The sequence below is a fragment of the Tachypleus tridentatus genome, chromosome 12 (genome assembly GCF_004210375.1).
Source record: "Tachypleus tridentatus isolate NWPU-2018 chromosome 12, ASM421037v1, whole genome shotgun sequence".
Taxonomy (NCBI): domain Eukaryota; kingdom Metazoa; phylum Arthropoda; class Merostomata; order Xiphosura; family Limulidae; genus Tachypleus; species Tachypleus tridentatus.
The window spans coordinates 135,236,096-135,450,865 of NC_134836.1; the positions used below are offsets into that span (position 1 = coordinate 135,236,096).

Genomic DNA, 214,770 nt, shown 5'->3' on the forward strand with positions numbered 1-214,770 from the left:
TTAGATTCGTTGCGATATTATAACACTGTGCATCAAAGACATTTGCAACAATTCCATTCATCCAACAGGAGTTCGACACACACCCATTCATTCACATAAAAAACTGAAGTATACAAACAACATAGAAAATATTTACAAGCAAATTATCTTGAGAGTCCTTACAAATGATATTATTTTAGTAAAGCGTCAAACACCACACTGTGTGCGGGACCTGGAATTTGAAATTTCCTGTATTTAAAAAAGGGTGCAAATATTCCCAAAGGGAACGAAATTTATTAAGCCAATCTTAATCTTCACGGATATTTAGCCCTGAAACCGGAAAATTATATCAAGAATCATAAGAATGTAAAATATTCCAAGTACTCTGCACAAACTGCTGTCTCTTCCGTTAGGCTAAAGGTATGAACATTTATAGATTTTTGTGTTATTTAGGGTACCCATCGGCGCACTTCCACGATTACATCTATTGAAAATGTAGAAAACGATTTTACATCAAATAATACTAGTAGATCTTTCTTGTCCAATTTTGTTTTTCATCCTGTCTACAAATCCCACTATTCTTTGATAAAAGAGCGAGTTGACCGTGGGTGGTGATGACTAACTGCTTTCCTTCTAGTCTTACACTGCCAAATTAGGGACGGCTAGCGCAGATAACCATCGTGTGGCTTTGTGCAAAATTAAAAAAAAAAAAAACACTTTTAGATTAACCTTGCAATTTTACAGTTTTGAAACACTGGACAGTGATCCAAACAATAATCAAAAAATGATTCTACTGTCAAAGAAATTATTTTATGATTTAACCAAAGAGGTTTATCAGTTATGTCGAAAAAACCCATTAGTAGAGAAATATATATGCAAAACGGCTCGTTTGGGTTGAGAAAATATTTTACATAGAAGAGCGAACAACGTTTCGACCTTCTTCGGTCATCGTCAGGTTCACAAACAAAGAAAGGTAACTGACCGGAAGCTGACCACATGTTTAGAAGGGGTTGTGTTACTGAGTGTCGGAATGTAGAGGGTGGTGTTAGATCTTTTGAATATATAATTTTATTTATTTATTATATTAATATAGGTATAAAGGCGTTCCTTTATATTGGTTTATTTTGGGTTTAAGTTGTTGTATAAGTAAGGCTTCTTTAATTTTGCATTTGTTTATGTTTGTTTATTTAGTATTTGAGTGTTTTCTATGGTTATGTTGTGTTTATTTGACTTACAGTGTTCGAAAACGTGTGAAGGTGACTTGTTATGTTCTTTGAATCTGGTTTCCATTTTTCTACTTGTTTCTGCAATATAGAAGTCGTGGCAGTTATCACATTGTATTTTATAAATAATGTTGGTGTGGTGTTTGTTAGTGTAGTTTTTACATAGTATAGACGTCAGTTTTGTGCCTGGTTTTTGAATAAATTTGGTATTAACTGGAATGTCATATTTTGTTACTAGTTTTTGCCAAATGTTGGTTATTTGTCTGCTGATGTCGGGAATATATGGTATGCAGCAGTATATGGTTTCGTGATTTTTTGATTCGTGAGACATATTTACTTTTGTTGGTTGATTTTTCTTTCTGTCTAGCTATGTGCGTATAATGTTTTCTACGGTTTGTGGAGGAAACTTATTGATGTTGATGAAGTATTGTTTTATTTTGTGTAATTCATCGTTAATTTTATCTGGTGATCATAGTTTTATGGCTGTGTTTATTTGGTTTCTTAGTATATTGAGTTTTTGTTTTGTTTCATGTGCTGAGTCCCAAGGAATGTATAGTCCAGTATGGGTGATTTTTTGGTGGATTTCTGTTTTAAATTGTGTATCGGTTCTTGTAATTTTGAGGTTAAAAAATGATATTTGATTGCTTTCTTCCTGTTCACATGTGAAGTTAAAGTTGGGATGTGTAGAGTTAATGTGATTGAAACAATTAAGTATGTGTTCTGTAGATTTGAATCCTGCAACCGTGTCATCTACATATCTGTACCAGTATAGTGGTGGATGTAATGCTGTGTTAATTGCTTGTGTTTCAACTTGTGTCATAAAAATATTGGCTAGAACTGGTGAAACTGGGTTGTTCATGCTTAGGTCATTTGTTTGTATATAGTTGTGGTTGTTGAACATGAAGTTTGTCTTTATCGTGGTGAATTCTATGAGGGTTGCTAATTGGTTGCTGGGAATGTCTATAGTTGGGTTAGGGTCTCGAATATAGAGTTCTAAGGCTATCTTGCAGGCTTCAGTGGTTCGCTCTTCTATATAAAATATTTTCTCAACCCAATCGAGCTGTTTTTGCATATAAAAGAGGTTTATATTCCCAAAAAGTGTTGGACCCAGGGACGGATTTAAGCCTAAATTCCCAGTTAGCTAAAAAAAGACAAAATGGGCCCAGCTTGCACCAGAAGAAAGCAGATAGGTGCCCGGCCTAAAGAGGGGTCTAGTCGGCTTTAATCATCTTCTACTTAAACCTTCTAATAGTTGTACATCCAAATTATTAAAAAAAACCATAAAAAGATATGTGCATGCCATCACAACCTATGATGGAGAAATTAAAAGTTTACTCCACATAAACTAAAAATCTGGAATTTCTACAATGCTATTCACTTTGGGAACACAGAATACTTATTATTTCGATTAAAAATAAAAATTTTAGTTATAAAAACAGTACAGTTTTGTTTATGTTAAACGTTATAGCATTCCATCCTTCCATTTCCCTTGAATAAAACACTAGTCATATGACTGTGTTAAATTACAGGCGTGTAGTGGAGAAGCTAGGCAACTTTTGATAACATCAGACACACTCTGTCTCTTTCTTCACAATGGATACCTTTGTTTCAATGAAAATAATTTCGGGTGAAGTTAAACTTTCAGATTAAGTGTTACAAAGGCTAATGAAGTAGCTATTGGCCTTGCAGAAGTGTATACATATGTACATACATTTACGTTTGAAGAAAAGATCCTCTTCAACAATGGCAACAACAACATAAAGTACTAAACTTAATTTTTGGTTGAGATTCGTATGTGATATATATGAACTTCGGTATCACAGTCTTTATTCTCTGGTTAAATGTAATTTTTTTCACATCATTACATTTTACTTTTAGATTCATTCTCAGTCTTTACGACTCAAATAAAACCATAAGTTTTTAAAGTTATACAGGACCAACAGTAATTTAACTGTTAAGGCAGTGCCCCTAATTATACTGGAACTATCAATAATTTAGCACCTCAGGCAGCCACCTTTTTTGTCTCTTCTTAAAACTGGATCTGATATTGCAATAAAGATCGATTACTGAATTATACGGTCTATCTGATTTGAGAAACAATTTAAAACAACAGCAGTCCCTCACTTCAAACAACAATCCTAAATTTGAAAACGGCCTGCCATGGACAGGTAGTTAAGGCACTCAACTCGTAATCCGAGGATCGCGGGTTCAAATCCTTGTCACACCAAACATGCTCGCCCTTCCAACAGTGGGGGTGTTATAGTGCGTTGGTCAATCCCACTATTCGTTGATAAAAGATTTGGCGGTGGGTGTTGATGACTGTCTGCCTTCCCTCTAGCGTTACTCTGCTAAATTAGGCACGGTTAGCACAGATAGCCCTCCTGTAGCTTTACACGAAGTTGAAAACCAAACCAAAATTTGTGAAATCAGTTTGAAAGAAACTGTAACTGTAAAGCAGCAAACTAAAGTAAATACTCAGTCAAGTCCATTCTCTTAAAACAAATGAATACACACTATCTTACCTAAAGTCCCTTCTCATTTCTAGTAAATATGTATAACCTACTTAAAACACAAAGACTACGATCAAACTTTTTACATTTTGTCGTTATATATATATAAACTTGTTAACAAATATCTGACCACTCGGATTCTTAGAATCACATACATAATTCAGAAACTTTTATTTTTAAGCGCGTTTTGTAGTGATGTAAATATATAGTAATGTATATGGGTGTGTTGAACTAAGGACTTTTTTTTTTTTTTACAGTAGGTGACTGTGAGTTTTGGGGATAAATTCGACAGTCAACACACACTCGGCTTGTTTTAAAATAATATATTCAACATGGTTAAACGTATGTACAAAATTCTCTACACTATGGAGATCACAGTTGTATCTTAAACACTATGGAGTTCTTTCCGCTTTGTCGAAATTCCACTTAGACCAATTCAATTGCTTTAGAATTCAGTTAATGAGCTACCTTTCGAATAGCTACCTCCGGAATAATAACGGCAGAAAGAAGAACAGAATATATTTAACCAATACTTACTGTAACAAAATGTCCGAGAATTTATTAATATTTATATGAATTATTAATTAAATAATAAATTAATATTTAATCAAAAATATTTTTTCCTACTTGTTGATAGATTAGGTAGGTGAAAAATAATTTTCCGTCCGCGTTACGCAGGTTCTGTCATGTAGAAGGCCTTTTATACGAGAAATCTTAATACTGCAAAATTTTGACATTTACGGCTTGTACAGGTTTTTCTGTAAACTATACTGAACAGTTTTTTTTATATATGACAAAGAATAAGTTTTTCCATATTATATTTCAGTAATGACACTATATCAAAAAGTATTCATGAAAACAATAAAAAATATTGTTGCTTTGAAATTTCTGGTTTCGGAATGAGGAAAAAGGTTGTGTTGGTGAGAAAGATGTATAACAGCACTCTTGTTATGTAAATTCTACTGAATTCGGCTTCTCTGCAGAAGTCGATGGTCCAAAGACTTGTTTAGTTTTCTGAAACGTACAAGTTAGTAAGTTATTTATTTTGGCTTTCCAGTTTTCAATACCCCTTACAGAATTGCTATTACAAAAATTCTATTATATCGTGTAGTGTGCCATTTATAAATTTTCATGTCAAGAAACACAGTAAGAACTGTTAGTCTTTTTACCATACATGATTACGTGCTTAAAACTCAGTTCTTTATCGAACAAAATGCCCCTAGTGGCACAGAGGCATTTCTGCAGTCTTACAACGCTAGCAAACGGGTTTCGATACATATAGTAGACAGAGTATAGATTTGCCATTGTCTAGACTTGTAATTAACTTCAAACAAAATACGATATTTATATAACTCCTATAATTAAGAGCAAGACAGTGGTGCCCCATTTGGCACAACTGTATGTCTACGGACTAGTATCGCTAGAAACCAGGTTTCAATACTCGTAGTGGGAAGAACAGATATAGTCCATTGTGTAGCTTTGTGCTTAATTCCAAAAGAACAATACAGTGACTAGGACAAAAACATTCTATTTACATGAATCAAGCGTCTAATACAAGTATATTCCATTACCAGCAAAGTCTGAAAATAAGACCATATAAATGGTATCTTAGTATAAATAAGTTTCCATTTCATTATTTTCAAAATATCTACAAATTTACATAAAAAAATAAGAACAAGAGCTCTCAAGTGAGTAACATTGCTTTATAATGCTTGAACGATAAAATCGGGAAAATTTAGTGCAGATGTTATATTATACTATTAATTGTTAAAAGTTGCTATGTATAAATTAACTTTATAATTCATTAGAAGTATTAATAAATTCATTCCAAAAGATAAAGAGAGCGTGGTGTGTAACGTGTGTGTTTTTGTTTGATGGTTGTGGGATGTAGGTCATATTAAGTGTTTTGTACTCGTGGTTTTAAGTTGTAACTTATATATGATTTATTCTTGTTTGAAACATTGGCTTTTTATGACATGCAAACGATCATCACATTAAAATAATACTAGCAATGTCATCTACGGTAAGACATCATGTAAAAAGGAAAAAAAAGCTTTATCGGTTAATTTGTATGGTTAACGTTAGTACTACTAATGTAACTTTACCAGTCTAATCGTAATGATGGTGTTTTGTTAACATAAGTTAGTGTTACTCGCATAATGTTAATTAATCATGCAGAAGGCAAATATAGTTTTAAAGTAAATATCATAAATTATAAGTCACATTGGAGATAAAGCACTAAAAATAAAATATAAGAAAATCACCTTAAGGCTTAGGTGCAGAAGAAAGTTTGTATTTCCATTATATGTTCTAAAGGTGACGTTTCTCGTCATTTTCTACTACTAGCACTAGTTCTGATAATACTATTACGTATCGGCTACTGTAGTGGTATTTATAACTGTTACTGCTCAAATTACTGCTCTAACACTAGTATTGGGTAGTATACATTTGATTGAGTAATAGTTATTGATGTTTAAAATATTAATTTTGTTTCAGAAGAAATATTCATAAGTTTTTGTTTTGTTTTGTAATATAGGTATTCAATTCAGTTTAAAATTTCCTGTGGCTCATTTGGTAAAGAAGAGAAAATATTTTTTATCTTTCCCTATGACATGACTTCACAAGTGTTGAATATATTCATTGAAATACCAACTGTTTTTATGTTTCGGACTTCAGACTCAGTTGTAACACAATAATTCATGTCAAACTAATGCATGAGATAATGGGTGTGCTTTTAATGCCATTGATGTCTGATAATAAGAGAAAGTATTACATATTAGAAGTGATAATTATAAAGGTATCTAAAGGTGAAATGTATTGTTAATATAAGGGTTACTGTTTTAAGTTCACAGAGATAAGTGATTAAAACAGTTATTTAACAGTTTCCATATTGTAGCTGCTTACCCATATAACAGACCCTAATCCTTCCTCCAGTGTTTACAATGGATCATTACGAATCATGTTCTGTAATGCCTTAAATAAACAAGATTAACATGGTGCTTTACTAGATCTTTATCCTTGGCCTTATAAATGGATGAGGCTGGGATAATACAACCATGGGATAGCCATAGAAGACATTCCTCTAGAATACTTCCTATCCTGGAACTGATTCATAGTTACCACTTGCACCTTGTCAGAATAGGAACTACCTTTGTAAAGGCGGGAGTATCTCTCCAGCTCAGATAGTGCCTAAGTGTTTTACCTGGAAGACCTTTGACAAACTTATCCACAAGAATGTCATTGGGATATGGAGAAGCCATTGGAGGATGAGCTTTACTATGCATATGGTAGAAATCACTCGTGTAAGTGGCCAGACTCTGGATGGCTCTTTTTTTATGAACTTTGAACTCATCCAGATGGATTGCTAATGATTATCAGTTACTGATCTATAGAGTCGGTGGAACTTGTCTAATGATGACCAGTTACTGACCCATGGAGTTGGTGATTAGTGGAACTTGTTTAATGATGACAATTTACTGACCAATAGAACTAGGTATTTGGTGAAATTTGTTTCATTAGTGGCCTGTTACCTATTGGTAGAGCTGGGCAGTTAATGAAATTTGTCTCATGATTGATCAGATGGTGACCAATAGAACTAGACAGGGCAGTTAGTGACTAAATGAGGAAGAGCTATTGATCAATTCTGTATTTTTGAAGTTCATTTTGAATTCATTGTATTTTAGGATTCAAAGAATCGGCCATATGAAGTATGGAGTTGCGATAGACAGACAAGGAAGGCTGTTGTAGCTTCATCACTCATGGAACTTAGAGAGAGGGGTAAGATCAGTATAGGTAAATAAAATTACTTTAGAATTCAAAGAAACATCTTACAAATGGAATCTATTCTTTCACACATATGGTTCAGATAGCCTTCATGTAGGTTTGATTGAATTCCAAACAAAACACCTCACACACTTACTCTGAAACAAAAAAACAACATTAAACCGATCCATTTTTTTTCCAAGAAATCATCAGTGCCCCTCTTAAGCCCTTGTAATGTGCTTGTTTTCACTACTGCTGACTGCAGCCTATTTTATGAGCTTGTCACTCTTTTAGAAAAATAAAACAATTGAAGCCTAGTGTTTTTATTGTCTTGCTGTTTCTCAGATTTAACACAAATAAATCAAATGTCTGTATTAATATTATTTTAAACTTCAATATCTTTTACTTTTCTTAAGAGAAAATAAGTTTGATATAGTAATTTTGTTTAAATATAAAAACATTTCTTGTTCACACTAATGATCCAGTTAGCTGGGATCTTAACCTAGTCATGAGAGCTGTAAAGGTTTGTTTTAAATCTCTCATAATTGTTGTGCTTTAATTTTTTATGTTATTCTCTGTTTGTAATAAGAAAATATGACCAACTCACTGAGGTGTTTGGTTCATGAAGGATAGCACTCATGGAATATAAAGTTCCAAATCATAAAACAGTTTCTTTCCAGCTATATTTAAGTCTGTCAGAAACATTCTTAACATAATAACATTGTGAGGTGTCAAGATAATTTTTTCATAGTGTACTGAACGTTTTGTAAACACAGTGAGTCTTACAGTTTGGAGCCATTAATGATTTATTTTCTACCAAGGTGCTTATATGATTGACTGAAATGTTGTTAGTGTTACTGTCAGCAACTTTCTTTTTTTAAAAAAAATGATTAAGTCAGGAAACATTTGTACTTTATGTTCGTGGGAAGCTAAACAGGGGTACCTTATGTTCGTGGAAAGCTAAACAGGGTACTTTATGTTCGTGGAAAGCTTAACAGGTGTATTTTACATTCGTAGCAAGCTTCAAGTGATTATATTCCTCATACTGTAGAGTCACTATTATCAACTTCTTTTATTGGAGTTTGTTTTAGTGAAGTTTCTCATACCATATTTCTAAATCAAAAACATTTTTTTGAAGGTGGAGAAAAACTGGGATATTCTCTTAAGCCACCTTTGAGAGTGGTGTTAGAAAGTGATGGAACAGAGGTGGAAGACGAAAATTACTTTCAGACAGTAGAGAAAGACACAGTTTTCTTACTGCTTGCTCCAAGTGAAAATTGGCTTCCCACTAGTGTTGAAACACTAAGAGCTGGTAGGAGATACATCAATGAGAATTATAACATAAAACCTAGTATATGGTAGTGTTGAAACACTAAGAGCTGGTAGTATATACCTTAATGAGAATTAGAATATAAAATGTAGGATATACTAGTGTCAAAATACCAAGAGTTGGTAGTACATACCTCAATGAGAATTAGAATATAAAACTTAGGATATAGTAGTGTCAAAATACCAAGAGTTGGTAATATATACCTCAATGAGAATTAGAATATAAAACTTAGGATATAGTAGTGTAAAAATACAAAGAGTTGGTAATATATACCTTAATGAGAATTAGAATATAAAACTTTAGGATACAGTAGTGTCGAAATACCAAGAGTTGGTAGTATATATCTTGATGAGAATTAGAATATAAAACTTAGGATACAGTAGTGTCAAAATACCAACAGTTGGTAATATATACCTTAATGAGAATTAGAATATAAAACTTAGGATACAGTAGTGTCGAAATACCAAGAGTTGGTAATATATACCTTAATGAGAATTAGAATATAAAACTTAGGATACAGTAGTGTCGAAATACCAAGAGTTGGTAGTACATACCTCAATGAGAATTAGAATATAATGATGTTACTTGTTAAGCTATGTCATCTGCTGCTATGATGTCCTGCAAATGTTGCTTGTTAAGCTATGACTTCGCAGATGTTGTTTTTTAAACTATGATGTCCTGCAGATGCTACTTGTAAACCCACAAATGTTACTTGTTAAGCTATGACAACCTGGTGGATGTTACTTGTTAAGCTATGACGTTTTGCAGAATTTATTTCTTAAGCTATGATGTCCCGCAGATGTTATTTGTAAACCCACAAATGTTACTTGTTAAGCTATAACATTCTGCAGATATTACTTGTTAAGCTATGATGTCCTGCAGAAGTTGTTAAGCTATGACATCCCACAGATGTTATTTTTAAACCCACAAATGTTACTTGTTAAGCTATGATATCCCATGGATGTTACTCGTTAAGCTATGACATCCCACAGATGTTACTTGTTAATCTATGATGTTCCACAGATGTTACTTGTTAAGCTATGATGTCTCACAGTTGTTATTTGTATACCTGCAAATGTCACTTGTTAAGCTATGACACCCCACAGATGTTATTTGTAAACCCGCAAAGTTACTTGTTAAGCTATGACATTCCACAGATGTTACTTGTTAAGCTATGATGTCCCACATATGTTATTCGTATACCCGCAAATGTCACTTGTTAAGCTATGATGTCCCACAGATGTTATTTGTAAACCTGCAAATGTTGCTTGTTAAGCTATGACTTCGCAGATGTTGTTTTTTAAACTATGATGTCCTGCAGATGCTACTTGTAAACCCACAAATGTTACTTGTTAAGCTATGACAACCTGGTGGATGTTACTTGTTAAGCTATGACGTTCTGCAGAATTTATTTCTTAAGCTATGATGTCCCGCAGATGTTATTTGTAAACCCGCAAATGTTACTTTTTGAGCTATGACACCCCACAGATGTTATTTGTAAACCCACAAATGTTACTTGTTAAGCTATAACATCCTGCAGATATTACTTGTTAAGCTATGATGTCCTGCAGAAGTTGTTAAGCTATGACATCCCACAGATGTTATTTTTAAACCCACAAATGTTACTTGTTAAGCTATGATATCCCATGGATGTTACTCGTTAAGCTATGACATCCCACAGATGTTACTTGTTAATCTATGATGTTCCACAGATGTTACTTGTTAAGCTATGATGTCTCACAGTTGTTATTTGTATACCTGCAAATGTCATTTGTTAAGCTATGATGTCCCACATATGTTATTCGTATACCCGCAAATGTCACTTGTTAAGCTATGATGTCCCACAGATGTTATTTGTAAACCTGCAAATGTTACTTGTTAACCTATGATGTCCCGTGGATGTTACTTGTTAACTATGATGTCCCGTGGATGTTACTTGTTAACTATGACGTCCCGTGGATGTTACTTGTTAACTATGATGTCCCGCTGATGTTACTTGTTAAATATGACGTCCCGCTGATGTTACTTGTTAAGCTACGACGTCCTGCTGATGTTACTTGTTAAGCTACAACGTCCTGCTGATGTTACTTGTTAAGCTACGACGTCCCGCTGATGTTACATGTTAAGCTGTGACGTCCCACAGATGTTATTTGTAAACCTGCAAATGTTACTTGTTAAGCTATGATGTCCTGCAGTTGTTACTTGTTAAACTATGATGTCCTGCAGATGTTACTTGTTAAGCTATGATGTCCCACATGTTATTTGTAAACCCGCAAATGTTACTTGTTAAGCTATGACACCCCACAGATGTTATTTGTATACCTGCAAATATTACTTGTTAAGCTATGACATCCCACAGATGTTACTTGTTAAGCCGTGACATCCCACAGATGTTACTTGTTAAGCCGTGACATCCCACAGATGTTACTTGTTAAGCTGTGACATCCCACAGATGTTACTTGTTAAGCTATGACATCCTGCAGGTGTTACTTGTTAAGCTATGACATCCCGCAGTTGTTACTTGTTAAGCTATAACATTCTGCAGATGTTACTTGTTAAGCTATGATGTCCCACATGTTATTTGTAAACCTGCAAATGTTACTTGTTAAGCTATGACACCCCACAGATGTTATTTGTATACCTGCAAATATTACTTGTTAAGCTATGACATCCCACAGATGTTACTTGTTAAGCTACAACGTCCCGCTGATGTTACTTGTTAAGCTACGACGTCCCGCTGATGTTACTTGTTAAGCTACAACGTCCCGCTGATGTTACTTGTTAATCTATGATGTCCCACAGATGTTATTTGTAAACCTGCAAATGTTACTTGTTAACCTATGATGTCTCGTGGATGTTAATTGTTAAGCTATGAGGTCCTGCTGATTTTACTTGTTAAGCTACGACGTCCCGCTGATGTTACTTGTTAAGCTACGACGTCCCGCTGATGTTACTTGTTAAGCTACTACGTCCCGCTGATGTTACATGTTAAGCTGTGACGTCCCACAGATGTTATTTGTAAACCTGCAAATGTTACTTGTTAAGCTATGATGTCCTGCAGTTGTTACTTGTTAACCTATGATGTCCCGTGGATGTTACTTGTTAACTATGATGTCCCGCTGATGTTACTTGTTAACTATGACGTCCTGCTGATGTTACTTGTTAAGGTATGATGTCCCGCTGATATTACTTGTTAAGCTACGATGTCCCGCTGATATTACTTGTTAAGCTACGATGTCCCGCTGATGTTACTTGTTAAGCTACGATGTCCCGCTGATGTTACATGTTAAGCTGTGACGTCCCACAGAATTTATTTGTTAAACTATGATGTCCCACAGATGTTATTTGCAAACCTGCAAATGTTACTTGTTAAGCTATGACACCCCACAGATGTTATTTGTAAACCTGCAAATGTTACTTGTTAAGCTATGATGTCCTGCAGTTGTTACTTGTTAAACTATGATGTCCCGCAGATGTTACTTGTTAAGCTATGATGTCCCACAGATGTTATTTTTAAACTCGCAAATGTTACTTGTTAAGCTAGGACATCCCACAGATGTTACTTGTTAAGCTGTGACATCCCACAGATGTTACTTGTTAAGCTGTGACATCCCACAGATGTTACTTGTTAAGCTGTGACATCCCGCAGGTGTTACTTGTTAAGCTATGACATCTCGCAGGTGTTACTTGTTAAGCTATGACATCCCGCAGGTGTTACTTGTTAAGCTATGACATCCCGCAGGTGTTACATGTTAAGCTATGACATCCCGCAGGTGTTACTTGTTAAGCTATGACATCCCGCAGGTGTTACTTGTTAAGCTATGACATCCCGCAGGTGTTACTTGTTAAGCTATAACATTCTGCAGATGTTACTTGTTAAGCTATGATGTCCTGCAGAAGTTGTTAAGCTATGACATCCCATGGATGTTACTTGTTAAGCTATGACATCCCACAGATGTTACTTGTTAATCTATGATGTCCGACAGATGTTACTTGTTAAGCTATGATGTCTCACAGATGTTATTTGTAAACCTGCAAATGTTACTTGTTAACCTATGATGTCTCGTGGATGTTACTTGTTAAGCTATGACGTTCTGCTGATTTTACTTGTTAAGCTATGACATTCCGCTGATGTTACTTGTTAACTATGACGTCCCGCTGATGTTACTTGTTAAGCTACGACATCCCGCTGATGTTACTTGTTAAGCTACGACGTCCCGCTGATGTTACTTGTTAAGCTACGACGTCCCGCTGATGTTACTTGTTAAGCTATGACATCCTGCAGATGTTACTTGTTTACCCTTCTTACATAGTAATGTTCCATACCCATCTATTGTAAACATTATAATTTCACAGTTATTCAGATATAGTTTACCATCCTGACGTAGTAATGTTCCATACCCATCTATTATAAACATTATAACTTAACAGCTATTCAGTTATGGTAATATTTGTAATAAATTACAATATTTTATTAATAATGTTGATACACTGACACAAAAGTTAATAGCTAATTGATTTAATAAAGAAATGTTAGAGAAAATTATTCAATTATTCTGTAATAAATATAAAAATGTGTGAAATAAATACAAAGAAAATAAATTTGGAGAAATTGTACTAACAATTACTAATAATTATTTTTATTTAAAAATAAGGTTATTTAAGAACTTGGCACTACTTTATGTGGATGTATACCTTGAGTCGCATATAAAAGGACAACAGTCACATTAAACTTAGTATACTGATATGGTTCAATGTTGTGTTAATTAGTGCCTCTACCATAGTGGGGGAGGGATGAAGAGGTAAGTTTTATCTTATTTACCCCCAAATGGTAGTACTTTATCTTTTCCTTATTTTAACTTGGGAGAGCAGTTACCTTCCCACAACTGTCTACAGGCAGTGGAGGGTGATGTAAATGTGGGATGTTGTGGGCTTGAGCACCCACATCTTGCTTTCCTAATTTCTAATCTTCTTATGTGAGACTAGCGAAATGGAGGTGAAGACAGACAGATGGTGTATCCCTACTGCAATATGGGTTCTACTTTCATAGTCACCTCCAAAACCTAGGACGCATTTTATAATCCTACACTGTAGCTTGTACCCTAGTATGTTTTTAAAACAAAAAATGCAGCATATTTTGTTTAATTTTAATGAGTTTTGTTTTTGTTTAAAAATTTATAGTTATAATAAGGATGTATATATCCACAATACAGTATGAAGCCCCAACTTTTACTATCTATTCTTACATGTGTGTGTATTATATATATACACACACATCTACAATACAGCATAGAACCTCAATCAATTACTAATTAGTAAGCGTGAGGGTTTGGAATGCTAATCTTTATGGTTCAATCCATTCTAGTGGACTTAACATAGCCCATAGTACAGCTCTGTGCATAGCAACAAATAATGTGTAGGTTTGAATAGTGCATGAATGTTATCTGTGTTGTAATAGTTAAACACTTACATAAGGCAGTTCTGCTCAATAATATGTATTAAGTGAAGTTCTGCTTTGTTTTGTAACAAACATTACTGTACAAATTAAAATAAAAATAATAATTTATTGAAGGACTGTCTCTCTCTTATCGTGTCTAGCTATCAGGGCCATCCCTAAGATAGTGTGTGAAGCCATAAATATTCTTGAATTGGTGGACCAACAACCAGCTTGGAAGATTATGGACAGTAAAGACCAGGTCAGTGTAGTGCTTCACTGGGATCAGTTGGACTTGCAGAGTGCAGCAGATCCCAAATACTGCAGAAGTGTGGAAGTTGTGTCACAAGAGGGTCAAGCCTCTGCCAGTTTTGACGACCTTCCTTCGGCAGGTAAGACTCATGCCACATTTACTCTAGGAAGTTTGGGATTGAAGTCTGCTGTGTGTATGCTACCAGAAAAGCAGGAAGGAGAAAATGGTAATATATCAGATTGTGATAATTCATTGTGTGATTTCCATTGTTCTGCCTTTCACAAAAGGAGTGCTCATATTATATTAAATAAATCTGTTGCTACCTCACCCATTCAGGAAGAGTCAGAGGGAACTGAAGCTAGTTCTAGTGAAGTAATCACGCATAAGAAAGGACATTTTCTAGATGAACCTCAAGAGGTGAAGAACCGTGCACACGATGAATATGAATCGCACACTGAGAATGTGGCTGATGAAGAGTTATCTGAACATTACCTTCTTTTAACGGATCAGCTTTCCCTGACACAGAATAAGCATCTTGACATCAAAGATATTGGTGTGATTCTAAACCATTTAAACTCAAAGATAGTGGAGGTTCAGAAACTTCGGCGAGAAAAAGAGAGTGCTGAAATACACAATTGGACCATCAAGGCCACCATTCGAGGAGAAGTGGTCAGAGAGATTGGTGTCATCTATAATGGACAGTATTATGGTATAATGGAGCATCCAGAGCATTTTTAATGAATGGTGAAATAACTTTTGTTACATCTTCATGGTGCTTTAGTTTTCTTTAATTTTAAACACTGTCATGTCATGTATTCACCCCTACTTCAAATTGTTTTCTATAGTGTGTGTATATATGTATAGGTAAAACTGGTTGATTGGGTTGTGACTTTAATTTATCACACTGTTAAATGAAAAGAGATATAAAGATGTGTAGATGAAACTGTTTAGATTGGTTAGTGACTGTTTCTTTTGTCACAATAAATAAGAGGTAACATTTAAGTTTTTTGTATTGGAGCTGAGTATTAAGTTTAGTTTTCCTTCTTCCACTTTTGTGTCATACAGTTTTAGTTGTTTCTCTATTAATGTCAGGTTTATTACCTGTAGATATATGTTAGATCTACTAACATTTTTGTAAATGTACAATGAATATTTAAAGTGGCATTGACAGTCGTCTTTTATCTTTATACTATGACCATTATTATACTAATTACTATTTAATCTGCTGTCTGATCAGTTTTAATTATCTTCTACGTTTTCTTGTTTTCCTCTCTCTCAATGTACAATAAGGTATTTCATGGATTCCAAATTTTGTAGAACTTCAGTGAATTTGAGTCTGTAAGAATGTTCCTTTGGATACATAAATCACCAGAAGAGGTTAAATATTCACTTTGAAGCCTCTATAGTTTCCATAGCAACACATTCATAGCTACAAACTTGTGTTGTTGTTTTGTGTGCAGAATAAGTGTGCTCTAACTTTTGTGCTTATCTTTTGTTTTATACCAATATTTTGTCTATGTACAGGAGGTGAAACATAAAAAAATTGAAATGATTGATGTATTTTAGTGCAGTGTTTCTCAATCAGCGCTTGTCTGTTACATCCACCTTGCAATTTTTACAAAAATAAACAACATAAATTGAAAGGATATTTTTGTGTGTAAGTTGTAATTGTTTTTTGTGGTGTTTGTATCTTACAAAGTGACCTGCGACAATTTAGAGAGGAAGTAAGTTTCTCCTAGGTATTGAAAGTTTGAGAAACACTATTTTTAGTGTAGTAACTGTTGCATGTATGCTACTTATTTATTATTATTATTATATTATAAAACTTACAGAGGTTATATTCTATGAATACAAGTGTTTTGGAAAATGATCTTATAACTTGATATTTTATGTCAGTATTGTTGTCAGATAAAAGTTATGTGAACTTTACCAATCCTTATTTCTTTGTATCTGCTGCCTTCTTACATGCTATTTTTGTGGCATTTGTAATCATTCCAGAAGTCAATCCAGAGATATGTTCTTTTTCATCATTTTAAATTTTATTATTTTGCTAATAATTTGTTACAGGTTTTTCCAAAATGACAACCCAATCTATGAAAGGTTAGAAACAAAACTATGCTGACTTGTAACTTTCAGTGTTGTTGTTGCTTTTTTTTTGTTGTTCCTTTAAAGAATAGTTGAATTATGCACATGTGGATGGAAACAACCATTTGAATTGCAGGTTGTGTAAAGAAATTATTGTGCACAAGATTAAAATTGAAGAATGAACATTGTTATTTCAAATTATGCCAGGTTTGATTTATTTTTTTTAACACAATATAAATGATACAGTTAATTTTATTGAGGGGTGAGTGTTTTTAAAGTATTTTAAATGTAATGATTGAAATATGCATGTCAACTTCTCTGCACCACAACATTATATTGTGTTCTTAAAGTAATACTTAAATTGATTTAGTTGTCTTTTTGGCATGTTATGTCTATTTTAAAAAATAATTTGAACTCTGCTCTTGTTCAGTATAGCTTGTAGTTTTCATACCCCTCATATTCTAATAACAGCTTCTGGCATGTGATTAAAACTATACATGGGAATTGCATGTGCATGTGCTCACACATTTACAATAATTTTGAAGTGATTATAATTCTACATAAAAATTACATGTGCATGTGCTCACACATTTATAATAATTTGAAGTGATTATAATTCTGCATCAATGATAAAAAAATGAATATTATTGACAATTGACATGTAAGAATACATTGTGGGAAAAGTTATCACTATTTAAGATTTGTTGGAAAGATGTTTAGATATATACTAGTAAGTGTTTAATGTTTATATCATCCTAATCAGTAATGTTAGATTAGTGATTTGGTGTCAGGATTACACCATTCTAATCAGTAATGTTGGATTAGTGATTTGGTGTCAGGATTACATCATCCTAATCAGTAATGTTGGATTAGTGATTTGGTGTCAGGATTACATCATCCTAATCAGTAATGTTGGATTAGTGATTTGGTGTCAGGATTACATCATCCTAATCAGTAATGTTGGATTAGTGATTTGGTGTCAGGATTACATCATCCTAATCAGTAATGTTGGATTAGTGATTTGGTGTCAGGATTACATCATCCTAATCAGTAATGTTAGATTAGTGATTTGGTGTCAGGATTACATCATCCTAATCAGTAATGTTAGATTAGTGATTTGGTGTCAGGATTACATCATCCTAATCAGTAATGTTAGATTAGTGATTTGGTGTCAGGATTACATCATCCTAATCAGTAATGTTGGATTAGTGATTTGGTGTCAGGATTACATCATCCTAATCAGTAATGTTAGATTAGTGATTTGGTGTCAGGATTACATCATCCTAATCAGTAATGTTGGATCAGTGATTTGGTGTCAGGATTACACCATTCTAATCAGTAATGTTGGATCAGTGATTTGGTGTCAGGATTACACCATTCTAATCAGTAATGTTGGATTAGTGATTTGGTGTCAGGATTACACCATTCTAATCAGTAATGTTGGATTAGTGATTTGGTGTCAGGATTACACCATTCTAATCAGTAATGTTGGATTAGTGATTTGGTGTCAGGATTACACCATTCTAATCAGTAATGTTGGATTAGTGATTTGGTGTCAGGATTACACCATTCTAATCAGTAATGTTAGATTAGTTATTTGGTGTCAGGATTACACCATTCTAATTGATAATGCTGGATTAGTGATTTGGTGTCAGGATTACACCATTCTAATCAGTAATGTTGGATTAGTGATCTGGTGTCAGGATTACATCATAATAATTGATAATGGTGGAGTGGTGTTCTGATGTCAGGATTACACTATCTTAATTGATGTAGTAGTGAACTGGTGTTAGGATTACACCATTCTAATTGATAATGTTGGGGCGAGTAGTGACCTGCTGTCATGATTATAGTCGAGATTATGAGTTCTGTGAGTTACTTCTTCAGTTCTAGCAGCTAAGAAAGTCATGAGGATTATCAGTCATTTATCATAGATTTACTAGAATAGTAGTGTATTCTTAATACTGACCAGATACGTGTGGAAGAGATCTGACAGTTTGTGGAATAGAATGAACCTCTTTTGGAATATCAGTAGCAGGTAAACATTGTTTGAACTGAAACCAAACTGGAGTATAAACATCACTAATGGTGCTTGAAACTTTATGTAAATGTTTATGTTGGAAGATATAATTGAATAATACAGTTTGTCAATGATGTCTTGTTACATTAACCTTCTGTAGCAGGTCAGCAGTGTTATCTGCTTTATAGCTAGCATGGCCAAGGAAATGATTCTCTGGTTCAGATAAAACATAAATGTGTTCTCCTTTCTTTAATGTAACTCACATAATTTTCTTTCTTTTTCTATACCACAAATATATATGTTTCTACCAGTGTGATGTAAATCATTCTTTGTGCTGAATTCTTTGCTTCATCTTTTCCTCTTTGTTGTTCTGTACTTTGTCATGGTCTGTGACATTTATCTTGCTATTAAGAGATAGAATTTCAAGGTTTTTAATAGAGGCAGAAAGAAGAAAAGCAGTTACTGTACAAGACATTCTGTATCATGAGACAGATTGTGAATGGTTTTGTGATTGTTGTGGTTGGATTCAGTGCTGTTACATTTTGTCATAACATCAAAGAGTAAATGATCTAATCATATTTCTGTTGCTTGTAGTACAATTCTTTGTTTTCTCTTTTCTTTGAATTTGGTACAAATTAGTCTTCTCTGTCTAGTCTGCCAATCTCTAGATTTATTGTAGTGATAAAAATATCTCCAATGGATTCACTTAGTTTTACACTCTTGCTCTAATATATTTAGACAAGAACAAATATCTGATAGTCAAGGCATGTTGTTGTGCTGATACGCGAGTCGATCTCAAGGTTCTAATCTTCATCAGGATTCTTTTATCATAACATCTTGTGACTTCATGTGAATTTGGACAAGAACAAATATTAAATAGGCAAGCATTGCTGATGTATGATTCCTTATCAGGATTCCTTTATCATAATATTTTGTGACTTTCTTTTGGAAAATAACAGATATCAAATAGGAAGTCATGCTGATCTATAAGTCCTTATCAGAATCTCAGTTATTGTAGTTAGGAACCTGAAATCTCTAATTTGGTTTGTAGGTATGTCAAATCAGTTATTGTAGTTGGGAACTTGAAATCTCTAATTTGGTTTGCAGGTATGTTAAATCAGTTATTAGCTAATTATATTGACTATTGACAGTGGTTATTTAGATTATTGTAGGATGTCTGGATGTTTTGGTGGATATCCAAGTAAAAATTTGTATCAATTTGTATGGGTATTATTTTCATTAACACATGCCATAAATGCATGAAATAGTACAAACCTAAAACATAAGGTCAAAAGTTAATATTTATTTAAAGAAAATAAAACAATTCTAGACAATTAGAATACTTATCTATGTGAATAGGGCTAAAAATTACATTATTGATAAATAGAAACATATCAGAATTAAAGTATTTCAAATAAGAAGCTGATGGCCTCCCTAGATGAATGTATCTGTTTAACTAAAGTTCATTTCACTAAAAAAACAAGTAAAGAGACACTACTTTTAAAGAGTTAGTTAGGCCTAAAATATTTCACTACATATTCTGCTTTCACAGAAATCTCCAACAAAAATGTATACAAGTTAAGAGTCTTATTTGTATTCTCAAGACAGCTGGTACGGGTATTAAAACTTTAATTAAAATAAAGTACAGAAAAGCATTCACAAGAGTCTTGTTTGTTCAGTCATAACTTAGAATGGCAGTTAACATTGTCACATTCTCCTTCATACAAATAATTTGTTTCTCTGAAGATACTGATTTGGATGTGTAAATTGAAGAAGATATTGGTCAAACTTTTGAAGTTTTTTAAAGAGTTTTGTACTTCAGTACCAGTACCATAAACTGGAATGAGACTGGACACAGCCTGTATATAAGATAAAAGTCCATGGACATTGGTCAAATATATCCAGCACAAAAACTATAAAAACAATGTGTATTTAATCTCACAAGAATAATTTGTCCAGAACTGAATTTCTAAGAATTCTGTAATACTTGTAATGTTAGCTTATACAACATATTTATGTGGGTTTGTATGCAAAGAAAAAAAAAATAGGTCTTACTGCTTAGTTCTTACAGTAGCAAATTTACTTTCAGTATGTGTATCTCAAGTACTTAACAAAGAATGGCTAAGAAAAAATGGGTCTAGTGGCCATAGTTGCTCTTTAGCCATGAGTGAATTCTACATTCACATGCACACACACACACACACACAGATGTCTGTGTAGGGCTTGTGAAATTCAAGATACCAGGTTATCTTGGTTCTAAAATAGGTGTCTGAAAGATTTTAGTGAGGTTTCACTTGAAAAGATTGGTGTGAAATTAAAAGTAGTGATATTGGAGGTATCATTAAGCATTGAAAAAAATGATTGGTTACAGGATTTGAAATTCCAATAAATATCAAACACTCTAAAGAAAGTCCAAATTGTTATATATCTGTGAATAATTTTATATTTGTGATGTTTTATTACTAGTAGATAGACATATCAGCAAAGAGACCTTTGTTTTCAAGTCATGGTTAGCAATAAATTTTTAAGAGCTTTATATCATGCAAAAAGTTATTAAAATGTTTTCTCTACCTTTGTTCTTAACAACAATCAGTTGTAAAAAGTGATCTGTAGTAATGTCAGTGAGTGTAGGACAAGAGTAACCCCTTTACCTTTGTTCTTAACAACAAAAAATTCTGGACAGTGATCTGTTGTAATGTCAGTGAGTGTAGGACAAGAGTAACCCGTATACCTTTGTTCTTAACAACAAAAAATTCTGGACAGTGATCTGTTGTAATGTCAGTGAGTGTAGGACAAGAGTAACCCGTATACCTTTGTTCTTAACAACAAACAATTGTGGACAGTGATCTATAGTAATGTCTGTGAGTGTAGGACAACAGTAACCTGTATACCTTTGTTCTTAACAACAAACAATTGTGACAGTGATCTGTAGTAATGTCAGTAAGTGTAGGACAAGAGTAAGCTTAGTAACAGCAAGTTTTAAATAAGAAATTTAAGTTTTATTTTCATGTTTAAGAAAACTATAATTTGTATTTCTTAAAGTATTAAGAGTAATGTGCAGTATATTCTGTTTAATTATTTGTTTTGACCTAAAATTTCTGTTTTCTTGTATTTCTTGTGGTAAATATTACTGTATTTGGCCTGTATATTTTTGGGATTCTGCTGAGAAGTCTAATAATTTTTTAAAAGTAATTGTAATTCCATAGTAAGTTATGTGAACAACAATTTTTCTTTTAGTTTTGATTTTCCATTGTTTTAATATGCACATGTATGTATAGTTTGTTAACTTGCTGTTTGGAAGTACATATGCTATTTGTTCTTTTATTTATTGGCCCGGCATGGCCAAGCGCATTAAGGCATGTGAATCGTAATCTGAGGGTCACGGGTTCGCATCCCCATCGCGACAAACATGCTCGCCCTTTCAGCCATGGGGGCGTTATAATGTGACGGTCAATCCCACTATTTCTTGGTGAAAAAGTAGCTCAACAGTTGGCGGTGGGTGGTGATGACTAGCTGCCTTCCCTTTAGTCTTACACTACTAAATTAGGGACGGCTAGCAGAGATAGCCCTCGAGTAGCTTTGTGCGAAATTCAAAAACAAACAAACAAGCAAACTTTTATTTATTAGTGGTTGCTGTTTAACACATAGGGGTATTGTTTGTTAACACTAACTGTGCTACTTATATCTGTTTTAATTCATTATATGCAAGATACAGGTTATATTTGTTGTTGATATACAGCTTTTCCTGTGTATCAGTGTTATAAATTATATTGTTTGAATCCTTACACACCAGTTTAGTTAGGTAAAAATGTTAAACATTGTAATTTAAAAAATGCACAGGTTATGGATTAAATGCTGAACAAAATGTTTAATGTTTTGTATAAAATATCAGTTAGATGTGTGGAATGTTGAAGGTATTAAGTATGCCAGACATAAACAAACTTTGATGTTTTGTAATTTTTAAAAAACAGAACTTTTAGCTCAGTTGGAACTTGTTGAAAAATAATTATTGATAACTTGAAAATCAGTTGTTCATATGTTTATCACTATTTTCTTATCAGCACTGCACTTAAATATACCTGAAATTATTTATTATTAATGTCAATAAGGTAAAAATACAACACTACAACCAGAGCACTTTCAAAGGTGCACATTTCTTCAGGAAACCCCAGTTTGCTCCTGAAAGGAAAAGTGCACCTTTGAAAGTGCTCTGTAATATATGTTATATTTTTGTGAGTTCTTAATTGTACATGTTTTACTAATATTGTGAATGTTTTTTTTTAGGTGGGTATTCAGTATATAGTTTTATTTGTTGTAATTTTGCCCAACAGAAGTTGCTGATACAAGAGGGAAGTGTGGTCATGTGAGGAACCTCTACATAGAGTACTAATCTAAATTTGATTATATAAAGTAATATTATGGCATGTTGTTTCACTAAATTAATGATATGCTTCATCATAATGAATTCTTATATTTGTAATTACATATGAAACTTAAAAGTTTTTAATTGTTCAATGATAAAATCATACATCGTCTAAAAAGAGAAGTAACTTGAATCACATAATACGAGCAAATACCTGACATTGGCATGAACCTCAATTAGGTTTATATTATGCTCCTTAGTAATGCTTAGGTAACAGATGAGATGTTTATTTTTTAGATAGATTAATAGCTTTGTATTAGATTATTCCTATGCATGTTATTAACAAACCAATCTTAAATAAGAAATTACAAAGATTTGATGTGATGAATTAAAATCATATACACTTATGTTATAAAGATAGCAAGAGATTATTGCATTTGATCTTATGTTAATAGTAACAAGAAGATAGAAATATATTTGTCTGTTTTAAATGTAGAGAACAGTTTACAAGAAGCTAACATTCTCAAGCAAAAACTTTGTGTTTAACATGATATGTTTAAGATCATAATTATGCTTCTAATTATTAGCCAGTCTACAGATAAACATTTGCAGTAACCTTGAGTCACCAAACTACACTACATGGACACCCGACTATCACACCCACATGTACTTGTTGAACGTCTTATTCCAAAACCATGGGTATTAATATGGAGTTGGTCCCCCTGTTGCTGCTATAAAAGCCCCCATTCTTCTGGGAAGGCTTTTCACCAGATTTGGAACATGGCTCCTATTCAGACACAAGAACATTAATGTGATCAGGCACTAATGTCAGGGGAGAAGGCCTGGCTCGCAGTTGGCATTCTAGTTCATCCGAGAGGTGTTCAGTGAGGTTGAGTTCAGGGCTCTGTGCAGGCCATTCAAGTTCTTCCATACCAATCTTGTCAAAACATGTCTTTATGGACCTTGCTTTGTGCACGGCACCATTGTCATGCTCAAACAAAAAGGGCCTTCCCCAAACTATTGCCATAAAGTTGGAAGCACAAAATTTTCTAGAATGTCATTATATGCTGTAGCATTAGGATTTCTCTTCACTGGAACTATAGAGCCTAGTCCAAACCATGGAAACAGCCCCAGACCATTATTCCTCCTTCATAAAACTTACAGTTGGCACTATGCATTTAGGCAGGTAGCATTCTCCTGGCATCTGCCAAACCCAGATTTGCCCCTCAAACATGATTCATCACTCCATAGAATGTGTTTTTACTGCTTCAGAGTCCAATGGCAGTGTGCTTTATACCACTCCAGCCGATGCTTGGCATTGTGCATGGTGATCTTAGGCTTGTGTGCAGTTGTTTTGCCATGGAAACCTATTTCATAAAGCTCCCAATGAACAGTTCTTGTGCTGACATTGCTTCCAGAGGCAGTTTGGAACTCAGTAGTGAGTGTTGTAACTGTGGACAGATGATTTTTATGTGTTTCAGCACTCAGCAGTCCCATTCTGTGAGTTTGTGTGGCCTCCTGCTTCATGGCTAAGCTGCTGTTGCTCCAAGTCATTTCCACTTCACAATAACAGCACTTACAGTTGACCAGGGCAGTTCTAGCAGGACAAAAATTTGATGAACTGACTTACTGGAAAGGTGGCATCCTATGATAGTGCCATGTTGGAAGTCACTGAGCTCTTCAGTACGACCCATTTTACTGGCCGTGTTTGTCTTTGAAGATTGTATGTCAGTATGCTTGATTTTATGCACCTGTTAGCAATGGGTGTGATTGAAATAGCCAAACCCACTAATTAGAAGGGGTGTCCACATACTTTTGTCTGTGTAGTGTGTACTGTTTCTACAGAGAAACATTTGTAGTAACCTTGAGTTACTACACTAATTTATACTGTATTCACATGCAAACATTTGTAGTAACTTTGGGTCACCAATGTGTATTGTTTCTACGCAAACACTTGCCGTAGCCTTGGCTCACTAATCTATATTGTATTTACACACAGACATTTGTAGTAACCTGTGACAACTTGTTTTATTTATTAGTATACATCTGATGTTTTAAAACATCCACATTTGGTGATGATAATGGATGAACTCAAATGCTTGGATAAGTTGGTAACTACCAGTGTAAATACAAGTTAAATAAGTTAATAGCACATGTTGAAATATAAGGAATGTCTCTTTGAAAATTTATATTGAATAAAACTAGTTATGTACAGACTCAGTAATGTGTAAACATTATATTTTTTATGTGTTTTTATTTGGCTTCATAAGGTTATTTACATGCACCTAAAATACAGAGAAGTTTATTATATTCAGATCTTGTACATGTTGTGAAATACACTAGACTCAGAAAGGTATGAATTACTGCCATATTCTTATTATAAAACAACAAAGTAACAATTGGTCTCAAGATGCTTCCATTTCAGAAGCCACATTTGTGGACCTGCTATATTTAAAATGAAAAAAACGTGTATGGCCTTTAATAGCTAAGAAGTATAACTGGAGATAATAAAAATTTATGTCAGGGTTGACAATGTACATTAAATGTCAGTGTTCAGTTGTTTATGAATTGTAATGTATCCAGTGTGTGTAGTAGAGGGTGGTGCAGACTTGGAACTGGCGAGGGCACATGTTATGTGGTTAATGTGTAACCCTTGCTTTCTCTTGTTAGGTTACAGAATAACAATGTCAGAATGGGATCACTTCCATAAGACCTTAGAAGGTTAATGACATTAAAATAAATTATTTTAACAAACCAAAAAGAGGTGGTGAAACAGAAGTACAAATTAGAAATACCATAAGGGTGGAAGTTTGAACCACCATGTGAACTGTACTATAAACACTGTTGTTTTGTATTACCTGCATTGTATATTAAAACATAGTTGTTATAGTAGCATGTCTTGTAAGTAAATCTCTCACTTGTAAAAGTAATCCATGATAGTTCTTTTGAGTTTCTGTAGAGACTGCTTGTAGTGAAAAGTTATTTCAATTCATGAAAGAGAATGTAACTTGGGTCAGTAAGAGATTTTAATTAACCCTCAATTTTAAATTATGTCTTTTAAGAAAAAATAGTTTATGATTCTGTAAAAACATCTGTTTAGATTGTTGTTAATTATTATATGAAAAAAGTATCAAAGAAATAAACAGCTTTCAAAAGGTTTAACTTTTTGCTTCAGTTGTTTTTTATAGGTTATGAGACATGATTTAATGTAGTTATTTTTATAGGTTATGAGACATGATTTTATGTAGTTAGTTTTATAGGTTATGAGACATGATTTAATGTACTATCAAAGGTTAATTGTTTCAAAACAACTGTCTGGTGAAGTTTCTGTGTCATTAGTTATAAATTGTGTGAACCCAACAACAACTGTCTGGTGAGGTTTCTGTGACTTTAGATATGAGTTGAGAGAATCCAACAACAACTGTCTGGTGAGGTTTCTGTGACTTTAGTTATGAGTTGAGAGAATCCAACAACAACTGTCTGGTGAAGTTTCTGTGTCATTAGTTATAAATTGAGTGAACCCAACAACAACTGTCTGGTGAAGTTTCTGTGACTTTAGTTATGAGTTGAGAGAATCCAACAACAACTGTCTGGTGAAGTTTCTGTGACTTTAGTTATGAGTTGAGAGAATCCAACAACAACTGTCTGGTGAAGTTTCTGTGTCATTAGTTATAAATTGAGTGAACCCAACAACTGTCTGGTGAAGTTTCTGTGACTTTAGTTATGAGTTGAGAGAATCCAACAGCAACTGTCTGGTGAAGTTTCTGTGACTTTAGTTATGAGTTGAGAGAATCCAACAACAACTGTCTGGTGAAGTTTCTGTGACTTTAGTTATGAGTTGAGAGAACCCAACAACAACTGTCTGGTGAAGTTTCTGTGACTTTAGTTATGAGTTGAGAGAACCAACAACAACTGTCTGGTGAAGTTTCTGTGACTTTAGTTATGAGTTGAGAGAACCCAACAACAACTGTCTGGTGAAGTTTCTGTGACTTTAGTTATGAGTTGAGAGAACCCAACAACAACTGTCTGGTGAAGTTTCTGTGACTTTAGTTATGAGTTGAGAGAACCCAACAACAACTGTCTGGTGAAATTTCTGTGACTTTAGTTATGAGTTGAGAGAATCCAACAACAACTGTCTGGTGAAGTTTCTGTGACTTTAGTTATGAGTTGAAAGAACCCAAAAACAACTGTCTGGTGAAGTTTCTGTGACTTTAGTTATGAGTTGAGAGAACCCAACAACAACTGTCTGGTGAAGTTTCTGTGTCATTAGTTATAAATTGAGTGAACCCAACAACAACTGTCTGGTGAAGTTTCTGTGACTTTAGTTATGAGTTGAGAGAATCCAACAGCAACTGTCTGGTGAGGTTTCTGTGGCTTGAGTTACAAGGTGGGTGAATCCAACAATATAATTTGTTGTAGATATCAGAGAATTTTGAACATTTTGATGGTTATCTTACACCTTTTAAAAACTGTCACTACTCTGCAACTGGGACAGAATGCCATGATGAAAATGTGGCAATGAGTGTATTCCAGAAGGATTTGAGGACAGAGATCCATTTTTAAGCTGCACTTTTCTTGGCCTTGTGCCTCCCAAGTCTTCCAGATGAAATGACTCCTGTACTAAATCAGTCCATATAGGACCCACAAGTCACATGTATACTTGTATGTGACCCACAAGTCACATGTATGTGGACTGCTCATCATTAGATCTCCATTGTGGAGTACTCAAGTGATTTCCATCCATGTTGCACCATATATCTGTAACTTCATATAATATTACTCAGACTACTTCTATACAATAACTTAAGGGAATATAATTACAAATATGTTACAAACATGTTAAATAAGCCTATTTACTTAAAATTAGTTTTAATAAAATCATCAGAAAAATTCTGATAGTTGATATGTAGTGTTCTTCTCTGTCTCTTCTAAAATAACAGAAACTATGAACATACCCATAATACCAGATAAGTAACAGAACTTGTATAAATATCTCTGAATGAACATACCCATAATACCAGATAAGTAACAGAACTTGTATAAATATCTCTGAATGAACATACCCATAATACCAGATAAGTAACAGAACTTGTATAAATATCTCTGAATGAACATACCCTTAATACCAGATAAGTAACAGAACTTGTATAAATATCTATGAAAATTTCAACCTACAAATATCCTTGATTTTCCTTTCTTTCACTATCGAGAAGTATTGCTAACACACTGTTGATGAGATGTGCCTAGCAGCAGTATATTTGAAAGCTAACTAGAAATGCATGCTACTTAATGAAAAAGAACACAAACAGTGATATTACTGACCCTGGGACCTAGGATGACTCTCAATACCTCTAGAAACACGTACGGTATTAAGGACCTAAGATTTTCACCTTGTGAAAAGTTATTGACATACACAAATCGTTACAGGAAAGCCCTTCTTACCCACATTATATCAGAAAGTCCTGGCCTCCTGCATCACTGGAGGAAGTTATTAACATATCATTACAGGAAAGCCCTTCTTACCCACATTATATCAGAATTCCAGGCCTTTCTACATCACTGGAGGAAGTTATCAACATATTTAAAACATTATAGGAATGTTGTTCTTACCCACATTACATCAGAAAGTCCTGGCCTCCTGCATCAGTGGAGGAAGTAAACATGTTCAAAACGTTAGAGGAATGTTCTTATCCTCATTAGAACAGAAAGTGCTCGCCTTCCTGCATCACTGTAGGAACTTATCAACATATTTAAAACATTATAGGAATGTTGTTCTTACCCACATTACATCAGAAAGTCCTGGCCTCCTGCATCAGTGGAGGAAGTAAACATATTCAAAACGTTAGAGGAATGTTCTTATCCTCATTAGAACAGAAAGTGCTCGCCTTCCTGCATCACTGTAGGAACTTATCAACATATTTAAAACATTATAGGAATGTTCTTATTCTAATTACAACAGAACGTCCTGGCCTTCCTCCACAAGTTATATCATGACAGGAATGTTCTTACCCACATTATATCGGAGAATCCTGACCTTCCTGCATCACTCGAGGAACTAATCAACATATTTAAATCATTACAGGAATATTCTTATCATCATTAGAAGAGAAAGTCCAGGTCTTCCTGCATCACTGGAGGAAGTTATCAACAAATTTCAATCATTACAGGAATGTTCTTCTTACTGTCATTGCATCAGAAAGTCCAGGTCTTCCTGCATCACTGGAGGAAGTTATCAACAAATTTGAATCATTACAAGAATGTTCTTCTTACTGTCATTGCATCAGAAAGTCCTGGCCTTCCTGCATCACTAGAGGAAGTTACCATCACATTTAAATCATTACAAGAATGTTCTTCTTACTGTCATTATATCACAAAGTTCTGTCTTCCCTGTATAATTTATATCATTCCAGGAATTTTCTAGGATACATATCCAAGGTATCCCACACTCTCACACCGCATAACTTCCTAGCATGCCCGACCATATGGTTGGTGGGTAAAACAACAAAGCCAGAAGGAATCTTGGATCAGCTTCACTACCAGCATATCTTCTACCACCAGTTCTAAATTCATATGGGCCAAGATTCGAAAGGTCAGTGGGCAGTATAATTCCATCCCCTTCTTGATCTCTATCATGGCAAGGAAGGAGATGATACCTGGAGCATCATTGATACTCCAGGTAAAAGCTGTTACAGGTATCTAGCAATTCTGCTTTTTCCTCCACCTTTTTAGCCATCAAAACTCAAGCAGAGCAATCATCTCTTTCCTTTCTCTAATTGTAAAATCAGTTGATTTTTTATCTTCCACACATCCATTCTCTAGTTGTAAAATTACTTGATTTCTAATCTTCCACACATTCATTCTTTAGTTGTAAAATCACTTGATTTATGACCTTCCAGATATCCATTCTCTAGTTGTAAAATCACTTGATTTCTAATGTTCTTCAAATCCTTTATTTAATTGTAAAATCAGGTGATTTTTAACCTTCTATATATCCATTCTCTAATTGTATAACTTGGTTGTTTCTGATTTTTCACACATCGATTTTTAGTTTAAAATCATTTAATTACTAATCTTCCACATCTATTCTCTACTTGTAAAATCAGTTGATTTATAACCTTCCAGACATCCATTCTCTAGTTGTAAAATCAGGTGATTTCTAATCTTCCAGCCATCCATTCTCTAGTTGTAAAATCAGTTGATTTCTAACCTTCCTGACATCCATTCTCTAGTTGTGAAATCAGTTGATTTCTAATTTTCCAGACATCCATTCTGTGATTGTAAAATCAATTGATTTTTCATTTCTGAGACATCCATTATCTAATTGTAAAATCAGGTGATTTCTAATCTTCCAGACATCTATTCTCTAGTTGTAAAATCACTTCATATCTAATCTTCTAGACATCCACTCTCTTGTTGTAAAATCACTTGATTACTATTCTTCCAGACATCCATTATCTAATTGTAAAATCAGGTGATTTTACAATTAGATTATGGATGTCTGAGAAATTAAAAATCACCTGATTTTACAATTAGATAATGGATGTCTGGAAGAATAGTAATCAAGTGATTTTACAACAAGAGAGTGGATGTCTAGAAGATTAGATATGAAGTGATTTTACAACTAATAGAAATCTGGAAGATTAGAAATCACCTGATTTTACAATTTCTAATCTTCTAGACATCCATTCTCTAATTGTAAAATCACTTGATTTCTAATCTTCCACACATCTATTCTCTAGTTGTAAAATCGCTTGATTTCTAATCATCCACAATTCATTCTCTTGAAAAATCAAGTGATTTCGAATCTTCCAGATAACCATTATCTAGTCATAAAATAACTTGATTTCTATTCTTTCAGACATCCATTCTCAAATTGTAAAGTCAGTTGAATTTTAATCTTTCATACACACATTCTGCAATTTTAAAATTAGGTGATTTTTCATTTTTCAGACCTCCATTTTCAAATTCTAAAATCATGCGATTTATAATCATCCAGACATCCATTCTCTAATTGGAAAATAAGGTAATTTTTCAGACATCTATTCTCTAATTGTAAAATCAGGTGATTTCTAATCTTCCAGACATCCGTTCTTTATTTGTAACATCACTTAATTTCTAAACTTCCAGACATCCATTTTGTAATTTTAAAGTCAGTTGATTTCTAATCTTCCAGACATTCATTCTCTAATTAAAAAATCAGGTGATTTTTCATTTTTGAGACATTCATTCTCTAATTGTAAAATCATGCGATTTCTAATCTTCCAGACATCCATTCTCTTCTTCTAATATCAGGTGATTTTTATTTCTTCAGACATTCATTCTCTAATTGTAAAATCATGCGATTTCTAATCTTCCAGACATCCATTCTCTAATTGTAAAATCAGGTAATTTTTCATTTTTCAGATATCCATTCTCTAATTGTACAATCAGGTGATTTTTAATCTTTCACATGTCGATTCTTTAGATGTAAAATCATTTGATTACTGATCTTCCACACATCCATTCTATTGCAAAATCAGGTGATTTTTAGTCTTTTACACATCCATTCTCTACTTGTGAAATCAGGTGATTTCTGATCTTCCAGTTATCCATTTTCTAGATGTAAGATCAGTTGATTTTTAATTTTCCAGACACCTATTCTCAACTTGTAGAATCAGGTGATTTCTAATATTCCACACATCCATTCTTTAATTATAAAATCATGCGATTTCTAATCTTCCAGACATCCATTCTCTTATCGAAAAACCAGGTGATTTCGATTCTTACAGACTAGTTGTTCACAAGTTGTAAAATTACTTGATTTCTAATGTTCCACACATCTATTTTGAAATTGTAAAATCACTTGATTTCTAATCTTCCAGACATCTGTTCTCTAACTGTAAAATCACTTGATTGCTAATTTTCCAGACACCTATTCTCTAATTGTAAAATCATGCTACTTCTAATCTTCGAGACATCCATTCCATAATTGTAAAATAAGGTGATTTTTCATATTTCAGACCTACATTCTCTAACTGTAAAATTAGGTGATTTATAATCTTTCAGACATCCATTGTCTACTCGAAATAATCGCTTGATTTCTAATATTCCACACATCCATTCTCTAATTGTATAATTAGGTAATTTCTAATCTTCCAGATAGCCATTATCTATTTGTTAAAATCATTTGATTTCTAATCTTCCACACATCCATTCTCTAATTGTAAAATAATTTGATTTATAACCTTTCAGACATCGATTCTCTAATTGTAAAATCAGGTGATTTCTAATCTTACAGTCATGTATTGTGTAGTTTTTAAAATTACTTGATTTCTTATCTTCCAGACATTTGCTTTCTAGGTGAAAAATTAGTTGATTTCTAATGTTCCACACATCCATTTCATATTTGTAAAATCACTTGATTTCTATTCTTCCAGACATCCAATCTCTAATTGTAAAATCAGGTGATTTTTTTATTTTTCAGACATCTATTCTCTCATTGTAAAATCATTCAATTTCTAATCTTCTAGATATCCATAATCTAGTTGTAAAATTACGTGATTTCTAATCTTTCCGACAACCATTCTCTAATTTTAAAATCAGGTGACTTCTAATCTTCCAGCCATCTATTCTCCTGTCAAAAAACCACTTAATAATCTAATATTCCACACATCCATTTTCTAGTTGTAAGATCACTTGATTTCTAATCTTCTAGACATTCATTCTCTAATTGTAAAATCAGGTAATTTTTCATTTTTGAGACATCCTTTCTGTAATAGTAAAATTATGCGATTGCTCATCTTCCAGACATCCATTCTCTAATTGTAAAATCAGGTCATTTCTGTTATTTGAGAAATCCATTCTCTAACAATTAAATAATGTGATTTTTCATTTTTAGACATCCATTCTCTAATTGTAAAACCAGATGATTTCGAATCTTCCAGACATCTATTTTCCAGTTGTAAAATTTCTTGATTTCTAATGTTCCACACATACATTTCCTATTTGTAAAATCACTTGATTTCTAATCTTCCAGACATACATTCTCTAATTGTAAAATCACGTAATATCTAATCTTCCAGACATCCATTCACTAATTGTAAAATCATTCAATTTCTAATGTTCCAGATATCCATTCTCTAATTGTAAACTCAGGTGATTTTTTATTTTTCAGACATCTATACTCTAATTGTAAAATCATGCAATTTCTAATCATCCAGATAGCCATTCTCTTGTTGTAAAATCACGTAATTTCTAATCTTTCCGACAACTATTCTCTAATTTTAAAATCAGGTGACTTCTAATCTTCGAGCCATTTATTCTCCTTTCAAAAAATCACTTGATAGTCTAATATTCCACACATCCATTTCCTGTTTGTAAAATTACTTGATTTCTAATCTTCCAGACACATTCTCTAATTGTAAAATCGCGTAATATCTAATCTTCCAGATATCCATTCTCTAGTTGTAGAATCAGATGATTTCTAATTTTCCAGCCATCCATTCTCCAGATGTAAACGCAGTTAATTTTTAATTTTCCAGACATCATTTTCGAATTGTAAAAGCAGGTGATTTTTCATTTTTCAAGCATTCATTCTCTAATAGTAAATCAGTTGATTTGTAATCTTCCAGACATCCATTCTCAAAATGAAGAATCAGGTGATTTCTAATATTCCACACATCAATTCTTTAATTATAAAATCATGCTATTTCTCATCTCACATCCTTTCTCTACTTGTAAAATGATCCGACTTCTAATCTTCCAGTCATCCATTCTCTCCTTGTAAAATCAAGTGATTTCTGTTATTCCAGACATCCATTCTCTAATTGTAAAACCAGGTGATTTCGAATCTTCCAGACATCTGCTCTCTAGTTGTAAAATCATTTGATTTCTAATCTTCCAGACATCCAATCTCTAATTGTAAAATCAGGTGATTTTTTATTTTTCAGACATCTATACTCTAATTGTAAAATCATGCAATTTCTAATCTTCCAGATAGCCATTCTCTTGTTGTAAAATCACATAATTTCTAATCATTCTGACAACCATTCTCTAATTGTAAAATGAGGTGACTTCTAATCTTCGAGACATCCATTTTTTTGTAAAAAAATCACTTGATAATCTAATATTCCACACATCCATTTTCTAGTTGTAAAATCAGTTGATTTCTTATCCTCCAGAAAAATACACTCTATTTGTTAAATCAGGTGATTTCTAATTTTCCACACATCCATTGTCTAATTGTTAAAGTCAATTGATTTTTAATCTTCTTTAAATCCTTTCTATAATTGTAAAATTAGGTGATTTCTAATCTCACAGAATTCCATTCTCTGGTTGTGAAATCACTTCATTTCTAATCTTCGATATATTCATTCTCACGTAGTAAAATCAGATGATTTCTAAACTTTCAGACATCCAACATCTAATTCTAAAATCAGGTGATTTCTGTTATTCCAAACATCTATTCTCTAAGTGTAAAATCATATGATTTCGAAATTTCCAGACATCTGTTCTCTAGTTGTAAAATTACTTGATTTTTTATTTTCCACACATCCATTTTCAAGTTGTAAAATCACTTGATTTTTAATCTTCCAAACTTACATTCTCTAATTGTGAAATCAGGTGATTTCTAATCTTCCAGATATTTATTCTGTAGTTGTCAAATCACTTGATTTCTAATCTTCTATACATCCATTCTCACATTGTAAAATAATGTGATTTCTAATCTTCTATACATCCATTCTCACGTTGTAAAATAATGTGATTTCTAATCTTTCAGACATTCATTCTCTAATGGTAAAATAAGATGATTTCTAATCTTCGAGACGTCGATTTTCTTCTCGAAAAATCACTTAATTTCTAATATTCCACACATCCATTTTCCAGTTGTAAGATCACTTGATTTCTAATCTTCTGGATATTCCTTTTCTAATTGTAAAATGAGGTAATTTTTGCTATTCCAGACATCCATTCTCTAACTATTAAATAATGTGCTTTTTCATTTTTCAGACATCTATTTTCTAATTGTAAAACCAGGTGATTACGAATCTTCCAGACATCTGTTCTCCAGTTCTAAAATTACTTGATTTATAATGTTCCACACATCCATCTCCTATTTGTAAAATCACTTGATTTCTAATCTTCCAGACGCCCATTCTGTAATTGTAAAATCAAGTGATTTTTCATTTTTCAGACATCCATTCTCTCAATGAAAAATCACTTGATTTCTTATCTTCCAGAGAAACATTCTCTTATTGTATAATTAGGTAATTTCTACTCTTCCAGATATCCATTTTCTATTTGTTAAAATCATTTGATTTTTAATCTTCCATACATCCATTCTCTTATTGTATTGTGATTTTTTCATTTTTCAGCCATCCATTTTCTAATTGTAAAATCATGCAATTTCTAATCTTCTCGATATCCATTCTCTAGTTGTAAAATCACGTGATTTCTATTCTTTCCGACAACCATTCTCTAATTGTAAAATCAGGTGACTTCTTATCTTCGAGACATCCATTCTCTTGTCAAAAAATCACTTGATAATCTAATATTCCACACATCCATTTTCTTGTTGCAAAATCACTTGATTTCTTATCTTCCAGAGAAATATACTATAATTGTAAAATCAGGTGATTTTCTAATTTTCCATTGTCTAATTGTTAAAATCACTAGATTTATGATTTTCCAGAAATCCATTCTCTACTTATAAAATTACGTGATTTCTAATCTTCTAGACATCCATTCGCTAATTGTAAAGTCACATAATTTCAAATTATCTTTACATTCTTTCATTAATTGTAAAATTAGGTGATTTCTAATCTCAGACATCCATTCTCTAGTTGTAAAATCACTTGATTTATAATGTTCCATACATCCATTCTGACGTTAAAATTACGTGATTTCTAATCTTTCAGACATCCATTATATGATTGTAAAACAAGGTGATTTCATATTTTCCAAACATCTGTTCTCTAGTTGCAAAATTACTTGATTTCTAATGCTCCACTCATTTATTTCCTGTTTGTAAATTCACTTGATTTCTAATCTTCCTGACATATATTTTCTTATTGTAAAATCAGGTGATTTCTAATCTTCCAGACATCCATTCTCTAAATGTAAAATCACTTGATTTCTAATCTTCCAGACATCTCTTCTCTAAGTGTAAAATCACTTGATCGCAAATTTTCCAGAGAAACATACTCTAATTGTATAATTAGGTAATTTCTAATCTTTCAGATACGCATTATCTATTTGTTAAAATCATTTGATTTCTAATCTTCCACACATCCATTCTGTTATTGTAAGATCAAGTGATTTCTAATCTTCCATATATTCAATCTCTAGTTGTAAAATAATTTGATTTATAACCTTCCAGACATCCATTCTCTAGCTGTAAAATCACTTGACTTCTAATCTTCCATACATACATTCTCTAATTGTAAAATAAGGTGATTTCTAATCTTCCTGAAATCCATTCTCTAATTGTAAAATCACGTAATTTCTAATCTTTCCGACAACCATTCACAAATTGTGAAATCAGGAGACTTCTCATCTTGGGAACATCCATTCTCTTGTCAAAAAATCACTTGATAATCTAATGTTCCACAAATCCATTCTCTTGTTGTAAAATCGCTTGATTTCTTATCTTCCAGAGAAATATACTCTAATTGTAAAATCAGGTGATTTCTAATCTTCCACTCATCCATTGTCTAATTGTTAAAATCACTTGATTTCTGATTTTTCAGAAATCCATTCTCTAGTTATAAAATCCCTTGATTTCTAATCCTGTAGACATCCATTCGCTAGTTGTAAAATCATGCGATTTCTAATCTTCAGACATCCATTCTCTAATTGAAAAACCAGGTGATTTGGAGTCTTCCAGACATCTGTTCTCTCGTTGTAAAATTTCTTGATTTCTACTATTTCAGACACACATTCTCTAACTGTAAAATCAGTTGATTTCTAAACATCCAGACATTTATATTCTAATTGTAGAATAATGAATTTTTCATTTTTCACACATCCATTCTCTAATTGTAAAATAATGCGATTTCTAATCTTCGAGACATCCATTCTCTAATTGTAAAATTTGGGTGATTTCTAATCTTCCAGACATCCATTCTTTAATTGTAAAATAAGGTGATTTTTCATTTTTCAGACATCCATTCTCAAATTCTAAAATCAGGTGATTTCTAATCTTCCACACATCTATTCTCTAGTTTTAAAATCACTTGATTTTTAATCTTCCAGACATCTATTCTCTACTTGTAGAATCAGGTGATTTCGAATCTTCTAGACATCCATTCTCTTGTTGGAAAAATCAATTGATTTCGAATGTTCCTGACGTCCATTTTCTCGTCGTAAAATCACTTGATTTCTTATCTTCTATGGGCCTGGCATGGCGAAGCGCGTAAGGCGTGCGACTCGTAATCCGAGGGTCGCGGGTTCGCGCCCGCGTCGCGCTAAACATGCTCGCCCTCCCAGCCGTGGGGGTGTATAATGTGCGGTCAATCCCACTTTTCGTTGGTAAAAGAGTAGCCCAAGAGTTGGCGGTGGGTGGTGATGACTAGCTGCCTTCCCTCTAGTCTTACACTGCTAAATTAGCCTAAATTAGGCTAGCACAGATAGCCCTCGAGTAGCTTTGTGCGAAATTCCAAAAAAACAAACAAACTTATCTTCTACACGTCCATCTCTAGTTGTAAAATGAGATGATTTCTAATATTCAGACATCCATTGTCTAATTGTAAAATCAGGTGCTTTCTAATTTCCTGACATTTATTTTCTAGTTGTAAAATCGCTTGATTTCTAATTTTCCTCACATCCATTCTTTAGTTTTAAAATCACTTGATTTCAAATCTTCCAGACATCCATTCTCTTCTTGTGAAATCAGGTGATTTCTAATCTTCCACACATCCATTCTCTAGTTTTAAAATCACCTGATTTCAAATCTTCCAGACATCCATTCTGTTGTTGTGAAATCAGGTGATTTCTAATCTTCCACACATCCATTCTCTAATTGTAAAATTTTGGTGATTTCTAATCTTCTAGACATCCATTCTCTAATCGTAAAATCAGGTGATTTCGATTCTTCCAGACATCCATTCTCTAGTTGTAAAATCAGTTGATTTCTAATCTACCAGACATCCATTCTTCAGCTGTAAGTTTTATCTCAGTCTCATCTTAAGTTCTTCCACTTCTACATATAATGACGGAAAAGCTCCTCCCCACCCGCTAATTTTCTTTCTCTGGTTCACTTCAACCTTCACACCTGGAACAGGGTTGTGCATGGCCTAGAATGAGAGGTCATGTGTTGGTGGTTAAAAAACGAAACCAAACATTTAATAGTTCAGTTCAGAAGAAGAGAAATCAACATTGTGTTTCCTTCTCTTCGCAACTGAGATGTTTAACCCCCCACATTAGTTGCAGTTGCGTTTGTAGAAATTAGTTAGATTTCCTGGAAAATGTACGAGAGAAATTGTGACAAAGAGACGAGTAAAGCCGCGAAGAATGTGCGAGGAGGCAAGACGAGGTTCTTGTCCGGCGTTGGTTGAGTCGATAAAGGTCGGCGAAGCAGACGTGCATTCGAAATATTTAACTTTAGATTGTGTAGATTTAAGGAGACTTATAAATATTTAAGAGCAATTATTGAGATAGATTTATTAAAAATTGTGATTTTAATTTCATCGAGATAGGTTAGCAGTCATTTCCAAGGAGGAGTAAATGGTACCACAGCCACGTTTACTTTAAAGACAGACGACAGAGTTCAAGCAGAAGATATTTTAATTAGCTCTTAACGTTTAATCAGGTTAACTTAAAATCATGAGGTGAATCGCTTCTTGATAAAATTCAAAATTTATATCTGAGCTCAATTTGTCGTTAAGTATATTATTGGTTAATATTATAACATAAACCTACTTGTTTCGTTTAGAAAGTTACATAATTTATATATGAGCTCAGTGAGAAAAATCTGGTACACCTGATTTGTCCGTTATGAAGTACGTATCTAGAAATAGGCGGGCATGTTTTCCCATACATGGCGAAATAAGGACGACATGTTGGCAGGAGCTGTAAAAGTATGTCACTGGTTGGTATGTAACGAAGTTTGTATGACACGTGGCGATCTTTCTTCATAGCAAGACCAGTGACACTTCAGACATACGTTAGTTAAAGAGTCAGTGGACTTTAAGCCCGTCTTTCATTATTGGGTATGTAACTTACTAGTTAGCATTTCTACAAGTTGTAATGTAACATTAAAAATGAATGTTCAATTGTTTTGGTAAGGCGTGAACACTGAATAGTTGAGGGGAGTGACGAGTTGGCAATAGAATCGTCACTATCTGAGGAAAATTTCCAAAAAAAGTTTATTGTGGTTGATATTGTATTGCTTCTAGTTTGTATTTCATGGGTTTTAGGTGAGGCATTATTGTCATAAAAGGCTGAAAAACAGTGATTGTAAATGAACGAGAAATGCCAGTTTAAAAGTGTTATCGTCTGTAGATTATATTTGAGAGTACATTTGATAACATTCACTTAGTTTTCTTTTAGGGATAACGTGATGCAGTAGTTCTACCCTGTGATATGCGTACCCTTGGGGTATCAAAGATCTTTTGGAAAACGTTAAAAAATAAACCCCAGTGCCTCAAAATTGGAGAACAGTTACATTACACAAACCAGAACTGAACGTTCGCGTCTTGGTGACACACCTTGGGATTATTTCTTTTGATTTATATTAGTATAAAACACGCTTTAGTGTTTAAAAAAAATCCTTGCGTCAATGATACAACACTAGCCTTAAGGACTGATTAGAGGTAGGTACACAACAGATGGTTGGGGATAACTGTGATGACGTCATGTCTTTGATCTGCTCATTTCTTTAGGTGTTGGGAAATACGAAGTGATGACAATTTAGTATTCGGTAAATTTTAATAATTGTTTTATTGAAAGTAGTAGTTAAAAATATCTATACCCGACATCGTGAAAAAATAAGAAACGTTTAGTTGGATATTTGTTGTTGAAAGAATTGATGTTATTTCATATTACAAAAACAATGAAGCGTTTTAAGAAATTCCTGAATTTTTTAGTGTTCGTGCAACGTGGATATGACGGACAGCCACTTTCTGGAATGGCCCTTTAAAAAATATCAAAGGCCTTGTACCGATGTTTTAAGACAAGTGTAATTTATTAGATATTAAATCTGTGCAACTGAACCGTAAATACATGCCAATAAGTGTAGTTGAATTATACATGTAAAGCATTGATAGTTTTAAATTACGTATATCCTTACACACGAGTTTTGTAGTTACAATGATTACCTATAATTGAAATAACTCGTGCTTTGATATGGTTGTGCACTTTCTTAGATTACTAACGTATTTCTTGCGGATAGCCAGATCTAGTATATTGTGACGTCACTATTATAATCATGTGCTCTTTCATAATATAACGTTAGAATATGGAATTAACGTGGAATTTGTTACTGGCTGACATTGTGTTAGGAATGTAATTTGTTGTGTCAACGGTTACTTAAAGTTAATAGGGTTTCTAGAATAGTGTAAGTTTACTAATATCAGCGACAACCTATTTCAAATGAACTTGACAGTTTGTATGTGATGCTTGTGCCAGTTTTTCATGACATACATGTAAAAATGATGAAATAAATTCAACTTTGAACAAAACACCACTGAAGTAACGATGTTCTATCTTGTACATAACAGTAATAATACCAGTTACGTGTGTGTTGCCGGGTTATTAGTAATGTTTCTCTAGCCACATGCTAAGAAGAAAGTAATTAATTGAAGTATTATCTCGAATTACTGTTTCAGTATATCCTAAAGGGCCATGATAGGCCTTACTTAGACAAGTTTTATTTTATTAATAGTGATAGGCCCTACTTAGACAAGTTTTATTTTATTAATAGTGATAGGCTAGACTCTACTTAGACAAGTTTTATTTTATTAATAGTGATAGGCTAGACTCTACTTAGACAAGTTTTATTTTATTAATAGTGATAGGCTAAGCTCTACTTAGACAAGTTTTATTTTATTAATAATGATAGGCTAAGCTCTACTTAGACAAGTTTTATTTTATTAATAATGATAGGCTAAGCTCTACTTAGGCAAGTTTTATTTTATTAATAGTGATAGGCTAGACTACTTAGACAAGTTTTATTTTATTAATACTGATAGGCTAGGCTCTACAGAAACAAGTTTTATTTTATTCATACAATAGGGAAGGCTTCACTTAGACGAGTTTGTTTTGTTAATAGTGATATGCTAGGCTCTACTTAGACAAGTTTTACTTTATTAGTGGTGAGAGGCTTATGAAATTAGTTGTTGGCAGTAGTTGAGGCCACCACTTCAAACGAGCACAAGAGACGTATTGACGATTTCTTGAATAATAAATATTGTGCGCTCAAGAACAGCTTTGAAAGTTCAAGTCCAACCAGAATATGTTTCATTTCTAACATCCCCCCTTCTTCCTGTTCTTTTTATATTTTACATTTTTATCTTCCTCTTGTCTGTCTCTCTCTCTCTGTCTTGTTTTTGGTTTGTGATTATTACTGTAGGTATACAATTTCTACCTCATGTTGTGATATACTTTTTAAAAGGCTTGGCTTTCATGTGTGGAAGTTGTGTTTCCATGGTTACAGAATTAAATAGCAATTGATATCAAGATGTTTTGTATTCCAGAAGTAGGTGTTCAGGACTTCTTGGTCTCTGTTTTATTTGTCATTTTTGAGATAAATCATTGAAACATCTGTTATTGTAAGATTAAGATGTTCATTAGGTGCTTGAACTATTCAGGGCTTGGACCCACAGACACGTGGACATTTTTGGTATTTCATTACGATATACATGGAGATTTTCAAATTTGACTTTTCGAGACATCAACTTTGAATTTGGGGCACATGCCCCATATACCAATAACACCTCTATTGTGTGACACTCATACTAAAACCTAATTACCAAAATATTTCTGAATAGGTCTTTGTTATTTATCCTTTTACTATTGTTAGTTATTGAAGTTTGATCTAGTATGTATTATTGTAATAATTCACTTGAAGTAAAAATGTATCTGAGAACTGCTGGTATGGGTATTAATTTTATTAATTCTTTTAAGATATTTTTATTCTCTACGTATTGAATAGAAAGTTTACCATTTGTAAAGTATAGATACTTGTGTAAAGTAAAATGTTACCTACGGGTAGGAAACACAGCTTCATAGTTGATAATGAATAGTGTGTGTTTTAGGAGCTTGTAATAAACACTTGAATTGTTTGTCTTTATGTGCGTGTTCAGTGTTCTTGAATAGTATGTAGCTAAAGGTTGTATATTTTATGAGTCTATCCACTGCTTCTGTTAGACAACACGAATACCACTCGCTACCATACATAGCTGTGTCTATTTTTGTTGACTCCAAACTTGGTACCCAGTGCATTTTTCTTAATCATTCTCTCTGTTAAAGAACTTCTTTATGAAACGATCTTAAGTTTTACAATTACAAATGTTTCATATTACAAACGGTATAGGAAAGTTAGTAAACTTTATGACCATGTTTAATATTAAATATCATGAGCTGAATAATCTCTTTATATTTAATAAAAATTAAGTATACTTGACCTGTAGGCGTGCTTTCTCTGTTTTAGGAACGCATGCGTGATACTGGTTGACATCATGCACGAGTAAACGTGAGAGATCCACAAAGTTTGTATTGCAACCCCATAAGAAAATTAAAAAACAAAACGAATGACGCAGCTTTGGTTGTTTATTATTATTATTAGCGAACATATAACCGTATGTGGTGTTTTATTACTTAGTCTGTTTTAGGTTAAACATGATATTTGTGGAAATACTTTTCAAGACGGGTCATACTGTTTGTAACGAGGGTGCTGTTGAAATTAATCGTAGAACCTACCTTTGTGAATTAAAGGTATATATTGTGTTTCCTGTCGTCTTGTAGTGTCAACCACATAATCAGTGATGTCGAGAAAACTCACTTGTAGAGAAAAATATATGTGGAAATACGACTCGTTTTGGTTGAGAAAATGTTTTACGTAGAGGAGCGAACAACGTTTCGACCTCCTTCAGTCATCGTCAGGTTCACAAAGAAAGTAAGAGGTAACTGACCGGATGCTGACCACATGTTTGAAAGGGGTTGTGTAACTGAGTGTCGGAATGTAGTGGGCGTGCTTAGATCAAACATGTGGTCAGCTTATGGTCAGTTACCTCTTCCTTTCTTTGTGAACCTGACGATGACCGAAGAAGGTCGAAACATTGTTCGCTCCTCTACGTAAAAAATTTTCTCAACCAAAACGAGCCGTTTTTTACATATATATTCAACCACATAACGATATCGACTGACCTAGTGGTTTCGGTTTCATGGATGTAACACCGAGCAAAAAGTCCTAATTAGGCTTGTCATGATGGTTTGTTAGTAGGCCGTATACGATCATTTTACATTTTTTGGGACACTCGCACGGTATTAACTGATTTTATCACAAGCGTTAATAAGGCTAATGTTTATTATATCTTAATGCAGAATTTTCCGAATGTCTGTCATTTTGTTTAGGTTTCTGTGTCACGAGGTCAGTTATCTTCTAGAAGTCTGTAAATTAGATATATTTGAGAAAATATAAATCTTCCAAATATTTTCTTAGTGTTTTTGTTTAATTCAGCAAGAAAATCCACAATGAAATACGACTTAAAGAACTCACATTTCGATCATTGGTTTTGAAAAGTTACTAAATGCTTTATGGTAGTTTAATTAGGTCACAAGTATCCACATAAACATATGAAAATTAGAATACTGATCCAAATTTTTCGTAATCGAGTTCTGACTGATGTATATAGTTTTTGAATAAAACCTATCCTATAAATGGAAATAATAACAACCCTTTGTTTTCTACACTTGTGAAGTATTCATAACAATATCAGGTTCTAACAATGGATTGTAGCTTAAATATATGCAGCTAAAGTGTTTTTTTCATAATTGCCCGTCACATTTCTAAGTATATCGATAGAAAAAAGTCAAATCTCTTGTACTGTTCATTTTGACACGAATCCGTTCTCAGTCTAAGAACTTAGTGTCAGGGATGGTCATATAACTTTCAAATAAGTTGTGGAAAACTATTTGAATTAATGGTAAATCGTATTTTCCTGGGGATACAGCGTTTAGGTGAAGAGCTCTCGGTCATGTAACATTACTTTTTAAAGCAGCTTATAGCTTTCAACGTTAAAAATATTTGGATGAAACTGAGTTACTTCAAAAGTAGTGTTTTGATCAACATGCGTAATTAGAAGTATCAAAGGATTCCAGGAAATTTAAACACGTAATAAGATTGCATTTCATAGCATACTGTTAGCTATTCTTATTCTCGTATATAGTAAACGGTAATTTTCTCATTTTCAGTTCTTTGTTAAAAACGGTTCCAATCATAAAATGTACTCGATCACAGTACAAACGTAAAGTTGATTGAAAATAATGGTACATAATAAATCCTAGAATCTAAACACAAAACAAAGAAATGAGTCCAAATTTAGCATTTTCAAAACACACCTGTTAAAATTTCTACTAGGCTTAAATGTCTGATGCCTACTGTAAATGCTGTGTGTAACCGACACTCCAAAAATGAAAATAGAACGTTCACCTATGACAATAATTACGTACTGTAGAAAATTAGTTAAAACATTTTGTTGTCCCTTTCTTGTTCTTTTAAATATTTCGTTGTACAGTTGTTTGATGTGCCGACACGATTTGCATAGGTGTAGAACTGTATCTAGCGATAAAAATATCTATTTCTCAAGTTACAAGAGGATGGATAAACTGTTCTGTAATTTATTGGGTGAAGTCGTATATCTCTTTCCCTCGAGCTTTCACAAATGACCGTGTATCACGAGTTTGAAAATAACTAAAATAACTTCAGTCTATATCCAAATTATAACCAACAAATAAATACCTCCAAATGTAATTACAAAAAGTATCCTGGACAAAATAGTAGGAAATATTAAATAGTAATCCATAAATAGTGCCAAAACCAACGATGACTATTGTCGTACGATAAGAGAGTGTCTTACAAAGACAGCAAAAGTATCTATTCCAGCAACAACAAAACTAGGTATTGAATCCCCATGAACGACTCCAAAATACAATAAAAGAATACAAAACTACGAAAAACGTATATCAACACACAAGACCATGGTTTAAGTACACTTAGTAACACTATAAGAAACGAAATAAAAAGTGATAGTTGAGACAAATAATGCTCAAAATTAAACACGCACATACACAAAGCTGGTCTGACTTTGAATAAATCATTCACTGGAAACAACGTAAATACATGCATCTCACAGTAAAATACAGTAACACCACTACCAACACAAACATACAAAAAACATAAATATTCAGACAACACCATGAAAACGGTACAAAACACAAAAAGAACACAGTAACACCACTACCAACACAAACATACAAAAAACATAAATATTCAGACAACACCATGAAAACGGTACAAAACACAAAAAGAACCTACAATGAATAGATCATTCTACAAAATAAAGTTAATAACGATATTAACACTAATTCTGCTATAAAATTAATAACCATATTAACACTGATTCTACAGTGAAGTTAATAACGATATTAACACTACTTCTGCAGTAAAGTTAATAACGATATTAACACTAATTCTACAGTAAAGTTAACCATATTAACACTACTTTTGCAGTAAAATTAATAGCCATATTAATACTAATTCAGCAGTAAAGATAATAGCGATATTAACATTACTTCTACAGTAAAGTTAATAGCGATATTAACACTAATTTTACAGCAAAGTTAATAGCGATGTTAACACTAATTTTACGGCTAAGTTAATAACGATATTAACACTAATTCTGCAGTAAAGATAATAGCGATATTCTACAATACATTTCATAAGGATATTCATACACTAATTCTGCAATAAAGTTAGTAACGCTAATTCTACAGTAAAGTTAACCATATTAACACTAATTTTACAATAAAGATGATAGCCATATTAACACTAGTTCTACAATACGTTAATAACCATATTAACAATAATTTTACGATAAATGTAATAACCACATTAACACAATAATTCTACAATTAAGTTGATAAAGATATTAATACAATAATTCTGCAGTAAAGTTAATAGCGATATTAACACTAATTTTACAGCAAAGTTAATAACGATATTAACACTGATTCTACAGTAAAGATAATAAGTATATTAACACGAATTCTAGAGTAAAGTTAATAAGCATACTAACACAATAATTCTACAGTAAAGTTTGGTTTGTTTTGAATTTCGCGCAAAGCTACTCGAGGGCTACATGCGCTAGCCGTCCCTAATTTAGCAGTGTAAGACTAGAGTGAAGGCAGCTAGTCACTACCACCCACTGCCATCTCTTGAGCTACTCTTTTACCAACGAATAGTGGGATTAACCGTAACGTTATAACGTCCCCACGGCTGAAAGGAAGGGCGAGGATGTTTGATGTGAAGGGGATTCGAACCCGCAGCCCTCGGATTATGAGTCGAGTGCTTTAACCACACAATAATTATGCAATAAAGTTAATAAGGATATCAAATACAATAATTCTACAATAAAGTTAATAAGGATATTAATAAAATAATTTTATAGTAAATTTAATAACCATATTGACACAATCATTTTACGATAAAGTTGTTAACAATATTAACACAATAATTGTAATATAAAGTTGTTAACAGTATTAACACAATAATAATCTAATATAAAGTTAATAACGATATTAACACAGTAAGTACACCAAGTTAATAACCATGTTAACACAATAATTTAACTGTAAAATTAATAACCATTCGAACACAATGATTCTATCAATTTAATGTAAGGGATGACTAACGTAGGTAGCGGTTCAGTACAATGATTCTATTAATTAATATAAGGGATGACTAACGCAGGTAGCGGTTCAATACAATGATTCTATCAATTTAATATAAGGGATGACTAGCGCAGGTAGCGCTTCATAAGCTTTTCGCGAGTATCAGAACACAAGTAAATAATGTGGTATGGAAAACGGTCACTCTGTTATCACTCACATTAGATACAGAAGAAAGAGACTGTTGTTCCCGAACAGTTGAAAGGAACACTGTTAGAGACAACTGTCACTAAGGTTTTACCAACATTATCTGGAAAATTGCTTCTTGTGCGTGAAGAAAGCAATAACTTTCTTACTGTTAACTTGAGGAAGACCTGGTTTTAGTACAAAACTTGCCATCTGCTAGTCACGAGATCGTAGCCTATTATTGAAGATGCACTACCAGCTGTGAAGGTTTTTGTCTTTTTTAATTTCGCACAAAGCTACTCGAGGGCTATCTGTGTTAGCCGTCCCTAATTTAGTAGTGTAAGACTAGAGGGAGGCCAGCTAGTTATCACCACCCACCGCCAACTGTTGAGCTACTTTTTTACCAACGAATAGTGGGATTGACTATCACATTATAACGCCTCCAGGGCTGAAAGGGCGAGCATGTTTGGCGCGACGGGGATGCGAACCCGCGAACCTCAGATTACGAGCTGTGAAGGTTTTTATGATGGTTGGTTGATTTGGTGTTTTATGGCTTTACGATGTGACGGTGAACTTCACTGTTCGTTAGTGAAGAGTATCTCGAGGGTTGACGTTAGATGATAGTGACTCGCTCAAGAAAGAAGCCACCTATGGTATATACGTATAGATGTGTGAAGAGATAAACTAGCTTGAAAGAAACAAATATTTATTTGACAGTCTCCAACTTTGGAGAATTATCAATTTGTGCTATTTGTGCTCATAAAAAAATCGTCAGGAACCGACTAAAATATCTTTAAAAGAGGATACTAAAGCCTTACAGTAAACTGAAACAAATAGACTTGAATAAATACGTCGAACCAAAGGAAGTAACAATAGGAAATTGACGGTGTTACAATTTCATTAGTAGTGTTGAGAACAAAAGATATATTAAATAGGTACCAGAGGTTTTTAAGATGAGTAACAGTAATTAATACTTTGAAAACCTTGGAGCTGGGTTTGCTATCTACATACCAAATATATTTGTTCACGTAGGTTTCCAATGTGCATACCAAGTGTCTATGTTCACGTATTCCCTGGAAAGGAAAAAACCTATGTACCTGATTATATTCCAGAGTTTCACAAGCACGCGCTATCAAGGTTTCTCAATTTACAGGTCGACCAGGCGCTTTATTTTCTTTGGGTATCATTAATTTGGGAAGTGAAGATGCTCATGCAGTCAAGGATGCTTGACTAGTCACTACGTGTGTTAAACTTGTAATTACTTGTCCGTCAGCAAAGTGAAATATTTTATGAATATATTAACTTAATATAGCACATACACCAAGCTACTGCTAGAACTACACAGTCCGTACATACACCAGGCTACTGCTAGAACTACAGAGTCCGTACATACATCAGGCTACTGCTAGAACTACAGAGTCCGTACATACACCAGGCTACTGCTAGAGCTACACGATCCGTACATACACCAGGCTACTGCTAGAACTACACAGTCCGTACATACATCAGGCTACTGCTAGAGCTACACGATCCGTACATACACCAGGCTACTGCTAGAACTACAGAGTCCGTACATACATCAGGCTACTGCTAGAACTACAGAGTCCGTACATACACCAGGCTACTGCTAGAGCTACACGATCCGTACATACACCAGGCTACTGCTAGAACTACACAGTCCGTACATACATCAGGCTACTGCTAGAGCTACACGATCCGTACATACACCAGGCTACTGCTAGAACTACAGAGTCCGTACATACACCAGGCTACTGCTAGAGCTACACGATACGTACACACACCAGGCTACTGCTAGAACTACACAGTCCGTACATACACCAGGCTACTGCTAGAGCTACACGATCCGTACACACACCAGGCTACTGCTAGAGCTACACGATCCGTACATACACCAGGCTACTGCTAGAACTACACAGTCCGTACATACACCAGGCTACTGCTAGAGCTACACGATCCGTACATACACCAGGCTACTGCTAGAACTACACAGTCCGTACATACACCAGGCTACTGCTAGAGCTACACGATCCGTACACATACACTACAGTACATACACCAGGCTACTGCTAGAACTACACAGTACATACACCAGGTCCGTACATACACCAGGCTACTGCTAGAGCTACACAGTCCGTACATACACCAGGCTACTGCTAGAACTACACAGTCCGTACATACACCAGGCTACTGCTAGAACTACACAGTCCGTACATACATCAGGCTACTGCTAGAAAGAACTACAGAGTTCGTACATGCACTAGGCTACTGCTAGAACTACACAGTCCGTACATACACCAGGCTACTGCTAGAACTACACAGTCCGTACATACACCAGGCTACTGCTAGAACTACACAGTCCGTACATACACCAGGCTACTGCTAGAACTACACAGTCCGTACATACACCAGGCTACTGCTAGAGCTACACGATCCGTACATACACCAGGCTACTGCTAGAACTAGAGTCCGTACATACACCAGGCTACTGCGAGCTACTACGATCCGTACATACACCAGGCTACTGCTAGAACTACACAGTCCGTACATACACCAGGCTACTGCTAGAGCTACACGATCCGTACATACACCAGGCTACTGCTAGAGCTACACGATCCGTACATACACCAGGCTACTGCTAGAACTACACAGTCCGTACATACACCAGGCTACTGCTAGAGCTACACGATCCGTACATACACCAGGCTACTGCTAGAGCTACACGATCCGTACATACACCAGGCTACTGCTAGAACTACACAGTCCGTACATACACCAGGGCTACACGATCCGTACATACACCAGGCTACTGCTAGAACTACACGATCCGTACATACACCAGGCTACTGCTAGAGCTACACGATCCGTACATACACCAGGCTACTGCTAGAACTACACAGTCCGTACATACACCAGGCTACTGCTAGAGCTACACGATCCGTACATACACCAGGCTACTGCTAGATCCGTACATACACAGTCCGTACATACACAGGCTACTGCAGCTACACGATCCGTACATACACCAGGCTACTGCTAGAACTACACAGTCCGTACATACACCAGGCTACTGCTAGAGCTACACGATCCGTACATACACCAGGCTACTGCTAGAGCTACACGATCCGTACATACACCAGGCTACTGCTAGAACTACACAGTCCGTACATACACCAGGCTACTGCTAGAACTACACAGATCCGTACATACACCAGGCTACTGCTAGAGCTACACGATCCGTACATACACCAGGCTACTGCTAGAACTACACAGTCCGTACATACACCAGGCTACTGCTAGAACTACACGATCCGTACATACACCAGGCTACTGCTAGAGCTACACGATCCGTACATACACCAGGCTACTGCTAGAACTACACAGTCCGTACATACACCAGGCTACTGCTAGAGCTACACGATCCGTACATACACCAGGCTACTGCTAGAGCTACACGATCCGTACATACACCAGGCTACTGCTAGAACTACACAGTCCGTACATACACCAGGCTACTGCTAGAACTACAGAGTCCGTACATACACCAGGCTACTGCTAGAGCTACACAGTCCGTACATACACCAGGCTACTGCTAGAACTACACAGTCCGTACATACACCAGGCTACTGCTAGAAAGAACTACAGAGTCCGTACATACACCAGGCTACTGCTAGAACTACACAGTCCGTACATACACCAGGCTACTGCTAGAACTACACAGTCCGTACATACACCAGGCTACTGCTAGAACTACACAGTCCGTACATACACCAGGCTACTGCTAGAACTACGTCCGTACATACACCAGGCTACTGCTAGAACTACACAGTCCGTACATACACCAGGCTACTGCTAGAGCTACACAGTCCGTACATACACCAGGCTACTGCTAGAACTACACAGTCCGTACATACACCAGGCTACTGCTAGAGCTACACGATCCGTACATACACCAGGCTACTGCTAGAGCTACACGATCCGTACATACACCAGGCTACTGCTAGAACTACACAGTCCGTACATACACCAGGCTACTGCTAGAGCTACACGATCCGTACATACACCAGGCTACTGCTAGAGCTACACGATCCGTACATACACCAGGCTACTGCTAGAACTACACAGTCCGTACATACACCAGGCTACTGCTAGAACTACACGATCCGTACATACACCAGGCTACTGCTAGAGCTACACGATCCGTACATACACCAGGCTACTGCTAGAACTACACAGTCCGTACATACACCAGGCTACTGCTAGAGCTACACGATCCGTACATACACCAGGCTACAGGCTACTGCATAGAGGCTACTGCTAGAACTACACAGTCCGTACATACACCAGGCTACTGCTAGAGCTACACGATCCGTACATACACCAGGCTACTGCTAGAACTACACAGTCCGTACATACACCAGGCTACTGCTAGAGCTACACGATCCGTACATACACCAGGCTACTGCTAGAACTACAGAGTCCGTACATACACCAGGCTACTGCTAGAACTACACAGTCCGTACATACACCAGGCTACTGCTAGAGCTACACGATCCGTACATACACCAGGCTACTGCTAGAGCTACACGATCCGTACATACACCAGGCTACTGCTAGAACTACACAGTCCGTACATACACCAGGCTACTGCTAGAACTACACAGTCCGTACATACACCAGGCTACTGCTAGAACTACACAGTCCGTACATACACCAGGCTACTGCTAGAACTACACAGTCCGTACATACACCAGGCTACTGCTAGAACTACACAGTCCGTACATACACCAGGCTACTGCTAGAACTACACAGTCCGTACATACACCAGGCTACTGCTAGAGCTACACGATCCGTACATACACCAGGCTACTGCTAGAACTACAGAGTCCGTACATACACCAGGCTACTGCTAGAGCTACACGATCCGTACATACACCAGGCTACTGCTGAACTACAGAGTCCGTACTACACCAGGCTACTGCTAGAGCTACACGATCCGTACTACACAGTCCGTACATACATACACCAGGCTACTGCTAGAACTACACTGAGAGCTACACGATCCGTACATACACCAGGCTACTGCTAGAGCTACACGATCCGTACATACACCAGGCTACTGCTAGAACTACACAGTCCGTACATACACCAGGCTACTGCTAGATCCGTACTACACTACTGAGAACTCCGTACATACACCAGGCTACTGCTAGAACTACACAGTCCGTACATACACCAGGCTACTGCTAGAACTACACGATCCGTACATACACAGGCTACTGCAGGCTACTACACCAGGCTACTGCTAGAGCTACACGATCCGTACATACACCAGGCTACTGCTAGAACTACACAGTCCGTACATACACCAGGCTACTGCTAGAACTACACAGTCCGTACATACACCAGGCTACTGCTAGAGCTACACGATCCGTACATACACCAGGCTACTGCTAGAGCTACACGATCCGTACATACACCAGGCTACTGCTAGAACTACACAGTCCGTACATACACCAGGCTACTGCTAGAACTACACAGATCCGTACATACACCAGGCTACTGCTAAAACTACACAGTCCGTACATACACCAGGCTACTGCTAGAACTACACGATCCGTACATACACCAGGCTACTGCTAGAACTACACAGTCCGTACATACACCAGGCTACTGCTAGAGCTACACGATCCGTACATACACCAGGCTACTGCTAGAACTACACGATCCGTACATACACCAGGCTACTGCTAGAACTACACAGTCCGTACATACACCAGGCTACTGCTAGAACTACACAGTCCGTACATACACCAGGCTACTGCTAGAACTACACAGAGTCCGTACATACACCAGGCTACTGCTAGAACTACACAGTCCGTACATACACCAGGCTACTACATCCGTACATACACCAGGCTACTGCTAGAACTACACAGTCCGTACATACACCAGGCTACTGCTAGAACTACACAGTCCGTACATACACCAGGCTACTGCTAGGCTACACAGTCCGTACATACACCAGGCTACTGCTAGAACTACACAGTCCGTACATACACCAGGCTACTGCTAGAACTACACAGTCCGTACATACACCAGGCTACTGCTAGAGCTACATCCGATCCGTACACACACCAGGCTACTGCTAGAACTACACAGTCCGTACATACACCAGGCTACTGCTAGAACTACACAGTCCGTACATACACCAGGCTACTGCTAGAACTACACAGTCCGTACATACACCAGGCTACTGCTAGAGCTACACGATCCGTACATACACCAGGCTACTGCTAGAACTACACAGTCCGTACATACACCAGGCTACTGCTACAGAGTCCGTACATACACCAGGCTACTGCTAGAACTACAGAGTCCGTACATACACCAGGCTACTGCTAGAGCTACACAGTCCGTACATACACCAGGCTACTGCTAGAACTACACAGTCCGTACATACACCAGGCTACTGCTAGAAAGAACTACAGAGTCCGTACATACACCAGGCTACTGCTAGAACTACACAGTCCGTACATACACCAGGCTACTGCTAGAACTACACAGTCCGTACATACACCAGGCTACTGCTAGAACTACACAGTCCGTACATACACCAGGCTACTGCTAGAACTACACAGTCCGTACATACACCAGGCTACTGCTAGAGCTACACGATCCGTACATACACCAGGCTACTGCTAGAACTACAGAGTCCGTACATACACCAGGCTACTGCTAGAGCTACACGATCCGTACATACACCAGGCTACTGCTAGAACTACACAGTCCGTACATACACCAGGCTACTGCTAGAGCTACACGATCCGTACATACACCAGGCTACTGCTAGAGCTACACGATCCGTACATACACCAGGCTACTGCTAGAACTACACAGTCCGTACATACACCAGGCTACTGCTACGATCCTACACGATCCGTACATACACCAGGCTACTGCTAGAACTACACGATCCGTACATACACCAGGCTACTGCTAGAGCTACACGATCCGTACATACACCAGGCTACTGCTAGAGCTACACGATCCGTACATACACCAGGCTACTGCTAGAACTACACAGTCCGTACATACACCAGGCTACTGCTAGAGCTACACGATCCGTACATACACCAGGCTACTGCTAGAGCTACACGATCCGTACATACACCAGGCTACTGCTAGAACTACACAGTCCGTACATACACCAGGCTGCTGCTAGAACTACACGATCCGTACATACACCAGGCTACTGCTAGAACTACACAGTCCGTACATACACCAGGCTACTGCTAGAGCTACACGATCCGTACATACACCAGGCTACTGCTAGAACTACACAGTCCGTACATACACCAGGCTACTGCTAGAACTACACAGTCCGTACATACACCAGGCTACTGCTAGAGCTACACGATCCGTACATACACCAGGCTACTGCTAGAGCTACACGATCCGTACATACACCAGGCTACTGCTAGAACTACACAGTCCGTACATACACCAGGCTACTGCTAGAACTACAGAGTCCGTACATACACCAGGCTACTGCTAGAGCTACACAGTCCGTACATACACCAGGCTACTGCTAGAACTACACAGTCCGTACATACATCAGGCTACTGCTAGAAAGAACTACAGAGTTCGTACATGCACCAGGCTACTGCTAGAACTACACAGTCCGTACATACACCAGGCTACTGCTAGAACTACACAGTCCGTACATACACCAGGCTACTGCTAGAACTACACAGTCCGTACATACACCAGGCTACTGCTAGAACTACACAGTCCGTACATACACCAGGCTACTGCTAGAGCTACACGATCCGTACATACACCAGGCTACTGCTAGAACTACAGAGTCCGTACATACACCAGGCTACTGCTAGAGCTACACGATCCGTACATACACCAGGCTACTGCTAGAACTACACAGTCCGTACATACACCAGGCTACTGCTAGAGCTACACGATCCGTACATACACCAGGCTACTGCTAGAACTACACGATCCGTACATACACCAGGCTACTGCTAGAACTACACAGTCCGTACATACACAGGCAGGCTGCTAGAGCTACACGATCCGTACATACACCAGGCTACTGCTAGAGCTACACGATCCGTACATACACCAGGCTACTGCTAGAACTACACAGTCCGTACATACACCAGGCTACTGCTAGAGCTACACAGATCCGTACATACACCAGGCTACTGCTAGAACTACACAGTCCGTACATACACCAGGCTACTGCTAGAGCTACACGATCCGTACATACACCAGGCTACTGCTAGAACTACACAGTCCGTACATACACCAGGCTACTGCTAGAGCTACACGATCCGTACATACACCAGGCTACTGCTAGACACGAGTCCGTACATACACCAGGCTACTGCTAGAAGCTACACAGTCCGTACATACACCAGGCTACTGCTAGAACTGTCCGTACATACACCAGGCTACTGCTAGAGCTACAGTCCGTACATACACCAGGCTACTGCTAGAGCTACACGATCCGTACATACATCAGGCTACTGCTAGAACTACACAGTCCGTACATACACCAGGCTACTGCTAGAACTACACTGCAGTCCGTACATACACCAGGCTACTGCTAGAACTACACAGTCCGTACATACACCAGGCTACTGCTAGAACTACACAGTCCGTACATACACCAGGCTACTGCTAGAACTACACAGTCCGTACATACACCAGGCTACTGCTAGAAAGAACTACAGAGTCCGTACAGGCACCAGGCTACTGCTAGAAGGCTACACACTACCGTCCGTACACACCAGGCTACTGCTAGAACTACACAGTCCGTACATACACCAGGCTACTGCTAGAGCTACACGATCCGTACATACACCAGGCTACTGCTAGAACTACACAGTCCGTACATACACCAGGCTACTGCTAGAGCTACACAGTCCGTACATACACCAGGCTACTGCTAGAAGCTACACAGTCCGTACATACACCAGGCTACTGCTAGAGCTACACGATCCGTACATACACCAGGCTACTGCTAGAACTACACAGTCCGTACATACACCAGGCTACTGCTAGAGCTACACGATCCGTACATACACCAGGCTACTGCTAGAACTACACAGTCCGTACATACACCAGGCTACTGCTAGAGCTACACGATCCGTACATACACCAGGCTACTGCTAGAGCTACACGATCCGTACATACACCAGGCTACTGCTAGAACTACACAGTCCGTACATACACCAGGCTACTGCTAGAGCTACACGATCCGTACATACACCAGGCTACTGCAGGTCCGTACATACACCAGGCTACTGCTAGAGCTACACGACACACCAGGCTACTGCTAGAGCTACACGATCCGTACATACACCAGGCTACTGCTAGAACTACACAGTCCGTACATACACCAGGCTACTGCTAGAGCTACACGATCCGTACATACACCAGGCTACTGCTAGAACTACACGATCCGTACATACACCAGGCTACTGCTAGAACTACACAGTCCGTACATACACCAGGCTACTGCTAGAGCTACACGATCCGTACATACACCAGGCTACTGCTAGAACTACAGAGTCCGTACATACACCAGGCTACTGCTAGAGCTACACGATCCGTACATACACAGGCTCCGTACATACACCAGGCTACTGCTAGAACTACACAGTCCGTACATACACCAGGCTACTGCTAGAACTACACCATCCGTACATACACCAGGCTACTGCTAGAACTACAGTCCGTACATACACCAGGCTACTGCTAGAACTACACAGTCCGTACATACACCAGGCTACTGCTAGAACTACACAGTCCGTACATACACCAGGCTACTGCTAGAACTACACAGTCCGTACATACACCAGGCTACTGCTAGTCCGAACTACACAGTCCGTACATACACCAGGCTACTGCTAGAGCTACACGATCCGTACATACACCAGGCTACTGCTAGAACTACACAGTCCGTACATACACCAGGCTACTGCTAGAGCTACACAGTCCGTACATACACCAGGCTACTGCTAGAACTACACAGTCCGTACATACACCAGGCTACTGCTAGAACTACACGATCCGTACACACACCAGGCTACTGCTAGAACTACACAGTCCGTACATACACCAGGCTACTGCTAGAACTACACAGTCCGTACATACACCAGGCTACTGCTAGAACTACACAGTCCGTACATACACCAGGCTACTGCTAGAACTACAGAGTCCGTACATACACCACACAGGCTACTGCTCTACTACAGAGTCCGTACATACACAGGCTACTGCACTACAGGTCCGTACATGCAGGCTACTGCTAGAACTACACAGTCCGTACATACACCAGGCTACTGCTAGAACTACACAGTCCGTACATACACCAGGCTACTGCTAGAACTACACAGTCCGTACATACACCAGGCTACTGCTAGAACTACACGAGTCCGTACATACACCAGGCTACTGCTAGAGCTACACGATCCGTACATACACCAGGCTACTGCTAGAACTACACAGTCCGTACATACACCAGGCTACTGCTAGAGCTACACGATCCGTACATACACCAGGCTACTGCTAGAACTACACAGTCCGTACATACACCAGGCTACTGCTAGAGCTACGATCCGTACATACACCAGGCTACTGCTAGAACTACACAGTCCGTACATACACCAGGCTACTGCTAGAACTACACAGTCCGTACATACACCAGGCTACTGCTAGAACTACACAGTCCGTACATACACCAGGCTACTGCTAGAACTACAGAGTCCGTACATACACCAGGCTACTGCTAGAACTACACAGTCCGTACATACACCAGGCTACTGCTAGAACTACACAGTCCGTACATACACCAGGCTACTGCTAGAACTACACAGTCCGTACATACACCAGGCTACTGCTAGAGCTACACAGAGTCCGTACATACACCAGGCTACTGCTAGAACTACACAGTCCGTACATACACCAGGCTACTGCTAGAACTACACTAGTCCGTACATACACCAGGCTACTGCTAGAACTACACAGTCCGTACATACACCAGGCTACTGCTAGAACTACACAGTCCGTACATACACCAGGCTACTGCTAGAACTACACAGTCCGTACATACACCAGGCTACTGCTAGAGCTACACAGTCCGTACATACACCAGGCTACTGCTAGAGCTACACGATCCGTACATACACCAGGCTACTGCTAGAACTACACAGTCCGTACATACACCAGGCTACTGCTAGAGCTACACAGTCCGTACATACACCAGGCTACTGCTAGAACTACACAGTCCGTACATACACCAGGCTACTGCTAGAACTACACGATCCGTACATACACCAGGCTACTGCTAGAACTACACGATCCGTACATACACCAGGCTACTGCTAGAGCTACACGATCCGTACATACACCAGGCTACTGCTAGAGCTACACGATCCGTACATACACCAGGCTACTGCTAGAACTACAGAGTCCGTACATACACCAGGCTACTGCTAGAGCTACACGATCCGTACATACACCAGGCTACTGCTAGAACTACACAGTCCGTACATACACCAGGCTACTGCTAGAGCTACACGATCCGTACATACACCAGGCTACTGCTAGAACTACACAGTCCGTACATACACCAGGCTACTAGAGGCTACTGCTAGAGCTACGATCCGTACATACACCAGGCTACTGCTAGAACTACACAGTCCGTACATACACCAGGCTACTGCTAGAACTACACAGTCCGTACATACACCAGGCTACTGCTAGAACTACACAGTCCGTACATACACCAGGCTACTGCTAGAGCTACACGATCCGTACATACACCAGGCTACTGCTAGAACTACACAGTCCGTACATACACCAGGCTACTGCTAGAGCTACACGATCCGTACATACACCAGGCTACTGCTAGAACTACACAGTCCGTACATACACCAGGCTACTGCTAGAACTACACAGTCCGTACATACACCAGGCTACTGCTAGAACTACACAGTCCGTACATACACCAGGCTACTGCTAGAACTACACGAGTCCGTACATACACCAGGCTACTGCTAGAACTACACAGTCCGTACATACACCAGGCTACTGCTAGAACTACACAGTCCGTACATACACCAGGCTACTGCTAGAACTACACAGTCCGTACATACTACACAGAGTCCGTACATACACCAGGCTACTGCTAGAACTACACAGTCCGTACATACACCAGGCTACTGCTAGAACTACACAGTCCGTACATACACCAGGCTACTGCTAGAACTACACAGTCCGTACATACACCAGGCTACTGCTAGAACTACAGAGTCCGTACATACACCAGGCTACTGCTAGAACTACACAGTCCGTACATACACCAGGCTACTGCTAGAACTACACAGTCCGTACATACACCAGGCTACTGCTAGAACTACACAGTCCGTACATACACCAGGCTACTGCTAGAACTACACAGTCCGTACATACACCAGGCTACTGCTAGAACTACAGAGTCCGTACATACACCAGGCTACTGCTAGAGCTACACAGAGTCCGTACATACACCAGGCTACTGCTAGAAAGAACTACAGAGTCCGTACATACACCAGGCTACTGCTAGAACTACACAGTCCGTACATACAGGCTACTGCTAGAACTACACGTCCATACATACACCAGGCTACTGCTAGAACTACACAGTCCGTACATACACCAGGCTACTGCTAGAACTACACAGTCCGTACATACACCAGGCTACTGCTAGAACTACACGATCCGTACATACACCAGGCTACTGCTAGAACTACACAGTCCGTACATACACCAGGCTACTGCTAGAACTACACAGAGTCCGTACATACACCAGGCTACTGCTAGAACTACACAGTCCGTACATACACCAGGCTACTGCTAGAACTACACAGTCCGTACATACACCAGGCTACTGCTAGAACTACACAGTCCGTACATACACCAGGCTACTGCTAGTACATACACCAAGAACTACACAGTCCGTACATACACCAGGCTACTGCTAGAACTACACAGTCCGTACATACACCAGGCTACTGCTAGACTGCTAGAACTACACAGTCCGTACATACACCAGGCTACTGCTAGAACTACACAGTCCGTACATACACCAGGCTACTGCTAGAACTACACAGTCCGTACATACACCAGGCTACTGCTAGAACTACACAGTCCGTACATACACCAGGCTACTGCTAGAACTACACAGTCCGTACATACATACACTGCAGGCTACTGTACATACACTACTACACAGTCCGTACATACACCAGGCTACTGCTAGAACTACAGAGTCCGTACATACACCAGGCTACTGCTAGAACTACACAGTCCGTACATACACCAGGCTACTGCTAGAACTACACAGTCCGTACATACACCAGGCTACTGCTAGAACTACACAGTCCGTACATACACCAGGCTACTGCTAGAGTCCTACATACACCAGGCTACTGCTAGAACTCCGTCCGTACATACACCAGGCTACTGCTAGAACTACACAGTCCGTACATACACCAGGCTACTGCTAGAACTACACAGTCCGTACATACACCAGGCTACTGCTAGAAAGAACTACAGTCCGTACATACACCAGGCTACTGCTAGAACTACACAGAACTACACAGTCCGTACATACACCAGGCTACTGCTAGAACTACACAGTCCGTACATACACCAGGCTACTGCTAGAACTACACAGTCCGTACATACACCAGGCTACTGCTAGAACTACACAGTCCGTACATACACCAGGCTACTGCTAGAACTACACAGTCCGTACATACACCAGGCTACTGCTAGAACTACAGAGTCCGTACATACACCAGGCTACTGCTAGAACTACACAGTCCGTACATACACCAGGCACTGCAGGCTACTCCGTACATACACCAGGCTACTGCTAGAACTACAGTCCGTACATACACCAGGCTACTGCTAGAACTACACAGTCCGTACATACACCAGGCTACTGCTAGAGCTACACAGTCCGTACATACACCAGGCTACTGCTAGAACTACACAGTCCGTACATACACCAGGCTACTGCTAGAGCTACACGATCCGTACATACACCAGGCTACTGCTAGAACTACACGATCCGTACATACACCAGGCTACTGCTAGAACTACAGTCCGTACATACACCAGGTCCGTACATACACCAGGCTACTGCTAGAGCTACATCCGATCCGTAGAACTACACCAGGCTACTGCTAGAACTACACAGTCCGTACATACACCAGGCTACTGCTAGAACTACACAGTCCGTACATACACCAGGCTACTGCTAGAGCTACACGATCCGTACATACACCAGGCTACTGCTAGAACTACACAGTCCGTACATACACCAGGCTACTGCTAGAGCTACACGATCCGTACATACACCAGGCTACTGCTAGAACTACACAGTCCGTACATACACCAGGCTACGATCCGTACATACACCAGGCTACTGCTAGAACTACACAGTCCGTACATACACCAGGCTACTGCTAGAACTACAGTCCGTACATACACCAGGCTACTGCTACTACACATCCGTACATACACCAGGCTACTAGAACTACACAGTCCGTACATACACCAGGCTACTGCTAGAGCTACACGATCCGTACATACACCAGGCTACTGCTAGAACTACACAGTCCGTACATACACCAGGCTACTGCTAGAACTACACAGTCCGTACATACACCAGGCTACTGCTAGAACTACACGATCCGTACATACACCAGGCTACTGCTAGAACTACACAGTCCGTACATACACCAGGCTACTGCTAGAACTACACAGAGTCCGTACATACACCAGGCTACTGCTAGAACTACACAGTCCGTACATACACCAGGCTACTGCTAGAACTACACAGTCCGTACATACACCAGGCTACTGCTAGAACTACACAGTCCGTACATACACCAGGCTACTGCTAGAACTACACAGTCCGTACACCAGGCACTGCAGGCTAGGCTGCTAGTCCGTAAAGAACTACAGAGTCCGTACATACACCAGGCTACTGCTAGAACTACACAGTCCGTACATACATACACCAGGCTACTGCTAGAACTACACAGTCCGTACATACACCAGGCTACTGCTAGAACTACACAGTCCGTACATACACCAGGCTACTGCTAGAACTACACAGTCCGTACATACACCAGGCTACTGCTAGAACTACACAATCCGTACATACACCAGGCTACTGCTAGAACTACACAGTCCGTACATACACCAGGCTACTGCTAGAAAGAACTACAGAGTTCGTACATGCACTTAGCTACTGCTAGAAAGAACTACAGAGTCCGTACATGCACCAGGCTACTGCTAGAACTACACAGTCCGTACATACACCAGGCTACTGCTAGAACTACACAGTCCGTACATACACCAGGCTACTGCTAGAACTACACAGTCCGTACATACACCAGGCTACTGCTAGAACTACACAGTCCGTACATACACCAGGCTACTGCTAGAGCTACACAGTCCGTACATACACCAGGCACTGCAGGCTACTGCGTACATACACCAGGCTACTGCTAGAAACTACAGTCCGTACATACACCAGGCTACTGCTAGAACTACACGATCCGTACATACACCAGGCTACTGCTAGAACTACACAGTCCGTACATACACCAGGCTACTGCTAGAACTACACGATCCGTACATACACCAGGCTACTGCTAGAACTACACAGTCCGTACATACACCAGGCTACTGCTAGAGCTACACGATCCGTACATACACCAGGCTACTGCTAGAGCTACACGATCCGTACATACATCAGGCTACTGCTAGAACTACAGTCCGTACATACACCAGGCTACTGCTAGAGCTACGTCCGTACATACACCAGGCTACTGCTAGAACTACACAGTCCGTACATACACCAGGCTACTGCTAGAGCTACACGATCCGTACATACACCAGGCTACTGCTAGAACTACACGTCCGTACATACACCAGGCTACTGCTAGAACTACACAGGATCCGTACATACACCAGGCTACTGCTAGAACTACACGATCCGTACATACACCAGGCTACTGCTAGAACTACACAGTCCGTACATACACCAGGCTACTGCTAGAACTACACAGTCCGTACATACACCAGGCTACTGCTAGAGCTACACGATCCGTACATACACCAGGCTACTGCTAGAACTACACAGTCCGTACATACACCAGGCTACTGCTAGAGCTACACAGTCCGTACATACACCAGGCTACTGCTAGAACTACAGAGTCCGTACATACACCAGGCTACTGCTAGAGCTACACGATCCGTACATACACCAGGCTACTGCTAGAACTACACAGTCCGTACATACACCAGGCTACTGCTAGAGCTACACGATCCGTACATACACCAGGCTAGAGCTGTCCGTACATACACCAGGCTACTGCTAGAACTACACAGTCCGTACATACACCAGGCTACTGCTAGAGCTACACAGATCCGTACATACACCAGGCTACTGCTAGAACTACACAGTCCGTACATACACCAGGCTACTGCTAGAACTACACGATCCGTACATACACCAGGCTACTGCTGCTAGTCCGTACATACACCAGGCTACTGCTAGAACTACACAGTCCGTACATACACCAGGCTACTGCTAGAACTACACAGTCCGTACATACACCAGGCTACTGCTAGAACTACACAGTCCGTACATACACCAGGCTACTGCTGAACTACACAGTCCGTACATACACCAGGCTACTGCTAGAACTACACAGTCCGTACATACACCAGGCTACTGCTAGAACTACACAGTCCGTACATACACAGGCTACTGCAGGCTACTGCTAGAACTACACAGTCCGTACATACACCAGGCTACTGCTAGAACTACACAGTCCGTACATACACCAGGCTACTGCTAGAACTACAGTCCGTACATACACCAGGCTACTGCTAGAGCTACACGATCCGTACATACACCAGGCTACTGCTAGAACTACACAGTCCGTACATACACCAGGCTACTGCTAGAGCTACACGATCCGTACATACACCAGGCTACTGCTAGAACTACAGAGTCCGTACATACACCAGGCTACTGCTAGAACTACACAGTCCGTACATACACCAGGCTACTGCTAGAACTACACAGTCCGTACATACACCAGGCTACTGCTAGAGCTACACGATCCGTACATACACCAGGCTACTGCTAGAACTACACAGTCCGTACATACACCAGGCTACTGCTAGAGAGTCCTACATACACAGGCTCTGCGAACTACACAGTCCGTACATACACCAGGCTACTGCTAGAACTACACAGATCCGTACATACACCAGGCTACTGCTAGAACTACACAGTCCGTACATACATCAGGCTACTGCTAGAACTACACAGTCCGTACATACACCAGGCTACTGCTAGAACTACACAGTCCGTACATACATCAGGCTACTGCTAGAGAACTACAAGTCCGTACACACCAGGCTACTGCGTAGAACTACACGTACAGGCACCAGGCTACTGCTAGAACTACACAGTCCGTACATACACCAGGCTACTGCTAGAACTACACAGTCCGTACATACACCAGGCTACTGCTAGAGGCTACAGAGTTCGTACATGCACCAGGCTACTGCTAGAACTACACAGTCCGTACATACATCAGGCTACTGCTAGAACTACACAGTCCGTACATACACCAGGCTACTGCTAGAACTACACGATCCGTACATACACCAGGCTACTGCTAGAACTACACAGTCCGTACATACACCAGGCTACTGCTAGAACTACACAGTCCGTACATACACCAGGCTACTGCTAGAACTACACAGTCCGTACATACACCAGGCTACTGCTAGAGCTACACGATCCGTACATACACCAGGCTACTGCTAGAACTACAGAGTCCGTACATACACCAGGCTACTGCTAGAGCTACACGATCCGTACATACACCAGGCTACTGCTAGAACTACACAGTCCGTACATACACCAGGCTACTGCTAGAACTACACAGTCCGTACATACACCAGGCTACTGCTAGAGCTACACGATCCGTACATACACCAGGCTACTGCTAGAACTACAGAATCCGTACATACACCAGGCTACTGCTAGAGCTACACGATCCGTACATACACCAGGCTACTGCTAGAACTACACAGTCCGTACATACACCAGGCTACTGCTAGAGCTACACGATCCGTACATACACCAGGCTACTGCTAGAACTACACAGTCCGTACATACACCAGGCTACTGCTAGAGCTACACGATCCGTACATACACCAGGCTACTGCTAGAACTACACAGTCCGTACATACACCAGGCTACTGCTAGAGCTACACGATCCGTACATACATCAGGCTACTGCTAGAACTACAGAGTCCGTACATACACCAGGCTACTGCTAGAACTACACAGTCCGTACATACACCAGGCTACTGCTAGAGCTACACGATCCGTACATACACCAGGCTACTGCTAGAACTACAGAGTCCGTACATACACCAGGCTACTGCTAGAGCTACACGATCCGTACATACACCAGGCTACTGCTAGAACTACACAGTCCGTACATACACCAGGCTACTGCTAGAGCTACACGATCCGTACATACACCAGGCTACTGCTAGAACTACACAGTCCGTACATACACCAGGCTACTGCTAGAGCTACACAGTCCGTACATACATCAGGCTACTGCTAGAAAGAACTACAGAGTTCGTACATGCACCAGGCTACTGCTAGAACTACACAGTCCGTACATACATCAGGCTACTGCTAGAACTACACAGTCCGTACATACACCAGGCTACTGCTAGAACTACACAGTCCGTACATACATCAGGCTACTGCTAGAACTACACAGTCCGTACATACACCAGGCTACTGCTAGAACTACACAGTCCGTACATACATCAGGCTACTGCTAGAAAGAACTACAGAGTTCGTACATGCACTAGGCTACTGCTAGAAAGAACTACAGAGTCCGTACATACACCAGGCTACTGCTAGAACTACACAGTCCGTACATACACCAGGCTACTGCTAGAACTACACAGTCCGTACATACACCAGGCTACTGCTAGAACTACACAGTCCGTACATACACCAGGCTACTGCTAGAGCTACACGATCCGTACATACACCAGGCTACTGCTAGAACTACACAGTCCGTACATACACCAGGCTACTGCTAGAGCTACACAGTCCGTACATACATCAGGCTACTGCTAGAAAGAACTACAGAGTCCGTACATACACCAGGCTACTGCTAGAGCTACACGATCCGTACATACACCAGGCTACTGCTAGAACTACACAGTCCGTACATACACCAGGCTACTGCTAGAGCTACACGATCCGTACATACACCAGGCTACTGCTAGAACTACAGAGTCCGTACATACACCAGGCTACTGCTAGAGCTACACGATCCGTACATACACCAGGCTACTGCTAGAGCTACACAGTCCGTACATACATCAGGCTACTGCTAGAAAGAACTACAGAGTTCGTACATGCACCAGGCTACTGCTAGAACTACACAGTCCGTACATACATCAGGCTACTGCTAGAACTACACAGTCCGTACATACACCAGGCTACTGCTAGAACTACACGATCCGTACATACACCAGGCTACTGCTAGAACTACACAGTCCGTACATACATCAGGCTACTGCTAGAACTACACAGTCCGTACATACACCAGGCTACTGCTAGAACTACACAGTCCGTACATACATCAGGCTACTGCTAGAAAGAACTACAGAGTCCGTACATGCACCAGGCTACTGCTAGAAAGAACTACAGAGTCCGTACATACACCAGGCTACTGCTAGAACTACACAGTCCGTACATACACCAGGCTACTGCTAGAACTACACAGTCCGTACATACACCAGGCTACTGAGACTACACAGTCCGTACATACACCAGGCTACTGCTAGAACTACACAGTCCGTACATACACCAGGCTACTGCTAGAGCTACACAGTCCGTACATACATCAGGCTACTGCTAGAAAGAACTACAGAGTCCGTACATACACCAGGCTACTGCTAGAACTACACAGTCCGTACATACACCAGGCTACTGCTAGAAAGAACTACAGAGTTCGTACATGCACCAGGCTACTGCTAGAACTACACAGTCCGTACATACACCAGGCTACTGCTAGAACTACACAGTCCGTACATACACCAGGCTACTGCTAGAAAGAACTACAGAGTCCGTACATGCACTAGGCTACTGCTAGAACTACACAGTCCGTACATACACCAGGCTACTGCTAGAACTACACAGTCCGTACATACACCAGGCTACTGCTAGAACTACACATCCGTACATACACCAGGCTACTGCTAGAACTACACAGTTCGTACATACATCAGGCTACTGCTAGAACTACACAGTCCGTACATACACCAGGCTACTGCTAGAACTACACAGTCCGTACATACATCAGGCTACTGCTAGAGCTACACGATCCGTACATACACCAGGCTACTGCTAGAACTACAGAGTCCGTACATACACCAGGCTACTGCTAGAGCTACACGATCCGTACATACACCAGGCTACTGCTAGAACTACACAGTCCGTACATACATCAGGCTACTGCTAGAACTACACAGTCCGTACATACACCAGGCTACTGCTAGAGCTACACGATCCGTACATACATCAGGCTACTGCTAGAACTACAGAATCCGTACATACACCAGGCTACTGCTAGAGCTACACGATCCGTACATACACCAGGCTACTGCTAGAACTACACAGTCCGTACATACACCAGGCTACTGCTAGAGCTACACGATCCGTACATACACCAGGCTACTGCTAGAACTACACAGTCCGTACATACACCAGGCTACTGCTAGAGCTACACGATCCGTACATACACCAGGCTACTGCTAGAACTACACAGTCCGTACATACACCAGGCTACTGCTAGAGCTACACGATCCGTACATACACCAGGCTACTGCTAGAACTACACAGTCCGTACATACACCAGGCTACTGCTAGAACTACACAGTCCGTACATACACCAGGCTACTGCTAGAGCTACACGATCCGTACATACACCAGGCTACTGCTAGAACTACACAGTCCGTACATACACCAGGCTACTGCTAGAGCTACACGATCCGTACATACACCAGGCTACTGCTAGAACTACACAGTCCGTACATACACCAGGCTACTGCTAGAGCTACACGATCCGTACATACACCAGGCTACTGCTAGAGCTACACAGTCCGTACATACACCAGGCTACTGCTAGAACTACACAGTCCGTACATACATCAGGCTACTGCTAGAACTACACAGAGTCCGTACATACATCAGGCTACTGCTAGAACTACACAGTCCGTACATACACCAGGCTACTGCTAGAACTACACAGTCCGTACATACACCAGGCTACTGCTAGAACTACACAGTCCGTACATACACCAGGCTACTGCTAGAACTACACAGTCCGTACATACACCAGGCTACTGCTAGAACTACACAGTCCGTACATACACCAGGCTACTGCTAGAAAGAACTACACAGTCCGTACATACACCAGGCTACTGCTAGAGCTACACAGTCCGTACATACACCAGGCTACTGCTAGAACTACACAGTCCGTACATACACCAGGCTACTGCTAGAACTACACAGTCCGTACATACATCAGGCTACTGCTAGAACTACACAGTCCGTACATACACCAGGCTACTGCTAGAACTACACAGTCCGTACATACATCAGGCTACTGCTAGAAAGAACTACAGAGTTCGTACATGCATTAGGCTACTGCTAGAAAGAACTACAGAGTTCGTACATACACCAGGCTACTGCTAGAACTACACAGTCCGTACATACACCAGGCTACTGCTAGAACTACACAGTCCGTACATACACCAGGCTACTGCTAGAACTACAGAGTCCGTACATACACCAGGCTACTGCTAGAACTACACAGTCCGTACATACACCAGGCTACTGCTAGAACTACAGAGTCCGTACATACACCAGGCTACTGCTAGAGCTACACAGTCCGTACATACATCAGGCTACTGCTAGAAAGAACTACAGAGTTCGTACATGCACTAGGCTACTGCTAGAATTACACAGTCCGTACATACATCAGGCTACTGCTAGAACTACACAGTCCGTACATACACCAGGCTACTGCTAGAACTACACGATCCGTACACACACCAGGCTACTGCTAGAACTACACAGTTCGTACATACATCAGGCTACTGCTAGAACTACACAGTCCGTACATACACCAGGCTACTGCTAGAACTACACAGTACGTACATACATCAGGCTACTGCTAGAAAGAACTACAGAGTTCGTACATGCACTAGGCTACCGCTAGAAAGAACTACAGAGTTCGTACATGCACTAGTCTACTGCTAGAACTACACAGTCCGTACATACATCAGGCTACTGCTAGAACTACACAGTCCGTACATACACCAGGCTACTGCTTGAGCTACACGATCCGTATATACACCAGGCTACTGCTAGAACTACACAGTCCGTACATACACCAGGCTACTGCTAGAGCTACACAGTCCGTACATACATCAGGCTACTGCTAGAAAGAACTACAGAGTCCGTACATACACCAGGCTACTGCTAGAGCTACACGATCCGTACATACACCAGGCTACTGTTAGAACTACACAGTCCGTACATACATCAGGCTACTGCTAGAGCTACACGATCCGTACATACACCAGGCTACTGCTAGAACTACAGAGTCCGTACATACACCAGGCTACTGCTAGAGCTACACGATCCGTACACACACCAGGCTACTGCTAGAACTACACAGTCCGTACATACATCAGGCTACTGCTAGAACTACACAGTCCGTACATACACCAGGCTACTGCTAGAGCTACACGATCCGTACATACATCAGGCTACTGCTAGAACTACAGAATCCGTACATACACCAGGCTACTGCTAGAGCTACACGATCCGTACATACACCAGGCTACTGCTAGAAATACACAGTCCGTACATACACCAGGCTACTGCTAGAGCTACACGATCCGTACACACACCAGGCTACTGCTAGAGCTACACGATCCGTACATACACCAGGCTACTGCTAGAACTACACAGTCCGTACATACACCAGGCTACTGCTAGAGCTACACGATCCGTACATACACCAGGCTACTGCTAGAACTACACAGTCCGTACATACACCAGGCTACTGCTAGAGCTACACGATCCGTACATACATCAGGCTACTGCTGAACTAGTCCGTACATACACCAGGCTACTGCTAGAGCTACACGATCCGTACATACACCAGGCTACTGCTAGAGCTACACAGTCCGTACATACACCAGGCTACTGCTAGAGCTACACAGTCCGTACATACATCAGGCTACTGCTAGAAAGAACTACAGAGTTCGTACATGCACTAGGCTACTGCTAGAACTACACAGTCCGTACATACATCAGGCTACTGCTAGAACTACACAGCCCGTACATACACCAGGCTACTGCTAGAACTACACAGTCCGTACATACATCAGGCTACTGCTAGAACTACACAGTCTGTACATACACCAGGCTACTGCTAGAACTACACAGTCCGTACATGCACTAGGCTACTGCTAGAAAGAACTACAGAGTTCGTACATACACCAGGCTACTGCTAGAACTACACAGTCCGTACATACACCAGGCTACTGCTAGAGCTACACGATCCGTACATACACCAGGCTACTGCTAGAACTACACGATCCCCACACACACCAGGCTACTGCTAGAACTACACAGTCCGTAGATACATCAGGCTACTGCTAGAACTACACAGTCCGTACATACACCAGGCTACTGCTAGAACTACACAGTACGTACATACATCAGGCTACTGCTAGAAAGAACTACAGAGGTCGTACATGCACTAGGCTACTGCTAGAAAGAACTACAGAGTTCGTACATGCCCCAAGTTACTGCTAGAACTACACAGTCCGTACATACACCAGGCTACTGCTAGAACTACACAGTCCGTACATACACCAGGCTACTGCTAGAACTACAGAGTCCGTACATACACCAGGCTACTGCTAGAGCTACACGATCCGTACATTCACCAGGCTACTGCTAGAACTACAGAGTCCGTACATATACCAGGCTACTGCTAGAGCTACACGATCCGTACATACACCAGGCTACTGCTAGAACTACACAGTCCGTACATACACCAGGCTACTGCTAGAGCTACACGATCCGTACATACACCAGGCTACTGCTAGAGCTACACAGTCCGTACATACATCAGGCTACTGCTAGAGCTACACGATCCGTACATACACCAGGCTACTGCTAGAACTACACAGTCCGTACATACACCAGGCTACTGCTAGAACTACACGATCCGTACAGACACCAGGCTACTGCTAGAACTACACAGTTCGTACATACATCAGGCTACTGCTAGAACTACACAGTCCGTACATACACCAGGCTACTGCTAGAACTACACAGTTCGTACATACATCAGGCTACTTCTAGAAAGAACTACAGAGTTCGTACATGCACTAGGCTACTGCTAGAATTACACAGTCCGTACATATATCAGGCTACTGCTAGAACTACACAGTCCGTACATACACCAGGCTACTGCTAGAACTACACGATCCGTACAGACACCAGGCTACTGCTAGAACTACACAGTCCGTACATACACCAGGCTACTGCTAGAGCTACACGATCCGTACATACACCAGGCTACTGCTAGAGCTACACAGTCCGTACATACATCAGGCTACTTCTAGAAAGAACTACAGAGTTCGTACATGCACTAGGCTACTGCTAGAAAGAACTACAGAGTTCGTACATGCACTAGGCTACTGCTAGAACTACACAGTCCGTACATACACCAGGCTTCTGCTAGAGCTACACGATCCGTACATACACCAGGCTACTGCTAGAGCTACACGATCCGTACATACACCAGGCTACTGCTAGAACTACACAGTCCGTACATACTCCAGGCTACTGCAAGAGCTACACAGTCCGTACATACATCAGGCTACTGCTAGAAAGAACTACAGAGTTCGTACATGCACTAGGCTACTGCTAGAACTACACAGTCCGTACATACACCAGGCTACTGCTAGAACTACACAGTCCGTACATACATCAGGCTACTGCTAGAACTACACAGTCCGTACATGCACTAGGCTACTGCTAGAACTACAAAGTCTGTAGATACATTAGGCTACTGCTAGAGCTACAGAATTAAAATAAAAAATTAACAACAGTTTCGTTAATGATCTATATGTCGGTTTTTATTGGTAATTTTTTACACCAGTTCTGAAACGTGAAATTACTTTATGACTGAAATGTGTTGTACTTCTGGTTGTGCTAACTTATTTCACGTGAAAACAGGTCCCCAAGTACAGTCACCTGGCGCTATGTCTGCTTTTTATTATGTCTGTGTCTGGACCGTCTCTCGTGTGTGATGCACTTCACAACCGGTGTGACCTTTCTCTCAATTCCACAGTTCATCAGTCTACGTTGAATTCAACACTGATGTTAGTTATTTACAGTATGGCAGTTGTTTAGGTATAAAACAACTTATGTTGGGAAAGCGTGATCTATTGACTACTAATTCGTTGTAAGACTGTTTTATAATTTCTTAGATATTTCTTTCCTGGTGTGTAATAAGAGTTTCTAGTAAAAACATAATTTCACTTCGATTACACACACACCTATGCACCATTCTTGGTGGTAATGGCGCTCGACTCGCAATCTGGTGATAGGGGGTTCGAATCCCTCTCACAATGAGTATGTGTTGGACTGAGCAGATGTAACCTATTCTTTCTTTAGCCTAAGAAAGCAGAAACATTTGTTTTCATAAACTATAACCGGTTAGAAAATTTCACGAAACACCACAGTCCCCAGGTATGTTACTTTTGTCCTATGATACGCATGTAATGTGCACGTGTTCGATTACCCAGTGGTTCGTGGAAAGAGCGTGGCTGAGTTTATTTGTGCGTTTAGCCTACGAAATATATGTATGTAGATGAAGAATGATATATTTAGTTTCTTGTAGTTTACAAATATATTATGGTGCATCTGAATCTACGTGATAGCACTTAAGCTGGAAGACGAAGTTATTCACTGCAGGTAAAAAATACACAATATTTGGATATCTTAAATTTCAACAAGTCATGTATCATATGATAATGAGATTTGAAAGAACATCTGTAAGCACACACCTGGAATATAGGAGAGACAACGATCTTTTAAATATTAACAAATGTAAAGAGAGTCAGTCATATCCTTATTATGATACCATATAATATTTCACCTTTACTGTTCTAAACAGTAACAAATGTAAAGAGAGTCATATCTTTATTATAATACCATATAATATTTCACCTTTACTGATATAAACAGTAACAAATGTAAAGAGAGCCATATCTTTATTATAATACCATATAATATTTCACCTTTACTGTTTTAAACAGTAACAAATGTAAAGAGAGTCATATCTTTATTATAATACCATATAATATTTCACCTTTACTGTTATAAACAGTAACAAATGTAAAGAGAGTCATATCTTTATTATAATACCATATAATATTTCACCTTTACTGTTTTAAACAGTAACAAATGTAAAGAGAGTCATATCTTTATTATAATACCATATAATATTTCACCTTTACTGTTTCAAACAGTAACAAATGTAAAGAGAGTCATATCTTTATTATAATACCATATAATATTTCACCTTTACTGTCATATCTTTATTATAATACCATATATAAACAGTAACAAATGTAAAGAGAGTCATATCTTTATTATAATACCATATAATATTTCACCTTTACTGTCATATCTTTATTATAATACCATATAATATTTCACCTTTACTATAAACAGTAACAAATGTAAAGAGAGTCATATCTTTATTATAATACCATATAATATTTCACCTTTACTGATATAAACAGTAACAAATGTAAAGAGAGTCATATAACAAATGTAAAGAGAGTCATATCTTTATTATAATACCATATAATATTTCACCTTTACTGATATAAACTGTAACAAATGTAAAGAGAGTCATATCTTTATTATAATACCATATAATATTTCACCTTTACTGTTTTAAACAGTAACAAATGTAAAGAGAGTCATATCTTTATTATAATACCATATAATATTTCACCTTTACTGATATAAACAGTAACAAATGTAAAGAGAGTCATATCTTTATTATAATACCATATAATATTTCACCTTTACTGTTATAAACAGTATAAACAGTAACAAATGTAAAGAGAGTCATATCTTTATTATAATACCATATAATATTTCACCTTTACTGTTATAAACAGTAACAAATGTAAAGAGAGTCATATCTTTATTATAATACCATATAATATTTCACCTTTACTGTTATAAACAGTAACAAATGTAAAGAGAGTCATATCTTTATTATAATACCATATAATATTTCACCTTTACTGATATAAACAGTAACAAATGTAAAGAGAGTCATATCTTTATTATAATACCATATAATATTTCACCTTTACTGATATAAACAGTAACAAATGTAAAGAGAGTCATATCTTTATTATAATACCATATAATATTTCACCTTTACTGATTTAAACAGTAACAAATGTAAAGAGAGTCATATCTTTATTATAATACCATATAATATTTCACCTTTACTGATATAAACAGTAACAAATGTAAAGAGAGTCATATCTTTATTATAATACCATATAATATTTCACCTTTACTGATATAAACAGTAACAAATGTAAAGAGAGTCATATCTTTATTATAATACCATATAATATTTCACCTTTACTGATATAAACAGTAACAAATGTAAAGAGAGTCATATCTTTATTATAATACCATATAATATTTCACCTTTACTGTTATAAACAGTAACAAATGTAAAGAGAGTCATATCTTTATTATAATACCATATAATATTTCACCTTTACTGATATAAACAGTAACAAATGTAAAGAGAGTCATATCTTTATTATAATACCATATAATATTTCACCTTTACTGATATAAACAGTAACAAATGTAAAGAGAGTCATATCATTATTATAATACCATATAATATATTCACCTTTACTGATTTAAACAGTAACAAATGTAAAGAGAGTCATATCTTTATTATAATACCATATAATATTTCACCTTTACTGATATAAACAGTAACAAATGTAAAGAGAGGTCATATCTTTATTATAATACCATATAATATTTCACCTTTACTGTTATAAACAGTAACAAATGTAAAGAGAGTCGTATCTTTATTATAATACCATATAATATTTCACCTTTACTGTTTTAAACAGTAGCAAATGTAAAGAGAGTCATATCTTTATTATAATACCATATAATATTTCACCTTTACTGATATAAACAGTAACAAATGTAAAGAGAGTCATATCTTTATTATAATACCATATAATATTTCACCTTTACTGTTATAAACAGTAAAAAATGTAAAGAGAGTCATATCTTTATTATAATACCATATAATATTTCACCTTTACTGATATAAACAGTAACAAATGTAAAGAGAGTCATATTTTTATTATAATACCATATAATATTTCATCTTTACTGTTATAAACTGTAACAAATGTAAAGAGAGTCATATCTTTATTATAATACCATATAATATTTCACCTTTACTGTTTTAAACAGTAGCAAATGTAAAGAGAGTCATATCTTTATTATAATACCATATAATATTTCACCTTTACTGATATAAACAGTAACAAATGTAAAGAGAGTCATATCTTTATTATAATACCATATAATATTTCACCTTTACTGATATAAACAGTAACAAATGTAAAGAGAGTCATATCTTTATTATAATACCATATAATATTTCACCTTTACTGTTATAAACAGTAACAAATGTAAAGAGAGTCATATCTTTATTATAATACCATATAATATTTCACCTTTACTGTTATAAACAGTAACAAATGTAAAGAGAGTCATATCTTTATTATAATACCATATAATATTTCACCTTTACTGATATAAACAGTAACAAATGTAAAGAGAGTCATATCTTTATTATAATACCATATAATATTTCACCTTTACTGATATAAACTGTAACAAATGTAAAGAGAGTCATATCTTTATTATAATACCATATAATATTTCATCTTTACTGTTTTAAACTGTAACAAATGTAAAGAGTCATATCTTTATTATAATACCATATAATATTCCATCTTACGTCAACTGTTTTATATATGATACTATTTTAAATTATATTTTTAATACTTGAATACAGTTATTTGAACCTAATTATGAAGATCTAGAAGCTTCCTGTAGTAAGTTCAAAATGATGTGAAGACATCTGTGAATAAATGAGTTCCATATTCAGTTTGGTGTCAGTGAGTTAGTTACAACTATTCCAGTTACTGATTAAATTCTGCAGCTAACTTTATTTGTAAATTAGGTGTATTTACCATGAGTCTTGGAATTTTTATTGAAACATTATTGTGAATTTTGGTTTAGAAGTGTGTGTGTTTTTCTTGTAGCAAAGCCAGCTTAGAAGTGAATGAACAATTTATTATAGCAAAGGTATTATGTGTTAGATTGTGCTTGGTATTAGTTTGCTCTCTCATCCAGTAGAATCCTGCCAAAGAGAGAACTCATTACAACAATAACACCTTTAGATAGGTAACATTCCTACAGATTTGCTTATATACAGGTGTTTAGTAGTAGTTCAATATACAACCATAAAAGTTCTTTCCAGTTATTGCATGTTCGTATATTTGGTTTAGCAAATTCTTTAGACAAGTTCAGTATCAAGAATATAAAACCCAATCTTGAGATTCAGAAATAAAACAAACTTGAAATTTTTTTTAAAAAGATAAATAACATGCTTACTAAAAGGTATGTCGGTTTCAAGAAACAGTTAATATTAACATCAATGGTTTCGTATAATGAACCTAGAGATCCAAATTTTAATTATTTTCTCCAGCAAAATAAAGAAATTAACTATAAGTTAGTTTTAAAAGAATGTTCATTTTAACATTTCTTTCAGTAGGTGCCATCATGGCCACTCACGAGAAGACACTTGAACGAGACTTTGGTCATCTCAACACTATCAACTACACCCCTCAACAATACTCAGCTACAAGAGGTAAGAAGGTCGCCCCTGTTGTTCCTCCGAAGCCAAAGAAGAAACCCGTAATTCCAGAACCCATATGTAACAACTTTCAACAGAATAGTTATCCATTGGAAACTAGAGAATGTACACTGACTAAATATCCAGATGTGCAGGAGAAAAGCTGTGAATTAATTCAGAAGTCAAAATTTTCAGAGACACAAGAAAAAAGTTGTGCATCATCTGGGGATATCAAGTATTCTTGTTTCTCAGAGAAGAGCTGTCCAACAATGATTCTCAGTACACAGGATGTTGAGTACCCTGGTGTCAACCAGGACCTAACTGTTCAGGATGTTAGTATACAAGAAAATTGTGAGAAACCACAAATACCTTTTATTAATACTGTCTCAATCATTCAACAGAATTCAACACCACAGAATGGTGAGATAATTTAATATTTCTAAAATTAGGTGTGGTTTGTCAGTTCTTTATTATTTTAAAACTGTATTTAAATAATCAAAATATACGACTCATAACAATGGTGCTACTAATACATTCATCTTTTAGTTGATAAACAGTAAGCTCAGAGACACCATTATATATATATATATATGTATTATGGTATATATATAATATATTCTATTAGATTCATTCCTCACTTGATCAATAGTAAGGTTATAGTCACCCTTACATATATATATAATAGCAGTGGTGATAGTATTAGATTCATTCCTTAGTTGATCAACTGTAAGTTTATAGTCACCATTATATATATATGTATCTAATGACAGTGGTGATAATATTAGATTCATTCATCAGTTGATTAAGAGTAAGTTTATAGACACCATTATATATATATGTATCTAATGACAGTGGTGATAATATTAGATTCATTCATTAGTTGATTAAGAGTAAGTTTATAGACACCATTATATATATATGTATCTAATGACAGTGGTGATAGTATTAGATTCATTCATCAGTTGATTAAGAGTAAGTTTACAGACACCATTATATATATATGTATCTAATGACAGTGGTGATAATATTAGATTCATTCATTAGTTGATTAAGAGTAAGTTTATAGACACCATTATATATATATGTATCTAATGACAGTGGTGATAATATTAGATTCATTCATCAGTTGATTAAGAGTAAGTTTATAGACACCATTATATATATATATGTATCTAATGACAGTAGTGATAATATTAGATTCATTCATCAGTTGATTAAGAGTAAGTTTATAGACACCATTATATATATATGTATCTAATGACAGTGGTGAAAATATTAGATTCATTCATCAGTTGATTAAGAGTAAGTTTATAGACACCATTATATATATATGTATCTAATGACAGTGGTGATAATATTAGATTCATTCATCAGTTGATTAAGAGTAAGTTTATAGTCACCATTATATATATATGTATCTAATGACAGTGGTGATAATATTAGATTCATTCATCAGTTGATTAAGAGTAAGTTTATAGTCACCATTATATATATATGTATCTAATGACAGTGGTGATAATATTAGATTCATTCATTAGTTGATTAAGAGTAAGTTTATAGACACCATTATATATATATGTATCTAATGACAGTGGTGATAATATTAGATTCATTCATTAGTTGATTAAGAGTAAGTTTATAGTCACCATTATATATATATGTATCTAATGACAGTGGTGATAATATTAGATTCATTCATCAGTTGATTAAGATTAAGTTTATAGTCACCATTATATATATATGTATCTAATGACAGTGGTGATAATATTAGATTCATTCATCAGTTGATTAAGAGTAAGTTTATAGTCACCATTATATATATATGTATCTAATGACAGTGGTGATAATATTAGATTCATTCATCAGTTGATTAAGAGTAAGTTTATAGTCACCATTATATATATATGTATCTAATGACAGTGGTGATAATATTAGATTCATTCATTAGTTGATTAAGAGTAAGTTTATAGTCACCATTATATATATATGTATCTAATGACAGTGGTGATAATATTAGATTCATTCATCAGTTGATTAAGAGTAAGTTTATAGTCACCATTATATATATATGTATCTAATGACAGTGGTGATAATATTAGATTCATTCATCAGTTGATTAAGAGTAAGTTTATAGTCACCATTATATATATATGTATCTAATGACAGTGGTGATAATATTAGATTCATTCATTAGTTGATTAAGAGTAAGTTTATAGTCACCATTATATATATATGTATCTAATGACAGTGGTGATAATATTAGATTCATTCATCAGTTGATTAAGAGTAAGTTTATAGACACCATTATATATATATGTATCTAATGACAGTGGTGATAATATTAGATTCATTCATCAGTTGATTAAGAGTAAGTTTATAGACACCATTATATATATATGTATCTAATGACAGTGGTGATAATATTAGATTCATTCATTAGTTGATAAAAAGTGTAAGTTTAAAGATAAGTTTATTTATCTTTAGTGTGTGCTGTTGTAGTCTTATATGAACAGAGTTATTGTTTATATTATGACAACATTTCTAATTATTTAGCAAGTATATTTGAAATTTCTGTAAATCTGTATTTCATGATAGGAGGGACTGTGCTTTCTTCCGATAATCTTATTCCATTTGAGGAGGATCTTCCTCCACCTCCACCACCACTAGAAACATCAGCTTATTCACCAACCAGCACACATGCTTTTCCCCCTCCACCTGCAGAAGAGAAACACCACCTTCCACCTCTGACGAGCTCAACATATGTCACTCAGTCAGCTTATGTAGGGTTTCGACCACAGTCTTCAGCAGTGAGCTAGATGTTGTTTTGTATAGTCTTAAGCCTAATGTATAAATAACTACATACAATTTCTTATATCATTCTGTGGAATTAGGTTCCCTATTTAATGAAGTTTTATGATGTTTTCAACAAAAATCACTTATGATGTTCATAAGAATAATACAAGTTTTATTTGATATCACTTTCAAACAGCCACTTCTCTTGTACTCATTTATATCTTATAGGGTTAATAAGAGTTGGTTACCTTGACGTAATAATTACTTTATCTCAGACTGACAGGTATTTCAGTATGTTCTCATAGGTAGGGAATATCCTCCATAAACCACATTTTTGTGTAAATAAGAAATTCCATTTTTGGAACTCTGCAAGTTGTAATAAAAATATACTTTGTATTTAGAATGTAAATAATAATATAATATCAGTCATAGTAATATGTGATTATGATGAAAATAAAATTATAATATAATGGACTAGTATTGAAAGAGTGAGATAAAAACTAGGACTGTTTTATATTAATTGTTGTTGTGCAATAATAGTAACATGTAAATATAGTGTAAATAATATTATAATATAATAATAGTAATAATAGTAACATGTAATAATAATATAATGGACTAGTTTTTAAATAGTGAAATAAAAACTATGACTGTATTAGTTTCATATTAATTGATGTTGTGCAATAATGTAACATGTACTTATAGTGAAAATAATATAATGAACTAGTTTTAAACGAGTGAGATAAAAACTAGGACTGTGTTAGTTTCATATTAATTGATGTTGTGCAATAATGTAACATGTACTTATAGTGAAAATAATATAATGAACTAGTTTTAAAAGAGTGAGATAAAAACTAGGACTGTGTTAGTTTCATATTAATTGATGTTGTGCAATAATGTAACATGTACTTATAGTGAAAATAATATAATGAACTAGTTTTAAAAGAGTGAGATAAAAACTAGGACTGTGTTAGTTTTATATTAATTGTTGTGCAATAATAGTAGCATGTAAATATAGTGAAAATAATATTATAATATAACAGACTAGTTTTTAAAACACTAAGATAAAAACTAGATTGTGATAATTTTACATTATTAATTTTTGTTGTATAGTAGTTGTAATATTTACTAATATTGAAAGTAAGACTAATAATCTGTATTTAAATTATATTGATGTTTTAAAACATTTTGTTTGCCATCTGTCCAGTTCCATAAGCTACCCTGATACTAGTTGTCATGGATATGAAATATGATATTAAGAAAAGAAACTTCATTGAATAATTGAAATGATATGTTTTTATTTATTTATACCAATGTTTTGAACAGTTATTAGTTTGATTTTTAAGTTAATTGAAGGACCTGTGTAACTCAGATCTTTTCTTTGAATGTTAAGATTCTCATCTGTATTGAAGAACTAGTAAAATATATAAACAGTGTCTTCAGTTTCAAATAAGGCATTCATCATTGGATGTAGTAAGCTAAATTGTGTTTATGTAACATCTGTCAGAGCACCTATGACACAGGTTCCATTTATGAACCCGTTAACCCTCGGCCAGTAAGCCAGATGTCTTCCAGGTCTGGATCCTCACTTTACTCCACATATTATTCTGGAGGGGCAAGGGGGAAGCTTATTCCAGGAATGATGACTCGGCCTCTTGGACAAGGACCCTCCATTGGACAAGAAGCTGAGGTTGATCACCTGACTGATCTATTGGTTCAAAGCATGGAAAACTCACGGGACCCCGAGTTTTTTGGTTGGTCTTAAGTTGTTTAATGTGTTGAGTATGTTTTCAAGTGTTTAAAGTTTTAATTATCTGAATTCATGTGTGATGAACATTTTCATAAAAGTGTAAATATAGCAATATATCAGTTAGTTTTTCTAACTTCTTTGATGAAACTTCCTGGTATTAGTGGAATGAGTTTTGGTGACATATGCTATATTTGCTTAGATCTATTTGTAATTATGTGGCTCCTATTATTCATAACTGCCAAACTGAATGAAAACTGTGAGTTCAAAATATATGGTTTAAAGCTTTATTCATCTCTACAAGAACTTGAAATCTACAATTCTAAAAAGCTGTAAACCATTACAGGCTTAATATTTTAATAAAGATAAATTTTAATTGAAAACAACTTGTAATATAAGAACTGTTGAGTTACAGTTTGATCATTGAAAGTTGGTGAAGCATTTAAAACAAACAGGCTTAATGTATTGATAACCAATTTTAAATGAAGTCGGGTTTGTTTGTTGTTAAACTTCTTCTTCGTTTTATTTAGTACATATTTGAGAGTTAAGAGCATGCAAATAATGCACATCCATCTTTCACTAGTCAGTAGTCAATAGTCATTTCAGTCACAAGGCATTTCACTCATTAGCAGACAAACAAAACTTCCTCAATCTATTTGTGAATGGTGATACGCAGCAGAATCTATATGTGAATGGTGATACGCAACAGAATCTATTTGTGAATGGTGATACGCAACAGAATCTATATGTGAATGGTGATGCGCAGCAGAATCTATATGTGAATGGTGATGTGCAACAGAATCTATATGTGAATGGTGATGCGTAACAGAATCTATATGTGAATGGTGATACGCAGCAGAATCTATATGTGAATGGTGATACGCAGCAGAATCTATATGTGAATGGTGATACGCAACAGAATCTATATGTGAATGGTGATATGCAGCAGAATCTATATGTGAATGGTGATACGCAGCAGAATCTATATGTGAATGGTGATACGCAGCAGAATCTATATGTGAATGGTGATGCGCAACAGAATCTATATGTGAATGGTGATACGCAACAGAATCTATTTGTGAATGGTGATACGCAACAGAATCTATTTGTGAATGGTGATACGCAACAGAATCTATTTGTGAATGGTGATACGCAGCAGAATCTATATGTGAATGGTGATACGCAGCAGAATCTATATGTGAATGGTGATACGCAACAGAATCTATATGTGAATGGTGATACACAGCAGAATCTATATGTGAATGGTGATACGCAGCAGAATCTATATGTGAATGGTGATACGCAGCAGAATCCATATGTGAATGGTGATGCGCAACAGAATCTATATGTGAATGGTGATACGCAACAGAATCTATTTGTGAATGGTGATACGCAACAGAATCTATATGTGAATGGTGATACGCAACAGAATCTATATGTGAATGGTGATACGCAACAGAATTATATGTGAATGGTGATACGCAGCAGAATCTATATGTGAATGGTGATACGCAGCAGAATCTATATGTGAATGGTGATACGCAGCAGAATCTATATGTGAATGGTGATACGCAACAGAATCTATTTGTGAATGGTGATGCGTAACAGAATCTATATGTGAATGGTGATACGCAACAGAATCTATATGTGAATGGTGATGCGCAACAGAATCTATATGTGAATGGTGATACGCAACAGAATCTATTTGTGAATGGTGATGCGTAACAGAATCTATATGTGAGTGGTGATGCGCAGCAGAATCTATATGTGAATGGTGATACGCAGCAGAATCTATATGTGAATGGTGATACGCAACAGAATCTATATGTGAATGGTGATACGCAGCAGAATCTATATGTGAATGGTGATACGCAGCAGAATCTATATGTGAATGGTGATACGCAGCAGAATCTATATGTGAATGGTGATGCGCAACAGAATCTATATGTGAATGGTGATACGCAACAGAATCTATATGTGAATGGTGATGCGCAACAGAATATATATGTGAATGGTGATATGCAACAGAATCTATTTGTGAATGGTGATACGCAACAGAGTCTATATGTGAATGGTGATACGCAGCAGATTCTGTATGTGAATGGTGATACGCAGCAGATTCTACATGTGAATGGTGATACGCAGCAGATTCTACATGTGAATGGTGATACGCAGCAGATTCTACATGTGAATGGTGATACGCAACAGAATCTAGATGTGAATGGTGATACGCAACAGAATCTACATGTTAATGGTGATACGCAACAGATTCTGTATCTGAATGGTGATACGCAACAGATTCTGTATCTGAATGGTGATACGCAACAGAATCTATATGTGAATGGTGATACGCAGCAGATTCTGTATGTGAATGGTGATACGCAGCAGATTCTGTATGTGAATGGTGATACGCAGCAGATTCTGTATGTGAATGGTGATACGCAGCAGATTCTGTATGTGAATGGTGATATGCAACAGAATCTATAAGTGAATGGTGATATATTATATGCTTCAAATCTGGAGTATTTACAACTAACATATCATATCTGTATGTGCCATGTCTTTATCAGCATGTATTGCATTCATTGTCAGAAGTTGTCTTGGCTAAACAAAAGGAAATAAACAATCAGTTCAAATATGTTTTTTATGTATATAATATACATACAATAACTTAAGTTATAGTTAGAATGTCAAAATCTTAGGAAGTCAGTAAGATGTAATATACATACAATAACTTAAGTTATAGTTAGAATGTCAAAATCTAAGAAAGCCAATAAGCTCTACTATGTGTAGAATAACTTAAGTTATGATTCGAATGTCAGAAACATGGGAAGTCAGTACGATGTAATATACATACAATAACTTAAGTTATAGTTAGAATGTATAAAGCCTGCGAAGTCAGTGAGATGTAATATACATACAATAACTTAAGCTATGTCAAAATCTTAGGAAGCCAGCACGATGTAATATACATACAATACCTTAAGTTATAGTTAGAATGTCAAAATCTTAGGAAGCCAGCACGATGTAATATACATACAATATCTTAAGTTATAGTTAGAATGTCAAAATCTTAGGAAGCCAATACGCTCTAATATGTGTAGAATAACTTAAGTTATGATCAGAATGTCAGAAACATGGGAAGCCAGTACGATGTAATATACATACAATAACTTAAATTATAGTTAGAATGTCAAAATCTAAGGAAGCCAATAAGCTTTAATATGTGTAGAATAACTTAAGTTATGATCAGAATGTCAGAAACATGGGAAGACAGTAAGATGTAATATACATACAATACCTTAAGTTATAGTTAGAATGTCAAAATCTTAGGAAGCCAGCACGATGTAATATACATACAATAACTTAAGTTATAGTTAGAATGTCAAAATCTAAGGAAGCCAATAAGCTTTAATATGTGTAGAATAACTTAAGTTATGATCAGAATGTCAGAAACATGGGAAGCCAGTACGATGTAATATACATACAATAATTTAAGTTATAGTTAGAATGTCAAAATCTAAGGAAGCCAATAAGCTCTAATATGTGTAGAATAACTTAAGTTATGATCAGAATGTCAGAAACATGGGAAGACAGTAAGATGTAATATACATACAATAACTTAAGTTATAGTTAGAATGTCAAAATCTTAGAAAGCCAATACGCTCTAATATGTGTAGAATAACTTAAGTTATGATCAGAATGTCAGAAACATGGGAAGCCAGTACGATGTAATATACATACAATAACTTAAGTTATAGTTAGAATGTCAAAATTTAAGGAAGCCAATAAGCTCTTATATACATACAATAACTTAAGTTATATTTAAAATGTCAGAAACATGGGGAAGTCAGTACGATGTAATATACATACAATAATTTAAGTTATATTTAAAATGTCAGAAACATGGGGAAGTCAGTAGGATGTAATATGCATACAATAACTTAAGTTATAGTTAGAATGTTATATTTTAGGAAGCCAGTAAGCTCTAATATGTGTAGAATAACTTAAGTTATGATTAGAATGTCAGAAACATGGGAAGTCAGGAAGATGTAATAAACATACAATAACTTAACCTATAGTTAGAATGTGTAAAGCCAGGGAAGTCAGTAAGCTGTAATATACATACAATAACTTAAGCTACAGTTAGAATGTCTATAGCCTTGTAAGTCAGTAAGCTGTAGTATAAATAAAAAATCCTTGTGTTTTAAACTTTATTCTTTTTTTCACAATATTAATAACTGGTAGACTGAAGTCTTGATGTACTAGTTTTTCTTATCTCAAGATAAATAAATGTACATTAGAAATCCTTGTGTTGTAAACAATATTAAAGTTGCAAGGTTCAGGTTTTTAGTGTTTCATTCAGTTCTAATGATGCTTTAATTGTACTATTTATGATTATGGCATCAAATATAATTTTATTCAGTAAACATGAGAGGTAAAAACCACCAAACAGGACACTTTACTAATTTTGATGTAATAAGTCAATACCAAGGATGAACTCACAATTTGTATAAAATCATAACTTTGAAAGTTGTGAATTTGATTAAACTGTTGTCTATAATCATCTAGCCCATGTGCAGCTGTTGAATTCTGGTGGTTTACTAAAAATTCATAATTAGCAACTTACATGAAATGTATGAAAAAACAAACAAATTTGTAAACAAAAGTGACTTTAGTTATGATATTAGTCCTATGAGTATGAATTTATCTGCTACACATATTTTCTCTCTCTCACTGTCTAGTTCCACCAATGAGTTGGAATAGTAACATATATGAAGGATACTAAGATATGGTAGACAAAAGATCTTAAGTGCTGTATCCACCACTGATTTGTAACTGTTGAAAGAACAATGATATAACATTATTATACTTAACAATATATGTATATATTAAGACATCTTTGTACAGTTAGTTCACTGCAGTTCTACGCAGAAGAGATTTTGTGGTTCAGAGTTTCCACATTGTTTTTTCTTATACAGTAATGATAATTTTATCAAGTAGATATCTGATTATCTGATTAATTTCTTTATTTTGATGTAGGAATGTGTTACAAGTGTGGAGAGAAAGTGCTTGGAGAAGGGAGTGGTTGCACAGCAATGGGTCAAGTCTACCATATAAAGTGCTTTACATGCCACGTTTGTGGTGAGTACCTTTTTGTATAGTGATAATGCTGAAACCTTGCTTTATTTTGTTGTTTTATGTTTGTTGAAGGAGAGTTTGTGCAGCAGTGTATCAAAGTAACAAGAGATGTGTAAGTTGATTTACTTGTCAGAATACTAGAAGTTTACATAAACTATCACTTCTTTCAGTTGATGTACTCTGCAAACATTAACAAAACTTTAATTCTTTTGATTTGTGACTTCTTTTGACATTAGTGTAATTCTATAGTTTGTATTTAAATGATTCTATACTTACTGGAGAAAAGCTCATAAGTTTTATTCTATGATGTTCTCTTTCTAATATTAATCATTAGACAATACTGTGTAGAAGGAAATTGTGCAAAGGATAAAAGAACTATAATAGCAGAAGCTGCAATAAACAGAACTATAGTAGTAGAAGCTGCAATAAACAGAACTATAATAGCAGAAGCTACAACAAACAGAACTGTAATAGAAGAAATGACTATAAATAGAACTGTAATAGAAGTTAATATAAACAGAAGTGTAATAGAACTTATTATAACCAGAGATGTAATAGACGTTACTATAAATGGAAGTGTCATAGAAGTTACTATAAACAGAACTGTAATAAAACAAGTTACTATAAACAGAACTGTAATAGAAGTTACTATAAACAGAACTGTAATAAAACAAGTTACTATAAACAGAACTGTAATAGATGTTACTATAAAGAGAACTGTAATAAAACAAGTTACTATAAACATAACTGTAATAGAAGTGACTGAACAGAACTATCACATAAGAAATTACTATAAACTGTATTGTAATAGTAGTTACTATATATAAAGCTGTAATAGAAGTTACTATAAACAGAACTGTAATAGAAGTGATCGTGAACAGAACTATAATAGAAGAAGTTACTATAAACAGAACTATAATAGAAGAAGTTACTGTAAACAGAACTGTAATAGAAGATACAATAAACTGAACTGTAATAGAAGTTACTATAAATTGAAGTGTAATAGAAAAAGTTACTATAAACAGAACTGTAATAGAAAAAGTTACTATAAAGAGAACTGTTATAGAAATTACTATAAAGAGAACTATAATCGAAGTGTCCAGAAACAGAACTGTAATAGAAGTGACTATAACCAGAATTCTAATAGATGATACTATAAACAGTACTGTAAAATAAGTTAATATAAACAGCACTGTAATAAAAGTTACTATAAACAAAACTGTAATACAAGTGATTGTAAACAGAAATGTAATAGAAGTGACTAGAAACAGAACTGTAATAGAAGTGACTGTAAACAGAAATGTAATAGAAGTTACTGTAAACAGAAATGTAATAGAAGTTTCTGTAAACACAACTGTAATAGACGTTACTGTAAACAGAACTGTAATAGACGTTACTGTAAACAGAATTGTAATAGACGTTACTGTAAACAGAACTGTAGTAGACGTTACTGTAAACAGAACTGTAGTAGACGTTTCTGTAAACAGAACTGTAATAGAAGTTAATATAAACAGAACTATAATAGAAGTGACTGTAAATAGAACTGAAGTAAAATAAGTTACTATAAACAGAACTGAACAGAAGTTACTACAAACAGAACTGAACAGAAGTTACTACAAACAGAAATGAACAGAAGTTACTACAAACAGAAATGAACAGAAGTTACTATAAACAGAACTGAACAGAAGTTACTACAAACAGAACTGAACAGAAGTTACTACAAACAGAACTGTAATAGAAGAAGATACTACAAACAGAACTGTTATAGAAGTTACTGTGAACAGAACTGTAATAGTAGTTACTATAAATAAAACTGTAGTAGAAGTTACTATAAACAGAACGGTAATAGAAGAAGTTACTGTAAACAGCACTGTAACAGAAGTTATTACAGAACTGTAATAGAAGTTATTACAGAACTGTGATAGAAGTTTCTATAAACAGAAGTGTGATAGAAGTTTCTATAAACAGAACAGTAATAGAAGTTGCTATAAACTGAATGGTAATAAAAGTTGCTATAAACTGTATTGTAACAGTAGTTACTATATATAAAGCTAAAATAGAAGTTACTATAAACAGAACTGTAATACAAGTTAAGATAAACAGAAATGTTATGGATGTTAGTATAAAGAGAAAAGTAATAGAAGTGACTTTCAACAGAACTGTAATCGTAGTGTGCAAAAATGGAACTGTAGTAGAAGTGACTATAAGCAGAATTCTAATAGAAGTTACTATAAACAGTACTGTAATAGAAGTTAATATAAAGAGAACTGTAATAGAAGAAGTTACTATAAACAGAGTTGTAGTAGGAGTAACTATAAACAGTACACTAACAGAAAATACTATGAAAAGAACTATAATAGAAGTTACTATGAACAGAACTGAAATAGAAATTACTATAAAGAGGACTGTAACAGAAGTTACTATAAACACAACTGTAACAGAAGTTACTATAAACACAACTGTAACAGAAGTTACTATAAACACAACTGTAACGGATGTTACTATAAACAGAGCTGTAATGGATGTTACTATAAACAGAGCTGTAATGGATGTTACTATAAACAGAGCTGTAATAGAAGTTGCTCTAAACAGAACTGTAATATGAAGAAAAATATATTTTAATGCATAAATTTTTTGGGTATTATGAAGTGATTTATTAATTTGCCATTTTTAAAATTGAATATTTGAGTATGATATAATTAAAACAATTACCATTTTCTTTGTAAGTCCGTGTCGATGGGTTTCACACTATTTTGGAAAATAATCTGATTAAACTTATTTCAAATTTATATATTATTTGTTTTATTTATGAGTATATACTTAATTGGGTTGATTTTGTTAAAAAGTGTCATACCGAATGGGTGAACATAATATCAAAGTTTTCTCAGCCAATATGTCATATAATAACTCAGAATCAAATACTGTTAAATTAAAAACGTTAAACAAACGATTCAGTTGTGGGGAATGTAACTTCTCTTTAACAATTTTAAATATTACTTGATGTTACTTTGTGTTTTCCCATTTCCAAACTCTTGTCAGTACATGCTTAGAAACAGTGAAAAGTATACGTGACAGACACAAAGTATTTAAGTTATAGCTAATATATTATGTGTGGGTCTAATTTCAGGTAATGCACAACTGAATTTCTAATTAGTGTTTTATTTTAAATGTGTGAAAAACGTGTGAAACAGTTATGTGTAACAATTTATTTCAGATAAGGAACTGCAAGGAAAATCATTTTATGCAATGGATGGGAAACCATATTGTGAAGAAGACTGCTTGGTAATTGAAGTTTAATAAATGTTTTGTTTGATACCATGTGAAGTTAGTAACTACATAATTTCATAAATTGAAGCGTTGTAACACTCAAACTTAGATTAATACTTAATCAAATGCAAAAATTCACATTTTTGAAACTATTTGAATAAACTTTTTATTTTTTCCCACAGAATTCTCTTGAAAAGTGCTGTGTGTGTGGAAATCCTGTTCTTGATAGAGTAGGTTTTATTTTTTATTCTACTGCTTAATTATGAAAGTTAAAAGTGAAATATGAACCATATTTTGTAATTCGAAATCTCAGAATCTTTAAAAACTGTTTATTTAATTATTACGAACCTCTCATGTAAAATAAGTTAGCTATATAAATCAGGACTTATAAATTAATCAATTAGCCCAACTTGTTTCCACAACTTTGCTACAAGTACATAGTGTCATAAATCAGAATAGAAGAAAACTAAAACCACACAACTTTATTAGAAGTACATAACATGATAAATAAATCTAGAAGTAAAACTAAATCTATACAACTTAACTAGAAGTACATGACATCATCAATGAATACAGAAGAAAAGTAAATCTACACAACTTGACTAGAAGTACATAACATCATAAGTCAGTATAGAATAAAACTAAATGCACATAACTTGACTAGATGTATATAACATCATAAATCAATATAGAATAAAACTAAAGCCACACAGCTTCACTAGAAATACACATCATAAATCAATACAGAATAAAACTAAAGCCACACAGCTTGACTGATGTATATAACATCATAAATCAATATAGAATAAAACTAAAGCCACCCAGCTTCACTAGAAATACACATCATAAATCAGTACAGAATAGAACTAAAGCCACACAGCTTGACTAGATGTATATAACATCATAAATCAATATAGAATAAAACTAAAGCCACATAGCTTCACTAGAAATACACATCATAAATCAGTACAGAATAGAACTAAAGCCACACAACTTGACTAAAAGTACATAACATTATAAATCAATATAGAATAAAACTAAAGCTAATAACTTAACTAGAAGTACATAACATCGTACATGAATAATGAAGAAATCTAAAGCCCATAATGATGTAAGTACTGCATCATTAATTGAAGGCATTTTGGAAAAAAAAAGTAAACAGAACATTGGTTACTGTGTCTACTAGAAATGTTTTATAGATATATATATATATATGTTTGTATGTAGTACAGGCTAAAGTTGGGAGTGGTTACTGCTTTTGTGTGTGAAATGTTTGGTTCCCAAACTCAGAATCATGTCATAAAAGCAAAATATTTTAGATTTTTTTTTCTGAATCATCTTTTGGTATTCTGTTTTACTACAAGACCAATCTGAGTAGATACACATAAATATCATTTTTTTTTTTTTTTTTCGAGAGCTCTCTGCAATCCTAGCTCAAGTTCTCAGCAGGTTTAGTTCACTTACTGCTGTTGAATTTAATTTTCTGTTCTACCCTTTGACATGTATTGGATTATAAAATAAATTATAGATTGTTCAAGTTATTCTGGTACATTTTGAAAAACTAAATATTAATTATGAGTTATTAATGAATTAATAAACTATTGTTATTACAAGAATATTTGTAGGACACAAAATCGTGACTAGATTTTATTAAAACCTACAGATTGAACATTCTGACTGTTAATGATGTTTGATTTACATGTTAAATGTTTGTTATTTTTCAAGGTTTGTTGCTTCTGTTTTATTGATCCTCTTAATGTTTTAAGTATACCAGTTAAACGTACTTACACAGTGATATATAATGTACATATACAGTATTTACTTTGAAAGTTCTAGGTAATTGTTGTTGAATTAGAAATATAACTGAGGTAAAACAAACTGATGTTTTGGTAAAGTAACATAACCTGAATGTCTGTTCTTTAAGAAGCAATAATTTTTTTGTGTTGTTCTTTCTTCATAGATTTTGAGAGCAACAGGAAAGCCTTATCATCCTGCATGCTTTAAATGTGTAGTTTGTGGAAAATGTTTGGACGGTATTCCGTTTACCGTTGACGCCACCAGTCAGATTCACTGTATTGATGATTTTCACAAGTAAAGTGTTTTATTAACATTTCAGACATTGTACTTGTCTTTTACAGTTTTTTTATAATTGTGAAGTTTTTTACCTGCAGGCTTAGAATTAGCTAGTTATTATAAACCATAATAGTGATTCATGATAGAGATAGCAAGAAATTTCACAAAACCCTACTAGAAAATTTAGGTAAAAACCACTTAAACAGTAAAGATTCAGTTAAAATAACATTTTAAAAGTGTTACTATTGAATTTTAAAAGCTGTACATGTATAAAAATACACAGAAGATCACTCAAATTATCACTTAAAATCCACTCAAAACAGCCCATTTGTAATTCTTATTATTATTAATGTCTTGCCAACTTACAACAAAAATGTCTAAGTATATTGTGCTCAAACCTTTTGTAGAATAATAAATAAGTTCATAAGAAGGCCATAGGGGTATTGAAAAGTTAATTTCTTTCTTCTATATTTTAATTAGACTAAAAACATATCATCATAATTCTAGTGTAAACGATGTTTTTACCCCTTGAAGTTTGCTTTCTTACAAACATCTGGTTTTAAGACACTTAAATACAAGGTAAAGTGGGAATTAATAGCTAATAGTAGATTAGCATTACATCACTATAAGACTTAGAGTAATCAGTACTTTTTGTACACTGTGCAGTCAGTGTCTTCAGAAAACCAACTCTTATATTGTTTATGAAGTGAAGGAATAAAAACACTCAATACACATGGCATTAAATTTAATTACATAAATTGATAGAATAATAACTTTAAATAATGTGAAGACATATTTAAAGTGATGTTTTATTGAATATTGATAAAATTAAAATTAATAGAATGTTTTAGATGCTTTATTGAAAATTCTGTTTCTCTACTGGTAAGATTTGATCTGTGCTTAATGGGGACTGAGTCCTAATCTAAGCATACATTTGATATTGCTATCATGGGTGCCTGTAAGAAGAGTCATTTATCTCCTTATATTGCACAACAAATTGCATATAATGTAATGTAAACTTAACATCAAACTTAAATATGTTTAGTACTTTTGATTAAAACTTTAAACTTTTGTTTACATTTAAGCACACAGATGCTTAAAGCTTATTTACACTGTAAAACGTTAATTCTTTAAATACCTGTTATTCACCTCCTGAAAATACATTTTTGGGTGGTCATGATTGTTATACATAAAGATTTTAGTTACAAAGAAAATGGATTCTCAAACAGTTACAGCTTAACAATTTACATTTGAAACTAATGTTATCAAAAACTTAATAGCTACAGAAACTAATCATGAACTGTATCAGCTAGCTACTAGCTATGTTTGTTATTATTACAATGTATAAAGATATATAACATATCAAATCAATTAATCTTTTGCCCATAGTGTAGCATAGAAAATAAAAAATAAAGCCAGCAAACAAAACAAATAAAAAATTGATAATTTGAAAACCTGCAAACTGGGATTGTAAAAAAATAAGGAAATGAGACTGGAGATACTGTAGACAATATTTACTAAAAGTCCCTGTTTTGACTTCTTAAAATGTAATTCTAGGTAACAGCATGAGATTAAAAATAGAAATTTGAATTTTGAGTAAAAAATGGCTACAGTATCTCCAGCTTTGCTTTCTTATTTTTTATAATTCCTATTTTCTTTACAGTTGTCTGTACAGGTAGTTATCTTTTATAGTTTCTTCACTTTAAGTTTTGTATTTTATTGTCAGTATATGAGTCCACCTACCTATTTCAGTATTTTTAATTATTTAGTGGACTTCCTTTACAACAAGTATTTACTTAAGGAAGTTTTATATCTTAGAAGAGGGTAACATTGGTAAATATTTAAACAAGGATGTTGTTTACATTTCATTAATGTTGCACACAGGCATGAAATGGTGTTCTTTAAAAATTTGTTTATAGCCAAATAAAACTGACTAAACAGGCAAAGAGAAATGTTACTTTTATTGAAGTTCAAACTTATACTATAGTCATTGCATTTTTAAGAATGTCAGTATTTACTCTCTTTATGTGTGTATATATGTATTTAATCTCTCTATGTGTGTATATATATATTTTACTCTCTATGTGTGTATCTATTTTCACTTTATCTATGCGTGTATATATATTTACTCTCTCTGTGTGCATATATACTTACTCTATCTGTGTATATATATTTATTCTCTCTATGTTAGCATACATATTTACTCTCTCTATGTGTGTATTTATTTAATCTATGTGTGTATATATATTTACTCTCTCTGTATGTACGTATATTTACTCTGTATGTGTGTATGTATATTTACTCTCTTTGCATGTATATATATTTACTCTCTCTATGTGTGTATGTATATTTGTTCTCTTTGTGTGTATATAGATTTACTTTCTTCATACATGTATAAATATATTTACTCTCTCTGTGTATACATATTTACCCCCTCTATAGGTGTATATATATTTACTCTCAGCATATGTATGTATTTACTCTCTTTATGCATGTATATATATTTACTCTCTTTATGCATGTATATATATTTTCTCTCTATGTGTGTATGTATATTTACTCTCTACGTGTGTATGTATATTTACTCTCTATGTGTGTATGTATATTTACTCTCTACCTGTGTATGTATATTTACTCTATGTGTGTATGTATGTTTACTCTCTATGTGTGTATATTTACTCTCTATGTGTGTATGTATATTTACTCTCTATGTGTGTATGTATATTTACTCTCTATGTGTGTATGTATATTTACTCTCTATGTGTGTATGTATATTTACTCTCTATGTGTGTATGTATATTTACTATCTCTATGTGTGTATGTATATTTACTATCTCTATGTGTGTATGTATATTTACTATCTATATGTGTGTATAAATATTTACTCTCTCTAAGTGTGTATGTATATTTACTATCTCTATGTGTGTATGTATATTTACTATCTCTGTGTGTGTATAAATATTTACTCTCTCTGTGTGTGTATAAATATTTACTATCTCTATGTGTGTATGTATATTTACTATCTATATGTGTGTATGTATATTTACTATCTATATGTGTGTATAAATATTTACTATCTCTATGTGTGTATGTATATTTACTCTCTATGTGTGTATGTATATTTACTCCTCTATGTGTGTATGTATATTTACTATCTCTATGTGTGTATGTATATTTACTATCTCTCTGTGTGTATAAATATTTACTCTCTCTATGTGTGTATGTATATTTACTATCTCTATGTGTGTATGTATATTTACTATCTATATGTGTGTATGTATATTTACTATCTCTGTGTGTGTATAAATATTTACTATCTCTATGTGTGTATGTATATTTACTATCTCTATGTGTGTATATTTACTATCTCTATGTGTGTATGTATATTTACTATCTCTATGTGTGTATATTTACTCTCTCTATGTGTGTATGTATATTTACTATCTATATGTGTGTATAAATATTTACTCTCTCTATGTGTGTATGTATATTTACTATCTATATGTGTGTATGTATATTTACTATCTCTGTGTGTGTATGTATATTTACTATCTCTATGTGTGTATAAATATTTACTATCTCTATGTGTGTATGTATATTTACTATCTCTATGTGTGTATGTATATTTACTATCTCTGTGTGTGTATGTATATTTACTATCTCTATGTGTGTATGTATATTTACTATCTCTATGTGTGTATGTATATTTACTATCTCTCTGTGTGTATGTATATTTACTATCTCTATGTGTGTATATTTACTATCTCTATGTTTGTATGTATATTTACTATCTCTATGTGTGTATGTATATTTACTCTCTCTATGTGTGTATGTATATTTACTATCTCTATGTGTGTATGTATATTTACTATTCCTATGTGTGTATGTATACTTGCTTTCTCTGCGTGTATATATATTTACTATCCATGTGTGTGTATATATATATATATTTACTATCCATGTGTGTAGATATATATATTTATTTACTATCTCTATGTGTGTATATATATTTGCTTTCTATGTGTGTATGTATATTTACTCTATTTATATGTATATTTATCTATGTGTGTATGTATATTTTCTCTCTCTATGTCTTTATAGATATTTGCTCTCTCTGTCTGTATGTATATTTACTCTCTTTATTTGTGTATGTATATTTACTCTCTGTACGTGTTTATATGTATATATTCACTCTATGTGTTTGTATGTTTACTCTCTATGTGTGTAAATATATTTACTCTCTCTATGTGTGTACGTATATATTCACTCTCTGTGTTTGTATATTTAGTCTTTCTGTGTTTATTTACTCTATATCTATATATTTACTCTCTTTATATGTGTGTTTATATATTTACTTTCTGTGTGTGTGTTTGTATATTTTTTGTGTATATTTATATCACTGTGTACATATATATACTTTATGTGTGTATATATATTCACTCTCTCCATGTATGTAGGTATAACTACTATCTCTCTGTGTGTATATATGTTTATTCTCTCTCTATTTATGTATACTTATCTTTGTGCATGTATATTTACTCTCTTTTATGTGCGTATATATCTATTTACTTACTCTCTGTGTATATATATACTTTATGTGTATATACATATTTACTTTCTTGATGTGTGTATATTTATTTACTCTCTCTATGTGTGTATAATTTTACTCTCAATATGTGTCTGTGTATATTTTCTTTCTGTGCATATGTATATTTATCTATGTGTGTATATGTATTTACTTTCTCTTTGTATGTATATTTACTCTCTATGTGTATATGTATATTTACTATTTCTCTGAGTATATGCATATTTATCTGTGTGTATATATATTGACTCTCTGTATGTGTGTATATGTATTTACTTTCTCTTTGTATGTATATTTACTCTCTATGTGTATATGTATATTTACTATTTCTCTGAGTATATGCATATTTATCTGTGTGTATATATATTGACTCTCTGTATGTATGTATATTTATCTATCTGTGTATGTATATTTACTCTGAGTATATGCATATTTATCTATATGTGTATATATTTTGTCTCTCTCTGTATGTATGCATATTTATCTATCTGTGTATATGTATTTACTCTATCTATGTCTGTATTTATATTTACTCTCTATGTCTGTATTTATATTTACTCTCTATGTCTGTATGTATATTTACTATATCTGTATGTATATAAATTTAATTTTTCTATGTGATTATATATATTTACTTTGTGTATATAATTACTCTCAATGTGTATATATATTTACTTTCTCTGTGTGTATATATATTTACTCTCGCTGTGTGTGTATATATATTTACTCTTTTTATGCATGTGTGTATTTTTACTCTCTCTGCCTTTTATGTATATTTACTCTCTCTGCTGTGTGTATATATATTTATTCCTCTGCATGTGTATATATATTTTCTCTATCTGCCTGTGAATATATATTTACTTTCTATGTGTCCATATATATTTTACTGTATGTTTGTGTATATATATATATATATATTTATTTATTTATTTTCCCTATGTGTCTATATATATTTTGCAATAATTTTAAAGGGTAAAAGTTGGTATTCATGTAGATGTAGATGGATAATTTCTTCTACAATTTTATTTTTACATATGTATTGTATTTGTTCCTACAACTGGCTGCTGATAGTGAAATGCAGTTGGAGTTTAGACATTGTTGGTCAAACCACTCAACTTTCATTCTGTAATTACATCTTTTGTAGCAGCTAAGTAATTTGATATTTTGGTTTGGACCACATATGATATGTGGAATATCTCAAGCATCTTTGGTGCTGTGACTACAGATATTACTTTTAAGATTCAAAGAATAATGAGAAAAAAAAGGCCTTGCAGTTGGTGGTTTTGTTTTGGTCGTATGGTATTAATCCTATTTCTGTATATTGTATTTATTTTCATTAAGTTTTGTTTAAAGAAATATGAAGACAAGTTGCACTTCATCAGATATCCCAGTATTTTAGTTATGAACTCAATTTACAGTTATCAGTGTTTTAAGATGTGAGATTAACTCTGTGTTTGCCTAGTGGAAGAACTGCTCTCTCTATATATTTTTATTTTACAGGAAATTTGCCCCTCGATGTTGTGTTTGTAAACAACCAATCATGCCTGAACCTGGTGAACAAGAAACAGTGAGGGTTGTAGCTTTAGACAGGAGTTTTCACATCAGTTGTTATAGGTGTGAAGTGAGTTATATTTTCTTCTTATCTGATTTTACAAAGACATGGTAATAGCACTTAAAACAAGAAGTTCAAAACACTGGGAACAACAACAAAAACTGTGTTATACCTAGAATAATTCATCACAATTAACCTGAAAGAATTTTAGTTAACAGTGTATGGTAATGTGTGATGGATCAAACTGTCAGTTGCAGATAAACTCTCTCTCTTATATTGATTGTTGTTTAAAAGTAATTCTCTGGATATGATTAATCTAGAACTATTAACAGCCACAAAATGTAGTTTTAAACATTGTTTCTTAGAACTAAATATTCACTAATGTGTTTCTATAAAACTAAATATTATAGTTTATTTACACCAAACGTATGTAGCTCATCCGACTTACTGAAACTGAGCCACCTTTGTTTTTAGGATTGTGGATTGTTGCTGTCCTCGGAAGCTGAAGGTCGTGGTTGTTATCCTTTTGATGATCATATTTTATGCCGGACCTGCAATGCGAAACGTGTTCAAGCCTTAACTTCTCGGATGACAACAGAACTGTAGACAGCTCATGAGAGTTACATCCTTATTTCTGTGGCTACACTAAAATAACTGAAGTTTTTTTTAATTTTTATACCTTTTTTTCTATCCCTGTTGCTCAGGTCTCATGCATGAGTTTGTCATCCCTGTTGCTCAGGTCTCATGTATGAGTTTGTCATCCCTGTTGCTCAGGTCTCATGCAAGAGTTTGTCAGATGCCATAAGTATGAGTATATTAAGCGGTTCCTAAGTTGAAAAGTGGATATATTTTTGTAATGCATTTTTGTGACTTGGAGAATTAAAATATTATTATAAAAATATTTTAAAGCCATTTGTAGGTTATGGAAGCATCAGAGTTTATTGTTATGTGTTAATAGATATTACAATAGCCCAATATCTTCAGATAATGCTGTGTTATGTGTTAATAGATATTACAATAACACAAAATTTTCAGATAATGCTGTGTTATGTGTTTATAGATATTACAATAACCCAACATTTTCAGATAATGCTGTGTTATGTGTTAATAGATATTACAGTAACCCAACACCTTCAGATAATGCTATGTTATGTGTTAATAGATATTACAATAACCCAACACCTTCAGATAATGTTATGTGTTAATAGACATTACAATAATCCAACATTTTCAGATAATGCTGTGTTATGTGTGAATAGGCATTCCCAGTTAAAGAGAATAATAGAGGGGAATTTTTTTATTAATACATTATGCACTGCATGAATTTAATTTTTTTTAGAGCAGCAGCATTTAAATTGAAGTAGACAATCCTATTATGTTTTATCACATTCAGTGTCAATTTATTTTGATGTTAAACAAAAATACTAGATAGTATTTAATTTGTTTAAGTTTAGCAGAAGGTATACATCCACTGTAAAGCATACTTCAAAACTATCTTACAGTGTGAATAAGTAGTGGGAAAGTATGTTCCTAGTTTTATCAAACCTTAACATATTTATTTGCTGTCAATGAAGTATTATTAATGTTATGAACTGTACTGGTGTTTACTATCTTATTCCATAGTTTAACTAAATTTGAAGTTACACTTTAACTGTGGGTTTATTTACATTATACAGTTTAGGAACATTTCAAAATGTAAAATATAAAATAGGACATTCTGACATACATGGCACTTTTAAGCGTCCTAAACTTCATTGTTGGGACAGTAAACCAAGCTGGATTATAAGGTTTGGAGCACAATCAATTTAAACTGTACAAAGGGACTTGTTTTTAAAACAAAGGTTGAAACTGCACTTATCAAGTATACTGTTCTGTTGTACACGTTAATGTGTTATCAGGTATTGTTTCTCAGCTGCATTTATCAAATGACTTCTGTGTCTGGACTCTGGTCAACTTGACCCCTCATTATTTCTACAAGTCCTGATGTTTCTTGGTGCAGTTTGGTCATAATTCATAACAAAGGTCATATTTGCACACCTTGAAAACTCTGCAAACACAGCTCATGACTCCCAGTGGTCTAGAATTTTCTGTTTTTACAGGCTCAAGTTGGACATAAAATGACTGTTTGAGATGCTGAATATCAAAGTTGTGAGGACATATTTTTTATAAATTGAAATGATAAACCTAACACTGTATTTTTAACTTATGCCCCTCAGTTATTATAACAATGTAACATATTAATGTACTATTTCCCTCAGTTACTACCTTAGTGTAACATCTCAGTGTATTACTGCCCTCAGTTACTACCACAGTGTAACATCTCAGTGTATTACTACCTTCAGTTACTACCACAGTGCAACATCTGTGTATTACTGGCCTCAGTTACTACCACAGTGCAACATCTGTGTATTACTGCCCTCAGTTACTACCACAGAGAAACATCTCAGTGTATTACTGCCCTCAGTTACTACCACAATGTAACATCTGAGTGTTAACAGTATACAAAAAGTGAAATACCAAACAAATACAGAATACATCGATATAACTTATATGAGACTTTCATGATTTGTTTACAAGAGGATAAGTTATATAAGTTGTAAGTTTAATTGTTAACAACTTGTAGGTAATTTCTCACTCTTAAAATCTTGTAGTTAAGGATTACTTTTACCAATGACTACTATAAGATGAAACTAAATGTGCTCCAATAGGAACATTTGTAAACACACATATTTCTCCGTATTCCTTTTAGTAAAACTAGCAGATATACGTAATAATATGTTGTGTCCTTAAGGTCCTGTATTAACGGATTTTGTAGTCATGCGTGAAGAAGAGTTTATGCTCAACCAGTTTGCAGTGACACAATGTAGGCTTACAGCTGCTCGGTGGGTTTCTATTAACAGCAGTTTGAAATAAGTTTGTATGCCAAATACATGTAATCTTTTGTTACTTAAACTTATTGTGAATAGTAATCAAACACTGCAAGTTCTAAAGTGCCAGTGTACAAGTATGTCTGAATAAAATTGGATTTCTAAATTCTGTGTTCTTTTTCATGTTTCTCAACCTGTAGAAATAATCCCTGAAAATTTTACTGTGTACCATACTTTAGAAAATTACTTTAAAGACAAAACAGTGCATGTGGATTTTAAAAACAATAGTACTAGTAATATTGAGATATCTGAACTTTGCAACAACTTTGGATTTGAGAACAGGGTAGACACTACCTATAGTTAGTGGCAGGTTGTGCTAATTACTGCAGGAAATTCAAGTTATAATTTGAATTAAACTATATTTAAATAGAAAAACAAAATGCATAACAAAAAACATCAGAACAAAACTGTTTGAAACTTTAATAATACTATTTGAAACTTTCTTCATCCAAAACATTTACTGAATGTTCATTACCTTGTATCATTTACATCGTGACATACTATTACATCAGTAACTACAGTAGCTACTATCAGCTAGACATAATTCTGATATCATTCATGGTTTTTAATTCAAATATTTATTGATCTTAAAGCACATATCACTTCAATATAAAACTCACCAATATCCAGAAATGATATACAACGTATAACTTTAAATGTATCAATCTCCAGTGTCTAATGTAACGTCCTATACTCTTGTACCTTTACACACACTTAACAGGTGGCATTAAATCAAAATTGTTAACTAATTGTAAACTTTCTTCTCTGAAACAACAACAATACATCAATTTTAAGTGTAAGTTTTACATATACTGACGTGATTTTGATTTTGGAAACAAACTTTTGACTATAACAATAACACCATAACAGTAAACTATAGAAGGGAGATGTAGACTGCCCATTCCTGTTTCTCTGTGTTTGGCTGTTGCTTGATTCTTGCCTGGAAATACTGAATAAACATCTCAAGCTTCATTTACAGGCAATTCATCGAAGTTCTTGTAGCCTAATCATGAAAACACTTGGCTATGATCTGTTTCTATACTGAATTTCATTCAAGTTGAGGTATAAGAGTTTTCTTTTTTCCTTATTTTTTAGAGAATAACTCAGAGCCTATAAACTAACGAATCTCCTGATGTGGTTGTTTCACTTTATTGTATTTTTAGAGTCACACTTGTCAATGGTACTATCTCATTTTATACTATATAACTTTTGTTAGCTATAACTGGTTCTGTTTGCTAAGGAGATTTCTTAAAGGTTTAGTTTACTCTGCCAAACGTGGAAGAAAGTTACTAAAGTGATTAAACATTACCATCACCTTTGTTTTGCTGGTATTATGTTCCATAATGTTTTAATTTCTCAGAGCCTGCTCTAACTAACTAACTTTTAACTGGTCAAAGTTTCACTCTGTCACTTGAAAACTCATTTCTCATTCAAAGTGATTGTGCCTCCCGTATTCTTAACATTGCATGTAGATGCCTACATCTTTAGAATGTCACCTGGCCTATGAGAGAAAAGATCGCTGTCCACTTCTACATAGCTAATTCAACCAAAGAAGCAACTTTTCTGTGACGAATTGCATGGGCTATTACAAGTGAATCGCTAAGGGACATTACTTGACTGTGGCAAAATAAAACAACAACAATAACTTTCATAGTTATATGTTTATGAACTTACGTGTATGATAATGTCTTGTGTTAGTCATTGAGTCAACTAAACAAATATACACAACAAAATTAACCTCAACTATTACAGAATTGGAATCCAAAAATTCTACAAAAATCAAAGAAATGAAGAAAAACTAATAAACAACAAAGTACAACCTGATACACAACTCTTGACAAGTACTGTTGTTCCAAAAATTAGAGTCTAAATATATTATTGACTAGCTGTGTTTGAAATCATCTAAAGGAAGTGAACTCCATGCATTTTGTGCACCTTACTTTGTGAATCTGAAACTCAGGTAAGTGACTGTAGATATTAAATTATTCCAACTTTTATGTGGAGATGAAAGTTTTCTTTGCTTTTATTTTTCACCAGTTTTATCAGTATCTCTAAGTGTAAAACTACGTTAGAGTGGGTGAATATAAATGTTTCAGTTACATTTGCCACATCCAGAAGAAGATATATGGCAGTAGAAGACAGTGAGTTTAAGTCAACATGCAAAAGAAACAGTATGGCAATAGAAGAAAGTGAGTTTAGGTCAACATACAGAAGAAATAGTAAAACAGTAGAAGAAAGTGAGTTTAGGTCAACATACAGAAGAAATAGTAAAACAGTAGAAGAAAGTGAGTTTAGGTCAACATACAGAAGAAATAGTAAAACAGTAGAAGAAAGTGAGTTTAGGTCAACATACAGAAGAAATAGTAAAACAGGTAGAAATAGTAAAACAAAGTGAGTTTAAGTCAACATGCAGAAGAAATAATAAAACAGTAGAAGAAAGTGAGTTTAGGTCAACATACAGAAGAAATAGTAATACAGTAGAAGAAAGTGAGTTTAAGTCAACATGCAGAAGAAACAGTATAACAGAAGAAAGTGAGGTTAAGTCAACATGCAGAAGAAACAGTATAACAGAAGAAAGTGAGGTTAAGTCAACATACAGAAGAAAAATATTGAAAAAGTGAGTTTTAGTGATCACGAAGAAGTATGACAGTCAACATGCAGAAGAAGTATGACAGTAGAAGAAAGTGAGTTTGAGTCAACATGCAGAAGAAGTATGACAGTAGAAGAAAGTGAGTTTAAGTCAACATGCAGAAGAAACAGTATAACAGAAGAAAGTGAGTTTAAGTCAACATGCAGAAGAAGTTTGACAGCAGAAGAAAGCGAGTTTACGTCAACATGCAGAAGAAAGATAACTGTAGAAAAAGTGAGTTTGAGTCAACATGCAGAAGAAGTATGACAGTAGAAGGAAGTGAGTTTAAGTCAACATGCAGAAGAAGTTTGACAGCAGAAGAAAGCGAGTTTACGTCAACATGCAGAAGAAGTATGATAATAGAAGAAAGTGAGTTTAAGTCAATATACATAAGAAGTGTGACAGAAGACGAAAATCAGTTTAAGTTGACATGCATAACAAACAGTATTACAGTCGACTAAAGTGAGTTTAAGTCAATATAGAGAAGAAACAGTAAGCGAGTAGAAGAAATTTTACTCTTACATTTACATCAAAATATGCACTCTTTCGCGATTTTCATGATAAATAAATTTTTCTTCAACACTCTGAAGGTATTTTTTTAATTTTAAAAAATATACTTATATTCCTCCCTCAAAAAATATATCGCCCCCGCTAGTACAGCGGTATGTCTACGGATTTACAACGCAAAATTAGGGGTTCGATTCTCCTTGGTGGGCTCAGCAGATAGCTCGATGTGGCTTTGCTATAAGAAAAAAACACACACACAAAATATTAATGCAAGGGCTTAAGAGATGCCTTTTCGTTCCAAATTCTTAAATCTAAAATTTTATTACGTCTTCTTTGTAAACTTACTCCATCTTTAAATTTATTTTTATTGTTGTTAAAGGAGAAGTGCTCTTTTATCTGCCGAAAAGATATAATAATGTTGATTAAAGCCGTCACTTTTCATTTTGAGTATTTTTTAGAAATACAGAAAATTTACGATTTCACACTCAAATTTGACTTAAGATATGCACTTTTTTGCGTGTTTTATTCAAACTTATGTTGTTTTTTGTGTGTAAAATCTTTCTAATTTACCATTTGTATTTTTTCAAAATTGGTGAAAATTTTTATTTCCATTTTATTAGTCTAGAGAGGTGTCCCCGATGCTGCTTTTCAAAGTAGAACTTTTTTTTCATTAAAAATCCCTGTATATATTCTTAATAATATGGTGGCGCTATTTAATGGAATATGTAACTACTTTTTATCATAACAATAGTTACTCATTTCTTCAAACGTGTTTCAGATATGAATGTATTGGGGTTTTATGTCCCATTAGTTAGGGCTGAACTATATTTCAGTAATTACAGTAAGCATGTTGAAATATCGGATGTTTAATCAGTAAATTTGAACGTAAATATAAGTTCTTCAACTATAATTTGATTTTTTGTTAAAATACACGTGTGTACATATTTCGTGTATGAAATAACCAAAATTTTTTAACGTTTTCTAAACTTATGGTGAACCCAAACTTTATGAATGTTCATTTAGACACCCTTAATACTCCATATTCACTTTCCCTTTAGGTGGTTGTAAAATGGCGTTTCTTTCATTAAACATACTATTTTATTATGTAAGCTCGAATTAGTCATTTTGAAAATTGGTATTTTTCTTTGAAAGTCTAACGGCTTAAGATTTCTATTCCAATACAGTAATTACCTCCTCTCACAAGATTACCTGTCCTCATTCGGTCTAACTGCGATCTTTTTTCACTAACGCTTTGCACGAGCCTAACGCTTCCACTTCTTGGTATTGGAAGATTCCAACATGTCTCTCATGCAAATTATCATGAGTCACTTATTAACCAATAGAAAAATGACATTTTTATGTGGCGTATGTGACCCATCTACATTATCCTGTATAATCTTTACTTAATTTTGAAAGAATTTAAATTTTTTACTTGTTTGACAAAAGTAAAGTTTGCATTCCAAGTTCAGATTATCAGTTTGAGTCTGTCTGTTTCATCTGTAATCATACCTCAGTACACAAATACTGGTGACTCATCGGGAAATTTGTTAGTCTGTATATATTGCTCTATCTCATTGTTGAATGGGCTTTCCTTAACGGGTCCAGATATTGGATTCATTTTGCTGATTTACTGCTCACCAAGTGACTTATTTCCCGTCTTTAATTTTTCATGCTGATTAACCTATCATTTGTCTTCCTCCTGTCTGAGATTTGTCTAGGGATCTGAGAGAGATTCCCTGGGGGCATCTTCTCCATCTTTACTTTCTCATTTGCTCACCTGTGGTCTTTGATTCTGAAACCGTGGTTTCTTTGTTGAGAAGGCATTTTAGGTCATGGTGCCTTATTTCACGGATCCTTTCTTTGAATTTCTTATCCATGGGTTCCATGTATGGCCATGTCCTTGCAAAGTTGTATATTTCTCATGTTTCAAAACCCTTAGTGCCTAGCGTCTATTGATTCCAATGATTTTCAACCCTTTCTCTTCTAGTGACGCGTTTGTCCGCGTCTGCATCGTGGGTGTCAATAATTTTTGTCTAACAGACTTTTCCTTCCTTGTCCTTGTTCATCATTTTTTCAATTATACAAGGCAGACCAACAATGGTTGTTGGGGATGCCTGATGGGAGCTCATTACTTGCTTTTGTTCATAAGTAGCGCTTTTTATATATGTTAGTAGGGTTTTGGAATCTTGTCATCTTGATCCCTTTCTTACTTCTGCATCCATCTTGTCTGTTTCTTTTTTCTTCCCAGGATACCTGGTCAAGATAATTTTGCTCCATCCTCACCCAACTGGCTTTCAGGTTTGTGAGGGAGTTACTCCTGTCAGTTTGGAATTCCCAAATAGACTTGAAAGTGAGGTCTGGTTGGTGACCTATCCCATTTCATTCCAATTGTTTACAGTTCACGGGACATCCTACCTTTACTTCAGTGGAATTTTGTTATGGATCTATGGGTAATTGAGAATTTTATGCCTAATGTTTATCTTCATATTCCCTCTGGGGGCATTTTTATTATTTTCTTTAGTTTGTTCGTCAAGAGATGGTGTACTGATTTTGTTTCCCTTTGTTAGTTGGTACGACTCTTCAATGTACAACATTTTTCCTTGAATTGAGCTTTCCTTTTTCGAGGACAAAAGGCTTCTTTTCACTCTTCTGAGCGAGTATCGGCCTGTCTTACTCATGAGCTTATTGACAGTACTCAGATTAGTTGTTTCACAGCCAAGTGAATCCTTACATTAATTTTTCCCAGTTCCTTGTTATTTAAAGGTTCCTAGTCACCCTCCAAAGTTGAACAACAGCTTTCTTCTTATTTTATTCTTTTGTACAGACCATTTACCACACACTGTATGCTCCCTTCTTTTCTTCACCAGAGGTTTTATTGCTTTTGGAGATTGTGGCTTTGAATCATCTCCTAGCTCTTGGTCGAGCTCACCTGAGGTCTCTTTTTATTAGGTTTTCCACAGTCAATGAAACCTTGCTTGGGATCCTTTTAATTCTTCAATCCCTTTTTTACGACCATATTGACTCTTTTTTTGGTGGTGGACTCAGGTTAACTCTTTTGTGGGAATTGTGCTTCATACTCCACAGATAGATTTTTTAATTTATGGATTAGTCCCTTCTGGGATGGATTGTGTGTGTGTTCACCACAGCCTGGCTTCGAGCTGTTGGTCTGAAATTTTACATTGTCTTGTTATCACTGTATTAAACTTCTTTGCTATTCACTGTCCTTGGGATCCTTGTTTCCTATTTTTAGGAATCATTTAATCGTGTTCTAGTCTGATTACTTAACAGTTGTGGCTCATATTTCTATGGATAAAATCAACTGAGATCCTCGTGTTTTTCCACTTGGATCTATTGAGCCTATGATGATCAGGTTTGTATGATGGCTAGTTACGTACACGGTGTGTTTAGATTCATGGTGGAAGGTTCTCTCAATCAGAATGGATTTCCATGGTCCCTTTATTTTTTGATTTCATTGACTTGATGTTAGTGGTTTGTTTCTCATACATCTAACTCTTCCTTCTTCCACCAGTTAGTTTGATCTCCTGTTTTTCATCATTTGGTTTTGACTATGGCTGCATTTATTGAGATTTGGTCAAACACATTATCTTTTGTTTATTCTTCTCTTCAATTACTTTGTCCATTCGTTTTCCTTCTTAACCTCATCGGTGTGGATTCCTGTACGTGGTGAGGGGACCTCCTAAGGAAGGTTCTGTTCTTTCAGTTTACCTCTGGGATCTAAACATCCACCAGCGTGTTTGCCGTGCGTGGTGTCCCGTGAAGGAGAAGAGAGAATCCTGGTGGTTGAGGGGTCCAACTCTAACATACCACTTTGGCCTTAAATTCCTGTAGATGGACGGCCTTGGAGTGGTCTCCTTAGGGTCAATCAGCTGGTCTACTTGAGCTTGGGTTAACCAAGTACCAGTGTTGGATATTCATGAGAGGTGTTGTGGGCATTGTATTTGATACTGGTGTTTGGGTATAGTACTCAAACTGCACTATTTATACTGACACCCTTAGTTCTTTACTGGTCTTGGAATCGCTTCACGTTAGTTCATACCCTGTTCTCGCCGATATTCAAAACCGACTGGCCCATTTCTCTTTAACATCTACTTCTATCCAGTTTTTTTGATATTGGGCCACATTGGTATTCGCGGGAACGAGGTCACTCACACTGCAGCTAAATCTATCTATTCTGGCACTATCGCCACTGTGTCTGTTCCATACATGGACTATGGTCCTGTATTCAAGGCTAGGCTCCGTGCTAGCTGGCAGTCGATTTGGAGTGAACAACGCGAAAACAAGCTTTTCCAAATAAAACCGTATATTGGACTTTGGCAGTCTTCCTTCTGTAAGAATCGGAAAGAGAAAGTTGTTCTAACTGGACTACGCATTGGTCAGAGATTTTTAATTTATCGTTTTTTTTTATCTGGAACTGATGCATTAATGTGTAGCATTCAGGTCACAATAAGTCACATTTTACTGTCTTGCTGTTGCCACGACTCTCAACGACAGCACCATTTTAAACATGTTCTGTTCCAAGATTTGTCTATAACGTTAGACAGTGTTATTGATGATGATGACACTGTCCACCTTGGAAATGGTTTTAGTTTTTTAAAGGTCATTACTCTTTTTAATGCCATTTAAGTTTTTTAATTTATACATTAAACCTTTTTAATGTGGTTCCCTTTTAAGAATCGCAGTTCATCTAGTTCAACTTCAAATTAGAAGCTGACCGTAACATTAAGTAACTCGAAACCAGAACTGGAAAGGCCAACTGATGATGGTTTTTGTACTTACCTGTTAGTCTTACTGGCGAGTTATGATAATTACAATTACGCTACAGAAAGTCCTTTACACCTTGAATTACTATAGTTTTTCTCTTAACGTTGTGGACTATATGTAAACATTGGTTTTATGCTATTCATGTTTTTAAACTTTGTTTTGTTTAACTTTGATTTCCTTCTATGAATTTTACTAAATTTACTTTAATTTTAACTTTTTACCGGATGTTTGCAGATAGCTTAGCTTCTTTGTGCTATAAAACACCAACTCAACCAACCACCTAAAGACAGTGAGAAAAAAAGCTCTCAACCCAATTCACCTACACATAAATAAAAATGGCTACCTTGATACAGTGGAACTGTCGAGGTTTACGTCCTAATCTGGATGACATCAAAACACTGATTGCTTTCTACCATCCTGTTTTCTTTCCTTGCAGGAAATATTTGTGAAACCTGCCAATACAGTTACCTTTCAGCAGTTTTCTTTGTACAGAAATAACAGGCTGTATGATGGACGAGTGGCACTGTTAGTTGATCAGCATGTGCCCACCCTGTCTTTGCCACTTGACACACCATTGGAGGCCATAGCCATCCATGTTTTTTTAGTTGTACCATCACTGTTTGTTCTTTCTACCTGTCGCCTGCAGAGACATATGTTTATTTACACTTTGATGTTCTTATTGAACAACTGCTGTCTCCTTTTCTAATACTGGTGAACTGCTCTCTGGTCACAACCTTTCTCTTTTCAATACTGGTTGTTCACTTATTCTCATGCACCTAGTCAGTTCTTTACTGCTATTGATCTCTCAATTTGCTCCCCTTCATTATTCTCCCATTTTTCATGGAGGATTGATAATAATCTAAAAGGTAGTGATCATTTTTCTATAATTTAGAGAGAGACTGGCCGTGGTCGATGTTGCCCATCCTGAGTGCCCCAGTGGAAGCTGGATCATGTAAACTGGCCCTCTTTCACTGTTCTTGCAGAACTTGATCCTGCCATCAATAGACGACTGTGTGGCAGCAGTAACTGACTGTATTATACAAGCAACTGTTCAATGTATTCCTAAAACCTTGACACGTTTTTCACGATATTTTCATCCATGGTGAGATCCTGCCTGACACGTGGCATGGAAGGCTAAAAAATGGGCCTGGGATACCACACTCCCGCACTGCATCATTTTCCAGCAGATATGTGCATATGCTTGGTGGGTAAGACGTCAAAGCCAGAAGGAATCTTGGATTAAGTTCACAACCAGCATATCTTCTACCACCAGCTCCAAAGTCATATGGGACAAGATTCAGAAGGTCCGTGGGCAATATAATTTTGTACCCTCTCGATCTTGCTCTGTGATGGCCAGAAAGTAGCTGATACTTAGAGCATCGCCGATACTCTAGATGAAAGCTTTTGCCAAGTATCTAGTACTTCTGTTTCTTCCTCCACCTTTGGCCTTGAATTCCTGTAGATGGGTGGTCTTGGGGTGGCAGGATCAACTGAGTGTTAGCATAGGACATCCTCAACAGGTGTAGCGGACATTATGTCTGATATTCGTGTTCGGGTATCGTGCTCACGAAACTATGGCGTTACTGCAAAAATTATCCCTCAGACCAAGATGTCCTCATTGAGCAACTGCCAACCCCTTGTAGTGCGTCCCCTCGGAGGGTTCTATGGTGGGTGGGGTCAGTGGGCACCGAAATATTCTTATTTTTATTATGGATACCCCTCAAATAAAAAATAAACAAGCATGACAGCAAAGAGAAAAATCTGACTACTGGCAAATGACTGCGCATTGATGACTCTGTATGGTCAAACTCACAACTTGAATCTATCCTTTAGGGCAGATGTCTCCATTTATTATTCAGAAGGGTTTAGAAAGGCTTGTTGGCTCATCTAAATCGGTAAAAAAATTATGGTTTGGGAACATTTTAGTGGAAACAGCTTCATCACAACATTCCAAACTCCTGTTGAAGTCGAAGGCCATTGGGGATATACCCTTTGACGTTACTCCTTATTCTACTTTGAATTCTTCCAGAAGAGTTATAGTTAAAAGGGATTTAAATACCATACCAGAGTCAGATCCTCGCATGTTTTACTATCCAAGGTGTTACAGGCGTGCGTCGAATTTGTAGTCGTAGAGACGGGCTTCTGGAGCCGACAAATGTTCTAATATTAACATTTACAACATCATGCCCTCCTACCACAATCAAGGCTGAATATCTGAATTGTAAGTACGGTCTTATATTCCTAACCCTGTTAGATGATTTCATTATCAATAATTTGGTCATTCGAAAATATGTTCCCGTGGTTCCTTGACATGTGCTTGTTGTGCTGGTAACGACCATCACACTTTTGGATGCCAACGAGAACCGCATTGTGTTAACTGTAATGGTCCACATCCTTCCTATTTTACTTCTTGCCCTAACTGTGTGGATGATAAAGAAGCACAACGTCTAAAGACAGTTCATAATATTACTTTTCCAGAGGCTCGGAAATTACTCTTCCCACTTCCATCTCAGACTTGTGCTGCTGTAATCTGTTCCACTACTATAGTGGAGTCCAAACAGACCTTTCTGTGCCTCCTACAAAATCCTTAACAGAACATCTTAATCTAGTACCCTCCAAAACCAACAATGTTAAGGAATCAGCATCTACTCCTATCTCTGTCCCTGCCACATCTTCCAGTTACTGCCTAACTTCATCTTGTTCAAGCTCAGGTGTTTCCATGGGTCTTCCTCTCTTGATATTCCAAAAATTAAACAATCCGTTCTTTCACGTCCTAAATCACTGGAACATATGTATAGAACCTCCGACCTGCCTACTCGATCCAGAGTAGGATCACTAGAGAGTGATCGATCCACATCCAATAAAGAAAAAAAAAGTGGTCACAAGTAGAAGGTTTCCATGTCATGTTCTCCTGGAAAATAAATAAAAATAGCCACACTAATCTAATGGAACTGTCGACATTTTGTCGCACGGTATCCCTGCCCGTAGTGGACTTCTGCTTCTTCTATAACTAACTGTATTGTCTAAGCAGCTACTCAGTGAAACCCCAAAACCTCGACATTTTGTCCCACGGTATTCCTGCCCATTGTGGACTTCTGCTTGTTCTATAACTAACTGTATTGTCCAAGCAGCTACTCAGTGAAACCCCAAAACCTCGACATTTTGTCCCACGGTATTCCTGCCCATTGTGGACTTCTGCTTGTTCTATAACTAACTGTATTGTCCAAGCAGCTGCTCAGTGAAACCCCAAATCCTCAACATTTTGCCCACGGTATCCCTGCCCGTAGTGGACTCCTGCTTGTTCTATAACTAACTGTATTGTCCAAGCAGCTGCTCAGTGAAACCCCAAAACCTCGACATTTTGTCCCACGGTATCCCTGCCCGTAGTGGACTCCTGCTTGTTCTATAACTAACTGTATTGTCCAAGCAGCTGCTCAGTGAAACCCCAAAACCTCAACATTTTGCCCACGGTATCCCTGCCCGTAGTGGACTCCTGCTTGTTCTATAACTAACTGTATTGTCCAAGCAACTGCTCAGTGAAACCCCAAAACCTCGACATTTTGTCCCACAGCATCCCTGCCCGTAGTGGACTTCTGCTTGTTCTATAACTAACTGTGTTGTCCAAGCAGCTACTCAGTGAAACCCCAATACCTCGACATTTTGTCCCACGGTATCCCCGCCCGTAGTAGACTTCTACTTGTTCTATAACACGAAAAGCTCAGAAACCTGCCTGGGATAAATTTCGTAGATATTCTATGCTTACAAACTGCATTGCATTTCAGCAAGCCCATGCACAGGCTCGGCGAGTTAGACATCAAAGCCAGAAGGAATCTTGGATTAAATATACCTCCAGTAGTGTGGATTCCGATGATGGCGCTCCATAATAGCCCACTTAATTCGCCTTGAAACTTCAGTCAGAGAAGACTTTTTGAAGCGACAACATCTTGTTTCTATTTTTAGAGAAAGCTTATGATACAACATGGAGATTTTGCGAGACCATCACTCGTATGGATTGCGACCATCACTCGTATGGATTTTCTACTTTTTATCAAGCATTTCTTAATGAACCATGGATTCCAGGTTTTCAACACTTTCCCGTATTTCCTCACAGGAACTTGGAGTCCCTCAGGGCTGTGTTCCGAGTGCCACACTTTTCATTGTAAAGATTAATGCCATCAGCGAGCAACAATTTCCTACAGTATTCATCCAGATCTAGAACTTTGTATTGATAATGATGTACTTCCTATCGTTTCTGAGGCAGAGTTCTTTGGTCTTATATTTGAGTGTAAATTAAACTTTATTTCCCATATCAAGCAACTTCGTGTCAAATGTATAAGAGCACTAAACATCCTCTGTGTCCTCTCTTTCACCTCTTGGGAAGTGGATCGATACTCCATGCTTAAAATTTATCGTGCCCTTAGCCGATTCAAACTTGACTGTGGGTCTATGGTTTATGGTTCTGTCAGAATCTCAGCACTGAAAATGCTGAATCTTATCCACCATTAGAGACTTCGGCTTTGCATTGGGGCCTTTCGTACTTCTCTAGTCCAAATTTTTTTATGTGGAGTCCCATGAACCCCCTCTGTATATTCGCCCTTTGCAACTTCGCTCTTTACCACAGCATCCTACTTGGGGTTGTGTTTTCCACCCTCAGTGGGCTACACTTTTCTATAACAGAAAATCTGCCATTGTTTCTTTTAGCCTTCGTATTCGGGCACAATCAGAAAAATTGGAGATAACTTTGAATAGCATAGCAGTATAAACAGCTCGGCCTCTTCCACCATGGCTAATTACTATCCCCAACTGTGACCTATCTTTGAGTCATCTGAGGAAGGCTGGTACTCCCAATTGGAAATATTGAGTCATCTGAGGAAAGCTGGTACTCCTGATTGGAAATATTGAGTCATCTGAGGAAGACTGGTACTCCTGATTGGAAATATTGCTCTTTTTTTGCTGAACATCTTTCAACCGATTCATCCCTACATACATACATACATATCGTTCAAAATTAGGTGACTTTGTAGGTTCTGCCATGGTTTATTACAGTTTGGTTGTAGCACACAGAATCCCCTCTACAGTTTCTGTGTTCACTGCTGAATTGTATACCATTTTTCTTGCCCTGAGTCATATTGAAACTACGCAATATATGAATTCTACGATCTATGCTGATTCACTCAGCTGTCTATTGGCTCTGACATCATTCCATGTTAGATACCATTCTATTCTTATTAATATTTAGAACAAACTGGCCCATCTCTCCCTATCATCTATCTCTATCCAGTTTTTTGGATATCAGATCATGTTGATATTTGTGGGAATGAGTTAGTTGACAGAGCAGCAAAGTCCATCTGCTCTATCACCACCGTACCTGTTCCATACATGGACTATGGTCCAATTGTCAAAATCTGACTGTACACCAGTTGGCAGTCAACCTGGAGTGAGCAACGAAATAATAAGCTTTTTCAAATCAAGCCTTCTTTAGCTCTTTGACCATCTTGTTTCTGTAAAGATGGAAGGGAAAATGTTGTTTTGGCTAGGCCACGCAATAGTAATAGATTTTTAACTCACCACTTCCTTTTATCTGGTACTGATGCACCAGTGTGTGGTTTGTGTGGCACTCGGGTCACAATTGTACATATTTTATTATCATGCCCTCGTTACCACCGAGAACGACGACGCCATTTTAAACATATTTTTAAGGCAGGTTTGCCCTTGACATTACCCAATGTCATAGATGATATTGGCTGCCTCACTCATGTTTTTACATTTTTTAGAGCCATTGGTCTTTTTAACTTAAGGTTTCTATTGGACTATATACTGTTTTAGCATGTTTTCTTTTACGCATTTTAATTTTATTTTGACCTGAACCAACTTCAGGTGACTGACAGCAAGTTTGAACTTAATGCTTCAGTCTTCCTGGCAGGTCTTAATTTTACATATTTTTGCCTTCATTACCATATACTATTATAGTGTACTACATATTGTTTGGCACAGATAGCCTATTAGCTTTGTACAAATAAACACGAAATTTCTACCTACCTATCTTCCTCCACCTTTTTAGCCATCAAGACTCCAGCAGAGAAATCACCTCTTTCCTTTCAAGCTGATTGTCTCTGTGACTACAATCGTCCCTTTACACTGATGGAACTCAAACTGGCCCTTCATCAGCCTGCCAGTTCATCAGTTAGAACTGATGGCGCACACTATGAAATGCTGCGCCCTCTACCTCCTGCTTCTCTTGCTATTATCCTGATTGTTTTTAAATGGATCTGGCAGGAGAATGTTTTTCCTTATGCCTGGTGCCAGGCAATTGTCCCACCTTTCTCTAAGCCTGGGAAGGAACCTAAGATTCCTTAAAACTATTGTCCGATTGCTTTAACGAGCTATCTTTGTAAAACCTTAGAAGGGATGGTTAATGCTCTTCTTGTTTGGTTCCTCGAATCAAACAACCTCCTCGCGCCCACCCAGTGTGGGTTCCGACGACAGTGCTCTACCATGGACCACCTGGTTCGACTTGATACCTTAATCAGAGAAGCTTTTCTCAAATGACAATACATTATATCAATATTCTTTGACGTTAAGAAAGCTTAAAATACAACATGAAGGTATGGCATCTTGTGAGACTTCCATTTATATGGATTATGTGGCCATTTGCCCATTTTATTAGAAATTTTAATGGACAGGTGATTCTAAATTCATGTGGGTTCAACACTTTCCCGTTCTTTTCTACAGGAACTTGAAGTCCTTCAGGGTTGTGTTTTGAATGTCACACTTTTCAGTATAAAGATTAATGCCATCACTGAAAAACTCCATTTTACTGTTGCAAATGGGCTCTATGTCGACAACTTTCACATCTCACGCTAATCGTTGAACATAAGGTATAATGAGCGACAACTACAGACTGCCCTCAATCGTTTACTAAAATGGAGCAAACGATTTTAACTACTCTCTTTCAATAAAACAGTCTGCATGCCCTTTTGCTGACAATGAGGGTATTCACTCTGATGCTGAACTCCGTATTGGTGAAGTTGTAAAACTTGTGGTACCTGAGACAAAGTTCTTGGGGCTTATCTTTGACCATAAGCTGACCTTTATACCACACATCAAGAAGCTACGGGTCAAATGTACAAGAACACTGAATATTCCCCATTTCCTCTCTTCCACCACTTGGGGAGCAGACCAATGTTCTACGCGAAAGATATATCATACTTTTATTTGATCAAAACTTGACCATGAATCACAGATCTATGACTCTGCCAGGACCACGGTCTTAAAGATGCTGGACCCCATTCAGGGACTTCAGCACTGCACTGGGGCTTTCCGCACTTTCTCAGTCCAGAACTTATATGTAGAGTCTCATGAACATTCTTTACACCTCTGCTGTTTGCAACTGTGTTAACTGTATGCTTCGAAACTTCGTTCCTTATCAAAGCATCCCACCTGGGGTTGTGTTTTCCTTCCTCGGTGGGGCATATTTTTTGAGAACAGAGGATCTGCCATTGCTCCTTTTGGCCTTCGTATCCAAGTGCAGTTGGATAAATTGAGTCTGTCCTTGGATAACATTGCTGTATCCATTTGTCAGCCCATCCCACCATGGCTTCTTACAGTCCCCAAATGCTGACCTATTTTTAAGTCATATGAGAAAAGTAGACACTCCTGATTGGAAATATTGGCTATTATTTGCTGAATATCTTTCGAACAATCCTTCCATTCCTATTTATACAGATGGTTCGAAATCAGGTGACTGTGTGGGCTCTGCTATCGTTTGTTGTGGTTCTACAGCTTCTGTGTTCACTGCTGAACTGGACGCCATTTCTCTTGCCCTTGATCACATAAAAGCTAAGCAGTATTCAAACTGCACTATTTATATTGGCTCGCTTAGTTCTCTACTGGCCTTGGAATCGCTTCATGTTATTTCACACCCTGTTCTCGCCGATATTCAAAACCGATTGGCTCATTTCTCTTTAACATCTGCTTCTATCCAGTTTTTCTGGATACCGGGCTACGTTGGTATTCGTGGGAACGAGCTCACTCACACTGCAGCTAAATCTATCTACTCTGGCACTATCGCCACTGTGCCTATTCCATACATGGACTATGATCCTGTATTCAAGGCTAGGCTCCGTGCGAGCTGGCAGTCGACCTGGAGTGAGCAACAAGAAAACAACCTTTTCCAAATGAAACCCTATACTTGACTTTGGCCATCTTGCTTCCGTAAGGATCGGAAAGAGGAAGTTGTTCTAGCTAGACTACGCATTGGTCAGTTTTTTAACTCATCGTTTTCTTTTATCTGGAATTGATGCACCAGTATATAGTCTGTGTAACACTCAGAACACAATAAGCCACATTTTACTTTCTTGTCATCATTACGACTCTCAACGACGGCACCATTTTAAACATTTAAAGATTTGTTTACAATGTGTTTAAGGTGATGCCTTAAAAACATTAATGGCATTTAAAAAAACTAAAAATATTTCTATTTAAGTTTTTAAAAGTTATACATTAGACGTTTTTTAATGTGATTTCTTTGTAAGAATCAAAGTATATCTAGTTTTATTTGAAATTAGAAAATAGCCGTAATGTCAAATAACTTGAAACCAGGACTGGAAAGGGCAACTTCTGATGCTAGTGCTGATGTTTGAGCTTACCCGTTAGTCATCCTGGCGAGTTATAATAATTAAAATTTTGCTACAAGTCTTTTTAAAACTTGTATTAATTTACTTTATTAAAATGGCTATAACGTCAAATAACTCAAAACCAGAACTGGAAAGGTCAACTTCAGGTAACTAATGGTGGTTTTAAACTTACTTGTTAGTCATCCTGGGGAGTCATGATAATTACAATCATGCTACAGAAAACCCTTTACAACTTGTATTACCACAGTTTTTCTCTTAGAGCTATGGCCCGGCATGGCCAAGCGTGTTAAGGCGTTCGACTCGTAATCCGAGGATCGCGGATTCGAATCCCCGCCGCACCAAACATGATCGCTCTCTCAGACATGGGGGCGTTATAATATAACTGTCAATCCTACTATTCGTTGGTAAAAGAGTAGACCAGCAGTTGGCAGTGAGTGGTGATGACTAGTTGGTTTCCCTCTAGTCTTACACCGCAAAATTAGGGACTGCTAGTGCAAATAACTCTAGTGTAGCTTTGCGCGTAATTCAAAAACAAAACAAATTTACCGCTGTAGACTAGATGTAAAAATTGGATTTAATGCTATCTATGTTTTTAAATTCAAAAATTAAAGTTTCATTTTACCTTAATTTCCCTTTATGAATTTTAATAATTTTGCTTTAATTTTTACTTTTACCGGATGTTTGGTACAGATAGCCTAGTTGCTTTACAGCTGAAAATACCAAACCAACCAGCCCCTCTTAATACTCCATTCCTGGTGTTTTAAACAGTTATTTTCTGACCAGCTCATTGTTATTCCTCTTATCTCTCCTATTCTTCCTTTGATTGTTGTCACCAATTCTACATCAACCTTTTTGTCACGTCTGTTCAGTTACTTGTTCTGGTTCTCACATTTTATTGTCACGTCTGTTCAGTCACTTGTTCTGGTTTTCACATTTTATTGTCACGTCTGTTCAGTCACTTGTTCTGGTTTTCACATTTTATTGTCACGTCTGTTCAGTCACTTGTTCTGGTTCTCACATTTTATTGTCACGTCTGTTCAGTCACTTGTTCTGGTTTTCACATTTTATTGTCACGTCTGTTCAGTCACTTGTTCTGGTTCTCACATTTTATTGTCACGTCTGTTCAGTCACTTGTTCTGGTTCTCACATTTTATTGTCACGTCTGTTCAGTCACTTGTTCTGGTTCTCACATTTTATTGTCACGTCTCTTCAGTCACTTGTTCTGGTTCTCACATTTTATTGTCACATCTGTTCAGTCACTTGTTCTGGTTCTCACATTTTATTGTCACATCTGTTCAGTCACTTGTTCTGGTTCTCACATTTTATTGTCACGTCTGTTCAGTCACTTATGGCATGTTCCTCATTCCTTTCATTTTCTGTTCCTTTAAGATATTTCATTCCTCTATTCTTTTCAGTGATTTGGCTGTCTCGACATTCTGGTGCTTCTGGATTGAATGTTCGTATTGTATTCCATTCTATTACTTTACCTCTTGCCTTGTTTTCCATCTTTCTACTTTCCCTTCATGGCTATTTCTATCCTTCTTAACTTGGTGGCAACATTAGTCTTGTGCAGTCATGTGAAAAGGGTTTCTTGCATGTACAGCCCGTTTCTAGTCACCCCACAACATTTCAATGGGATTAAGATCTGGGCTTTGACTCGGCCATTTCAGGACTCTCCATTTCTTAGTTTTCAGCCAGTCCTTGGTGGATTTACTGGTATGTTTTGGGTCATTGTCGTGTTGCAGGGTCCAGTTCCGCTTCATCTTTAATTTTCTTATAGATGGTCTCACATGATTCTCAAACACCCTCTAATACACAGTAGAATTCATGGTGGATTCTATAATTGTGAGCTGTCCAGGTCCTGCTGCAGCAAAGCAGCCCCAAACCATGACACTTCCGCCTCCATGCTTTACAGTTGGTATGAGGTTCTTTTCCTCATACTGTATTTGGTTTACGCCAAACATGTCCTCTGTTCTCGTGTCCAAATAATTCAATTTTGGACTAATCTATCCAAAGAACATTATTCCAGAGGTCCTGGTCTTTGTCTACATTCTCTCTGGCAAACTTCAGTCTGGCCTTGATGTTTCTCTTAGAGAACAAAAGTTTCCTCCTTGTACACCTCCCATGCAAGTTAAACTTGTGCAGTCTCTTTCTGATTGTAGAGGCATGCACTTTCACATCAACAGTAGCCAGAGCCTGCTGTAGGTCCCGTGATGACATGCTAGGGTGTTTGGAGACCTCTTTTAGCATCTTGCGGTCTGCTCTTGGAGTGAACTTGCTTAGACGACCAGACCTGGGCATGTTGGCAGTTGTTTTGAAAGTTCTCCACTTGTTGACTATTTTACGGACAGTGGAATGAATGAGTTCAAAATATTTTGGAATATTTTTTAAATCTCTTACCAGACTCATAAGCTGCTACAATTTTCTTTCTGAAGGCCTCAGACAGCTCTTTTGCTCTCACCATGGTGCTTACTCTCACTTCAACAGTCAGGAGCACACCAAACTAAATGTCTGAGGTTTAAATAGGGCAAGCCTCATTCAAAATGCTGAGTAACGATCTTATAATTATGTGCACCTGGAGTGATACACTCTACAAGTGTAGAGGGAGTCACATGCATCACGTGAGCATCTTATGCTCCTATTGGTTAACAAGTGACGCATGTTGATTTGCCTGAGAGACATGTTGAAAGCGTCAGGCTTGTGTCGCACATTATTTAAAGATTTCGCGGTTAGAGGGTAACATCAACCCAGAATAGCTACTCTTGAGATAAAAGGTATGCACATTTAGGAAAAAACATTCTCTGTGAGGAAAATTATAACTTTTTAATTTTCAGTGGATTGTAAAAAAACAAAATAAGTCTGTCTCTTTGCATGAAAGTTTGTTTACGGAATTACAGTTCAAACATTTCGGAATTCGATTCACCGCAGTGAGAACTTTAACACACAAACTGTTTAAGCGTTTTTAAAAAGTCATATTTGAACTTTTACTGCTTTTATGAAACTTAATTAAGCAGTAATAAGAATTATTTAAATACATTTTAATGCAAATAAGAGATTAAAAATATGTTAGGAAAGTTTTAATTGATTAAACATCCATGAATCTCAAAAACATAAAACCTTTAATACGTCAAAACCCTTTAATTCATATACTGAAAAATAAGCTAGCGTCATTTAGTGGAATCTACAGCTCCTACATATCATAAGAATATTCATTCTCTTCTTTAGGCGAGTTTCGAAAGTGAAAATATAGGAGGTGCATATTCCAGTAAATGGCACTAGAGTACGTTTCAGTAAGCCTGAATACCTGTGTTTAATCAATACAAATTGTTAATAAATCTGAAATTCTTCAACTATACTTTGATTTGTGTAAAATATCTGTTCTTCTTGTTGTCTGATAAGAATAACCAAAATATCTTGTAAGATTGTATGAAGTTGTGGTGAACTCGAACTTTGTGAACCGTCCGAGACATTGTACACTACCCTAAAACTGAAGGTACTGTCGAGACGGCATAGGGTAAAATTTCCATCAAAAACATTAACGTTTGCACGCTGTATTCAATAGGTTTATTAATAAATGACTTGAATAATTTCATTGAACTGATTCTTTTAACTTCACGAAGAGAAAGATGTGTTATAACAACACTTCGTTTTTAAAATATATCTCCTCTTCCATACTATCATGTGTCCCGTGATTATGCGTCGATTTTTTTGATTACTTCGACTCTGTATTAACTTCAATACTTCTCTTCCATTGTAATGCAGACCTTAGTAGAAGTAGTACGAAGACATTTTTAAACAATGAGAGCGGGGCGTCACTTCACCCCTGCCATATTCCGAGTTATTATTTACATAATCACATTGTCTGTAGTTTCCAAATACTCTGGCCCGGCATGGTCAAGCGTGTTAAGGCGTGCGACTCGTAATCTGAGGGTCGCGGGTTCGCATCCCCGTCACGCCAAACATGCTAGCCCTTTCAGCCGTGGGGGCGTTATATGTGACGGTCAATCCCATATGCCCAAGAATTGGCGGTGGGTGGTGATGACTAGCTGCTTTCCCTCTACTCTTACACTGCAAAATTAGGGACAGATAGCCCTCGAGTAGCTTTATGCGAAATTCAAAACAAACAAACAAACCAAACAAATACTCTACGCCAAGCATCAGTTTTGATAAACATGAACTAAAGCGTAACTCCAAACAATTAGGTGACAATGGTGTTAATGTTTGTCTCTCTTGAGATTAGATAAAACAGAACGATACTTTATGTGTAGCCCATTCTAGATTGTTGCTCGAAGCGGATTATTTTTATCTAATACCAGCGCTAAGGACTCTCTTCATTAGAGCCTCGAAAATCCTTTAGTATATGTATCTTCAGTGTACTATATAACTGGTCTTTCAAAATAAGTTTGGTGTCTATTTGTCAAACTTTTTAAAACCAAACTCGGGTTTTAAGATATTCTACGCTATGTACCATAAAATTTCTTCGGTGCTAGATAAAGTTATGAATAAGCGACATAAAATGAGAAATACTTGTAACAGAAACGGAGTGTGTGATGCCCCCCTTCCCCAGTGGAATGTCCGCAAACTTGGAATGTTAGAAACCGGGTTTCGATATACGTGATGAGCAGAGAACGGATAGGGTAGCTTGTGCTTAAATTAAAAAAAACAACAACACGAACCTCGAAATATAAGGAACCCATAATAAAAACGTTTTATCATGATCGTAGCTCAAAGTGAGAGTTCTTGTTATGTTGACCATGAATCTAAATATGTAGTATTGTATTATACTTATCACATCTGAAAAGGTTTGTAATATTGTCCTCGATTTCAAATTAGAAAAATTCTAATATCTTGACCATGACTCCAGATAATGAAATAAATAATTAAAAGATTTAAAAGACACTTTATCAAATATCAAACTTATCAGCACTAAAGAGTAACCGTATGTGTCAGCAACAAACAAAAACTTTACTGACATATATTTAATTAATTTATACAGAGAACCCTAACGGCTACTCTATCGCAGAAATGAAAAGGTGTCACTTGAGACAAAATACCAATTACAATAGATTTATTTAAAAACCCGGGTTTTCCAGTTATGAGTCGGTACACCAACTTGAGAAAATTTACAAGTAAAGTAAGGAATAAATGACAGTCTAATTTTATACCAAGAGATAAACACTTTATTTTCATATATAGGTTTATAATAATTAAAAACAATAACACTGATTACATATAAGTTTACCATTTCAGTAACTTGTATTGGATTCATAACGTTTCTAACCCTGTGAACATTAATTATTTAACTTTAACATCTTTTACATTATACGTCATATTTCCATCTGGCAATATTATTAGTGAAAGAGAGTACAAGTTACAGCATACACAGTGTAGTACAAGTCTTGCACAAATAGATATATTGTTATTTTCTGTCTGTATAGCTCATGAGCTTAGCTAGGAGAACTGGAAAACCTGGAACAACCTCAAGGCTGGGACAACCAACTACCTGGAACCCTCTGGGGCAACCTCAAGGCTGGGACAACCAACTACCTGGAACCCTCTGGAGCAACCTCAAGGCTGGAACAACCAACTACTTATGTATGGTGAAGAGACATCAATTTTTAAATGGTGTTGCACCATAATGGTGGTGTAGACTTTGAGGTGATTGGTCCAGCAATTAGAATAGACATGTCTCTTTTGAGTGATTGGTGCCCAGTAAGTCAGAACAAGATGCCAAATGACGTAAATGGCTACCTGTGTGTACACTTTCTCATATTATCTTGTATTTCTTGTATGAACGTCTTTCTGACCAGATGATATTTTATTGTAACAATGTTAGTACTTTATAGATACTTTAACATCAGTGAATATATTTATTTACATTTACACAACCACTTAGTTATGATAATCTTACATGAGAATTCTTTCATTTCTCACTGATATGCAAATGATGTTTAATGCAATGTGAATTGTTCTTAACAAATGTGTTCAACACTCGCCTTTCGTTAGTATTTCAGATTTAGTAGTTTGCACGTGTCCATTTTGAAGTGACAGTTCAGCGCGTGAGAGAGTATGTTTGCTTATTTTATGTGCTTTAGAACTGCAAGCATTATGTTCCATTGAGCTTTATTTAGGTATTAATTAGATGTTTTAGCCTAATTGTTAAAGAATATTAGAATGAATGGTATGTGTCTTGTTATCATGGAAACGTGCTTCACAGTGTGGGTGCACTGTAGGTGTGATATCCTAGTATTTGATCAGGAAAGAGTTGTACAATCAGGGTTCAAGAAGTGAAACAGCATATTAAACTATAACAATATTAATATACAAATATTACGATTTTAGCGGTAATAAACCGGATTCTAGTTGCTATGCTAGATTATTGGTGGTCACGTGATTCTCAGCGTTCAGTTTTTGATTCGTATTGATTTGACAATTTGTACTTTTTCATTATTTATTTTTATATGAATTAGCTTTCATTTTAGACGCAGTATTTGTTTTAAGGGGTAGAAATGTTTTTAAAGCAAAGCGAAACTGGGCTATCTTTGTTTATCGCAAGGAAAGAAACCTTGATTTTAGCGTTGTAAGTGGCCCGGCATGGCCTAGCGCGTAAGGCGTGCGACTCGTAATCCGAGGGTCGCGGGTTCGCGCCCGCGTCGCGCTAAACATGCTCGCCCTCCCAGCCGTGGGGGTGTATAATGTGACGGTCAATTCCACTATTCGTTGGTAGAGTAGCCCAAGAGTTGGCGGTGGGTGGTGATGACTAGCTGCCTTCCCTCTAGTCTTACACTGCTAAATTAGGGACGGCTAGCACAGATAGCCCTCGAGTAGCTTTGTGCGAAATTTCCAAACAAACAAAAAAACAAACAAAGCGTTGTAAGTACGTAAACTTACGTCTGTGCCCATCGGAGGATGGCGGCGCATGTTTGGTAGAACTCTTGGTGAGGAGAAACCCCCTTGAAATAAAAATGTATCTCAGAACGCCTGGTATGGGTATTAGCACTTTTAGTGATAAGTTCTCTCCTTATCAATAAAAGTGTTAATACCCGTACCAGCCGTTATGAGACACGTTTGGTATAACTAATTATTGCGTCAAGCGCGTAGTCGCGCTCTACACGCAGTGTAAGCGAATCGCTACACGGGACAGACGACTTGGCTGCCGGCATTATTGCAGTGACATAGGTAAGTCAAGAGCGCAGACGCGTTCCTCACGCTATGCAAGTGGATACTTGAACGGGTTGTCTCACTAATAATATTGCAGTAACTAAAGTGTTTACTTGGATCCTCATCGTGTGTAAAAACAGAAAACATTTACGTACGTAATCCATGTTTCAGTAGCTTCTTAGTATGTAAGTTGTTGTATTTGTAGAGCTCTCTGTGTATGTGTAATACTAAATTAGTAGTAATAGCTGATTCAAAATGGAACTCGTGCATCCATAATGAATGTTGCCTGAAACATTTGACAGCAAGTCCAATTCCTTCTGAGCGAAAATTACGAATATCCATTCCATATACCTGCTATATCCAGAGTCGACGACGCCTTTCGTATGGTACCAGAATTTGACAGGTGAGCTGGGGTATGACAGACAAATTACATGTTCAGACACTATTTAATTATCAGACTGTGTGACGACAAATGTTACGGTAGCAAATTACTTGTTTAGACACTATTCATGCAGTTATATAAATTTATATTTATCTTAAATTAAAAATTAACAATTACAAGTAACATTATTTATTTAAAAAAGCACTATAATTATATTTAATTAAGGATTAACGCATACAAGTTTAATCAGTTCTATTTATCATACAACACACCATAATTATGTTCAAGTAAGACTCAACATATACAGATTTAATGACACTTATTTATAACACAAAACACAATAATTAGATTTAATTAAAAACCACACATATAGGTTTAATCAGTTTTATTTATTACTAATCACAATATATATATATAGGCTTAATTAAGGATCAATATATACAGGTTTAATAAATTCTATTTATCACATACCACACCATAATTATATTGAAGTAAGGATCTATATTTACAGGCTGGATCAGTTTTGTTTACAACACAATAAATAATAATTATGTTTAACTAAAGATCAACATATGGATATTTAATAAGTTCTATTTACCACACAACATATAATAAATGCGTTTATTTAAAGAGCAACATACACAGCTCTAATCAATTTTATGTTTAGCAAAAGACACCATAATAATGATTACTTAAGGATCATCGTTTATAGGTTTCATCAGTTTCATTTATGACAGAACACATCATAATTATATTTAAATAATGATCAATATACATAGGTTTATTCATTTCTATTCATCACACCACACATTATGCTTATGTTCAGTTAAGGATCAACATTTATAGGTCTAATCATGTGTATTTATAAGAAAACACCATTATTATGTTCATTTAAGGATCAACATTTATAGGTCTAATCATGTGTATTTATAAGAAAACACCATTATTATGTTCATTTAAGGATCAACATTTATAGGTCTAATCATGTGTATTTATAAGAAAACACCATTATTATGTTCATTTAAGGATCAACATTTATAGGTCTAATCATGTGTATTTATAAGAAAACACCATTATTATGTTTATTTAAGGATCAACATTTATAGGTCTAATCATGTGTATTTATAAGAAAACACCATTATTATGTTCATTTAAGGATCAACATTTATAGGTCTAATCATGTGTATTTATAAGAAAACACCATTATTATGTTCATTTAAGGATCAACATATAGAGGTTTAGTCAGTTCTATTTATGTCACAATACATAATAAATAGGTTTATTTGAGGAGCTACATATACAGGTTTAACCAGTTTTATTTATAATAAAGCATACCATAATCATTTTTAATTAAGGATCAATATTTACAGTTTGAATCAGTTTTATTTATCACACACCACACCATAATTATATTCAGATAAGGATCAACATTTACAAGTTTAATCACTTTTGTTTACAACACAATCAATAATAATTATGTTTAATTAAAGATCAACATATACAGGTTTCATCAGTTTCATTTATGACAGAACATGTCATAATTATATTGAATTAAGGTTCAACATAAATAGGTTTAATCATTTCTATTCATCACATCACACATTATGATTATGTTCAGTTAAAGATCAACATTTACACTTTGAACAATTTATCACACAACACACCATAATAATGTTCAATTAAGAGTCAACATATACAGATTTAATCACTCTTGTTTATAATTCAAAACATAATAATTAGATTTAATTAAGAATCAACAAATATGTTTTATCAGTTTTAATTATAACACACCACAAAATATCTAGATTTAATTAATGATCAACATATAAAGCTTAAACACGTTCTTTTTACCACACAGTATATTATAATTATGTTCAATTGAGGATTAACAAATAAAGGCTTAATTAGTTTTATTTATTACCAACACATCATAATTATATTTAATTAAGGATCAGCACTTGTCATCTTTCTCACTGTTGAGAGTAACACTCAACAATTATTTGAATGTTTTATGTTGACTTTGTCAGTATTAACAGTAACACTCTTCAATTATTGGAATGTTTGTTGTTGATTTTGTCAGTATTAACAGTAGCACTCTTCAATTATTGGAATGTTTGTTGTTGACTTTGTCAGTATTAACAGTAGCACTCTTCAATTATTGGAATGTTTGTTGTTGACTTTTTCAGTATTAACAGTAGCACTCTTCAATTATTGGAATGTTTGTTGTTGACTTTGTCAGTATTAACAGTAGCACTCTTCAATTATTAGAATGTTTGTTGTTGACTTTGTCAGTATTAACAGTAGCACTCTTCAATTATCAGAATGTTTGTTGTTGACTTTGTCAGTATTAACAGTAGCACTCTTCAATTATTAGAATGTTTGTTGTTGACTTTGTCAGTATTAACAGTAGCACTCTTCAATTGTTGGAATGTTTGTTGTTGACTTTGTCAGTATTAACAGTAGCACTCTTCAATTATTAGAATGTTTGTTGTTGACTTTGTCAGTATTAACAGTAGCACTCTTCAATTATTAGAATGTTTGTTGTTGACTTTGTCAGTATTAACAGTAGCAATCAACAATTACACTATGTAACAAAATTTTTACTTTTTCTTGTTCCTGGGCAGAAAGTGTTATTTTCCAATTTCTTGTAAATGAAAAAGACCTGTTTTTCTCTTCATATTTTGCTTTTGTGACTTGGGTAATGAAATTTTCAAATTTACTCATTTTCCAAAACATTCCAGGTAGATTTAGTGCTGAGCAGCTTATAAAGAATTTTCTAGAACCTTCCACAGTAATATATATGTACAGGGGCTCACCATTCACCACTTCAATTTAGTTCTAGCTGCCTAAGTGAACATAGGCTTATCCAAGGAGGCTTTACCAAGTTTCCCTGTTATCTTTGCCTTTGGGACAGCAGGGACACCACTGTGCGCTACAACAGGAAGCACTGGCCATAACGGACAGAGTACTCTATGTGGAGGTACAATGTTAAGTGTGAGCCACTAGTGGACCTCCAGAAGGTGTTGTTCCCGCCAATGCACATAAAATTGGGTCTTATGAAATAATTTGTCACAGCTTTTGATAAGGAGTCTGCAGCCTTCAAGTGCCTTCGAGACTTCTTCCCTAAGCTGTTTGAGGCAAAGGTCAAAGCTGATGTCTTCGTTGGACCATAAATAAAGAAGATTCTGGAGTGCACATAATTCCCTAAGAAGCTCACAAGGAATGAAAAAAACTTGGGGCAGCTTTGTCGCAGTGGTTCGAGGCTTTTTAGACAATCACAAGGCCGAAAATTATGGGGAACTGGTTGAGGCTCTGGTGAAGAACTACGGCAAAATGGGCTTCAGGACGCCCATCTTGATAAATTCAAGGACAACATACTCAGAAGAACAAGGCGAGCGCTTCCACCATGATATACTGGACTTTGAATGCCACTACAAAGGAGCGTATAACGAAAACATGATGAGAGACTATTTGGGAGCTGATACATGAAAGTGATTTACATTACAGTCGCAAATCTCGAAAAACTACTCACTTCCAAACATTTTTGTTCATTTGTATAACTTTAGTATAAATACATGTAAATATTGATTCACATGTTGTTTTATTCAGACCTTATGTAAATGAAAATGTGAAAATTTGCCGTTTTTACACAGAAAATAAGTTAATTTCTAAATTTCATTATCCAGGTTACAAAAGCAAAGTTTGAAGGGAATAATGGTTATTTTCTGTACTTTTACAACATAAGCAATTAAGAAATAACACATACTATCCAGGAACAAAATTTGTGTTACATAGTGTTATTGGAATGATGTAAGACTGAGTTTGTTTGTATTGGTAGTATCTTCCAGTCATCTTTCCAGGTTAATATCCACTACGTTTTTTGTATCTATGAATCATAATTTGATAGTTAATTTCATATCGTAATATTTATTGGTAAGTGAAAGATTATATTGAAAACAACGTAAAGAAATATTTAGGTTTAAACAAGCATTTCCCTCACCCTCTCATGTAATTCCTCCCTCTACTACTGTTGTACACTAAATTCTTATATGTACCAGTAGATGTGTGTTTGTGTTTCACATTAAACTAATTTTTTATACATTTTGTTACAGAAAATTTAAGAATATGGAAACATGGTGAATTCCTTGCTTTGCTCTTGTCTTTTCCGGGTGGTTCTCCCCCTGGTGTTGCTTATAGGTAAGAAGTTTTAGTAGTGTTAAGATTGTGTTGTTTTTAACTTGCATTTATTTACACACAGCCACAAGGAGTCATATGAACCGTGGACAATTCACCTGTTTGATGATATAAATTTTAAATCGATTTTTCTAAGTTATTTTTACCCTTTGTATGCACACAAATACGTGACGGCTTCTGAACTGAATACCGCCCCTCTGGTGGTAACTGCAAAGTGATTGATATCCAGATAAGGTAAAAATTATCACAGTCTTTAAGATAAATCAGTCTTTGGTCAGTGCTCAGAAACATTAAGATAAAACATTGATAAATATCGTTTCTCTCGGTAACAATTGGTCAAGTGAAGAGTTTTGACGGAAATGTTGGTCTCTAGATGTCTTGAAAGAAACGACATAGTCAATAATATAGTTGTTCAGAAAGAAGCGTATTGCATGCATAAATAAGTATTAACCTCATAAGTACAGAAGAAGCAGCATCGTTAACATTATTCGTTAATAATGTTTAGATTAATCAGAATTCCGTTATTATGATTAAACTTAGTTGTCCAGAAGAAATGGTATCCAACAATAGAATACCGTTATTATGATTAAACTTAGTTGTCAAGAAGAAATGGTATCCAACAATAGAATACCGTTATTGTGATTAAACTTAGTTGTCCAGAAGAAATGGTATCCAACAATAGAATACCGTTATTGTGATTAAACTTAGTTGTCCAGAAGAAATGGTATTCAACAATAGAATACCGTTATTGTGATTAAACTTAGTTGTCCAGAAGAAATGGTATCCAACAATACTTATTGCTAATCTTAGATAGCCAGCAAAAAACCCAAAAAATATAGCCAACATTATTAACTGATTTACTAATTTAATTTATTCACCAAAACGTGAATTTTGTGAACAAAGCAATCCTTATAAATGTATTTGAATAAATATGTAAACAATATTGTTTGGTTTTGATGTATAGGAAGTAGCGAATCAACAACAGGTTAGGCCTCAACGTCGCTTTTGAAAACTGCATATAAATGTGATCAGTGTTTAGTATTTCTCAAGAAGAATATAAAAATACATTTTTATTTAAAAACAGTTTTAAAACATTGTTCGAAGTACACATTACATTCAGGACAATGTATTTTGGTTATGTTATAGATTATTTTCTTTTCACTGAAGGTAAAATAGACGATATGATCTGGTGAAGAGCTCAAAACCTCTATAAATATATACCTAGGTTTTAGAAAGAATGTAAAGTACATAAAGTTTTGAATATATGGATCGTATAATCCAAATTTAATCAGTAAATACACAAATACATTTGCTTCTCATATAGAACTTAATAAACAAGTACAGCCAGGTGGTTAAGGCACTGGACTCCTAATTCGAGAGTCGCAGGTTCGAATCCCCGTTGCACCAACCATTTTCCCCATTTCAGCCATAGGGGCGTTATAATGTAACAGTCAATTCCAATATTCGTTGGTAAAAGTGTAGCCCAAGAGTCTCTGATCTTACACTGCTAAATTAGGGACGGCTATCACCAGCATGAGCTTCTAGTTGGATCTCGATTATGAAAACCTTAAGAAAATTATTATACTCGTATTGTTGCCTCATAAACAAATATCCCGGATCGAGGTAGAATTCTTATAGAAAAATACTGCTTGACGTTCAGTGCCTCATACCAAATAGAAGTTACGTAACAGTCTCAAAAAATATAACAGTCACGATGAAACTCAATATAACAGAACTACATTCTGAAAATGTTTAACTTTCGTGCTTAATGAGATGTAACGGAAAATTGATTGCTTTCGGAAAGTGTATATATATAGCAGCCCTTTCTAAAGAAAAATATTCATACATAAAGGTCATAAATGTGTATTAAAATCGTGGATTTAGAATATCCAGGAGGAGAATATTTATTGTACTTAATAGCCAGGGTCGTAGATTTTTTACACCCGATGGGGGGATGATTTTTGCAACCACTTATGTGGGCTGTTTAGTTTACAAATTGGTAATCTCTGATTACGTGAACTTGAAAGCTGTAAACATGCAGTCACAGAGTAATCTTGTTGCCACGATACTTGCATGTATACTTAAGCCTACTGACTGATACTTACGAACTATCGCTTAGATCGAAAAGCTTAGAAGCACGCCTATATTAAAGATGTACATTTCGGTTACTGAAAAAGCCTACATCTAGGCCTAATTATGTAATTTGATTGGTAAGAACACAATTACAAACACACAATTTGTAGGCCTGTGATGCAATAAAACAATTCAACAGACCAAACTGTAGGGGATATGATTGTATGCACCATACACCTAAAATGAAGGGGGGATGTATACCCTCCACCCCCACAGGATCTACGCCCCTGTATATATAGCAACGGAAAATAGAGAAATATTCATCTTTTTTAAACGAAAGTGTTAGTTGTCTGCAGATGCTTTTCTGTTGTGAATACAACACAATTCACAAATTAAATAAACTCAAAGGCCCCAGCATGGATAGGTGGTTAAGCACTCGACTCGTAATCCGAGAGTCGCGGGTTCGAATCTCAGTCACACCAAACATCCTCGCCCTTTCAGCCGTGGGGGCGTTATAATGTACGGTCAGTCACACTATTCGTTGATAAAAGAGTAGCCCAAGAGTTGGCGATGGGTGGTGATGACTAACTGCCTTCTCTCTAGTCTTACACTGCTGAATTAGGGACGGCTAGCGCAGATAGTCCTCGTGCAGCTTTGCACTAATTCTGATAACAAACAAAACAAAATAAACTCAATACAACACAATTGACAAATTAATTAACACAATACAACACAGTTCACAAATTAATTAAATCAATACAACACGGTTCACGAATTAATTAAACACAATAATAATAACGTTACTGTGTTGAATAGTAATAAACAGATTTGTTTCATTGAATTTTGATCCTCAATGGTATATCTGCGGACTGGTACCGCGAGAAACTGGGTTTCCATACCCGTGGTGGGCGGAACACAGATAGCCCGTTGTGTAACTTTGTGCCTAACTATAAGTAAACAAACAAGTTTCATACTTGTGTTTTTGTGCCATTAGGGACAGTCTCCAAAGTGAAAACTGTCGTTAATATACTTTAAGTATGACGTATTCAACCCTATGTAGTACCTTCTGACAGGATTTTTAAGACAGTTTCACACACTAAAGACAGTCCTAATTTCACAGCTACAACACCAGGAGGATTAGATCCAGATGAGACATGTTAACCCTTCAAAAAAGAGGAGTTAACACCTGGAATAACTAAGTACAATAATAAACAGTTATTTATAGTTGGGGTCGAGCGTAGTTTAGTGATCAGTGTGTCTTGACGGTAAATTTCAAAGGCTTTGCCACAACGATCCGCTATGCACGAGTTCACTATAATATGGACATATTTTGGTTGGCTCGCTGCTTTTCTTGGACTGACATGTCTTGAAAATAAGATGTTTGACTCGTAATATTCGGATTAAGACTATGAATTTCATCACCGAACATGCTCCCCTTTTAACGTCTTGAGGATGTTTTAATGTGATGGTCAATTCCAATATTCGTTAAAAGTAGCCTAGTAGTTGCTGATAGGTAGTGTTTTTTTAACGTCTTCCCTCTAGTCTATCACTGCTAAACTAGGGATGGCTGGTGCAAATCTTTTCTGGGTAACTGAAACACTGAAAAATGTTTCCCAGAAAAGTAACTTCACAACGCAGCACTAAAAACAACAATTTAATGTAGATAACAATGAAGCCTTCCTTTGCTTTAAAATTTAGAAAAACTATCTACTGTTTAAATTAACAATAGGCTTAAGAAAAAATGAACACGACGAAAAAGGACATTCACGCCATGATACTGAACCGAAATTAAAAGGAATAAACAAACCAAGTCTTAGACGTGTTACTATGACAACCATACCTGTTCGTTCTGTTTTATTTTTAGTACAATGGCTTTCCATTTTCCCCTGTCACAGGAAACGGTGGGAAATTATGCAGCAAAACGGGCAAGCCAGACTATATTGAACTTTATAATGGTGTGGGTGTCTCTCTCTGTATATATATACATGTATGTTGTATTCACATAAGTGTCTACCTGTGTGCGTGTGTTTGTTTAAAAGGCATTTTATCCTTCTTCTTGACATGATAATACCGTGCGAGTTCAATGACCCTTCTATGATATGACGTCATATCTATGTCATTGAAGGTTTGCCTTAAGTAAAGTGGGCTTGAAAATTGTCGTGATAGTAAAGTACCATACACTTTACATAATTAAACTGAAACCTTCAGCTAGGCATAATAAAGGTTCTATTAGTATTTCACTTTTCTTTGAAGCATTATCTGTATACTAAACTGGTTCTAAAAGTGAATCCTGCAGCTAGTGAAAACAAAGGTTCTATTATTGTGTTACATTTCTTTATAGCATTATCTGTATACCATATTGGTTCTAAACTGAATACATAGTGATAATAAAGGTTTTATTATTGTTTCACATTTATTTATAGCATTATCTGTATACCATATTGGTTCTAAACTGAACACATCGTTAGTGATAATAAAGGTTCTATTATTGTTTCACATTTATTTATAGCATTATCTGTTTACTACACTGGTTCTAAAACTGAACTGTTCAGTTAGTGATAATAAAGGTTCTATTATTCTTTGATATTTCTTAACAGCATTATCTTTATACCTCAATGGTTCTAAAACTGAACCCTTCAGCTAGTGAAAATAAAGGATCTACTATTGCATCACGTTTTTATAGCATTATCTGAATACCACAGTGGTTCTAAAACTGAGCCCTTCAGCTAATTATAACAAAGGTTCTATTACTGCATCACATTTCTCTTTATAGCATTATCTGTATACTACACTGGTTCTAAAACTGAACTGTTCAGTTAATGATAATAAAGGATCTTTATTGCATCACATTTTTATAGCATTATCTGTACGCTACAGTGGTTCTGAACTGAACTCTTCAGCTAGTTAAAACAAAGGTTCTATTATTCTATTACATATCTATATAGCATTATCTGTATATTACACTGATTCTAAACTGTACCCTTCAGTAAGTGATAATAAAAGTTCTATTATTGTTTCACATTTCTTAATATCATTATCTGTATGCTACACTAGTTCTGAACTGAACTCTTCAGCTAGTTAAAACAAAGGTTCTATTATTCTATTACATATCTATATAGCATTATCTGTATATTACACTGATTCTAAACTGTACCCTTCAGTAAGTGATAATAAAAGTTCTATTATTGTTTCACATTTCTTAATATCATTATCTGTGTGCTACACTAGTTCTGAACTGAACTCTTCAGCTAGTTAAAACAAAGGTTCTATTATTCTATTACATATCTATATAGCATTATCTGTATATTACACTGATTCTAAACTGTACCCTTCAGTAAGTGATAATAAAAGTTCTATTATTGTTTCACATTTCTTAATATCATTATCTGTATGCTACACTAGTTCTGAACTGAACCCTTCAGCTAGTTATAACAAAGGTTCTATTATTGTTTAACATTGATTTGTAGCGTTATCTGTACACTACACTGGTTCTAAAACTCAAACCTTCAGCTAGCGATAAAAAGGTTCTATTATTGTTTCACATTTCTTTATAGCATTATCTGTATACTACACTAGTTCTGAACTGAACCCTTCAGCTAGTTATAACAAAGGTTCTATTATTGTTTAACATTGATTTGTAGCGTTATCTGTACACTACAGTGGTTCTAAAACTCAAACCTTCAGCTAGCGATAAAAAGGTTCTATTATTGTTTCACATTTCTTTATAGCATTATCTGTATACTACACAGGTTCTAAAACTAACGAAGCTAGTGATAATAAATATTAAAGCTGGCATTCCCTTACACATCTTACAATGACCACGTGCTGACTTGTAGTGTATGCATCTGATTTACTGTATTTTACATCTCACATTGACCATGTGTTTACTTGTAGTGTAACCATCGGGTTTACTGTGTTTTACATCTCACATTGACCACGTATTTACTTGTAGTGTGACAATCTGGTTTACTCTGTTTTACATATCACAATGGCCTCGTGTTTACTGATAGCGTAACCAGCTGGTTCACTATGTTTTATACTCACAATGACTACGTGTTTAGTTGCAGTGTAACCATCTGGTTCACTGTGTTTTACGTCTCATAATGACCACGTGTTTACTCGTAGTGTAACCATCGTGTTTACTGTGTTTTACGTCTCACAATGATCACGAGTTTACTTATAGTTTTACCATCTAGTTTACTGTGTGTTACATCTCACATTGACACTTATCTTGTATTTAAATTATGTAACATTCTTTTACACATTTTATTTTGTACAGTATAGTCATGAGTATTTCTCTCAAATATAGAAATTCAATAACCCGAATGTTTTCGAATGACTTAACCCATTTCCTCTCCTTTTGTTGTTTTTTCTGGAAATAAACAAGAAATGGAAAATATAAAAACTAGTAATGTCGTCCTAAGTAACATGGTGGATATGTGAAGTAAATATTTACGTAAGTTCTGTGTAAGTGTATTAATAACGTCGAAACATTGACGAGCATAAAACGCATAAAATGCATAGCATCATAATTTATATACACATAGTTTCTATTCTCAACAGGTGTACCAATAAAAACAGATGTAAGGACTTTACTGTTTTACCTTTATTTTATTATCTATGTTTGTTTAAGATTAATATATATATATTTATAAATGCGTGTAACGTATATTGTTAAATGTGTATTGCGAAAGTTCTGCCCGTTCTGTTGATTTTTAGATTATCGAATGTAAAAGTCAACAGTAATGTTTTATATTGTTGCCTACTGAACTTTCAAGAACTTCACCTAAAGTATATAAATCGACGCGCCGAGAGACAGGTTAATAACATTGTTGGGTCGCTACAGTCAGTAATATTGTGGAAGCTGTAATTGTGGTAAACGCATATTAATCGGAACACGAGATATTTCACCAACAACATTTATACATTTCGTACATTACAAACCGTTTAAATTAAGTAAATTGACTTCGGATTTTAGTATTTGTACGAGGACATTAGATGTCGTTGTCAGTTTTGTTTGTTTTTATTTCGTGCAAAGCTGCATGAGAGTTATTTGCGCTAGCTGTTCCTAATTTAGCATGTAAGACTAGAGGGAAGGCAGCTAGTCATCACCACCCACCGCCAACTCGTGGGCTATTCATTTGTTAACAAATAGTGGGATTGATCGTAACATTATAACGTCCTCACGGCGGAAAGGGTGAACATGTTTGGTATGACGGGGATTCGAACTCGCAACCCTCGGATTATGTGTTGAGGATCTTAACCACCTTGCCAATTAAAAAAACAAACAAACGTGATTCAAGGTAGTTAGCTGTCAAGAGAAATGTAAAGTATATGAACTCAGAATTAATTCGCTTGTCGTGGACCTGGGCCGTCGATAAAATATTCAGATCCAGACAAGATAGAAGACTGAATATTGTTTGCGAGTTTGTAAAACTATTGTATATAGATCATTGTTTGTAATAACCGTTATTCTAAGTTGTATTGTTTTTGTATATTAAAATATATTTGTATTAAGAAAGGAATTTGTATCTATCAATCTTGTTGCCAAATATTTTAAAATTCGTACATATTAACGTTCAACTAACTTTTAAATTAAAATTAAAATTTCCGGCTATCTGAAATCGTAATACGTTAGCGTACATAGCATAATAAATCGGTGACTTGTCCGAAATAAATTTTAATACGTAACATTGGACATTCATAGAACTAGTATTGATGACCTTTATGTTTTTTATACTTCTTCAGTTCCTACATAATATAGGGTTTGGTTCAATAAAGTATCTGACTATATAGTGTAACATGTAGAATAATGGATGCTTCGTAACTTACCTGGTAATTCCTGTTTCACCAAAACTTAAGTTTTTACGGAAAGCTGAATTCGATGGGTAATGATAACATTGTTTTCATTAGAATTATGATTTTGTTCTTCTTTTTTAATTTTGTATTTAAAAATAATAAAGTTGGTAGTTAAAGATGTGGAGAATGTTTTGTTCTATCAAATTATGATAAAATTACAGTTACTACTAAAACTAAGTAGACGCTAGGCCTATTGTGATAATATTAGTTTATAAGGTTTCATAAGATAATAATGAACGAAAATAAAATGTCTGGGTTTTGGCTATCTGCTGGGTCCACCGGGGGGAATCGAACCCCTGATGTTAGCGTTGTAAATCCGTAGACTTACCGCTATCCCAGCATGGGACCAAGTTAGCTGAAAAACCGCATATTCACTGGAGATAATAGCAAGTATGTTAGTAGCTCTTCATACAAACTTCTGATGACCTGTAGTTGACTTTTACGGGCAGTGTGGTAGCGTAGTGTCCGATAATCTTCATACATATATATTTTTTATTCTACAGATGTAGTAACAACGCCCAGACGTTGAGGAACACATTAAACCATATATCATAAGCTGGCATATTTTCATGTAAAGGAGAAGTTACAGTCACTTCTGTTATTTTGTTGTAAGACCCAAACTATTCCCATACTCTGGCTGGCTTTTCTCTGGTAAGGAGTTCAAAAATTAGAATAGTTATTATTGAACCGAAGAGGTTCTCTTACCTGATCATTTAGACCAGGTCACTGATCACTTTGAAACATTATATTTCCCAAACTTTAATTCGATTTTCACATGGCAGATGAAGCAAGTGTTAATCGATGAATGACGGATACTAATTCTTAAAGAATTTCTGGTTTATCAAATACAGTACATTTTCATTTTAAAACTTGATATATTAAATTCCAAAACGTAAAGCTATAAGTACCGTTGATTTGATTATGGATAGACATAATCACTTTGCACGTGCTCAGAATAATAAGAAAAACAAAAACAAGTCATAAGTCCTTCCTGAGACTTGAAACGCTGCACTCCTGGAAACCTGAAGCATTTCTTCCTACCTCCAACACTTGTTTAACTTTTTAAAAATAAAACATCTTTTGTTGTTTAAATAGCTCGTGCAAATTAATTTTTGTCCCTGCGTGAGATATAGCTTGGATATTTGTGATCATTGGTTAAACAGTTGTTATAATAACATAGTTTTATTACAAAATGACATTAAACAAACACTTGAAACGGCGATATCTCGAGCTTAGAAAAAAAGACTTGTAACTGAGTTACTTAAGTGTTATTAAATGTAGTATGTAACACAGAAACAACGTACTGCTATGTTGGGTTATTCTGTAGTGAAACATTTAATACGTGGACAGGTTCAGTGGTTAGCTTGCTCGGACTGTGAATCCAAGGCTTCATGGCTCGCGTTCTATTGCTTTAGAAACATTGCACTTACATTTCATGGATGCTTTATAAATAGCGTAATGGTAAAATAGCACTAGCCTGTCAAAGAAACGAAATCCAATAGTTGACGGTGAGTGTCTTCCTCTAGACTGTATATCAGTTCAAAATTAGGAATAGCTACAGGTAGATAGCCTTTGTCAGGGTCATCCCCAGGAGTTAGAGGTTGAACAATCATTCCAATATTTCAACACGTTTTAAGGGTGCATTGTTTGTAGTTTTACTTTTCTAATAAGCACTTGACATTTATGTAAATTACCTAAACTCTTTTGGTAGAAGAAAAGGTTCATAATTATTTTGGAAATAAAAGGCTAACTACGATTCTGCTTGTGTAGTTTTCCGCAAAACCTTTAACAGGTAATCATAATAATCGTTTCTAATTATCCTGTTATGTACCAGTTTTCCACTTTTGAATTGACAGATGAGCTGAACGCTGTGCTAGGATTCGATACACATGCGGGGCGAATGCACATAATCATGAACCGTTTTCTTGTAACTTTTTAAGTTTTATATGTAAACATTAAAGTATTGTGCAAATTGACTATAATCAATTTTAAAGTTTAATACAGAAATACGACAGTATCGCATTTTTTACTAGGCTTAACTGGAAACGGGCTGAATTTGCTTGCCGAGAAATATTAAATTGTTTATATTTCTTATAAATCATTAGATCTATCACCAGATACGATGTTTTAAAGTTTTATCAAAACGTGTCATTTAAATAAAATCCTTTTAATAACTGAGAAATAATCATATTTTATATCGAAATATTCGTTATTACTTTAGAATTTCTATTAATTATAACTGATAGATATTCGTTATTACTTTAGAATTTCTATTAATTATAACAATGATAGGGAACACCAGCGTTTTTGTAAACAATTATTGTTGATTGTTATACTGAAAGAATATTCTATAAATTTCGATAAGAGGAGGAACTTACGCGATACACCGTCAACGATATACGTCACAGGTAGAAAAGAAAACAACACTGAAACAAACGTAGACATTAAAATAAATATACAACAGTAGATCTGTCACATATCGAATAAGAATTACAGAAATGATAGTGGAAAATATAAATAGTATTTGTTGCGCTGTAATTCCTTTCCTCGATATTTAAAGGACTGTTACTCGGTTTGGCAGAGCAGGATAACATAAATTGGCCAAATCCAAGAATACTAAACTATATTTGATTTTGAGGTATATCTTTGACTCTTAGATAACCCATCTATGAAAATTAAAGGTAACACAACCAATTATATTTTCTCACCAGATGTAGTGTTGTACCATGACATGTAAGGCTAAATTATTACAACACCAAAAACTGCATTTCGATACCTGTAGTTGGTGTAGTACAACTAGCGCGTTGTGCAGTTTTGTGATTATTAAAACGTAGACAGTTGCAGCACTTCAGGGATCTTTATATTATATGACCTAATGATTTATGCCTACCACACGAAGTAAAATCACACACAAGCCCCTAATATATGGATGACATAGCAGGTTAGTACCAGCAGGTAAACAAAGTTGTAACAACTGCATCAAGTACAAAGTTATTGCTTCATGTGAAGTGACAAATGCTTACCCATCAGAAAACACAGTTCGTAGTTTTTCGTGAAAAAAAACAAGACGAAACGAAACAAGTACACATTACTACAACAAATTAAAAGCTACTGAAAAAAATAGCAAAGTTCCTATGCATTACATACCACACCAGGTTAACAAAAAATAAGCACACCATCAGTGCTATCTCAGATTGATATTTTAGAAGCTTTTAATATTTATGAAAGTCCAAACCATACAATATATTTATATACACAAAACATTTGTATCTTCCACCAATGAATACATATTTATAGCTGTACTAAACACATCATATTAAAACTACCTCAAACTACAGAAATATTCCATTGTTTATCTTTGCTGTTTACAACAAACGTGTCATTTACAGGTAAACTACAAATAATTAATGTGAGAATTAAAAGTTTCAAGAGCAGATTGCATGATTGAATAACTTCTAACATTCATGGTTCCAAATCAAGTCACACTGATAGCATTAAAGTTTCTGTTACATTCGTACATTGCTTTTCGTTTTATTTTATCACTATTTTTCTCATCTTTTAGTTATGTGTCTGTAAGCTTAAACATTTCCTGATTTGCAAATCTTCTATTTCATAGTTAAGCTTTGTTTTTTTAATTTCGTGCAAAGCTACTCGAGGGCTATCTGCACTAGTTGTCCCTACTTCAGCAGTGTAAGACTAGAGGGAAGGCAGCTAGTCATCACCACCCACCGCCAACTCTTGGGTTACTATTTTACCAACAAATAGTGGTATTGACTGTCACGTTATAATGCCCCCACGGCTGAAAGGGCAAGCATGTTTGGTGCAACTGGGATTTGAACCCGTGACCCTTGGATTACGATTAGAACGCCTTAACACACTTGGCCATGCCGGGCCTCATAGTTAAGATCTTGAAGTAGTTATAGGGAAACTGAAAATTTGGTTTGGTTTGAATTTTGCGCAAAGATACTCAAGGGCTGTCTGGGCTAGCCATCATTAATTTAGCAGTTTAAGATTAGAGGGAAGGCAGCTAGTCATCACCATGTATTGCCAACTCTTGGACTACTCTTTTATTAACGAATTAGTGGGATTGACCATCACATTATAACACCCCCACGGCTGAAAGGGCGAGCATATTTGGTACAATGGGGTTTTGAACCCATGACACTCAGTTTATAAGTCAAACGCCTTATCCAACCTGGTCATGCCAGGCCAAACTGTAGGTATTAGGGTAGGTTACAGAATGAGAAACATTGAACTATAAACATAATGTCAGTTGTAGATTGTTTTTAAAACAATGATTCTAAAATTTTGTTTGTGGACAAACAAAACAAGATATAAGATTATTACTACACTGAAATATGTTATAATACTAACATATTCCCAGCTGATCTGGAAATTTGGAACTGCATTAAAAAAACTATATAATTATATATGAACTTTAAAATCTAAACATCACATATGTCGTTAATTTACAAGTACCAGAGTAGTAAATGAATGAATTAGTATATTTTTCATCACTGCAGTGTTTTCAACATCCATGTTCCTGTTTATACATCTACACAACAGATTTGAGGTATTAAAATATTCTGTGAATTTCACTGAGTGACAAAGTTATTTAATTATGTATTTCACCTGAGGTAAGAGAGTGAAGAGGTAAAAGGATCTAGCTCAGGTTTATGAATTATTATTCAAACACCAATGAGTACGTGCATATTACTTATGCTGTTGTTGTCTTGTGTATAAATGTTTGTATAATACTTTATGTGACAAGATTATAAAAGTTTTTAAATGTAACAAATTAACCAGGACAATAATAAAAACGTTTCAGAAAACCATTTGTGAATATTCAAATTGTATTTTTTTTTCTCTTTTCAGCTGTTATTTTTCGTTTCAACTTTTTTTCCTTCTTATACCTCCTCCTTTTGTTGCTGGCACCAATTGTTCCAGGTCCTACATTAACGAGCAATGGATTGGGTAAGAAACTTTGTTGGATTGTCAAACATTTTGTTCTTCCTTCCAGTTATTCTAAGACCTATACTGATCAGCAGTGACTTAGGTAATAACCAGTTTCATGTTTTTCATGTATTTCCTCCTGCTAGTAATAATATTAGTTGTTCCAGGCTCTTATCAGTCACTAGTGTCATAGATGAGAAACAGTTTTTTTGTCCTTCATATGTCTTGTCATCTTGTTACAAACACCAGTCGGGTGTTTCACGTCTCACATTAACCAGTAATGGCTTATGTGATATGAAAATGGTTGTTTTTAATATGACTATTATCTTGTTATAAACACCAAATGTTCCAGGTTTTTACTGACTAGTATTAGCAAAAGCAAGGAAAATACATGATACTTTTGATATATTTTCTGTTTCTGTTGGTGACACCAGTTCCAGATACTAAACTAACAATTTTATGTTAGTGACACCAGTTCCAGATACTGCACTAACAATTTTCTGTTGGTGACATTAGTTACAGATGCTAACGGTTTATGGCTAACGTTTACTACTTGGCTGCCATCAACATAGCTAGTTTTGTAATACATCATCATAACAATCTGATATTTGTTGATTTTATAGCTAATGTCTACTACTTGGCTTCCATCAATGTAGCTAGGTGTGTAATACAACATTATAACAATCTTATATCTGTTCAGTTTACAGCTAATGTCTACAAGTTGGCTGGCATCAAGATAGCTAGGTCTAATACATCATTATAACAATCTGATAATTGTTAAGTTTACAGCTAATGTCTAGTACTTGTCTGCCATGTACATACCTAGGTGTATAATATATCATTATAACAATCTCACATTTCTTCATTTTATGGCTGATGTCTCCTACTTGGCTTCTATCATATTAGCTAGGTGTTTACTACATGATAATAACAACCTAATATTTCTTCAGTTTATAGCTATAGTTTATGGCTAACATCCACTTAGCTAGGTGTGTAATACATCAATATAACAACCTGATATTTGTTCAGTTTATAGCTAATGTCTACTACTTGGCTGCCATGAACTTAGCTAAGTATGTAATAAATCATTATGAGAACCCTGTATTTGTTCAGTGTATAGCTAATGTCTACTACTTGGCTGCCATGAACTTAGCTAAGTGTGTAATACATCATTATGAGAACTTTTTATTTTTTCAGTTTATAGCTAATGTCTACTACTTGGCTACCATGAACTTAGCTAAGTGTGTAATACATCATTATGAGAACCCTGTACTTGTTCAGTTTATAGCTAATGTCTACTACTTGGCTGCCATGAACTTAGCTAAGTGTGTAATACATCATTATGAGAACCCTGTATTTGTTCAGTGTATAGCTAATGTCTACTACTTGGCTAGCATCAACTTTGTTAGGTGGATGCTACATTATTATAAAAATCTGATATTTGTTTAGTTTACTTATTGGCTGCCATCAACTTGGCTAGGTGTAAACTACATCATTATAAGAACCTGATATTTGTTCTTTTTATAGCTAATGTGTACTACTTGGGTGCTATGAACTTAGCTTGGTGTAAAGTAGATCATTATAAGAACCTGATATTTGTTCAGAGTATAGCTAACGTCTACTTGTTGATTGCCTTCAGCTTATAATGATGTATTACACACCTAGCTAAGAACCTGAGATATGTTTAGTGCAGACTTCTACTGCTCTCAGTTTTTGTCAGTTCTGAAAGTGAAGGTTTTTGTTAAAACAGTGTACCGTGTAATTAAATTATCGTTTAGCTACATATGTATTACTAACTGTGTTTAGTTTTTGTGTTTACTTTAATGTCGGTGTTATTAGTTTGAAGTGTGATTGATTTAGGTGACAGGAAGTAGCCTTGATCTGAGTGTTATGTGTGGAAGTCTCTTGATTTAGTTTTATAGATTGGAAGAAGATATGTTAATTTTAGTTTCTTGTCAGTATTGTCTAACAGTTATACATGATCCACGACATGAACTTTATTAATGAACCAGCCTCATTGAATATTTTTTGTATGTTTTAGGACACATTTCACGTTATCTCAAAGTTATTCTTGGTCTTAGTACACTTAGCTGTTTATCTCATGTGGTCTTTCAAGCTGTGTTACTGAGCCTTGGGGATTACGGGAAGTTTCCAGTGCAGTGTAAGTATCAAGATTCTTATAAAAAAAGGGTTTGAAACCTTATTTAAAATGGCAAGTATTTTACAAACATTATATTTATATCTGTGTGAAATGTTTGTCAGAGATTCTATATTTGGTGAACTATTGTTAGGTGTTTCATGTTTAGTTACTAAAGGAAATAAATATAACTTTTAATATAACAGGTTTTAAATCATGTACAATAGGTTTTGATTTTCAGTCTGGTTAAAGTTAGATTGCAGAAGTAATATTAACCTGTTTTATATAATTATAGTAACAATCAAGAAACTATACAAATCTGTACAGTTAGGATTCAGAAACTATATAAATATGTAGACACTATATAAGGTTGAATTTGGTTTAGGTCTGGTGACAGATTTATGAAGTTTCACTCTTTGTAACCAAGTTATTTAGTCGATATGACGAGGACAACTATCACAAGAAAGAACGCCAAACATTTACAAATTTGTACATTATACATCTTTATACACTATACATCTTTATACATTATACATCTTTATCCACTATACATCTTTATACATTATACATCTTTATACATTATACATCTTTATCCACTATACATCTTTATACATTATACATCTTTATCCACTATACATCTTCATCCACTATACATCTTTATACACTATACATCTTTATACATTATACATCTTTATAGACTATACATCTTTATAGACTATACATCTTTATCCACTATACATCTTTATACATTATACATTTTTATCCACTATACATCTTTATCCACTATACATCTTTATACATTATACATCTTTATACATTATACATCTTTATCCACTATACATCTTTATACACTATACATCTTTATACATTATACATCTTTATACATTATACATCTTTATACATTATACATCTTTATCCACTATACATCTTTATACATTATACATCTTTATAGACTATACATCTTTATCCACTATACATCTTCATCCACTATACATCTTTATACACTATACATCTTTATACATTATACATCTTTATACATTATACATTTTTATCCACTATACATCTTTATACATTATATATTTTTATACACTATACATCTTTATGCATTATGCATCTTTATACACTGTACATCTTTATGCATTATACACCTTTATACATTGTACATCTTTATGCATTATTATACACTATACATCTTTAGAGGATTTTGTTTCAGAATGTCTGTTTGGGTTTCACATTCTCACATGGAGATTTGTAGTCAGATAACTGTAGATAAATTTGTAACAATATTTTACTTAATTATAATTAGACATATTTCACTTGCTTCCAAGGAGATTTCTACTAAGATAAATGTTTATACACTTTTAAAGTAATCAGTTAGATTATAAACTATGCATCATTCTGTATCTAGTGTGGCTAAGTTTTCAGTGAAGGAAAACATATGAAAGTAATATTAATAGTTTGATGTTGTGTATAATTTATATGTGATTGTTGTAATGGAAGAATTTAATACCCTTCAGAATTCATTTCAGTCTTAATAATTTTCTGTATTTCAGGCACGAGGGATGGAAGACTGCTTGCTTTGATTGGACTTCATGGATTTGATGGCATCCAGCCATTGGATGCATTGCGTCTCATGGGACTCGATTTTGTTGTTCTTCTGACTACAGTGGGAGTTCTTGTTACATCTGAGAAGTTTTCTGAGGTTATTTTATCTCAAGAAAAAGAACACAGTGAGAAACATAAATTGTTTTTCAGAAAAAAGAAAAGGTTTCCATCAGAGTTTCTTGCTGTTGTCAGAGAACTTGTTTTCTTGGTGCTCTTAGCAGGTGCTGGGATCCTACATCCATCATTGATTTCATCAAGTTACTTTCTGTTATTCCTATCAATTGCTACCTGGTTGGCCTGTAACCAGAAGTTAGGCCACACCTTCATTTTAGTTAGAACAGTCTTGGCCATTTACTGTGCTAGTAATATTATTGTTTTATACCTATATCAACTAGACTATGCCCAGAAGCTCATTCATCCCAAGAGCAAGGGAGCAAGGTTTGTTAAAAAATAAAACAGTGAGTAAGTATTTTATTAAAGTTTTAACTTGGAAGTTATTTAGAGTAAAACAAATATTTGTGTGTGTATATATGAAAAAATGTAAGTGAAATGTTTATGAAAGAAATGTTTAAAATATGTTGTGATTTGAGACATATTCTGACAGTTCCTGTAAAGATGAGGGATTGGTTGTGAATCTCATATGTAGAATAAATGTTGTATTAATTCATCGCAAGTGAAGTAAGAAGAAAGTGTTCATTTCAGCAAAGTCTATGGTTACTGCATTTTAGATAGTGGTAGGCCTAGTGAAATAATGTTATGTATACAGAAATGAAGAAAGTTAAACTGTTTAAGTGAAGTGAGTATGATAAAGAAATTCTGAAGTTTGCCAAGCAAAATACATGACACAAAGATGGCACATCTTCACTCTGTCAATAGGGAGAAACACTGTGACACAAAGACAGGATTTTCACACAGTACATCTTGACTCTGTCAGCAGGAAGAAACAGTGTGACACAAAGACAGGATTTTCACAAAGTACATCTTGACTCTGTCACCAGAAAGAAACAGTGTGACACAAAGACAGGATTTTCACACAGTACATCTTGATTCTGTCAGCAGGAAGAAACACTGTGACACAAAGACAGGTTTCTCATACAGTACATCTTGACTCTGTCACCAGAAAGAAACAGTGTGACACAAAGACAGGATTTTCACACAGTACATCTTGACTCTGTCAGCAGGAAGAAACACTGTGACACAAAGACAGGTTTCTCATACAGTACATCTTGACTCTGTCAGCAGGAAGAAACACTGTGACACAAAGACAGGATTTTCACACAGTACATCTTGACTCTGTCACCAGAAAGAAACACTGTGACACAAAGACAGGATTTTCACACAGTACATCTTGACTCTGTCAGCAGGAAGAAACACTGTGACACAAAGACAGGTTTCTCATACAGTACATCTTGACTCTTTCATCAAGAAGAAACACTGTGACACAAAGACAGGATTTTCACACAGTACATCTTGACTCTGCCAGCAGGAAGAAACAGTGTGACACAAAGACAGGATTTTCACACAGTACATCTTGACTCTGTCAGCAGGAAGAAACAGTGTGACACAAAGACAGGATTTTCACACAGTACATCTTGACTCTGTCACCAGAAAGAAACAGTGTGACACAAAGACAGGTTTCTCATACAGTACATCTTGACTCTGTCACCAGAAAGAAACAGTGTGACACAAATACAGGATTTTCACACAGTACATCTTGACTCTGCCAGCAGGAAGAAACACTGTGACACAAAGACAGGTTTCTCATACAGTACATCTTGACTCTTTCATCAAAAAGAAACACTGTGACACAAAGACAGGATTTTCACACAGTACATCTTGACTCTGCCAGCAGGAAGAAACACTGTGACACAAAGACAGGATTTTCACACAGTACATCTTGACTCTGTCAGCAGGAAGAAACACTGTGACACAAAGACAGGATTTTCACACAGTACATCTTGACTCTGCCAGCAGGAAGAAACAGTGTGACACAAAGACAGGATTTTTATACAGTACATCTTCACTCTGTCAGCAGGGAGAAATACAGTGACATGAAGACAAGACTTGGACACACTAAGTTTTGGTTCTCTTAGCAGCAGAATCAATGAAAAAACACAATAACACAAGACTGGACTCCCACAGTAAGCCTTGTTTCTCTCCACAAGGAAAAATATAGTGATAGAAAAACAGGACTTTTACAGCAAGCTTTGGCTCTCTCAGTATGAATAAATATAGTGGTACAAATATAGGACTTCACTACAATGCTCTCCTGATAAACTAGGTCAGGTAATACATGCAATCTAACTACCCATAAAATGAAATCCTTTACTAGTAAAATTAGAGACGAGTAACATGTGAGGTTGGATTATTTCAGTCAGATTTAACTTAGTCTGAATCAGAACCTAGAATAAAATGTACTTTAGAACAGTAAGGTATGTTATAATTGTATTTTACTTATTTGTTGTTGAATTTGGCATAAAGCTTCTTGAGGACTCTCTGTACTATCTGTTCCAAGTTTTGTACCTCAGGTGGCTTGACAAGTCTGTGGGTTTTTCATTCCAAAAATTGGGTTTAAACTTACACAGTGAGCAGACCACAGATATTCTATTGCATACTTTGGGCTTGACAACAAAAAAAACAGTTGCTATTGTTTAAGTGTGCTTTGGACTTGATGAAAAACTCAGTGATGTTGAGAAACCCACTTGTTGAGAAATTTATATGCAAAAACGGCTCGTTTGGGTTGAGAAAATATTTTACTCAACATTTTTATGTTGTTCGCTCTTCTATGTAAAATATTTTCTCAACCCAAATGAGCCGTTTTTGCATATAAATTAATGACAAACTATTCCTCATTTTTAAGTGTACTTTGTGCTTAACAACAAACACCAACTCTTGGGTTATTTTCATTAGGCCTAATAGGATGTTTGTCTTGAGCAATGGAACCTCAGGTACAGTCTAGCACACTAACCACTGGGTTGTTCTCAGTTTATGTGTACTACAGGTCCTTGTCTTGTAAAAACATGCTTGTTTGTGTATGGAATAAAAGAGGTAAAAAGTTACTTACACAAGGTAAAGAGAAATTAAGTTGTGATTAGAAGACTGATATTGATATGGAAAACATAGAAGATTACTATTGATATTGCTTAGAAATGAGTAGCAAATAAGGAAGAGAGACAGCTGCTTGTTGTGTTTTGTAATAACTGACGTCTGTCATCACCAAGTGATAAAGTTGTTGGATCGTGAGTTCAAATATTTTTCATTGAAACTTTTCATCCTTTTAACTGTGGTGAATTATAAAGTGACAGTCAGTATCAATGTTCGCTGGCTTAACAGTTGTTGGTAGGCCTTGTTCGGTAGTTACCTTATATTTAGTTTTATCTCTACAGATGGCTCACACTGAGAATTTGTAGTATATTTGTACAACTTCAATAAACAAGCAAACCAGCAAGTTAAAGTGTGTAAGTTGCTTATTATTGATATTAAAAATAAAACCATTTTATAACAATCCTTGTTATTATATCAGGTTTTTACAGTTCTGGCTTATTTAAATGTAAACATGAGATAATGATGTTTTGTATCTCATAGATTGCTTGGCTTGTTGGGACTTGTGGATTCTTCTTGTGGTACTAGTGGTGATAGTCGAACCATAATCTTTCGACCAGAACACTGGACTGTATATATACAGCCACTTGTGTTGCTTGGACTATACTGGCTGCTCTGTTTCTTAATTCGCTATAAACTCCATGCAGATGTGGGTATATTTTCTGTTTATGTACATGTAGTACAAGTTCAAACCTGAGTAATGTTTTCATAGGCAGATCGTGATGTATGTATTTAAAGCATAAAACTCCATGCTGGTTGATAATAATGTTAGTTACTTGGTTATTAATAACATAAAAACTCTAAACAAATACGTTGTCAATACATAAGATTATCCTACTAATTACGACTTGATGAGTGATTTCATCTTATTGTTTGGGCCCTGTCCTTTACACTGAGTGTTGTAATAGGCTTAAATATGAACATTACTAAATTTAACATAATGTATAGAGCTCACAATATATAAAACAAATCAGTAATCTGAAGGGAATATTTTCAATATCACATGAGAACTGAACTGAAGTTTAGCCTAATTCGTATGTATTTTTGTCTTTAAATAACTGATTTGTTGTATAGTGTTTTTTCAGTGGTTTGTTTTTGTGAACTACCATTTTGGTTTGCTTGCATTTTCTTTTTGAGTTCATTTTTGAATCATTTGTGTATTAGTATCAATGCATGTACAGGTTGTTTCTTTCTCAAAAAATGTCTGTTAAAATTTTTTGTTGGAATGCATCTCAAGACTAAAATATTTATGTATTTACATATATGTAAAGAAGTTTAACAATAGTGATCTTAATTACTTAAGTATAATTAATTATTGTTACTCATCATCTCTTGTATATTCTGTACAAAGAAATATTCATCTTAATAATACATTTTGATAAAGATTTTTGACAAAATATTGATTTAAATATATCCCTGGATTTTATTAATCTTGTGTGGCACTTTGTTTAGTTTTGAAAGTTCTTTTTTTTGAATCTGAACTCTGGAAATAATAACAGAGCTGAGTTTATAGAACACTTGCCTGGTGTTCTTAGCTCTGTTAACAGACCACTTGCCTGGTGTCTTTAGTTTAATTAATAGAGCACATGTCTTGCATGCTACAAATCTCAGATTCAAATCCAAACACAAAATTAATAAAAGGGAAGCTTTAATTACTGCAGTAGTATTAAATGTCAAGCTTATTCTGAGAAGTACAATTTCTCACAGAATTTACCAGCAAAACATTTATAATATATTAATTAGTGAAATTGCTCTTCTCAGTAAGACTTCTCACAGAATTTACCAGTAAAATATTTATAATATATTAATTAGTGAAATTGCTCTTCTCAGTAAGACTTCTCATAGAATTTACCAGTAAAATATTTATAATATATTAATTAGTAAAATTGCTCTTCTCAGTAAGACTTCTCATAGAATTTACCAGTAAAACATTTATAATATGTTAATTAGTAAAATTGCTCTTCTCAGTAAGACTTCTCATAGAATTTACCAGTAAAATATTTATAATATATTAATTAGTGAAATTGCTCTTCTCAGTAAGACTTCTCATAGAATTTACCAGCAAAACATTTATAATATATTAATTAGTAAAATTGCTCTTCTCAGTAAGACTTCTCATAGAATTTACCAGTAAAATATTTATAATATGTTAATTAGTAAAATTGCTCTTCTCAGTAAGACTTCTCATAGAATTTACCAGTAAAATATTTATAATATGTTAATTAGTAAAATTGCTCTTCTCAGTAAGACTTCTCATAGAATTTACCAGTAAAATATTTATAATATGTTAATTAGTGAAATTGCTCTTCTCAGTAAGACTTCTCATAGAATTTACCAGTAAAATATTTATAATATGTTAATTAGTAAAATTGCTCTTCTCAGTAAGACTTCTCATAGAATTTACCAGTAAAATATTTATAATATGTTAATTAGTGAAATTGCTCTTCTCAGTAAGACTTCTCATAGAATTTACCAGCAAAACATTTATAATATATTAATTAGTGAAATTGCTCTTCTCAGTAAGACTTCTCATAGAATTTACCAGTAAAATATTTATAATATGTTAATTAGTGAAATTGCTCTTCTCAGTAAGACTTCTCATAGAATTTACCAGTAAAATATTTATAATATATTAATTAGTGAAATTGCTCTTCTCAGTAAGACTTCTCATAGAATTTACCAGTAAAATATTTATAATATATTAATTAGTAAAATCATTATATTTTAAAAATCTCTTAAATTATGGCTCATAGTTTAAGATACACATAAGGCTGTGTTAACATCATATAAAGTTCCACCATATCATGTTTAGTTTCAATAAATGATACACTGTGAGGTTACTTACTGTGTCTTACTGTATCCACTAAAAGTAAATGGTTAAATCACAGTGTCAGTTTTAAAAATCTACAAGAATTTTACTTGAACTTTATTGTTTTATATGAAATGTTATATTGGATGTAGATAAAACATTATAACAAACAACATATGATAAACCTGGTATTAGTTTTACTAGATGTAGATCAAAGATTATGAAAAATAAAATATGATAAACCTTTTATTAATCTTATTAGATGTAGGTCAAATGTTATGACAAACAACATATGATAAATCTGTTATAAGTTTTAATAGATGTATATTGAAGGTTGTGAAAACAAAATATGATAAACCTGGTATTAATTTTATTAGATGTAAGTCAAAGGTTATGACAAACAACATATGATAAACCTGTTATTAATTTTATTAGATGTAGATCAAAGGTTATGATGAACAAAATATGATTATCCTGTTTTTTAGTTTTCATAAGTGATTTGTAGTGCACTTACTGAATTCTGCTCCTAGTGGCAGGTTAAAGCATTAAAGATTTCAGTACCTCAGCTTGTTGACTTCTTCAGGTGAAAGAAGAGCTTGAAGGCAGTGCAGAGCATGCCGTAGCCAAAGGTGACACAAAACAAAGCTCTCCTCAATCCCCTTCTGGCATGTTAAGATGTAGACCTCGCAATGTGCAAGAAGGCTTTCAAGTCGTATGTACTGCACAACCCTAACTATTGCTCTCTCTAGCTGCAGCTTTGTCTGAGTTTAATTGGCATTGATTAGAAAAATGGAATATATTATTATGATGAATGTTTGTCTTAAACATATTTGTTATTATCAGGCTTTAAATGTTTTATTTTGTTTTGGCTTTGTCTTAAGAACTACTATATTTTATAAAGTTTTTGTTATTGATGCTTTTGTGAGAAACTTTTTGTTTGTTATTAATTGGAACTTTTGAAACACAACCTTTTTAACATCCATAAAGTGTAACTAATCTTTTGAAATAAAACGTTATTATTTTCCACCTGAAAAGTTTAATGTTTTGAAATCCAAAATTTAATATCCATAAAGTGAAACACTTTGCTACACAACCTTACTTTTGCACACTAGTCATGCATAATCAAACATTTGAACACAGTATTACTTTTCAAAACCTGAAAGGTATTATTTTTTATTCTAAGAAATTGAGGTAAACCTTTCAAAACTACTTATATTATTTTAACACTCCTACGAAAAGACGTTTCTAGCCCTGATTTCTCCAAGCCCGTTTCCCTGGCTGTGGTTTCGCTAGATAGTAGATAGGGACAATGGGAATCTCGTTAATCCATTCATTAATGGATTTAAATGGCAATTTCATTTAAATACAAAATTATTAGCCTAATATTAATAGCCTTTCAAGTTGCACTGGGGCCTATTAGGCCCCACTTTTCGTAGGAGTGTTAAATGAAATGAAAGCCCTTATTCTTGAACCAGTTAGAATATGTCTGTTTTATACCTATTGAAAAGAGCTTAGTATTACCTTATTAGCATCATTAATACTTTATTTGTGTTGTTAAAACTAGCAATGTTGTTATCATTAACACATTCCTATCACTATAGCTAAAATCTTTTTCACTGTAACCTAACATTCCTGTTATTATAGCTGTAATAATAATTCTCCTGATTACTGTATAACTAGTCTTACATTGTACTTGAAGTTCCTAATATTGTTTGTTTATCATACACTAATCTTATCATTGTACTTGAAATGACTAGTATTGTTTGTTTATCCTACACTTGTCATATTATTGTACTTGAAGTTACTAATATTGTCTGTTTGTCATACACTGCTCTTATCATTATACTTGAAGTTACTAGTCTTGTCTCTTTATCATATAGTAGTCATATCATTGAACATAAAGTTACTAATATTGTCTGTTTATCATACATTACTCTTATATTTATACTTGAAGTTACTAGTATTGTTTGTTCATTTTACACTTGTCATATTATTGTACATAAAGTTACTAATATTGTCTGTTTATCATACATTACTCTTATCATTATACTTGAAGTTACTAGTATTGTTTGTTTATCCTACACTTGTTATGTTATTGTACATAAAGTTACTAATATTGTCTGTTTGTCATACATTACTCTTATATTTATACTTGAAGTTACTAGTATTGTTTGTTCATTTTACACTTGTCATATTATTGTACTTGAAGTTACTAATATTGTCTGTTTATCATACACTACTCTTATCATTATACTTGAAGTTACTAGTATTGTTTGTTTATCCTACACTTGTCATATTATTGTACTTGAAGTTACTAATATTGTCTGTTTATCATACACTACTCTTATCATTATACTTGAAGTTACTAGTATTGTCTCTTTATCATATAGTAGTCATATCATTGTACATAAAGTTACTAATATTGTCTGTTTATCATACACTACTCTTATCATTATACTTGAAGTTACTAGTATTGTTTGTTTATCCTACACTTGTCATATTATTGTACTTGAAGTTACTAGTATTGTCTCTTTATCATATAGTAGTCATATCATTGTACATAAAGTTACTAATATTGTCTGTTTATCATACACTACTCTTATCATTATACTTGAAGTTACTAGTATTGTTTGTTTATCCTACACTTGTCATATTATTGTACTTGAAGTTACTAATATTGTCTGTTTATCATACACTACTCTTATCATTATACTTGAAGTTACTAGTATTGTTTGTTTATCCTACACTTGTTATGTTATTGTACATAAAGTTACTAATATTGTCTGTTTGTCATACATTACTCTTATCATTATACTTGAAGTTACTAGTATTGTTTGTTTATCCTACACTTGTTATGTTATTGTACATAAAGTTACTAATATTGTCTGTTTGTCATACATTACTCTTATCATTATACTTGAAGTTACTAGTATTGTTTGTTTATCCTACAGTTGTCATATTATTGTACATAAAGTTACTAATATTGTCTGTTTATCATACACTACTCTTATCATTCTACTTGAAGTTACTAGTATTGTTTGTTTATCCTACACTTGTTATGTTATTGTACATAAAGTTACTAATATTGTCTGTTTGTCATACATTACTCTTATCATTATACTTGAAGTTACTAGTATTGTTTGTTTATCCTACACTTGTCATATTATTGTACATAAAGTTAATAATATTGTCTGTTTATCACACACTACTCTTATCATTCTACTTGAAGTTACTAGTATTGTTTGTTTATCCTACACTTGTCATATTATTGTACATAAAGTTAATAATATTGTCTGTTTATCACACAGTAGTTTTATCATTATCTGTAAAAAGACAATATTAGAAACTTCAAGTACAAAGCTATCAGTACTGTTTATTTTTTTAATATAACTATAGTTTTAGTGTTATAGATAAAAGTATTAATGTTGTTTATTTTTTTAATATAACTATAGTTTTAGTGTTATAGATAAAAGTATTAATGTTGTTTATTTTTTTAATATAACTATAGTTTTAGTGTTATAGATAAAAGTATTAATCTTGTTTGTTTGTGTAATATAACTATAGATTTAGCATTATAGATAAAATATTTAGTGTTGTGTGTTTGGGTAATGTAACACTAGTCTGAGTGTTAAGGATAAAGTTATCAGTGCTATTTGTTTGTTTAATATAAAACTAGTCTCAGTTTTTACAGATAAATTGATTAGCACTGTTTTTTTGTGTAATATAACCATAGTATCAATGTTGAAGGTATAACTGATTTCTGATTGTGCAATATAACACTATTCTCAGTGTTACCAATGAAGCTGTAAGTGTTACTATCATGAGTCTCAGTGTAAGATGTAAATCTGTCAGTTTATTTTGTGTAATGTAACACCAGTGTCTATGTTACTGTTAAAACTGTCAATCCTGTTTTTTTTTTTATGTAATATGATACTAGTCTCAATGTTACAGATGAAGCTATGAGTTCTGTATTTTTATGTGTAATATATCACCAGTCTGAATGTTAGAGACAAAGCTATCAGTAGTGTTTGTTTATGTAATATAATTAGCTTCAGTGTTATAGGTAAAGTTATCAGTGCTGTTTGCTTGTGTATTATAACTAGTTTCAGTGTTATAGATAAAGCTATCATTGCTGTTTTTTAGTGTAATATAACACTAGTCTTAATGTTAGAGATAAAGCTATTATTGTTACTAACATCAGTTTTAGTGCTACAGATAAAACTGAGTCCTTTTTGTGTGTATAATATAACTCTAATTTCAGTGCTATAGATAAAACCTAGTTATTGTACTATCATTACAGTTAAACCTAATTATAATCCATGATGACGAGAAAACCCACTTGTAGAGAAAAATATATATGTAAAAACGGTTGGTATGGGTTGAGAAATTTTTTTTTGTGAACCTGAGGATGACCGAAGAAGGTCGAAACGTTGTTTGTTCCTCTACATAAAAAAAAAAATGTCTCAACCCATACCAGCCATTTTTACATATATAAACCTAATTCTCTTATGTAACCTTTTCACTGTAGCTAATAACAATGATGAAATACTCTCTTTTGTTGTCTCCACATTATACTAGATTACTTACAACGTTTGTCTCATCAATATTGAAAAACTAAAAGCTCCTATATTCTGTTTGAAATATTATTATTATAGTTATAACTATGTTTTTTATCCATGTTTTGTATAGCATTGTGGTTATATTGTGTTTACATGTTATGCATTGTGTTATTATCATAGTTATCACCATGGTTTTGCCAATATTATGTACAATATTGTCATTATAGCTATAATTATAATGTTCTTATATGCTATGTATTGTGTTATTACAGTTATCACATTGCATTTGTCGATGCTTTGCATATTATTGTCACTATACATATATTACCTTTACATGTAATAATTAGTATTGCATACATACATATATATATATATATCTTTTTTCTAAATTTTTTATTGGTGTGATAACAGTTACAATTTTCTACTTACCAGTATACTAAAGGATTAGTCCAATCTCTAAGCTATATATTGATGGATGTCTTGTACTTATTAGCTTACTAAAGGACTAATCCAATGTATAAGCTAGATCTTGACAGGGGTCTTGTACTTACCAGGTTACTAAAGGACTAATCCAATCTCTAAGCTAGTTTCTTGATAGGTGTCTTGCTTTTACCAGGTTACTAAATGGCTAATTCAATCTCTAAGCTATATGTTGACAGGTGTCTTGTACTTACAAGGTTACTAAATGACTAATCCAATCTATAAGCCAGATGTTGACAGGTGTCTTGTATTTACTAGGTTACTAAATGGCTAATCCAATCTGTAAGCTAGATGTTGACAGGTGTCTTGTACTTATCAGCATACTAAAGGATTGATCCAATCTCTAACATAGATATTTACAGGTGTCTCCCACTTACTAGGTTATTAAAGGACAAATTCAGTTTCAAAGCTAGATGTTGACTGGTGTCTTGTACTTACAAGGTCACTGAAGGACTAATCCAGTCTCTAAGCTAGATGTTGACAGGTGTCTGGTACTGACCAGTATACTAAAGGACTAATTCAATGTCTAAGCTAAATATTGACAGGTGTCTCTACTTACCAGTATACTAAAGGACTGATCCAATTCCTGAGATAGATGTTGACAGATGTCTTGCACTTACCAGTTTATTAAAGGACTAATCCAATCCCTAAGCTAGATGTTGACATGTATCTTCTGCTTACCAGTTTACTAAAGGACTAATCCAATCCCTAAGGTAGATGTTGAGAGGTCTCTTGTACTTATCAATGTACTGAAGGACTAATCCAATCTCTAAGCTAGTTTATTTACAGGTGTTTTATTCTTACCATGTTACTGAAAGACGAATCCAATACCCAAGGTATATATTGACAGGTGTCTTGTAGTTACCAGGTTACTAAAGGACTAATCCAATGTCTAAGCTGAATATTGACAGGTGTTTTCTACTTACCAGTATACTGAAGGATTGATCCAATCTATGAGATAAATGTTGAGAAGTTTCTTGCACTTATTGGGTTATTAAAGGACTGAACCAATCTCTAAGCGAGATGTTGACAGGTGTTTTGTTGTTACCAGGGTGTGAAAGAACGTATCCAATCTCAAACACAGTTGTTTACAGGTGTTTTTTTTTTTTTTTACCGGGTTATGAATGGACTAATCCAATGTCTGAGCTAAATGTTATAGGAGTCTTGTTCCTACCAGTATTCTAAAGAACCAAACCAATATCTAAACTAGATGTTGACAGGTGTCTGGTAATTACTAGTATACTAAAGGACTGATGCAATCTCTAAGCTAGATGCTGATATTATGTAAAGTACTGATCCAATCTGTAAGATAGATGTTGACAGGTGTCTTGCACTTATTAGTTTATTAAAGGACTAATTCAATTTTTTAAGTTGAATGTTGACAGTTGTCTTGTACTTACTTACCAGGATGATAAAGGACTAAACCAATCTCTAAGGTATATCTTGACAGGTGTCTTGTATTTACCAGTATAATAATGGATTGATCCAATTTCTAAACTAGATGTTGATAGGTATCTTGTATCTACCAGTATACTGATCCAAACTTTAAGGTAGATGTTGAGAGGTGTCTTGTACTTACCAGGTTACTAAAGGACAAATCCAGACTTCAAGCTAAATGTTGACAGGTGTCTTGTACTTTCTGGATTTTTAAAGAACTAATTCAGGTTTTAAGCTATATGTTGATAGGTGTCATGTACATACTAGTATACTAAAGAACCAATCTAATCTCTAAGGTGGATGTTGACAACTGTCTTGTACTCACTAGATTACTAAAGGACTAATCCAGTCTCTAAGTTAGATGTTGAGAGGTGTCTTGTACTTAATAGTATACTAAAGAACCAATCCAATCTCTAAGCTAAATGTTTACAGGATTGTTGTACTTACCAGTATACTAAATGATTAATCCTATGTCTAAGCTAGTTTTTTGACAAATATTTGGTTTTTTTGGAAGGTTACTAAAACACTTATCCAATCTCTAAACTAGATGTTGAGAGATGTCTTGTAATTACCAGGTTACTAAAGGTCTAATCCAATCTTGAAGGTACATGTTAATAGGTGTGTTGTAATTACCAGTATACTAAAGGACTGATCTAAGATAGTTGTTGAGAGGTGTCTTGTACTTACAAGGTTATGAAAGGACTAATCCTGTCTCTAATTTAGATTTTGACTGGTGCCTTGTTCTTTCTAGATTACTAGAGGACTAATCCAATCCCTAAGATATATGTTGACAAGTGTCTTGTACTTATCAGGATTCTAAAGGACTAATCCAATCTCTAAGCTAGATGTTAACTCGTGTCTTGCATTTACTAGGTTACTAAAGTACTAATCCATTCTCTCATGTATATTTTGAAAGGTGTCTTGTACTTACAAGTATAGTAAAGAACTAATACAATCTCTAAGCTAGTTTGTTGACACATGTTTTTCTTACCAGGTTATGAAAGGACTAATCCAGTCTCTTATCTAGATGTTGACATGTGTGTTGTACTTAATAGGTTATAAAAGGACTAATCCTATTTCGAAGCTAAATGTTAACAGGTGTCTTGTACCTACCAGTATACTCCAATCTAATCTTGAAGGCAGATGTCGACAGGTATCTGGTACTGACCAGGTTACTATAGTATATGTTGGCTGGTGTCTTGTACTTACTATGTTACTAAATATCTAATCCAATCTCTAAGGTATAAGTTTACAGGCGTCTTGTACTTACCAGGTTTATAAATGACTAATCCAATTTCTAAGCTAGATGTTGACAAGTGTCTTGTATGTAAGAGGTTACTAAAGGACTAATCCAGTCTCTAAGGTAGATGTTGACAGGTGTCTTGTAGGTATTAGGATACAAAAGGACTAATCCAATCTCTAACATAGTTTTTTGACAGGTATGTGTTACTTATGGTGTTAATAAAAGATTAGTGTAATCTCAAAACTGGTTTTATAAATTTCATCCTATTTTGGTAGCTTCTAGAAGATGATAATGGAACATATCCAGAAGATCCATCGCAGTCAAAAGACATCTTTGCTATGGACATGAATGGAAGTGTTATTCTTTCCACTGATGGAAATACCTTTGATGGTGATTCAGATGATGAAGTGTCGTCAATTGATATCACAAAATCATTGTATTTTTCATTATTCACGTGTCTGTTTAGATTGGTGAAGAAAGGAAGCTACATTGGAACCCTTATTATAATGATGGTAAATAACATTTATACTGATCACACAGGTGGAGGGAAATCTGTAAGATTAAAACATTTGATCTAGTGAAAAGTGAACTTGGACCTACCCTTATTATAAAGATGGTGAATAATACGTATACTGATCATTAGGTTGAGAGAATTGTGTAAAATGAAAAGTTTTCAATTGTGAACTTAGACATACCCTTATTCTAATGATGGTAAATAACATTTATACTGATCACATGGGTGAAGAGAAATGGGTAAAATTAAAACAGAAACATTTGTTTTATTGAATAGTGAACTTGGACATACCCTTATTATAGCGATAGTAAATAACATTTATACTGATCACATGGGTGGAGAGAAATGTGTAAAATTAAAACATTTGAATTTTGAACTCAGACCTACCCTTAATATATATATGATGGTAAGTAACATTTATACTGATCACATAGGTGGAGAGAAATGTGTAAAATTAAAACAGAAAACATTTGATATATTGAATAGTAAACTCAGATCTACCCTTATTATAATGATGGTAAATAACTTTTATACTGATCACATGAGTGGAGAGAAACGTGTAAAATTAAAACATTTGATCTATTGAATCATGAATTTGGACTTACCTTCATTATAATGATGGTAAATAACATTTATACTGATCACATGGGTGGAGAGAAATGTTTAAGATTAAAACTTTTGAATAGTGAACTCAGAACTACCCTTATTATAATGATGGTAAATAACATTTATACTGATCATATGGGTGGAGAGAAACGTCTAAAATTAAAACAGAAAACATTTGATATATTGAATAGTAAACTCAGATCTACCCTTATTATAATGATGGTAAATAACTTTTATACTGATCACATGAGTGGAGAGAAACGTGTAAAATTAAAACATTTGATCTATTGAATCATGAATTTGGACTTACCTTCATTATAATGATGGTAAATAACATTTATACTGATCACATGGGTGGAGAGAAATGTTTAAGATTAAAACTTTTGAATAGTGAACTCAGAACTACCCTTATTATAATGATGGTAAATAACATTTATACTGATCATATGGGTGGAGAGAAACGTCTAAAATTAAAACAGAAAACATTTGATATATTGAATAGTAAACTCAGATCTACCCTTATTATAATGATGGTAAATAACTTTTATACTGATCACATGAGTGGAGAGAAACGTGTAAAGTTAAAACATTTGATCTATTGAATCGTGAACTTGGACTTACCTTCATTATAATGATGGTAAATAACATTTATAATGATCATATGGGTGACGAGAAGTGTGTAATATTAAAACATTTTAATAGTGAACTCAGATCTACCACTATTATAATGATGGTAAATAACATTTATACTGATCACATGGGTGACGAGAAGTGTGTAATATTAAAACATTTTAATAGTGAACTCAGATCTACCATTATTATAATGATGGTAAATAACATTTATAATGATCATATGGGTGACGAGAAGTGTGTAATATTAAAACATTTTAATAGTGAACTCAGATCTACCACTATTATAATGATGGTAAATAACATTTATACTGATCATATGGGTGACGAGAAGTGTGTAATATTAAAACATTTTAATAGTGAACTCAGATCTACCATTATTATAATGATGGTAAATAACATTTATACTGATCATATGGGTGACGAGAAGTGTGTAATATTAAAACATTTTAATAGTAAACTCAGATCTACCATTATTATAATGATGGTAAATAACATTTATACTGATCATATGGGTGACGAGAAGTGTGTAATATTAAAACATTTTAATAGTGAACTCAGATCTACCATTATTATAATGATGGTAAATAACATTTATAATGATCATATGGGTGACGAGAAGTGTGTAATATTAAAACATTTTAATAGTGAACTCAGATCTACCATTATTATAATGATGGTAAATAACATTTATAATGATCATATGGGTGACGAGAAGTGTGTAATATTAAAACATTTTAATAGTGAACTCAGATCTACCATTATTATAATGATGGTAAATAACATTTATAATGATCACATGGGTGACGAGAAGTGTGTAATATTAAAACATTTTAATAGTGAACTCAGATCTACCATTATTATAATGATGGTAAATAACATTTATATTGATCACATGGGTGACGAAAAGTGTGTAATATTAAAACATTTTAATAGTGAACTCAGATCTACCATTATTATAATGATGGTAAATAACATTTATAATGATCATATGGGTGACGAGAAGTGTGTAATATTAAAACATTTTAATAGTGAACTCAGATCTACCATTATTATAATGATGGTAAATAACATTTATACTGATCACATGGGTGACGAGAAGTGTGTAATATTAAAACATTTTAATAGTGAACTCAGATCTACCATTATTATAATGATGGTAAATAACATTTATACTGATCATATGGGTGACGAGAAGTGTGTAATATTAAAACATTTTAATAGTGAACTCAGATCTACCATTATTATAATGATGGTAAATAACATTTATAATGATCATATGGGTGACGAGAAGTGTGTAATATTAAAACATTTTAATAGTGAACTCAGATCTACCATTATTATAATGATGGTAAATAACATTTATACTGATCACATGGGTGACGAGAAGTGTGTAATATTAAAACATTTTAATAGTGAACTCAGATCTACCATTATTATAATGATGGTAAATAACATTTATAATGATCATATGGGTGACGAGAAGTGTGTAATATTAAAACATTTTAATAGTGAACTCAGATCTACCATTATTATAATGATGGTAAATAACATTTATAATGATCATATGGGTGACGAGAAGTGTGTAATATTAAAACATTTTAATAGTGAACTCAGATCTACCATTATTATAATGATGGTAAATAACATTTATACTGATCACATGGGTGACGAGAAGTGTGTAATATTAAAACATTTTAATAGTGAACTCAGATCTACCATTATTATAATGATGGTAAATAACATTTATACTGATCATATGGGTGACGAGAAGTGTGTAATATTAAAACATTTTAATAGTGAACTCAGATCTACCATTATTATAATGATGGTAAATAACATTTATAATGATCATATGGGTGACGAGAAGTGTGTAATATTAAAACATTTTAATAGTGAACTCAGATCTACCATTATTATAATGATGGTAAATAACATTTATACTGATCACATGGGTGACGAGAAGTGTGTAATATTAAAACATTTTAATAGTGAACTCAGATCTACCATTATTATAATGATGGTAAATAACATTTATAATGATCATATGGGTGACGAGAAGTGTGTAATATTAAAACATTTTAATAGTGAACTCAGATCTACCATTATTATAATGATGGTAAATAACATTTATAATGATCATATGGGTGACGAGAAGTGTGTAATATTAAAACATTTTAATAGTGAACTCAGACCTAAATTGTTTATAGTTGGTTTTATTATAGAGTAGAATTGGGGAACAAATGAATTAACAACTATTGATTCTTGTAGTCTAGTGTCTTTTTTGGTCCACTGCAGTAAAGTGTTAAGTCTAAGTTCATAAAATTGGGTTTTCTTACCTGTGGTTGGTTTATCACAAAAAGTTCATAAAACTATGAACGTCCAGCAGTTAAACTGGCAGAATTTACGATTGTTCAACTAGAAAATATATATTTATGTATATGCAATAGTATCTTTGCACACTTTTTTTTCTGGAGTTATTTAAGATCCTTGTGAACAGGATGTAAGTAGTTGTAAACTTGTCATAATGACCTATCTCATTGGCGTAACATGTAGGTTAATAATTTGCAGGAAATGAATTGTTGTTCTTTTGTTTTAGACTTGGAGCATCACTTATCACAGCTGGTTAACTTTTATTCTCCTCTTGTGGTCCTGTGTTGTGTGGATGTTGCCAAACTCTCGACAAGCATGTCTACGTACTTCACCATTCTTTGTGGCTTATGCTGAATCATTATTGCTCCTACAGTACATTTATGGACTCAATCTTAGAGACTGTGAGTTGCCTGACAAGATTGAAACAGTTAATCTAGAACAACTTGGACTCATGAAATACTATGAACTCTCCTATCAACCTTTGGCTGTGAAGGTTAGAGAACAAATAAAATGAAATTAGAATTTATTATTAAAATACTTAGTTTTTTACAACAATCCTCTTTCTTCATTGCTAGATGAGATAAAGACAGTTAAAGTAGAATATATTCATCTGCTGTACTCTCATCTTCAGTACCAACGTTTGTTACCGAATTGTGATCATTATTAAATGAAATAAAGACAGTTAATATAGAATAGATTGATATATACTGTACTGTCATCTTTTGTACCAAGGATTGTTACTAAAGTGTGTTCACTACTAGATGAGATAAAGACAGTTAATATAGAATACATTGATATACTGTACTGTCATCTTTTGTACCAAGGATTGTTACTAAAGTGTGTTTGCTACTAGATGAGACAAAGACAGTTAATATAGAATAGATTGATGTACTGTACTGTCATCTTTTATACCAAGGATTGTTACTAAAGTGTGTTCACTACTAGATGAGATAGAGACAGTTAATATACAATACATTGATGTACTGTACTGTCATCTTTTGTACCAAGGATTGTTACTAAAGTGTGTTCACTACTAGATGAGATAGGGACAGTTAATATACAATACATTGATGTACTGTACTGTCATCTTTTGTACCAAGGATTGTTACTAAAGTGTGTTCACTACTAGATGAGATAGAGACAGTTAATATACAATACATTGATGTACTGTACTGTCATCTTTTGTACCAAGGATTGTTACTAAAGTGTATTCACTACTAGATGAGATAAAGACAGTTAATATAGCATAGATTGATGTACTGTACTGTCATCTTCTCTACCAAGGATTGTTACTAAAGTGTGTTCACTACTAGATGAGATAAAGACAGTTAATATACAATACATTGATGTACTGTACTGTCATCTTTTGTACCAAGGATTGTTAGTAAAGTGTGTTCACTACTAGATGAGATAGAGACAGTTAATATACAATACATTGATGTACTGTACTGTCATCTTTTGTACCAAGGATTGTTACTAAAGTGTGTTCACTACTAGATGAGATAGAGACAGTTAATATACAATACATTGATGTACTGTACTGTCATCTTTTGTACCAAGGATTGTTACTAAAGTGTGTTCACTACTAGATGAGATAGAGACAGTTAATATACAATACATTGATGTACTGTACTGTCATCTTTTGTACCAAGGATTGTTACTAAAGTGTATTCACTACTAGATGAGATAGAGACAGTTAATATAGAATAGATTGATGTACTGTACTGTCATATTTTGTACCAAGAATTGTTACTAAAGTGTGTTCACTACTAGATGAGATAGAGACAGTTAATATACAATACATTGATGTACTGTACTGTCATCTTTTGTACCAAGGATTGTTACTAAAGTGTGTTCACTACTAGGTGAGATAGAGACAGTTAATATACAATACATTGATGTACTGTACTGTCATCTTTTGTACCAAGGATTGTTACTAAAGTGTGTTCACTACTAGATGAGATAGAGACAGTTAATATACAATACATTGATGTACTGTACTGTCATCTTTTGTACCAAGGATTGTTACTAAAGTGTATTCACTACTAGATGAGATAGAGACAGTTAATATAGAATAGATTGATGTACTGTACTGTCATATTTTGTACCAAGAATTGTTACTAAAGTGTGTTCACTACTAGATGAGATAGAGACAGTTAATATACAATACATTGATGTACTGTACTGTCATCTTTTGTACCAAGGATTGTTACTAAAGTGTGTTCACTACTAGGTGAGATAGAGACAGTTAATATACAATACATTGATGTACTATACTGTCATCTTTTGTACCAAGGATTGTTACTAAAGTGTGTTCACTACTAGATGAGATAAAGACAGTTAATAGATTGATGTACTGTACTGTCATCTTTTGTACCAAGGATTGTTACTAAAGTGTGTTCACTACTAGATGAGATAGAGACAGTTAATATAGAATAGATTTATGTACTGTACTGTCATCTTCTCTACCAAGGTTTGTTACCAAATTGTGATCATTATTAGATGAGATAGAAACAGTTAATATAGAATAGATTGATGTACTGTACTGTCATCTTTTGTACCAAGGATTGTTACTAAAGTGTGTTCACTACTAGATGAGATAGAGACAGTTAATATACAATACATTGATGTACTGTACTGTCATCTTTTGTACCAAGGATTGTTACTAAAGTGTGTTCACTACTAGATGAGATAGAGACAGTTAATATACAATACATTGATGTACTGTACTGTCATCTTTTGTACCAAGGATTGTTACTAAAGTGTGTTCACTACTAGATGAGATAGAGACAGTTAATATACAATACATTGATGTACTGTACTGTCATCTTTTGTACCAAGGATTGTTACTAAAGTGTGTTCACTACTAGGTGAGATAGAGACAGTTAATATACAATACATTGATGTACTGTACTGTCATCTTTTGTACCAAGGATTGTTACTAAAGTGTGTTCACTACTAGATGAGATAAAGACAGTTAATAGATTGATGTACTGTACTGTCATCTTTTGTACCAAGGATTGTTACTAAAGTGTGTTCACTACTAGATGAGATAGAGACAGTTAATATAGAATAGATTTATGTACTGTACTGTCATCTTCCCTACCAAGGTTTGTTACCAAATTGTGATCATTATTAGATGAGATAGAAACAGTTAATATAGAATAGATTGATGTACTGTACTGTCATCTTTTGTACCAAGGATTGTTACTAAAGTGTGTTCACTACTAGATGAGATAGAGACAGTTAATATACAATACATTGATGTACTGTACTGTCATCTTTTGTACCAAGGATTGTTACTAAAGTGTGTTCACTACTAGATTAGATAGAGACAGTTAATAGATTGATGTACTGTACTGTCATCTTTTGTACCAAGGATTGTTACTAAAGTGTGTTCACTACTAGATGAGATAGAGACAGTTAATATACAATACATTGATGTACTGTACTGTCATCTTTTGTACCAAGGATTGTTACTAAAGTGTATTCACTACTAGATGAGATAAAGACAGTTAATATAGCATAGATTGATGTACTGTACTGTCATCTTCTCTACCAAGGATTGTTACTAAAGTGTGTTCACTACTAGATGAGATAAAGACAGTTAATATACAATACATTGATGTACTGTACTGTCATCTTTTGTACCAAGGATTGTTAGTAAAGTGTGTTCACTACTAGATGAGATAGAGACAGTTAATATACAATACATTGATGTACTGTACTGTCATCTTTTGTACCAAGGATTGTTACTAAAGTGTATTCACTACTAGATGAGATAGAGACAGTTAATATAGAATAGATTGATGTACTGTACTGTCATATTTTGTACCAAGAATTGTTACTAAAGTGTGTTCACTACTAGATGAGATAGAGACAGTTAATATACAATACATTGATGTACTGTACTGTCATCTTTTGTACCAAGGATTGTTACTAAAGTGTGTTCACTACTAGGTGAGATAGAGACAGTTAATATACAATACATTGATGTACTGTACTGTCATCTTTTGTACCAAGGATTGTTACTAAAGTGTGTTCACTACTAGATGAGATAGAGACAGTTAATATACAATACATTGATGTACTGTACTGTCATCTTTTGTACCAAGGATTGTTACTAAAGTGTATTCACTACTAGATGAGATAGAGACAGTTAATATAGAATAGATTGATGTACTGTACTGTCATATTTTGTACCAAGAATTGTTACTAAAGTGTGTTCACTACTAGATGAGATAGAGACAGTTAATATACAATACATTGATGTACTGTACTGTCATCTTTGTACCAAGGATTGTTACTAAAGTGTGTTCACTACTAGGTGAGATAGAGACAGTTAATATACAATACATTGATGTACTGTACTGTCATCTTTTGTACCAAGGATTGTTACTAAAGTGTGTTCACTACTAGATGAGATAAAGACAGTTAATAGATTGATGTACTGTACTGTCATCTTTTGTACCAAGGATTGTTACTAAAGTGTGTTCACTACTAGATGAGATAGAGACAGTTAATATAGAATAGATTTATGTACTGTACTGTCATCTTCCCTACCAAGGTTTGTTACCAAATTGTGATCATTATTAGATGAGATAGAAACAGTTAATATAGAATAGATTGATGTACTGTACTGTCAACTTTTCTTCCAAGGTTGGTTACTAAGGTGTGATCAATACTAGATGAGATAAAGACAACATGGAATGTATTGACGTATTGTACTTTCATCTTTTCTTTCAAGGTTTTCCCAGTGTGTATTCATTAGTAGATGTGATAAAGACAGGTAATGAAGAACAGATTGATATAATTTAGTGTCATCCAATCTCTCATTGTTTGTTACCATGGTTTGATCATTACTACATGAGATAAAAGACAGTTAAAGTAGAAGCGATTGATGTACTTCTTTGATCTTTTCTACCAAGGTTTTTTACTCATGTGGGATCTTTACTAGATGACATAAAGATAGATAATGTAGAATATATTGATGTACTCTACTGTCATATTTTTTCATAGGTTTGTTACCATGGCTTGATCATTACTAGATGAGATAAAGAGAGTGAATGTAGAATGGATTGATGTACTGTAATTTCATCTTTTTTACCAAGGTTTGATTCTAAATTATGATAATTATTTGACGAGGTAAAGACAGTTAATGTTGAACAGCTGATGTACTGTACTGTCATATTTTCTACCAAGGATTTTAGTAAGGTGTGATCATTACCAGATGAACAGTTAATGTAGAATAGAATGATGTACTGTAATGTCACTTTTTCTACCAATGTTTGTTACTATGGTGTGTTCATTACTAGATGAGATAAAGACAGTTACTGTAGAATAGATTGATGTATTAGGTTGAGGAATAATTCGTGAGCATTTTTAAATAATTTCATTCAAGCATTACATGCAAGACTATACAATACTTCAATGCATGAACACATTACACCCAAAACATTTATTATGATACTTTATTTCATGTAATACCTAGGTATATAGTATGCATTGTTTTAAACGAAATTGCAAGATATTAAATGCGAAAAGCAGATGGTGTCGAAAATGCTCGATTTTGTCCACTTGACATTCCGTTTAATGAGCTGAAAATGAAAACAAAAAGTAAAGACATATGAAAATCAAACACACCATCTATTAGAGCAAAAAATTATCTACCAAATGACATGAAATATTTTGCGAAAGCGTTTCATTTATGAATATATTTTTTTAACTTGAAAAAACGCTCAAGAATTATTCCTCAACCCAATACTTTTGTGTCATCTGATCTTCCATGGTTTTTATCAAGGTGTGTTTATTACTAGATGAGATAAAGACAGTTAATATAATTGCATCCCGAGTGGTTTTTTGCTTATAACTTAAAAAGTATCACGATTAGGATAATGAAAGTAGAGTATATTATAAATATGATAATAACACACATCTACATAAATATTTATGTAAATTAAACGACAAATAAACTGTTTATAAACAAATAACCAAAAATAGGAGGAGCAGAAAGTGTTCGTATAATTCAGAACGTGTGAAAAAACTGATATTACCGTTAAAATTTTGTTTAGTTTGGCGAATAAACTACATTATACCATTTCAGAACTAGACACTGGGTTCATAATTATTAAAATTTAGCCAGCAAAACATTTACGTCCGGAAATTTAGTACCGTCTCTGTCATTATCTGCTTGGTCACTATGGTGAACAGGAAACAACTGTCCAGTGATTTAAAGAACCAAATTTTTGTAAAATACAAGTGCCGTATGTCTCTTTCCGGTATTGCTACACAACTTAATGTGCCAAAATCTACTGTTCAAAGCATAATTGCCAAGTTTAAGCTTACAGGGTCAACTGCTAACCTTCTTCATTCTGGATGCCACACCAAAATTCCAGGGGGGAACCAAGAGGAAGGTTCTCAGAGAAGTTAGTAAGAACTCTCGTTTAACACATAATAACATACAGAAACTGATAAGGGAAACTGGGGTTGAAGTAAGCATCTCTACAGTTAGGAACATGTTACACTCTTTTGGATTCAAAGCATGCCGTCCTCGCAGAACTCCATATTTAATGCCTGTTCATTTAAAAGCACGATTGAGGTATGCAAGAAAGCATGTAGGTAAACCCTTTACCTATTGGAAGAGTATTCTTTGGTCAGACGAGACTAAAATCGAGCTTTTTGGCCGCAATTATTTTTGCTATATTTTCCGTAAGAAGGGGAAACAAAATCTTCCAAAGAATATTGTCCCTACAGTTAAACACAGAGGTGGCTCGATCATGCTATGGGTTTCCTTTGGCTATTCTGGTGTAGGCAGCCTACACTGCATCAATGGAATCATGAAAATAGAAGAGTTGATATATTAGGCACTTTTATCAAGAATGATGCACGGAACTTGCAGCTTGGGCGTCGTTGGATCTTCCAGCACAACAATGACCCTAAGCACACATCGAAATATGTGCAATCGTGGTTGCAGAGGAACCATATAAGCATTTTTGAGTGGCCATAGCAGTCACTCGATCTCAACTCAATTGAAAATGTTTGGCATGAGTTGAAGACCAGGGTTCATCAGCGTTATCTTAAAAACTTGCAAGAGTTGGAGGCCTTCTGTACAGAAGAATGGAAGAAAATACCAGTCGAGTACTGTCAAACGATCATAAAGGGCTATGAGGAGAGATTTAGCCAAGTAATTTGCCTGAAAGGCTACACAACTGACCATTAAAGTAGACTCATGAACACTTTCTGCCCCTCCTGTGTTTGGTTATTTGTTTATAAACAGTTTATTTGTCGTTTAATTTATATAAAAATTTATGTAGATGTGTGTTAGTATTATATTTATAATATACTATACTTTCATTATCCTAATCATGATACTTTTTAAGTTATAAGGAAAAATCTACTCATGACAAAGGGGTACGAACACTTTCTGTCGTAATTGTGTTAATGCACTGTACTGTTCTTTTCTCTACCTAGGTAAGTTACTGAAGTGTGTTCATGAAGAGATGGCACAAAGACAGTTAATGTAGAATATATTTATGTATTGTACTTTCATCTTTTCTTCCAAGGTTTTTCATCATGGTTTGTTCATTACTAGATGAGATAAAGACAGTTAATGTGTAATAGATTGATATATTGTACTGTCATTTTTATACCAAGGTTTGATACTGAGGTATGTTCATTATTAGATGAGATAAAGACAGTTGATGTAGAATAGATTGATATACTGTACTGTCATTTTATACCAAAGTTTGTTACCAATGTTTGTTTATTACTAGATGAGATAAAGAAAGTTAATGTAGAATAAATTGATGTTCTGTACTTTCATCTTTTCTACCAAGGTTTGTTAATAAGGTTTGATCATTAGTAGATGAGATAAAGAGAGTTAATGTAGAATAAATTGATGTTCTGTACTGTCATCTTTTATAACGAGGATTGTACATTGAGAGATGAGATAAAGACAATTAATGTAGAGTAAATTATTTTTTCCAATGCAGATTATGTACACTATTGTGTTCTGGGTAACTCTTCGTCAGTTCGTAGAAGAAAAACGACTGGAAGCCAACAGGGATATTTCAGAGAGAGTAATGATGGAAAGATATAATGTATTTAATTGTCGCTATCCTGGTGAGGCTAATTATTGTGTTTAATGTGTGTTTCTGAAGGGAGAAACGTAATGTTTTAATCATGTTAATTTATATGAAAGTCATGGGTTTTCTCTTCTCGTCCATTTAAAACTCTAATTTTTTTTAAGCAAGATATATTTATCATAGGGTCATTAGGCTTTATATGTAGGGTTGACCAAGGTACACAGTAGGCATAATACAAACATACACGTTGAGAAATTAACAGTGAAAGAGAGTTTTACTTTAAAAGATGATTGTCACTAACTTTCACTTGTTTCTTTATCTAAAAACAAGGCAACAAACCAAACCCAAAAGTGAGTAACCGACCAAATAATTCATCTTTTGTTTTCTTGTTTCACTTGATACAACTCTACAGCTATTTCATCACAAATTCATGATGATGAGAAACCCACTTGAAGTAATAATGTATGTAAAGATGGTTGATGTGGATATTGAAACTTTTATTAAAATAAAGTAGAGAATAAAGTTTTAACCTTCCTAGGTCATCTTTAGGTTTACAAAGAGAAAGTTTGCAACTGACCATTGTCGTGCACATGTCTGTGGATGTGAATCCAGCAAATGTATCATCAGAACAAACACTTAGTTTTTTTCAACCACATTAACTTTATACACCCCAACATTATATTCATTTGTGGACAGGAAAAACTAACCAACCAGCATTTCTTAACATTAAGATCACTAGAACTGATACACAATTGAACACATAAATCCACAGAAAAATCACTCGTACTAGATTATACATTCCCTGGGACTCAGCACATGAAACCAAATAAAAACTCAACAAATTAAGAAACCAAATAAACACAGCCACAAAACTCTGCTTACCAAATAAAATTACCGATGAAATCAACAAAATAAAATAACACTTCATCAACATCAACAAATTTTCTCAAAAAATCGTGTAAAAATTATACCTACACACCTAGACCAACAACAAACAAACGACAGTAAATCCCAAAATACAAAAACCTACAAAACCTTATACTGCTGCATACCATAGGTTCCTGACATTAGCATAAAAAATAACCAACATTTGGAAAAAACGTATAACAAAACACAACATTCCAGTTAATACCAAATTTATTGAAAACCCAGGAATGAAACTAAAGTCCATACTATGTAAAAACTATACTGAGAAACATAACACCAACATAATTTATAAAATACAATGCAACAACTGCCACGACTTCTATATTGGAAAAACAAGCAGAAAAATTGAAACTAGGTTAAAAGAATACAACTAAACACCTTCACACGTTTTTGAACACTGCAAATCAAATAAACACAACATAACCATAGAAAACACCCAGATACCAAGTAGTGAAACAAATATAAACAAACACAAAATCAAATAAGCCCTACTTATACAACAACTAAAACCAAAATTAAGCCAATATAAAGAAACACCTTTATAACTATACTAATTAATAACCTAATGCCACCTACAATACTGTACACGTTTACACTTTAAGACGTTCTTGGCAATGGTCAGTTGCAAACTTTCTCTTTGTTAACCTGAATATGACTTACGAAGGTCGAAACATTGTTCTGTACTTTATTTTAATTAAAATTTCAACACCCATACCAGCCACCTTGAGAACACACTTTTAGCTCATAACTAGTGTCATATTAAACCTAAATCCATTCTATATGTTTCTGGGCAGTTCACAATGTCATCACTTAATCGTAATAACTAGCTGTAATTAAAATGAATCGTAATTCTAGTGTAAACTGCATTATCATTTCCTCTTAAAGGTAGCTTTCTTACAGAATAATGGTGTTCAAGGTGAAGCAGGAATTACCAGATGGTACAAGATGAACATTAGTTGGATGTAACATATACAATAGTCAATGCTTTGTACACTATACAGTCTGTATCTTTAGGTAGACATCTCCTATATTATTTTAAGAAGTGAAGAAGTTACCAAAAACAATGTACATAATTTTATTACATCCATAGAGCACAATAATAATAGATGTTAAGGTGTAATATAATGTGTGGATGACAGAACCAAGAAGACTGGAAACCAGAATATAGGAATATTACATAGAACACGACCTTCACAAGTGTAATTGAATTTAGTTATGGAACCTTGAGTCAAGCTGCACAGATTCACCAATTAACCAACTTCAAATTATAATATTGTCATGAAGTGTACGAACTCCAATCAATATTAGAAGGAAGACAGTTGGTCAGAAATCTGGGCCATCTTTCTAGAAGGTAGTTAGTTAATATTTTTGGACATGTTTGAGTCTGAACCAACTGCTACAGGTGAGTTATACTATACAAGTTTAAACCAACTTTTAAAGTTGAGTCGTACTGCAGCAGTTTAAACCAACTGTTACAGTTGAATTGTACTATTGCAGTTTGATTTAGTTGTTAGGTGACAAGATGTGGGTGTGTATGCACACTAAGAACCTATGATTTATTCTCAAACATTTAACAACTTGAAACAATGTGCTGTATCAGTTTGTGATTACCACATGATTCAGATTATGGAAGAGTTAAGATTTTGATAATGACTAGTTTCTGTGTGTATTAGATTAATGTTGATAAATTGTTCAGTAGTAAGACGTATAGTGTTAAAAATTGAGGTTTGAAAATTATGGTGGACACAGCACAGGTAGCCTGTGTAGCATTGTGCATGACAAATAAACCTTGACTAGTTTTAAAGAACTGGTGCAAGAAAGAGCAATATGGAAAGTCATAGTGATAGTAAAGTCAGTGAGTTTGGGACCTATAAAAGTCAACACTTTCTTTTGGTTGTTTGCTCATAATTTATATGGTTGTCCATTACCTTAAGTAATTATTCTCATTTATAACCAACTTCTATATGACTTAAACCAGAAATGATATTAATAAAACGTTTGTTGAAGCAGCCTTACATCATCGCTTGAGTGTGGCTACTTCAAAGGGAGGTCTGTACGTACGCCGTCTAGGAGTTATCGTGAAGAACCTTCTTGTAAAATATTGGATATGTGTTGTAACATGCATGTTAATGGTGATATCTCTCGGTGGAGAAAAGGTTGTCATGTACAGGATTCCTTACATGTTTCTCTGTCTTTTCTTCATTCTTGTTTTTCAGGTAAAGTCTGAAGTTTATATTTAGAGATATCACTCTTCTGGTCCTTGGTTATTCAATATTATTACTGAGTTCTCTGAGTTACATATCATATGTAGATATTTCACATTTTTTAATACTTTTAATTCTACAGCAAAGTCACAGCATAGCTAAAACAAAGATTTTATAATAAAACTTAAGTCTTTTAACCAACAGACTACTCTTTATAAATTCTAGAAGCCAATATTTCCATGTTTATTTCAGATGGGATATTAAACAGTTAAAAGTTAATTACACTCTTTCCTTCTAACTAGTCTCTTTCATATAGATTAATTAATTCATTCCTTTTATCTAGTCCTTTTCCCACAGATTAATTACACTCATTTATACTAACTAGACTTTTTTATACATTAATTACACTCATTCCTTCCAAGTAGCATGTTTCCTATTGATTAATTACACTCATTTCTTACAAATAGTGTTTTGTATAGATTAAATAAATCTATCTTTCTAATTATTTTTCCTATATTTTAATTACACTCATTCCTTTTAAATAGTGTGTTTCGTATAAATTAAACACAATCTATCCTTCTAATTATTTTTTCCTATATATTAATTATACTCATTCCTTCTAACTAGTCTGTTTCCTATAGATTAATTACAGTCTTTTCTTCTAACTAGTTTATTTTGTATAGATTAATTACACTCATTCCTTCTAACTATTGCTATTCCCATAGATTAATAAATGCATTCTTTCTTACTGTTTTTTAACAAGATATTAATTACACTCATTCCTTCTAAGTAATCTATTTCCAGTAGATTAATAGTCTTTTCTTCTATCTGTTCTTTTCCCTATAGGATAAATTCACTCATTTCTTGTAACTAGTCTGTTTTTTATAAAATAATTACACTCACTTCTTGTAACTAGTCTGTTTTCTATAGAATAATTACACTCGTTCCTTTCAACTAACCTCCTTTCTGTACTATATTAACTACACTCATTCTTTCTTACTAGTCTGTTTTGTACAGATCAATTACACTCATTCCTTCTATCTAGTCTGTTTCCTGTAGATTAATTACGCTCATTCCTTACAACTGTTCTCTTTCCTATATATCAATTACACTCTTTCCTTCTAACTATTATTTTTCATATAGATTAATTATACTCCTTCCTCCTAACTATTCTTGTTCCTATATATTATTTACAGTTTCCTTCTAATTATTGTTTTTCCTATGAATTAATTACATGCTTTCCTTCTAACTATTCTTTTAACGAGAGAATAATTACAGTCATTCCTTCTAACAGATCTGTTTCATATAGATTAATTACCGTCATTCTTTCTACGTATCATCCTTTCTATAGATTAATTACACTCACTCCTTCTAATCAGTCAGATTTACTATAGATTAGTGACATGCATTCCTTCTAAATACTCTGTCTCCTATAGATTAACTACACTCATTCCTTTTAAATAGTGTCTCCTATAGATTAATTACACTCACTTCTTCTAAATAGTGTGTTTCTCTTAGATTAATTTCATTTTTTCCTTCTAATTATTCTTTTTCCTATATATTAATTACACTCATTTCTTTTAACTAATCTGTTTTCAATAGATTAATTACAATCATTCCTTTCAAATACCCTCCTTTCTATAGATTAATTAAACTTATTTTTTCTAACTAGTATATTTCCTATAGATTAATTACTTTCATTCCTTCTACCTATTCTTTTTCATATAGATTAATTACACTCATTCCTTCTAACTATTCTCCTTTCTACAGATTAATCATAATCATTCCTTGTAACTTATATGTTCCTATAGATTTATTACACTCTTTCCTTCTATCTATACTTCTTCATATAGATTAATTATTTTTATTCTTTTTAACTAGTCTGTTTCCTAGATATTAATTACATTTATTATTTTATAAAAAGTGTGTTTCCTATGGATTAATTACTCTCTTTGATTCCAACTAATCTTTTTCCTATAGATTAATAACACTCATTCTTTCTAACTAGTCACATTCCTATAGATTAATAACACTCATTACTTCTAACTAGCCTCCTTTCTATAGCTTAATTACATTCTTTTCTTCTAACTAGCCTCTCTCCTAAAGATGAATTACACTCATTTCTTCTAAATAGTGTGTTTCCTACAGATTAATTACACTCATTTTTCCTACATAGTGTGTTACATAGAGATTATTTACACTCATTTTTCCTAAATAGTGTGTTTCCTACAGATTAATTACACTCATTTTTCCTAAATAGTGTGTTTTCTAGAGATTAATTACACTCATTTTTCCTAAATAGTGTGTTTCCTATAGATTAATTACACTAATTTTTTCCTAAATAGTGTGTTTCCTAGAGATTAATTACACTCATTTTTCCTAAATAGTGTGTTTCCTAGAGATTAATTACACTCATTTTTCCTAAATAGTGTGTTTCCTAGAGATTAATTACACTCATTTTTCCTAAATAGTGTGTTTCCTAGAGATTAATTACACTCATTTTTCCTAAATAGTGTGTTTCCTAGAGATTAATTACACTCATTTTTCCTAAATAGTGTGTTTCCTATAGATTAATTACACTCATTTTTCCTAAATAGTGTGTTTCCTAGAGATTAATTACACTCATTTTTCCTAAATAGTGTGTTTCCTAGAGATTATTTACACTCATTTTTCCTAAATAGTGTTTCCTAGAGATTAATTACACTCATTTTTCCTAAATAGTGTGTTTCCTAGAGATTAATTACACTCATTTTTCCTAAATAGTGTGTTTCCTAGAGATTAATTACACTCATTTTTCCTAAATAGTGTGTTTCCTAGAGATTAATTACACTCATTTTTCCTAAATAGTGTGTTTCCTAGAGATTATTTACACTCATTTTTCCTAAATAGTGTTTCCTAGAGATTAATTACACTCATTTTTCCTAAATAGTGTGTTTTCTAGAGATTAATTACACTCATTTTTCCTAAATAGTGTGTTTCCTAGAGATTAATTACACTCATTTTTCCTAAATAGTGTGTTTCCTATAGATTAATTACACTCATTTTTCCTAAATAGTGTGTTTCCTAGAGATTAATTACACTCATTTTTCCTAAATAGTGTGTTTCCTAGAGATTAATTACACTCATTTTTCCTAAATAGTGTTTCCTAGAGATTAATTACACTCATTTTTCCTAAATAGTGTGTTTCCTAGAGATTAATTACACTCATTTTTCCTAAATAGTGTGTTTCCTAGAGATTATTTACACTCCTTTTTCCTAAATAGTGTGTTTCCTATAGATTAATTACACTCATTTTTCCTAAATAGTGTGTTTTCTAGAGATTATTTACACTCATTTTTCCTAAATAGTGTTTCCTAGAGATTAATTACACTCATTTTTCCTAAATAGTGTGTTTCCTAGAGATTAATTACACTCATTTTTCCTAAATAGTGTGTTTCCTAGAGATTAATTACACTCATTTTTCCTAAATAGTGTGTTTTCAATAGATTAATTACACTCACTTTTTCTAAATAGTGGGTTTCCTAGAGATTAATTACACTCATTTTTCCTAAATAGTGTGTTTCCTAGAGATTAATTACACTCATTTTTCCTAAATAGTGTGTTTCCTAGAGATTAATTACACTCATTTTTCCTAAATAGTGTGTTTCCTAGAGATTAATTACACTCATTTTTCCTAAATAGTGTGTTTCCTAGAGATTAATTACACTCATTTTTTCCTAAATAGTGTGTTTCCTAGAGATTAATTACACTAATTTTTCCTAAATAGTGTGTTTTCTAGAGATTAATTACACTCATTTTTCCTAAATAGTGTGTTTCCTAGAGATTATTTACACTCATTTTTCCTAAATAGTGTGTTACCTAGAGATTAATTACACTCATTTTTCCTAAATAGTGTGTTTCCTAGAGATTAATTACACTCATTTTTCCTAAATAGTGTGTTTCCTAGAGATTAATTACACTCATTTTTCCTAAATAGTGTGTTTTCTAGAGATTAATTACACTCATTTTTCCTAAATAGTGTGTTTCCTAGAGATTAATTACACTCATTTTTCCTAAATAGTGTGTTTTCAATAGATTAATTACACTCACTTTTTCTAAATAGTGTGTTTCCTAGAGATTAATTACACTCATTTTTCCTAAATAGTGTGTTTCCTAGAGATTAATTACACTCATTTTTCCTAAATAGTGTGTTTACCTAGAGATTAATTACACTCATTTTTCCTAAATAGTGTGTTTCCTATAGATTAATTACACTCATTTTTCCTAAATAGTGTGTTTCCTAGAGATTAATTACACTCATTTTTCCTAAATAGTGTGTTTCCTAGAGATTAATTACACTCATTTTTCCTAAATAGTGTTTCCTAGAGATTAATTACACTCATTTTTCCTAAATAGTGTGTTTCCTAGAGATTAATTACACTCATTTTTCCTAAATAGTGTGTTTCCTAGAGATTAATTACACTCATTTTTCCTAAATAGTGTGTTTCCTAGAGATTAATTACACTCATTTTTTCTAAATAGTGTGTTTCCTAGAGATTAATTACACTCATTTTTCCTAAATAGTGTGTTTCCTAGAGATTAATTACACTCATTTTTTCTAAATAGTGTGTTACCTAGAGATTAATTACACTCATTTTTTCTAAATAGTGTGTTTCCTAGAGATTAATTACACTCATTTTTCCTAAATAGTGTGTTACCTAGAGATTAATTACACTCATTTTTCCTAAATAGTGTGTTTCCTAGAGATTAATTACACTCATTTTTCCTAAATAGTGTGTTTTCTAGAGATTAATTACACTCATTTTTCCTAAATAGTGTGTTTCCTAGAGATTAATTACACTCATTTTTCCTAAATAGTGTGTTTCCTAGAGATTAATTACACTCATTTTTCCTAAATAGTGTGTTTCCTAGAGATTAATTACACTCATTTTTCCTAAATAGTGTGTTTCCTAGAGATTAATTACACTCATTTTTCCTAAATAGTGTGTTTCCTAGAGATTAATTACACTCATTTTTCCTAAATAGTGTGTTTCCTAGAGATTAATTACACTCATTTTTCCTAAATAGTGTGTTTCCTAGAGATTAATTACACTCATTTTTCCTAAATAGTGTGTTTCCTAGAGATTAATTACACTCATTTTTCCTAAATAGTGTGTTTCCTAGAGATTAATTACACTCATTTTCCTAAATAGTGTGTTTCCTAGAGATTAATTACACTCATTTTTCCTAAATAGTGTGTTTCCTAGAGATTAATTACACTCATTTTTCCTAAATAGTGTGTTTCCTAGAGATTAATTACACTCATTTTCCTAAATAGTGTGTTTCCTAGAGATTAATTACACTCACTTTTTTCCTAAATAGTGTGTTTTCTAGAGATTAATTACACTCATTTTTCCTAAATAGTGTGTTTCCTAGAGATTAATTACACTCATTTTTCCTAAATAGTGTGTTTCCTAGAGATTAATTACACTCATTTTTCCTAAATAGTGTGTTTCCTAGAGATTAATTACACTCATTTTTCCTAAATAGTGTGTTTCCTAGAGATTAATTACACTCATTTTTCCTAAATAGTGTGTTTCCTAGAGATTAATTACACTCATTTTTCCTAAATAGTGTGTTTCCTAGAGATTAATTACACTCATTTTTCCTAAATAGTGTGTTTCCTAGAGATTAATTACACTCATTTTTCCTAAATAGTGTGTTTCCTAGAGATTAATTACACTCATTTTTCCTAAATAGTGTGTTTCCTAGAGATTAATTACACTCATTTTTCCTAAATAGTGTGTTTCCTAGAGATTAATTACACTCATTTTTCCTAAATAGTGTGTTTCCTAGAGATTAATTACACTCATTTTTCCTAAATAGTGTGTTTCCTAGAGATTAATTACACTCATTTTTCCTAAATAGTGTGTTTCCTAGAGATTAATTACACTCATTTTTCCTAAATAGTGTGTTTCCTAGAGATTAATTACACTCATTTTTCCTAAATAGTGTGTTTCCTAGAGATTAATTACACTCATTTTTCCTAAATAGTGTGTTTCCTAGAGATTAATTACACTCATTTTTCCTAAATAGTGTGTTTTCTAGAGATTAATTACACTCATTTTTCCTAAATAGTGTGTTTCCTAGAGATTAATTACACTCATTTTTCCTAAATAGTGTGTTTCCTAGAGATTAATTACACTCATTTTTCCTAAATAGTGTTTCCTAGAGATTAATTACACTCATTTTTCCTAAATAGTGTGTTTCCTAGAGATTAATTACACTCATAGTGTTTTTCCTAGAATAGTGTGTTTCCTAGAGATTAATTACACTCATTTTTCCTAAATAGTGTGTTTCCTAGAGATTAATTACACTCATTTTTCCTAAATAGTGTGTTTTCTAGAGATTAATTACACTCATTTTTCCTAAATAGTGTGTTTCCTAGAGATTAATTACACTCATTTTTTCCTAAATAGTGTGTTTTCCTAGAGATTAATTACACTCATTTTTCCTAAATAGTGTGTTTCCTAGAGATTAATTACACTCATTTTTCCTAAATAGTGTGTTTCCTAGAGATTAATTACACTCATTTTTCCTAAATAGTGTGTTTCCTAGAGATTAATTACACTCATTTTTCCTAAATAGTGTGTTTCCTAGAGATTAATTACACTCATTTTTCCTAAATAGTGTGTTTCCTAGAGATTAATTACACTCATTTTTCCTAAATAGTGTGTTTTCTAGAGATTAATTACACTCATTTTTTCTAAATAGTGTGTTTCCTAGAGATTAATTACACTCATTTTTCTAAATAGTGTGTTTCCTAGAGATTAATTACACTCATTTTTCCTAAATAGTGTGTTTCCTAGAGATTAATTACACTCATTTTTCCTAAATAGTGTGTTTCCTAGAGATTAATTACACTCATTTTTCCTAAATAGTGTGTTTCCTAGAGATTAATTACACTCATTTTTCCTAAATAGTGTGTTTCCTAGAGATTAATTACACTCATTTTTCCTAAATAGTGTGTTTCCTAGAGATTAATTACACTCATTTTTCCTAAATAGTGTGTTTCCTAGAGATTAATTACACTCATTTTTCCTAAATAGTGTGTTTCCTAGAGATTAATTACACTCATTTTCCTAAATAGTGTGTTTCCTAGAGATTAATTACACTCATTTTCCTAAATAGTGTGTTTCCTAGAGATTAATTACACTCATTTTTCCTAAATAGTGTGTTTCCTAGAGATTAATTACACTCATTTTTCCTAAATAGTGTGTTTCCTAGAGATTAATTACACTCATTTTTCCTAAATAGTGTGTTTCCTAGAGATTAATTACACTCATTTTTCCTAAATAGTGTGTTTCCTAGAGATTAATTACACTCATTTTTCCTAAATAGTGTGTTTCCTAGAGATTAATTACACTCATTTTTCCTAAATAGTGTGTTTCCTAGAGATTAATTACACTCATAGTTTTTCCTAAATAGTGTGTTTCCTAGAGATTAATTACACTCATTTTTCCTAAATAGTGTGTTTCCTAGAGATTAATTACACTCATTTTTCCTAAATAGTGTGTTTCCTAGAGATTAATTACACTCATTTTTCCTAAATAGTGTGTTTCCTAGAGATTAATTACACTCATTTTTCCTAAATAGTGTGTTTCCTAGAGATTAATTACACTCATTTTTCCTAAATAGTGTGTTTCCTAGAGATTAATTACACTCATTTTTCCTAAATAGTGTGTTTCCTAGAGATTAATTACACTCATTTTTCCTAAATAGTGTGTTTCCTAGAGATTAATTACACTCATTTTTCCTAAATAGTGTGTTACCTAGAGATTAATTACACTCATTTTTTCTAAATAGTGTGTTTCCTAGAGATTAATTACACTCATTTTTCCTAAATAGTGTGTTTCCTAGAGATTAATTACACTCATTTTTCCTAAATAGTGTGTTTCCTAGAGATTAATTACACTCATTTTTCCTAAATAGTGTGTTTCCTAGAGATTAATTACACTCATTTTTCCTAAATAGTGTGTTTCCTAGAGATTAATTACACTCATTTTTCCTAAATAGTGTGTTTCCTAGAGATTAATTACACTCATTTTTCCTAAATAGTGTGTTTCCTAGAGATTAATTACACTCATTTTTCCTAAATAGTGTGTTTCCTAGAGATTAATTACACTCATTTTTCCTAAATAGTGTGTTTCCTAGAGATTAATTACACTCATTTTTCCTAAATAGTGTGTTTCCTAGAGATTAATTACACTCATTTTTCCTAAATAGTGTGTTTCCTAGAGATTAATTACACTCATTTTCCTAAATAGTGTGTTTTCTAGAGATTAATTAACTCATTTTTCCTAAATAGTGTGTTTCCTAGAGATTAATTACACTCATTTTTTTCCTAAATAGTGTGTTTCCTAGAGATTAATTACACTCATTTTTCCTAAATAGTGTGTTTCCTAGAGATTAATTACACTCATTTTTCCTAAATAGTGTGTTTCCTAGAGATTAATTACACTCATTTTTCCTAAATAGTGTGTTTCCTAGAGATTAATTACACTCATTTTTCCTAAATAGTGTGTTTCCTAGAGATTAATTACACTCATTTTTCCTAAATAGTGTGTTTCCTAGAGATTAATTACACTCATTTTTCCTAAATAGTGTGTTTCCTAGAGATTAATTACACTCATTTTTCCTAAATAGTGTGTTTTCTAGAGATTAATTACACTCATTTTTCCTAAATAGTGTGTTTCCTAGAGATTAATTACACTCATTTTTCCTAAATAGTGTGTTTCCTAGAGATTAATTACACTCATTTTTCCTAAATAGTGTGTTTCCTAGAGATTAATTACACTCATTTTTCCTAAATAGTGTGTTTCCTAGAGATTAATTACACTCATTTTTCCTAAATAGTGTGTTTCCTAGAGATTAATTACACTCATTTTTCCTAAATAGTGTGTTTCCTAGAGATTAATTACACTCATTTTTCCTAAATAGTGTGTTTCCTAGAGATTAATTACACTCATTTTTCCTAAATAGTGTGTTTCCTAGAGATTAATTACACTCATTTTTCCTAAATAGTGTGTTTTCTAGAGATTAATTACACTCATTTTTCCTAAATAGTGTGTTTCCTAGAGATTAATTACACTCATTTTTCCTAAATAGTGTGTTACCTAGAGATTAATTACACTCATTTTTCCTAAATAGTGTGTTTCCTAGAGATTAATTACACTCATTTTTCCTAAATAGTGTGTTTCCTAGAGATTAATTACACTCATTTTTCCTAAATAGTGTGTTTCCTAGAGATTAATTACACTCATTTTTCCTAAATAGTGTGTTTCCTAGAGATTAATTACACTCATTTTTCCTAAATAGTGTGTTTCCTAGAGATTAATTACACTCATTTTTCCTAAATAGTGTGTTTTCAATAGATTAATTACACTCATTTTTTCTAAATAGTGTGTTTCCTAGAGATTAATTACACTCATTTCTCCTAAATAGTGTGTTACCTAGAGATTAATTACACTCATTTTTCCTAAATAGTGTGTTACCTAGAGATTAATTACACTCATTTTTCCTAAATAGTGTGTTTCCTAGAGATTAATTACACTCATTTTTCCTAAATAGTGTGTTTTCCTAGAGATTAATTACACTCATTTTTCCTAAATAGTGTGTTTTCTAGAGATTAATTACACTCATTTTTCCTAAATAGTGTGTTACCTAGAGATTAATTACACTCATTTTTCCTAAATAGTGTGTTTTCTAGAGATTAATTACACTCATTTTTCCTAAATAGTGTGTTTCCTAGAGATTAATTACACTCATTTTTCCTAAATAGTGTGTTTCCTAGAGATTAATTACACTCATTTTTCTAAATAGTGTGTTACCTAGAGATTAATTACACTCATTTTTCCTAAATAGTGTGTTTCCTAGAGATTAATTACACTCATTTTTCCTAAATAGTGTGTTTTCTTAGAGATTAATTACACTCATTTTTCCTAAATAGTGTGTTTACTATAGATAAAGTAAACTCATTCTATCTAACTTTTTTATAGGTTAATTACACTCTTTCCTTCCAACTATTCTTTTTCCTTTAAGTTCATTATTTTCGTATAGAACAATTACACTAATTTCTTTTTTGAGTAGCCTTTTTCTATAGATTAATTACACTCATTACTTTTAAGTTGTCTGTTTTCCATAGAAAAATTACCCTCTTTCATTCTAATTACTCTATTTCTTGTAGATTAATTACATTTATTCCTTCTAACTGGCCTCCTTTCTATAGATTAATTACACTCATTTCTCCTAAATAGTGTGTTACCTAGAGATTAATTACACTGATTTTTCCTAAATAGTGTGTTACCTAGAGATTAATTACACTCATTTTTCCTAAATAGTGTGTTTCCTAGAGATTAATTAAACTCATTTTTCCTAAATAGTGTGTTTCCTATAGATTAATTACACTCATTTTTCCTAAATAGTGTGTTTCCTAGAGATTAATTACACTCATTTTTCCTAAATAGTGTGTTTTCAATAGATTAATTACACTCACTTTTTTCTAAATAGTGTGTTACCTAGAGATTATTTACACTCATTTCTTCTAAATAGTGTGTTTCCTACAGATTAATTACACTCATTTTTCCTAAATAGTGTTTTCCTAGAGATTAATTACACTCATTTTTCCTAAATAGTGTGTTTCCTAGAGATTAATTACACTCATTTTTCCTAAATAGTGTGTTACCTAGAGATTATTTACACTCATTTTTCCTAAATAGTGTGTTTCCTAGAGATTAATTACACTAATTTTTCCTAAATAGTGTGTTTCCTAGAGATTAATTACACTCATTTTTCCTAAATAGTGTGTTTCCTAGAGATTATTTACACTCTTTTTTCCTAAATAGTGTGTTTTTCTAGAGATTTTTCCTAAATAGTGTGTTTCCTAGAGATTAATTACACTCATTTTTCCTAAATAGTGTGTTTCCTAGAGATTAATTACACTCATTTTTCCTAAATAGTGTGTTTCCTAGAGATTAATTACACTCATTTTTCCTAAATAGTGTGTTTCCTAGAGATTAATTACACTCATTTTTCCTAAATAGTGTGTTTCCTAGAGATTAATTACACTCATTTTTCCTAAATAGTGTGTTTCCTAGAGATTAATTACACTCATTTTTCCTAAATAGTGTGTTTCCTAGAGATTAATTACACTCATTTTTCCTAAATAGTGTGTTTTCCTAGAGATTAATTACACTCATTTTTCCTAAATAGTGTGTTTCCTAGAGATTAATTACACTCATTTTTCCTAAATAGTGTGTTTCCTAGAGATTAATTACACTCATTTTTCCTAAATAGTGTGTTTCCTAGAGATTAATTACACTCATTTTTCCTAAATAGTGTGTTTCCTAGAGATTAATTACACTCATTTTTCCTAAATAGATTAATTACACTCATTTTTCCTAAATAGTGTGTTCCTAGAGATTAATTACACTCATTTTTCCTAAATAGTGTGTTTCCTAGAGATTAATTACACTCATTTTTCCTAAATAGTGTGTTTCCTAGAGATTAATTACACTCATTTTTCCTAAATAGTGTGTTTCCTAGAGATTAATTACACTCATTTTTCCTAAATAGTGTGTTTCCTAGAGATTAATTACACTCATTTTTCCTAAATAGTGTGTTTCCTAGAGATTAATTACACTCATTTTCCTAAATAGTGTGTTTCCTAGAGATTAATTACACTCATTTTTCCTAAATAGTGTGTTACCTAGAGATTAATTACACTCATTTTTCCTAAATAGTGTGTTTCCTAGAGATTAATTACACTCATTTTTCCTAAATAGTGTGTTTCCTAGAGATTAATTACACTCATTTTTCCTAAATAGTGTGTTTCCTAGAGATTAATTACACTCATTTTTCCTAAATAGTGTGTTTCCTAGAGATTAATTACACTCATTTTTCCTAAATAGTGTGTTTCCTAGAGATTAATTACACTCATTTTTCCTAAATAGTGTGTTTCCTAGAGATTAATTACACTCATTTTTCCTAAATAGTGTGTTTCCTAGAGATTAATTACACTCATTTTTCCTAAATAGTGTGTTTCCTAGAGATTAATTACACTTTTTCCTAAATAGTGTGTTTCCTAGAGATTAATTACACTCATTTTTCCTAAATAGTGTGTTTCCTAGAGATTAATTACACTCATTTTTCCTAAATAGTGTGTTTCCTAGAGATTAATTACACTCATTTTTCCTAAATAGTGTGTTTCCTAGAGATTAATTACACTCATTTTTCCTAAATAGTGTGTTTCCTAGAGATTAATTACACTCATTTTTCCTAAATAGTGTGTTACCTAGAGATTAATTACACTCATTTTTCCTAAATAGTGTGTTTCCTAGAGATTAATTACACTCATTTTTCCTAAATAGTGTGTTTCCTAGAGATTAATTACACTCATTTTTCCTAAATAGTGTGTTTCCTAGAGATTAATTACACTCATTTTTCCTAAATAGTGTGTTTCCTAGAGATTAATTACACTCATTTTTCCTAAATAGTGTGTTTCCTAGAGATTAATTACACTCATTTTTCCTAAATAGTGTGTTTCCTAGAGATTAATTACACTCATTTTTCCTAAATAGTGTGTTTCCTAGAGATTAATTACACTCATTTTTCCTAAATAGTGTGTTTCCTAGAGATTAATTACACTCATTTTTCATAGTGTTTCCTAAATAGTGTGTTTCCTAGAGATTAATTACACTCATTTTTCCTAAATAGTGTGTTTCCTAGAGATTAATTACACTCATTTTTCCTAAATAGTGTGTTTCCTAGAGATTAATTACACTCATTTTTCCTAAATAGTGTGTTTCCTAGAGATTAATTACACTCATTTTTTCTAAATAGTGTGTTTCCTAGAGATTAATTGTTTTTCCTAAATAGTGTGTTTCCTAGAGATTAATTACACTCATTTTTCCTAAATAGTGTGTTTCCTAGAGATTAATTACACTCATTTTCCTAAATAGTGTGTTTCCTAGAGATTAATTACACTCATTTTTCCTAAATAGTGTGTTTCCTAGAGATTAATTACACTCATTTTTCCTAAATAGTGTGTTTCCTAGAGATTAATTACACTCATTTTTCTAAATAGTGTGTTTCCTAGAGATTAATTACACTCATTTTTCCTAAATAGTGTGTTTCCTAGAGATTAATTACACTCATTTTTCCTAAATAGTGTGTTTCCTAGAGATTAATTACACTCATTTTTCCTAAATAGTGTGTTTCCTAGAGATTAATTACACTCATTTTTCCTAAATAGTGTGTTTCCTAGAGATTAATTACACTCATTTTTCCTAAATAGTGTGTTTCCTAGAGATTAATTACACTCATTTTTCCTAAATAGTGTGTTTCCTAGAGATTAATTACACTCATTTTTCCTAAATAGTGTGTTTCCTAGAGATTAATTACACTCATTTTTCCTAAATAGTGTGTTTCCTAGAGATTAATTACACTCATTTTTCCTAAATAGTGTGTTTCCTAGAGATTAATTACACTCATTTTCCTAAATAGTGTGTTTCCTAGAGATTAATTACACTCATTTTTCCTAAATAGTGTGTTTTCCTAGAGATTAATTACACTCATTTTTCCTAAATAGTGTGTTTCCTAGAGATTAATTACACTCATTTTTCCTAAATAGTGTGTTTCCTAGAGATTAATTACACTCATTTTTCCTAAATAGTGTGTTTCCTAGAGATTAATTACACTCATTTTCCTAAATAGTGTGTTTCCTAGAGATTAATTACACTCATTTTTCCTAAATAGTGTGTTTCCTAGAGATTAATTACACTCATTTTTCCTAAATAGTGTGTTTCCTAGAGATTAATTACACTCATTTTTCCTAAATAGTGTGTTTCCTAGAGATTAATTACACTCATTTTTCCTAAATAGTGTGTTTCCTAGAGATTAATTACACTAATTTTTCCTAAATAGTGTGTTTCCTAGAGATTAATTACACTCATTTTTCCTAAATAGTGTGTTTCCTAGAGATTAATTACACTCATTTTTCCTAAATAGTGTGTTTTCTAGAGATTAATTACACTCATTTTTTCTAAATAGTGTGTTTCCTAGAGATTAATTACACTCATTTTCCTAAATAGTGTGTTTCCTAGAGATTAATTACACTCATTTTTCCTAAATAGTGTGTTTCCTAGAGATTAATTACACTCATTTTTCCTAAATAGTGTGTTTCCTAGAGATTAATTACACTCATTTTTCCTAAATAGTGTGTTTCCTAGAGATTAATTACACTCATTTTTCCTAAATAGTGTGTTTCCTAGAGATTAATTACACTCATTTTTCCTAAATAGTGTGATTAATTACACTCATTTTTCCTAGAGATTAATTACACTCATTTTTCCTAAATAGTGTGTTTCCTAGAGATTAATTACACTCATTTTTCCTAAATAGTGTGTTTCCTAGAGATTAATTACACTCATTTTTCCTAAATAGTGTGTTTCCTAGAGATTAATTACACTCATTTTTCCTAAATAGTGTGTTTCCTAGAGATTAATTACACTCATTTTCCTAAATAGTGTGTTTCCTAGAGATTAATTACACTCATTTTTCCTAAATAGTGTGTTTCCTAGAGATTAATTACACTCATTTTTCCTAAATAGTGTGTTTCCTAGAGATTAATTACACTCATTTTTCCTAAATAGTGTGTTTCCTATAGATTAATTACACTCATTTTTCCTAAATAGTGTGTTTCCTAGAGATTAATTACACTCATTTTTCCTAAATAGTGTGTTTCCTAGAGATTAATTACACTCATTTTTCCTAAATAGTGTGTTACCTAGAGATTAATTACACTCATTTTTCCTAAATAGTGTGTTTCCTAGAGATTAATTACACTCATTTTTCCTAAATAGTGTGTTTCCTAGAGATTAATTACACTCATTTTTCCTAAATAGTGTGTTTCCTAGAGATTAATTACACTCATTTTTCCTAAATAGTGTGTTTCCTAGAGATTAATTACACTCATTTTTCCTAAATAGTGTGTTTCCTAGAGATTAATTACACTCATTTTTCCTAAATAGTGTGTTTCCTAGAGATTAATTACACTCATTTTTCTAAATAGTGTGTTTCCTAGAGATTAATTACACTCATTTTTCCTAAATAGTGTGTTTCCTAGAGATTAATTACACTCATTTTTCCTAAATAGTGTGTTTCCTAGAGATTAATTACACTCATTTTTCCTAAATAGTGTGTTTCCTAGAGATTAATTACACTCATTTTTCCTAAATAGTGTGTTTCCTAGAGATTAATTACACTCATTTTTCCTAAATAGTGTGTTTCCTAGAGATTAATTACACTCATTTTTCCTAAATAGTGTGTTTCCTAGAGATTAATTACACTCATTTTTCCTAAATAGTGTGTTTCCTAGAGATTAATTACACTCATTTTTCCTAAATAGTGTGTTTCCTAGAGATTAATTACACTCATTTTTCCTAAATAGTGTGTTTCCTAGAGATTAATTACACTCATTTTTTCTAAATAGTGTGTTTCCTAGAGATTAATTACACTCATTTTTCCTAAATAGTGTGTTTCCTAGAGATTAATTACACTCATTTTTCCTAAATAGTGTGTTTCCTAGAGATTAATTACACTCATTTTTCCTAAATAGTGTGTTTCCTAGAGATTAATTACACTCATTTTCCTAAATAGTGTGTTTCCTAGAGATTAATTACACTCACTTTTTCCTAAATAGTGTGTTTCCTAGAGATTAATTACACTCATTTTTCCTAAATAGTGTGTTTCCTAGAGATTAATTACACTCATTTTTCCTAAATAGTGTGTTTCCTAGAGATTAATTACACTCATTTTTCCTAAATAGTGTGTTTCCTAGAGATTAATTACACTCATTTTTCCTAAATAGTGTGTTTCCTAGAGATTAATTACACTCATTTTTCCTAAATAGTGTGTTTCCTAGAGATTAATTACACTCATTTTTCCTAAATAGTGTGTTTCCTAGAGATTAATTACACTCATTTTTCCTAAATAGTGTGTTTCCTAGAGATTAATTACACTCATTTTTCCTAAATAGTGTGTTTCCTAGAGATTAATTACACTCATTTTTCCTAAATAGTGTGTTTCCTAGAGATTAATTACACTCATTTTTCCTAAATAGTGTGTTTCCTAGAGATTAATTACACTCATTTTTCCTAAATAGTGTGTTTCCTAGAGATTAATTACACTCATTTTTCCTAAATAGTGTGTTTCCTAGAGATTAATTACACTCATTTTTCCTAAATAGTGTGTTTCCTAGAGATTAATTACACTCATTTTTCCTAAATAGTGTGTTTCCTAGAGATTAATTACACTCATTTTTCCTAAATAGTGTGTTTCCTAGAGATTAATTACACTCATTTTTCCTAAATAGTGTGTTTCCTAGAGATTAATTACACTCATTTTCCTAAATAGTGTGTTTCCTAGAGATTAATTACACTCATTTTTCCTAAATAGTGTGTTTCCTAGAGATTAATTACACTCATTTTTCCTAAATAGTGTGTTTCCTAGAGATTAATTACACTCATTTTTCCTAAATAGTGTGTTTCCTAGAGATTAATTACACTCATTTTTCCTAAATAGTGTGTTTCCTAGAGATTAATTACACTCATTTTTCCTAAATAGTGTGTTTCCTAGAGATTAATTACACTCATTTTTCCTAAATAGTGTGAGATTAATTACACTCATTTTCCTAAATTTCCTAGAGATTAATTACACTCATTTTTCCTAAATAGTGTGTTTCCTAGAGATTAATTACACTCATTTTTCCTAAATAGTGTGTTACCTAGAGATTAATTACACTCATTTTTCCTAAATAGTGTGTTTCCTAGAGATTAATTACACTCATTTTTCCTAAATAGTGTGTTTCCTAGAGATTAATTACACTCATTTTTCCTAAATAGTGTGTTTCCTAGAGATTAATTACACTCATTTTTCCTAAATAGTGTGTTTCCTAGAGATTAATTACACTCATTTTTCCTAAATAGTGTGTTTCCTAGAGATTAATTACACTCATTTTTCCTAAATAGTGTGTTTCCTAGAGATTAATTACACTCATTTTTCCTAAATAGTGTGTTTCCTAGAGATTAATTACACTCATTTTCCTAAATAGTGTGTTTCCTAGAGATTAATTACACTCATTTTTCCTAAATAGTGTGTTTCCTAGAGATTAATTACACTCATTTTTTCCTAAATAGTGTGTTTCCTAGAGATTAATTACACTCATTTTTCCTAAATAGTGTGTTTCCTAGAGATTAATTACACTCATTTTTTCCTAAATAGTGTGTTTCCTAGAGATTAATTACACTCATTTTTCCTAAATAGTGTGTTTCCTAGAGATTAATTACACTCATTTTTCCTAAATAGTGTGTTTCCTAGAGATTAATTACACTCATTTTTCCTAAATAGTGTAGAGATTAATTACACTCCTAAATAGTGTGTTTCCTAGATTAATTACACTCATTTTTCCTAAATAGTGTGTTTCCTAGAGATTAATTACACTCATTTTTCCTAAATAGTGTGTTTCCTAGAGATTAATTACACTCATTTTTCCTAAATAGTGTGTTTCCTAGAGATTAATTACACTCATTTTCCTAAATAGTGTGTTTCCTAGAGATTAATTACACTCATTTTTCCTAAATAGTGTGTTACCTAGAGATTAATTACACTCATTTTTCCTAAATAGTGTGTTTCCTAGAGATTAATTACACTCATTTTTCCTAAATAGTGTGTTTCCTAGAGATTAATTACACTCAGTGTTTTTCCTAAATAGTGTGTTTCCTAGAGATTAATTACACTCATTTTTCCTAAATAGTGTGTTTCCTAGAGATTAATTACACTCATTTTTCCTAAATAGTGTGTTTCCTAGAGATTAATTACACTCATTTTTCCTAAATAGTGTGTTTTCTATAGATTAATTACACTCATTTTTCTAAATAGTGTGTTTCCTAGAGATTAATTACACTCATTTTTCCTAAATAGTGTGTTACCTAGAGATTAATTACACTCATTTTTCCTAAATAGTGTGTTACCTAGAGATTAATTACACTCATTTTTCCTAAATAGTGTGTTTCCTACAGATTAATTACACTCATTTTTCCTAAATAGTGTGTTTTCCTAGAGATTAATTACACTCATTTTTCCTAAATAGTGTGTTTTCTAGATTAATTACACTCATTTTTCCTAAATAGTGTGTTTTCTAGAGATTAATTACACTCATTTTTCCTAAATAGTGTGTTTTCTAGATTAATTACACTCATTTTTCCTAAATAGTGTTTCCTACAGATTAATTACACTCATTTTTCCTAAATAGTGTGTTTTCTAGAGATTAATTACACTCATTTTTCCTAAATAGTGTGTTTCCTAGAGATTAATTACACTCATTTCTCCTAAATAGTGTGTTACCTAGAGATTAATTACACTCATTTTTCCTAAATAGTGTGTTACCTAGAGATTAATTACACTCATTTTTCCTAAATAGTGTGTTTCCTAGAGATTAATTACACTCATTTTTCCTAAATAGTGTGTTTCCTAGAGATTAATTACACTCATTTTTCCTAAATAGTGTGTTTACTATAGATTAAGTAAACTCATTCTATCTAACTTTTTTATAGGTTAATTACACTCTTTCCTTCCAACTATTCTTTTTCCTTTAAGTTCATTATTTTCGTATAGAACAATTACACTAATTTCTTTTTGAGTAGCCTTTTTTCTATAGATTAATTACACTCATTACTTTTAAGTTGTCTGTTTTCCATAGAAAAATTACCCTCTTTCATTCTAATTACTCTATTTCTTGTAGATTAATTACATTTATTCCTTCTAACTGGCCTCCTTTCTATAGATTAATTACACTCATTTCTCCTAAATAGTGTGTTACCTAGAGATTAATTACACTGATTTTTCCTAAATAGTGTGTTACCTAGAGATTAATTACACTCATTTTTCCTAAATAGTGTGTTTCCTAGAGATTAATTACACTCATTTTTCCTAAATAGTGTGTTTCCTATAGATTAATTACACTCATTTTTCCTAAATAGTGTGTTTCCTAGAGATTAATTACACTCATTTTTCCTAAATAGTGTGTTTTCAATAGATTAATTACACTCACTTTTTCTAAATAGTGTGTTACCTAGAGATTATTTACACTCATTTCTTCTAAATAGTGTGTTTCCTACAGATTAATTACACTCATTTTTCCTAAATAGTGTTTTCCTAGAGATTAATTACACTCATTTTTCCTAAATAGTGTGTTTCCTAGAGATTAATTACACTCATTTTTCCTAAATAGTGTGTTACCTAGAGATTATTTACACTCATTTTTCCTAAATAGTGTGTTTCCTAGAGATTAATTACACTCATTTTTCCTAAATAGTGTGTTTCCTAGAGATTAATTACACTCATTTTTCCTAAATAGTGTGTTTCCTAGAGATTAATTACACTCTTTTTTCCTAAATAGTGTGTTTTCAATAGATTAATTACACTCACTTTTTCTAAATAGTGTGTTTCCTAGAGATTAATTACACTCATTTTTCCTAAATAGTGTGTTTCCTAGAGATTAATTACACTCATTTTTCCTAAATAGTGTGTTTCCTAGAGATTAATTACACTCATTTTTCCTAAATAGTGTGTTTCCTAGAGATTAATTACACTCATTCATTTCCTAAATAGTGTTTTCCTAAATAGTGTCATTTTTCCTAGAGATTAATTACACTCATTTTTCCTAAATAGTGTGTTTCCTAGAGATTAATTACACTCACTAAATAGTGTGTTTCCTAGAGATTAATTACACTTTTTCCTAAATAGTAGTGTGTTTCCTAGAGATTAATTACACTCATTTTTCCTAAATAGTGTGTTTCCTAGAGATTAATTACACTCATTTTTCCTAAATAGTGTGTTTCCTAGAGATTAATTACACATCATTTTTCCTAAATAGTGTGTTTCCTAGAGATTAATTACACTCATTTTTCCTAAATAGTGTGTTTCCTAGAGATTAATTACACTCATTTTTCCTAAATAGTGTGTTTCCTAGAGATTAATTACACTCATTTTTCCTAAATAGTGTGTTTCCTAGAGATTAATTACACTCATTTTTCCTAAATAGTGTGTTTCCTAGAGATTAATTACACTCATTTTTCCTAAATAGTGTGTTTCCTAGAGATTAATTACACTCATTTTTCCTAAATAGTGTGTTTCCTAGAGATTAATTACACTCATTTTTCCTAAATAGTGTGTTTCCTAGAGATTAATTACACTCATTTTTCCTAAATAGTGTGTTTCCTAGAGATTAATTACACTCATTTTTCCTAAATAGTGTGATTAATTACACTCATTTTTCCTAGAGATTAATTACACTCATTTTTCCTAAATAAATAGATTAATTACACTCATTTTTTAGAGATTAATTACACTCATTTTTCCTAAATAGTGTTTCCTAGAGATTAATTACACTCATTTTTCCTAAATAGTGTGTTTCCTAGAGATTAATTACACTCATTTTTCCTAAATAGTGTGTTTCCTAGAGATTAATTACACTCATTTTTCCTAAATAGTGTGTTTCCTAGAGATTAATTACACTCATTTTTCCTAAATAGTGTGTTTCCTAGAGATTAATTACACTCATTTTTCCTAAATAGTGTGTTTCCTAGAGATTAATTACACTCATTTTTCCTAAATAGTGTGTTACCTAGAGATTAATTACACTCATTTTTCCTAAATAGTGTGTTTCCTAGAGATTAATTACACTCATTTTTCCTAAATAGTGTGTTTCCTAGAGATTAATTACACTCATTTTTCCTAAATAGTGTGTTTCCTAGAGATTAATTACACTCATTTTTCCTAAATAGTGTGTTTCCTAGAGATTAATTACACTCATTTTTCCTAAATAGTGTGTTTCCTAGAGATTAATTACACTCATTTTTCCTAAATAGTGTGTTTCCTAGAGATTAATTACACTCATTTTTCCTAAATAGTGTGTTACCTAGAGATTAATTACACTCATTTTTTCTAAATAGTGTGTTTCCTAGAGATTAATTACACTCATTTTTCCTAAATAGTGTGTTTCCTTGAGATTAATTACACTCATTTTTCCTAAATAGTGTGTTTCCTAGAGATTAATTACACTCATTTTTCCTAAATAGTGTGTTTCCTAGAGATTAATTACACTCATTTTTCCTAAATAGTGTGTTTACACTCATTTTTCTAAATAGTGTGTTACCTAGAGATTAATTTACACTCATTTTTTCTAAATAGTGTGTTTCCTAGAGATTAATTACACTCATTTCATTTTTCCTAAATAGTGTGTAGAGATTAATTTTTCTAGAGATTAATTACACTCATTTTTCCTAAATAGTGTGTTTCCTAGAGATTAATTACACTCATTTTTCCTAAATAGTGTGTTACCTAGAGATTAATTACACTCATTTTTCCTAAATAGTGTGTTTCCTAGAGATTAATTACACTAATTTTTCCTAAATAGTGTGTTTCCTTGAGATTGATTACACTCATTTTTCCTAAATAGTGTGTTTCCTAGAGATTAATTACACTCATTTTTCCTAAATAGTGTGTTTCCTTGAGATTGATTACACTCATTTTTCCTAAATAGTGTGTTTCCTAGAGATTAATTACACTCATTTTTCCTAAATAGTGTGTTTTCAATAGATTAATTACACTCACTTTTTCTAAATAGTGTGTTTCCTAGAGATTAATTACACTCATTTCTCCTAAATAGTGTGTTACCTAGAGATTAATTACACTCATTTTTCCTAAATAGTGTGTTACCTAGAGATTATTTACACTCATTTTTCCTAAATAGTGTGTTTCCTAGAGATTAATTACACTCATTTTTCCTAAATAGTGTGTTTTCCTAGAGATTAATTACACTCATTTTTCCTAAATAGTGTGTTTTCTAAAGATTAATTACACTCATTTTTCCTAAATAGTGTGTTACCTAGAGATTAATTACACTCATTTTTCCTAAATAGTGTGTTTTCAATAGATTAATTACACTCTCTTTTCTAAATAGTGTGTTTCCTAGAGATTAATTACACTCATTTCTCCTAAATAGTGTGTTACCTAGAGATTAATTACACTCATTTTTTCTAAATAGTGTGTTACCTAGAGATTATTTACACTCATTTTTCCTAAATAGTGTGTTTCCTAGAGATTAATTACACTCATTTTTCCTAAATAGTGTGTTTTCCTAGAGATTAATTACACTTATTTTTCCTAAATAGTGTGTTTACTATAGATTAAGTAAACTCATTCTATCTAACTTTTTATAGGTTAATTACACACTTTCCTTCGAACTATTCTTTTTCCTTTAAGTTCATTATTTTCGTATAGAACAATTACACTAATTTTTTTTTGAGTAGCCTTTTTTCTATAGATTAATTACACTCATTACTTTTAAGTTGTCTGTTTTCCATAGAAAAATTACCCTCTTTCATTCTAATTACTCTATTTCTTGTAGATTAATTACATTTATTCCTTCTAACTGGCCTCCTTTCTATAGATTAATTACACTCATTTCTCCTAAATAGTGTGTTACCTAGAGATTAATTACACTGATTTTTCCTAAATAGTGTGTTACCTAGAGATTAATTACACTCATTTTTCCTAAATAGTGTGTTTCCTAGAGATTAATTACACTCATTTTTCCTAAATAGTGTGTTTCCTATAGATTAATTACACTCATTTTTCCTAAATAGTGTGTTTCCTAGAGATTAATTACACTCATTTTTCCTAAATAGTGTGTTTTCAATAGATTAATTACACTCACTTTTTCTAAATAGTGTGTTACCTAGAGATTATTTACACTCATTTCTTCTAAATAGTGTGTTTCCTACAGATTAATTACACTCATTTTTCCTAAATAGTGTGTTTTCCTAGAGATTAATTACACTCATTTTTCCTAAATAGTGTGTTTCCTAGAGATTAATTACACTCATTTTTCCTAAATAGTGTGTTACCTAGAGATTATTTACACTCATTTTTCCTAAATAGTGTGTTTCCTAGAGATTAATTACACTCATTTTTCCTAAATAGTGTGTTTCCTAGAGATTAATTACACTCATTTTTCCTAAATAGTGTGTTTCCTAGAGATTAATTACACTCATTTTTCCTAAATAGTGTGTTTCCTAGAGATTAATTACACTCATTTTTCCTAAATAGTGTGTTTCCTAGAGATTAATTACACTCATTTTTCCTAAATAGTGTGTTTCCTAGAGATTAATTACACTCATTTTTCCTAAATAGTGTGTTTCCTAGAGATTAATTACACTCATTTTTCCTAAATAGTGTGTTTCCTAGAGATTAATTACACTCATTTTTCCTAAATAGTGTGTTTCCTAGAGATTAATTACACTCATTTTTCCTAAATAGTGTGTTTCCTAGAGATTAATTACACTCATTTTTCCTAAATAGTGTGTTTCCTAGAGATTAATTACACTCATTTTTCCTAAATAGTGTGTTACCTAGAGATTAATTACACTGTTTTTCCTAAATAGTGTGTTTCCTAGAGATTAATTACACTCATTTTTCCTAAATAGTGTGTTTCCTAGAGATTAATTACACTCATTTTTCCTAAATAGTGTGTTTCCTAGAGATTAATTACACTCATTTTTCCTAAATAGTGTGTTTCCTAGAGATTAATTACACTCATTTTTCCTAAATAGTGTGTTTTCTAGAGATTAATTACACTCATTTTCCTAAATAGTGTGTTTCCTAGAGATTAATTACACTCATTTTTCCTAAATAGTGTGTTTCCTAGAGATTAATTACACTCTAAATAGTGTTTTCCTAGAGATTAATTACACTCATTTTTTCTAAATAGTGTGTTTCCTAGAGATTAATTACACTCATTTTTCCTAAATAGTGTGTTTCCTAGAGATTAATTACACTCATTTTTCCTAAATAGTGTGTTTCCTAGAGATTAATTACACTCATTTTTCCTAAATAGTGTGTTTCCTAGAGATTAATTACACTCATTTTTCCTAAATAGTGTGTTTCCTAGAGATTAATTACACTCATTTTTCCTAAATAGTGTGTTTCCTAGAGATTAATTACACTCATTTTTCCTAAATAGTGTGTTTCCTAGAGATTAATTACACTCATTTTTCCTAAATAGTGTGTTTCCTAGAGATTAATTACACTCATTTTCCTAAATAGTGTTTCCTAGAGATTAATTACACTCATTTTCCTAAATAGTGTGTTTCCTAGAGATTAATTACACTCATTTTTCCTAAATAGTGTGTTTCCTAGAGATTAATTACACTCATTTTTCCTAAATAGTGTGTTTCCTAGAGATTAATTACACTCATTTTCCTAAATAGTGTGTTTCCTAGAGATTAATTACACTCATTTTTCCTAAATAGTGTGTTTCCTAGAGATTAATTACACTCATTTTTCCTAAATAGTGTGTTTCCTAGAGATTAATTACACTCATTTTTCCTAAATAGTGTGTTTCCTAGAGATTAATTACACTCATTTTTCCTAAATAGTGTGTTTCCTAGAGATTAATTACACTCATTTTTCCTAAATAGTGTGTTTCCTAGAGATTAATTTACTAAATACTAGAGATTAATTACACTCATTTTTCCTAAATAGTGTGTTTCCTAGAGATTAATTACACTCATTTTTCTAAATAGTGTGTTTCCTAGAGATTAATTACACTCATTTTTCCTAAATAGTGTGTTTCCTAGAGATTAATTACACTCATTTTTCCTAAATAGTGTGTTTCCTAGAGATTAATTACACTCATTTTTCCTAAATAGTGTGTTTCCTAGAGATTAATTACACTCATTTTTCTAAATAGTGTGTTTCCTAGAGATTAATTACACTCATTTTTCCTAAATAGTGTGTTTCCTAGAGATTAATTACACTCATTTTTCCTAAATAGTGTGTTTCCTAGAGATTACACTCATTTTTCCTAAATAGTGTGTTCCTAGAGATTAATTACACTCATTTTTCCTAAATAGTGTGTTTCCTAGAGATTAATTACACTCATTTTTTCCTAAATAGTGTGTTTCCTAGAGATTAATTACACTCATTTTTCCTAAATAGTGTGTTTCCTAGAGATTAATTACACTCATTTTTCCTAAATAGTGTGTTTCCTAGAGATTAATTACACTCATTTTTCCTAAATAGTGTGTTTCCTAGAGATTAATTACACTCATTTTTCCTAAATAGTGTGTTTCCTAGAGATTAATTACACTCATTTTTCCTAAATAGTGTGTTTCCTAGAGATTAATTACACTCATTTTCCTAAATAGTGTGTTTCCTAGAGATTAATTACACTCATTTTTCCTAAATAGTGTGTTTCCTAGAGATTAATTACACTCATTTTTCCTAAATAGTGTGTTTCCTAGAGATTAATTACACTCATTTTTCCTAAATAGTGTGTTTTAGAGATTAATTACACTCATTTTTCCTAAATAGTGTGTTTCCTAGAGATTAATTACACTCATTTTTCCTAAATAGTGTGTTTCCTAGAGATTAATTACACTCAGTGTTTTTCCTAAATTAGAATTACACTCATTTTTCCTAAATAGTGTGTTTCCTAGAGATTAATTACACTCATTTTTCCTAAATAGTGTGTTTCCTAGAGATTAATTACACTCATTTTTCCTAAATAGTGTGTTACCTAGAGATTAATTACACTCATTTTTCCTAAATAGTGTGTTTCCTAGAGATTTTACACTCATTTTTCCTAAATAGTGTGTTTCCTAGAGATTAATTACACTCATTTTTCCTAAATAGTGTGTTTCCTAGAGATTAATTACACTCATTTTTCCTAAATAGTGTGTTACCTAGAGATTAATTACATTAATTACACTCATTTTTCCTAAATAGTGTGTTTCCTAGAGATTAATTACACTCATTTTTCCTAAATAGTGTGTTTCCTAGAGATTAATTACACTCATTTTTCCTAAATAGTGTGTTTCCTAGAGATTAATTACACTCATTTTTCCTAAATAGATTAATTACACTCATTTTTTCCTAAATAGTGTGTTTCCTAGAGATTAATTACACTCATTTTTCCTAAATAGTGTGTTTCCTAGAGATTAATTACACTCATTTTTCCTAAATAGTGTGTTTCCTAGAGATTAATTACACTCATTTTTCCTAAATAGTGTGTTACCTAGAGATTAATTACACTCATAGTTTTCCTAAATAGTGTGTTTCCTAGAGATTAATTACACTCATTTTTCCTAAATAGTGTGTTTCCTAGAGATTAATTACACTCATTTTTCCTAAATAGTGTGTTTCCTAGAGATTAATTACACTCATTTTTCCTAAATAGTGTGTTTCCTAGAGATTAATTACACTCATTTTTTCTAAATAGTGTGTTTCCTAGAGATTAATTACACTCATTTTTCCTAAATAGTGTGTTTCCTAGAGATTAATTACACTCATTTTTCCTAAATAGTGTGTTTCCTAGAGATTAATTACACTCATTTTTCCTAAATAGTGTGTTTCCTAGAGATTAATTACACTCATTTTTCCTAAATAGTGTGTTTCCTAGAGATTAATTACACTCATTTTTCCTAAATAGTGTGTTTCCTAGAGATTAATTACACTCATTTTTCCTAAATAGTGTGTTTCCTAGAGATTAATTACACTCATTTTTCCTAAATAGTGTGTTTCCTAGAGATTAATTACACTCATTTTTCCTAAATAGTGTGTTTCCTAGAGATTAATTACACTCATTTTTCCTAAATAGTGTGTTTCCTAGAGATTAATTACACTCATTTTTCCTAAATAGTGTGTTTCCTAGAGATTAATTACACTCATTTTTCCTAAATAGTGTGTTTCCTAGAGATTAATTACACTCATTTTTCCTAAATAGTGTGTTTCCTAGAGATTAATTACACTCATTTTTCCTAAATAGTGTGTTTCCTAGAGATTAATTACACTCATTTTTCCTAAATAGTGTGTTTCCTAGAGATTAATTACACTCATTTTTCCTAAATAGTGTGTTTCCTAGAGATTAATTACACTCATTTTTCCTAAATAGTGTGTTTCCTAGAGATTAATTACACTCATTTTTCCTAAATAGTGTGTTTCCTAGAGATTAATTACACTCATTTTTCCTAAATTTTTCCTAAATAGTGTGTTTCCTAGAGATTAATTACACTCATTTTTCCTAAATAGTGTGTTTCCTAGAGATTAATTACACTCATTTTTCCTAAATAGTGTGTTACCTAGAGATTAATTACACTCATTTTTCCTAAATAGTGTGTTTCCTAGAGATTAATTACACTCATTTTTCCTAAATAGTGTGTTTCCTAGAGATTAATTACACTCATTTTTCCTAAATAGTGTGTTTCCTAGAGATTAATTACACTCATTTTTCCTAAATAGTGTGTTTCCTAGAGATTAATTACACTCATTTTTCCTAAATAGTGTGTTTCCTAGAGATTAATTACACTCATTTTTCCTAAATAGTGTGTTTCCTAGAGATTAATTACACTCATTTTTCCTAAATAGTGTGTTTTCTATAGATTAATTACACTCATTTTTCTAAATAGTGTGTTTCCTAGAGATTAATTACACTCATTTTTCCTAAATAGTGTGTTACCTAGAGATTAATTACACTCATTTTTCCTAAATAGTGTGTTACCTAGAGATTAATTACACTCATTTTTCCTAAATAGTGTGTTTCCTAGAGATTAATTACACTCATTTTTCCTAAATAGTGTGTTTCCTAGAGATTAATTACACTCATTTTTCCTAAATAGTGTGTTTCCTAGAGATTAATTACACTCATTTTTCCTAAATAGTGTGTTTCCTAGAGATTAATTACACTCATTTTTCCTAAATAGTGTGTTTTCTAGAGATTAATTACACTAATTTTTCCTAAGTAGTGTGTTTCCTAGAGATTAATTACACTCATTTTTCCTAAATAGTGTGTTTTTTAGAGATTAATTACACTCATTTTTCCTAAATAGTGTGTTACCTAGAGATTAATTACACTCATTTTTCCTAAATAGTGTGTTTCCTAGAGATTAATTACACTCATTTTTCCTAAATAGTGTGTTTTCCTAGAGATTAATTACACTCATTTTTCCTAAATAGTGTGTTTACTATAGATTAAGTAAACTCATTCTATCTAACTTTTTATAGGTTAATTTCACTCTTTCCTTCGAACTATTCTTTTTCCTTTAAGTTCATTATTTTCGTATAGAACAATTACACTAATTTTTTTTGAGTAGCCTTTTTTCTATAGATTAATTACATTCATTACTTTTAAGTTGTCTGTTTTCCATAGAAAAATTACCCTCTTTCTTCTAATTCTAATTACTCTATTTCTTGTAGATTAATTACATTTATTCCTTCTAACTGGCCTCCTTTCTATAGATTAATTACACTCATTTCTCCTAAATAGTGTGTTACCTAGAGATTAATTACACTGATTTTTCCTAAATAGTGTGTTACCTAGAGATTAATTACACTCATTTTTCCTAAATAGTGTGTTTCCTAGAGATTAATTACACTCATTTTTCCTAAATAGTGTGTTTCCTATAGATTAATTACACTCATTTTTCCTAAATAGTGTGTTTCCTAGAGATTAATTACACTCATTTTTCCTAAATAGTGTGTTTTCAATAGATTAATTACACTCATTTTTTCTAAATAGTGTGTTACCTAGAGATTATTTACACTCATTTCTTCTAAATAGTGTGTTTCCTACAGATTAATTACACTCATTTTTCCTAAATAGTGTGTTTTCCTAGAGATTAATTACACTCATTTTTCCTAAATAGTGTGTTTCCTAGAGATTAATTACACTCATTTTTCCTAAATAGTGTGTTACCTAGAGATTATTTACACTCATTTTTCCTAAATAGTGTGTTTCCTAGAGATTAATTACACTAATTTTTCCTAAATAGTGTGTTTCCTAGAGATTAATTACACTCATTTTTCCTAAATAGTGTGTTTCCTAGAGATTAATTACAGATTTTTCCTAAATAGTGTGTTTTTACACTACACTCATTTTCCTAAATAGTGTGTTTCCTAGAGATTAATTACACTCATTTTTCCTAAATAGTGTGTTTCCTAGAGATTAATTACACTCATTTTTCCTAAATAGTGTGTTTCCTAGAGATTAATTACACTCATTTTTCCTAAATAGTGTGTTTCCTAGAGATTAATTACACTCATTTTTCCTAAATAGTGTGTTTCCTAGAGATTAATTACACTCATTTTTCCTAAATAGTGTGTTTCCTAGAGATTAATTACACTCATTTTTCCTAAATAGTGTGTTTCCTAGAGATTAATTACACTCATTTTTCCTAAATAGTGTGTTTCCTAGAGATTAATTACACTCATTTTTCCTAAATAGTGTGTTTCCTAGAGATTAATTACACTCATTTTTCCTAAATAGTGTGTTTCCTAGAGATTAATTACACTCATTTTTCCTAAATAGTGTGTTTCCTAGAGATTAATTACACTCATTTTTCCTAAATAGTGTGTTTCCTAGAGATTAATTACACTCATTTTTCCTAAATAGTGTGTTACCTAGAGATTAATTACACTCATTTTTCCTAAATAGTGTGTTTCCTAGAGATTAATTACACTCATTTTTCCTAAATAGTGTGTTTCCTAGAGATTAATTACACTCATTTTTCCTAAATAGTGTGTTTACTATAGATTAATTACACTCATTTATCTAAATAGTGTTTTATAGGTTAATTACACTCTTTCCTTCCAACTATTGTTTTTCCTTTAAGTTCATTATTTTCGTATAGAACAATTACACTAATTTTTTTTTGAGTAGCCTTTTTCTATAGATTAATTACACTCATTACTTTTAAGTTGTCTGTTTTCCATAGAAAATTACCCTCTTTCATTCTAATTACTCTATTTCTTGTAGATTAATTACATTTATTCCTTCTAACTGGCCTCCTTTCTATAGATTAATTACACTCATTTCTCCTAAATAGTGTGTTACCTAGAGATTAATTACACTCATTTTTCCTAAATAGTGTGTTACCTAGAGATTAATTACACTCATTTTTCCTAAATAGTGTGTTTCCTAGAGATTAATTACACTCATTTTTCCTAAATAGTGTGTTTCCTATAGATTAATTACACTCATTTTTCCTAAATAGTGTGTTTCCTAGAGATTAATTACACTCATTTTTCCTAAATAGTGTGTTACCTAGAGATTAATTACACTCATTTTTTTTAAATAGTGTGTTTCCTAGAGATTAATTACACTCATTTTTCCTAAATAGTGTGTTTCCTAGAGATTAATTACACTCATTTTTCCTAAATAGTGTGTTTCCTAGAGATTAATTACACTCATTTTTCCTAAATAGTGTGTTTCCTAGAGATTAATTACACTCATTTTTCCTAAATAGTGTGTTTCCTAGAGATTAATTACACTCATTTTTCCTAAATAGTGTGTTTCCTAGAGATTAATTACACTCATTTTTCCTAAATAGTGTGTTTCCTAGAGATTAATTACACTCATTTTTCCTAAATAGTGTGTTTCCTAGAGATTAATTACACTCATTTTTCCTAAATAGTGTGTTTCCTAGAGATTAATTACACTCATTTTTCCTAAATAGTGTGTTTCCTAGAGATTAATTACACTCATTTTTCCTAAATAGTGTGTTTCCTAGAGATTAATTACACTCATTTTTCCTAAATAGTGTGTTTCCTAGAGATTAATTACACTCATTTTTCCTAAATAGTGTGTTTCCTAGAGATTAATTACAATTACACTCATTTTTCCTAAATAGTGTGTTTCCTAGAGATTAATTACACTCATTTTTCCTAAATAGTGTGTTTCCTAGAGATTAATTACACTCATTTTTCCTAAATAGTGTGTTTCCTAGAGATTAATTACACTCATTTTTCCTAAATAGTGTGTTTCCTAGAGATTAATTACACTCATTTTTCCTAAATAGTGTGTTTCCTAGAGATTAATTACACTCATTTTTCCTAAATAGTGTGTTTCCTAGAGATTAATTACACTCATTTTCCTAAATAGTGTGTTACCTAGAGATTAATTACACTCATTTTTCCTAAATAGTGTGTTTCCTAGAGATTAATTACACTCATTTTTCCTAAATAGTGTGTTTCCTAGAGATTAATTACACTCATTTTTCCTAAATAGTGTGTTTCCTAGAGATTAATTACACTCATTTTTCCTAAATAGTGTGTTTCCTAGAGATTAATTACACTCATTTTTCCTAAATAGTGTGTTTCCTAGAGATTAATTACACTCATTTTTCCTAAATAGTGTGTTTCCTAGAGATTAATTACACTCATTTTTCCTAAATAGTGTGTTTCCTAGAGATTAATTACACTCATTTTTCCTAAATAGTGTGTTACCTAGAGATTAATTACACTCATTTTTCCTAAATAGTGTGTTTCCTAGAGATTAATTACACTCATTTTTCCTAAATAGTGTGTTTTCCTAGAGATTAATTACACTCACTCATTTTTTTTCCTAAATAGTGTGTTTCCTAGAGATTAATTACACTCATTTTTTCCTAAATAGTGTGTTTCCTAGAGATTAATTACACTCATTTTTCCTAAATAGTGTGTTTCCTAGAGATTAATTACACTCATTTTTCCTAAATAGTGTGTTTCCTAGAGATTAATTACACTCATTTTTTCCTAAATAGTGTGTTTCCTAGAGATTAATTTACTAAATAGTGTGTTTCCTAGAGATTAATTACACTCATTTTTCCTAAATAGTGTGTTTCCTAGAGATTAATTACACTCATTTTTTCCTAAATAGTGTGTTTCCTAGAGATTAATTACACTCATTTTTCCTAAATAGTGTGTTTCCTAGAGATTAATTACACTCATTTTTCCTAAATAGTGTGTTTCCTAGAGATTAATTACACTCATTTTTCCTAAATAGTGTGTTTCCTAGAGATTAATTACACTCATTTTTCCTAAATAGTGTGTTTCCTAGAGATTAATTACACTCATTTTTCCTAAATAGTGTGTTTCCTAGAGATTAATTACACTCATTTTTCCTAAATAGTGTGTTTCCTAGAGATTAATTACACTCATTTTTCCTAAATAGTGTGTTTCCTAGAGATTAATTACACTCATTTTTCCTAAATAGTGTGTTTCCTAGAGATTAATTACACTCATTTTTCCTAAATAGTGTGTTTCCTAGAGATTAATTACACTCATTTTTCCTAAATAGTGTGTTACCTAGAGATTAATTACACTCATTTTTCCTAAATAGTGTGTTTCCTAGAGATTAATTACACTCATTTTTCCTAAATAGTGTGTTTCCTAGAGATTAATTACACTCATTTTTCCTAAATAGTGTGTTTCCTAGAGATTAATTACACTCATTTTTCCTAAATAGTGTGTTTCCTAGAGATTAATTACACTCATTTTTCCTAAATAGTGTGTTTCCTAGAGATTAATTACACTCATTTTTCCTAAATAGTGTGTTTCCTAGAGATTAATTACACTCATTTTTCCTAAATAGTGTGTTTCCTAGAGATTAATTACACTCATTTTTCCTAAATAGTGTGTTTCCTAGAGATTAATTACACTCATTTTTCCTAAATAGTGTGTTTCCTAGAGATTAATTACACTCATTTTTCCTAAATAGTGTGTTTCCTAGAGATTAATTACACTCATTTTTCCTAAATAGTGTGTTTCCTAGAGATTAATTACACTCATTTTTCCTAAATAGTGTGTTTCCTAGAGATTAATTACACTCATTTTTCCTAAATAGTGTGTTTCCTAGAGATTAATTACACTCATTTTTCCTAAATAGTGTGTTTCCTAGAGATTAATTACACTCATTTTTCCTAAATAGTGTGTTTCCTAGAGATTAATTACACTCATTTTTCCTAAATAGTGTGTTTCCTAGAGATTAATTACACTCATTTTTCCTAAATAGTGTGTTTACCTAGAGATTAATTACACTCATTTTTTCCTAAATAGTGTGTTTCCTAGAGATTAATTACACTCATTTTTCCTAAATAGTGTGTTTCCTAGAGATTAATTACACTCATTTTTCCTAAATAGTGTGTTTCCTAGAGATTAATTACACTCATTTTTCCTAAATAGTGTGTTTCCTAGAGATTAATTACACTCATTTTTCCTAAATAGTGTGTTTCCTAGAGATTAATTACACTCATTTTTTCCTAAATAGTGTGTTTCCTAGAGATTAATTACACTCATTTTTTCTAAATAGTGTGTTTCCTAGAGATTAATTACACTCATTTTTCCTAAATAGTGTGTTTCCTAGAGATTAATTACACTCATTTTTCCTAAATAGTGTGTTTTCCTAGAGATTAATTACACTCATTTTTCCTAAATAGTGTGTTTCCTAGAGATTAATTACACTCATTTTTCCTAAATAGTGTGTTTCCTAGAGATTAATTACACTCATTTTTCCTAAATAGTGTGTTTCCTAGAGATTAATTACACTCATTTTTCCTAAATAGTGTGTTTCCTAGAGATTAATTACACTCATTTTTCCTAAATAGTGTGTTTCCTAGAGATTAATTACACTCATTTTTCTAAATAGTGTGTTTCCTAGAGATTAATTACACTCATTTTTCCTAAATAGTGTGTTTCCTAGAGATTAATTACACTCATTTTTCCTAAATAGTGTGTTTCCTAGAGATTAATTACACTCATTTTTCCTAAATAGTGTGTTTCCTAGAGAAATTACACTAGTGTGTTACCTAGAGATTAATTACACTCATTTTTTCCTAAATAGTGTGTTTCCTAGAGATTAATTACACTAATTTTTTCCTAAATAGTGTGTTTCCTAGAGATTAATTACACTAATTTTTCCTAAATAGTGTGTTTCCTAGAGATTAATTACACTCATTTTTCCTAAATAGTGTGTTTCCTAGAGATTAATTACACTCATTTTTCCTAAATAGTGTGTTACCTAGAGATTAATTACACTCATTTTTCCTAAATAGTGTGTTTTCAATAGATTAATTACACTCATTTTTCTAAATAGTGTGTTTCCTAGAGATTAATTACACTCATTTCTCCTAAATAGTGTGTTACCTAGAGATTAATTACACTCATTTTTCCTAAATAGTGTGTTACCTAGAGATTAATTACACTCATTTTTCCTAAATAGTGTGTTTCCTAGAGATTAATTACACTCATTTTTCCTAAATAGTGTGTTTTCCTAGAGATTAATTACACTCATTTTTCCTAAATAGTGTGTTTTCTAGAGATTAATTACACTCATTTTTCCTAAATAGTGTGTTTACCTAGAGATTAATTACACTCACTTTTTTTTCCTAAATAGTGTGTTTTCTATAGATTAATTACACTCATTTTTTCTAAATAGTGTGTTTCCTAGAGATTAATTACACTCATTTCTCCTAAATAGTGTGTTACCTAGAGATTAATTACACTCATTTTTCTAAATAGTGTGTTACCTAGAGATTAATTACACTCATTTTTCCTAAATAGTGTGTTTCCTAGAGATTAATTACACTCATTTTTCCTAAATAGTGTGTTTTCTTAGAGATTAATTACACTCATTTTTCCTAAATAGTGTGTTTACTATAGATTAAGTAAACTCATTCTATCTAACTTTTATAGGTTAATTACACTCTTTCCTTCGAACTATTCTTTTTTTTCCTTTAAGTTCATTATTTTCGTATAGAACAATTACACTAATTTCTTTTGAGTAGCCTTTTTCTATAGATTAATTACACTCATTACTTTTAAGTTGTCTGTTTTCCATAGAAAAATTACCCTCTTTCATTCTAATTACTCTATTTCTTGTAGATTAATTACATTTATTCCTTCTAACTGGCCTCCTTTCTATAGATTAATTACACTCATTTCTCCTAAATAGTGTGTTACCTAGAGATTAATTACACTGATTTTTCCTAAATAGTGTGTTACCTAGAGATTAATTACACTCATTTTTCCTAAATAGTGTGTTTCCTAGAGATTAATTACACTCATTTTTCCTAAATAGTGTGTTTCCTAGAGATTAATTACACTCATTTTTCCTAAATAGTGTGTTTCCTAGAGATTAATTACACTCATTTTTCCTAAATAGTGTGTTACCTATAGATTAATTACACTCATTTTTCTAAATAGTGTGTTACCTAGAGATTAATTACACTCATTTTTTCTAAATAGTGTGTTTCCTAGAGATTAATTACACTCATTTTTCCTAAATAGTGTGTTTCCTAGAGATTAATTACACTCATTTTTCCTAAATAGTGTGTTTCCTAGAGATTAATTACACTCATTTTTCCTAAATAGTGTGTTTCCTAGAGATTAATTACACTCATTTTTCCTAAATAGTGTGTTTCCTAGAGATTAATTACACTCATTTTTCCTAAATAGTGTGTTTCCTAGAGATTAATTACACTCATTTTTCCTAAATAGTGTGTTTCCTAGAGATTAATTACACTCATTTTTCCTAAATAGTGTGTTTTCTAGAGATTAATTACACTCATTTTTCCTAAATAGTGTGTTTCCTAGAGATTAATTACACTCATTTTTCCTAAATAGTGTGTTTCCTAGAGATTAATTACACTCATTTTTCCTAAATAGTGTGTTTCCTAGAGATTAATTACACTCATTTTTCCTAAATAGTGTGTTTCCTACAGATTAATTACACTCATTTTTCCTAAATAGTGTGTTTTCCTAGAGATTAATTACACTCATTTTTCCTAAATAGTGTGTTTCCTAGAGATTAATTACACTCATTTTTCCTAAATAGTGTGTTTCCTAGAGATTAATTACACTCATTTTTCCTAAATAGTGTGTTTCCTAAATAGTGTGAGATTAATTACACTCATTTTTCCTAAATAGTGTGTTTCCTAGAGATTAATTACACTCATTTTTCCTAAATAGTGTGTTTCCTAGAGATTAATTACACTCATTTTTCCTAAATAGTGTGTTTCCTAGAGATTAATTACACTCATTTTTCCTAAATAGTGTGTTTCCTAGAGATTAATTACACTCATTTTTCCTAAATAGTGTGTTTCCTAGAGATTAATTACACTCATTTTTCCTAAATAGTGTGTTTCCTAGAGATTAATTACAATTTTCCTAAATACACTCATTTTTCTAAATAGTGTGTTTCCTAGAGATTAATTACACTCATTTTTCCTAAATAGTGTGTTTCCTAGAGATTAATTACACTCATTTTTCCTAAATAGTGTGTTTTCCTAGAGATTAATTACACTCATTTTTCCTAAATAGTGTGTTTCCTAGAGATTAATTACACTCACTAAATAGTGTAGAGATTAATTACACTCATTTTTCCTAAATAGTGTGTTTCCTAGAGATTAATTACACTCATTTTTTCCTAAATAGTGTGTTTCCTAGAGATTAATTACACTCATTTTTCCTAAATAGTGTGTTTCCTATTAGATTAATTACACTCATTTTTCCTAAATAGTGTGTTTCCTAGAGATTAATTACACTCATTTTTCCTAAATAGTGTGTTTCCTAGAGATTAATTACACTCATTTTTCCTAAATAGTGTGTTTCCTAGAGATTAATTACACTCATTTTTCCTAAATAGTGTGTTTCCTAGAGATTAATTACACTCATTTTTCCTAAATAGTGTGTTTCCTAGAGATTAATTACACTCATTTTTCCTAAATAGTGTGTTTCCTAGAGATTAATTTACACTCACTTTTTCCTAAATAGTGTGTTTCCTAGAGATTAATTACACTCATTTTTCCTAAATAGTGTGTTTCCTAGAGATTAATTACACTCATTTTTCCTAAATAGTGTGTTTCCTAGAGATTAATTACACTCATTTTTCCTAAATAGTGTGTTTCCTAGAGATTAATTACACTCATTTTTCCTAAATAGTGTGTTTCCTAGAGATTAATTACACTCATTTTACACTCCTAAATAGTGTGTTTTCCTAGAGATTAATTACACTCATTTTTCCTAAATAGTGTGTTTCCTAGAGATTAATTACACTCATTTTTCCTAAATAGTGTGTTTCCTAGAGATTAATTACACTCATTTTTCCTAAATAGTGTGTTTCCTAGAGATTAATTACACTCATTTTTCCTAAATAGTGTGTTTCCTAGAGATTAATTACACTCATTTTTCCTAAATAGTGTGTTTCCTAGAGATTAATTACACTCATTTTTCCTAAATAGTGTGTTTCCTAGAGATTAATTACACTCATTTTTCCTAAATAGTGTGTTTTCTAGAGATTAATTACACTCATTTTTCCTAAATAGTGTGTTTCCTAGAGATTAATTACACTCATTTTTCCTAAATAGTGTGTTTCCTAGAGATTAATTACACTCATTTTTCCTAAATAGTGTGTTTCCTAGAGATTAATTACACTCATTTTTCCTAAATAGTGTGTTTCCTAGAGATTAATTACACTCATTTTTCCTAAATAGTGTGTTTCCTAGAGATTAATTACACTCATTTTTCCTAAATAGTGTGTTTCCTAGAGATTAATTACACTCATTTTTCCTAAATAGTGTGTTTCCTAGAGATTAATTACACTCATTTTTCCTAAATAGTGTGTTTCCTAGAGATTAATTACACTCATTTTCCTAAATAGTGTGTTTCCTAGAGATTAATTACACTCATTTTTCCTAAATAGTGTGTTTCCTAGAGATTAATTACACTCATTTTTCCTAAATAGTGTGTTTCCTAGAGATTAATTACACTCATTTTTCCTAAATAGTGTGTTACCTAGAGATTATTTACACTCATTTTTCCTAAATAGTGTGTTTCCTAGAGATTAATTACACTCATTTTTCCTAAATAGTGTGTTTCCTAGAGATTAATTACACTCATTTTTCCTAAATAGTGTGTTTCCTAGAGATTAATTACACTCATTTTTCCTAAATAGTGTGTTTCCTAGAGATTAATTACACTCATTTTTCCTAAATAGTGTGTTTCCTAGAGATTAATTACACTCATTTTTCCTAAATAGTGTGTTTTCCTAGAGATTAATTACACTCATTTTTCCTAAATAGTGTGTTTCCTAGAGATTAATTACACTCATTTTTCCTAAATAGTGTGTTACCTAGAGATTAATTACACTCATTTTTCCTAAATAGTGTGTGTTACCTAGAGATTAATTACACTCATTTCTTCTAAATAGTGTGTTTCCTACAGATTAATTACACTCATTTTTTCTAAATAGTGTGTTTTCCTAGAGATTAATTACACTCATTTTTCCTAAATAGTGTGTTTTCTAGAGATTAATTACACTCATTTTTCCTAAATAGTGTGTTACCTAGAGATTAATTACACTCATTTTTCCTAAATAGTGTGTTTTTCTAGAGATTAATTACACTCATTTTTCCTAAATAGTGTGTTTCCTGGAGATTAATTACACTCATTTCTCCTAAATAGTGTGTTACCTAGAGATTAATTACACTCATTTTTTCTAAATAGTGTGTTACCTAGAGATTATTTACACTCATTTTTCCTAAATAGTGTGTTTCCTAGAGATTAATTACACTCATTTTTCCTAAATAGTGTGTTTTCCTAGAGATTAATTACACTTATTTTTCCTAAATAGTGTGTTTACTATAGATTAAGTAAACTCATTCTATCTAACTTTTTATAGGTTAATTTCACTCTTTCCTTCGAACTATTCTTTTTCCTTTAAGTTCATTATTTTCGTATAGAACAATTACACTAATTTCTTTTTGAGTAGCCTTTTTTCTATAGATTAATTACACTCATTACTTTTAAGTTGTCTGTTTTCCATAGAAAAATTACCCTCTTTCATTCTAATTACTCTATTTCTTGTAGATTAATTACATTTATTCCTTCTAACTGGCCTCCTTTCTATAGATTAATTACACTCATTTCTCCTAAATAGTGTGTTACCTAGAGATTAATTACACTCATTTTTCCTAAATAGTGTGTTACCTAGAGATTAATTACACTCATTTTTCCTAAATAGTGTGTTTCCTAGAGATTAATTACACTCATTTTTCCTAAATAGTGTGTTTCCTAGAGATTAATTACACTCATTTTTCCTAAATAGTGTGTTTCCTAGAGATTAATTACACTCATTTTTTCTAAATAGTGTGTTTACCTAGAGATTAATTACACTCATTACACTCATTTTCTAAATAGTGTGTTTCCTAGAGATTAATTACACTCATTTTTCCTAAATAGTGTGTTTCCTAGAGATTAATTACACTCATTTTTCCTAAATAGTGTGTTTCCTAGAGATTAATTACACTCATTTTCCTAAATAGTGTGTTTCCTAGAGATTAATTACACTCATTTTTCCTAAATAGTGTGTTTTCTAGAGATTAATTACACTCATTTTTCCTAAATAGTGTGTTTCCTAGAGATTAATTACACTCATTTTTCCTAAATAGTGTGTTTCCTAGAGATTAATTACACTCATTTTTCCTAAATAGTGTGTTTCCTAGAGATTAATTACACTCATTTTTCCTAAATAGTGTGTTTCCTAGAGATTAATTACACTCATTTTTTCTAAATAGTGTGTTTCCTAGAGATTAATTACACTCATTTTTCCTAAATAGTGTG

At 33.7% G+C, this 214,770-nt stretch overlaps 3 protein-coding genes across 10 annotated transcripts; all 3 read left to right on the forward strand.

Annotated features, from left to right (window-relative positions):
• Positions 1-5,545: 5,545 nt before the first annotated feature.
• Positions 5,546-26,116, forward strand: LOC143234779 (uncharacterized). Of its 4 annotated transcripts, none has more exons than XM_076472396.1 (4): positions 5,546-5,599; positions 7,396-7,489; positions 8,613-8,786; positions 14,403-26,116. In XM_076472396.1, exons 2-4 carry the CDS (start codon positions 7,471-7,473, stop codon positions 15,227-15,229), a joined length of 1,020 nt encoding a protein of 339 aa, XP_076328511.1. In that variant the 5' UTR covers positions 5,546-5,599; positions 7,396-7,470; the 3' UTR covers positions 15,230-26,116. The 4 variants fall into 4 exon arrangements, with proteins under 4 accessions (XP_076328511.1, XP_076328510.1, XP_076328509.1 ...); XM_076472395.1 differs by having other exon boundaries at positions 5,567-5,735; XM_076472394.1 differs by having other exon boundaries at positions 5,597-5,735; positions 7,396-7,504.
• A 12,830-nt stretch (positions 26,117-38,946) lies between these two features.
• Positions 38,947-101,459, forward strand: LOC143234783 (Wilms tumor protein 1-interacting protein homolog). 5 transcript variants are annotated; one of them, XM_076472400.1, is made up of 10 exons: positions 38,947-39,146; positions 77,184-77,687; positions 79,863-80,074; positions 81,568-81,814; positions 86,851-86,952; positions 90,164-90,231; positions 90,399-90,446; positions 92,177-92,307; positions 98,375-98,495; positions 98,901-101,459. In XM_076472400.1, the coding sequence occupies exons 2-10, from the start codon at positions 77,195-77,197 to the stop codon at positions 99,030-99,032; spliced, it is 1,554 nt and encodes a 517-aa protein (XP_076328515.1). In that variant the 5' UTR covers positions 38,947-39,146; positions 77,184-77,194; the 3' UTR covers positions 99,033-101,459. The 5 variants fall into 5 exon arrangements, with proteins under 5 accessions (XP_076328515.1, XP_076328519.1, XP_076328516.1 ...); XM_076472404.1 differs by having other exon boundaries at positions 98,375-98,488; positions 98,901-99,327; XM_076472401.1 differs by having other exon boundaries at positions 38,957-39,146; positions 77,187-77,687.
• Positions 101,460-125,070: 23,611 nt separating this feature from the next.
• Positions 125,071-175,275, forward strand: LOC143235808 (piezo-type mechanosensitive ion channel component-like). The gene is made up of 11 exons (XM_076474002.1): positions 125,071-125,471; positions 129,563-129,647; positions 142,452-142,550; positions 144,571-144,690; positions 146,220-146,709; positions 149,857-150,022; positions 152,766-152,894; positions 160,177-160,413; positions 164,251-164,517; positions 172,016-172,145; positions 175,046-175,275. The coding sequence occupies exons 2-11, from the start codon at positions 129,584-129,586 to the stop codon at positions 175,273-175,275; spliced, it is 1,932 nt and encodes a 643-aa protein (XP_076330117.1). The 5' UTR covers positions 125,071-125,471; positions 129,563-129,583.
• Positions 175,276-214,770: the final 39,495 nt, after the last annotated feature.

Excerpts from the sequence above, each read along its gene's own strand:
- LOC143234783 (XM_076472400.1), top strand. The coding sequence starts at position 77,195 with ATGGCCACTCACGAGAAGACACTTGAACGAGACTTTGGTCATCTCAAC. Across the intron at positions 90,447-92,176 it reads GAAATCCTGTTCTTGATAGA|ATTTTGAGAGCAACAGGAAA; the intron begins GTAGGTTTTATT and ends CTTTCTTCATAG. Across the intron at positions 98,496-98,900 it reads TCAGTTGTTATAGGTGTGAA|GATTGTGGATTGTTGCTGTC; the intron begins GTGAGTTATATT and ends CTTTGTTTTTAG.
- LOC143234779 (XM_076472394.1), top strand. Across the intron at positions 7,505-8,612 it reads GAGGGGTAAGATCAGTATAG|GTGGAGAAAAACTGGGATAT; the intron begins GTAAATAAAATT and ends ATTTTTTTGAAG. Across the intron at positions 8,787-14,402 it reads TGTTGAAACACTAAGAGCTG|CTATCAGGGCCATCCCTAAG; the intron begins GTAGGAGATACA and ends TATCGTGTCTAG.
- LOC143235808 (XM_076474002.1), top strand. The coding sequence starts at position 129,584 with ATGGTGAATTCCTTGCTTTGCTCTTGTCTTTTCCGGGTGGTTCTCCCC. Across the intron at positions 129,648-142,451 it reads CCCCCTGGTGTTGCTTATAG|CTGTTATTTTTCGTTTCAAC; the intron begins GTAAGAAGTTTT and ends TTCTCTTTTCAG. Across the intron at positions 172,146-175,045 it reads ATTTAATTGTCGCTATCCTG|CCTTACATCATCGCTTGAGT; the intron begins GTGAGGCTAATT and ends TTGTTGAAGCAG.